This window comes from Ictidomys tridecemlineatus, chromosome 6 (assembly GCF_052094955.1).
Source record: "Ictidomys tridecemlineatus isolate mIctTri1 chromosome 6, mIctTri1.hap1, whole genome shotgun sequence".
NCBI classification, from domain to species: domain Eukaryota; kingdom Metazoa; phylum Chordata; class Mammalia; order Rodentia; family Sciuridae; genus Ictidomys; species Ictidomys tridecemlineatus.
In genome coordinates this window covers 86,728,722-87,008,737 of record NC_135482.1, presented here as the reverse complement: position 1 = coordinate 87,008,737, position 280,016 = coordinate 86,728,722, and the positions used below count along the sequence as shown (strand labels likewise).

Here is a 280,016-nt window from a genome sequence, read left to right as displayed (position 1 = left end):
AAATCTTCACCATGTTGGCTTAGGAACTGACTGCTTTAACAAGACTCCATTTGACCCAGTTATCCCACTCCTTGGTTTATACCCAAAGGACTGAAAATTAGCATATACAGTGACACAGCCACATCAAAGTTTATAGCAGCTCAATTAATAGTAGCCAATAGTAGAAGGGCATCTAGGAACCGACCTAGATGCCCTTCAACAAATGAATGGATTAAAAAAAATGTGGTATATACACACCATGAAATATTACTCAGCCTTAAAGAAGAATGAAATTATGGCATTTGAGGTAAATGGATGGAGCAGGAGAATATAATGCTAAAAGAAATAAGCCAATACCAAAAAAATCAAAGGCCAAATATTTTCTCTGATATGTGGATACTAATTCACAATAAGCAGGCAGGGGGCTAGGAAAAAATAGAGGTACTTTGAATTAGGCAGAGGGGAGTGAAGGGAGGGGAGTGAAGATAGGAGAGGGAGTATGGGGATAGGAAGGATACTAGAATGAATCAGACATTATTTCCCTATGTACATGTATGACTACACAACTGGTATGATTCTACATCATGTACAACCAGAAGAATGAGAAATTATACTCCATTTATGTATGATGTATGACAATACATTCTACTGTCATGTATAACTAGTTAGAAGAAAAACAAAAAAATCAGTTTTTTAGTAGATCCTGTTTTTATCTTTAAATGAGTTTTGGATGCCCTAAAACATTTTTATTTTTGAAATTTAAATGGCCTTAATATTTATGAGTCAAGGCAGTTAAGAAAGTATTTAAAAGTCATTTACTTTTAAGGTAATATGCAAATGCATTATTTGGCTTAAAAAGTATTCAAAATTAACATAAAGACAAAAATATATTTTCTTATCTATATGGATATTAACTAAATATAATATTTAGGTTTAACATCGGCTTTTAACATCAGTCTATGTTCTGTAAATATACAATCAAACTAATATTTGTTACAAAGACTGCATTGTGCAACCTTCCTTCCCTACTGACTGCTTACTAGTATTAGGGGTAGGCAAATTACAATACATTTTTCAATATTAAATAAGCAGCTCAGGTAATCTCCTTGCAAAGACCTTGACTAGTACATATTATGTTATTTTTATCTACAGTTAAAAATATCTTATGCATTGTTTTCTTTGAATTGTGTCACTGATTAGAAATGACTGTGCCTTCAGCATGAATTGAAAGCGCCAGCTGCCTGGTGTCAGGTGTGAGGCATGATGTCCAGGCTAGTCATCTAGTTCCTCACAGCTCAGAGGACGTGCCTGGCAACCATCAGTGTTTTGTAATGTGGGTGCCTAGTTCCATGTCAATAGAGCAAACAAGAGAGAACTTGGGAAGCAAGATGTCATCCCCTTTTGATTGATTTTTCCCCTTTGGGAGAAAAAAAATGTACTGTGTTATTTAACCCTTTGTAACCTCTAGGCTTTCGACATTTCCTGGAAAGTTGTTTTTACCTGAACACAGATTCATCTCAGAACAATCTCACCAACTGTGTGTCTGTTCTTTTCCTATCCCTAGTAATAAAATTTCTTGGTTGTATTAAAATAAATTTAATTAAATCTGTCTTTTAGGGATGCAAGTTAAATGTATTGGTTTTGACATTGTAAACCTGGTCCTTAATGATATGGGCACAGGATATTTAAATGTAGGACATTTAAAGGAAATGATAGTTCTTCCATCATCAGCTTCTATGGGTTTCAAGCTAGTAATCTAGAAATAAGGAAATGTCCACCTCAATGCTATATTCAGTTTACCTTGTGTCTATTCAGATAGAGCCTGTTCTGTGGGCTTGAAAAGGGGAACAGAATTATTTGCTATTAATTAATGCTTATTATGTGTTATATAATGAAAACACTTTATAAAGTGTAACATTTAGTGGAACTTCAAAATTTCCCAAAGAGAAAATTACTCACTTAACCTTGAAAATTTTTGTGAGCTCTGATTGCTATAAACTCTAACAAACAGCTCTTAAAAAAAATCTCATGACTGAATTGTCATGGGTAGCTTTATTTCATCATCTGGACAAGAATGAAGGAATCAATCATCACTAGATAGAACTTTAAGAATGTTTGTAAAAAGCACATTATAAAAGAAAAAAGTCGTTGTTTTTCTAAGGTAGAAGGCTGAAAAAAGGAAACAAGAAGATAATATTAATCTCTCAGAATTTCTGAAGATTTTAATATCCTTGCTATTATTATTGACTTTTTAAGAATGTGTTCTAATTAGTTATACATGACAGCAGAATGCATTTTGATTCATGGTATACAAATGGAGCACAACTTTTCCTTTCTCTGGTTGTACACAACATAGAGTTGTACTGTATACGCAGTCATACCTGAACTTAGGGTCGTGATGTTCATCTCATTCCACCATCTGACCTACTACCCTCATGTCATATTTAATGACTTGGAAAGGAATTTCTAACATTTTTTGTTTCATTAAACCAATATTTCACCTAGTTCAAAAACCATAAACTACACAAATAACACCTTTAAATTCTCTCTTTTATCTATCCAAGGCTTAGCACTTTCCCTTTTCCCAAACACCACCCCCTGAACTTTAAAGATTCATAGACATTTTTGTAGCCTTATACTCAAACTAGCTTGCCTTTTTGCTTTCTCTTTCCTTTTATTTTTTATTTTTTAAAATTTCGTTCTTTCTGGCACACAGGCTGACCTTGAATGGTACAATCCTCTTGCATCAGTCTCCCCAAAAATAGCTGGGATTGCAGAAGTGTGCCACCATGCCCAGCTGTAGCTTTTTAATTTCTTAATATATACACAGTCAGATAAAAATATACTTTTTCTGAGCTGGGGTTGTGGCTCAGTGGCAGAGCACTCACCTAGCGTGTCTGAGGCACTGGGTTGGATCCTCGGCACCACATAAAAATTAATAAATAAAATAAAGGTATTGTGTCTATCTACAACTAAAAAAAAAAAATACACTTTTTCTCCCTGAAACTATTTCTACATCTTTCTGTATTGATATGCAGAGAGCATGCTCATTCTTTTATGTAATGGAACCCTATTCTACTGAATGAATAGAAAAACTTTATGTGGACATTTCAGTTTTATCTTTTGCTATTATAAAACAGCACATACTAACTACATCATGTTGTTCTTTTGCTAGAATGCAGGTTAATCCCCCAAAATGAAACGGAGTAAAAGAACATACACTTTTCATTTTGGTAGATATTGCTAAATTGCTCACCATAGGATTATGCCAACCCATACTCCTTCCAGCAATCTGAGTTCCATTTCCCCATGAATAATAGAATGTGTTACCAACATTCGGATTTTTCCTTTTAGGTGAGAGAAACTTTAATTTACATTGGTAAGTTACTTACATATACTTTTAGTATACATTTGTAAATGAATTCATTTTTTCACATATTTAACAGCAATTCTTTTGGTTCTATTTTATTTGGGGTAGGGGGGTACCAGGGATTGAACTCAGGACACTCGACCACTGAGCCATATCCCCAGGCCTATTTTGTATTTTATCTAAAGGCAGGGTCTCACTGAGTTGCCGAGTGTCTAGCCCTTGCTGAGGCTGGCTTTGAACTTGCAATCTTCCTGCCTCGGTCTCCCGAGCCACTGGGATTACAGGCATGCACCTCAGCCCTGGGCTTCAATTTGGTTCTTAATGACGTTATCTATTCACATCTCTTTAATTTTTTCTCCATATTTCCAATATCAATCTCTAAGAAGTCTTTATATAAAAAGGCAGCTCACCCATTGCTTGCGATATGAATTGAAATTTTCTTTCTTTATAAATTTTTAAATTTGTTTGAATTAGTTATACGCGACAGTAGAATGCATTCGTGCACTTTCATGTATCACACATAAATGGGGTATAATTTCTCATTTTTCTGATTGTGCGTGTTTATGTTTTGTTTCCCTGAAGATAGGAACTATCATAGCAGCTAGAAGAATTACTTATACCAGGTACTCAATAAACATTTGTACTTGGCAGATTTCATGTGTCATGGCTTCCTGTGATAGGTACTTTTTTAACTTTGTTCCCGCAGAAACCAGTGTTCCAAAACCAGGTAAGGTATTCTTGCTTCCCACTGGGCTCAGTTTGTTAATGCAGACTAGTATTTCTATGTGGGAGCTCCAATAATAAGAATCAGGTTGAGCCGACACCAGAATAAAAGTCTTTTTTCCTCCAAAAGATCTTCATTCTACCTGAAAATTTTCACCAAGACAGAATCCAGATATAACAGAAAGAATTTAGCAGATAGCTGCTGGGGAACAGTAATACAGTAATAGTAAAGTGTCTTCATAGAAAGACCTGGTGTGGTGGCATAGCCTGTAATCCTAGTGACTTTCGAGACTGAGGCAAGAGGATTGCAAACTCAAAGTCAGTCTCAGCAAAAAGTCTCTCTTACAAAAAAAAAAAATTTAAAAGCCCGGATTACAGATTAGTGGTAGAATGTGCCTTGGTTCAGTCTCCAGTACCACTTAAGAAAGCAAGAAAGGAAGGAAGGAGATGCAAATTGGGTGTCAGGATTTGAGAATTTTGGTTCCAGTTCAGCCAAGCTAGAAGATATTTGTTGGTTTTGTCATCCAATATTTTTTTTTCCCTTATGTCTGAAGAGGATACCTTCAAATTCTTCTAGGACCCATCCCTTCCACCACTCAGTTCACTTTGCCATGAGGAAAAACAAGTTACTTATCAATGAGATCCCTACATCTTCCAAGACACAGGAGCTCAGAGACATGCCTTTTATTCCATGACAGCCAATAAGATGCAGTGAGATATTTTCTGGAATTCCAAAGCAGGCAATAGAAATTAGTTCTAAACCAGTGAGGATATGACCCCGGAGCTGCTATAAACAATTTACCATCAGCAGAACCCAAGAGTTAAATAAATATACACACAAAGAAGAGTTAGGTCAGGAAAAACTTGCTAATTCTGATGACATTTCTTTGTCCTTCAAAATAATCTCGCTTAATGTCAGTACTATTCCTTGATTTTTCAGGTAGGTGCACCAGTAAATTCCACCCTGTTTTGTTTGTTTGTACTAAACCATTGATTCACCAAAGTACTCAGGGGTATGTTTCTCTTCTGTGAAATAGGTTGGGCAAAGATCACTTTAAATTCTAACATCTGATCTGAATCAATATGTAGTTTTCACATTTTGAATAACTTACAAAATATCTGAATCCATGTATTAACTAGTTGGGTGTTATTGGACCTCCACTTTATTCCTAAGGAATGTGAACAGTTCCATTTTGCATATTTTCCCAAGAAAATAATGTGCTCCAATTAAATATGTGGGTATTCAGACTTTTCTTGATTTTATGGCACTTTCTTTTGCTATTTGTCATTATGCCTATCTCGTTGAAGTTACCTGCTTTCAGCTACTTTGCCTTAGATTGGTTATTACCAATAAAATCTTGGCATGTGTCATTTATAATTAGGTCTGGTTAGCTGAGGGAGATATTTCCAATAACAGTGACAGGAGTTTATTTCCTCTTCATGTAAAGGCAGTTTGGAAGCAGGCTGTAGCTGGTAGAGCAGCTCCTTGAATACGAAGGACCCAGCTCTTGGCTCTGCATCCAAAATGTTTTGCTTTCTGCTCAGTCTCCAACAAATATGATCTCCCTATTCTTTGGACATTAAAATGTTTATTCTTCCATAGAAAATGTGCTAATTTTTTCTCCATGTCCTTTACCTTTAATATCTAAAAAATGGTTGGAATAGTAAAAACTACTTAAATATTAGCTACCATTATGACCAAACTTTGTGCTAGAAATTTTATGTAATTTTCTTTAACTAATGTAATCACATCGAAAGGGAATACTATCCTCACGGTTTCATAGGTAAAGAATTTGAGGATTAAGAGTGCTTAAGAGAGAAGAGCAGCTGAATTGCCCAAAATCACAGTTACTGAACGACAGTGCCAGCACTCAAACCTAAGTTTACATGAAGCCAAAGCCCATGCTTAAACCGCCCCCCCCAAAAAAAAAAACACTTTCTAAACTAAACACTAGAGATTACAAGTAAATTACAAGTTCTGTTAAAAAAAAAAAATCTGCTTTATGTTCCCTCTAAATCTCCATATTATTCTGTCTTCCAGTAGCTTGGATCTGGATGATTTAACCCAAACTTCCATTTTCTTTCACTATCAAAGAAAACTAATTCTCACATATAGTTAACTCCAAGTTTACAAAGCTCTATTTTAGAGGCTTTTCCTTTCAGAGAAGAGTTCATACCTGTTGAAATCCATTACAACTTTGGTTGTAACCTTAAAGCAGTAACCATACTCTCAGGACAACCACCATGAAATTATGGAATATATTGTGAAACAGAACTTTTGTGCTGTCTGGAGAGAGGAGAACAGAAGATGCAATGTAACTGGTACTGGGATTTAGGGGCATGGGAAAAATAATTTGAAAGACTGACTAAAATCGTTCAGAAATCATTCCAGAAATGGAAGCACACTAGAACAGTTAATTTTATTTGTTCAAGAGCTCTTATTGCAAGCACTAAAACGAGCCTGGGCTTTGATCCTGTAGCCCATATCGCATATTAAAGAAGCAGCAAACTGACCCACGAACATGGATGCAGACTAAAGGCTCAGGGTTTCCAATTTCTATAGCCTAGAGCTCGGTAGTCACAGGTCTTTTAGGTCTTTCTGGATGTCCCACAGGGTATCTGCACTTTTCTTGAGCTGAGCAACCTCATCATCCTTCAGCTTCTGGTTGATGACACTGGTTAATCCCCGAGCATTGAGGACACATGGAAGGCTCAGGAAGACTTCATTTTCAATGCCATACATCCCCTGCAAGAAAAAATGCATTTGATTAAAAATGATCAAAGGAACTATGTTTGAACAGAGAATTGTAGAAAACTGGATAAGCACAAACTCATTCTAGACTCATGTTTTGAAGTAGGGTTTCTACATGAAGAATGCAAACATGAACTATGATAAAACTAGATAGCTATAAGAAAATAATAAGTCCTTGACTGAGCTTTACTGAATGTGTTTTATTGAACATTATTCTCTATTTAGATGCACTTGAATAAAACTTGACAAATGAATCTTCAAATTAGATTGTTTCCAATTTCAGTTCTTTTTTTTAGAGAGAGAAAGAGAAAAATTTTTAATATTTTTTAGTTTTTGGTGGACACAACATCTTTATTTTATTTTTATGTGGTGCTGAGGATCGAACCCAGTGCCTCGTGCATCCAGGCGAGTGTGCTACCGTTGAGCCACATCCCCAGCCCAACTTCAGTTCTTAATGGATTGCTTTCACAAAACCCCAGGTTTCTTAAAGATTTTTAGTTAAGGAAGGAATTAAATAGGTGGTAATATTTAATAAGTAGAAGAAACAATGAATGAGGATGGCCAACCTGATGTCCTAAGGAGTAGCTGGAGGCCACTAAAAGCTGAGATTCTTTGTCGCACCCAAGAGTTGCTGACAAAAAAATTATCATTTCCAAAAGCACTTTACTAGTCATATTAGGTAATTTATTCAAAGGGTCAATTTAACTCTAAAACTAGTCAGATTACTTATTTATATTAAGGTTACTTCAATACAATCTTTTAAACTTTTAATTTCAAAATTTTTTGTACATATATAAAAGTACAGTACATATCTCAAGATGCTGCCATTACTCAATTTTTGCCATACTTGCTTTTTAAAGTTACTATTTTAAAACAAACATCTAGAGATACCATGTTTTATCCCTAAAGACTTCTGTGTCTCCCTTCTGCGTGTTTTTGCTTACTGCACTCCCCACTGATTTTTTTTCACCCTTGACATTGACTTGTGGAAAATGAGTCAGCTGTCTTTAATGCTTCAATATAATCTGAACTATTTTGTGGTTTTGCTCCACAGCTTTTGAATGATGGTGAATTTATTAAGGTATCGAGTACACATGACAGGTGGGTCTACAAGTTCATCACACCAACTTAAAATGAAACTGTTATACACATGCAAATAATCATGTATTGTAAGGGTATGCTGAAAAAGATTCATTCGTAATGTTTAGTTTGCCACATCATAGAAGAAAAAATTATCAAAAATTGTCAGATGTCATAAATTCCTCAAGTTTTGTGCTCTTGTTCTAGACTTCTATTGGAATAAGGAAAGAGTTTATGCAAAACTTTGAAATATAGAAAAAATTTTGAACTGTAATTTTACCTTATCCTTTAAAAAATAAATTTGTTTTAGAATATAATGCTCACATTTATATATTTTTCACTGTATGACTTACCTTTACCATGGTTGATACTGGGTGAATTCTGGATAGATTTTTAAACATGGATTCAATGAGGTCAGCCACACTTAACCCAATAGCCCAGTTGGTGTATCCTTTCAGCTTGATGACTTCATAGGCACTAAGGAAAATAAATCATAAGGATCACTAAAACCAGAGCCCTGGATTTGACTTCTGCTTTATTTCTTACTAACTGTAATCTTGAATAAATTATTTTATGTTTCTTGCTTGTTCCCTCTTCTTTAAAATGGACGTAATGTTGTCTATTTCATAAACTAAGTAGTGTTAAATTAATTCATATACAAGCAAAATGCACAAACTGCAAATAGCATGATAGGCAATCTATTAATGTATTGATAATTTATGAAGAGGTTTTCAAATTGGAGATTATTTTTTCTACATGTCAAATTCCTCAAAAAAAAAAAAAGCCATTAAAATTAAATTCGACAAAATTTTCTTTGAGATGTCAGTTAGTCTTACTGTAAAAATTGTCTGCAAATAATGTATACCCTGCTGAATGCTTATCAATTTTTAAATGTGTCCCCATGTGAGTATGCTTTTACTTGATTTTAGCAGTAAGACTATGACTATACAACTCTACAGAGGAGATTCACTTTAAAGGCTGAAAGGCTCCCAAGATTACACAATGTCAGTGTCGTGATGTAATCCTAGACCCACATTATTGACTATTTTGAAATACACTTTATTTTACGATGGGCAAAGCCCACAGAAAAAGAATGGGGGTAATCTTTAGTTGAATGTAAAAGATCAGCACAGGACAGTTTAAATACTTTCAGCAATTTGCCTTTGATACTTTTCAAAGGCAATTATGAGATGACATGTGTCTAGGTTTACCTTCCTAAGTAAACTACACTTATTTGTTGACAGGAGGCAACATGAAGGCCCTCCTCCCTTGTTAATTCCATGTTGGGCTAGGGTTACCTCTGTAATAGATCTCTCTCTAGAGAGAAAATATTTGCTTTCCCTAGGGGGACTGAAATAGCAAGCTTGACCAATCTAAGGTGATAACTACCTACTGACTACATTTAATCAGTTTAAGCAGCCATGAAAACTACTGGCAATTTTACCTAGGTAAACAGGAAAAGAAATCATCTTAAACCAAGCTCCCTTCCACTTGCCTTTCAACCACCATCTTATGCACTTCCTTCCAGTTTTCACTATCGCTGTCTGTTCCCATTTCTGGATTTAGTTCCTGGAGAGAAACACCAGCCACGTTCACTCCACTCCACACAGCCACTATTAAAAAAAAAAAAAAAAAAAAGATAGGCATTCTAAATATTTCTATCTTTAAAATCTCTTAATCCAGATTCTGCCTCTAATGCAAGTCACTGAATACTGGTTGATACCACTCCAATGACAAATAAATGCCCCTAGAACAGTCCCCCCCTAAGACATTTGATCTGACACTTGCCTTCAAATAGCAACATTTCTGAACTTTTAATTTTCAACAAGTTTGGTGCAAAACAATCACCATGTCATAGTTACAAAGGATATGGAAATTCTTTGCCTCTCTCTAGGTTTGTCAAATCACAATGTATTCTAGTTTGGGACCATCCTGAATTTTTGATTTGAGTAGTTTTCAAACTTGCCTACGGCTTACTTTTTTCTAATAGAACCCATTTATTCTAAGTAAAAAATTAATTAATTAATCAATTAATTCATCTAGGGTAAGACCCCCCAAACAGAATAATTACATCCAGATACAATGAAATATGTAAGGGTCTGTTTAATTTAGGGGAGAAGAATATTAGAAAGTGTTACAAAGACTGGCATGTGAACTGGACCTGTAAACTTAAGTTATGTGCTCCTTGGAAACCTCTGGAGAACACCCAGACTCAGGAAGTACAAGTGGAGGCAGGGTGAAGTCTAGGGTAGCTAACAGCTATGAAGGCAAAGCTGCTCACAGTCAAGTAAGACCCCATTAATTCATGAAGTTTGCCACATCAAGCCAGTTTGGCGTTTTCAGGGTCTTTGGTGAAATCTGCATAATGGTGTCCATGTGAGATCAGTTTAATTCTCTTTCATTTCATGTAGACAATACAGATCAATATCAATATGGAAATCATCATCATCATCATCATCATCATCATCATCATCATCATCATATTTGGGGAAAAATCAAAGAGTAATGAGAGAACAGAACAGTGGACAACAGTCATGGACTTCCTGTTAAGATGCTCCAGGGTACGACAACATCACTTTTGTGGTGTTTATCAAAAGTACAAAAATTAAACCTAACCATGAGGAAACCATGAGACAAACCTAATTGATGGACATTCTACAAAATAACTCATCTGATTTTTCAAAAATGTCAAGATTATTAAAAAAAAAAAATAAAGGTTGAGACAGTATTCCAGATTAAAGAGAGTAAGGAGATAGAGCTAGATGTAATTAATATGTAATGTTAGGATGGCTCCTGAACTGAGAAAAAGGGCTTAGGTAATATTAGTGACAGACAGAGACATCCGCAATGAACTGCAGATTAGATAATACGGCATCAATGACACATGTTTTGATTTTGGTAAGAGTACTATGGTCAGAAAAAAGAAAACCCTTGTTTTTAGTAAGTACACACTAAGGGACTTTTGGAGAAAGAGCCAGAGGACTATGCTTTATACTTAACAAATCAGAGTAAATAATGGCAAGACTTAAGACCATAAGAATACAGTAAACATTTTCTATTTTTTTTTTACCACTTGAGTCGCCATGTTCTCCCAGAATCCATCCGTGGCAGCTGCTGGGATGAATGCCAAGTTTCTCAGCCATAAGATAGCGAAATCTAGCAGAATCCAGATTACACCCACTTCCAATCACTCGGTGTTTGGGTAATCCACTTAGTTTCCAGGTAACATACGTAAGAATGTCCACTGAGTATTTTAGAAAAAATACAGGTAAGTAAATCAAAACTGACTTCAACTGCTATCCTTGGCTTCCTCCTCCCCAACTTCCTCATTTCTCTAAGGAGATGTGGCCAGAAAGATGTAATACTTTTCACTTTTCATAATTAGAGATAGTGAGTGAGAGAAACAAGAACAAACCTTGAAGCATTATTAGAGAGAGACTGTAAAATATGGAATATACAATAAATTATGACTTTCTATTTATATCATTACCTGACATAAGAATACTTAGGAACCTTGCAGATGGGTTAAGTTGAAAGAAAAGGGTTGAATCAGATCCTCACATAGATTTTCACCAATTCTAACATTCTATGATGATAACAATTGCCATCACAAACCAAAAACCATTTATTACTAAATTACCCAGGCATGTTATCATATATTATTCAGTAAACTTTTTAAAAAATCTTGTTTTGAGAAAGGATCTCACTAAGTTGCCATGAACCTGACTTGAAGTCCCTAGAACTTGGGATCCTGCTGTCTCAGCCTCTTGTTGACAGTAGGTGATATTAAATTTTTCTACTATTTAATGAAAGGACATCCATGACATAACCTTTGTTTCAGTGTGGCACAGCCTTACAACTCCACAGAGGTAAAACTTCTGTTAGCTCAGATAGGACCACAGCACTTAGATAGAGGAGAAACTGGAAAGAGCAGAAAAATATGCACACAAGAAGCTCCAAGTCAACTCTGCATCCTCCACCTCCACTGGCCTGTACATGCTGGCTAGGCTATTTTAAGCTAGAAAGATATATAATCAGTTAGTGACACCTGCCTGAGGCACAGGGTACAGCAACTTAATAGGGCTAGCTGTCATTCCTGTTTTGTATCTGCCTATCACATACATATTTATAAACAAGACAGAACCATTTAGTAAGGTCCAATCTAGGTTTAAAGTGGGTAAGAATAATACTGAAGTCATCTCTGTCCTTGCTAGCTTCCTACTCACAATGTTCAATAAACTGTAAAGATTTCCCTGGCTCTTAGTCACAGTCTTCCTTTAGGTGAAATACCAAAGATAATCAGTTTCACCATCTTATCAATGTGTCTGCTGTGCTCACCAAATTGTAGACATTATAGAGTAAATATGAACCATTTAAGCTGTCAGAGGACAAAATTACAACTTAGTTTAAGGATCTTAATTGACTTAGGCAGCACTTCATCCCATAAATTATAGTGTCTACTTGGCTGAGCAGAAAAGTTTGGTTTTATAAGCAGAGAAAGGCTGAAAAAAGCAGTTATAAAACAACAAGAAGTGGATGGGTCATTTCAGTTACATTCCTTATAAAGTGAGGACAGAACAGTGAAAAATAACCAGTTAATTTCAGAGTATTTTAGATGACTTCTTCTGTGTCAAGATTAAAACAGAGCCAAGCATGGTGGTGCTCACCTGTAATCCCACTGGCCTGAGAAGCTGAGGCAGAAGGATTGCAAGTTCAAAAAACAGCCTCAGCAATTTAGCAAGGCCCTAAGCAACTTAGGGAGACCCTGTCTCTAAATAAAACATTAAAAAGCACAATTCATCTCTAAATAAAATATTTAAAAAAGGGCTGGAGATGTGACTCAGTGGTAAGCACCCTTAAGGTAAATATTCAGTACCAAAAAAAAAAAAAAAAGGATTAACAACACAGCATGCCAGTTGAAACTGCCTGCTTGGGAAAATTGGCTGATATCTCTCCAGTCCAGATTTATCTGATCTGATAAATGGCTTAGTTTCACTGTGGTGATGTGGAACTCCTGAGTGACTCCATTTTGACTTTTAGCCTGATCTGTTAGAGCCTTGTGCAGGAGCCTGGTCCATAACAATGGCCTCCTTTATTCTAGAAGGCAAAAAAAGTAGCATTGTTTCTAGTCAGAATGTGATCCTTGCATGCAATTTATCCACATAGTTTGAGGATAGATTTGGCAAGGAAAGCAGTTTTTAAGTTATAACATTTGGTGTCAGCAAATATTTGTCCATCAATATAATAAATTTCTATTTTTAAAATGGAACTGATCAGTAACTTTTAAAAATTCTTTTTCAAATTTCAATGTGATTCAATCCTAAAAGTTTTTGTTGTTGTTTTCTTGGTACCTGGGATTGACCCCAGGGATCCTTAACCATTGAGCCACATTCCCAATCCTTTTTATTTTTTGAGACAGGTTCTTGCTAACATGCTGAGGCTGGCCTTGAATTTGTAATCCTTTTACCTCAGCCTCCAGATACACTGGGATTACAGGCATGTGCCATTTTACCTGGCAATCCTAAAACTTTTTTAGAGATTAGGACACCAGATTGCGTTTTCTAGAAGAGAGAAGGTCAAAAAGTTATTATTATTATTATTATTTTTTTTAAACAAATTGAAGCCCTGTCCAAATGTTTCAGCCCTTTTTTATTCTTCCTACCAGGATAATCTTTTAAAAAATTTTGAAAGCCTTTAGACTTTACAATAAACCCAGATGAAAGAGTAAGAGGGCAGTGTCGTTTATTTTGCAAACATCATCCTTTTGTAGGTAAAAACCAAAGACATGTGAGCCACCTCTGCTAGCAAACACAGGGACTGACTTTAAGTCCAAAACAACAACACAAAAAATCCAAACATTAAACGGAACAAAACTGAGACTTAAAATATTATAATACCTGGGTTGGAAACCACAATTATGATGCAATCGGGACTGTACTTGACAATCTGAGGAATAATGAATTTGAAGACATTGACATTTCTCTGCACCAGATTGAGACGACTCTCCCCCTCCTGCTGACGGACTCCTGCAGTTACGACCACGATCTTAGAATTGGCAGTCACAGAGTAATCTTAAAAAAAGGAAGAAAAGGCATTCCTTAAATACAACTTTTCATCAAACATATATATGAGATGCTCTAGCACTAGACATAAGCTTCTAGAACTCAATGACAATTAAGTTTTCAGTATTGAAAGTTTGGGCTGGCGATGCAGCTTGGTGGCAGAGTGCTTCCTGAGCATCCACAAGGCCCTGAGTTCAATCCCTAGTATCACAAAACAAAACAGACTTTCAAGTCCAATGTCCCTGCAGCCATTTTCCTCCTTGAGCTACACTGAAGCAATCCAACTGTAAAACTGACTCAAAAAAATCAATCAAGGAAATAAAGATGACCCTAAATTATGTTTCTACCTAAGAAATTTATTGAATTTTCAGGAATAAACCAAAGCATACAAAGTGAGTCTAAAGTACAACAGGCAGATTTCCAACAACAAAAATCTATTTTTGTACTCTTAGTAAAAAAAGAAAAATTAAGTAAAATAAAGAAAATCAATTTTAAGTTGTTTTTAGGCATATAATGCTAATAAGATCTCAGGAGAAGACACTGTTTTTGGCTATAAACTGAAATTTTAAAGGAGCATATTCACTTTTCAGCAGTATGAACTTCTCTGAAAAACATTTCATTTTTTTGGTCAAAGTATGTCCGTTTCAAAACCTTTGGACTTGAAGATTTAATGTGATCCTTGCATGCAATAGCCATGGAGGGGGTCACAGAACTGAACTGCTGTAATGTGACTTTTAACAGTTATTAACACTCCTCTCCCATAAAGTGGAGGTAATAACAGTATTGTTCCCTCATAGGACTCTTGTGAAGTAAGATAATACATGGAAAAAAAAATGCTCTACATGTTCCCCTCAACATTACTAATTCAACTAACAATACCTATTATTTGGTTTCTTTGAGGCATTCAAATTGCTAGAATTGGAGGAAAAAAAAGAAACTGCCAACACTGGATTCACCAGGATGGGAAGACCAATTTCCCATCAGGGAATGAGGGAGAAGAAGCAGCTGAGACACATGGAAATGCAGGTCATTTCAAATTGTGAAGATGTATGTAGGCCCTGCTAGAGGTCTTAGGACACAGACAAGAGCCTATGCAAAGGCAGGAGATCTTTTAAAGAAATAAGTATATTCAAACTTTCATTTGAGGAAAAGCATCATCAAATTGGGGTGTAAAAATAACAAGTGCAGTTACATGGAATGTAGAATCCACGATCATTTTGAACATGTTCTTCCAATGTGAAAAGGTCAATTGCTTTTTAGCAAAGTGGATGGAAAATGGGTTTCTAGAAACTGGTGAAAAAAAACCTGGACTATAGGAGAAATATGGTACACAACAACCCAAACAATGCTATTTATCATAATTGGTTATTTTCTCTTAGTGATATATATATAGCCATGATCATTGTTGGCTAATAAATTCATTTCTAGTAACTGTCCATTGACAAGGGAATGTAAAATTAATGCCTTAAGGATGAAAATTAGAACATAATACAGAAATAAGTTTTTTTTAAAGGAGAAAAAAATTATAATTAGATGAAAATTTTGTAGTTTTTTTGAAGAAAATACTAAAATAGGTCATCAACATTTCATTGTTGACAGTCACTGAAGTAACTGTTCCAAAAGTTTGAGTTTTGCTAATTAATTTAGGACAGGGGTATACCTCAGTGTTACAGCACTTGTCTAGCATGTACAAGGACACTGGGTTTGATTCCTAGCACTGCAAAATAACAATAATGATAAATAAATTCAAAATAAAAGTTAAGTTTATTATGCTGTAAAGTGCATTCCAAGTGCATTTTTTTTTTCTCACTAAAAACATCAATTTAATATCAGATCACATTGGGCATGAAATTAAACTACCTTTATCTGCCACAATTTTAGGGGTTTGAAGAAATAAGCTGCCATGCTGCAGATCCATCATTTCTCCTTTGAGCTTATCTTCCAAAACATCCACCAGGGCAAGTTCATCAGCCAGAGACTAAAAACAACAACAAAAAAAGCAGGCATTAGTACTTAAAGCCATGCTAGGATGCCTCTACACATGGTCTGACTCAGAGAGACCATTTAAATGCTAAGCACCATGTAGCTAAGATCCTCAACAATTCTACCTTGGGGTTAGGCATTCAATCATGATTCCATAATACAATTATGCTTTAAAAACATGTGGACTTAAAAGCTGATTAATTCAGACACTTCAATGGGAACACCAAGAAAATCCTTATGTGTGAAGATGCATCAACCAACCTTTGAAATTCCCATCTCTTATGGATGCCTATAATTTACAAACTATTTAAAAAGTGGCTGGGGCTGGTGTTGTGGCTCAGCAGTAGAGCGCTGCCTAGCACATGCGGGGTGCTGGGTTTGATCCTCAGCACTACACAAGAATAAAATAAAGGTATTGTTTTCACCTACAACTAAAACAAAATATTTAGAAGTGGTTATTCCTCCCATTAAAATACCACTAAAGTTCTTGCCTCTACTGTTTTTAGGACTGTTAGTAAAATAATGAATAATAGGATATGTCAATATTAGAGTTCATTTAAAAATGTAAATACTCCCTCCAGGAAGAGTAGTGTGATCATCCACGTAGGCAAAGGGTATTGATGAAGGAAAAGGTAGGCCACTGGGATCTAGGATGCAGTGTGAAGGATCAGATACAGCAGGCCAGGTGGAAGTGGAGGAGTCAGGAGGGCACAGGCCAGCAGAGGAGAAGCAGCAGAGAAGTGAGAAGGCAATGAGAAACTTGACCTACTTTAGCTGGAAGCAGGCCCTGGTTGCTATAGGACTACAAATGGGCAGGGTCCCAAGATGCTAGAATGAAAAGGGCCGGCTAACCTCAAAAGTGTTTCAGTGGACTTGATGGGGAGGAGCCTCTCTGAGTTTAATGTTAAACAACTGAATTGCAGTACTTGAAAACTTTTGATATGGCCAATTTGTGAACTGTGGGATACTTAGAAAAATATTTTCTCATTTCCAGGTAGTCAGTCCTGTCTCTGAGGGTTCCACATTCATGAATTCAAATAAACTTGGATCAAAAATATTTTTTATTTCTGGTACTGGATTGAACCCAGGGTACTTTACCACTGAGCCCTTTTATAATTTTTTAACTCCAGCACCTTTTTCATTTTTTGATACAGGGTCTCACTAAGTGGCTTAGAGTCTTGCTAAATTGTTGAGACTGGCCTTGAACTTGCGATCCTCCTGACTCACCATCCAAAGTCACTGGGATTACAGGCTTGCACCACAGTGCCAAACAGCCAACAACACTTTTTAAATTTTTTTTTTTAAGACTATATCTATAGTGAACATGTACAGATTTTTTTTCCTGTCATTATTCCTTAAAAAATATAACAGCGACTTACATAGCATTTACATTGCATTAGGTATTATAAGGAATCTAGAGATGATTTCAAATGTACAGTATAAAGGAAATGTGTAGGTTATGTACAAACACTATGCCATTGTATGAGATCCTTAGATTTTGGTGTCACATGGGTCCTGGGATGACTATATATCAAATGCTGGTATTGATTTTTAATCCATTTTTACTTAAACACATTTTGGCATTTTAAAAACCGTTTGTTCCTTTGCAGCCTCTGATAAGATCACACAAAATCCCCATTTGTGTTTTTTAAGTCCTAACGAATACAATAAACTTAATAATAGCTATAACATTCAGTCAAGGTACTGAACACTAGGAATATCAATCTTATTTTAGAAACGTCAAGTGTATGTGGCTCAAGTCAACAGAGCAACACTGTTTACTGCTTAAGTACAAAAGGATGTCACAGGATCTGAGATCCTGTCTCTCTTTTTGAGTGGGTGCAGAGAATTGGCTGAGAAGTGCATTTTTAGCTGACAAGGAAGGAAGAGATCCAGCACTAAAAAAAAAAAAAAAGAACCGCAGTGCCAAATTTAGCTAGATCTGTATGACTGAATGTCCTCCAAAGGTGGAGGCACACAAATAGAACAAGTGTGACCAAGTACTGATGCTGTTGTTTGACTTAAATAAATCCACTTCTATTCACATGTTCTATATCCTATGAATTTATCATACACATTTTCCACTTAAGCTGTTAAGTTATATTTAAAACTGTTTGAAACAGCAAGGTTTACATTAACTGCAAAAGCAATAATCTTATTAAGGAGTAAGACCAGCTAGAAGATAAGAATACCATTGTTGACATCTTGTTAAATCTACCACAAAAGTGTCTTTGAATCTCAAGTCCTATGTGGATTGGGCAGGGTCTTATGTTCTGCCTTTGGGTTCTTTTAGCTAATAAATTACTAGCACCAATGCCTTAATATTTGATGGTTTCATTTTTATGGTCAAGTGGTTAATGTGCATGAAATTATTTTTCCAAATACCTAACTAAACGGACATGCACCATTTATTCAATAACTTATTTTCTTCCTCTCTGAAATGTCACTTTTACCATATTATTGAATATAATCTGGGTCCTTCTCAGGCTTTTAGTTTGTTTCATTCATCTATCTATCCTTGTACAAATACCAAAATTTAAGTATATACTACTTTCAAGCAAAACCTATTACTGAAAAAACTACTTTGTTGTTGGGCACAGTTGTGTATACCTGCAATCCCACCTACTCAGGAGGCTGAGGCAGGAAGAATGTGAGCTCAAGGTCAGCCTGGGAAACAGCAAAACACTGTCTCAAAATAAAAATTTAAAAAGGCATGGGGATATAGCTCAGCTGTAAAGTCCTTGGTTAGCATGCATGCAGCCCTGAGTTCAATCCCTAGAAGTATAAAATAAAAATTACTTTACAACATGTCTACAATGTTGATTCTCCTAAGAGTTGTGTTATGTTTATATCCCAAGAAAGGATATATATGCAGTTATAGTTGACTGAAGCAAGGACACCCAAATCAAGACAAGTGGGATTCAGGCTGGGGGATAGTGGTGATCTTGCCTGAAAGCTTTGCACAATCCTGACAACATGATGAGCTGACATTCAGATCCTCCTTCTGGAAGCTAAAATGCAGAGTCTGAGATTGGCAAGGCATATTTGGTAAAAGAAACTGAAAAGGCAAACTTGGGCCAAAATTTGACAAAATTTAAGTGCAATTAATCAGTAATATCCAGAGTATTCATAAGTGTAATGCATATTTCCTATGGAATATGCCAGACATTATTCTACTAATCAAGAATACAGTCACGAATAGGGATGGGTGCAGTTCAGTGTAGAGCACTTGCCTAGCATACATACGGCTCTGGATGTGATCCCCATTACTCAAAAATAATAAATAAGTGAATAAATAAAAAAGAACAGAATCAAGAACAAATCCAGTAATTTTTGCTTTCTCAGGATATATAGGAAGGGAATAGGAATTTCTAATGGTAGAAGTGCTATTAAGACCAAAAAGACAAGATCATTGTACTGTCATTGTAACTAATTAAGACAAAATATATACAAACTATATACAGAAAAAAAAAATTAAAATAAATAACACACTTGTTAAAAAAAAAAAGACCAAAAGGAGAAGTGATATCAGTGCAGGCCTGCCTGCAAAGGTCATGCCCTTGAATGAGATCCCCGAGTTTATCATTCATGTGCATGCAGCTCTGAGGTCTAGGGAAGAACATCCAAGGGAAAACCACATAAAAGGGTTCAAGTCAGAAATGAACTCGGCGTTTGGGAGTAAGAGATGAAGTCAGAGATGGTACCATGATCAAGCACTAGAAGAAGTGGCTATGCTATGCTGCTGGTACCCCTGGAGCTGTGCACACCTTTGCCTTGCTCTGAGACAGGCAGAGGCGATCCATATGGCCCTACAGAATTTCAGTAGGCGAGCCACTACTTTGGTTGGTATGTAGGCAATGGCTGGGGGGTAAGCAGATAAAAGGAGAAGCAGAAGATAAAGGAATCCTCTTAATGGTAGGGCACTGTGCAAGGAAGACTCAGTTGTCTTCCTAGTCTAGAGAAGGCTTGTGCCTTCACAACCTCTTGCTCTGATACTACAACTTCAACCACCTTCTGGAGGCACAGTAAAATGTGTATTCTGTAGCCATGCGTTCAAAAAGGCCAGGCCTGGCACTTACAGTCTGGGTGCTCTTAGCCCTTGTGAGGTTTTTCTCCCCAACAGTAAGAGATGTTAATACCTGCTGACAGATTTCACCAAGAAATTAATAAAATGATAAGCAAACACCTGATGGACTGTTTTCTTTCTCTAATCTTTCCCAAATATTTCAACAATTTTGAACTACTTTAGTCTTATCCATTAAAAAGTATCTTAACATTAGCTAGCAAATGGTTTTCAACAAGGTAACTCTTTCTTACATTGTTTATGTTTTCAAAACTATCCTTAAATGGTCTCCACATAATTTCTAAGGCATTTTGTGAAAAATTAAGGGGAAAGGAGTATAACATTGAAAAACATAAATCATAGCATTTAAATTTGAAAACTTCAGCTGTGCTAGCAGCAGGGATTGTTCTCAAGCACTGGTCTGGCCAAATTATTATGTAGTCTCGATATATTTACTGGAGATGTTTTAAAATTTGACTAAAATAATCATAGCCACATTTCTTATGAATAGATTTTCCTGAAAAGTACAAATTTTGAGATCAGCAGTAGGATAGAAAACTCCTTTACTAGTATTTTATTAATATATTTATGTTTTTAACTGCCTAAATACTGGCATAGGGAAAAAAAAACAAAAAACTGGAGTCTATTGGTAAGAGGTGAGAGTGCTGGCTTCAAAATAGACATGGACTCCAACATACCAAGTTTTGACTCCAGGTTTTTTAACTTTCCAAGTGTGGGAAAACAATACATGCCCCCTAGGAAACACACTTTTATTTTTGCCTATTGATATTTTCCTGGCCTCGTTGCAGTTCCCAGTTAACCTCACAATCACAACATTCTCCAGTATACCATGTTGCTGAGCTATGATATTCAGTAGGTTAATAAGTGTATTAAATGCATTTTTCTTTTATTTTCAATGTATAGGTTTATCAAGCTAGCTGTGACAGGCTGTGTAATTTATTCAGCTTCAGCACCTTATCTGAAAACAAGAATATGAATAGTCCCTTTATCTTGAATTTGTTTAAAATTTTTTTTTAAATTTAAAATACTTTGAATACAGAAATGTAAGCTGCCAAAGAACAGTAACTACTCAATCTGTATTACTTTACTCAAATTACCGGTATCTACTCAATCAAACTATCTAGAAATATATGCCAAAGAATAAAACTTTCACTAGTACACTTCATTTTTTTTTCCCCTTTTGTGGTGTACTTCATATTTCAAATGATTTTTCTGGTATCTGTTCTCAGCAAAGATTCAAAATTTATTCCTTTAGAATTTAAACTTGTAGGAGCTAGGTATAAAGCCCAATGGCACAATGCTTGCCTAGCATGTGCAAGGCCCTAGGTTTAATCTCTAGCATAAAAAAACTTTGCAAACAGAATTAGGCTTGGCTAGGAGTTTCTTACACATGATACAAAGTGGTCCATGTGCTCTACTGAGGGTAAAAAGAGCTTGCTTGTTTTCCTTTCCCTCTTCCTACTTTTAAGGCAGCCATCTATACAAACAATGAACCAATTCAGTGAGGTAAATAAGAAAAAGGCTCATTTCCTCAAAAGCTCTGAGGAACTAAAGAAAACAAACTAGTTTGGATTACAAGGGCCAGCCAAAAGTATGGAGTTGTACAGAGGCCAGCCAAAAGTCTAAGGAGTTGTACAGAGAACAAAGGCTTGAGAAGTAGGTGAAAATGGTATTGCAGCTGTGTTGCAATTGCAAATTGCACTGATTGTGCAAGAGTATGTCCTACTTGAGGAAATCTACTGAGACTTAGAAATAAGAACATAATGTCTGCAACTTATTCTCAAATACACGCCTGACAGAATAACACAATGTTGAGAATTAGTAATTTTGGGTAAACGGCATACGAAAGTTTTAATTTTCTTACTATTCTTGCAGATTTTCTGTAGGTTTGAAATTATTTCAAAATAAAACTACTAGTTGAAAGTTTAAGAGGAATTATAGATATTCTCACAATCTCAAAAAAAAAAAAAAACAGATTACTTAATTATAAAGGATAAAGAGACCTTTGCAATAAAAAATGTTACACCCATCCTGTTAACCAAGGGAATAAATTCAGCATTCCTGGAAATGAGATGAGTTGAATATCAAGTGTCTCCTGATGTGATGTGCCAAGAAGAACATGATATCACATGGTTCTAATCTCATCCCTCAAAATATAACCTGAACCTAATCACAAGGAAATATTAGACAAACATTACTTGGGGAACATGCTACAAAACTGAATGAACCCTATAAAAATGTTAGTGATACAAGGAGTAAAGGTGGGTTGGGGAGCCAGGTATGGTGGCACAGGTATGGTGGTGCTGTAATCTCAGCTGCTCAGGAAGCTGAGGCAGGAGGATTGCAAGTTCAAAGCCAGCCTCAGTAATTTAGTGAGGTCCTAAGCAACTCAGGGAGACCCTATATCTAAATTAAAGAAGCATAGAGACATGCTGAGGGCCATTGCCAAGTAGGAATGACGCATCGAAATTTCCTTGCCAGCGTACCCCATGTTAAATGGACTTGCCTCGGAAATCATTCACTGTGACCTTGCATGTGTGTTTGAGAAAGGTGACCCTGCTCAAGGACCAGGGTGGATCCAGGTTTAAGGTATATCCTGTAGGTTTTAGGAAGTATTCCGCTCCTTGGGTTTAGGGCATTCCGGTTTAAGACAATGTGGTTTTAGGGAAGTTCCAGGTTTAAGTTTATTGCTGCTGGGAATAGGGCGTTCCTGCTGCCTGAGTTCCCGTTGAGTTGAATTGAGAAAGCATTTGGGATGTGAATTGTGCGGCAGCAGAACTTGGAGCCTTGGAGCGGGCAGAACTTGAATTTCCCCAGAAGGTGTGTAGAGGCCAGTGTGAGTTCGGGAATAAAGAATTGCTGTTTGAATCTACAAGGTGTGTAGTGGCTCGTGATCTTGTGCCCAACCCAAGACATTGCCAGAGACATCACAAGTATATGAAGTAGTTGATCTTGGATTGATGTGAAAATAGCTATAAAGGACATGATTTTGACAACATGGAGAATTTTAAATATGTATGCTCTATGTTACATAATAGTATTGTAAGAATGTTAAATTCCTTGAGTATAGTAACTCTGTTAAGGTTACACAGGAGAATACAATTCTCTTAGCAGATGCATGTTCAAGTACTTAAATGAAGTGCCATGATGACCATAACTTACTTCAAATTATTCAGGAAAAAGAAAAATCTTTTAAAGGACAAAATAATATCCTATGATGCATAAAGAGACTGTTTACAAGCTGAAATTGTATCATGTATGGTGTTCTTAAAATTTACCTTTCCCAGAATGCTGATAGCACACGCCATACCAACTTGACCAACACCCACTACAGTGATCTTATTGTTTGGGACTGTGGTCTCTTCTTCTGCAACTGGCGCAATGAGTTTTTCCTTGAGGGTTGCCATTTCGAACTGCAAGAAAAGAATCAAAACATTATACATATGTCCACATAAGAAATCTGAATGGAAGTTGTCCTTAAGATGTAACTGTTGCGATTTTGAATTAAAGTACAACTTTAATTAACAGTGGTAGAGCACTTGCCTAGCATGCATAAAGCCCTGGATGCAATCACAAATACCACACAAAAATAAATAATAAAAAATTTAAAATCCCAATAATATTCTAGAACACAGAATATATTTTAAGGAACCAAGTGACTTATATAATGGAAAATTTAATCAAGGACAAAACCTCCAAGAAATCCCTTAGAATTGAGATTTTTCTCTTTAGCCTACCACTCCATATATTTAATTAATCTTATTCCCATTTTTGTTGTAATCATTCATTTACTGGCTAAAAGACAGGAACATTTATATTTAAATAAGCTATCTTGTTTATTTTGCCCCTATCTATATGTAACTATGTAAACTATTTAACCCATATTTAAGCTTGGTCAAAAACAATGGCCAATCATGAATATATTCTATTAATAACTACTACAAGGGCTAGTTCTTAATAGTGAAACTGTATCATATACGGTGTTCTTAAATTTCATATAGAATGTGTCACAATGTACTGAACACACGGTAAGTGTCACATGATGACAACAAAATGGTGATGAATAATATTAATGAAAACTCTGCAAACCATTTGAAATAAAGCAATAAAATTTTTTAAAAAATGAATCTGTTGGAAAGCATTTTATACAGTACCACCCAATTTATCTATGCCATCAGATAAATTTTCTGGGTAGTTGAAATAAATGAGAAAATTTACTGAAACTTAAAAATTCTGTGGCAATTTAGTACACAAAATATACTCTCCTGCCTTTTAAATAGGTTGCAGGCCATAAATAAGCCTTTTCTTCATAATTTATGTATTATAAATGGTTACCCAACATGTCTAGTATTTAAGTTTGTTTTCCATTTTTGTGATAGACGGTTGCATCTGAGGCTACTGTACCTGTTTCCAACTGAGTCAACTCATCCTAGTCTTATTTTTGCTTCTACTCTCCAATGGACTTTAAGTAACAAAACCAGATTTAGTAATTGTACATGTTGTAGAGTCAATAAGACTCTTAGTTGGAATAAAGTACCTGAATTCCGAGATAATCATGTAATAGCTATTTTGGTTCGATGTTCTATTTTTTTTTTCTTTCTGAAAACTATTTTCCCTAATCGGTAACAACTAAATTGAGAGATTTTTGCCTTTTCAGATCCCACTTACAGTTTTCTAGTGAATGCTAAAAGATACAATGTCCTGCAAAGGCCTCCACAAATGGATGACCTTAAAATGAAATTCAAACCTGTCCTGCACTTGGGCAGAATCATAAGAATGCTACATCTCTTCTTGCAGGACTCAGTTAAAACTGCAATTTCCTCCCATTAAGCTTATTTTTGTTTGTTAGTTTAAGATCCTTTAGGTATACAGGGGTTCCAGTTAGCCATGGAAAAACAAAAATCCAGAATTGGTTGCCATATAAAAATAGAGTGGTATTCTAATAGGCAATATTTATTTATTTTTACTTGTTTTTAGAATGTCTTTTTTTAAGTCCTCTGCCAAATCAGAGTGGTGGCTGTTGGGAAAAAGAATGACAAATTACGTAAAAGCAACCAGGGACTCATGGTCCTTTACATCCCTCACCCTTGGGGGATATAAATAAACTACTAGAAATGAGCCAGTGCCTCAAGTTCAGGAACAAAGATCCTCTTTACAGAATCTCTCTCACCCTAACCCTTTAAAACCGGGTACAGCCATCTAATTCCTCCACGAAGTGCGTGCCGGCTCTCCCCTTCCCCCACAGCCCAGGCCCCACCTGCAGTCTGCATGGTTCCCTGCCCACGAGCCACCTCTTCTCCAGGCGCGCGGCAGCGGAGAAGGGCAGGTCACGAGGAGGGCGGGCAGCAAACCCAGATCTCCTTGGATAAAGTCTCCGGGGAGAAGTCTAGGCCCTCCTTCCTCTCAGCACCCAATGCTGGCACAGTAAACAAAGCTCCTGAGCATCAAGAGGCCAGGAAAATGCCCGCATAGGGTTCCTGCGGCCAGAGGGGAAAAAAAATGTAGTGCAGGGCCAAATCTGCAGACCACTGGATACCGTTATCCTCATCCCAGCAAACGCAGGAGCAGTTTTCCACTACCCTGGGATCCAGGTTCAAAATCGTCCAGCCTTCATAACCCATCTGGTTCCTTCCCCCACCCCTAGCTCCTCCAGCACGAGTCCCGGATCCCACCAGTAGGCACAGGGGATGGCACCCGCCCTGAGCTGATCTAGAGCACTGTAGGGCCTGGGTTTTGGCAAAAAATGCAACAAGTCTCTCCCCAGGTAGAACGCAGGCCGAAGACGAGCCTGCAGCGTTGGGGACAAAGCCTGGGGCTCCGTCGCGGCCTCTCCTCCCCAGCTTCGGTTCCCGGGTCTCGCACCAGGTCCGAGTCCCAAACCGAGGGTCAGGGCCCAAGTGGGGATGCTCAGGAGCACAAGCCCAAGAGAGCAGATGTGCTTCTCGGTCCCTCCTCCCGTTTTGCCACTCTATTACTCCCTTGCACATCCCATCCAGTTTGTCTGTGAGCCAGGATTCGGGGACCTGGACAGAAACCTACCAGGAGATAGAAGGCTCTGGAGACCGCAGGAAGAGTCTTGCAAAGACAATGTCAGCTGCGCGCGTCTCCTCGGGCGCCGGATCTGCAGCCAAGGAGGAGGCGGGGCCCACACCCTCCGCAGCCTCTTAGGTTTCTCTATTGTGATTGGAAACTCGAGCACCGCCTACCCCCTCCCCTCGGCTCGCTCAATCCCCTTCAAGGACAAGGGCTCCAGTATGCGCACGCCCTCCCCCACTCCCCAATTGAGGAGGTCACCTTCTCGCGGATGAGGCAGCCTCCGCTCTCAGCTAATGCACAGCGCACAGGCTCTTTCTTCGATGCGGTCGCCGAGTACTTTCTAAAACCTGCCTGCCTGTCGCTGACTCTTCTGGACTCTCACCATCTTGTGTGGATAGACTTAATACAAATAGATACACATTTCTAGGTTGCATTGAGATTCAACTTTAGAGGACCAATCCTAGATGTGTTTCTCTCCAATGGGTAGCACTGCTTCTGAACCTTTTTAAAAATACAACTGAATTTTAATCATCAGCATTTAAAGTTCATTTGATGAAACTGTGACTTTTTTTCCCCCACCTTAATTTCAACTAATTAAAAAAAAAAAAAACTGAATGAGGCCTGCCTGGTTTCTGCACTGTGCTGTTCCTTCACAAATCTTCAAGGTCAACAAGGGCCAACCTTGCAGTGAAGGGAGATAAGGGGTCCACTAAGCAAGACGCAGTTTCTATTAGTTCCTGAATAATTCTAAAGCTGAATAAAGCTGGATGTTATCATCTCTGTCTTCAACACCCAGCCCGGTCCTGAGTACATTAATTCAGTATTAACAAATGAGTGATTAAGCAATTGGAGGTATTCTGAAGATTTCAGTTTCTATTGTGTTTTCTTCTAATTAAATTGCTTCTAAATATAGCAATCTCACAAACTCACTATATGTGAAAAGGAGTTTTGTTTCTTCTGGGTTTTTTATTTTTTATTTTTATTTTTTAAATTTTAATATTTATTTTTTTTTAGTTTTCGGCAGACACAACATCTCTGTTTGTATGTGATGCTGAGGATCGAGCCCAGGCTGCACGCATGCCAGGCAAGCACGCTATGGCTTGAGCCACATCCCAGCTCCTGTTTTTTGTTTTATTTTGTTGGTAAATGTATGGTTTTTATAAATGACCATAAATTCTATAAATAACTGCTTTAGTTTCTTCTAAGTGTCAAGCATTGAAGGCACAAATATAACTATAACCTATGCTCATTCAAATGCTTCTAGTCTGAGTAGGCAAACTATTTCACATGCAATACAATGTGATACATGGTAATAGAAATCTGGTTAAAGCACAATCAATTTCAAAGTAAGGAATCACTAAGGAAGAGGTGTCTTGGGAGGAATTGATAAGCCTTAACTCTCCCAGCATCTCTCTGATTTCAACATCCAGGTAGTAAGGACTTTGCATGAGTCTGAAGTTGTGGACTAGTTACAGGGATGTCTGTGTACTTTTCTCCTTATGCTGCAGTATAAGTCCTAATAAAGCCTCCTTTTGAATATTGAGGGGGAAAAATACATCTCAGTTATAAATGAAAAGATAATGATAAGGGAAAGAAAACACTTAAGGGATAATCTCAAAAGTATTACAATCACATTGAATACAAGTTTGAAGCCAGATTAGCAAGACACCACAAGAAACTTAAAATATACCTTCATCTTTTTCTCATCTACTTTCCCAATAGTATCCAGATTCCATAGACTTTATTTCTAATTATCTCCACAATTATTCCCCTTCTTCTTCTCCCTTTTACAAAGGGATGTGAGTCTTTGAGTGTGGGGCAGAAAAATGACAAGAGGTTTCTATTTCTTCTACTCAGTCCCCATTCTTCCCCACAAAAAGCTAATCTGATTGAGCAAAGCAAATTCTTCAATTTGTGCCCATACATGAGAGAAGGGACCACATGGTACCACTCTGAAACATTCTTAAAATTGTATGCCAGACAAGTAATCTTTTATTTTTAAGTGTGAGTATGGGGGCTGGGGATGTGGCTCAGGCGGTGGCACGCTCGCCCGGCATGCGTGCGGCCAGGGTTCGATCCTCAGCACCACATACCAACAAAGATGTTGTGTCCACCGAGAACTAAAAAAAATAAATAAATATTAAAAAAAAAAAAAGTGTGAGTATCGAAGGACAGTTTTATATATACAATGGTCACAACAATATACTTTTTTTTTGAGAGAGAGAGAGAGAGAGAGAGAGAGAGAGAGAGAATTTTTTAATATTTATTTTTAGATTTCGGCGGACACAACATCTTTGTATGTGGTGCTGAGGATCAAACCCCGGCCGCATGCATGCCAGGCAAGCGCACTACCGCTTGAGCCACATCCCCAGCCCATTTTTTTTTTTTTTTTTTGTATTGGGATTGAACCCAGGGGTACTCAATCACTGAGCCACATCCCTATCCCTTTTTATTTTTTTATTTTGAGACAGGATCTTGCTAAGTTGCCTAGGACTTTGTTAAGTTGCTGAGGCTGGCTTTGAACTTGCTATCCTCTTGCCTCAGTCTCCAGAGCTGCATGCGCCAACGTGTCCAGCAATAATATACTCCTCATGCCATTCCATTCTATAAGAAATCATTTGGAAGCTATATCTCAAATCATTGAAAAATTAGGAACATAAGACAAGTTATGGTTCAAAAGTATGGGCTGGCTGGCAGTGGAGCTCAGGAGAAGAATTCCCCAGGTTTGAACCCAAACACAAAACAAAAACAAACAAAAAACACACAGGCAATGATGGCCAAATACTTTAGAGAGAAGGATAAATATTTCCCAGAAAATGAGTTATAAAACTGAATATTAACATCAAAAATTGTCAAGAGATTTTTTTTTAAAATGTGTAGTGACAAATTTCCTATGTGACAAGCACTGTTTTAGGGATAAAGAGGGACAAAATGCCTGCAAATGGGAAATGTCATTCTAGTAGAGAATTATAAATGATAAACAAGTTCATGAATAAAAATAGTAGGATAAAGAATGTGGCCAATCATGGTGGTCTATACCTGTAATTCCAGTGACTGAGGAGACTGAGGCAGGAGAATTGCAAATTCGAAGCCAAAGTCAGCAATATATCAATGCCCTAAGCAACACTGTGGAATCTTGTCTCAAAATTTAAAATAAAAAGGGTTGGGGATGTAGCTCAGTGGTGAAGCACACCTGGATTCAATCCCCAGTACAAAAACAAACAAACAACCACCACAACAAAAACATGACAGCATACTGTCTGTCCTGTGGATCCCTGGAGACAATTTATTTATGATGTGCTATGTACAGCCTATGGCAGAGGGTAGAGTAGTTTGCTTCTGTAGTGAATGACCCTAAACTGCTGTTTTTTTTTTTTCTTTAAGAGAGAATTTTTTTTTAATATTTATTTTCTTTTTAGTTTTCGGCGGACACAACATCTTTGTTGGTATGTGGTGCTGAGGATTGAACCCAGGCCTCACACATGCCAGGCGAGCGCGCTACCGCTTGAGCCACATCCCCAGCCCCTAAACTGCTGTTTTTGTTTTAACCTTCTGTGCCTTAAAACAGTAGTCTACCGTTATTAGATGGTCAACTATTTTCAAACTATGGTCATTGAACTGTAGAAAGGAATAGTATCTTTGGAGATAATCTAATCTAAATGAATATTCAGTATTTGAGTGACTGGCCTTAAATTATTCTATGAGTTAAGAATGAAACCGGAAGCCAGGTACAATGGCATACATCTGTAACCCCAGCAATTTGGGAGGCTGAGGCAGGAAGATCTCAAGTTCCAGGAAAGCCTCAGCAATTTAGTGAGGCCCTAAGAAGTTTGGTAAGATACTATCTTAAAATAAAAATGAAAAAGGCCAGGCATGTGGCTCAGTGGTTAAAAAAAAAAAATTCCTATGTTAAAATTAAATGAGTCGGGCTACAAAGAGAAACACCTCATGATTTTACCTATTTATAAAAGCTTTAAAAGTTAATCTTGTGTTGGGATTTTGAATACTCCTAACATAAAGAAATGGTAAATGTTTGAGGCAAAGGATATAGCAATTACCTATAGAGCAATTTCAGTGAGGCCAACAGTCACTGTATCGTGTATCAAAACGTCACCCTGTACCCCATAAATATGTACATTAATTATTTGCCAATAAAAAGAATAAAACCAAAAATAGTTTTGCTCTTGGCACTGTGTTCCTGTTTGTAGAAATCTTTTTCTCAATTCTACTTTCTGTTTTTATTCTTCTGTAGGTACAAACCAGACTCACTTACATCATCAGATTGATAAATTTATTGAGAGTATTTTATTCATCTTTATATTTCCAAGTAGCAAAAAAAACTTCAACAAGATATTTTTATGTCCCCCAGCAGACACCCATAAAGTTAGATTCAATGTGAGCAAATGAATCCCAAGTCAAGATTTAGAGTTAGGACATCCTTTGGTTTAGTATCTCTCCCTCCCATCTTCCCTTCCTTCCTTAGGTCTATTTTTAGCTAGGAATGAAACCCAGTTCTGTGTTCTACCACTGAACCACACCCCTGGCCATAGTCTCTTACATTTTTCTCTGCAATTTTTCATATTTCCCAATTCCCAGGTATATTTCAAAGAGTTGAAGTTCCTTGAAGTTGAGTATAGGTAGGTGAGGTATTACTTCAGTGGAAATATAAATTTTTTTTAAATAGAGAGCAACTGGAGTTGATGGGTATCACTAACCACAAGGAGAAAAAGGAGCCAGAGGGAGAAACCAACACTAGTAGGGAAAGAAGACATTTGAAAAATAATTGGATTGTGTTAGGTGTGGTGGTACACACCTATAATCCCAGCAGCTCCAGAGGCTGGGACACAAGGATCATGAGTTCAAAGCCAGCCTCAGCAAAAGTGAGGCACTAAGCAACTCAGTGAGACCTAAATTACATAAATAGGTCTGGGGATGTGTCTCAATGGTCGATTGCCCCTTAATTCAACCCCCAGTACCCTCCCCACCCTCAAAAAGAGAAAAATAATTATTTTGTAATCAGTCATTCTTTGGGTAGGTAAAACATGAATTACTTTGTCTGGAACCTACTGGACATTTGAATAACTATGATTATTAGTAAAGATATATACCTTCTTATCATCTACCTGTCTATTTATTTATTTATGTATTTATTAGTACCAAGGATTGAACCCAGGGGTACCTAACCACTGAGCCACATCCCCAGCCTTTTTAAATTTTTTTTTTTTAATTTTGAGACAGGGTCTCCTAAGTTGCTTAGGGTCTTGCTAAATTGCTGAGGCTGGTCTTGAACTCATAAGCCTCCTGCCTTAGCCTCCCAAATCACTCAGATCACAGCATGTGCCTGGCTATTTATATATCTTTTTAACTTTCTATCATCTGCTCACTTATTCGAGAGAACATTTGTCTCATTTTGTTTTTTGTCTATTAACAAACTATTCACTTTACCCCTGAAAAGAGCGATGGGGCTTTCTATCCTTTTTTCATCCATTTCTTCATCCTCTCAAATACATTGAAGTTTCGCAAGGGAAAAACCTGTCTGAAACTGGAGCTAATCAATGGAATGAAACCTGAGAGCTGGCAAGACAGAAGCCAGGTTATGACATTTGAGCTTGGCACCAAGACGAACCTGAGCCAGCCTCTGTCCTGGGCTGCTTCTGGTAAGCACATCACTGGCCACAGAAACAATCCTTAGTGACCTATTCTTTTGCCCATTTTTAAATTCCAATGTTCTTATTATTTCAACACCAAAATACTCAAATATGGGTTTTTTGGTTGTGATTTTGTTTTTCTTAATAGTACTAGGAATTGAACCCAGGGTGATTTACTGCTGAGCCACATCCCCAGCCCTCTTTATTTTTTAATTTGAGACAGGGTCTAACTAAATTGCTGAGGTTGGCCTTGGGCTTGAGGTCCTCTAGCCTCGGCCTCCCAAGTAGCTGTGACACTATGCCTGGCCCTGTTTATTTTGAGACAGGTTCTCACTAAGTTGCCCAAGCTGCTCTGAAACTTGTGATCCTTCTGCCTCAGCTTCCCAAGATGAAGCATGGGTGATTTTTAAAAAAATTTATTTTGAAATAATTTTAGGCTTGCAAAAATTATTTGCAGAGTTCATATATACCCATTACTCAGCTCCAACCAGCAGTGACAACTTACTTGGACATTATGCTTTTTTTTTTTTTTTAGAGAGAGAGAGTGAGAGAGGAGAGAGAAAGAGAGAGAGAGAATTTTTAATATTTATTTTTTAGTTGTCGACAGACACAACATCTTTGTTGGTATGTGGTGCTGAGGATCAAACCTGGGCTGCATGCATGCCAGGCGAGCGCGCTACCGCTTGAGCCACATCCCCAGCCCGACATTATGCTTCTTACAACCAGAAAATAGATCTTCATACCCTAGTGAGCAAACTATGAACCTTGTCCAGATTTCACTTTTTATATACATATGAGTATTTTTTAAATGTTCTTACATTGAAGAATTTGTGCAATGTACATTGATTATTTTTCTAACTATAAAGTAAGGATTAAAAATATTTACAAATATATGAAGCCCAACCTAGATTTTCTTTCTTTCTGTCCTTCTTTCCTTTCTTTCCATCCCCCTGTGGGTTGATCCCAGGGCCTTGCACATGCTAAGCACATGCTCAGCCTCTGAGCAACATGCACCCCATCTAGGCTTTTAAGCAATGTCAATGGATTCAAGGAATTTATTTTACTTTTAGAACAGAAAATGTTGCAGAGAACATTTGCCTCAGGCATCTTGGTGATGGAGTGTGTGCTGTGTTTAAGTTAGTTATTATGTCTTGCTCATTATTTAAGATAGGTTAAAACATAACTTTTGTGCAGTGTGCTTATGTACCACAAGAGAATTAATTTTTTACTACTCATCCATCACCAGTGGCTGAAACCAGTTCAATGGATTTCTGAAAGCCATTTCCCTGCAGCTATGTTTACCCTTCTCTCTGTTGGTACTTCTAAGCAAATATATAATAGGAAATACTTTACTCATCTGCATTCAAATATTTTTTAAAAACTTATTTTATTTTTTGGAGGGTGCTGAGGATTGAACACAGGGCCATGCACATGGCAAACAATCTACCACTGAGCTATATCTCCCACCTTAAAAATCCTGTTATAATAGTGTCTTATTTTGTTTTCTCTGATCTTTTTTTCTGTAGAAAAAAAAAGAAAAAAGAAAAAATCAATAACAAACAAAAGTAAAGAAAAGATATCAGAAAAGCTGGAGACTCTGGTATGTGGGTGGAGTGGCTCAAGTCCAAACCTTCAGAACCAAGGAAGCAGAGGGTGTAACTCTCCATTCAAGAACAAAGCGGAAGGGGTGGAGGGCTACTGGTATAGATCCTGGAGTACAAAGACCAGGGAGCCTCCTGGGGATCTGATGTCCACAGACAGAAGAGTACACTCCAAGTCCAAGGGATAGAGAGACACATTGTCCTTTTATCTTTCCTTTTTTCTTAGACTTAGTTTACAGTTCCTCAAGTTATTCTCCGCCGACCCCATATCTTATGTGCACCCTGCATGTTCCAGAAGCCTAAACTTTCCTGACTCCCAGTCTATCTTTTCAGCTCAGTGAGGTTGCAGTCTCTCTTGGACTCCCACCTGAGATGTGACCCCCAAAATGCCTCCAGGAAGGAAGTCAAGGCAATTCTAAGGCTCATCTTCTTTTCTATTTTTCAGGGATTATAGTCGTACTTATTTTCCAACATGTAAACACTGTTGACTCTCCTGTCTTGTTTAGTTTTCTAATTGTTTCTATTGGCAAGCCCAGCATTGTTTACTCGAGTAAGGCTGCAGATACTCTTTTCATGACCAAGCCTTAAGGATAATTCTCAATTTTTCTCAGCCTATTGGAACACTTACTCTATTTTATAATAAGAAGTCTTGTCTGACTCCAAACCAAAAATGAAGCCAACAGAGATATTTAGATTTATTGCAACGTTGACTTTTGATGATAAATATGCCAGTGATTCTCCTACAGGTTTCCCAAATACACACTTTGTTGAAAACTGTTTTAGGGGCAGGGTTGTGGCTCAGCGGTAGAGTGCTTGTCTCACACGCGTAAAGCACTGGGTTCGATCCTCAGCACCACCAAAAAATAAATAAACAAAATAAAACTTAAAAAAAAACTGTTTTAAATCTTGGAGAATCTCAAAGCTTACCTTTGGCTCCCTAGTCTCACTTCCTTTGTGCCAACCCTTTAAGAAGACACATACAGTTCAATGGCAGATGTTTTGGTCAAGATGATAGGCAAATACAATAGCAGTAAGATGATGATCTTACACAAGGGTACCATCTTGGTCAGATTACATGGGTTGAAGATGGTCCCACTGTTGGTTGTGTCACAGTAAATATTTTTCATCTATAAAATGGACATAAAAAATAGCACTAGATGGTGGCTGGCAAAGCTCAAATTAGATAAAGCATGTACAACATATGCCCTGAAACTTCACCAAGAAAGGACTAATTATTGAAGAATATGGGTACCTACCTGTCCTCCTGATCCGCCCTAAGAAAACAAAACTCCTCCCATGGCCTGGCTCTGCTAAGGCTGTATATGAAGCCCAGAACCTCAGGTGGGCAACAGCCATTTTAGCCCTGAAAAAAAGCTACGTCAGATGTTTGACAGGTTGACCTTGCTGCTGAATAAAGAAGAACTTACTGATCCCAGGTCTGCTTCTGCCTCTGTCATTTGTGCACCGATTATCCCTCATCTAAAATTCCTGAAGAAGAAATGCGAATGGCAAAAGACAAGAAAAAATGCTCAGTATCATTAGCCACCAGGGAAATGCAGATCTAAACTGCAACAGGATACCACCTCACCTCAGTTAGAATGGTTCATTATCAAACAAACAAACAAGCAAAAAACAACAACAACAACAAAAAATGCTGGTGAGGTTGTGAAGAAAAAGAAATACTGATACATTGCTGGTAGAAATATAAATCAGTATAGCCAATATGGAACACTATATGGAATTTCTTCAAAAAACTAAAAATAGCTGGGTGTGGTGTCGCACACCTGCAATTCCAGTGGCTCAGGAGGCTGAGGCAGGAGGATTGCAAGTTCAAAGCCAGCCTCAGCAACTTAGGCAGACACTAAGCAACTCGGTGAGTCCTTGTCTCTAAATACAATGTAAAAACCGGCTGGGAATGTGGCTCAGTGGTCAAGTGCCTCTGGGTTCAATCCCCAGTATCAATAACAACAGGGAAAAAAAAAAAAACCTCTAGAAATAGAACTACCACTATCTACTATCCCACTCCTGGGTATGTATCCAAAGAAAATGAAATCAACATACAAAAAAAAAAAATGTGGATGCCCATGTTTACCATGGTACTATTCCCAATGGTTAAGAGATGGAATAGGGGGGCTGGGGATGTGGCTCAGGCGGTGGCGCGCTCGCCTGGCATGCGTGCGGCCCAGGTTCGACCCTCAGCACCACATACCAACAAAGATGCTGTGTCCGCCGAGAACTAAAAAATAAATATTAAAAATTCTCTCTTTAAAAAAAAAAAGAATAAAAAAAAAAAAAAAAGAGATGGAATAAGACCAGGTGCTCATCAACAGATTAATGGCTATAGAAAACGTGTATATATACACAAGGGACTATTCAGCTGTGAAGAAGGATGAAATCCATCCATTTGCGGCAAAATGGATGGAACTGGAGGACATGATGTGAAGTGAAATAAACCAGACCCTAAAGAACAAGTATTGCACTTTGTACTTTCTCATATGTGGAAACCAAGGGAAGAAAGTCCAACTGAAAATACAACAGTGATTTCAGGGGACAGGGGCAGGATGGTGGGGAGAAGAAAGGTGGATGAATAGGAACCGTGCATATTGTCCACAAGTATGGAACTATGGTAGTGACTGACTTTACTACGTGCAATTAATTTGTGTTAATCTCAAAAAAAATAGATATTAAACAAATAAGCCCCTGAAATATTTTCTTTACCCGGGCAGGGGGAAGGATCCATCTTTTTGCTTCCAAAGCTTTTCATACATATATTTATTTAGGCCACAACCTGTGGAACTGTGCATGGGAAAGAGTTCCTTGGAGTGGTCAGACATAACATCTGCTCACATCGACAGTCCGTTAATTTACGTGTAGACTGAACTTATAGAGGCTCATCTTTTATTTCTGTATTTTCAATGCCTAAAACAGGTACTTTGTAAAAAATGATTTAAGGGTTACAATATTGCAAAATAGATATTTGTTTTTAGTCTTCATTCCCAACTCCTGAAATCCTTGGAACCTCCTAATTGATAAGTGCCTATGGTATGCTAATGAATGACTGATAACTGGCAGTCCCTAGATAGCTTCAGGTTACCAGGCTGACACAGGAAAGATCAAGGTAAGATTAGAGGGTGGAGACTTTTCCACCTCCACCCAACCTCCTGGAAGAGGAGCTGAGGTCCAGTTTGTCACCAGTGGCCAATGATCACTCACTTATACATATGTAAGGAAGCTTCCATAAACACCCAAAGGACTGGGCTTCTGGAGAGCTGAAGACTGGAAGGAGTCTAGAGGGTGGTTTGCCTCTCAGAAGGTCAACTTATGTGTCCCTTCTCTCCTACCCAACCCTACAAATCTCTTCATCTGTGTCCTTTGTAACATCCTTTATAATAAACTAGTAAATGTAATTAAACTGTTTCCTGAGTTCTGTGAGCCACTCAAGCAAATCAATCCAAACCAAGAAGGGGGTTGTGGGAACCCTGATTTATGGCTGATTACCCAGAAGCAGGTAAAAAAACTGAGGCTACTGATAGAATGCTGTAGTGTTCGGTTAGAGAACACCATCCGTGACCCCCGAAGAACCGTTTGCTTGCTTGTGGGAGGGAGAAATCACTTCCTACATCCGGGTGTCAGAATTGCTTGATTGCAGCCAGTTCAAAGCCAGCCTCAGCAATTTAGTGAGACCCTAAGCAACTCGGTGAGACCCTGTCTCTAAATAAACTACGAAAGAGGGCTGGGGATGTGGCTCAGTGGTTAAGTGCCCATGACTTCAATTCCTGGTACCAAAAAAAAAAAAAAAAAATTGCTTGGTTGCTGGTGGGGAGAAATCTCCACACATGTTGGTGGCTGAAGTAATACATATTGTACTCTGGTGAGTAGAGAGGAGGAAAAAGTTGGTTATTTCTATACCCTTACAATGATCTGTTTCCTCTTTTAAGTGACTTAATAAATTAAGACCATATGATGGTGTACCCCTATAATCCCAGAAGCTCCGGAGGCTGAGGCAGGGGGATCACGAGTTCAAAGCCAGCCTCAGCAATTTAGCAAGGTGCTCAGCTACTTAGCAAGACCCTGTCTCAAAATAAAACATAAAAAGGAATGGGAATGTGGCACAGTTAAGTGCCCCTGGGTTCAATCCCCCCCAAAAAAACAAACAAACAAACAAAAAAAAAAAACAAAAAAGTGGGGCAAGGGGCTGGGGATTTAGCTCAGTTGGTAGAGTGCTTGCCTCATCACAAGGCCCTGGGTTCAATCCCCAGCACTACAACACCAAAAAAAGAAGAAAAAAAAAAAAAAAGAAAAGAAAGAAAGAAACAATATGGAAGTCTCAGACCTTTTGTTCTACCCCTTTCTCCTTTCCCCTTTTTCTTCTTCCTCTTTTTTTTTTTTTTAATTCTTCTTTGAGGTGGTGTAATGATTCCTCTATTGCACTCCTGACCTCTCTTTCTAGGCACAATTTTGAGCAGACTTGGCCACAGAGGTTCCCAGGGCTTCCAAAACCCTCCTAAGCTCAAGTGGGTGATTTACATATCAGGGCAACCTGAGATGCATGTCTCCATTTTAAATGTTCCACCAGCCCTTGAAGAGGAAAAGTCATCTGAGGACACTCCTCCAGACTTGCAATTGCACCAAAATAGGACCCTATAAAAAGACATATCTGTATTGTTCCTGGTACCACAATGTCACCATTAGTAGATATTTGAGGGATACGTTGTCATTCTTACTCTCTCACCTTGCTGTAATACTTTTCTGAATCCTCTCTTTTCAATATCCTTAGAGCTGCCTTTCTGGTGCACATTAGCTTAGAGTTCAGGGTATGAAATTAGCTCTTTGATGTGAAAAATCGACCATCATGAATTCTCCTCTAACTTATCCTTCCTGGGTTTGGTTATTAGCTCTTCTTTCCTCTGTCCTTAACATTGGTGCCAGGATCCATCGTGATGCCAGCCTCTCGCCCCCTGGACCAGCCCTGTGTGGGCTGTTGCATCATCCCAATGGCATCCACAATGGATTGCCTTTGATCTCTACCTCCTGCCCGGACCTTTCCACTGAGTCTCAGGCTTCTATTTCCAGCTATTTCCTGGATGATTCTCCTGGAGACCTGATGGGCACCTCCTATTCAGACTGTCTATGAAGCAGCACTGCCGTAGCATGCAGTTTCTTCCTTTTGGCAGCTGTCAAAATTGAGAGTGTTTAAGCCACAGAAACTTGTTTCTCTTGAATGCATGTCCTACAATGTGGTGGGAAAAAAATCTGTATGCCTAGCCTTTCCTTTAAAAGCTCATTAATAATCCTAATGGCAGCTGTTTCTGGGGGAGAGAGGGGAGTAACCTGGGATGGCATGGGAAGAAAATTTACTTTTCATTGTACACCTTTTGGTGACTTTTAAATTTCATACTATACACCTGTATACATATTTTAAGCAATAATAATTAAAAGTGTAACAAAGAGCAATGAGAAATTTTTACTATAAAAATTTACTCACCAAGAAGCAAACCACTTGAGAATTCACCCAAAAAAGGATCTGCCCCATACCCTTTCGAAGTATAGCTTGCTGAAAGTGAAAGAAGATAATTTATTCATGGGCACTTGCTCCTTTTAAACAAGCTTGTTAAAAGGCTGCGATACTGTTTCAAGTTCTCTTGAACACAAGTTCAAGCTTTGTGAACCTCAAGCTTCCTGAATTTCAATACTAAGCCTGTATCATATGCTCATGTGAACTTATGCATTCATGTGAAAACATTTTTGAGTGCCAGGCACTGTTAAGACTTGAGGACCCAGAGTTAAATAATTCACACTTCCGTGCTCAGATTGCCTAGAGTCTGAAGATCATTATAAAGTGATGTGCTGAGGAGCATGAAATATTTGTGGTACCTGACCTTGCTTTTGAATGGATGAATTTAGGCAGTCAGGGAAGGCTTTTTAAAAAAGGAAGTCTATACTTCAAAGTTGTTGAGCTGAATTAGACAGGAGGGAGAGAGAGGGCAAACAAGAGTAAAGACACAGAGACCATATGAGAGACAAGAAGTTCTGAGTTATCAGAGCATGTGCAAAGTAGCTAATGATGACTTTAGATACATAATCTTCCCTAACTTAATTCAAATTCAGGCTGTGTGGGTGTGGGTGTGTTTAACCAGGAAATGCCCTATGTTCTTAATATTCTATATTTTCTGAAAAGTTTAGTTACCTTTTACATTGCCTTACAATCATATGCATTGACATCAGGCTGCTAAAACTTTTCTTAACCTTTCTAGTCTTTGGACCCATACAACTTCTGAATTTTTATGTAAAAGTGTGTATATATGCACATGTGTATTTTCCAAGAAAGATAATCCAGACATCTCATTGATGGTTTCACAATGACACCTCCCTCCTCAACCCCCTACCACCACAAACTCAAGACATAGATACTTTTGCAGTTATAAACTTGTAAAACACGGATAACTCTGGTAGGGTTAAAGGAACCCTTAGACATTTATTCTAACCATCCCTAAACACTGCACAACCTGCTATCAATGCATGAATGTCACTTTACCCAGGTAAATAAATTTATTTAGTCTCCAGCTAAATACATTTCTGGTGGCTCCATGTATGTTGTTTATGAATGCCAGGGTATACAGATAATAATATTTTCGTGCCTGATAGCTACTACATAAATCCATGTAAAGCTTTGGATTTGGGGGTGTTTAGGGTATATAGCTACATGGTTCTAAAGAGACCCTCTGTTATTTTTGCTGGGCCACCAGCCCTCTGTGAAGCTGAGAAGTTTCCTGTGTAATCTTTTCATGTATAGTTTTGCCCGACCTATATAAACTCAGTTTGTTTACATGCCTTTGAAAATGGTTAGGTCATGTTAGGGAAAAACTGTATTATAGGATTCAGGTCATAAATTTATTTTCTTTATGCCTAGACCACACTTAATTTCTTTCAATTTTTAAGGTCTTTTAAAAAATTTGTTTATTTGGAAAAAAAAAGTCATAGAACCATTTATAATGGGGAGTTGGATTTTTATACCTGACTTGGTACATTGACAAAGAAAGAGAAATGAGAATGCGTGTGAGGTATTATCTGAGACAAATAATAACATGGTGATTTCATCAATTGCTCTTCATGTTCTTCCTTTATTCTGGCAGTTGACTGTGTCAGAGCATTTCAAGTTTGCTATGTGTTAAACACCTTTCATAGCTGTGACCAAAACATTGGATAAGAACAATTTAGAGGAGAAAAAGTTTAATCTGGGCTCAGGTCTTAGCCTGTGGTTGGCCATCTCCATTGTTCGGGGCCTGAGGTGAGGCAGATCACAATGGTAGAGGGCCTTGGTGGCAAAAGCTGCTCAGTTCATGGCAACCAAGAAGTAGAGAATGAGGGAGGAGCCAGGGGCAAAATACTTCCTCCTTGGGTGACCTACTTCCTCCAAACACACCTTACCTGTCCACAGTTACCACCCAGTACAGTCGTCCTTGCAAATTATTAACCCATCAAATGGATTAATCCACTACTTAGGTTCTAGCTCTCATATTCAAATCATTTCACCTCTGAATATTTCTACATTAATACAAGAGCTTTTTGGAGAACACCATACTTCCAAACCATAACAATGACTGAATTTGGCAATGAAGGTGACAGAAGAAAAGAATACAATGGATGGACTTAATTTGAGAAGATATTTTAAAAAAAAGGAGACTGTAGACTATTTTATTTTTCTCCAGACATTTTTTTATTAGTGCCTTATATTTATACAAAATAGGAGGATTTATTGTTACATATTTGTACAAACACATGATGTAACCATATAATTCAGTCAGCTTCATTCTCCGGGATTTCCCCTTTCCCTTCCCTTCTTCCTCCCTAGACTTTATCTTAATCTCTCTTCTTTGTTAAATTCTCTCTTTCTTGCTTGCCTTGCCTTATTTATTAGTTTAATTTTCTTTCGTCTTCCAAAACACCCCAAGAATAAATATCATGTCATTGATTAGATTTATTTTTACGAATATATTTTTCTTTCTGTAGAGCACAGTGATTAAGAACTGTGTCTCTGGGATACAAGAAATCGCATCTTGTTTTCAGGACTGTCACTCACTGGAGGTGTGGTCTAAGAGAAGGCCTTCGTCTCTCTAACATTCAGTTTGCTTAGCTGAAAATCCGGAAAAGGGGAGGCCATGACCCACAGGGTTGTTCTGAGCAACGCAAAAGAGAGGGATTCATTAGCGCAGTGACTATGCAGTTGCTACCAGTTACTGTTGTGTTTATTCTCTCTATATTTATGCTTCTGTGCATCCCAAGTGTGCCAGATGATTTGTACATTTTAAATAAGATGCTGATCTTATTTAAAATGTACAAATCATTAGAAGCCAGGATAGTGTTAGAAGTCAGGATAGTGGTTATGAGAGACTCTGACAACAAGAGATCATGATGGGCTCCTGTGTCTCTAGAGGTAAATTTGGCTGTATATGTTGACTTTGTGAGAATGTATCATGGTATGCTGATTTGTGCACTTTCCTTTGACAAAGAAGTTATTACCTTACACAAAGATCAGCATTAAAAATAACATAAATGTTACGCACATTTGATTTGAAGTATTCTGCAAACATGAGCTACCCTTGCTGGGCGCAATAGGCATGTGCCTGTAATCCCAGTAGCTTGGGAGGCTGAGGCAGATAAGTTCAAAGCCAACCTCAGTAGTTTAGGGAGGCCCTAAGCAACTTAGTGAAAACTTGTCTCTAAATAAAATACAAAAAAGGGCTGGGATGTGGCTCAGTTGTTAAACATACTTGGATTCAATTCCTCGTACCAACAAACAAACAAAAAACACAAATTACCCTCTTTGGAAAAAGGCCTCTATTCTAAAAGAAGCATAAGAAGCTTGAATTCCTTCCTTCCTTCCTTCCTTCCTTCCTTCCTTCCTTCCTTCCTTCCTTCCTTCCTTCCTTCCTTCCTTCCTTCCTTCCTTCCTTCCTTCCTTTCTTTCTTTTTCATACCAGGGATTGAACCCAGGGGTGCTGAAACACTGGGCCACATTTCCATCCCTTTTCATTTTTTAAATTTTGAGACAGGGTCTCACTATGTTGCTTAGGGCCTTGCTAAGTTGCTGAAGCTGGCCTCAAATTTATAATCCTTCTGCCTTAGCCTCCTGAGCTCCTAGAATTACAGGCATATGCCACCACACCTGGCTCACGAGTGTGAATTCTAAAAAGATTTAACATGAGAAGTGGAAGTGACCATAGATGACAGACTCATTGTATGTGCAGATCTCTAAAAGCAGGCTGAGGGGTGAGCTCAGTGGTGGAGCCCATGCCCTGGATTCAATACTTAACACCCCCCAAAATTAAATAAAAATAAAAAGAGTTTTCAAAGTACATTGAATAAAATACTGCAGGATACACATATACCAACTTTAAATAATTATGAAAAAATTGGTTTCAAATTTTCTGAAAAAAATGCACAGTGAAAATGGCAAAGAAGAATGCAGAACCAGTCAAGGAATAATGCCTAGACGATGCCTTGTGAGGAGCGTTTTGAACCAAGGCAGGTACAAACTTAAGAAGGCATGAAGCCAGGAATTTCTGATAGAACGAGTATGAAGTACAGAGATAGGAATGATAGTTGATCCCAGAAGACATTTGTGGTTTGTTCAGCTGAATCAAGGAATGAGTGCTGCAAAGAAAAGAGAAAGGATGATGTTCCCACAGTTTGTAAAAGGCCCTGTTGGGGAAACATGGCATGCAGTTATGTTTGTTTCTAGGCAAAGTACCTACTGTAAGCATTTTGAACAATTCGTGTGCATGTCAACAAAGCTGGATCTTGTATTCCACACATAGCCTAGATTTCAGATATAATATAAAATAATAGCCACTTAAGCTAAGCTATGGAACCAACCTATAGGCACTTCCACAGATGAATGAATAATGAAAATGTGATACATATATACAATGGAATATTACTCAGCCATAAAGAAGAATGAAATTTTGGCACTTGCAGGTAAATGGATGGAACTGGAGACTATCTTGTTAAGTGAAATAAACCAATCCCCAAAAACCAAAGGCCAAATGTTCTCTCTCTGATATGCCAATGCCGATTCACAATAGATGGGATAGGTGGGAGGGGTTGGGGGGTAGTGGAGGTTCACTGCATTGGACAGGGGGAATTGGGGGGAAGGGAGGGGGGTTGAGAATAGGAAAGACAGTAGTATGAATGAGACATAACATAACTTTCCTAGTTCATATATAAATACATGACTAGCATAACTCCAACATCATATACAACCACAAAAATGGAAATTTATACTCCATGTATGTCAAAAAACATTCTACTGTCATATATAATAAAAAATTAAAAAATAAAAATTAATTAAAATAAAATAATAATCATTTTAAAATCCCTTGTACCTGTAATCCTAACAACTGGGGAGGCTGAGGCAGGAGGATCACAAGTTCCAGGCCAGCCTCAACAAATTAGCAAGACCCTTTTTCAAAACAGAAAAATAAAAAGGACTGAAGATGTAGATCAATGGTAAAGCATCCCTGGGTGTTTAATACCCAGCACCCCCAATCCCTCTCCCCCCCCCAAAAAAAAAAACTAAGTAAAAAAAAAAGATAAAAATGACTTTGTTGCTTAGCCCACAAAATTCCAGGGAATAAATGGATATTTGGAACAACTTCAAGGAACTTACACAGAATTAGCAAAATAAGATTAACAAGGATTATATCTGTAAATTGAAGGGTAAAACTCAAATTAAATAATTATCAGGAAATGGTAACACTTTAGCTTCTGAATCTTTCCGAGGACAAATACAACAGGAAATGCAAGTTTAGGCCAAAGTTTAAAGACTCTTGTTTGAGGTCTGGGAATGCAATTGAGTGGCAGAGCACTGGCTCAGTACACATTAAGCCCTGGGTTCCATTCTCACACCCCAAAAAACCTTCAAACATCCCATTTCTTTGTGGCAGCAGCTGCCCTGAAGTTTTGACTACTGGTTATGTTCTTAAACACTGCCACCTACTGGAAGTTTTGAAGAAATGTGCTCAATTTAAATTAGAGCTTCCATTATCTCTGGGAGGGAAGGTGGGCACTGGGGATGAAACCAGGGCCTCTTGCATGCTAGGCAAGCCTGTGCCGCTGAGCTCCATCTCAGCCCCAGCTTTCTATCACGGGTGAAGCAGGAAATTGGAAAATATTAATCTTTGTTTAATGTTATTTGTTCCATTGTATACCAGTGCAACTTGATAGGTAAAGGTGAGCTGTGAAACAAGAAAAACAGGATTTAAAGTTCACTTTTCAAATACAGTAGTTTCCTCTTGACTTGATTCTTAGGGGAAATATCTGATAAAATTATATTTTCTTCTCACAGATCCACTCCTTGTAATAAAATAAGAGACAGATCATTCTAGAAAAAAAATACCTAGAATGAAAGTAAGGTAGATATGCCAGCACCGCCCTTGGCAACGGTGATATGAAATAAGATGTGAAGGGCATGGACATAGAGAACACTGGGCCACAAGTCAGTGGACAAGTCCCAGGGTTCTATCCCCTGCCCGGCTCAGTGAGCTAGACTAGGCCCCTCCACCTGGCTCTATCTTGTTTACTTTATCTGATAGACAAGGAAGTTTTCATTTCTTAACATAGCCACAATACCATTATTACACCCAATATTAATGCTGTATTATATCTATTAGTGGTATACTTGTTATATCTTATGTTTGTGTTAAATATAACATTAATGATATTAAAAACTAATTCCTTAATATCATTAAACATTCTGTCAGTGATCAATTTTTTTACCCTTGTTTCAATCTATTTTTAGTTTTAGTTTTGAATCACTTTTTATTTTTTTTATTTTGTTTATTTATTTTTTTCAAGTTTTTTTTATTGGTTGTTCACAACATTACAAAGCTCTTGACATATCATATTTCATACATTAGATTGAAGTGGGTTATGAACTCCCAATTTTACCCCAAATACAGATTGCAGAATCACATCGGTTACACATCCACAATTTTACATAATGCCCAATTAGTAACTGTTGTATTCTGCTACCTTTCCTATCCCCTACTATCCCCCCTCCCCTACCATCTTCTCTCTCTACCCCATCTACTGTAATTCATTTCTCTCCTTGTTTATTTTTCCATTCCCCTCACAATCTCTTATATGTAATTTTGTATAGCAACGAGGTTCTCCCTTCATTTCCATGCAATTTCCCTTTTCTCTCCCTTTCCCTTCCGTCTCATGTCTCTGTTTGATGTTAATCTTTTCTTCCTGCTCTTCCTCCCTGCTCTGTTCATAGTTGCTCTCATTATATCAAAGAAGACATTTGGTATTTGTTTTTTAGGGATTGGTTAGCTTCACTAAGCATAATCTGCTCTAGTGCCATCCATTTCCCTGCAAATTCCATGATTTTGTCATTTTTTAGTGCTGTGTAATATTCCATTGTGTATAAATGCCACATTTTTTTTTATCCATTCATCTATTAAAGGGCATCTGGGTTGGTTCCACAGTCTAGCTATTGTGAATTGTGCTGCTATGAACATCGATGTGGCAGTATCCCTGTAGTACACTCTTTTAAGGTCTTCAGGGAATAGTCCGAGAAGGGCAATTGCAGGGTCAAATGGTGGTTCCATTCCCAGCTTTCCCAGGAATCTCCATACTGCTTTCCAAATTGGCCGCACCAATTTGCAGTCCCACCAGCAATGTACAAGTGTACCCTTTTCTCCACATCCTTGCCAGCATTTGTTGTTGTTTGACTTCATAGTGGCTGCCAATCTTACTGGAGTGAGATGGTATCTTAGGGTGGTTTTGATTTGCATTTCTCTGACTGCTAGAGATGGTGAGCATTTTTTCATGTACTTGTTGATTGATTGTATATCCTCCTCTGAGAAGTGTCTGTTCAGGTCCTTGGCCCATTTATTAATTGGGTTATTTGTTATCTTATCGCTTAATTTTTTGAGTTCTTTGTATACTCTGGATATTAGGGCTCTATCTGAAGTGTGAGGAGTAAAAATTTGTTCCCAGGATGTAGGCTCCCTAATTACCTCTCTTATTGTTTCTCTTGCTGAGAAAAAACTTTTTAGTTTAAGTAAGTCCCATTTGTTGATTCTTGTTATTAACTCTTGTGCTATGGGTGTCCTATTAAGGAATTTGGAGCCCGACCCCACAATATGTAGATCAGAGCCAACTTTTTCTTCTATCAGACGCAGAGTCTCTGATTTGATATCAAGCTCCTTGATCCATTTTGAGCTAACTTTTGTGCATGGTGAGAGGAGGGGATTCAGTTTCATTTTGTTGCATATGGATTTCCAGTTTTCCCAGCACCATTTGTTGAAGATGCTATCCTTCCTCCATTGCATGCTTTTAGCCCCTTTATCAAATATAGGATAGTTGTAGCTTTGTGGATTAGTCTCTGTGTCCTCTATTCTATACCATTGGTCCACCCGCCAGTTTTGGTACCAGTACCATGCTGTTTTTGTCACTATTGCTCTGTAATATAGTTTGAAGTCTGGTATCACTACACCTCCTGATTCACACTTCCTCCTTAGAATTGCTTTTGCTATTCTGGGTCTTTTATTTTTCCATATGAATTTCATGATTGCTTTCTCTATTTCTACAAGAAATGCCATTGGGATTATGATTGGCATTGCATTAAACCTATAGAGAGCTTTTGGTAATATCGCACATGCTAGGCAAATACTCTACCACTGAGCCACATCCCCAATTCTTTTTATTTTATTTTTGAGAACAGATCTTACTAACTTCTGTAGGCTGGCCTTGAATTTGCAATCCTCCAGCCTCCGGAGTAGCTGGGATTTCAGGTGTGTACCACCAACCCAGGTTTGAATGACATTTATAATAAGCTTTTTTTTTTTTTTTTTTGGTGGTGGTACTGGGGATTGGACCTAGAGTTGCTCTACTAAACATCCTCTCTCCTTATTACTCAAACCAATGCTGCTTCTGCCAGCTTCCCTAGTAGCTGGGATTATAGGTATGCCTCATCACACCTGGCTTTAAAAGAAGCTGATCACAGCAATTGTTGAAATGTTTATCAAATGCTTTTTTAATCCTTGGAGACCTCTCTTCATTATGTTCTCCTCCCCAGAATTTATTTGTTAAAGAAATCTGAATTTGCTGATTTTATTTCTATGACATCATTTTGTATATTTCTGAAAATTTGGCATATTTTTTTAAAAGAGAGAGTGAGAGAGGGAGAGAGAGAGAGAGAGAGAGAGAGAGAGAGAGAGAGAGAATTTTTAATATTTATTTTTTAGTTCTCAGCAGACACAACATCTTTGTTGGTATGTGGTGCTGAGGATCGAACCCGGGCCGCACGCATGCCAGGCAAGCGCGCTACCGCTTGAGCCACATCCCCAGCCCAAATTTGGCATATTGGTAGTTAGATTAAGAGTCCTGATGTGACTTGGGATTAATCTTTTGGCAAGAATACTTGGTAGATCTTGTGCATTTCTTTGGAGACACATAATACCTGGTAGATATTCATTCATATTCATTCATTCTCATATTCTCTCTCTCTCTCTCTCTCTCTCTCTCTCTCTCTCTCTCTCTATTTTACAATCCCTTCATGATCATTGTGTAAATCCATTAATTCCTGAGAGTTTACAAGAGAATGATCTAGAAGATTCTATTTTTAAAATTTATTAGCCAAATATTTCTATAAAGACCAGATTATCCTCACTAGACATTTAGTTATCCAAAAGTAAAATTTATATGTAAAGAGCAGAATGAAGTTTGAGTCTTTCCCTTTAGTTACTAGTTTTCCAAATAATGACAGGTTCCCTATCATCTGTCAAGGTTTTATTTTCAAAGATTTTTTTTTTGTCCTTATAGTATATGCGATTAAGTACACACAGATTACTGTTTAAAACTACTTTTACCTATTACTATAACTAATATAGAGATGATTTAGATATGTATAAAATATTTAAATTAAAATGTGCACATGGTTCCTCGCTCAAAAATTTAAAATAAGCTCTATACAGAAGACTAGCAGCCAGGTGTGGTAGCATGGATATGTAATGTCAGTGACTTGGGGACTGAGGCAGGAGGATCTCAAAATTGTGGACAGCCTCAGAAACTTAGCAAGACCATGTCTCAAAAAAAAAAAATTTAAAAAAGGGCTAAGTGTGTAGCTCAATGGTAAAGCACCCCTTAGTTTGATCCCCAGTAAAGGGGTATGGGGGAGAAGGTATTAAAAGAAGACCAGCTTCCATTTCTGTTCCTCCTATTCCATCTTTCCTCTTAAACTCTTGGCTTATACATTATTTCTGTGTGTGATTTATCCTTCAATTGATTTGCATATGTGTGAGTGTGTATGTGTGTGTGCATGTGTGTGTGTGTGTGTATTGTGTGTGTGTGTGTGTGTGTTTTACTGGAGATTGGACCCAGGGGTACTCTACCACTGAGCCACATCCCTGGCCCTTTTTATTTTTCTTAATTTTGAGATAGGGTCTCACTAAATTGCAGAGGCTGGCCTAGAACTTGCAATCCTCCTGCCTCAGCCTACTGAGTTGCTGGATTATAGGCATGTGACAATTTTTTAGTATAACAAAGCGCGAATGCGCACACACACATACACACACACACACACACACACACACACACACACACTCCGGTTTTTATTTGATTCGATACCAGGAATTGAACCCAGGGTCACTTAGCCACATCCCCAACCACTTTTTTTTTAATGTTTAATTTTGAACCACTGAGCTACAACCTCAACCTTTTTTTTTTTTTAATGTTTAATTTTGAGACAAGGCCTCACTAAATTCTTCAGGCTGGCTTTGAACTTCCCTCAGCCTCCCGAGTCACTGGCATTATAGGCATGCCCCACTATACCTGGCTGTCACATCCTGTTTTCAGATAGATGGCAGCAGAGTATATAACTTTTTCTCTGCTATGATTCTTCTTACTCAATAATATATTTTGCATAACCCATAGCCATGCATGGAGGTTTTTCTCATTCTTTTTTTTACATCTGAGTATACTTTATTGTATAAAGATGTTTTAAAATCAACTAGTCTTTTCTTGGTGGACATTTGTTGAGTAGCAGTAATTTATTCTTTGCATATTTATTAAGAATAAGAAACTATTGTAAGCCCTTCCAACTTGAAAATGATCATTGCCCCTGCTTTTTTTTAAATTGGTGCATTATAGTTGTACATAATGCTGGGATTTGTTTTTACAATTTTTTTTACTTGCCTACAATATAACAGCATAATTTGACCAACATCACTTACCTTGGTGGATATTGAGTTGTTTTTAGTCTTCTAATTTTATAAACAATGGTGCAAAAAATAGTTTTGTGTAGATATATTTTTTTTCATTTTTGCCTAATGTATCTTTAGTGTTGAGTCCTAGAATGAGTATTGCTGAGTTAAAACTTAAAGGATTTTGTGTATTTTTCTAATCTCAGTGAGAAGTTCTGAGGTGCGTAACTCTTGCCAGAGCATAGCAGGGGTTCTTAACTCAATGCCATTGCAGTGTGATAGTGGTTTAAGAAATGATATCACCTTTCTGACTTTTGAAAAATTATAACCCTTCTTAACAGTGGGATACTTTTTTTTTCTTTTGAATACCAGGGATTGAACCCAGGGATACCTAACCACTGAGCATATCCCCAGCCTTATTTGTTTGTTTGCATATTTATTTAGAGACAGGGTTCCACTAAGTTGCTCAGAGCTTCATTAAGTTGCTAAGGCTGGCTTTGAACTCACAATCTTCCTGCCTCAGCCTCCTAAATTGCTGGGATTACAGGGGTGTGCCGATGTACCTAACTTAACAGCAGTTTTAGCAGTAGTTTAGGAAAGTTCTTGTTGTTCCTTAGGATGAAAGATAAATGTTCTTTCCCTTAAAAGTAACTTCAAAATTATTTTTCCCAAAATGCAAGAATCCCCTCTCAGTGATTGCGTTTTACTTCTTGATGGCTGGCAAAATAAAAATGAAGAAAGTATGAAGTTAATCTGGATACAATTTGGGGAGCTTATGTGGCTTTGGTTTTGTAAATTAGGGAAATGTTACAAAGAAAACAAAATTGAGAGGTGCTGAATAAGCCACTGAGATTTACTAGAGATAGGTAATATGATGGTCTTTGGCCTCAAGGAGAAAACTGACAAATCTGCTGTTTTCACATTTACAATTTTCTATTTGGTCCCTGCCTAGCTAGGAAACCCAGGAGCATGGTGCCTTCTGCTTTTTCCAATATCTAAAGATGCTCTAAGCAGGTTTCACATGATTGATGGCATAGCTCATAAAAACTCTGTTATACTAGAGTTGTCATTGAGAGTCAACCAATATGATATTCTGAGGCTAAATAAGAGTTCTTTTCATTTCATGAAAGCATAGATGTATCTCTGAACACAGTTATTCAACAATATTCATTGAAGATCCAGTGTGTAGAAGAGACAAAAATTATAAAAACTAATTTTTATTGAGTGATTACATGTAACAGCATGATGCTAATTAGGCTCTTTTCATAGATTATCTCACCAAGAATTTGGAAGGTCTTCTTATTAGCATCTCCTTGAGGCCAAGCAACTTTCTCAATACCATATAGTTGGTATGTGGTAGAATGTGGTCTATTTTCAGAATTTACCATATTAACAAAAAGACCACACAAGTGGCTAACATGGGCTGAGGAGTTGCTAAAAGGAAGTGTCAGGTGTTATTTCTAACCACAAATATTTCATATTCTCCTAAAGAAAATGAATTTAATTGCACAGGAAGGTGACATGAGAATATGTATCTGCCACTATTATTATTAAATGGAAATGTATCATTTGTTGTATCAGTTATACAAAGCTGCCTGTGCACGCACCTGTGTGTGCATGTTTGGGTACACGTGTGTATACTAGACAGTTGACAACATTACTAGAAAGGAAGGAAAATTTGATTTTTAAATTAGGTTGAGTTTCTTCAAACTCTGGTTTCTTCACTCAACTCCACATATAGACTTGAATATGTTATTTACTGCTCTAAATCAAGTTTTGTCAACTCTTAAATAGGATAGCAGTTCCTTCAAGTTTTTCTGAGGAGGTGGAAATAATATATCATAAATGTTTTCTGAGGATTTGGAAATAATATGTGCATACATGTTTAAAACAATGTCTGACACATGAAAGTCAACCCCTAAAATGATGATGTGTAGCTAATCTTTGAAGCATTTTCAAGGTGGTGAATTTTGAAGTTTCGCAAGGACCCAAAGAGAGCACAGTAGATGATACAAGTGAGAAGAAAAGAGGCCACGGGTGTAAACCAGGGTAAATTCTTAGCCTAGCATGCTCAAGAGTCAGAATTGGATCCCTAGCACCGTAACATAGAAGAAGGATATGATGATGAAGAAGGAAGAAGAGGGAAGAGAAGGAGGAGAAGGTTTGGGTAGGGGGGAGGTATGAAGACCCGAAGGCAGTCAAGTTTGCAGAACAAATTGTGCATGTGTGCAACATTAACAAAGTTTGATCATCTATGCAGAGAGTTCAGATTGGTGTGGAGTGGGATATGATGTTGCTGAGTGTGCCATCAAAGCATGGTGTGGTAGGGGAAGCTTAGATGAGAGGGACTTGGAATTCCCGTGCTCAGTCATAATCAGTCATTTTTCAAGTCCACACTGTCAAAGCAAGATGTCCTCAAGTTTACTGATTTAATAAAGTAAACAATTTCCTAGGAAGTATAATTTAAGAAACTTCTAGAGGCGAACAGGTGGAGAGGTGTCCCTTGGAATGCCACGCCCATGCAAGCATCTTTTTAAATTTTAGTTCTGGAATGAGTCTGAGGGACAGAGTGGGGAGGTGAAATGGGCGCAATGATCATTAAACCTTTTCCATGATTCTTTTGAAAACTGGGAACACCTCTATATTCCTGGATATTAAGAACAATGTTGGTGGGCTGGGGATGTGGCTCAAGCGGTAACGCGCTCGCCTGGCATGCGTGGGGTGCTGGGTTCGATCCTCAACACCACATAAAAATAAAAAAATAAAGATGTTGTGTCCATCAAAAACTAATATATATATATATATATATATATATATAAATTATCTCTCTCTCAAAAAAAAATAGAGGAACAATGTTGGTGAACTAGAACAGCTCAAACTGGAAAAGGTCTGGGTCAAATCAGTAACAAACACTTGCTAAATGAATTAGTCATTTTGCCATTTTTTAATACTGAATTTATTTTTATTTTTTTTTACTGAGGAATTTATTTTTTAATTTTTTAAAAATTTTTTTAACTTTTATTTTTTAGTTTTCAGCGGACACAACATCTTTGTTTGTATGTGGTGCTGAGGATCGAACCGGGGTTGCATGCATGCCAGGCGAGCGTGCTACCGCTTGAGCCATATCCCCAGCCCGGAATTTATTTTTTAATAAGAGTTTTTTAAAATTATTTCTTACATACATCACAATAGAAGAGTGCATTACATTAGCATTTTTGATGTAGTCTAAAACATGAATTTCCTAATTGTATTTTGATCTCCCAGAGTATAGTGGGTGTATTTGTGCAACCTGGTCACCAGATGGCAGTAATGACCCATTCATTTATTTCTCCTTCATTGTTTATTGTTTTCCTGCTTAAGGCTATTCTAGAAGTGAACAAATGGCTCTCAGTTAGAAGTGATGGTTAAAACTTCTCCATTTCCTATGATATGTCAGAATGTTAGAGTCGTAGTTTCCTATGGAAACCATAAGCAAAGGAAATATGATCTCATGTGGGAGTTGGAATACCATTAAGTAATAAATGTGTGTGTGTGTGTGTGTGTGTGTGTGTAAGAAAGAGAGAGTGTGTGTCTGGGTGGGAGGGGTCCTTTGGATTTGTGCTGCAGGGTTATTATGTATATATGACTTCAAAAAATCACCTGTCTTTAGCAACCATTTTCAAGTCTTAGGTGCAGCTCTATGTAGTGGGAGGAGGAGGGAGGGAGGCTGGCAAAGGTCAAGTGCCTGTCCCATAACACAGACTTACCCAACCTGATCTCTGTTTTTATCTCCTGTCCTTACTCATCATACCTTAATATGGCACAATTCATTTTTTTTTAGCATCTTTTTTTTTTCAGAGAGAGAGAGAGAGAGAGAGAGAGAGAGAGAGAGAGAGAGAGAGAATTTTTTAAATATTCTTGGCAGACACAACATCTTTGTTGGTATGTGGTGCTGAGGATCGAACCCGGGCCGCACGCATGCCAGGCGAGCCCGCTACTGCTTGAGCCACATCCCCAGCCCTGGCACAATTCATTTTTTTCAGGTATTTTCCCCAAGAAAAGTTTTCTTGTTCAATTATCCTGGATTCACAAGTACATGTTTCAACTTGGGAAGCAAACTTTGTTGAACTTAAATTTCTTAACAAACTTTATTTTCATTTCTTAAAAATAGGTATAAAAATCTTCTAAAGATTGAAAAATAAAAACTATAATTAGGCTGAACAAAAAGACTACTTGCACATATTCCTTTAAATTTGGCTTGATAATGGATGTATTTTTGTTTTTGTTGCTGCGGATCAATTAGTTGGTGAGGTTTGTGTTGACAATTTTCCAATGGCTTGGAGTGATTAGTTGATCGGATTTTCACTGTAGCTGACCAACTGTTTTTAGGGCTCCCCAGGACCCAGAATGTGGCTGTGGACCAGGAAACAAAGTTTTTTTTTTTTTTTTTTAAATCACCGAGAGACCATGGAAAGATAAAGAGGCCTTGTCATTTTAATCCATAGATCTGTGTTTAACTGTATACTTTCACAGGACAGATCCACGGATGTGGGCACGTTTTTTATTCTCATTATAAAATGGGGATGGTAATGCCTGCATTATGATGTGCTGGCAGCATACTCAATATGGGAGAGTTTACAGTGTGTGTTTCCTGATATAGCCCCAGAACAAAAGTAGGCTGATTCTGGCTTAAATTACCAAGAGGCAAGGCTCTATTTGCCCTATTTGTTGCTCCCAGAAGTTTCCCCACTCCCATGCCTCCCTTTGGTCTGGAAGTTTCCTAATGACAATCTAATAGGGAAAGAAGTTTTTAAATCTTATGCTTTTTGTGGCATTTTAAAACACCTTCATGGAATATCTCCCTGCTCAGTGCGTGTTCAGAGTTAGAACGAATTTGTGAAATGGGAGGTGGGAGAAATAGAAGCTGACAGAGCTAAAGATGTTAAGCTTCTTTCTTTAATTGAGGAAGAAAAAACTAATTAGTGTATCTTAGTGAGGGTTAAATGAGGTACTTAACAGGTCAGTTCTTTGAAAGGTTGTGTTCTGACTCCTGGAGGACTGACTGGATGAATGCTTTAATACAGATGGTTTCTGGAAATCTACATTATGAAGGAGACTCTGAGATCTGTCTCTGCTAAACAGCTTCAAATCTGGCCTCATATTTCTGTGCACATCTGTGACCTGGCTTCACAGCCCTTACATTCTGGAATGTCACAGATTCTAAAGGCAGGCAACATGCACAGTCCTTGCTGCAGTTTCAGCATTGACCAGTTGACACTATTTTCAAACAGCTTTAAACTTCATTTTGAAACAGAGGATAATGTTCCCGTGGAATCTTGCCATTCTGAAGGAATAATTTCTGTTTTAAAAATTTGCTTGGGGACATTTGAGGTATTAAGAATTCAAAAACCACATGGCAATTTGGCAGACCTGTGTGATCAAATTATAACTGTTCAATAAAAACCGTGGGTTGTCTTAGTGCACAATGTTGAATACTCAAGAGCTTCCTGAACTTCACATGGTGAAGTTGTAAAACTTTCCATTTGGGGAGTAGTGATTATTTTCAATCTTCCAGAAACAACACAGAAATTTGCCTTTGTAGCATATCTTCCTTTTCACCCCAGAGTTTTCTGATGCTAAAAATGTAGCCTATATACCCTACTTAGGCAAATCAACCAACTACTCATTATTCTTCAAGAAACTCTGAAATCCAGTAAAAGAACCAAAATGTGCTATCTTTGGATTGAGGCAGGGAGTATATTATTTAGCATTAGAATTTGTATGCATTGGTTGAATTTTGTCTCTGCAGTTAGAAATCACACCTCTTCCCATTTAAATTTAGACTGCCAAAAACCTGGAAAATACTTTTTATTTTAGAGAGGCATGTAGATGTTTTTCCTCCAAAGAATTTCTTCACAGGAGTAGAGAGCTAAGAACATTACCACTGAGGGATATGAAGCCTGATTGCCATTTCATGAAGGAAGCCCAAGGAGAAGAGATGGACTGAGCTTGGAGGAAAGGACCCTAAGCATCCTTCTGACACAAGAAATGATGAATGGCTGACTTGTGATTGTCTTATCAGAACCATGTATCCAGTACCCAGCAAAGGAGTAGAAAAGGGGAGAAATATATGAATGTATTTTATATATGTGTATATATGTTATTGAACTCAGGGGCGCTCGACCACTAAGCTATATCCCCAGCCTTATTTTGTATTTTATTTAGAGACAGGGTCTCACTGAGTTGCTTAGCACTTCACTTTTGCTGAGGTTGGCTTTGAACTGTCCTCCTACCTCACCCTCCAGATCTGCTGGGATTACAGGTGTGTGCCATCGTGCCCGATTAGTCCATTTTTACTTAAACTATAACGACTTTCTTCCACATCAAGAATCATGGCTCTCATGAATGCATAAGATAATAAATATAATAATTATAATTTTATGTGGTAATTCTATCATTTTATCCCATGTTGCAAACATAAAGGATCAAACCCAGGACCTATCCCTCACATGATAGGCAGTTGCTTTTCTACTGAGCTACACTCTCAGCCCACACAAAGGTCTCAAAATAATCATATATAAATCACCACTATTAAAAATGGCTGAGAACTGTTAAAATATTTTGTTGTCATTTTTTATAACTTCACTACCTTACCAATAAGCATGAATATGAAGTCATTGTGTATACTATAGACTTTTCCTTTGACTCTCACTTGGTTTCAGTTCTACAGGTTACAGTATGTTTACTGCCCATCATCAGTCCTTGTGTTGATAATTCTGTGCTCACTTTGGTTGTCTAGAGTACCTTCTGTAGGCTTCTAAGGAAGAAAATAGGGACAATATTCCCTGAGTTATTGCATGTTAATAAAAATTCATCTGTGCCATCCCACTGGCTTGGGAGGCTGAGACAGGAGAATCAAAAGTTCAAAGCCAGCCTCAGCAATGGCGAGACACTTAGCAACTCAGTGAGACCCTGTCTCTAAATAAAATACAAAATAAGGCTGGGGATGTGGCTCAGAGTTCAATCCATGGTACCCCAAAAAAATTCATCTGTGCCTTTGTCCTTTATAGTTGATAAAATATTTTATTGAATATAAAATGTATGGCTCACATACTCTAAATATCTTAAATGCTACTTTTAATTTTTTCTATCGTAAAACATTTTCTCCAAATCTTGTGATAACATAATTTTTCCCCTGTCACTTCCACTTCTTTTATATTGAAGTTTTGTGTACACATAAAATAAACTGTGCATGTGTAAAGAGGATGTGGTAGGTGGGATTCTGCGATGTCCTCCAAGGTTTCCACTGTATAATCCCCTCTGCTATGGATGAGTGTTAACATCCCTCTCAACTTTGGATCTTGAAGCCCTAACCCCCAATGTGATGGAATTTGGAGGTGGGACTTTTGGGAGATAATGAGATCTAGATTAGGTCACAAAGGTGAGACTCTCGTGATGAGATTAGTACCCATATAAGAAGAGAAATAAAAAGAGAATCCCACCAACGGGCACACGGTGGAAATGCCATGGCAAGAGGGCAGCCATCTGTAAGCCAGGAAGAGAGAGAGTCCTCACCAGAAATTAACCTTGCTGGCACCTAGATGGGACTTCCAGCCTCCAGAACCGTGAGAAAATAAGTCTGTTGGGTAAACCCCCATCTATGGTATTTTGTTATGGAAGCCCCAGAGACTAAGATACTCTCTCTTGAATATAGGTGGGACCTGTGAATACAATGGGATCATTGCTCCCATGATTAGGTTAAGTTATGAAAAACTCCATCCTAGCCAACTTCTCCTCCTGACTTTGATGAAGCAAACTTCCATGGCCTCATGGCTCGTGGGCAGTCTTTTGGAGCTGAACGAATTCTGGCTGGGAATCATCAAGAACATGGGAATTTTAGTCCTACAACCACAAGACATGAAGTTTTAAAAGACAAGTCTGAGTTCTCAGAGAAGACCACGTCCCTAGCGGATACCTTGATTTTGGCCTAGAGAGATCCTGAGCTTAGGACTCAATCCATGCCTGGATTCCTGACCCATAGAAATGGTGAGACAATAAATTAGTGATATTTTAAACCACTAGGTTTGGGATAATTTACTACACAGTGATAGAAAACTAATTGGATATAATTTAATAAAATTTAGGGAGGAAGAGCATGAGGAAAAGATTAACATTAAACAGAGACGAGTGGTGGGAGGGAAAGGGAGAGAGAAGGGAAATTGCATGGAAACGGAAGGAGACCCTCAACGTTATACGAAATCACATATAAGAGGTTGTGAGGGGAAGGGGGGGAAAAACAAGGGAGAGAACTGAACAACAACAGATGAGGTAGAGAGGGTAGATGGGAGGGGAGGAGAGGGGGGATAGTAGGGAATAGGAAAGGCAGCAGAATACAACAGTCATTAGACTAATATGGCATTATGTAAAAATGTGAATGTGTAACTGATGTGATTCTACAATTTGTATTTGGGGTAAAAATGGGAGTTCATAACTCACTTGAATCAAATGTATGAAAGATGATATGTCATGAGCTTTGTAATGTTTTGAACAACCCAATAAAAAAAAATAAAAATTTGATGTGCACATACATGTACAAAGACATATGTTTATGGCTTATCATCTCTTCCTTGAATTTCCTTGCACCCTTTAATAATCTTGACTTTCCATTCCTACCCCAATCTCCCCTATTCCTAGGCAAGTACGGAACTGCTATTTTTCTTCATGTAGATTTACTGTGTTTTTTTCCCCCTAGTTTTGGTTTTGTTTTGTTATAGAGACAAGATCTTGCGACTGTGTTCTAGATTCTAAAAGTGAGAGATCTTTTCAGGGCCAGTGTCCCTGTGTGTGCTCTTCAGCTGCTCACGGAGGCTGGTGACAGGGCATTCCCAGGATCTGGACATTTTTGTTTCATTTCTAAACCTGAGCTGCCCAAGAGGAAGGAACCTATTTGCTGGAGGACTCTGCTAAAATCAGTCAGCTTTTGCATCACTGTGACCAAAATACCTGACATTTTGAAGAACTTATTGAAGGAAAAGGGGAGATCCAACATGGCGGTGGGAGCGGAGAGATCAAGTCTCTGACCTCTTCAGCTGCTCGGGCATAGGGAGTCATAAACCCTCTAAATGCTGTTTGCTCAGGATCACTAGGCAATGCTAAGCTGACATGGATCTGGGGCGAACAGTCTGGGTCTCTCAGAACACACACCAAGCCTGGATCGGCTGCATTCAAGCTCAGGTTCGCCTGCTACTCATGACTCAGCACTAACGATCCCACTGAAATAACTGGTCAGGTCTCCTGAACTTACAGAGGTAAAAGCCAACCGAGCCTTCATAGGCAGTGGCCACAGGATGGAAACGGGGCTTGGGAGAGACAGGACCCACCCATTGCATTGGTCACCCGGCAAAGGGAATGAACGGTCACCATTTGAATGGGATACCATCATGTCAGAGAACTGACGTCAAGGGCGGAGGAGATAACTTCATTGAAACCAGCGGCGACAGGTGTGTAATCCCCTAGCCATCCCTCTCCACACAGCGGGGAAACCTTAAGGGCCCCTCCCAGCTCTCCCGTGAGCGCAATAGCCAGACCGAGGGAATCAGGAGTGGCGCGGGACTCAGGGCGCGGAACTCCCAGCTACCGCTCCCACCAGTACTGACAACTGAGGTCCCTTGCACCAGCTACCGGGGGAGTGGCTACCGGAGGGCAAGCAAATTTGCTGGGGGTTCTCAGTCCCAAGCTCTACAAACTTAGGGTCTGAGGGAGGCAAACAGGGAGAGTGTGCCCAGGCGTTCATGAAAACAGGGCTCCCAGGAGTACCAGATCTGGCGTGTAGCCAGGATTGTGGTGAGCGTCACAGGTGAGTGGGGCCTGGCTAGAGGAAACACAAGAGATGGCCCTAGAAACTCAGGATTGGAGACCCGCCCAGTCTGGGAGGAAGAGCTGCTGCAAAGTGATTGGTTCCCACCTATTGAGAGGAGAAGCTTGGCCCAGTGGACACAGCTCCACCTACTGGAAGAGAAGTTAATTGAACTCTATGACTGCATTTATTATTATTATTATTATTATTATTATTATTATTATTATTATTATTTAATTTGGGGTTTTTTCTTTAATTTTCATTTTTTGTTGTTCTTTAACTTTTTTTAAAGGTTTTTAATTTTTTAAAATTTTTTAATTTTATTATTATTATTTTTAAAATTTTAATTTTCTTTTTTTAATTATCATTATTATTTTTTAAAATTTCTTTCTTTCTGTCTTTCTTTTGTATTTTTATTTCTCTTTTGTCTTTTCATTTCTTTTCAATTTTCTTATTCCCCCTTCCTTGAATTCTACCTGCCTACACTCATTCTCTTTAGTGACTTCTTCCCTTCCCTTCTAATATCTTTCCTCCCAAGCATCAAATAAATTTATAAGAGTAAACACTAACTCAGCAGTCAAACAGAACAAGAAGTAACATGAGCAGCATAAAAAAGCAAGGAAGAAAAGGAGTACAAACAATGAAGGACAGCCTAAATATTCAGGAGGAATCTAGAGCCATCAGAAAAATGGTCATATAAAGAACTCAAGGAATACCTTAGACAGATGGAATGGAACCTTAAAGAGGATACGAGACAGCAAATCCAAACAGTGGAAGAACACATTGAAAATGAATTACATAAACAGATAAAAGAAGAAGTTAAGCATCTTTATCAGGAGATAGAGATTATTTAAAAAATCAAACAATAATTCTAGAAATGAAGGAAACTATAAACCAAATTAAAAACTCAATTGAGAGTATCACTAACAGAGTGGAGCAAGTAGAAGCCAGAACGTCAGATAATGAAGACAAAATATATCATTTTGAAAAGAGTCTAGCCAACTCAGAAAGGCTGGTAAAAAATCACGAGAAAAACATCCAAGAGATATGGGATAACATAAAAAAAAAAAACTTACGAGTCATCGGGATAGAGGAAGGTACAGAGATTCAAACCAAGGGAATGAGTAACCTGCTGAATGAAATAATTACAGAAAACTTTCCAGAAATAAAAAAGGAAATGGATATACAAATTGTAGATGCATATAGGACACCGAGCACACAAAATCACAGTAGACCAACGCCAAGACACATTGTTATGAAGATATCCAATATACAGAACAAAGAGAAAATATTCAAAGCTACAAGAGAAAGGAGGCAGATTAGATTCAGGGGTAAACCAATAAGGTTAACAACGGATTTTTATCACAGACGCTGAAAGCGAGAAGATCCTGGAACAACGTATTTCAAACACTGAAAGACAATGGATGCCAACCAAGAATTCTATATCCAGCAAAATTAAGCTTCAGGTACAACAATGAAATAAAAATCTTTCATGATAAACAAAAGCTAAAAGAATTTGCAGCCAGAAAACCAGCATTGCAAAGCATCTTGACCAAAACACTACACGAGGAAGAAATGAAAAACAACAACCAAAACCATCAGTGGGAAGTGCCTCGGTAATGACAGAGGGTGGGGGGAAAAGCTAATCATGGAGAAACAAACTAAATTAAAAAAAAAGATAAATAATCAAACATGGCTGGCAGTACAAACCATATATCAATAGTAACTCTAATCGTTAATGGCTTAAACTCTCCAATAAAGCAACATAGGCTGGTAACATGGATTAAAAAAAACAAATCCAACAACATGCTGCCTCCAGGAGACACATCTGATTGGAAAAGACATACACAGGCTGAAGGTGAAAGGTTGGGAAAAAAATATACCACACACACAGTCCTCATAAGCAAGCAGGGGTGGCCATCCTCATATCGAATAAAATCGACTTCAAGACTAAGTTAATCAAAACGGATAAGGAAGGACATTATATACTGTTAAAAGGAATCATTCACCAACAAGACATAACAATTATCAATATTTATGCACCAAATAATGGTGCTGCGACGTTCATAAAACAAATTCTCCTCAAGTTCAAGAATCAAATAGACAACAACACAATAATTATGGGTGACTTCAACACACCTCTCTCACCATTGGACAGATCCTCCAAACAAAAGTTGAATAAAGAAACTATAGAACTCAATAGCACAATCAATAACCTAGACTTAACTGACATATATAGAATGTATCAACCATCATCAAGTGGATATACTTTTTTCTCAGCAGCACATGGATCCTTCTCAAATATAGACCATATATTATGCCATAGGGCAACCCTCAGTAAATATAAAGGGGTGGAGATAATACCATGCATTTTATCTGATCATAATGGAATGAAACTGGAAATCAATGATAAAAGAAGGAAGGAAAAATCCTACATCACATGGAAAATGAACAATATGTTACTGAATGATCAATGGGTTACAGAAGACATAAAGGAGGAAATCAAAAAATTCTTAGAGATAAATGAAAATACAGACACAACATATCGGAATCTATGGGACACAATGAAAGCAGTTTTAAGAGGGAAATTCATCGCCTGGAGGCTATTCCTCAAAAAAAGGAAAAACAAACAAATAAATGAGCTCACACTTCATCTCAAAGCCCTAGAAAAGGAAGAGCAAAACAACAGCAAATGTAGCAGAAGGCAAGAAATAATTAAAATCAGAGCGGAAATCAATGAAATTGAAACAAAAGAAACTATTGAAAAAATTAACAAAACTAAAAGTTGGTTCTTCGAAGAAAATAAATAAAATTGACAGACCCTTAGCCATGCTAATGAAGAGAAGAAGAGAGAACTCAAATTGCTAACATACGGGATGAAAAAGGCAATATCACAACAGATGCTGCAGAAATACAGAAGACAATTAGAAATTATTTTGAAACCCTATATTCCAATAAAATAGAAGATAGTGAAGACATCGATAAATTTCTTAAGTCATATGATTTGCCCAGATTGAGTCAGGAGGATACACACAATTTAAACAGACCAATATCAATGGATGAAATAGAAGAAGCAATCAAAAGACTACCAACCAAGAAAAGCCCAGGACCGGATGGGTATACAGCGGAGTTTTACAAAACCTTTAAAGAAGAATTAATACCAATACTTTTCAAGTTATTTCAGGAAATAGAAAAAGAGGGAGCTCTGCCAAATTCATTCTATGAGGCCAACATTACTCTGATTCCGAAACCAGACAAAGACACCTCAAAGAAAGAAAACTACAGACCAATATCTCTGATAAACCTAGGTGGAAAAATCCTCAATAAAATTCTGGCGAATCGGATACAAAGGCACATCAAAAAATTGTGCACCATGATCAAGTAGGATTCATCCCGGGGATGCAAGGCTGGTTCAATATACGGAAATCAATAAATGTTATTCACCACATCAATAGACTTAAAGATAAGAACCATATGATCATCTTGATAGACGCAGAAAAAGCATTCAACAAAGTACAGCATCCCTTTATGTTCAAAACATTAGAAAAACTAGGGATAATAGGAACTTTCCTCGACATTGTAAAAGCTATCTATGCAAAGTCTCAGGCTAGCATCATTCTGAATGGAGAAAAATTGAAGGCATTCTCTCTAAAATCTGGAACAAGACAGGGATGCCCTCTATCACCACTTCTATTCAATATAGTTCTCGAAACACTGGCCAGAGCAATTAGACAGATGAAAGAAATTAAAGGCATAAAAATAGGAAAAGAAGAACTTAAATTATCACTATTTGAGGATGACATGATTCTATACCTAGAAGACCCAAAAGGGTCTACAAAGAAACTACTAGAACTAATAAATGAATTCAGCAAAGTGGCAGGATATAAAATCAACACGCATAAATCAAAGGCATTTCTGTATATCAGCAACAAAACTTCTGAAAAGGAAATGAGGAAAAACACTCCATTCACAATATCCTCAAAAAAAATAAAATACTTGGGAATCAACCTAACAAAAGAGATGAAAGATTTATACAATGAAAACTACAGAACCCTAAAAAGAGAAGTAGAAGAAGATCTTAGAAGATGGAAAAATATACCCTGTTCATGGATAGGCAGAACTAACATCATCAAAATGGCGATATTACCAAAAGCTCTCAATAGGTTTAATGCAATGCCAATCAAAATCCCAATGGCATTTCTTGTAGAAATAGATAAGGCAATCATGAAATTCATATGGAAAAATAAAAGACCCAGAATAGCAAAAGCAATTCTAAGCAGGAAGTGTGAGTCAGGCGTATACCATCTCACTCCAGTAAGATTGGCAGCCATTATGAAGTCAAACAACAACAAGTGCTGGCAAGGATGTGGGGAAAAGGATACTCTTGTACATTGCTGGTGGGACCGCAAACTGGTGTGGCCAATTCAGAAAGCAGTATGGAGATTCCTGGCAAAGCTGGGAATGGAACTACCATTTGACCCAGCTATTGCCCTTCTCGGACTATTCCCTGAAGACCTTAAAAGAGCACACTACAGGGATACTGCCACATATGATGTTCATAGCAGCACAATTCACAATTGCTAGACTGTGGAACCAACCCAGATGCCCTTCAATAGATGAATGGATAAAAAAAAATGTGGCATTTATACACCATGGAGTATTACACAGCACTAAAAAATGACAAAATCATGGAATTTGCAGGGAAATGGATGGCACTAGAGCAGATTATGCTTAGTGAAGCTAGCCAATCCCTAAAAAACAAATACCAAATGTCTTCTTTGATATAATGAGAGCAACTAAGAACAGAACAGGGAGGAAGAGCAGGAAGAAAATATTAACATTAAACAGAGGCATGAGGTGGGAGGGAAAGGGAGAGAGAAGGGAAATTGCTTGGAAACGGAAGGAAACCCTCAACATTATACGAAATCACATATAAGAGGTTGTGAGGGGAATGGGAAAATAAACAAGGAGAGAAATGTATTACAGTAGATGGGGTAGAGAGAGAAGATGGAAGTGGAGGGGAGGGGGATAGTAGAGGATAGGAAAGGTAGCAGAATACAAAAGTTACTAATATGGTATTATGTAAAAATGTGGATGTGTAACCGATGTGATTCTGCAATCTGTATTTGGGGTAAAAATTGGAGTTCATAACCCACTTGAATCTAATGTATGAAAGATGATATGTCAAGAGCTTTGTAATGTTGTGAACAACCAATAAAAAAAAGAAAAAAAAGATCTTGCTACATTGCCCAGCTTGTCCTTCAACTCCTCCTACTTAACTTTCTGAGTAGCTTGGATTATAGGCATAAGCCACTGTTCTCAGCCCTATGCTCCGTGTGTGTGTTTGTGTGTGTGTGTGTGTGTATGTATGTGTGTGTGTGTGTGTATGTGTAGTTATATGTGACAGTAGAATGCATTTTGACACATCATACATTAATGGAGTATTATTTCTTATTCTTCTGGTCGTCCATGATGTGGAGTTACACAGGCCGTATAATCATATATGTGCATAGGGTAATAATGTCTGATTCATTCTCCTATCATTCCTACTCCTGTGCTCCCGTCTCTTCACTCCCCTCTGTCTAGTCCAAATTACCTTTATCCTCCCTGCCCCCCATACCCTCATTGTGACTTAGCATCCCATATCAGACAAAACATTAAGCCTTTGGTTCTTTGGGATGGACTTATTTAGCTTAGCCTAATATTCTCCAGTTCCATCCATTTGCCAGCAAATGCCATAATTCCATTCTTTTTTTGGGGGGGGAGGTCAAACTATGCTTTATTTCTCTCCCCCTAAAAATGCTTCCTTGGTCAATCCTTCTCTGGGCAACTACCCTTGAGGGGAATATTAATCTCTCCCCTCTAGGCTAAGTTAGGAAAACAAAGCTAAATGGACTAGTGGGAAAAGGTCAGGAATTATGGTATTCTTCTCCATTGTAGATAATCTATTTCTAGAGGGTTCTGACAGCACAAAGTCCTAGAACACATTTTAAGAAGGATCACCTACCTTTGAGGACAATAGACCACTTATTTATATGTATCTACCAGGAGAGACTTATAACAATGGACTCTTGCTATACCTGACACAGATCTATCCCTCCCATCCGAACTCTGAATTATTTTGCTGGAGGCTACAACATTCCGAGTAGTTTGTTGGGAGTTGACGGTAGGTGGGGATCCATTCTTTTTTAAGGCTGAGTAATATTCTACTACGTATATATCACAGTTTCTTTATCCATTCATCTGTTGAAGCAGCCTTACACTTTTTAATGACTAGAGTCATGCAGTATGTGCACCTTTTTATTTGTCTTGTTTCTCTCATCATAATTATTTTGAGATTTGTCTTTGTTCTTGTGTATTTCAATAGCATTCTTTTATATGTCAAAGTAGTCATTGGCTATATTTGTAACAACTTATTTATTCAACTGTTGATACACATTTGGGTTGTTTCAAGTTCTTAGCTATTATAAATAAAAATGCTATGCACATTTATGGATATGTTTTTGTTCAAGCATATATTTGCATTTCTCATGAAGGAAGTACCTAGGAGTAGAATGTCTTAGTAGTATCACAGTTATATGTTTCACTTTTATTTATTTATTTATTTTTTTCTGGTACTCAGGATTGAACCAGGGGCACTTTACCACTAAGCCATATCCCCAATCCTTTTTAATTTTTTTTAATTTTGAGACAGCGCCCTTCTAACTTGATAGGGCTCAACTTGAACTCGTCATCCTTCTGCCTCTCTCTTGCCAAATTGCTGGGATTATTGGAGTGTGCCGCTGAGTTTGGACTGTATGTTTAACTTATAAAAAATTAAAGACTTTTTTTTTAAAAAATCCAGAATGGTTGTACAACTTTACATCCTCAGCAGCTACTTATGAGAATTCCAGATACTCCACATTCTGATCAACACTTGACATTGTCAGTGTCTAAAATTTTAGACATTTTAATAGATATGTAGTGATATCCCAATGTGATGCTAACCTCCTGGTCACTAATGGATATTAAGGTGGATCCTCTTGTCATGTGCTTATTTGCCATCTGTATATCTTTATTTAGTAAAGTGTTTGTTCAAATATTTTGCCCACAAGTTTAATTGAGTTATTTATATTCTTATTACAAGCTTTTTGAAATTTGTAGTATATATTCTGAATTGGAACCCTCTATGTGTTTTACAAATATTTTCTTTTGGTCTGTGGGTTATTATTTCATTCTATTAGTAGGATACCTGGAAGAACAGAAATTCTAAGTTTTGACGAAGTCTAACATCATTTGTTCTTCTATGCATGGTGCACTTGGTGTCATATATAATAAGCTTTTGCCTAACCCAAAACCACAAAGATTTTTTTTCTCTACAAGAGCTATAGTTTCAGGCTGGCCTTGAATTCACAATCCTCCTGCCACAGTCTACAAAGTAGCTGGAATTATAGGCATTTGCTACCTTGGTTTGCCCTACATCCTTTTTGAAAAAGACTATCCTTTATCCACTTAATTCCTTTCCAACTTTGTCAAAAATTGACCATTTATGATTGTGCAGCTTTTCTGGACTCTTCATTCTGTCCCACTGTCCTGTTCATCTACCTTGTTGCCAATAGTATACTTTATCATTGTAGATTTTTATGAGTTTAATGCCAGATAGAATAAATCCTACAACGTTGTCTTTTACGAAGTAGTTTTATAATGTGTAAGCTTTGAAACTGGCTTAACATTATGCATTTGAGATTTATCTATGTTGTGTATATCAACAGTTTCTTTTTTATTTTTAAGAAGATTGGGCATGCCACAGTTTGTTTATGTGTTCACTTATTTATTTATTTGGTACTGGGGATTAAACTCAGAGTTATTTTATCATTGACTTCTAGTTTTATTAACTCATATTTAATACAGACACACATTCACACAACACCTACAGGCATACTTAAGTAACCATTTGTACATTTTAAAAAATCTTTTTTTTTCCATATTTTATGATTTCAAGGACTAGGATGAATAGCAGGTGCATTTTAAGGAACAAGTTCTCATATTTAACAAAGGAATCTGCTAATAATGTCTATTTTTGGAATGAGTTATTTATGCAGCATTCATTCCTACATGTCTGAGACAAATAACAAAATGTTGACAAATCGGCATCACTTTAATATCCCAGCAAACAAACTAAGTAATTTAAAAACAAAGGGGAATATTTAAAAGTTGGAGGAGCAAGGGATATGTACATAGTTCTCTGGGAGGGGAAAAAAAACTTTAACCTTCAAAATTCCTTTCTCTACCAGAAAAAAGAAAAAAATAATAAAAAGAAAGAAAGAAAAGGGGGAGGGGGAAGCATTTCTAAGAAGATACAACATTCTGCACTAATGGAATTATTACCAACTATTATGGTGGTCAGAAGTGAGGTCTTCCCTTTCCTGGCCCTGGATCTGAATGGATATTTTGAAATTTGTACTAATGGGATTGAGAAGTTCTTCAAGACATGCATTCTGAGCTAGAGTGCTTGGGTTTGAATCCCAGTTACATTGCTTGGCCACTAGTGTTTCTATCACTAGGTTTTAAAAATTTTTATTTTATTTTTGTTCTTCTCAATTATAAAATTGAGAAAATTGAATAAAACTAGTTCTTATTTCATTGAAATATTGGAAGAATTAAAAGTTTATACCTTTGTATACAGTGGAGCACACCTATAATCCCAAAGATCTGGGAGGCTGAGCAGGAGGATTGCAAATTTGACGTTAACCTCAGCAACTTAGTGAAGTCCTAAGCAACTTAGTGAGAACTTGTCTCAAAAAAGAAAAAGGGTTGAAGGATGTCACTCAGTGGTAGAAGTGTTAAAGTGCCCTGGGTTTAATCCCCAGCACCAAAATTTTAAAAAATGGTTTATACATATGAAAGATTCGAAAGTGCCTGGCTCAATAAATGTTGATCATTATTATCAAATAAATGAATAAAAACATAAAATGGGTATGTATGGCATAGTCTATCTTCTAGATCTCTCTCTGAACTCTGTCTTTTGGTGTGGTACTGGGGATTGAACCTAGGAGGCTTACACCTCTGAGCCACATTCCCAACCTTTTAATTTAATTTTATTTTTGAGACAAGGTTTTGCTGAGTTGTCCAGGAGATCTCATTTTTGTCATTTTTATCATTAATGTGATAATTCTTAGTGTTTTGGAGCTAAAAAAAAATTATCTATCCCAACTGCTACAGTTATATATGAGAAATAAAATTGAAGCAGGAAAAATTACCAAGCGGTCCAGGCTGGTAGCAATAAAGCTTGTTTGTTGACCTCTTTGTCCTTATGTTTGAGTGGAACTGGATGCTCTAGTTATAACTGGGCTTACAATCAAGAGAAAATAAAATTTAAAGTAGGCAATCTGAATCTTTTAGGCAACTCATGGTCCACTAATCAGAATTTCCCACCATGTTCCTCATTTCCTGTCTTCCATATTACTCAGGGCGTCGCATTTGTTACTCATTTTGGTGGTTACGGATTCCTTGAAGTGTCCAGTTTGCATCATTTTTTAAATTTTCTCCTGAATGCTGCCAAGGTGTCGTGTTTACCCACAGGCTCAGGGGAGCAGACATCAAAGCCGAGCCAGGAACTCTGCTTCTCAGGTAGTCTGAGGGACCGTCTGAAGAAGTTCTTCAATTTCTCTTGCTTCTTGCTTCTTTCAGAGAATATCCTAACCAGAGACACCCTAATTACACAAGTCCACGGGGAGTAAAATATTTCATTTCATGTGATCCAAGTAGATTGCCTATTTCAGACTTTAAAATGCAAGCCTCCAATTTGTGCTCATTGGTCCTATTTTCATCCATGATTACAATATTCACAATGCAGCTTGCATGCTGAAATCCTGCAAAGGTCACTGTCCCAGGAAAATCAGTTATTCACAAATGATCAAGAAAGAGAAAGAAAAAGAGTATGCTGTGTCAACCTCTCAAAGGTGTCTTGACTGTGTGTGTGTCTGTGTGTGTTAGAGAGAGAAAGAGGTGATGATGATGATGATGATAGAAAAAAATGACTAAGTGCTAAAAATCCAATAAACTTTTATTACGAGTTTATTAAGCATCAGACCCTTTGCTATGCATTCAGGATTCGGCAGTGACAAAGACAGCATACTACAGAGTCTGTGAAATCTTGGACAAGGATTCAATGCAGGCAGCCATCCTGAGTCTTCTCTCTTAATCAATGCCTCTTAAAATCTTCCTGTACATGAAACTATCATGAATTTTTTTTTTTATTAATGGTAAAGGAAAAAAAATTGTGTCATTGCTTTCACACCAACATTTAGCATAAAAGGAATAAATACCAATATCTTGAGGCTGCATCTTCAATTATTTAAAACATATTAGTGAAATTAAAAACAGTATTAAAGTATGTATATTTTGATAAATTATTTTTTGGGCATGTCTCATTCTGATGGGCAACTTGATGTGCTTGTTTTTAATTTTTGCCATATTAGATAGGTCCTTTCAAGGGCTTATTTGAAAGTACTTAACCATTCCTGGTCCCATCCAGATATCAGCTCCTTCCTATTGGAGGAAGGAGACCAAACTGCTTCAGAGCTTGATGCTGGAATGGGTGGCCTTATGTTCAATTCCAATTCTGCCACTCACTTAACTGTCTCATTTCTAATAAGTCACTTAGTTTCTCTATGAGTTAAGGTTTTTTTTTTTTTAAATCTGGAAAAATTATATTTCCATGGAGATGGAGATATCATTTATCTGAACTTATTTACCTTAAAGATATTTTTAACTTCAATCCTGATTTTAACTTGCAATTAAATACATCAGGTGTTGTTACTATAAAACGAAAGGAGCAAGCCGGGTTTGCAGATCTAATATTGGAATGTCGATCACCCTGGAAAGGGCTTCTCCCCAGTGGTCTACAGGATATCGACGCTATGTAGAATTTATATGGAATCAGCAGGCAGCTTTTATTTTTGAATGTTCTGAGAGTGCTCCTGGAGCAGAAATCTTCCCAGCTTGCTTAGGACTGATTCTGTTTCTCTGCTTTCCTTGTCTTCCCATTGCATTTAGCAAAGGTGAAAACCCCTGTGAGATTGAGTGTGATATGCCATTGCCCTGAGGCAGTAGTCTGGAGTTCTACTCACCAACATGCACTCAGCATTCTTCCTGGCCCACTGCCTTGCTTCGTTACACAAAGGTTCAGCAAGAACAAGTCATTTCTTGAGTGCACTCAAACGTTTGTGGGAGAGGCTCCATAAATCTCTCTAGTGAGTAACAATGGGACAATAAAACCCCAGGATTTGGAACTCACTTTGGTTCTCATCTTCTCTCCAGACCTTAGTGATTTAGAAAGTCCATATGTTAAACTCTCAGAAGGGCTGATTCAGAGAGACCCCCCTCCTTTAATTTGGAGCTTGCTGGTGACCTCTTATTTGTTTGCTTTCTCGTACTTTTTTTTTTTTTTCCAAACTAAGATTTTTCACAGGACTTCATATAATTTTTCCAGCTTTTCTGGTATAAACCATCTGTGGTCATTTTGCAGAGTCTCTGTGGGTCATGGGAAAGTTCTGTCTTTCCTGAGTAGCTCATATACGGGCCCTGCCCATACAGCCACTGCTTAGTGGAGGGCAGTTCCATTTGTCTCTAAGGAATGCAGATGTAGTGACAACAAAAATTGTTGTCAATCTATAATTATGAAAAAAAAAATGGTAGACTGTTCATACATTTAAAGAACTCAATGGTCCCTTGAGTTTTCTCTTTTATCAAAGAGACAGGTTATTATAGAATCCCTGTAAGAAAATGCAAGTTTTCAAATGCTCTATATGAGAGTATATGTAAGTTGATTTTTTTTCCAACTTCCAACTTCCAATTAACCATTGAAAGGATAGAGACCATAAAATATATAATATAAAAAATAATACCAATATAATAAAGCAAGACTGAAATGATAAAAAAATGCAAGACAAAATTACAGTGTGTGTGTGTGTGTGTGTGTGTGTGTGTGTGTGTGTGTGAGAGAGAGAGAGAGAGAGAGAGAGAGAGAGAGAGAGAGAGAGAGAGAAATAAAAAACTGGGATCATGTTATATACGGTTTTGATATTTGTTCCTTTAATAAGCCATTATGAATTTTACCCAAATGCATAATCTTACTAGTCATCATTTATTTAGTTAATTACCAATTTTTGGACTTTCAACTTGTTTCTGTTTTGATCATATTATTAAAAGTGTTTTTTTTTTTTTAAAGAGAGAGTGAGAGAGGAGAGAGAGAGAGAATTTTTAATATTTATTTTTTTTAGTTCTCGGTGGACACAACATCTTTGTTCGTATGTGGTGCTGAGGATCGAACCCAGGCCACACGCATGCCAGACGAGCGTGCTACCACTTGAGCCACATCCCCAGCCCCTATTAAAAGTGTTTTGATTCTCAACTACTTGGAAAGATGAGGAAGGAGGATCACTTAAGCCTAGAAGTTACTCTTTTTGGTGGTACTGGGGATTGAATTTAGGAGCTCTCTACCACTGAGCTATATCCCCAACCCTTTTTATTTTTTGTTTTGATCCAGGGCCTTGCTAAATTGTCCTGGCTGGCCTCCAGCTCGTGTTCCTCCTGCTTCAGCCTCTCAAGAAGCTAGGTTTACAGCCCTGTACCACCGCACATGGATATGATTATTATAGCTTTTCAGTAAATTTTTTATGTAATATTTTTTAATTTATATATAACAGCAGAATGCATTACAATTCTTAATACATATATAGAGCACATTTTTTCATATCTCTGGTTGTATGCATAGTATAGTCACACTAATTTGTGTCTTTATACATGTACTTTGGATAATAATGATCATCAACTTCCACCATCATTAATCACCCCATGCCCTCTCCCTTCCCCTCCCATCCCTCTGCCCTATCTAGAGTTCATCTATTCCTCCCATGCTCCCGCTCCCTATCCCACTATGAATCAGCCTCCTTATATCAAAGGAACCATTCGGCATTTGTTTTTTTGGGATTGGCTAACTTCGCTTAACATTATCTTCTATAACTCCATCCATTTACCTGCAAATGCCATGATTTTATTCTCTTTTATTGCTGAGTAGTATGCCATTGTGTATATATGGCACATTATTTTTTATCCATTCATCTATTGAAGGGCATCTAGGTTGGTTCCACAGTTTAGCTATTGTGAATTGTGCTGTTAAAAACAGTGATATGTCTGTGTCCCTGTAGTATGCTCTTTTTAAGTCCTTTGGGTATAGACCAAGGAGAGGGACAGCTGGGTCAAATGGTGGTTCCATTCCCAATTTCCAAGAAATCTCATACTGCTTTCCATATTGGCTGCACAAATTTGCAGTCCCACCCACAGTGAATAAGTGTACCTTTTAATTTTAACATCTGGTAAGACAAATTCTTCATGTTACTATTTTGTTCTTTACAAAAATTCATTGGATTTTCTTGACCATTTTCACCTTAGAAAAATTTAGAAATATTTGCCAAGTTAAAAATATCTATTTGGTATTTTGCATGAAATTGTACTAATCCTTAAGATTTTTTGAGATGCAACAGCAATAAACATACTATGTTCAGAATATTCTCTTCAATTGGACTAACACTCATCCTGTGCTGAAAGATGACTAACTTCCAGTCTGGGCCCTTATGCAATTGTGCAAGAGGTAAGGTGTTTGATATCCACAAAGAAGATTTTAAGAAAAGACTTTTCAAAATAGCTCTGACAATTCTGATTTTACTTATCAGACATCTCTCCTCCAAATGCAAACATAAATTTTCTGTCAGTAAACCTTAGGCAAATATTTTAATCCTGATTTTGAAGCCCATTGGTAGCCCTTTTAAAGCCATATTTACTAAAATATTAAAATAAATATCTTATACAACTTTCATATTTTGAATGACGTTTAAAAATTTATCACTAAAGAATGGTCCTAAAACTATTTGTAAGACCTTTATATAAACAATGAAAAAATAGTTTTCACTCATCTAAACCACCTTATCTGTCTATTGTTTTTGGGTTCCATTCAAAAAATTTTTTTCTTTCTTTCTTTTTATTTTTTTCTCCTCTCTTAAATACATGTGTCCTTGTTTCTGGTGGGAATTCTTGCTAAGTGTTATGTATTTCTCTCTTCCTTTGGGATTTGAATTATCCCAGAACCATCTTTTCTCTCCTTTTTTTTCCCATAAATTCTGCTTCTCAGATGACAGTGTCCTTGTTTGGTTTCACAAACATCTGAATGAAATCTGTTTATTTTCTTTTGGAAATACACATTGTAAATTGAGTGTATTTCATTTTTAGAAAAGTACCAGGTGATAATTCAAATCCTGTATAGACATAAGATTTTTATGTTCAGAGCAAGTGCAAGAAGTGTAGCCTTATTTTCCAAAACTTGCCATGGAGAGCTGTATCTTTATAAGGGAAAAAAATTCAATTTGTTTGGATAATTCTATTTATTTGTTTAGCTTTTGATCAACAATTTTGAATCTTTTTTTGTAAATAATGTTTCTTAATTTTTATTTTGTGTTCTCAGACTAATTATCTAATAATAAATCAAAAATGTCAAAATGATGGTGTCTGCAAATGCTAGGAAGCTCAGCAGTCTATGAAATGTCCTGCATTTTCTGTGGCATTTAGGGTAAGAAGAAACCTTAACATTTACCCTTAACAACTTCTTTCAAGAATACCAGTTTGATAGGTTTAAGATATAATTTAGGGACACTTGAAAGATGAGAAGATAATATTTTGCTTTAATTTCAATATAAACTGTAAAATGGAAAACTTTTATGTGAAATGAGTATATTATAGATACTAACACTTTGTCTTAAACACATCCTAGAATCAAAGGGTGAATATAGACACATGCTCTAAGATGGTTTGCTGGGATCACCCATTTTTAATTTGTTTTTAAGTTGTCAACTTTAGAGAATCATGGCAGTAAGATTCTGATGATATCTGGAGCATTCTTGCAACTGAAACACCTAGAAAAGAATGAAAGTGGGCAAACTTGAGCACATGTGCAATTTTCTATGGTTTGTGAAATGATCATTTCACAAAGTTGAGAGAGAAAACAACTTGTTTCTGAAAAATGGATTGGTATTATAAATACTTAATTTTAATTTTACTCTAATGTTTTATTTATTTGTTTGTTTGTTTGTTTGCAGTACTGGGGATTGAACCCAGTGGCACTCCCACTGAGCTACATTTCCAGTCCTTTTTAATTTTTAATTTTGAAACAGATTAGCTGCATGAGAGGCTGAGATTACAGCCACCACACCCAGCTAATTTTACTCTGTTTTAAATCATTAAACATAGATCAGGTTAATAGTCAATGTGATTCAGATTCAGTTCAATTTTGTTTTTGTTTTTTAAGAAAATTCAATTCAAAGTTGTCAAATAAAATAATGATGTGCCTTACCACAGAACATTTAGATGGTAATTTTAGGGTCTCCCCCACTCCAGTGCTGGGGATGGGGGGAATCCACAGCTTCACACATGATAGGCAAGTGCTCGACCACTGAGCCACACACACCTCCAGCCCTACTTTAGTTTTTTTTTTTTTTTAAATAAAGAAAACCAATGTGATTCTGCAACCTGCACACTTGGAAAAATGAGAAATTATACCCCATTTTGATTCAAATGTATGATCATTGTATTGTCATCAGCAACTAATAAAAAAAGAAAAAAGAAAAAAGAAAACCAACCAGTGTCTACTAGTTGGATTTTTCTTTTTTCATCAATGTAATTCCATGGTAGAAACTGCTGGAATTTTTCACCCAAACAAGGTTAGTTGCCTCTTGAGCAATGAACGATATCATCTCGTACTGCTTAACCCATGGTGGAACATCATGGAAAGAAACGGAATAATTACAAATATGGGACTAAAAGAGAAATAGATTTATGTAACATTCCAATTTATATAAAATTTTAACTGATTATCTATTTGGTCTGTTAATTGATCATCTGTTACTAAACAAAAAAAAAAAATTTTTTTTTTTCCTCATCCAGAACTTTCATTCTATAGAGAGAGTTTGGGAAAGAAACTGTACTATACAATGCAGGTGGCAACAAACTATGGCTCTCAGACCTAGCTGGCCCACTGCCCATTAGTGTAAATGCAGTTTTATTAGAACACAGTTATGCTCATTCCTTTGTACCTCATCTCTAGCTGATTTTGCACTATAGTGACAGAGTTGAAAAGTCAGAGCAGAGATCTTTGGCCCCCATTGGCTAGAATATTTATTATCTGTGCCTTCACAGAAAGATTGGTTAACTTCTGGTATAACAGGTTGATGGCAAGGGTGATTTTAGAGGGGCAAGGCGAATTTTCATATAAAGTCATCAGGAAAATGCTTTCCGAGATGGTGGCCTCTGAATAGACTAGAGGAAAGTTAGGATGAAAGCCCTGCCTGTTTGGGAGAAAAGAATCCAGACAAAGGGGAACAGGATGTGCAAGTGAGACGGGGCCTGCTTGTCCTGTCTGAGGAGCAGCAGGAGGCCAGGAAGCCTCCAGTGTATTTATTGAAGGGGGTAGTAGTGGTGAGAAGTGCTGTTAGAGACAGCAGAGGGCAGCAAGGAGGATCCCAAAGACCCACTGTAGAAATTTTGTTTATACTCTGAGTCAGGAAGTCACTTGGGGGACAGGGGACAGAGTTGAGGAGTGACCTCCATCTGTGGGTTCCTTAACCCTGCAGCAGAGGCAGCACAGGTAATAAGTGTTTGGACATAAGATGCATGTTTAGAGGTAGCCATTGGGATTTGCTGATGGACTGGATATGATTTGTGAGAGAGGAAAACAGTCAAGAATGGTTCCAAAGATTTTGTTCCAAGCAACTTAATGAAACAAGGTGTAATTTACCATAGGGCCACACTGAAGAATGAAAGTTTGGGGCTTTTTTTCTTTTTTTCTTTTTTTTTGGTACCGGGCATTGAACTCAGGAGCACTCAATCACTGAGCCAAATCCCTAGCCCTATTTTGTATTTTATTTAGAGACCGGATCTCCCTGAGTTGCTTAGCACCTCACAGTTGCTGAGGCTGGCTTTGAACTCACAATCCTTCTGTCTCAGCCTCCCAAGCCACTGGGATTACAGGTTGCCTCTTGAGCAATGAACACTATCATCTGGTACTGATTAACCCATGGTGGAACATCATGGAAAGAAATGGAACAATTACAAAAATGGGACTAAAAGAGAAATAGGTCTTTGTAACATTCCAATTTATTTAAAAATTTTGTGCCACCGAGCCCAACAGTTTTGGGCTTTTTTGTTTGTTTATATCTTTCCAGAGCTTTTATTTTAAGTTTGATAAATCAAGAAGAGATATTTACCAAAAAACCTGATTTCTTTCAGTAGATGAAGTTACCAGAAGCAGTGATTTATTCACTTCTCCATGGCTTCTCATCAGTTTCAAGATGCTTCACCTGGATCTCTGCCTCATCTTTTCTTCTCTCTTGTTTTAAGCTAACATCTCTTTTTTTTTCTGTCCTTTACCCTCGGAGTCCAGGGGCAGCAAGGTGGGCCTCCAGGATGCACTGTTGAGAATTTGTTTTTTAACATACAAAGTTTGAGGTAGCTGTTAGTATCCTAGTATTGGCAGCCAGAGATATTGGCGATGAGTTCTGGGAAGTAGCCTGGGTTGAAAACAAAAATTGGGGAATGGTTTTGGCATAGTCATTGTAAGCCATGGACAGAGATGACCTGAGATGACCTGAGAACACGTATAGAAAAATGGGGGGAAAGAAGCCCAACCTTTTATGTTTATGATCACGAGGAAGGAACCATAAAAAACAGAAGGTACGACCGGAAAGGTGGGAAGGGAGCTGAGACAACATGGTGTCTGGAAGCCAAGTGAAGAATTTGATTGAAAGTGGAAGGAGGGGTGGCTTGCTGCTAATGCTGCTGAAGTCCAGTAAGAGGAGAACTCAGACTTGATCCTTAGATTAGGTCATTTGTTTGAAGACAGGGATAATAAATCAATTAGAGTGAGTTCAAGAGGGGGGAAAAATGCTGAGGTCAGTAATGTAACTGTGGAGCAAATGGAGAGAATGTGGGTACATAACTCTTAGGAGAAGTATTTTTCAGCTAAAGACAACCTGGGAAATGAGGCAGTAGCTAGAGGGAGAAATGGGGGTCTAGGTATGGTAATGCAGATGACCTCAGTGAGGTGGGGGTATTGAGGTAGATTATCTTAAGTGAGAGGGTAGAATAAAATGTGCAAGTGAAAGTGTTGTCTTAGGTAAGTGCATGAGGATTCATCCACAGAACAAGAGGTAAGATCAAGCACACAGACATGGATAAAAGATGGTGTGATAGGCCTTTTGGTAGACCTATGTGAATTGACTCTTATTTTCAGTAGACTAAGGGTTTAGGTGCATAACTCGAAATGAGGTGCTAGGAGAGTGGGTAAGTGAATGGATTAGGGAAATGCCTAGAAGTGTCTGAGCAGTAAGGACCACTTGAGGTTCATAGTTCTAGCAGTGCGTGCAGGGAGCATGGTTGAGAACTACTTAGAGAACTGTATTTAGGGCTGGGAATATAGCTCAGTTGGTAGAGTGCTTGCCTTGTATGCACCAAAGCTTTGGAGTTTTCTACAGGGTTTCTATGAACAGGGAAATGGGCAAGGGAGTTGAGAGTGTGTGATACTGACGAATTCAAGAATCTAGGCTGGATAAGGAGGTGAGAATACAAATTATTCTCACAGTGAAGAGGCAATAGCATAACTGGAGATCCAGAACTGAGTAATTATTAGAGTAGGATACAAGAGCAAATGATCTAGAACCACAGGTTGTGGTGACTGGAAAGAGGCAAGTAAGGTCAGGGAATGGTGCAGCTATTGATAAAAGCATTCGTGGTCTAACCATTCAAGAGGTAACTTAGGAAGAGTGAAGGACAACTCCAGTTCACAGGAGGCACGGACTGAAAGGACAAGATATTGGAAGAATTGTCTGTGTGCGTGTGGACATTTCCAAGAACTCTGGCCGTGATTGTTCTGGCATGACCATTGCTAACATCTGCAAGGAACGGGGGAAGGTCCTGGAAATCAGATGACTAGAAGAAGCAGAAATAGTAAATAATATAGTCTAATGGTAGGAGCTGGGAGCTGGAGATTCAGCCCAAGAGAAGACTGAAGAACTCACAGAGCAGTGGCTCCCAAATTTTATTGCACATTAGAACTCCCTAGGAAGCCCTAACCACCCCCCCCAACACACACACACACACACACACACACACACACACACACAAACCCAGGTCACAGCCCATGGCAATTAAATCAGAACGTCTGAGGTTGGGAACACTGAGTGGTGTTCTTAAGGTCACTAGATGACTTCAGGGTCAGCAGTTTGAGAACTGTTGCTGTGGGGTCAACCCCCTACTTTACCATTCGGTGGGAATTAAAGTAAGACAAGCTGGCCTTGGCTATAAGGCAGAACTAGCTCTGTGTAAACGGAGAGCAGAACATGAAAACAACATTGAGGACAATAACAAAAACAACCGTTGAAAATCAGCCAGAAATGGTGAAGTTATTGTGACAAGAAAGTTGACAATTTGTGAGGGCTGATGTAGTTCGGATGATGGCTTTAATAGCTGAAGGGGTTTGTGTCAGGTCCTTAATTCTGTCCTCAGCCTCTTCATTTGTTAAATGGGATCAAAATATTCATCCTTCAGTTATTGGCAGAATATGAATGCTTTGACAGAGCACCCTCCGTAAATGTAAATTCCTCCTTTGAAAACATTTTTGTATTTTCCCCATAAATTTATGTAATGTTCTTTTATTATAGATTTTTTTTGTGTACTTGTTCATATATGCAGATTTAACTTACATTTGTTAAACATAATTATATAAGTTAAAAATAATTAATATAAATATAATATATATATATATGGCTATATGAAGGACCCTTGATTTACATACAAATAAACCCATTTTAATTTGAAAATATTATAAGTTAAAAATCCACTGTATACACCTGACCAGTCAAGCCTTATACTTAGCAACACCATCACCTGCAGTGTTGTCGATTCCCCTCGTGATCATGTGCTTGACCTGGAGCTGCTGCCCAACACCACCAGAGAGTGTCATAATGCACACTGATAGCTGGGGAAGAGATCAAAATTCAAAATTTGAATTACAATTTCTAGGAAACGTGCATTGCTTCCATACTTTCATAAGTCAAACTGTCCTAAGTTGGGGTCCATCTGTATCATCATTCAAATTAGATGACAAGACAAGAAGCTATATGTCCAGTGTGCATGAGGCTTTGCCACACTGAAGCTGGGTTCATTGCTCTTATCTTCATTTTATGATGCAATATGACTGCATCAAGCTCCTCATCTATTCTTGCCTTGTGAGACGATGGTAAATATTGTCAGAGAAGGGAGAGAGAAATTTTCTTATATTGCCTTTTAGTTTACTTCTCTGAATCTCCCTTTAGGATTGTTGAGATAATTCATGTGCCACCTGCATAAATCAGTAACTGGCCCATAGGGAGGGTTAGTACATATTCAATAAATGGTTGCCATCATTATTCATCATTTTATAGACAAGTTAATCAGGAAATACGCACATTTCTAATATTAGAAAAATTGTTTTGCATGATTTTTGACAGTTTTCCTGACACTTGTTTACTCAGGACATACTTGCAAGGACACATATTTAATTTCCTCTGATAAAGAGCTTGACAGGAAATTGAAAAAAATAAAAACTGGAAAAGATGAATTGCTCCATATGTGTTCAAAGTAAGTTGTTTCACGTGAAATTAACTAAGACAGAGTTCTATCTATGAATTTTTTTTTTTTAATGAGACAATTATCCCTTCTTACAATTTGCTGAATGTGAATTTGCTATAGTCACAGAGAGCCAGTTTTGCCAGATTCCAAAGGCTTCCTAGCTGTGGTGATGATCCAATAGCAACAGACAGAATACTCTGGGAGCCCAAGGATGCATGGGGAACAGGCCCTCCAAAAGTACCTTTCACAGCATAGTACTATTCCACAGAAAACTATAAACCATCTACATGAGGGAGGCCTTCACTCTGGAAGTGTTACTTATTTATGTTTATCCCTTCCACTTTGACTTTTCTGGTGATCATGTAACAAGCACATATAAATCCCGTTTGAAAATTTCAAGTCTCCTAAAAGGCCCAGAAAATTTCAGGTCAGTTGACAACAAGACAGTTAAACAGCCTCCCGGCACCATTCTGTACTACTTAACGTGTTTCTCCGGGCTGTAAATTAAGCAGGAGTTCACTAGAGTTTAAATAGCTTATTGCTAAGGTGGTTTTTGACACAATGAGCCTGAGAAGCAACACGCTGGCCTAAGGGAAAGATGATTTGACGTCTTCTTTTATTTTCTTCTTATTACTAAGACATTGTGTTTCTCAGAATCACTTAATATGTACCAATATTATTGTGTTCTTGCTAAATTGATATATTTCCATCATCAGAACAAGAAGGGTCTTGTTCTTCTGAGTATATGAAAGACAAAAGGGCATGAAGGGCTGACTGCCCCCCAGGCCTAACCAAGAACTGGTGGGAGCCTCGGGCACAGCAAGGAATGTGCTCAATAAAACAGACCCCATCTGAGTCAGAGTATAAACCTTTTCAAAATCTTGTGTTAAAAGGTCCTGCGGAAAAGAGAACTTTTAAGTTAAATTTTCATTTGTTTATCCTCTGTCGTATCCTAAGTCCTTTGTTTCTTACTTATTTGATGTCTGAACAGTATTTCAGTGTCCACTAGTGAGTATCTGCACTTATGCAAGGAGGATTTGATGGGTTTTGTTTGTTTGTTTGTTTAGTTCTAGGAATCAAATCCAGGGCCTTGGGCATGCTAGAAAAAAAAACACTCTACTCCTGAGTCACACCCTCATCCCCCAAGGAAGATTTTACAAGTCTGGGATGCCTTCAAGGAGCCAGCAGAGTGATCCTGAGAGCTGATGTCTTAGCTGCACTACAGTGTCTTAGCTACACTATGTGGCACTTTATTCATTGTGGGGTTTGTTCTAATGCAGGTTTTATTTTGATGCACAAGCACCTATGTATCCATTTTAGTAATGATAGTGATGAGATAGATAAGATTTAATGCTCATATTTGAAAGGACATACAGCATTTGTGAGTGGGGTATGGAGTGGTAGAACTGCATAGATACTCAGCAAATGTTAGTTGAATGTCTAAAGACCAGAGAGAGAGAAGCCGGTAAAGTCATGCTGTCATTGAAGGTGAAACACAGAAGTCGATTCGTCTTTTAGCCCAGACTTGATGGATCAAGCAGTAGCAACAGCAAAAAGAAACAACAGCAAAAATTGGTTGTGGATATGTACTTAGCAGGTTAAGTTTAAATTAAGAAGTGTAAAGTTGAAGAGAACTGGGACTGAACAGATCCAGGAGAGTCTTCTGCAGATTTAAATTTAAAACAAAAGAAGTGAAGTAGTATGGTTAGGCACAGTGAAACATTTTGGTCTAAATTTGTAAGAATGTATCTTGGTATCATAGACAAGGCACACAGTAGGTGGTCTGGGCTATTGTCATTCTACAGAGTGAGAGGATAAGAAGGGAATGCTGGAGATTAAGATATGAAGAGGAGGTTGTTTCAGTATTTATAGAAATGACTAGATTGGCTGTGGTGATAGCAGAGAACGAAGCAGAAGTTATGGGCAGGAAGAATTCAGAAAATTTGCTGAGTTGTAGTTGAATATGCATATAAGACTTCAAATCACTTGGGTTATATTCACAAAGTATGTAGTCATGAGACTGAATTTTGAAAAGAAATGTACTTTCTCTTCTCTTTTCCCCCTTTTTTTCTTCCCTTCCTCCCTTTGTTTCACTTTTTGGTAATGATGCCAGTATTTAAAACTCCAGATTGAAAAAGACTGTAGAGATAATTTACTTGAATGCTTCCATTTTACAAGAGAGAATAGTGAAGGACAGAGAATGCATGACCTCCTCAAAGCAACAGAGTACTGGTAGCTTCACTCTTGAGACCTTGGATCCCTGTGGATATTTTCATCACCATTCTTGGGTGAAAAGACAGAAATGTGCATCATCTATAATCCCAGACTGTCATACTACATCTTCAGAGGGATATTAAAAAGTTAAACAGGTAAAAATATCCCATGCTAACTCCATACCACTATAACTTAAGTTGGGGGTCCATCCAGGCTTCTAGTCAGAACTACTGGATGAGCTTTTTCAGAAATAAAGATTTCAAAGTATATTTTTAAAGTTCCAAAAGTGATTTTATTGCTGACAAGAACAGTTTAACATGTAAACATCCTAAAGCAGAAGCAATAAATCAAGGATATTATACCCACAGGAAAATTGTATGATGTTTGTGAAAACCAAACAGAACATATTTTTATATGTATATTTGCAGTTTTCTGAAATTCTTTGCTTGCGTGAAGTTATTTGCAGGAATACTGGCTCTACTGGGGCATTTTACAGACAGACACAGATTGGCTCAGAGCCCTCCTGCACTGTCTCCAGAGATGAGTTGGGGGTGGGAGTCTTAAAAACTCCCCTAATGTAAAATATTGTACTTATTAAATAATAAAATTAGCATATTTGGGGCTGGGAATGTGGCTCAGGCGGTAGCACGCTTGCCTGGCGTGTGTGTGGCCCGGGTTCGATCCTCAGCACCACATACCAACAAAGTGTCCGCCGATAACTAAAAAAATAAATATTAAAATTCTCTCTCTCTCTCTCTCTCTCTCTCTCTCTCTCTCTCTCTCTCTCTTTCTCTTTAAAAAATAGCATATTTATGTAAAAACATGTACAATGAAAAAACCCAGTTGCTGGTGAATATTTGAAGTTATGTAATATTTTTCAATATTTCTATATCTAGCTATAAGAGTTATTGTTCCAATGGTAAAAAGATGCACTTGCAAAGTAGGACCACTCCAGGATGATTTAGTAATGAGTTCATTCACATGCATGTGGGCAAAGTGTGGCAGTCATCTGACAAGTGTCAGCAAAGCTATTGCTATCACTTCTCCCAAGAAGTGAGGGCAAGAAAGGTTACTAGAATGGGGAGAGGAGGTGGGTGGAGAAGGTCACCTTGAAAGGAGTCTGGACTTTAGGTCAAGGAATGAAGCCAACTCAAGCTGACCACATGGGGAGTGTTATGGTTTAGATGTGAGGTGTTCGCCAAAAGGTCATGTGCGAGACAGTGCTAGAAAGTTTAGAGGTAAGATGATTGGGTTGTAAGTCTTCACCTAATCACTGTATTAATCCACTTGAATACTTTAACAGAGTGGAACTGTAGGCAGTTAGAGTGTGGCTGGAGGAGGTGGTTCATTGGAGGTGTGCCTTTGGGGTACATATTTTATACCTGATGAGCAGAGCGCTCTACTTTCTCGTTGCCACATTCTGAACTGCTTTCCTCTGCTAGACCCTTCTGCCTTGATGTTCTGCCTCAACTCAGGCCCAGAGCAATGGCGTTGGCCATCTATGGAGTGAGACCTCTGAAACCATGAGACACAAATAATCTTTTCCTCTTCTAGAATTGTTCTTGTTGGGTCTTTTGGTCATGGTGAAAAAAAAAAACTGAATAAAACAGGTAGGGAGACAGAAGAAAAATATATACATACTCTGACTTCACTCTCCTTCCTTGGTCCCATCTCCATCATATTCCCCACTGGCCAACCCTAAGAAGAAATCAGAGTGCAGAGGAGTGGAGCAGGACAAAGTAGATCCCAGGAGCAAAGAGAAGATTTAGTACAGGAGCAGAGAAGATGAAGCTGAGGCTTTGAAAAGGTTAATGTTTATTGATTATGCTGTTAATTTGCGCCCCAAACGTTTCCTGAATACTACGTGTCAGGCTCTGTTATTAGTCATTGAGATCAAAAAGATGAATAAAACAAAGTCTCCCAAATAAAGGAGCTCATAGGTCAGATGGAGAGAATCACAAATACACATGAGAGTGAAATTTCTATGTAAGTGAAAGGTAGAAATTCCAAATAGATGAAAAAACTTTTGAAGGACGATTCCAGCAGCTGCTTTGAAACGGATGTTTTCCTGCAAAGATTCCTTAAAGATAACAGGAAATCCATTGCCCGGAAGTACATTGAACCTAATCAGTGAGCAGGGAGAGAAAACAATATCAGGATGTCACACCAAGGCCTGAGAGCAAGTAGTGAAATTGATAAAAGGGTCCAATTAAGAAAGTACCTTCAGTACTATGAAGATTTCCCCAAGTCTAGAAAGGTCTGTGTGTTTATATGTGTAAGGTCAGTGGTGTGCTTCTGCAGGGGTGCCAGGATGGAAGACAGGAAAAGATGCGTGCTTACCACAGACCTAGATTCTATGTCAAATGTCCCTAGGAGAACTTCTTTAGAGAGAGTCCATGTGATCCAGATGCATTATGTTAATCTAGATAATTTATTTTTTCCCCATGTCAACTTGTATCCAGAACTCAGCCTCTTACCAGTTTCTATACACAAGAAAATTCAATCACACATGTTTTTTTTCTTTTTTTAAAAAAAACAACCATAGCAAATTTGTCATCTTTTATAGATTTTATGGAAAAATTGGAAAGGTCAGTGGGGGAGCTTAATCAACCCTCATTTGTTCATTATCATTATTGTTCCTTCTCTCCTTTCTTCCTCCTCATTTCTTCTTTATTCTTCTAGATATTTTCCCCAGAAACTTCAGGTATTTCCTTCTGTTACTTTTAATCTATTTAAAAACACTTTTTTTAAAAAAAAAAGTATTTTGACTATACCATAGCAAGTTTAGTGGTTCTCAGAACTTAGCATTAGTCAATCACTTAAAGGGCTCGTTAAAACACAGATTTCTGGGATGTGACAATTTTCATTCCTAAAATGTTCCCAGATGCTGCTGCTGCTGCCGATGATCTGGAGGCCACACGTTAAGAAGCTTGACTTTCAGTTGTCACATAATGTATCTCAATGAATAGTTTCTTGAACTTTCAGGCGATTTCATCCCTCTATTAATGTCACAAGGACAAATACAGATAGATGGTTTCAGTAAGGCAGTTCCAGTAACTTTGTTAAAGAATGTTTCTTTTCACTAAGACTGAATGTAATCCTCTACCCTGATTAGAATTTACAAAAAAAAAAAAATTTATAACATACTCCTTGATTTAATTAGCTATATGAGAACAAAGTAAAGATAGTGATAGAGTAAGAATCACTACATGATTTTTAATATTAGTTTGCCACATGACAGTACTGACTAGTATGAACTTTTATTCATTTGAAAAATAAATCTTCAGCTTAAAAGCAAGTGCTTAGAATTAAATACATGGTAAAATCCAGCAAAATATCTCTCAGTGTTCAGGTCCTCTGTTTTCCATTCCTATGACAAAACACTTGAGATAATCAACTTAAAAAGAGAAAGGATTTATTTTGCTCATAACTTTAGCCATAGTCAGTTGGCCCCATCACTTTTGGTCATATGGTGAGGCAAAAATCACTGGGGGAAACAAAGCTGCTCACTTTATGGAAGCTGGGGAAAAAATAGAGAAAGAGGTAGAGATAGAGATGGTTGGGGAGGGGAAAGGAAAGAAGAAAGGGCCAGTAGTTTAACATCTCCTTCAAGGGCAAGCCCTCAGCGAACTAACTTCCTTTTACTAGGCTCCACTTTCTAAAGGTTTCATCACCTCTCAGTAGTGCTATTTGCTGGGGATAGCAATGCGATGGGGGCACATTTAGGATCCAAGCTATAGAATTATCCTTTGATTTCTTGTATTTTATTTCACAAGTATTTATCATTTCCTACAATATGCAGAGTACTTTCCTATCTTGTGGAGAAAATATATTCATTTTTTTTTTTAAAGAATGAGAGTGAACAAATGGTACAAAGAGAAAACATTACATTTTAGGTGGAGTATCCAAGTAGCTGGCCTCAGAACACCAAGATGAACATTGGTCCCACAATTTATGCAATATTTAAATCTTTGGTTAATTGTGAGTGTTTGGGATACAGGTGGACCAGATAGAAAACTCTGGAGCCCTGGAACAGATGAGCTCTAAGGGCCTGTACCAGCAGCCAGTATACCTAACTACAAGTGACAGAACACCCCTCCAATGACAGCAAGGACAAAGGAAGACTTAGTTTTCTTTTGTAAGAAGATGACTTGGGGTAGGTGGTCTGATGTGACTCAATTGCACAAATTCATTTCCAAGATTTCTGTTTTTTGTTTTTAATTTTTCATTTGTTTTAGTTAGTTATACTATACAACTAATAATTAGTTATTTAATTTAATTAGTTATACTATTTAATTTAATTAGTTCTACTAATTAGTTATAAACAGTAGAATGCACTTATGCACTTTGATACATAGATGGGATATAATTTCTCATTGTTCTGAGTGTACATGTTGCAGAATCATATTGATCATGTAGTCACATATATACATACAGTAATAACGTCTGTTTCATTTTACTATCTTTCCTATCCCCATATCCGCTCCCCTCCCCTCCCCTCCCATCACTTTCCTCTACCTAATCTAAGGTAACGCTATTCTTCCCTAGTGCCCCGGCCTTATTGTGAATGAGCATCCACATATTAGAGAAAACATTTGGCCTTTGGTTTTGTGGAATTGGCTTATTTCATTTAGCATGATATTCTCCAATTTCAACCATTTACTGGCAAATGCCATAATTTCACTCTTCTTTAAAGCTGAATAATATTCCAATGGGTATATATACCACATTTTCTTTCTCCATTCATCTATTGGGGGACATCTAGGTTGGTTCCACAGTCTAGCTGTGGTTTCATTGTTTTCTTTTCTGACTTTTTCTGATGGTCTCAAGATGGTAGCTGCAGTTCTACCAGGTCTCTTGCCCACAGTTGAGAAAGGAAGAAAAGAGGAAAGATTCTAGTGAAAAATATCCCCATTTATCAGGACAACACAATCTTTCCCAGAACCTCCTTGTAGAATTTCATTTGCATATTATTGACCATGTCACATGGCTGGCTCTACTATAAGGGGTGATAAAAAAAGGTATTTAGCCAGGCTGCCCAGAAAGCAGTTAACAGCACCACTGTTTAAAATTGACCAGAAACCATCAAATAAACATGTGTTTTACTGAAGAAAAGTATCTAAAATTAAAAAAGCTTAAACATTATAGAAAACTATTGCAAAATATAAAGTACATTTTAAAAGGAAAGAAATTGTCAACCTTATGTACCAAGCAAATGTCAGGTCTAGCAAAAAATGCTAATCCTAAAAACAAACAAACAAAATCCTCACAAAAATAGTATAATATAGTATAATATAAAAGCAAATTAATGTTTTATAGAACCTGTAAAACAGTTTTCAGTGAAGTAGAAAAATTTAAAGCATTCTTTTCTTTATTTTGCATTTTTTTTTTAAACTGAGGAATATCACAGAATGTCAGCTTAACAGAATTGGGATAACTATCAAGGAAATATAATCTAGATTATAAAATTCTTGCTTTAATAAAAATAATGGGGGGAAAAAAGGTGTTTAGCTAGGTCCGTTCCCCTAACCCCCCACCCATCAATCCTGTTCTGGAGAGGGAGGAAGACCAGTGACTTCCTCAGGCAGGGCCGTGGGAAGCCTTTTTCAATTCTCAATCTGTTTCGACCATTGTCCTGCCTGAGTCCTGTTTGACTATTTGGGCATGGGGCGAATATAGTGAAAATCTCAAACTCATGGATACGAATGCCCTACAATTTTGTCCTGTGTTTGGCAGTTATAAGCTATGTGACCTTGAAGAACTTACCTATCTGCATTTTACTTTTCCTAAGTGTAAACAAAGACAATAATATGACCTTCTTTCCCAGATTACTGGTGATTTTAGATGAGGCCCCATAAATGATACCCTTCCTTCAGGGGCTTCCTTTAGCAGGGCAGGTACCCTATAAATGAGAGACTTGGACTTTAGTCATTGAGATCTGTCCCAGAGAAGGGAAGTGAGAAGTGTCTTCAGGATGGCTATTAGAAACAACCCTGATGAGATACAGTACTTAAATGTAGGCTGATCCACAATTTGTTGCAATCTCTCAAATTATTATAGTTGTATATGCTGGCAAATTCTTTCCAGTCTGGTTTTCTAAACTCTACAGACTTGAACATTCATGTGAGCCAATGAAAATGAACTAAAACTCAGGAGTTGTTGCAGTAAGTAAAAGAGATTTATGTATGGTAATGTGCATGCAGTAAATGGTTGGGATATTCCATGAATTACATTCTTTCTTTATTTTAATTAGGTATATATGACAGCAGGATGCATTTTGATTCATTGTTCACAACTGCAGGACAACTTTTCATTTTTCTGATTATATACAATGTAGTATTGCATCATATGTGCTGTCATACATATACCTAGGGTAATAATGTCCATCTCATTCCACCACCTTTTCTGCCCCCATACCCAATCAATGTACTCCATTTTTTCCCATACCCCGCTGTATGGATCAGCATCCACTTATCAGAAAGAACATCCAGCCTTTGGTTTTTTGGGATTGTCTTACTTCACTTAGCATGGTATTCTCACACTCCATCCATTTACCTGCAAATGCCATAATTTTATTCTCTTTTAATGCTGAATAATATTCCGTTGTGTATATATAACCACACTTTCCTTATCCATTTACTGAAGGGCATCTATGTTGCTTCTATAGTTTAGCTATTGTGAATTGAGCTGCTACAAACATTGATATGGCTACATTACTATAGTACGCTGATTTTAAGCCTTTGGAGTATAGACAGAGGAGTGGGGTATCTGGGTCAAATGGTGGTTTGGTGGTTCCATTCCAAGCTTTCCAAGGAATCTCCATATTGCTTTCCAAAGTGGTTGCACCAATTTGCAGTCCCACCAGCAATGTATGAGTGTGCCTTTCCCCCCACATCCTTGCCAACACTTATTGTTGTTTGTATTCTTGATAACTGCCATACTAACTAAAGTAAGATGAAATCTTAGAGTAGTTTTGATTTGCATTTCTCTAATTACTAGAGATGTTGAACATTTTTTCATATATTTGTTGATCAATTGTATATCTTCTTCTGAGAAGTGTCTGTTTGGCTCCTTAGCCCATTTATTGATTGGGTTGTTTCTTTCTTTTCTTTTCTTTTCTTTTTTTTTTTTTTTGGTGTTAAGCTTTTTTGAGTTCTTTATATATCCTGGAGATGAGTGCTGTATCTGTTGTGTGTGTGGCAAAAGTTTGCTCCCAAAATTTAGGCTCTGTCTTCACCTAATTGATTGTTTCTTTTGCAGAGAAGAAGAAGAAGATTTTTACTTTGAATCCATCCCATTTATTAATTCTTGATTTTATTTCTTGCACTTTAGGAGTTTTGTTAAGGAAATTGGGACCTAAAATTGTGTTCTTTACTAGTGTGATATATAAGGGTTTTCTTACATAGTTATAAACAACTTTCTCCATCTTCTTATTTATTCACTTAATTGACTGTACAGTCTGCTTTATAACTTTAATTTGTTATGATGAAAAGATAAGTGCTGTTTTTGCCCTGGTCACATTGATTGATTCATATCAGTTGCCATTATAAAATGGTAGCACCATTACTGTGGATCATGGAAAAGATATGTGAGTTGAGGAACCTGAAACTGAGGTTGAAAGCAAGTGACTGGCATATTATGGTTTCAATCTTAAATATCCCCTAGGAGTGGTCCCCAGATGATGGATCTAATGGGAGGCTATGGAACCGTTAGGAGGTTGGAGGAAAATAGGTTATTGAGAACATGCCTTGAAGAAATATTAGAACTCTGTCCTTTCCTCCCTTTGTCTCTCTCTGCTTCTTGGCCACAGTGGGATCAGCAGCTTTCCTCTGCCATGCCCTTCCACCATGATGTGCTGCCTTGCCATAGGCCCAAAGGCAACAGGGCCAAGTGATCCAAAATAAATCTTTCTTCCTTTTTAGTTGATTTTTCCACATATTTTTTCATAGTCATGGAAAGCTTACTCACACACAGCAGGAATGCAATGACTCTGAGCCCATGGCCTTGAGGAGAACCCCAGGAGCTCCTTTCTAGGAGTTGGGGAGCACATGAGGCAGTAAAGAGCCAATGATTTGGTACTGAAGAGAGCAATGTCACAGCTATGCTGAGAGACAAGACAGGACTACAAACCAGATGCTCCATTGCAAGTAAATACTACAGTGACTATGAGTGGTCATGGTGGCACTTGGTGCTGAAGAACCATGGCACCTTCTAAAGGGGAAAAAATGGCCTTCTGCAGCAACTCACGCCCCAACCCCCACCTTGTCTTGCTTAGCCCAACTCAATTTTCTTTTTATTGAATAAACATTGGTAGATATGTGTTGTGTGTCAGGCACTGTTCTAGACAATTTGAACTTGTTCTTTCCTCTGCTTAGAATGTGTGGTCTTAGATGTATGAATGACTTGGTGCTTTAAGTCTTTATTCCTTCAAGTATTTTATTCAAATATCACATTCTCAGTGAGGCCTTTTCTGACCTGGACCTTTAGAATTATAACCGTCACTCCCCTAGCCCATTCCCATCTCTTTCCCTGCTCTAAATCCCATAGCTCACACCACTTTTGAATGCGAGGTGATTTACGTATTTGTGCTGTTTATTTTCTATGTTCTCGAACAAGAAGGTAAACATTGTAAGAGTGTTTGTCTTATTTGTTTTTATTCTTTTTCCTGTTCTGTTTCGGTTCTATCCCCAGTAGCTGGAAGAGTCCCTGGCATGTGATAAGTTCCCAATAAATATTTGTGGATGGGCTGGGGATATAGCTCAGTTGGTAGAGTGCTTGCCTTGTCCTTGCATGCACAAGGCCCTGGGTTCAATCCCCAGCGCCAAAAAAAAAAAAAAAAAAAAAAAAGGAATGAAATTAAGTAGACTCTAAGAAATGCCTCGGTATTCTAAATTTTAGTGTTAAAGAACCTGTGCAGGGATTCTTCTGTGTATCTGAGCTATGTGAGTCCTATTTATGACCTTTGTCTTGATACTAGAGCTTTTGGTGTGTAAAGCCAGGTCAGCAGCAGTGTGTGTGTGTGTGTGTGTGTGTGTTATTGTGAATGAAATCCAGGGCTTTGTGAATGTAAGGCAAGTGCTATGCCACTAAACTTTCTTTCTTTCTTTATTTTTTTTTTTGAGATAGGGTCTCACTAAATTGCCTAGGATTTCCTTGAGCCAACCTCCCAAGAATCTGGGATTACAAGGGTACATCACAGCGCTTACCCAGCAGCACCTTTATAGACTATGATTTTCCCAGGACCTTATTTTCACTGCATGCATGTGCCCACATTACATTGTCAGCACATGAACTTGTTGGCTGCACACTTGCAGAGGGACATCACCTTCATGGGTTTCCATAACTCACTGAAAAGTGCTCATCCAAATCTGCATCCACTCCTGCTCAACAGGGACACTTTTGGTTGAGTGACTCCTAAATGGAGATGTGCTCTTTTGGAGATTTCTTCCTTAATTCTTATATTTCCTTTCTTTAAAAACATAAATAAAATGAATACTTTAATTTCCCTGAGATTTCACTGTGGGCAATTCTAAAATATGTCATTTGCTAGCTCTGCTTTTCATTATATTTCTCTAGCATGATAAACTAATACATGTAGAAATGTGATTTTTTTCTTTAAATATACATAGTATTAGATAAAAATAATACTCACTGTTCTGTTTCTTTTGTATTTCCAGTACCTGGAAGGGATCCCTAACACCCAGTAAGTTCTTAGTAGTGTTCGTGGAATTAAGTAGACTCTAAACAAATTTCTGTCTTGGATGTTTATTAAGGTCATCTGTTTTATAAAATTCAGACATTAACTCATTTAGTTCTCACAAAGACCTTGTGCATCACTTCTATTTTACAGGCGAGAGAACAAAGTTTCAGAGATGTTATGTTGGCCAAAGCCTAAATACCATCTAACTTTTATGGCAGGGCAGACACTAAGCATGTGGGATGTAGCCTAGTGTAGGTTTCTGATCTCAAAGCTGATTACTGACTAAGGTGTTTAGCACTCTGGGAAGGTAAAAAGAAGAGATATACACGGGGTTGCTGGTTTTCTTGTTTATTGAGTAAGGGTGACATTTAGATGCATGTAAGTGCATATAAAAGTTTATCTTAAGAGAAAAAAGTTGAAATTAATCTTACTGGCTTACTATTCCTCTTCATTAAACAAGAGCAAGATCATGAAGGCAGGAAAGAATGGAAAATGGAAGAGAATGAATATATGTCCATGAAGAAGGCAGAAACAAAATATATAATTTGCTTTTTATAATGTCATGCAATAAAATGTTTTATAAATGTTCCTGCTAAATATCATGATTGCAAAGTGGCAAAAATCTGTATTTTAAAATTCACTCAGGTAGTTGATTCTGGGACTGGATTAATGACATGCATTGACAATCTGTATGATGATTATTTCTGGCACCTCTTATTTTTCTATTGCTAAGCAAGTAAATCAACACCAAAATCCATGCCTGTGAAAACTGACGCTCTACCACGCGGCCTGCGCAGTGGTTTCATTAATGAGGTTCCAGGCATAAAGTTAGTTAGAAGAGATCGAAATAAAAACACAAGACTCAATTACCTTATTTCTATTGCTAGGTCCGAGACGGCTCCCCTCTGGTTCCCTCCTCCAACCGCCCAGCAGGGCAGCAGGGATTACTCAGGGCTAGCAGGAGAGAGAGAGCGAGCACGCCAGGGATCAGCCTTTTATTGGGGAACAAGAGATTCAGGGGAGAATTCCATCCAATGAAGGTTGAGGGGGGCTGCACTCCAAGGTCAGGGTCAGTGATTGGGTCCCCGGGGTCAGTGGTCAGGCACACCCCCACACGGATGGGCTCTCTCATCAGGAAAGGGCCGGGAAAAACTTCGACTTTGCCAGAGTGCCTCAGACCCTTAACGGGAGCCACCCAATCACGTGTTAGAATGGCTTCCCACATGACGCCATTTTGTTAGCTGTTGTGATTTATGGTTTCATTGTTTGTGTGTCTGGCTTAGATTGTGAGTCCAATGGCTGGGATTCTCATCCCTGGCTGTCTTGACTAACACTAAGTACACTGTTGACTCTTAGCAAATAATAAATTATATCAGTCATAACCCCAAACATTCTTGTCTAGACAATCTTCCATGTGGTACAGTTGTTCTTGTTTCCATTTTTCATCAATAATAGCAGAGTGAATTTTGAGGTTTATATGTACATTCTTTTTTTTTTTTAAAAAAAATCACAACTTCTCAAAATAATCATGTGTGAACCATTCTAGGAGTCATATTTTATAACAGATATTTTTGAAAATGTTCTGATTAGCTTAGAGGGTTTCAAGTGTCATTTTTATATCAACTAGATTTTAACAAATGCAGTCTCTCCGGAATCAACATCTGGCAATTAGCAATTGCTATCTCTCCCCTTTGGTTCTGTGTAATGATTACTGCCTGGGCTACCCTCACATAATGGACCCTCTGCTGGGTAAACAAGAATTCAGTTTTTATTTAAAGGGCACACAAATCAGTTTTGCATAATGTTTGGAATTCACAATTATTGTTTCTCAATTCCAAAGCCAGAAAGTTCTATTCTTATTTTTATTTTTATTCTTATTTTTTTCTTCCTGTATTTAAGAAAAACTATGAGATGTGAAGATCTCACTCATTCAAATGTAGATGTCAGTTATACGTTGGGCTGCCAAACAAGATGTGACAACTGTAAGAGAAACAAGGACTACACATGCCACACAAAGGATGTTATCAACTGCTTCAAAGATGATTCAACACACACAAAAAAAATTGTTTATTAGAATTCAGTTGCTGCCTTCAAATATCTTTCCAATTCTCACCTCTGATTTCCTTTCATATTTTTTGTCTTTTAAAAATTGATAAAACAGCTTTCAAAATAGGCCTATATTGAAATAATTTGAGTTAATACTCTGAAACACTTTCTGAGTGTTCAGTTCTTAAGAAAATCTACCTAACATTTTTTTTTAAAAAAAATATATGTATAACTAGTCTATTAGATCAAATCTCAGCTCTTCTTATCTGGTCCCTACCTACCTAAAAACTCTCACTTTCCACCTCGTTTTTGGTTTTTATGTTTCAACAGCACTGAATGTTGTGAATTTTAGGGCCCGTTGTGTTTTCATCGAGTTATAATTCACTTGCACAAGCTAGTCTCATGGACTAGAATGTACATCTTTTATTTTAAGCCTTTCTTCTCCCCAACTTACTGATGTACCTATGAAGCCTTTCACAATTCTCCAAGAACACTTAGAAGCACCTGCATCTGCCGGGGTCCTGCCCTAGCGGGGTCCAGGAAGTCCTGAAGGATGAGTGGCGTTGGCGAAAAGATGAGACAGGAGTTGTCCCGTTTGAGCAATCTCCAGAGAGAGAGAGCTAATGCAGCTTTCTCTGGGTCATCTTTTATTACAATTTTTCTCATCATTATAGATTCAGAATACGTCATTGATCATATAATTTAAAACTTTGCCAAGACATGACATTTCCTTAACCATGATTGGGGGTACAAAAAATGTAACATTAATTTACATTTTTCCAGGATATGTCCTTCAGTTATATAATTATTAAAAGTACAGAATCATTAATAAAATACGTCACTAATTTACATTTTTCAGATTTTTCCCAAGATTTACTTTTTCCCAAGATATGTTATTTTCTTATTAACTAATGCCAAACTACGTAACCAGACTCTAAGTCTCCTAACCAATCATTAACCTAAAGTACACTTGTACTTTATTTCTAATCTAAAATTCCCATCTAAAAAAGTCCCTTTAAATCTTATATTTAAAATATCCTAAAGTTTATGAATCATTCTTAAAACATATCAGAAACCTATACAACTAAAAACTTAAGAATTTCTAAACTTAAGAATCTAAATAAAATAATATTTTTAACATTATTCTAAAACTGTGTCTTATAAAGCTATTTTAATTAATTCCTAAATTTATTCTCATAAAACTGGTTGAGCTGCTTTCTCAAAGAGTTTCTTTGTTTCTCAGTCAAGGTGCACTATTTCTCATATCTTTATAATCTTTCTCAATAGAAAGTAAGTTCTAAAAATCAATCCACTTTCCACCAATATTAACTATGTTCATCATATATCCCTATGTAAAGTAAGAAAGAGTTTATAAAAAGAGAAGAATATATCTTTATATGTTTTAACTTTCCTAAATGTATAACTTTCCTTAATCAAAAATGAAACTGCATGTGGTGAACTTTGTAAAATAAGCATACTGATTAGGTTTTTTAAGAGGCCGGAAATATGGGCTTGGGTTCTAGTTGATATAATCAATGTGGTGCCTAAAATTCTCATGACCTTTCAAAGGATGATTGTTGTCCATTATCAGGTTTGTCCACAATGTACTGAGATAGAAGAACAGCCTTCTACTTTGTCCTTGACATGCTGAGGGGTAGTAGAACAGCCTCCAAGGCATGAACTACCTGTTATGTTCTAGCCATCTGAAATTTAATTTGTTTGGCATTTAACATACTCATGCCTCCTGTCAGAAACATAAGCATGAAAATGCAAAGTCCCAATTACATAAAAAAGGGTCTAATGGTTTCGGTTTCCCACCAACCAGCATGGCTTTGCCAACATTCATCCTCACTGTGACCCTGTCAAGACAATGGGAGAGCGGCTTTGCCAACACTTTTTCTCACTGTGACCCTGTCAAGACAGTGAGTGGGGGATCGCCTTCACCATGCATCTATAGTTTCAAAATATCTCACACAAAATTTGTGTGTCTTGGTAGTTTCTGAACAATTCTGTAATTGTGGATTGCACTTCTACAGTATAAACTCCCAGTAGTTCTTTACCACTGAGTCACATCCCTAGTCCTTTTTTTTTTTTTTTATTTTGAGACAGGGTCTGGCTTTGAACTTGAGATCCTCCTGCTTCAGGCTCCCAAGCTAATGGTATTACAGGCATACTCCACTGTGCCAGATGACCCAAATTAAAATTTATTGTTAATTTTCTATAGTTGTAATTGTTTGCTTTCTAGGTTGTTGTACTTTATTCTTTAAAATCTTGGCTCAGGGTTGGGGTTGTGGCTCAGTGGTATAGCACTTGCATAGAATGTGTGAGGCACTGAGTTCGATTCTCAGTACCACATAATAATAAATAAATAAAAATAAAGGTGCATTCACAACTAAAAATATAACACACACACACAATTTAAGAAAAAAAATCTTGGCTCAGCTGAAAACATTGCCGTGGCATTTGATGTAAGGAGGCAATGATCAAATCTGATATGAGGAGGAAAACATTTCCTACCTCACTGAGAGGAATTTGCTTTGATGGTTAAACTGTGGTGGACTAATTTCTACTGGTTGAAGAATCCCAAATTACAACTACATGTATTTAGAATTTTGGAAATAAACTCCCCCCCCCCCAAAAATTACAGTTTTAGTGTCTCCTTTCCTATTTAGCTCTGGAAGCCAGTTCCTTTAATTCACTTAATAAAGCATCCTTCTACTTTACTATGATATACTTGATTAGAACTTCTGCTGAGGGCAAAAAAGCTACGATAGGTCATGTAAGGATAGCAAACTCGGCTGAAGACTATCCTATTATGGAGTTTAATCAATATCCATAGGGGAAAATAATGCTAGGTCATTGAAATGTTTATGCACTACTTTCAAGATTTCTGCTTCCTAACTATACTTTCTATAATTCTAATAGTGGTTTTTGAAAATTAGATAGAGATTTTTAAGATAGACTTTTTCAGGCATGATGTAAGCCCAGGAACTTTCATGATCTTTATCTTTGCATGCATATAAGTAACTATTGATCCCATACCACAGTCAAGGAATTTTGGTGGCAAGTTTGGTCTGCATTTTTGACAGCATTGAGGGGAAAATAAATGGCAACACAATAATTACAGGGAATTTTAATACTCCACTTTGAATCACTTTGATCTGCTGATTTCTTCCATTTAACTTCCTTGTTGCCTGAAAAACCCTACGTGGCTCTGGTAATTCAAAATTATTCCAGCAGCTTCTTAAGATTGATGAATATTTTACTTAAGAACTATAAAGTCCAAGAGGGAGAATAATAAATCATAACTCATGTATTGTAATGAGTCTAATGTGAGTTAATCCATTAATTGTATGGGTGCTCCATTACTGAGTACAGCCCAATTCTTTTCTTTTCTTTTCTTTTTTAAGACAGGGTCTTGCTAAGTTGCTGAGGCTGACAATATACTTGCATCCTCCTGTCTCAGCCTCCCAAGTAGCTGGAATTATAGGCATGATTACAGGAATTATGCCTGGCTCCAGATGCTACTTCTAAAAGTATGTTTAAATTTCACAAATTTCAACATATTTTATATACAAACAGAGATATGAAAAATTGTGGTATTTATGTGTAATAAGAATTGTAATGCAAAAAAACCCCAAAACAAAGAACATGTATAAAGATATGAATTGGTGTGAACATACTTTATATACAAGGTTATGAAAAATTGTGCTTCATATGTGTAATAAGAATTGTAATGCATTCTGTCATGTATTTTAAAAATAAAATCAATTAAAATTAATTTCCCAAATTTATTCTCAGAAAGTTGAAGCTAGTTTATTGTTTTTCTAGTTTGGGTTTTGTAGGAGATTCTATAATGTATGGTTTTGTCAATTTTGAGATATTCCGAACCATTATCTCTTCAAATATTGTGTGGATTATTTTCTCTCTTTCCTATTTCACTGGGACTCCAATTAAAAGTATTGTTACTTATGGCACTGTGACCCTATCCTTTTATGTTATTTTACCTTCTCTTTGTGGTTTGCCATCCATTTTTCTCTATGTTCTTCAGTATAGGTTTTTGGTCTTTCTGATCTTTCTTGTAATTCAGTAACTTTCTCTTATTTTTTTCCTATCATAGTTTTTCATTGTACTATCCATTGAGTTCTGATCTACCATCATATCTATTCATTTCTAATTATTGCTTAAATATTTGATTTTCACCTCTTCTTGAACCTAATGAGCATTGTTATTTTAAAGTGTGATCTGGAGCATTTGTGGGTCTGGTTCTACTGTTGTTTATGCTGGTTTGTTCATGTCATTTTGTCTTCTGGTGTCTTGATTACTTTTTATTGTATGTCAGACCCTGAGTTATGAACTGCATGTTTGTGTCCTCACAGAATTCCTATGCTGAAATAGTCATCCCTAAGGAGATGGAGAGGTAGGCGTGGACTTCAGGAGGGGATTAAGTCATGAGGGTGGAGTGAGACCTCTGATTCTGACTTGCAAATTATTCATCCAAATAATTTGGGACAGAGAATGAGGTTTTCTTCCTTTTATTTCAGGCAGGTGGCTAGTGATACTAGTACTGCAGATCTTATAAGTTCAGGTTCAAATATTCAAAGTATTTGCAGTTTACTCTCTATTTTTGGTTCATACTTACTTCCAGGAGGTTAATATGACTTTTTTCCCTCAGCAGGCTCTGTTGTACATTATTTGTTCCCTTACCCCCCAGGGACTTTGGAAAGTTCTTTTTTTTTTTTTTTTTAGGAGTATCTTCAGAATTGGTGAATTTCCCTTAGGAGAAGAGTTGTACCAAATTTCAGCTCACCTCCTTCAGCCTCCATCTGCAGGAAATACTGATAATTTTAGGCACCATTACTTTGAGAAATTTTCTATGGCTTTCACTAGGAGAATATCCCTGAATTCTTTATTGTACTATAACCCAATACTAGTCATTTTTTCTGCATGTGTGTTTATCTGGTTTATTTTATAGAGTTGTTTTTTAAAAATATGTATTTTTATATGTAGCTAGTCTTAGATGAATAAATAAAATTATTTTCATAAATGTGTCCCGCCCACGTCCTGCTTGGGGGGTGGAATGGGGATTCCTCTGCCTGAGGTAGGCTGGCTGTGGAATAAAAGCTAAAAGAAGAAAATGGCAAAACAAACTACAGTACATAGGAAATAATCTTTTAAAGCAGGATAGGGATGGAGCTCCACACTGGAGAGAGAGAGGGCTGGAGCCTGGGCTTGTTTTATTTATTGGGGGGGGGGACATCAAAAGTTTTTGATGGAATTTTCTTTGCCAAATAAGGTAGGGGGTGGGATTTCCAGTTCCCAGAGGGTTACGCCCAGCTCAGGAGCTCCCAGAGCTGTCCCACTACTAGAGCAGGGGCAGAGATGTCACGCCTTGGGTGGTCTGATACACCTGGGAAAGCCAGGAAGGACCTACTAAGTCCCCCATGGCTCAGTACCATGGTAAAGTAAAGACTCCTCAAGTAGCTTCACGAGTGGCTTCCCACAAATGTAATTTGGTTTTTTGAATTTGAAATGCATGTTTCTATATAAAAAGCTATATGCTAATTAGATTCTCAGGCCCACTTATAAAATGGTCTATTTCCTCCATATCTTGAATTTGCTTCCCTAGGAAATTAAAAAAAAAAAAAAAGCAAAACTTGACACTAGGATTCCTTTGCAAATTTTTCATTGAGGAAATGCTCTCAAGAGAAACCTATGAAGACTCTGAGGAAGCATAGTACAGGAAAAAAAACTGATGAAAGTTGACTAAAGGCTGGATCACCCATCCATTGGGAGCTCTATGGCATAGAATATGCCACAGTATTGTCCCAAATGGAAGAAAGGGGACTGGATGTTTGTAGCCCAGCATTAGTCAATCATCTGCCAAAGGCACCATTATGGAGGGATATTGTACCTGCTCAGGCATTTTCATGCAAGGTAGATCCCGGGGGCCTGTGGCAGTTCTGGAGGTGGTGGTGGGAGTTTTAGCCACAAGCTTTCAGCAGCAATTCCCAGTTGGTGAGAATGGGTACCTGCTCTCAGTTAAGGGAATCTGAGCAGGGCACCAATGACAATCTGATACATCCAGTTAGCTACTGTAGTATAAGGCTTTTTTTTTTTTCAGTGTGAGGAACTGAACTCAGGTCGTACACATGCTAGGCAAGCATTTACAGTAAGCTACATACACTCCCAGACCAAGGTTTCTAATAATATGGAATTTAAACTATGAGAATAATAGTATTTGTTTGAGACCATATATTTAGATGTTATATTTGGAAGAGTTGTCATGCTATTCTCTCTCTACTTTCCTATACTTCTCAACTGCCAGACAGAGAAATTAGAATTCCATCAGCTCCTAGCCATGATGGTAGCTCCAGCATCCTGGTCCTTCTTTTTGTATTTTCTTGCATTAGGTCGTGAGTTTCAAATCCTTCTTCTTCTTCTTTTTTTTCAATGTACAGTTTATAGGTATAAACTTCCCTTTTAGCACTGCTTTTACTGTATCCCATAGGTTTAAGTATGTTGTATTTTCATTTTCACTTCTATCAAGGTATTTTTTAATTTCCCTTGTGACTAGTTCTTTGTTTATTGGCTATTTATGTGTTTGTTGTATATTTTTTCAGGTATTTATGCATTTTCAATTTTTTATTCTGTTATTGATTTCTACTTTCATTCTACTGTGATTGGAAAAGATACTTTGAATTGAATTATTTAAGTCTTCCTGAATTTGTTGAGACTTGTTTAGTGGTCTAACATGTAGTCTGTCCTGGACAATGTATCATGTACCCTTAAGAAAAACATATATTCTCTTGTTGTTGGGTAGAGTGTTCCATATGTGTCTGTTTGTTTTAACTGGTTCACAGTGTTGATCAAGACTTCTATTTCCTTATTGATCTTCTGTATGATTCAAAGTGGAATATTAAAATTCCCTGTAATTATTGCATTGCCATTTATTTTCCCTTCAAAGCTGTCAAAATTTTCTTTGTATATTTAGGAGCTCTTAAGTTAGATGCATAAATATTTACAGTTGTTATCGCTCTTTGGTGAACTAACCCTTTTATCATTATTTAGTATCCTTTTTTTTTTCTTTTTTTGACAGGTTTTGATTTAGCATCCATTTTGTTAGATAGTTACCCTTGCTCACTTTTTGCAACTATTTGTAGAGAATATCTCTTTCCCTCACTTAATTTCCAGCCTTTGTATATCCTTAGGTCTAAAGTGAATCTCTTGAGGGAACATGTTGGGTTTTTTAAAAAAATACATTCATCCAATCTATGTCTCCTGGTTGGAAATTTTAGTTCAGTTATATTTAAAGGAATTACTGATAGGGAAGGACTTACTAGTGCTATTATATTAATTGCTTTCTGTATCTTAAATCTTTTTGGAAATAAGAAAGGAGAGCCTTGGGGCTGGGGTTGTGGCTCAGAGGTAGAGAGCTCACCTAGCATGCATGAGGTACTAGGTTCAATCCTCAGCACCATATAAAAATAAAATAAAGATATTGTGTCTGCCTATAACTAAAAAATAAATAATTTTTTTTTAAAGAAGAGACTTTCTTCTCTTGCTGCCTTCCTTTATATTTCATTGAAATGTGTGTTTGTGTGTTTGTGTGTGTGTGTGTGTGTGTGTGTGTGTGTGATGCTTTGATTCCTTTTTCATTTCCTTTCATCTATATTTTATGGGTATTTCATTAGTCGTTAATTTTTCATTTACATAAAACATCTTCAATTTACACATTTTACTCTAAACTGAAACAAATTGCATAAAAACCACTCCTTTACAACTTCACCTCCACCTTCTGTTATTGACATCATAAAATATACCTTTTTATAGTGTATATCCATTAACATAGATTTACGGGATTTTTTTTCATTTAAATTATATGTACCAAGTTGCCCACACTATAATATATTATATTAGTTCATGTATTTAGCTTTACTGGAGAACCTTATGTTTTTGTATGGCTTTGAATTTCTGTGTACCATCTGTTTGTTTCAATTTGAAGGACTCCCTTTAGCATTTATTATAGAGCATTTCTAGTGGTAACAAATGCCCTTAAATTTTGTTTACCTGGAAAGCTTTTCTTTCTTTCTATTCTCATGTCTGTCTGTCTGTCTGTCTGTCTGTCTGTCTCTCTCTCTCTCTCTCTCTCTCTCTCTCTCTCTCTCTCTGTTCTGAGGATTTTTCTTATTGAGCTCTTATGCTACCAGTCTTATGAATTAGAAATGAGTTTGCTGTCTTCTACTATTATTTGATAAGCAGATATGATTGAGGCCTAAGTAATAGATTCCTGGTTCTTAGATTCTTGCCAAAACTTATTTGTTATCTCAGTTATCAGAAAGCAAATCGTAGAGTATTAAGCAATTTCCTCAGACTCTGAAAGGATTTGGTATCTCTCTTTGGGAGCTATTTTTCTGTTGTGCTGTTCCTGTTAACGCCGTTACACTAATAAACACCAATGCTGTGCATATAGAACTTCAGAGACGACAATAGCTGCCTTTGAACCTCTGACCTGCCAAGAAAACCCTGCCTCCCCTGGCCCTGCAGCAAAGGTGGGAGAGGCGCAGCACTTTTGTGTGGGTCAGCCCCATTATTCTTTTTGACCAAGAGAAGATGAAATTTGCACTAGCCTTCTTCCCTCCCCCAATTATTATTCCAGTCAGAAGGTCTCAAGTAAACAGGCCCCTTTTCCCATTCAGATCAGGGATTTTGTTTTTGTTCTAGTTTGTGTCTGACTATCTGAAGAGAAACAGGGAGATCAGTCTATGAATCTGGGAATAGAGTTTTGGGGGCTGCCTGTGGTTCTCATCCCCCTCTTCTATCCTGCCCTGCAATAGTTCACTGCTCAAGCAGCAGTGTGGTCTGATGTCCCTGACGGACTCTGTCTTCCAGAGATAGCAGTCACCTGAGGAACCTGCTCTTGTGTTCCAGGACAAGCTGTTGCAGTCTTAAAGAAGCTTCAGGAAGCATCCTGGTTAAAGTGATTTTCACATGACCCCAGATGGAGCATAAGACCATGTGCAGAGACCCGGAGGAAGACTGGCTCCCAGAATCAGAGTGATTCTGCCGTGTGTGAATTCGACACCTGTTTTCTTTCACCTTTTTCTTTTCTCTTCTGATATTTCCCTTCCCTTCCCCCCGCTTCTTCGAACTCAGTTTCCTAGGGATGGTGACACCGTGGCTTACTTACATCTATGTTTTCATCACTGTACTAATAAGTCTTTTGAGAAAAGTAAAGCCAGTCGTTACAAAATCGACCCTATAGTGTTTTCCCCCTGGCTACAAAGCTCTTTTTCTATAGTTTTCTGTCTTCAGGTAGGTATCTAAGAAAAAGCCACTGAATTAATGAATGCAGAGAATTATGTTAATGACGGAGATATCATTCTGTGCTGTCTCCTGGACCAGTATTTGTAAGTTAGAAGCGTGTGCAGGAGGGGTCTGGTTCCTAACCAAAGGTTTGCACCAGAAAAGGCCTGCTTTGCTGCTATGTTGGAGACTGAGGAAAAGAAGGAAGAGGACTTTCAGTGCGACAAGAGGCTCCACATTTACATAGATCAGCCCACGCCAGATTTCTGCCTACTCCTGCGCCCACATTGTTTTTAGTGGGCCTACTTGATCCCATTGCTTCTCACTTACTCAGGGTCCATGGGCTCACCTAAGCTTCCTTTTACTGTAAGGGGGTTTTGAAGTAATTTAGGGAACAAGGAATGGTTCTCGATTGTGATTTCAGATTACCAGGGATAGGGAAAATGAGGAAGGATCAAGATTTTCCAGTCCCCTGCTTTTACTTAAAAAAAAAAAAAGCCTTTGTTAACAAAGTGAATGAAATGATGCTAGCTGAGTATGAGTTGCAAATTTTGTCTTTCCAGACACATTCTAGAACAAGATTCCACAGTATCAGAAGCTTCCCTGGGGCTTGAGATGAAAACAAGGTCATTTTCCCAGGGGAGTAACCCATGGAGCAAGCATTTAAAATAAACAAACTGCCTGGCTCTTGCTTGAAACAAGCAGTAGTTATCAAGATTTATTGCAACTGACTTGGGACCTCATCCAAATGTCGAATTAATGCAAAGTTCTTATGAGCTAAAATGGAGTCTTGCTGTTGGCAGATGCAATAGGAAAGCTTCTTTGCTAATTCTGGAAGACTCAATTAATTGCCCTCTCGCCCCCATCATGGGTCACTAAACATCGTAACAAGAGAAGCAAGTACTTTCCTTCAGCATTGCTTAAGAGGTCTGATTTCAATGCTCATTAAACAAAGACATACACTTCATTTGAAACCTGCAATGTTAGGACAGGCTTTCAAGTAAGTTTTAAATAAATGTAGCCACTCACATGTATGATAGGATTTTCACTGGGCTTTCTGTGTATAGATGTCATTGTGATAAGCATGGTGTGGTTTTCATATTTTTGTCCTTTTCCAAAGAAATTGTATCATACAGTAGACAGAGCAGCCCACAGTGAGCCAGGCAACTGGGTTGGCCCTCTCCTAAACAACTTACCTGTAGTATCCTCATCTGCAAAACAGAGTTGACTTATATGGTATCAGAGATTCCTTCTAAGGCTAACAGTCTAAAAAATCTATATGAAGTTTATTTCTGGAAGGTGAGGAATGACCCAGCATTCTGAGGAGTCTCTACTATGCCTGCCCTCCTAGTAGGCATTTAAACATAGGGAAATGAAATGAAGATGTAATCTGGACACGTGGCTCAGATTTCAGCATAATCTAGTAATTGACACTCTGGAGGAGGATGAGATTGTCTTGCTTGTGGAGCATGAGAAGACACAGGATAGAGAGGAAATAGATGAGAGTGAAAAACCTAAAATCTCACAAGGACAATGCACAGTGACCAAAAAATGCCAAATAAGATGGTTTATGGTAGGATGAAAGTAAAGTGGGACTATGGGACCAGAACTTGGATTGACAAAGGGTCCTGGATGACAGGTTATGATGCAGAGAGGGCTAGAGGAAATCCCCACCTATTGTTCTTAGTCTTGCATGCATAAGACAATACTTGGAGGGACTTTTCTATTTTCCCAGAATTAGCAATTAGGATAAAACCCTGGGGTCAAAGAGTTCCGCTTATCCCCATGTTCTATTGAGCAATGGCAACCCTATAGCTTCTTTATTCCCAACTCCCTAGCATTTATAAGAGACAGCAAAATAATCATCTCTGATCATTTGCTTCAGCTGCAAAACTTCCTGCATTTTCTGTGCCAGTACAAGAAAACAGAGCAGAGTGATAGTCAGGTACCACCATTCACTCACCTGGTGTTGTTTCTCCCACTCCTAATGAGACAAGCTCCAAGAGCATCGCTAAGGCTTTTTTGTTGTTGTTTTGTTTGGATATATATATTTTTTTCACCAGGGATTGAACCCAGGGGCACTTAACAACTGAACCACATCTCCAGCCCTATTTATTTATTTATTTATTTATTTATTTATTTATTTTTATTTTGAGACAGAATCTTGCTAAGTTGCTTAGGGCCTCACTAAGTTGCTGAGGCTGGCTTTGAACTTGTGATTCTCCTGCCTCAGACTCTCGAGCCGCTGGGATTACAGGTGTGCACCACCACACTCAGCACTAAGAAGGTTTGGGGTACCTGGGAAATGTGAGGACTGCTATCTTGTGTGCTGATTGGATATTTATTAATTTATAGGATGTTCAGTTCCTTTCAGATGGAATAGGAGGTCACTTTTTGACAAAACTTCACTGTGTCCCCTAGAATCTCTAAGGCCAGTATGAACATAAAGTCTAGCCTGTCTGTGCTTTTCACTCGGAGATGTCTGAAGTTATAAGCCTTGCTGGAACTAATTGTGACAACAGAGAGAAGAAATTGCAGTATAGTGTGCCTGGGAAAATAGGAGCGACCCCTTACTACATACATAGATGTATAGTCTATGGTGGTTACAGGATGCAGAAGAGGACTTGGTTCTTCTGAAGCTCCAAGTGGAGGAGCAGAAATGCTGAAGGACAGAGGACTGGGCAGGAGATGGGGTGATCCAGACTTACCCAAAGGAAACTATTGCAAGTTGGGTCTCAGACGATCTCCAGTGATCTTCCTCGAAGTCACACTCTGAAGAGTCCTCTCCTAATGAATCAAATGTGGTAAAGGTGATGGGGTGTCACTTCCAGGACTTCATTACTAGGATCATACTTGACATCTTTGCAGATGACACTCCCCATTGCTTTCTTGGTTTGCAGGCTCTGATGAAGCAAGCAGCACAGAGGGAGACCCACGCAACCAGGAACTGTGGGCAGCCTCTGGCTATAACTCAGCTAGGAAGTTTCAAGGAAGTGCATCCTGCCCCAAACCACAGGAGCTCAGAAGCAAATCTTTTCTCAGCCAAGTATTCAGATGAGAATTTTTTAGGCCTCCTGAAAGACCATGGCTGAAACTTATCTGAACCCGATGAGAACGCCTAAAGCGGAGGATGTGGCTAAGTCATGCCCGGATTTCTGAACCCCCGAACCCGTGGGATAATAGATGTGTGTTGTTTTAAGCCATTGCACTGTGGTAATTTGTTGCACAGCAATAGCTAACTAGTACAGAGACAGTAAAGGCATGGCCACTGCAAAAGATGATGGAGAGTAGGAAGGATCTACTTAGCAATGTCATAATTATGCTAAAACAATGCTAATATAAACAAACGTGTCTTGCGGGTGAAGAGCATGGCTTCGGTGGAGGCCACTATCGCCAGATGAAAACGTACTGGGTTCAAGTTGTGTAAGATATTTTCTACCATCTCTCATTGCCTCTCGTCTCCCTGACACCCACAATGTCTAAAAGGAAGAGGGAAAAGATGTTGTAGCAATAAGCCATTCCTCCAGGGTGAGGAAAGGGGAGGAAAATGAAAAGAGCAGGCGACCCATTCATTTCAAATCTTTTGGGCTACAGCCTTTCCAGTGACTGCAGAGTGGAAATTTTCTGACATGTGATTGAAATTTTTAAGTGGACAAAGTTTTTAAAAGTGACCTGAGTCAAGAAATTTTTCTTCTCAACCAAGAGGGGAAGTTTGACACAGTGTACTTAGGACAAGACTCGAAGAAAAATCAATCTGTTTCATGTATATACTGCCACCAAGTTTAGGCTTTATTAAATGAGTTATACATCAGCACAGACAAAAAGGAGATTGGGGCTCCAGAAACTGGAAGATGCTGTGGAAACAGAGTTTTAATCTCTTAAGTGTACATCTCTTAATGTACACTATGTCTACATTAGTAGACAAAGGAAGCTTAGTGACTTCAACACCCAACAGGCACCAAGCTTCCTTTGTCTACTAAGGTACAACCAATCAATTTAACATTAAATTTCCCAAAACTTTGACAGCAGTTTGTCCTTACCTGTATTTGGATTTCTGAAGAAGCCTACCTAGAATGGCTCTGATAAGGATATTGATTTAACTTGAAAAATGATTTGAAAATAACAATGGTGTAAGGAGACATTCTCCTAATGTTCTTTGTCACTTGAATACCACTGATCACTCTTCATCCTTTGAAGAGTTCTTTCTTTCTTTATTTGGGGGGGGCAGTTGGGGGCTTGAACCCAGGGGTGCTTAACCATTGAGCAACATCCCCAGCTTTTTTTTTATATATATTTTGAGATAGGGTCTTGCTTAGGGCCTCATTGAGTTGAGGCTGGCTTTGAATTTCCACTCCTCTTGCCTCAGCCTCCCTAGCTGTTGGGATTACAGGTGTGCACCACCACACCCAGCCTTTGGGGGAGTTCTGGTCTTAGTACTTCTGTGATCTGTTTTCCAAGCTCTTTTCCTGCCTTTCTGATTATGTCTCTATTGTCTTCATCGACTTATCCCTCTTCTCTCCTCTGTAGGTTTAACAAATTTGTTTCCCATCTTTACTTGGCACGCTTTCTCTTCTTTTCCCTAGCAGGTCATTACTGCAGTTTCATCCGAGTTGTTAATCACACACACACACACACACACACACACACACACACACACACATGCTCTAACTCAACACCATAAAAATTCTGTTGGAAATCACACTTAACACATTGAAAACCAAAATTTCTCTATTCCGTCGTGGTCTTGGTCCTCATCCTGGACTTTTTGATGGAGAAACCCACTGTGGAATTATGATTGCTTTTCCTCCCGGCCTCCTTGTTGTTCCTTGTTTTTATTCCCCAATAAATCAGTTTCCAAACTCCATAGGTTTCCTCCAGCAGAATGCCCTGCACATCTTTTTCCACACTCTAATCACTCTAGTCCAAGCCCTAACCCCTCTTGCCTAAGCCAGTACGGTTTCTTCCACTCGGATCTTCCTTTCTCTGACCCATTTAACATATTGTTGTTGAAATGATTTTCATAAGACTGAAACCACAACCATGACCTTTCTTTAAAAAGTTCAATAACTTTCTCTTTCCTTCTAAATTAAATTCATATTCCTCCCCCTGACATTCAAAACCTTCTATAATATCATCCTAATCTACTTTCTGGATTTATCTCCCTCCCTTTACTCATTGATTTTCTTTAGACAGACTAAATCTATGTCTGTTTGCTGTTCTCTTCTTCACATTGCCACCAGCTGCCACAGTCAGCTTTCTCTGTCTGTCTGTCTGTCTGTCTGTCTCTCTCTCTCTCTCTCACACACACACACACACACACACACACGATAGTGGCAATCCCCATTGCTTCTAGAGTTGAAGTGCAGACGTGTAATCCCTTCCCCTTCGCCTCAAGTATATGGCCTTGGTCTCCTTCCTCTAGCAAGCCCTGCCTCGGAGTACTGGTGCTTCTCCTTGTCCTTCCCCTGCTGACCTCTGGTCCTACAGGCTTAAATTCAAATTATGTTTTTTCACATATTCTCACCTAAACAACTTCTCATTCACGCCTTCAATCAATCAATCAACCACATCACCCCATCTGTCTACAAGTACAGCACTTGTAATTATGTATAGTACACAATATGTGATAATGATAATAAGTGACTATGTTACCATACTATGCTTTTTTAAAAATTAACATTTTAGAGTGTACTCCTTCTACTTTTCTTGTTTTTTAAAGTTTGCTGTGTTACACTGGCAGCGATAACTCATCTTGTGTTTATCATGTGTCTTGATTGCCTCCAGAGGTTCTGCTGAGTGTTTGATCATACCATCGAGGTTCATGTAAGTATGCTCTGTGATGTTTCGAACACACTGAAATCACTTAAGGGCACATTTCTCAGAAACTATCTTGTTATCTATCTACATATTTGGTCATTCTGAAGATTTAGTGAGAATCTATCATCAGCATAGTGTCTGGAACACATTACTGTCTTCTATAATGCTTAATTATTATTGCCCCAATTGCAACCATTATTGTTATTTTAGCTATATAGCAGAGGTATCCTGGAGACACCTCGCAATAGTATTAACCAAAGGGCAGAAAACAAATAGACTCTTTAACAGAGAGGGGTCAATGATACTGGGGCAGTCAGTGAATTTGTTCTAGATTGTCCCCAAGATTCCTAACGCAAATCTGGGACTACGCAGGAAGACAATGAAGACTGTCCCTGTCTTCCACTAAGGATGTCAACAGCTGCTCCCAGGTCATCCTTCCCTAAAGTCCCTCCCCAGGTCCTCCCCCAAGTCACGAGTCTCATTTCTCAAACACTGTTAAGTATTTCAAAACTGAATAGTTTAAAGCAGGGAAGGAGATAAAAGGGCTATCAAATCTTTTTTGACATCACTCTTCTCTGTAATAGCGAAGGCCAATAAGCCACATGTAAACCTTAAGCAGTTTAGAATGAAAGAACCGTAAAACTGACAGCAAGTCTGAGGATTAGTAGGATTTCTAGCTCAAACGATAAGCCATGCCATTAGCGGATCCCCATGCCTTTGAAATAACCCCCAAATATTTTTTTTAAATAAAATTTACAATTAGAATTAGTCTACTACAGCCCTGGTAAACAGGACAGGTTTCTATCAGTGGGAAAGAAATTCTGAGGAACTTTTAGAAAAGATAAAGAAGATAAGAATTGCCGGTGAAAGCATCAGAGCCGAGAACTCTTACAGAGATTCACTCAAAAGAGGATATACAGTGGCTAGACAAGTGGTTTCATGACCAAGGTCAGGAAGTGGCCCAGGTTCAGAAATGGATAACAGAAGCTGACAGTGATGGAGGGACTTTGCAGGGCCACGGTAGCCGTGTGCCAATCTGAGGACAGGCAATAGTTGTCCTTGCAAGTGACCGAGGATCTGGAGCCTGCAGCTTCTGGGAAGGACAGTGGGGCTTCCCGCCCACAGATTTGGGTCACCAAGCGTGAAAGAGAGAAACAGAGGAGAGCCACAGTTGAGTATAGCATTTGAATTAAAGTTTTATTCAATGGTCTTTGAAGTCTCGTAACATTTGGTCACAATTATGTTCTTTAATGACCGACGCTGATAAACTTTTTTGACAGATCCAAAGTTTGGCTTTCTCTAAGGGGCCTGATCTGACATAGGCATTAAATCTTTAAAACAAAACAATAAACCAGGGACATCATTGCACTTACAGTATTTCCATTTTAGGTGAAGCTGCCATCGGGCAGGATTTCTGGCATGCTTTTGGTCTTTGCAGTTGAATGTGTTAACTCTGGATTTGGAAGAAAGAACAAGCTGATTTCAAGAACGGAACTAGATTATGGGGAACGCTGCAGTCACTGTGGAAGTGTTTCAAAATCTGTGAAATGTCCAGAGAAACACATGTGGAAAGCTTAGTCTGGAATGCTGGCATGGTAAATAGAGTAAGCACAACTAAGCACCTCGTGTTCAATAAACAAGGAAGCTTCCCAAATTTAAATAAAATTTCCAGCATTTGAATAAAATGTGTGTTATTATTCAAAATGAAATGCTTCTGACCCTGAAGTTCTTTATCAAATCACCATGAAAACCAACTGTCTTTCATGTCATTCTTTCCTTTTTTAAATCTTTCACTAAAGAGAATTTCAAACTAATACAAAAATGGAGAGATCGGTTTAATTCACCCACCTCCATAACAACCGATTTATAGCCAATTATTTTTCTTCTTTTCTCTCCACACACTTCCTTATCTCATGATTTCAGAGAAACAAAACACTTTCCTCTGCAAATATTCTACTAGGTATTAAAGCCAACAAGCTGTTGTTGTCACCAGTGCAGTGTGCTCCAGTTTCTTTGATTGCCACAACCAGATTAATGCCCATCCTTAATGGCAATTGAGAATACTGATAGAAAATAAGGTTTACACAGTATATTTTGAATGTTCAGTATTGTGTGTGAGATATAGCAATGATGCAAAGATTTTGTGAGTAGTTGCAAATTATCAATTTTACCACTTTGTAGTATCCCCTTGTATAAATAAATTACAATTGATAAACATTTGGGTTGTTTCCAGTTTGGGCCAATAATAACAGTGTCATTATGAACATTCTTATATAAGGCTTTTGAGTATAAAATTAAGGTAGAATTGCTAAGTAATAGGAATTCTTGTGTTTTGGTTTATAAGATTCAGCCCAACAGTTTTTCAAAGTGGTTTTGGCAATAGATTTTCCCATTTGTGGTATGTTTAATTCTAGTTTCTCTTCATCCTCTTCGACCCTTGCCTTGATTTTTCTTTTTTGTCACTTTGATGATTCTGGTTGCTGTATAATGATATTACATTGTGGTTTTAATTTATATTTTTGGATTACTAGCAGAATTGAGTACCTTTTGATAAATGGGTTGGCTTTTGGGGTTTTCTCCTTTCTGATATATTTTTCATGTTGTTTGTCAATTATTTTTTATTTGGTTGCTTGCATTTTTTATTGATTTGTAAGAGTTCTTTAAAAATTATAGATATGAGTCTTTTGTAGTGTAAGAAAATTGCAGATATTTTCTGCCACTCAGACTTACATTTCCATTTGATCCAATTTAGCATTGTATTATTCAGGATAAAGTCTAAACTATACTATAGTAAAACAATGTGAATAAATGATAAAAAATCCTCCTCTCCCCCCCCAAATACCTAAAATCAAATAGATGTTTATTTCTCTTTCAGATAACTGTCTAGATATAGGCAGTTCTGATGCAGCTCTATTGCACAAAGTTACTTGGTATGCAAGGTTGCTTCCATCTTTTGGCTCTAGAGATTTTTGTCTTTGTCAGCTTGGTCAAACCTGGATCTCTATCACATATGTGATCAGTCCATGGGGAGGGGAATCAGGTATAGACACACAAGCTCAGGGGTTTTAAAATCAGAAACTGGAGGCAGTCCATTGGCTGCTGTTCAACCCAATGGGGCACATGGCCATGACTAACACAGTGATTGGGGAATGTATAGTCTCTAGCTAAATGATCACATGTCCAGCTAACATGCTATTGCTATGAAGAAAGGGAAGAATGGATTTGAGGGGGACAACTATCAGGCTTCTAATATCATCTATTTTATGCAAGCACTGTGATTAGCAGTTTGGAGAAAAGATAATCTAGTGCGGAGATATGTATATGGTATCAGAAAATTATATAAAACCAGTTATTATGAAATAATGAATACACAGAGGCACATGATATGAGGAAGAAGAAGGGATGATTCATGTGGGAAATGTCAGAAAGGTTTGGAAAAGTGTAATTTTGGTATAAGAAAGTGAAGAATTTCAACCCCCCAAATTTGCAGAATTGAATAAGAGACTGACTGTTAATGAAGCATTCAAGGAACTTGACACATTGTAAAGTATTGGGGGTAGGGTTAGAAAATGAAGCTGCAGAGATGTGTTGGAATTAAGCCATAAGACTATCATTGGCTATCATTCTTAGAGTATGGACTTTTCCCAACAGTCAGTGGCAAATAACTGAAGGCTTTTGAAACTAATTAATTTGACAATCTGTACTGTTTCAGTGAGAAGGGGATCTTCAACTTTAGAGATAATTTTATCCTTCACTTTGTTATACATCCTGAGGCAACTCAGTAGCACTTGGAAATTCAGCCCTAATTTTTTTTTCAAGTAATTAACTCCCCTCCCACACTTTGTAATGCAATAATTTTATTTCAGCTCCTCGAGAGAGCATTGGAGTGGAGGGAGGGCTCACATTCAGTACAGCCAAGAAAGTCCTCGTGAGAACAGGGACACCTCTTGAAAATGTGTAATAATGAAGAAGTAAATAGTCTGAAATGAATTTGGGACTTCAGTGTGATATTTTGATCCGAGGTTAAAAGCTGATTAAGGTCTTCATGAACTTGAACTTGCATCCGTGCGGTAAATTATCAAGGGTGTAATTGGAGTCACATCCTTCCTAGGTCTGTGGGGAAATTCCCATTACCATTGACGAGAATTGTGTATAAAGATCATGGGAAGAGCATGGCCCTTGAGTTTCCTCCTCAACAGCCTGTAGGATTTGTTGTGATTACTTTAGTGCACTGGTCCTTGGAGACACAAATTTCGGATCGGCCTCTACCTTCTACAGGCTCAAAATAACAAAATTTGGGGGTGGGAGCCCTGGGAGATGTAGATATCTTTTCATTCTTCCTTCTTTATCTATGAATGATTTATTGTCAAAGAGGAAATTTTTGCTCCATGAACCCTTGCAAGTCATTTAACAACAGCAGCATAATTCCAACTATTGGAGGGAGAAAATGCTGTCTCATGTCACTAAGTGGACAACTTCTTCTCTGGGAGTTAGACTTTCTTTGAGAACTAAGGGCATTTCCTTAAGTCACTGGGACATCATGGGTTCTGAGACACATGCATGTGTCAGAACACTTGGCCAGGGATGTTTAGAAATATCTGTGGGCATGGGTAACAGGATTTTCCCTCCCAGAGAGTCTTGAGCTAAGTGGCAAATAACAGGGAATTGTGTACTAGATCTGTGGGATTGGGACAAACTAGGACAGGGAAAGGTGACAGTTCAAAGGAGAGTCATGTTCTATTTTCTTACCCAGCTCTCAGCAAAGCCAACTGCACAATAGTTCTGTTCCCAACACCTACCATCTTCTCATGCCTGCTCAGAAACCAAGGGTAGGTTTTGATTTGGATTTTGAGATTTAAATGACTTTTCTTCTATTCTGGCATGTAATACAGCTTTGCTCACCCAGTCCTTTCTATCTCTGCTTACTTGGGTGTAGAATCAGCCCAGCCCTTGGCTATATCAATTTCTGATCCTCCTTCAAGAGAATAAACACGCCTGGCTGTTTTTGCCAGATGGTCAATGTGAGACAAGGCAGATGTTTCATACATATCACTAAGTGAATAAATAAATGATAGACATGTGGAGCCAGAAATCTCCTCTGTATGCAAAATGTTTTCCTCTATACGGTGTAGTATGTCACACATGACAATATTTGGAAAGAGGCAAGTGCCAGGTGTCAAAGAATTAGGAAAAGAAACTGAGAGCGGGCAGTTATAGCCTCTGCTACAGAGTTTAGATCAGATTCATGTTACAAAGGCCTTTTATCTCTGTCCTAGAGATTAAATGTAATGAATTAGTCATTTAATAAGAAAACAATTTATTTCTAGGCAGTCCTTTATTTCAAGAATATGCCCTGGAAGAATGAATTAAACTCTTTAAAGCCCTTGATACATGCCAATTCACTTAATCATCACAATAACTTGTGAGGTAGATACTATTATCATTTTGTTTTTATATATGGGGAGACAGAGGCACAAGGACATTAATTTTGTCAAGGTCTCACAGATGCTAAATGTCAAGATTTAAATTTAAACCTATAGAGTCTATTTTCTTAACCACTATACTATATTGCCACATAAAATGACACTAGATCAGAGACCTAAATGATGACAGGAGAGAATCTTGGGGTTTTCTGGGAGAAATGCCCCAGGTAGAAGCAAATCTATGATACAGGAGAAGTACTTCTGTTTCTACTTCAAGGATCAAAAGCTCCACTGTGGTAAAGTGTGGGAATGACTAGGAGAAAAGGGGAGTGGGGGTTACAATAAAATGCAGTCACTGTTGGCGGAGGTAAGGATTTTGGTTTTCATTTGTGAAGAACGAAAAACCATAGTTTAAAGAAAAGGCATGGTATAATGGGATTTGTGATTTAAAAGACTATTGTGGCTACAGTGAGAAGACTGTGGTGAAAGAAGAGAAATTAAATATGGAATACAAAGTTACATTTAAATTCAACATATAAGTAACAATCATATATAAAACCAAATGTGTGTGCATACTTACATATATATAGAGAGAAACATGCACATAGATGGTCTTCTCATTTTCTAAAACTAAATTATATAGTTCTCAAATCATTTACCTAGTGAAATAAACATAATTTACCAAAAATAGGCTATAATATTATTTTAAGTTTCTAAAATATTTGTGGATTTTTAGAAGTTGGTGATGTGATCTTGTTGAATGTGACTATCACTACCTAAATTCTGTCCCCATGTGAGTCATGACTTGACCTAGGGAGTCCCATTAAACCTTTCTATTGACTTTTGCATTAGGCTGATGGTCACCAGGTTCTTGGTGCCCCACTGGCACCAAGGGTGGGGACTGCCCATATTCCACAGCTGGCTTTGGCCCTGATGCCAGGACATTCTCTACCACCTGGATTCAGGAATCTTACATCTCAGCCCCATTGACAATGTCCAATATTTCCTGCCCTGCCGTGGGATCACCTTATGTGGTTGGGCTGCTGCTGAGGAGTGGATGGGTACCATGCATTCTTATTGCTAGTGCGACAGCTGCTTTCTAGATCTGCTCAGCCACCAGGGGATGGGGAGGCAGCACTTGTGTCTGTTCCAGAATTGCTAGGAAGTCTGATAGCCACTTCTTTTGTGGCGATAGGTCTGGATCTTTTTGAAATAGATGTTCTTTAGCAACTTATATGGAACTCTTTCAATATTCTAAGAATGATATAGCTGAATTCATATTATATACTGGGGCATAAGTAACCCTGCTTGGACCAAGAAGGAAGTGGTAGATGGCATTGATCTATTCTGAAAATATATTGAAAGCAGAGCTAAGATTTGCTAATGAAGGGTATACAAGGTGTCCAATGTGACTCTTAAGTGTTGGCCTGAGTGATTAGGAGAAAGACAGGGAGAGGGCACAGTTTCGTGAGTAGAAATGAAGCATTGGGTTTTACACACAAACAAATTCAAATGCTTTTAGGTATCCTAGCAGAGTTTCAAGTATGTTTGGCCTATAGATTTAGTTAACAGAACTTTTTCAGGTATGATCAGGTGAATACTCTGATAAATGTTTCCCATTCACCTGGTTAGAATCTCAAGTCTTTTGTTTAAGACAGAATTTGGACATACTCATGATTACCTGTCTGGTTCCATATTCATAAATGAAATGAAATAATTTCAACTCAAAACTCTGTGTAAAAGCCTACATAATAGCTCAGCTTTCAGATACAGCTACATGAGTTACAAGACTAAATCATACATATCTTATTAACCTAGTACTTTTCTCTTTCAATCCTTCCATGAAGAAGCAGGAGTTAAGGATGATCATATCAAGCTTCCATAGAAAATCTCACTTTATCGAATGAGATAGACTAAGGATGAAGAAGGCAAACTTTGATAGAAAATCTTCTTTTTTAACAAATGAGATTGTGGTAAATCTATGTACACCAGACCTGAATTCAGATATTGCTGGAAAGGAAGTATTGTTTTAGATCTAAGGTGGGAGATTCAAAGAAAAATACCTTACAGGATTTCCATGTCAGGCTCAGAAAGAAAAACCAAGAGAACATTTTAAAACTCAAAATGATATAAAACCCAACAAAAACCACAGTTCTCTTGGAGCAAGAACTCCAAGAAAAGAATCTCAGGAGAGTGTCATTATTATTAAGACATCTTTCTATCCTCTGAAAATGCTTTTTTTGAGGTGATTTTGTGAAAGAGGAATACAAAACTACAGAGAGTACAAGGAAAATATTTTAATAAAATATTCAATACAGTATTTTTCTGTGGGGGGGGGGTCTGGTAAGAAGTGAGAAGCTGAAGGAAATGACTGTCACTATTTGGAAATCCAGTCCTACTTGAGACAGGAGTCAGCTTTTCCTCAGATTCCTTGCCCAGTTCTTCCCAACAGGCCTTCAGGAGAATCAGGAAATCTCCCGGAGTCATTTTGAAGACCTGGATTGCTCATAGACATAGAGACCTAGGAAACTTGCTTTAGGTTTCTTACCAGATACAGTATCATGAAGAAAGGAGAACATTAGAATACAAATGGTATTTAACATGATTTTGTTTTTTTCCCCCTCCTATTTCATTTACATTCCCAGAGCGAACAATAGAAACAGAGACATTTGTTTTCACCAACTAAGCATTTCAAACAGACTCATTCCTTGGCCAAATTTTATATTTAAGGTCCATAACTATTAACAGAGTTCTTGTGTTTCATACCAAGAGAAATGAGGGCAGACCACTTTCTGTGCATAACTTGAGTCTACTGCTGCAGATTCTGCATGTGTGAAACAGTGTAAGCCACAAGTCCTCTGTGTTGTGTTGTTTATTAATACAGAAAGTGCAATTTCTTGAATAAGAAAATCTTTTAGTGCATTAAAACGTAAGCCACGTCATTGTGCTATAGCTCTGGTTTAGTGTGACAGGGCATCCGCCACTCACAGTAAAACTCCTGTCATGAGGTTGCCCTGCTGTCATGATTCCGATGTGTTCTGATTTCCTTCTGGAGTCATAAACTGCACCTTTGGCACAATGAGGGAAGAATTGTTCCTTCGAATGGAGTTGCTCCTTCTCATGGAATTGTTTCTCCTCATGGAATTGCGCTTCCTCAGAGAGTTTTGATGGGACAGTTCACTCTTTTGGAGGGTCTGGATGAGGATGGAAGGCTTCTCATCCAGTTCCCGGGCACTGCACCGTGGAGCTGCCACCTTAACAGTGTTGCCAAACTTGGAGTAATCCACAGAATACACTCCTTCCTCTTCGGTCACAATGGACACAAAGCGGTGGCCCCACTGGATCTCCTCTGCGATGTAGGAGGTTCGCGCTTGCGTGGTGATGCCGGTCGTTTCCACCACTCCTTCCAGAATAACAATGACCTCCAGGTCCTGGTTGACAAGGTCAGTTGCTGAGATATCATACAGGGGACTGCGCTTATCAATCACATGGCAGATGATCAAAGGGGCCACCAGGAAGATGTTATTACTCTCGATGGGGTTATCAACAGGTATGTCCAGTTGGTGAATGGGTACCACCTCCCCTTCAGGTGTAGTCGTTTTCTTGACCACCTGGATGCGCACTGAGGCACTAATGATCATGCTCTTCCTCAGGTCGCCCACTCGGAACATGAAGCACAGCTTACCATTTCGGACAGCAATCACAGCATGGCGGCTGAAAATCAAAGTCTCTGCCCTTCTGTGAGCCTGAGCTGTCTTCATGAAAATGCAGCCTAACATGACGGCATTGATGATCAAACCCACAATGTTTTGGAGAATCAAAACGGTGATGGCCAGAGGACATTCCTCTGTCATCATCCTCCCTCCAAATCCAATTGTCACTTGAACCTCAATGGAGAAGAGAAAAGCAGAGGTGAATGACCTGCAAGGGATGATATCGGAAGAAAATGCCATCAGGTCAAAGTTTGAATAATATCCCAACCTGAACATTTTTTTTTTTTAGACCCTAAAGGCTATTAAAAGTTTTTAGAAAGAGTAGCCATCTTTACTTGTCAAATGCTTAATTTTAAAAACAAGACTGCTCTCTCTCTCTCTCTCTCTCTCTCTCTCTCTCTCTCTCTCTCTCTCTGTCTCTCATATCTCTCTTGCATCTATTTATGCATCTACCTCTATACTTCTGTTGTCTAGGACATGTGCCTGTGTGAAAGCATTAATACAATAAATATATACAATAAATATCGATTATATTATAGGCATATTTTACTTTGTGAAATGCTTTACTATCAAAAAAGTTTAATTTGCTTGATGAAACTTTCTACCAGGTAGAAGTTTTTTTTGTTTTTGTTTTTGGTACCAAGGATTAAACTGAGGGGTGCTTATCCACTAAGCCACATCCCTAGCCCTTTTTATCTTTTATTTTGAGACAGAGTCTTACTAAGTTTCTTAAGGACTTGCTAGGTTGCTGAGGCTGGCTTTGAACTTGCAATCCTCCTGACTCAGCCTCCCAGCCACTAGGATTATAGGCATGTGTACCATGCCCAGCAGAAGTTTATTATTTATTGCATATCCATGTTTAAGAGAGACTTGAGTCATATGGAAGGTAACAAGTAATAACTAAACTTTTTATTATTTATAACCCTTAAAATCATAATTATAAGCTAACACATATTGTGTACCTTATATAGAGAAAACATATTGTGTACCTTATATAGAGAAGCCACACAAAGTATTTTCCAAAATACTAGCATTTTTTAAAAAATAGAAAACATTTCCCTACTTTAAAAGAAAACTGTTCTTTATTGGCTATCTCTGGAAGTGATCTAGGGAATATTGAAGGTATTAAAGGAAGAATTTGAGGCTGAGGTTAGTAAATGACTATGTGAAGATTATGTGATCAATGCAAACTTGAATCCTCTCAATTCTGGCCCAGTGTTCTGAAAGGAGAAAAAGGAAGACGCCAACAAGTGTCAGAATTTCCTTGAGGAGCTTTTTCAAATTGTTCATTTCCTCCACATCCTAGTGAATAGACGTGGATTTGACAGGCTCAGCATAGACCTGAGTAAGACAGAAAAGCTCTCAGGTGATTCTGATTTATTTACCAACCCCTTTCCCCCATTGAGAAGCACCATATTTAGTTATTATTAATTTATTCACTACATATCCAAGATTGCCATGACCTCTTCATAGGAACAACAGTCCTATTTTTGCAACCTACCCCAACTTTAAACTTTTCTAATTTTAATAGAAGACTAGCCATACATCAGCCATCTGTCAAGGTATTATCTATCAATGCCAAGCACAGTGAATGAGCAAAAGGTTTGAGTACTTCGTATACACTGTGTATTTTGGCAGGAAACCAGGAGAGGTAAGCAATTATACAGAAATTGATTAGCTTTTAAATGGAGTGTGAAATTTGCTCTTTTTTTCTTCATTGTTTCTAAGAGGATTCATTGAAAGCTATAATAATTGTCTATTGCACTAGCGACATACCACAAGATATACAGTGTAGTCCAAAAATATGGCAAAGAATAGAAATGGACCCCAGAGGAGAGGTGTGGATACAATATTGATTATTAACAATGGTCCATGCTGCAGGAAGCAGTCTAATGATGAATATCCCTAAATGTCCTATTTTAATACAAATTATTCATGGACCTTGTTTTCTTATTGTTTATTTTATAAAAAAAATTAATTTTAAACAAATGTATGGTACAAGACGCAATCTTTTGTGGACATCTGTTATGCTAAACAGTCCCAAGAGATGAAAGCAGTTGGTTGCTTCTTTGTTCTCTACAGAGAGAGTTAGACTGAATAATAATAATAAAGAAAATAAATTTTCTATTTTAGACTCATTAGAAAGTCATCTACATGAAGAAGAAAGTGGGTAATCCTAAAATGAGAATGGTCAAATGGTGTTTAGAAATACTGGTGAATATCCATTGAAAAAAGTTTGAATTTTGATGATATGGCTGAACACTGAACTTATGAAAGGAAAGGAAATTCAAACAATTAAAATTATTATTAGTCATCTTTTAAGTTCCATGCAGGAGAGAGTAAATATTTTTCTATTTTTAGTGAAATAAAATTTAATGTATGGTTAGTTATGATTAAACTGTTTAGGTGAAAGCATAAATAGTAACAACATTAACATCAGAATGTTACAGAACATCAGAATGTTACAGTAACAGAAACGATGTCAAATAATTCAAGTGGAAAAACTGCTAAGATAACAACTAATTTCCTTCTAAGGTGTTCAAAATTTAAAACATCTTGAATGTTTAAAAAAGCCAAATAATTTAAAGTAAGAAATGTCATTTAAAATGCAAACCTTGTTAGGTTGATAAAATTAACTTTGCTCTATTGAATTTTTTGACACGTTTCTCATAGTTCACACCAACAGGAATGCACCAAGAAAATGAACATTCTTCAGAACAACTTATTTGAAAATTAGAATGCAGTAGAGAACAGTTTTAATAATCAGTGCACTCTGTAAAATTCTTTTAATGATAGTTCTTTTGATAATATTTCTTTTTAAAGATTACTAAATTACATCTTTTTCATAGAAAAAGATAATATGTTTTTCTTGGGAGTAAAATCTGTCATATATTTTCAAGGTTTATCATTATTTCTTTTATTTAGTTCCTACTTCATATTTATCAAATTCATTTTGATATGAAATGATTCACCAATATCAGTGCCAATAAGTTTCTTAAAGAGAGATGCAATATTACAGATGGTATTTCATCTTCAAATACCTGTTGAACACAAAATTTTGTGTCCTTTACATCTAGTGTACTGATGATTACCTGTTTTTCACCCATATTTTCTTTGAGGCAAAAGTTTGTGACAAGTCTGAGAAAAGAAAATAATACCTACACAATGGTAAAAGCAGAGGATCAATTCAATACAGTGTTCCCTCCTCAAAATCTGAGATGAAATCTGTGAAGTGCAATCTCAAAGCTAATGCTGCATTTCTCTTTAAATGGCTGACACTGCAGCTAATTAACAAATGGAAGAAGGGACAATGTCCGTCCATAGTCTGGGGCTTTGCTTCTTGGAGTAGTATACTAGTTTCATAAGATTTCAGGGTCACTAAAGATCTCATTCTTTATAGTTTCTTGGCAGTATGGTACTTGTTCAAGTGTCTTTGCTTTGTGTATTATGTGAATTTGGAACATTATTCAGAAAATGTTCTAAAAATTTTTGCAGTATTATTATATTTCAGTTTAGAGGGAACACTTTTTGCATCACTATGAATTATGTATTTTCATCTTCCAATAAAATAAATCAAGAAAAAAATCACTCAAACTAAATGGTTTTCAACCATGTGAAAGTAAGAGAGGAGAACCTTGAATATTAAATGTACTCTACCTGACTTTGAAATACTTATAAGAAGAAGTCAAAGCGAGGTAATTTAAGAACTGTCTTGTGTCTGTTCTATTAGAGCTTTGAAAAAGGACTGAAATACTAAATTGTTCTTATGTAATTCCTTCCATAAAAAATTTGGACCAATTTCCATTAAAATTTAGTATTTTCTAGTCCTGAATCTTAGAATACCTTTTAATTTATGAATCCAATACAAGCAATTACCTATTTTAAGATAATCTTGATAAAGAATAAAATAAATAAAAAATATTTATTTTATTTTTAGCATATTTTAAATTTTAAGATATTTCTTCCTTTTCCCCAGTGCTTCCTCTTAATTTCTGAAAATGTTACGAATAAGAAAAGTCATGGAAAGACACTACTTACATTTGCACATTACTTTTGGTTGATGGAGATTAACTTGTGGACCTTGAAACTATGGACAGTAGCTTGTTTATACTGAAAATGAAATGCATGCTTTTGGAGTAAGAAATCCTTTGATCTAAAACAGTTTTTAAATAACTAATATAATATTTTCAAGGTTAGCCCATTTTCAGAGACTCTTTATACATAAGCTACAATCATGTATTTTTAATGTGTTAGTTTTTTTCTTTATTTTGTTTTCTTTCTGAAGGGTCTAAAACAAACTATTTCATTTTCAACAAATGAGAGAATGATAGAGAAAGGGCATTTTTACTTCTTTATTTTTTTCTTTCTGTACAGCTTACAAACTCCTGCCTCATCCCACTGCATTCTTACCTGACGTTAGTCACACACACAGCAGACTCCAAACCACTTTTCTCCATTCCACTCTTCTCCATGTAAGCGTAGATGTCCCCATGGGCAAAAGCCACCAACCACCACATGATAGCGAAGAGCAGCCAACTGCAGAGGAAGGACATTGTAAAGATGACCAGCGTGTGGCGCCATTTCAGGTCTACCAAGGTGGTGAAGATGTCCTGCAGGAAGCGCCCTTGCTCACGGATATTCTTGTGCGCCAGGTTGCAGGCCCCGCTCTTAGCGATGAAGCGGGCTTTCGGGAGGCGGTCGCGGATGCGCGGCTTGCGCAGATTCTCCGCGGCGATGCGCGCCAACACATACTCCTCCGGGATGATGCTCTTTCTGGCCAACATCGTCCTGTCACCATACCCAGACTATCCACCTGCCTTTCACCTGCCTCTCCTTCCCTCCAGCCTGTCCTCCTGCACGAGGGAAACGTTGATTAAGATTTTTTTTTAAATTTTCATTTTATTACGTCGTTAGTCCTTGTATTCAGGGATATGTGTATACATGCAAAAGGGATATGTGCGACTAAAGGCATGATTTTTAATAATACAAATACGAATCTAGCTTGTGCTTGGAGTTCTGGGATCCCAGAGAAAACTTTGGTCTGAATCAAAAGATTTGTTCTCTGAATATATATGGGCATCGCCTTAGTTAAACAAAATCCGGAGCCTACTTGTAAATAGCAGGCTTAAAGATAATTCTCTGCGATTAACAGCGTCTGTAGATGAATGCAAGGAAATATTCACCGGGCGTCAAAGACAAAAATTAAAAGCAGCTGGGTACAAGATCTACTTGTTAAAGTATTTAGATGAGTTAGCAAGGTTTAAAGTAAAGAAGGGAAATTCTTCCTTCTTTGTTTTTTAGAAGCAGGCAAAGAAAAGGCCACGGCTTCTTGCGCACGATGAATAGCACGCTAAATGTAATCTGATAGAATAATAAGAGACGTGCTATAGAACTTGAATATTTTGAGGAATTATCTTAAAGTTGAAGAAATTTCAAGATGCATTTTTTAAAACAGCCAAAAACTTTCCACGGAATTCATGCTATATTGAAAACTTCCTTACAACGAAGGGGTCAAACATACAAGGTAACCCCGGACAACAGCGTGAGGGCTGCGATTAGAGTTACAGGGAGTGTGCTCCGAAAAGTCCAAGCTGCACGGGAAGCCTCTGCTGCGTTCTGCATTTTAAATCATTTGCGGGGATGCGGAGGTCTCCCCCTCCCGTCCCCGAGAGGAGAGTTGAACTTACAGACTCGCCGCAGCAGCAGACAGCGCTGCTCAACCTCCCCGCACGCGCTGACCGAACTCGGGCAGGTTCCTCGCTCCCGGCGCGCGGGAGCAGGGCTGCCCATGCCGCAGGGACCGATCCGTGGGATGCTTGTCCTCCCGAGAAGAGTTAAAATAATAAAAGGTGCAATTGAATCAAACGCCGGGAGGTCGGGAGGAAGGGGAGGTGGGTGTTGATCTTACCCTCCCCCGGGCTCAGCTCAACTCCCTCGGCCGCTGCAGTGGGCGGAGGAGCGCTGGCGCGAGAGGAGCCTGATGGTGATACTCCACAAATCAGCCTTCCAGTTAGGGCTTTGACGCGCGCCAGAAGACCTCAGAGGCCACGATTGTCGCAGAGATGGGGACCGGGTAGGGGGGTGGGAGTAGGGGAGAAGGCGAGTCCCCTGGAGGTAGGGAGCGGGCCAGGGGGAGGGACCACCCGGGAGGGCGGGACCCGTAGAGCCAGCTCTTTTTCCAGTAGCGGCGACCCCCTGCCTCCAGCGGGAAACACAAGTCTTTAAAAGGCGCTCTGTCCAAGTTCACTGACGTAAAAAGATTTTTTTATTTTATTTTATTTTGTAAACTGGTTAGATCACTGGGCTACTTCAGAATGAATAAAACCAGATATAAGGATCAGGAAATATTCTTCCGAGGTGTTCAAGCTGTATGCGCACACATTTATTTACCTTATATTTCCATCTAGAAGGAACGGTACAGGTGGAAGACGGAACGAAAGCCACCATAGTAGACTGTTTCTTCACAAGCTAAAGCCAGTTCTTAAAGAATCACAGGCGCGCGCGCGCGCGCACACACACATACACACACACACACACACACACGCACACACACACACACACACACACACCCAAAACAACAACCAAAGAAACAGAAAGAAAAATAGACAAAATGGAACCATCAGCAGTCTTTTTCAATGAAGAAATTTTACCCCAAACAGGGACCGCTGTCAGCACTTCAGCACCAGAACAGTCTTTGGTCCTCGGTAATTGGTTGCTTTCTGAAATGTTGCAACTTCTCCAGATTGTCTGGATGATAAAACAGAGCAATTGCGCACAAGAAAGATTATACAGTAAATATCTTTCTATAGCTTTTGAAAAGAAGCCAGAAGAGACAAATGTGCTTTCTCCCACAAGTCAATCCTCCTTATTTTGGCACTTGTGTTAATGGAAACTTTAATTCTTGGAAATTTCATGTGTTTTCCAAGACTCAGGGCCGAAAGTGCATGGAGCATAAACAATGTGTTCATTTAATTACCCAAAGACCTAAAATTAGTCTTTAATGAAGGCAAATGAAGAACAATTTTTTTCCCCTTTATGGGCAGATCTGCTTAACCCTTTCAAAGCTGGGGGTCCTGGTCTGTTAGTGGCAATTTTCCTTTCTACAGTCATTAATTTTTGTAGTAGTTGATGTAGTTATTTTGTCACAAGTGTGCAGGAATTAATTTGTGTAGTCAATCCTCTCCACTGTTTGATTTTAAAATTCAGTTTGTCAACTTATTATTTGTTCAACTTATTATTATTATTTGTTCAACTTATTTGTTCAACTTATTATCCATTATTTTAGCTTGAAGAACATTAAACATCTATTTTGTGAATATAAAGAAATATAAATAATACATATATGTCATATTTGCTCATCTTAAGAGGCAGATCATTGTAAAAAGAGATAAGATATTGATAATAAACTCTTGATACAAACAAGGATGTGATTAAACTGGGAAAAGATCAATAACAAAGTACCATGGGAATTGAAATAGGAGATGTTTAGGGCAAGGAGAAAAAGGACAACTTCATTATTATTCGGCATGTGATCTAGGCATATTTGGGGAATACTGAAAAGGACAAGGGACAGCATGAATGAAATCTTGGGGTATGGACAAAAGTGGACCATGTTGTAGTGAAAGAAATGAATTTCTTCAGATTGATAAATGAGTCAGCCACACAGCGGGATGGGATGCCTGAGTCCAAGGCTCTCTGTCACCACCCACTTTCAAAACATAATGAATTATTCATTTTTTTGTCCTGTTCCCTCCACTCCTAGACCTCTTCACCCTATTAAACCTCTTGTACAGTTATAATTACAGAGATGCTCAATTTTTTTTGAATCAATGAAAGAAAAACATAAAATCAAAAAGCATGTTGGACTCTTGGAAAAAAAAAATAATAGTAACAGCCGAAGTGCTCAATGGAAGGAGACTGGACAGACTCTGTATGTAGTAGTATCCAGTGAACTGGGGAAGGATTTGAATCAGAGTGCAAAGTAGTAAGAGCCCATTTTAGTAGAACTGATCAAGAAGAAAGGATTGAAGTGTTGCCTTTCCAAGTGGAGTTCCAATCTTGGAGCCTCAACTTCTATGCCTGGCAGAAGGAAACACTGGAAACTATTATATTAATTAGAGAAGGAATGAGGCCTGGGGATGACAGATAATGTCAGTGGGTAATAACAATCAGATATCAACAAAAGGAATGGTATACAGAGTCAATGTAGGGAGAGGGAAAAGTCAGAGGCAATCATGTAAGATTATAAACATGTAAGATAGTAGAGATGGAGAAATGGTAAAAAAAATTGGCACAATAAAAAGTGAACAGAAGAGGATTATGAGATTTGTAACAATTAAATCTGTATCTGAATCCTCTGAAAATTCTGTTCTCTTGCTATAGCACAGATACCTTTTCCCCCCAATGAGATATATACTTTTAAGCATTCCATTTTAAGTAAGTGGAATGTTTGACTTGTTTTGACAAGTATAACAAGTTATGCTGTACTTTTTATTAATCAATAATAAAGATCGGTTTTCATTCAAAATAAGCACACAAAATAAATGTCAAATTTAAGAAATTCATATGTAAGTTTTTGTTGATAATAGACCTAAAAATAAATAGAGGCCTTTCAGAAAAAAAAATCTTTTTTCTTTTTATTTCCTACTGCCATTTTCCTTAAATAGTATATCTGTTTTTTCTTTAACTTGATTTTCTGCATTGGGTACATTGTTTATTGGTATCACGACAAGCCCAGGGTCTGGAATTGTTCAAAGCTCCTAGGAGTAGAACTCAATAATATTTGTCAAATGAAGGAAAGAAGGAACGGTGCTTAAAACATGGTATTACTTTCCTACATTTACTCTCTCATCTCTTCTCCCTTCATGGTTTCTGTTATGGGTTGGATATGAAACAACCCCAAAGGCTCATGTGGGAAGTCTTGGTTCCCAAGGCAAGAATGTTAAGAGGTGGGAATTTGGGGGAAGTGATTGGATCGTGAGGGCTCTGACCTCATCAATGGATTATTACTCCATTAAGGGATTTTTAGCTGAATGGTCTATTCATGAGGTGGGACCTAGTTGGAGGGAGTGGGTTTTGTGGGTGTGCCCTTGGGACTATAGCCTTTCCCCCACCCATTCCTGTCTCTCTGCTTTAGGCTGCCCTGAGCTAAACCGCTTTCTTTAGCCATTCCTTTCTACCTCAGTCCCAGAAACAATGGATCCGACTAAACATGGAATGAAACTTCTAAAAAACTGTGAGCTAAACTTAATCTTTTCTCCTTTAAGTTGTTTTTCTCAGGTTTTTTGTCACTGTGACAGAAATTGACTAACACTGTTTTTGCAATAAGTTCTTAGAACCCGTATGAAAAATTTGACATTTGGAGGTTTTGGAGATTTATGACTGTACCTGCCCACAAAGATTCTCTTATTCCTCACCTCTCCTTTCTTTACTTTGTCAATCTTTTCCCTTCAAACTATCCATTCTTCTCTTCATGAGCAACTTCCCTAATGACTCCAAGTCAGTAATACTAAATTTTTGCTTGGCATTTGCTGGTTATGTTACTCTTTACAACTTGATTTTTAGTTAATGGAAACATACTTCTGTTCCCACAGAGTTTTCCTGGACACACAGAGCTGCTCAATAAATGTTTATCATTAATTGACCCCTTCCTTGCCTCTTTTGATCTTCCTTTTCTTACATTAATGTCCAAATCATACATATTGAATCTTCCCTTGGTAAGAAATAGGCAAAGATAATCAATTAATTTTTCAAGAACACATTTACTACTTAGGTTTATTTAATTGGTTTATTTATTTAATCATTATTTTGCTGCTGTCACTAAAAGTTACATGTGCTTATAGCTAATTATTTTTCTAATTGTTCTTTCAAGGGTGAGGATTGATTTGTGCATGACTCCTAAAAAAGACAAGTAATAAGTTTAGAACAGAGATGACTTTGTTTAAATATTATAAGGTTTTTTTGTGTGTTTTTTTGATTATTCGGGAATCATGATAGAATCTGTTCATGTTCCTTACCAAAGAAATTTATTGACTGGGAAGCAATTCAAGGATATCAGTTCAATTGTAAATCAGCCTCTATCAGGTTCCTTTTACACCCTATGAGGATTTTATTTGTGAGTAAAGAGATTTTTGAAATTCTCATTTCCCCTAAGAAACAAGGGTTGTCAGTGCTTTCCGGCCAGTGGAGAAAGTAATTAGGACGATTTTCTCCGTTCTCTGTTGCTTTGATTACCAAATGCAAATCAGTGAAGTCTTTGAAATTACTCTTGAGATCAAGGGTGAAGTGTCTGTAATTGTTGACTTTGCCTTTGACTTGACTTTTGAACTCTCGGATTTTCTGAGCCATGTGAGACTTAAAAATTTGGAGAGTCTTCCAAATGACAATGGAAATGATTCATATTATCAGTCCAAATGTTGGTTGGTCTATTTGCTTGGGATGCTGCATTTATTAGTGTCCTCATATAAACCACTTTGGAACATATTGCTTTGGAATCAGCTTAATAAAACTGTTACATAAACTAGTAATCAAAACAACATGTTATAAACTCACTTTTTTTGGAGTTATCATGAATTGAGAATGATAGTATAACTCTTCCTAGTTATCTGTTCCAATAAGTTCAGAGAACATTGCTTATATTTATTCGAAAAAAAGTATTTCTCTTCTTTAAATGCAGTTATCCCATCTCTTCAAAGTTATCCATCAGAACTACTAAAGAAAAAGACCTCAATCTATGTTGCATACTCAGCTCAAACAGCTGACAGTTATGAATCAATAAGGTCTGAATGGGGGCCATTAGTAACAGTCACTTCCCTTTAATTTGCATTCAGGTGAATAAAGCAAAATGCCTTCTGCTACAAGACTTTTTTTTTTTTTTTTTTTGTAAAAAGCTGTTAACAAGCAGGTAGAGAACTAATACTAGATGTAATCATCGGTAGTGTTAAGATTTATGAAGAATCAGTCTGGTTATTACCTGGGTTTAGGGCGCTCAGAAAAATGTGTAAAAGCTTTGAAGCAGGAAAGACAGAATAGCAGGAAAACTGGGAAGTGAATTCACTGATTCATCCATTCTATCGTTTACTTAATAAATGATGATGGTCTGCAAGGTACTAAGCTATAAAAATCATTGACCCAATTCTTGAGGCAGTGCATAAGAATTAGGTTGCTTCCTTCATTGTATACATGAGTTGATTGGAGTGTAGCAAACTGACTTATTGAAAACCACCTACGTAGTAGTTGGAAGCTATGACAAACTCAGAACATCTGATCTTATATCATGCTTTTCCCACAGGACAATATTTTAAGGGATGATTCTTCATCCATGATGAACTTCATGAAAAATGCCTGGAAATATTATTTTATGCTCCTCTGGGCTTTTGTTGAACAATGATAGAATAAGATATAAAATCTTTGACCTAGAAATGAAAATATTTTTAGTAAAAAAGTATAAATTCTCCCAATATAGTAAAGCAGATTACTGGAGGGATTTCTTGCTCATCTGTGTATGAGAACCCTATAGAATTATTATGAAGGTACAATAAGCTTAGATATGATTTGAGTATGTCCTTAAAGGGCTCCAGTGCTAGAAACTTAGTCTCTGGCATGGTCAGTGAGAGGTAGTGGAATCCTTTCAGAGGTGGGACCTAATGGAGGCTAATTAGGTCAAGAAGGCATAGCCTTCAGAAGGATCAATGCTGGTCTTGAGTTAGTTCCCAAGAGAGTGGATGTTAAAAAGAGCAAGCATAATGCCTGGTTCTTTCTGACTTCTTGCTCACAATGTGATCACATGCTTCCACCATGATGCCATCTGCCATGAAGCCCTCACTAGAGACTGAACCAAAGTGCCCCCATCTTCTGTTTTCAGCTTCCCAAACTGTGAGCCAAATAAATCTCTTACCCTTGTAAAGTACTTAGCTTCAGGTATTTTATTATAGCAAAAGTAAACAGACTAATACAAAGGGCAAAACATGACAATTCACATAAAATACTTTGAATAGTGCCAGACCTGTAATAAGTACTTAGTAAATGTCAGCTCTTATTAATATATGATGTTTGGGTTTGGTGATGGTCTAAAAGGTCTGAGGAGCAGAAGGTTGGGGTAGGAAGGGGTGAAAGTGCAGCCTACATATTCCTTTAACTATTTTTTAACTCTCTTCTTCATCTAAGACTAAGAAAATAAAACACATGATAATATCACTTTCTAGACTTGAGTATTATTTTTGAGATCTTACCAACCTTCAGAGTATTCACTAAACAATACTGGCATCTCCTCAACTCTTAAGTTTAATCAAGGCACTGCGTTCTGAAAGAGAGTCACCCAAGATCTTGGTAATGAAACAAGGACCCAGAAATCAACACTTCTGTTTTACAGGAAAACTGTCTCCAAGAGAAAAGAGATTCCATCAGTCAAGGAGTGTATCCTTGGTAATTATTTTTCTACTGTTGGGCTGTAAAATGCTAGTTATAAATAAAGCTGGTAGGGCCCTCCCAGGAGAAAATGAGGAATAGTTATTGTCACTGTTGATTTTTCCAGGGCTTAAAATTGTGCCTTGATATTCTAGTGCCAAAGAAAGCTAAGTTTGTATGAGCCTGATATCTGTTCTGCTATAGAAACTTTTAGTTGTTAGGGGAAGAGAAATTCTCAAAGATGTCCTGATCCATTGCTATGCTTTCTCATCTCTATGTTTTGCAAAATCAGTGACGCATGAAATGCTTGGAAAGAGAAACCTGAATTTTTCCAGAACTCTCTGTAGAGTGGCTTCTTATTGACACCTTTCAAAAATGCAAGCTGCAGAAGAGATTTTAGAAGTTGAAAGTTTTAAAGTGATATTTGGGCTTGTTGGGCCCAGTAAATTTTCCTTTCGGTAAAAATTATCTGTGCCAACAAAGTTTTTACCTGGTAATTTTTTTCTCAATAGGTTCATGCTGAAATTAAATTTTGAGGTTTTTTTTTTTTGCTAATTTAATTGGGTCAAATTATCTTATTGTCAGAATAAACAGGGTAATAAAATGATCCTCTGAAAACTTACAGAAATTTATTATATAATTTAAGGCAATTCTTTTTAAAATTGAGAAATTATGAAAGCTGCATGAGATGTTCCTTAACTTTCTGTTGAAGTTCACAGAGCTTTAGAGTCAGAAAAATTTGGGATCAAATATGAGTTCTTTCAATTACTTGGTTGGTGGTTTTGAACAATGCATGTAATCACTCTGAGCCTCAGTTTCCTCTCTGTGCAAATGAAGTGCTAACATGTACCCCTCAGAGATGTATAGACAAATTTAAGAAATTGAATATGTAAAAGGTACAGCACATAACCAGGACATCTAAAACATAATATTTTCTAAAATAATAGACTGTAGTCACTCTATTACTTATAATTTTTATATTTTCCCTTTCTTAGCTTGTATTTTTTTATCATTTTTAAATCAATGGAAAATAATAATGATGATAACTGGCATGCTTTCCTTTTTAGCGATTTTAATAGAATGCTTCCAGTAAAAAATTTACACATTTGTCACTTTGAGGTAGTGTTTTTTTCTACTTCTCTATTTTTAAATCAGTGATGAATAGTGAATTATACAAAATGCCTTTTTAGCACTTATTAAGGTGATTTTTTTCTTCTTTGGTTAGTTAATGAGATGAATTAAATCACTAGATTACAAAAATGTTGAACTGTTTTTACATTCCAGAAATAAACTCCACTTGGTCATGTGATCTGTTATTTTAAAATAATACTGGGTAATTTTTGCTAAAAACTAATTTGTTTAGAATTTTCTTTGGGGGGTACCAGGGATTGAACTTAGGGGCACTCAACCACTGAGCCACATCCCCAGCCCTATTTTATATTTTATTTAGAAACAGATCACACTGAGTTTGCTTAGCAAGCCTCACTGTTGCTGAGGCTGGTTTTGAACTTGAGATCCTCCTGCCTCAGACTCCTGAGCCTCTGGGATTACAGGCGTGCACCACCCCACCTGGCTTGTTTAGAATATTTGAAAAAGTATTTATGAGTGAAATTGGTCTGTATCCTTTCTGGTTATCTCTGTCTGGTTTTGGATAAATGTCATGAGTCTTTCAATGTTCTTTTTCCTTGGATTAAGCTAGTTTAAATAGAACAGATTATCTATTCCTTGAAAGTTTGCAATAATTTTAATGGCATCTAAATCTGAATTTTTTAGGAATGGTTCTTGGCTCATTGAACCCTCTTCATTCTACCTGTGCGTACCCCCACAGGGTTGTGTGTTTCTGGTCTTCTCATTTTATCTTCCATGTCTTCTGATTGTTGCATATTTTCTATCTGCTTATTCTGTACTGCATTCTAGATATTTTCAGTAGGAAGAATTGGGAAACACTATCTAAGCTTAATTACTGTTTAATCCATCTATTAAAATTTTAATTAAAGTTTTAGTGATTTTTTTCTTTTCTAGAAAGTCTATTTAGCTATATTAAATTAATTTGCTCTTTTAAATTACCTTTAAAAAAATCTGTATCTTCAATTATGCAACCACCATACAGATCGCAGGTCAAGCTTACCCTTTCTCAGAGAGTAACCACTCCCTGCCAGAGCTTCCCCTAGTTTGATTTAGTTCATCATCAGTTTGGTTCCCTTGTTGGTGAGTTTTATATGCATGGAATCCCTTGGTAGGTTCCCTGCAGCATCTGCCTTCTCTCACTCAACATGGTCTGTGAGATCTGTTCAAGTTGTTCTATATACCAGGCATAGTAGCTTACTGTGTTAGTTTTACATCATTTATTTATCTGTCCTCCTTCTGATGAGTATGCAGGCTGTTTTGTTTCTTTGACTCTTATGAATAAAGCTGCTATGGACATTTCTGTACAAGCCCTTTTGTGGTCATAGCCATTCATTTCTCAGATTCATGAATTCAGTTCTTGGACACATGCCCAGAAATGGAATTGTTGAGTCTTGGTACAGGCACACAGTTAGCCATGGTAGAAATTGCCAGTTTTCCATGCTGGCTGTGCCACTCAAACTCTCTTCCACAGTAGAGTTCCACTCTCATCACCCTTAGTATTGTTAATCTTGGTTATTTTTAGCTATTTTGGTGGGCAGATAGTTGTTTTTATTTGCACTGTGGTAAAGAATGATGTTGAGCACATTTACACATTCTTATTGACAAACACATACTTTAAAATCTCTTGTAGGTTATTATTATTTCTATTTCTCATGATAACATTCCTATTGTTTGTTTTAGTCCTGGTTCTCTCACATCTTTCTTCAAACCATAGTGGTTCATTTTTCTTATGTGGTTTTAATTTTGAATAAGAGTTAATTTTATTGTTTTTTTCCTCTCTAAGGAATCTAGGTGGTACCCCAATATTATGGTTTAGATATGAAGAATCCCCCATTGTCTCATTGTGTGAGACAATACAAGAAAGTTTAGAGGTGAAATGACTGGGTTTTGAGAGCCTTAAAATAATCAGTACATTCATTCACTTGAATGGATTAACAGGATGCTAACTGTAAGCAGGCAGGGTGTGGCTACAAGAGGCAGGTCACCAGGGGTGTGCCTTTGGGGTATATATTTTGTCCCTGCTGAGCAAAGCTCTTTCTGCTTCCTCATAGCCTTGTCCTGAGCTGCTTTTCCCTGCCATACCCTTCTGCCATGATGTTCTGCCTCATCTCAGGCCCAGAGCAATGGAATCTGTAATCTGTGGACTGAGGCTTCTGAAATTGTGAGCCTCAAATAAACTTTCCTCCACTAATACTGTTCTTGTTAAGTCTTTTGGTCCCAGCGGTGAAAAAGCTGAGTGAAACACCCAACACATTGATTTTGCACTAGTCCTCTCCAGAACAACAGGGATATCAATGTTCTGGGGCCATTTTAACAGAATTTTTCATTTTTAATATATAATCTTACCATGGCAAAATTGGATTACCAATTTGCTTTTAAAGAAAAAATTATTTTTCCAATTAAAAGAACATAATCACATAGTATCCACTAAAATATGGTACATGTTGGGAGAACTGGATATGATTTCCAATTATACTGTCCTTTGCCATTATTTGAAATTGATAAAAATTCAATGAGACTGGTGGGGGGTTGTGGTTAGTTCTCCTTTTTACAAATAAGAAAACTGGGACTCTGACATTAACTGATAAATCTATGGCTTTATCTATAATATGTGGTAGAACCAGGACTAAAACTCAAATCTTCTAATTCCTGGTCCAGTTTTCTTTTCAATAGTATTCCATATAGACTCATATAATTATTATTTTTTATTATATATCACAACCAGAAAAATCATTTATTCTCAAGAGAAGTGAATCAACTCACTAATTTAATCTTTAGTTTATTACAGACAGGGCGTAGAATGTGGGGCTTGAAATCAAATTGCCTGAATTTGTGTCTCAGTTTTACTAAACCTTGAGCAAATTTGCCCTTCTGAACCCCAATTATAAAATTTGAATAACAGTATTTATCTCATAAAAATTTTTAAAAATTTGTATTTGTTCTTTTTAGTTATACATGACAGTAGAATGTACATATTCTACTTACGTGGAGTGTAACTTCCCATTCTTGTGGTCATATGATGTAGAGTTACACTGGTTGTGTATTCATAAATGAACATAGGAAAGATATGTCCAATTCATTCTACTGTCTTTCCTGTTCTCATCTCCCTTCCCTTCATTTCCTTTTGTCCAGTCCAAAGTACTTCTATTCTAAACACTGTGTGTTAGCATCTGTATATCAGAGAGAACATTGGTCTTTGGTTTTTTGAGACTGGCTTATTTTACTTAGCATTGCATAGAATTTTTTACAAGATTAAGTTAGATTGTACTTGTAGTGTACACATCGTAAGTGCTAAATATATGTTAACTACTATTATCCCTATAGCAAATTTTAATGAGATAGCTTATGTATTATGTATTCCATTAATATTAAACTTTTTTTTACAGAGCTTCTCTTTTCCATAGTTATTTTACTTCTATCATGTTGTTTGATACAAGATGGTACTAGACATTACAGAGATTATATGATATTTAAATCATAAATCATTATGTCATCTCTATGCTTTATTGGCACACTAAAGCTAAGCTTTATTAAAATATTATTTAAGCCAAGAATTTCCCTAATGGAATATTAGGCTGGCTAATTTTTTCCCCTACATTTTTGGCCAAAGGCCTAGAAGCCTTGTGTTTTCAATATATTTTATTGCATGGAATATATGCTAAAAGCTCATTCAAGTGGGAACAAAGAAGAGAAGCTCCTATTTTCAGAGGAAAACTTATCACCCCTAATCATTGCCTTTCACCATCTTCCCTTCTCAGTTTGCCAAGGATATAGGAGACATAGTGCCCAAAACAAATGTTTCACATTTTTAAGGATCTGAGATTGAAGATCACTCAGGAGAAGTGGAATATACATATAAAGTCATGTGTGTCAAGGATCCTAAAATGGATGGGTTAGTGCAATTCCAGTGGGTGTTACTGCTTGTTTTGAATGAGTGGTATGAGAAAATGCCTCTGAGGCTGTATATTATGCAGTCATTTCCGTAGGGAAATAAAACTCGGGCTTAAAAAGTCAGTATTTGGAGGTAATTGCTTATGGCAGAAGATTTTGTTTTATTTTCTTGTTTTAAAAGAAAATCGCATCCTTCTGTGGATTTTTCCTCCCTCGGGAGCAAAGGTAGGGTGGGGGAACTCAAGAATGGTCACGAGTTTCAGTTAAGCAGCTTCTTTTAGTGCTCATGTGACAGAGGAATGGTTTTCTCTCCTATTCCTCCCCACAAAGGAAGAATAGTCAGTAGCCAGCACAATCTCATCATCCTTTTTCTGAAACCATTGGCTATGATTTGGAATTTCTAGCACAAAGTGTTACTTTGAACCGGCTTATACTACCTGGCCACAGTTCTTTTATGTTCCAGGTCCTTGCTTGCTCCAAGGTGACCTAATGCAGAGTTGTCTAGTCCCAGAAAAAAAAGAGTAGATTACTTGCTTGATAGTTTGAAACAGATAATGTGAGAAATGGAGATAGTTGTGGTCCTAGGATCTACACGCCTTAGTCTCAGAGATGGGGGTCATTCATACAGGATGTGTACAAGGTGGAAAAGAAGCACGCAGACATAGGAAAAGGACAGAAAGAAAGAGAAAATGAGAGAGAGATGAAATTGATGGAGTGGATCATCTCTAGACAGATCCCTAGATTTGACCCAGATCTCACTCTTGGAGCCCTGAAAATTCTGATTTTTCTAGATTCCAATACAGAGACAGCTCCTTTGGTCTTTGTCATCATAGAAATGGGGCATTGGAGACCATAGCGTAAATGGCTAATGGCAATTTTCAACAACTCATAGAAAAAGAAGGAATTTAACTCTTAGGTAATCAACATGGAGAATAAATATACCAACTTTCATAATCAGTGATAACACCTACAGAACAAATGTGGAAGTAGAAAGGAGAATAATGATGGCTGACAACTTACCTCATTCCAGATTGTGAATAGCCATAGTGTGATCCTCCCCAAATTGGTCACATTTGCATCGTAATAGTGTTTGGAATACAAACTCAAACTCAGCAGAATATGAAAATGATTCAACACCTAATTCAGAAGTAAAAAGATGAAACCCTCTGCATCTTGGTGGAAAATGCTCATCCCTAGATGACTCACTGCTGATTAAATGACCAGCCAAAAGAAAACAGTGTTTCGAGTCTCTACTGATATCTTTTCAAACAAGATTCAGTTCGCTAAACAAACTTTCCTTTATTTTGAGCTAAGGCAATTCATTCTATGACACTGAAAAACTTGTTTTAGCAATTTGGGATTAAGTAATGTCAGCAAAGATAGGAAGTATGTGGAAATCACCTTCAGTATTTTAAGGTTCCATGCATGCATAACAGAGACATTTGCAAACTTGATTAATTATAAATATCATCTATAATAGTCCCTTGAAATTTGGCAAAAGCATTCTTTGTGTGTGTGTGTGTGTGTGTGTGTGTGTGTGTGTGTGTGTACCTGGGATTGAACCCAGGGCTGCCTAGCCACTAAGCCACATCCCCATGTGTGTATGTATGTGTCTAGGTATATATATATATATATATATATATGAAATCTTTTTTTTTTTTTTGAGACAGGGTCTTGCTAAGTTGCTGAGGGTGGCTTTCAACTTGTGATCCTTCTGCCTCAGCCTCTGGAGCAGCTGGGATTACAGGCATGTGCCATAAGCACCTGGTTGACAGAAAATCTCTTATTGTTGAGTTTGACCCAGGTGAATCCTACTAATGCTTGAGGAAATGACATAAACATCAAGTTGATATGTAGTTAGTAAAGAAAAAAATTTAAAAAGTACCAGGATACAGCCCCTGGATATCGTTTCTTAGGCTAAAAGGCTAAAATTAGAAAATTGCAATTAACTTTGACTATGGGTTGATAAGGGAATTATCACAGTACTATCAATCACAGATCTAAAAAGAATATGTTACAAAATAAGTGATAAAAGATATACTGGAAGACAACCATTAAAATTGGTCAATAAACCTTTCGGAAAAGTTTAGACATTGAGCCATTTAGAGATGTAAAAAAATTATTAAGGTTGCTGTTCCACTAATGGAAACATCCCTAAAGCCTATTTATAAATGGAATAGAATGTGTGACTCTTGAAAATGTAGAGCAAAAGTCATTTAACTAGAGCCAGGTACCAACCATCTTGTAAATGGGTTGATTTACATTCATTGTTTAGCCTTTGTTGATATCCAGGGGAATTACAAGTACATGAGAAACCACCCTGTTTAAATTGAGCAAACCACAGGAGTAATTTATTATGTAATGCAAGCCAATGTTTTCATATTTTATAGAGAATAAACACCTTTATTGTAGAGAATAAACATATTTCATATATTGTAGAGAATAAATAGTAGAATAAACAGCACAGAAAACCAAAGAGAATAACCCATAGTTATTAGCACATGGCTAGCAGTAAAATTAATCAATGGAGTAATCAACTGTATTTATTAGGGCTTGTTGTGGGCTAGGCATTAGTATTTAGTGTCAGGGAACAAAGACAAACAAGACATGGTCCCAGAATTCATGTGCCCATTTTTTGGGTTATCTAGCATCTAATCTAGAGCTGAATGGGTCATGAATAATATTATAAAAGTGGGCCATACACAATCTTTTAAGAGAAATTTCTTTTCAATGACAACAGTTACCTTGTTGTTATGTAAATATAAGGTTTTGTGAATTTATTGCTTTTTACAAACATTAAGGAATTAACATTCCTAAAATTGATTTGGTTAGTCAAATGTGAAAGCCATAAATGTAAAAAATTAATAAGGTCAAGCAGGTCATGTTTTACAAATATATATTCATGTAGCAAAAATTATTTCAAGATGAGTCATTTTTATAGTCAGTAGATAATCATAAATGATTGATTGAAAGCATCATTCTTTACTTTTTTCAGTCAATTTAGTCTTGTAAACAATTAAACATTTACTAAATTTAAGTAAAAGTGATGAGGGAGAGGACCAAAAGCCACTTTGGTATAAAAATGGAACTATGATTCTCAGTTTAATGTAATGAGATTTTCTGCCACTGACCTGGCAGCATTTAAGAGTATAATCCACAAGTATCAAAAGGGATTATTTCTATAGTGAAAATATACTCCTCTGTGACAATGAGGTATAACTTGGTAATAAGCATAATGCATATTAATCTCCACAAAACATTGTCATGCCAGCAATATTTTAGGAGATTGGTTAAAATGTTAGAAAATATTTTCGAGAATTTATTTAGGGGTACCAATTCTGTTTTGTGTAGCTTTGGAAAACAATAATTTTTTTTTCCAATTTGGTTTTATGTATACAACAATGAGAAGCAATTTAAGCTTCTCATGGGCCATTTTTATCCATCCTTGTAGAAGATTTTTTTTTTTAACAACATTAGGATTCTATATTTGGGTAAAAGTATCGTGATATTCTGTATATGTGTATATATTCTGATACACATATTCTGATTCAAAATTTTTTAAAGAGTTAATAGACAATGCAATAAACTGAACACAAGGACTATGGAGAGAGAGCACAATTTCTTTGCCTGTCAATTAGAAGTTTTCAAGATCTTACATTGTATGTGGATCCTATGAAAATCAATAATATTTATATAGAATGGGTACAGAATTCCATATAAACTATGTTTTGAGCATAACAGTGATGGAAACTTTCAGTAATTTAAATTTTAAAATTTCAATTTAAGCAAAACCAACCATAGCCTATCAATTTTTAATGTATTCTTTACATACACATTAAAATTAGAGCATGAACAATAGATACATGTGTGGCACAAATGTCCAGAGGTAAATCTTCCAAGTAGAAATAGATAACTTGTTATATATGTAAAACTTCAAAGTGTGAGATATTTCCACCCTGATATCAAACTGTTTCACAGGGAATACTGGTATCTTAAAAGAATGTTCACTGGCCATGATTAGCATATGGTTAAGGTATGGCACAGGTGTAAAAGAAGAAAGGCCATGTGCCTGTGTTCCTTTGAATCACAAAGAATTTTAGGTTTCAGGTCATAACCACAACTAATGAAGAATTACTCCTTCAAAAGCATATTTGGCCTCCCATTAAAGGATTGACCCTAATCACTCTTTGAACTTCAGTCTGGGAAAGGCATGTTATGCCTGAGCCCTTAAGAATTCTCTCATTACTGGACAAAGAAGAGTAGAAATGAGTATAATTTTTCAAATATGTTTTTCTTTTCATGATCTTTCCATTTTAGGCATTGGCTTCATGGAACTATTATACATGTGATAACTTCTTGGTGACACTATTTAGAGGGGAAAAAAGAAACTGTTAAAACGGCATCAGTATGTTAATGAACACAAAATATTCTCATAAAGTAGATTATGAATTTGAGTGTTTCATTAGAAAACACATCCTTCCTTTATTCTATTAGAATAACATTTGGAGGTTCCAACAAGGAAAATGTGTTACAAGGAAGAGTGTAATAATACTGACTACTCATTGCAACATCTATGCTTGAAAGTTATTTACCAGACTTAAAGTTATGAGAAAACGTAAGCTGTTGATTTACCACTTAAAGTAGCTTATATGTTTTAATACACCCTGTTATTCCTAAAGATATAGTGGTTTGCCATCAGGAAGACATACAGTAATGAACATATTTAGTGGTGATACTTTGAAAAACTATCAGGCAAAAAAACAGGAAAAAGGAATGTCAGCTTCTTTTCTTGTACAGAAGTTTGTAAAAATTTAAGGTGCCACTCTATAAAGGTCAAGTAGGTCATGACTGCCTTGTTTAATACACACATATCATTTTTAGACACCCCTTCACATGTCTGCACGAACAAAAGAAGCAAATACTCCATCTTCCCGGGCCAAGAGGCTTTCTGGAGTGTCATATTCCAAAATATTTCCTCTCTTCATCACAATAACCAGATCTGCCGTCAGAATGGTATGAACCCGATGCTGTGAATAAAAAAAAAAAAATCCATGCATTTGTTATGACTTTCAGGTCACAAGACAAAGGAATGGAAAATGTATATTTCGCAGGTAATATGGGGACATTTACTTTGGCATGCCCAGACAATGCGGAAACACGGCCTCTTCCCCACTTTTCCCATTAATTCAAGCATTATAAATTTACATACTCTTCAATTTTAGTAAATACAACTGGATTTTATTTGGGCTGTATTAAGTTTAGTGGAACTAATGTATCTGTGTCATCTTTTTTTGTGGAGTTTCTATATAAGTAAGCTAACCATCATTTGTCAGATAATTAAATGCTAAGATGAGTCCATCTTGAACCGGTTGGGTTATATTTTATTCTCAGATACATTTCTCTCTTGTGTGAGTCAACTAATTCTATGAGCTGACACACAATTTGAAGAGCCCTGGAAAGTAGTGCAATCCTGGGAAGACACCAGGAGGAAGTCCACTCTAACAGGCAGATTTAGAATGAGTTTCCAGTCTCTGGACATGCAGTGTCCTGAAGGTTAGGGATCACTACCACTCACTCATTCTCTTTCCACATGGTGCTATTGGGAGAGAGGATTTGGTGTTAGTAATTGATAATAATTAAAGCTACCACTTATTGAGCATTTGCCATACATTGAGTGCTCCACACACATACTTGTGAGTCACCACAACCTTCCTTAGCAATGGGTATTTTTTCTGCCCACTTCAAAGGGGAAAACACTGGGATTCATGGAGAGCAAGAAAAATCAAGAGAGCACATAGATAATTAGTCGAACCAGCATCAAAATCAGGTAACCTCAGCTCTACCAGATCCCACTTTATTCAAATTTGTTATATTTTGCTTGCCACATATTTTTTTGTCAGTTTTTATTTCTCAAAATATTGCATTAAAATATTATTTACCTTAATTTTTGAAAAAAAATAAAATCAGGTGACCTCCAAAGTGTGAGATACTTCCACCTTGCTAAGGAACCATTTCATAGGGAGGATTTGGGACCTTTGAGGAAAGTTCACCTGTCCAACTGGTGTTATGGTTAAGAGCACAGGCATGGACCTTAGATTAGGGTCAGATTTTGGCTTTCCCATCAGTTATTTGTGCATCTTGAGCAGCCTATCTTTTGTAATATTAATACCTGTCTTGGAGAGTGATGATGAGCATCAAATAAGATAATCCATGAACCAAACCCAGCACTTTCATCCATATGAGCTACTGTTATTCATTTTTTTTATAGTTTAGAAGGGAAAAAAATCTGTATGGTAGGCTATTACTCTTGCTGAGATCAGTGCTGTTCAATTAAACATGAGCTACTTTCAATTTTAAAAGTTTTCTAGGGACTACATTTTGAAAGTAAAATTAAGCAGGTGAAAGCAATCATAATAACATATTGTAAGCCAATATATCCAAAATTCATCATTTTGACATGCAACCAATATAAAATTATTCATGAGATCTTTTGCACTCTTCTGTTAGAACTAAATTTGGGAATCTAGTATGTATTTTACATTTAAAGTAATTCTCAATTCATACTACCCACATATCAAATGCTCTATAGACACACATGGTTGGGGCTGCCATGTGACAGTAGCTGTGCAAGTCAAAACATTAGAGTGCTGATGGGCATTCTTGTCCAGAACTCTAAAACTATAAAGACCATTGACTCAGCTGATTCACAGTCTTTCTTTCCCCTAACAATCAAAAGTCCAATCTAAAGCCATCCCCAGACCTAGGCCAGGAAGATGAAGTAGTCTCAGTGTTGATATACTCAGAAGAGAAAGTAGTCATGGTTGTGACTCATGACTAGAGGGGAAAAGGAACATACACATGCAGTGTGACAGTGAAGCCAGCTGAGAGTCTGCCCTACTGTTTTCATTACCTATAGACAAGGCTACCATTCACTGAAGATTGGTAGCAAGTGGTACTTAAGAATTATCAAAACTTGGAGGAAAGTGTCTATTTATCTTTGAGAACATAACAGAGCCATTTGCATACTGTGCATTTAGAAGAAAATGAACATGCCAGGTGTGGTGGTGCCTGCTTGTAATCCCAGCAGCTTGGGAGGCTAAGGCAGGGGAATGGCAAGTTCACAGCCAGGCTCGGCAATTTAGTGAGGCCCTAAATAATTCAGGCAGACTCTGTCTCAAAATAAAAAATGAAAAGGGGTTGGGGATGTGGCTTAGTGATTAAGCACCCCTGAGTTCAATCCCTAGTGCCCCAAACAAACAAACAAACAAAAAAACAAAGCAAAACAAAAACAGAAGCTTAATGAATTGTTTAACATCTGCTGTGCATTTTCTTTCCAGAGAAATATTAGTTCTTCAATAACCATATCATAGATGTTTAAATCAATAGCACAACAAATTTATGTCTAAATTCATAAGTACAATCTCATAAACATTGAGCTGATATTCTAAAATAATGTTTACTAAATAAAAATTCAAAAAAAATCTTGGCCAACAGAAATAAATATTACTGGTGTTTATTTCATTAATCCAAATTATTTTCTTTTGTGACTAAGTGCAGTGTCAATGTAACAGAGTTGATGAAATTTTCAGAATTCTTAAGAGAAGCCAATCTAATCAAGAGTGAAGAAGAAACCATTTTCATAAATAAACACCATGGACTGTTTTGGGGTGCGAGAGCTTCTTTTTAGAAGCTGGAGAAAATTATCTTTTTAAAAGATACTCTGTAATTTTCAATGGCAGTTCATCAAAATAACAGAGCAATAGAGCTGAGGATCACTCTTGCAAGGAGTCCACCACAAATATGCTGCTACTCTCTCTTTTATGAGCCTTTTATGAGAAATTGGTCCTCAGGAGAATCCTCTAGTGATGCTTCTTCCCAGCACTGCTGGGAGCTTTATGTATGTATTTTACTAGGTGTCCCAGTGGCCAACTTTGTACTAGAAGTCTTGAAGAATGGATGAAAAGTACTTATAGAAAAGTGTTCAGTAAACATAGCAATCAGGTCAAAGAATATAATTTTTTTGGTTAAAGATGTAAATTATTCTCAAATAATCCAGATGTAGACTCTATGAGATCATTCATTCAACAACACCATGCTTCATGCATAGCAGAGACAATTAGTCTTTTGAGTAAACCTCCCCACCCCCCTCTCTTATAAGGGCAACAAGATCTCTCTCCCCAAAGATTTCTTCACTTGCCACAGTGAGAAAATTACTTTTTAATTTTTATTTATTTAATTTTGTGGGGGCTGGGACCAAAGCCAGGGGGGCCTCATGCATGTTAGGCAAGCACTATACCATTGAGCCACATCTCCAGCCCCAAGAAAAATCTTTGAAATCTTCAAGAACTGTTGTTCAAGTTAGCCAATTCTCTCACCCCCACAAGTCATTTACACGTTAGTGTGAATGAATTAATTGGGTGACTCTCTCTCTCAGGGCAGAGAAACCAAAGAATTCACTGGGAACATGAAATAAGTGTGTCTTTCTTTACCTGAACCATGATGGAGAGCCCTTTCCTGTCACCTTGAAAAAGCAGCACTTCAGAGGGGGCTCTTTCTCCCATGCATCATTCACAAAAATGGAAGCACAGAATGCACTCCACATGTAATTCCCCTTACTCAGCAGCTAAACTCAAGTCACTATTTTAACCAATGCATTCTTCAGGACCAGTAATAATGATGCCTTACGGTTTTTTAAAGGATTCCCACAAAACACCCTCAAGGAATAATGAAATTGATTCTAAGGATAGAGGTAAATCTGATTTTTGGGTTTCATCAACACTCTCTTGTACATGTATATTTGAAAACATATACATGCCTCTTTTCAGTATTGTCCATAACAGAAGCACTTGGTTGAGCTGCTTTGAGTAATAATGTTCTGTAGTTAGTTCCCTCCCTTAGTTGTCCCCCTGAACCACAGCATTGGCCTTGCTTTGTGGGGGGACACTGCTAAGATAACTACCAGAGAATGAGATACTTGGCGAGTAGATCATGACGGTCTACTTGTTGGTCATCACCAAAGTAGAAAAGAGGCCATTCTTGTGGGCAAGTAAGTTTGGACCACTGTCACACTCCACTAAAATACCCTCAGAAAAGACTAACACAAGGCCTGCATCCATAATAGAGGAGACACGGTGCTGGAGAGAAAAATAGAAAGAAAAGAAGGATCAGCAGGAGGAAAATGTCTAAGTGACTCATTAAAACATAGTTTTTGTTAATTTGTAAACTTAAAAGTAAGCAGGAATGCACCCAAGGGGGAAGAGGAAGAGACAGAAATCCATGGCCTAGTTTCAGTAAGCTATAACATGAATTACAAGAATGTCAGCAACTCTTCTATTTGATTGGTGCTACCTAAAACAGAGAAATGACCTGCCCCCTTCTGTGATGTATCTGTCTTCCTCTTAAAAACAGATAAATTAAGAATAGAAAGATAGAAAATAAGAATAAATAAGTAGTAACAGAATTGATAACTAAATTTAGGAATTTGGTTCCAGAAACTTCTCATCAAATCATCAGATCACTGAAAACAGAATTAGCACAGGCCATGACCTGCTGAAATCCTTAGATTTCACTGCAACTCAGAAGCACTGGGTAGAGCAGACAGTGTGGAAAAGAACAAAGCTTTTGAAATATAGATATTATTTTGTCTCCTTTTGCACAGATACAGAAACATCAGAGAAATACATAATTCATTATAAGTACATTTCAACTGCACAAGTTTAAAGATCATAAAATCTAAGAATAAGAACTCAGGAGGAGTACGTGACCCCATCTCCCATACTCACAGCTATGGTGACAACAGTGCGGTCTGCAAAGGCTGTCATCACGACTTTCTGCAAGATATTTTCCTGGCAAAAGAATTTAAAAAATAAAGTGTAAATTTTCTTGGGACTACTTTCTCTTACCATAATATCTTGCCCTCAAGAACAATATCCCATTATGCCCAATCCCTTCAGAGTGCTCTGTCCCCAGGTCTTCTGTGGAAGATAGGAGGGAGCAGTTCCTAGCAGCCAGCTCATATTGGATTCTGAAGGTGTCTTCAAAATGCAGGTAAGCTCAGCAATCAACCTGAAGTCACTGATGTATTTATTGCTAGGGAATCCAAAGAGGAAAATTCAACCTCTTGGGTATCAAAATGCTCATGTATTCAAAACTAACCAAACCCTCAAATAGTGCTAACCTTTGAGTCAGAAAATGGAAAAACTGAAATCCATGTCAAAATTTTAGATTTTATTTTTTACCTATAATACAATATATCAGAAAGAAACTATATTAATTCCCACAACAAACTGCATTATCATTATATTTTTTAAAAAATATTTTTGTTGTCAATGTATCTTCTATTTACTTATTTATTTATTTATATGCGGTACTGAAGTTCAAACCCAGAGCCTCACACATGCCAGGCAAGGGCTCTATCACTGAGCCACAACCCCACCCAATATTTTAAAAGATGTTCTGGGTAAAGATTTCACCTTTCTCCTAGAGGAAAACTTGATTCACCTAAATCTTAACAGTGGAGGAGTTCTTTCTTCCAGTCAACTGACTTACTGCTGCTTAATTCATATTTTCTCCATGTCCCTCTCTCTTTCTGTAGAGGCAGTATTATCTTTATAGTAACCTTCAATATTTTAAATCCTTAGTAATTAATACCAATTTTGATGTACTTGTGCTTAGAGAAATGGATTCATTAGAGACTACTTTATAGCTTTAAATCATGTTCACTTTGAGGTTATCTGTCTTTGGATAGGTATTTTGATTAGTCTTAATAGAAAACACGTGAAATAGCATCTCCATTTATAATTGGCTCTTACTCTTGAAATTGTTTCACTTCTCTGGATAGCTTCACTCAATCTAAAGTGTTCAGCAAGAAAGTAACATGAGGCTGTTGATTTTTTTTTTTAATTGATGCCCTTTCTGATGCCAAACTTTAAATATCAAGTTGACTTTCAAAAGAATAACATCAATTGCTAACTCAATACATAGTCTCTGGTTTAATGTGACACTGCCCTCATTCAATCACAGCCTTCTAGACAGATATTTCTTGGACATTTTTGACACTTTTTAAAAAGATTCCTTTCAAATGGCAAAGTTTCTAGCTTTGTACCATGAGCACATGAAGAAAGCCATTATTAATTCTAGACATTATTAATCCTAGCAGATCTCTCTTCAAATTGCTTCAGAAAATGATTGGTTTTGGTTATAAATAGCTTATTCATAAAAGATTTACATTCTGTAAATGAACATCCATGGCATAGTTCTTGAACACTGTACAGAGGTCTCATCAGCCAAGCCCTAAAATTACACTGATTTGAAACTTTATCAAAAAGTGATGGCATCATACAGTGTAAGAAATCACTAAAACTTATTCCTCCAGTCTAAACTGATTTGATGTCTTTTATTTCTCCATTCCTTTTCTCTCACTTGCCCCTGGCCTCTAGTAACAGCCTTCTACTCCGTTTCTATGAGATCAATGTTTTTTTGTTTCATTTTTTGGTACCAGGGATTGAACTCAGGGGCACTTGACCATTGAGCCATATACCCAGCCCTATTTTGTATTTTATTTAGAGACAGGGTCCCACTGAGTTATTTAGTGCCTCACAGTTGCTGAGGTTGGCTTTGAACTCATTCCTCCTGCCTCAGCCTCCTGAGCTACTGGGATTACAGGCGTGTGCCACCACACTTGGCTAAGATTAATGTTTTTATATTGAATATATAGTGAGATCATAGCGTATTTGTCTTCCTGTTATCATATAGTATTTTACTTAGTATAACATCCTCTGGTTCCATCTATGTTGTTACAAATGACAGAATTTCTTTCTTTTTAAAGACTTTATAGTATTCCATTATCTCTATATATCATATTTTCTTTACCCCATCATCTTGGGCACTTAGTTATGTTCATATGTTGCCTATGTGGATGATGCCAAAATGAACATGAGAGTGCAGATATCTCTTTGACATAATGATTTAAATTTCTTTGGATATATATCCAGTATAAGGATTGCTGGATCATATGGTAGATCTATTTTTAGGGAGTTTGTTTGTTTTTGGTACCAGGGACTGAACTCAGGGGCACTTACCACTGAGCCACATCCCCAACTTTTTTATTTTTTATTTTTAGACAGGATCTCACTAAATTGTTAAGGTCTTTGCTAAGGTGCTGAGATTGACCTTGAATTTGTGATCCTCCTGCCTCAGTCTCTCAAGCTGCTGGGATTACAAACATGCATCACTGCACCTGGCTATTTTTAGTTTTTGAGGAAACTTTACACTCTTTCCAAAATGACTGTACTAATTTATATTTTCACCCAATAATGTACAAAGATTCCGTTTCCCCCACATTCTCACCAACACTTGCCATTTCTTGTCTTTTTGATAATAATCATTAAATGGCAGAGATATATTGTACTGCATGGTGACTTTAGTAAGTCAAAAGAACAAGCAAACATTTAACTTGGACAAGGAAGTAATTAAAAACCAAATCATTCTGCAGAATAGCATGGTCACTCATAATGTATGATATATTTAAAAACTGCAAAAATAGATATTTTTTACATTCTCGCTACAAAAAATGATAAATTGCTGAGGTTATCAATATGTTAATTGCGTTGATTGAGTCTTTCTATAATGTATATGCAGAGCAAAGCACCACATGGACCATTGAACCCATAAACAAACACCATTACTATGTACCAACTAAACATCAAAAAATAATTAAGCAGTGAAACAAAATAAATAAGGAATATAGTAAAGAGTATCTGAAATTTATTTTTCCTTTCCTTACAAAATTTCTGCATGTCTGAAATTATGTCAAAATAAAAATGTGGGGCTGAGGTAGTAGCTCAGGGGCAGAGCGCTTGCCTTGCAGGCACGAGACCCTGGGTTCAATTCTCAGCACCACATAAAATAAATAAATAAGTGAAATAAAGGTATTGTGTCCAACTACAACTAAAAAATAAATATTGAAAAAAATTAAAAAATTAAAAAAATTAAAATGTTATAAAAAGGAAAAAAGGTGAATTTATTTATGTTTAATGGCAATGGAAACTCCTTTAAAGTATACGCAATGTCTCATTTCTCATAAATCTCAGTATGATTCTCAGTGGATCAAAGAGATTGAGGAATCACTTAAAACAACAGTATTGAGGATTCAGAACCCAATCAAAAAATGTAATTTTCATGCACACTTCTCCAATTCATTATTTTCAGAGTTTGGATATGCACTCACTGTGGCCATGTCAATGGAAGCCGTTGCTTCGTCCATAATGAGAATGCTGCTCTTTCGGACAAAGGCTCTAGCCAGGCAAAACAGCTGTCTCTGTCCAACGCTAAAGTTCTCCCCACCTTCAGTGACAACTGCATCTAAGTCAGAAGAAGCAGCAAAGATTTAATTGAAGAAATTCTATTAATATTTTCCATGGACAAAGAAGTAATTTAAAAATAAATCATGCTGGTATCACTTTGTGCTGGTGTAAGTATTTCCTTCTGAAAGGCAAAGTGGAACTTGACTTTTGGAAAGTGAATATGATGGTAGGCATCCTGTTTTTCTTTTCCTTTTCCTTTTTTGTCATACTGGGGATCGAACCCAGAGCTTTGCAGGGGCTAGGCAAGTGCTTAACCACTAAGATACACCCCTGGCCTTCTTATTTTACTTCAAGACAGGGATTGATAAGTTGCCCAGGTTTGCCTCAAACTTGTAATTCTCCTGCCTCAGCTTCCTGAGTAGCTGGTATTACAAGGGTACGACGTCACCACACTCAGCAGGTCATTCCTAATTTTGACAACATATGGTGAATTACCTACTAAGAGTAGAATATAAAATATTGTTAAACATTTTGAAGACTAGAAGGCCTTGAGGTTTATTTATTTACTATAATTCTTTAAAATGATTCTTTAATATGATTATCTAAGGCTCAGAAAGAGGACGAGGTTTGTCCAAACTAATATATAGTAGGACCTGATAAGAAACAGAATATTCACGGGAAAATAAACAAGGAGAGAAATGAATTACAGTAGATGGGGTAGAGAGAGAAGATGGGAGGGGAGGAGAGGGGGGATAGTAGGGGATAGGAAAGGTAGCAGAATACAACAATCACTAATTGGGCATTATGTAAAATTGTGGATGTGTAACCGACGTGATTCTGCAATCTGCATTTGGGGTAAAATTGGGAGTTCATAACCCACTTCAATCTAATGTATGAAATATGATATGTCAAGAGCTTTGTAATGTTGTGAACAACCAATAAAAAAAAGAAAATGTTAAAAAAAAATAAAGCAAAGTATGATAGCCAAAAAAAAAAACCAAAAAAACAAAAAAAAGAAACAGAATATTCACAATACTAATTCCAGTTCTCTTTCCATTCTACCATTCCCATAGACTGGAACTACCAAGTGGACAGGACTGGGCTTGTTTCTGTTGGCCAGTATATTTCTAGTATGATGATAGCAGCTGAATAAAATACCACTGTGCAGATAACTGAATGTGTCTCATTGTGCTTTACTTCTTTTTTATTAATTTCCATCCACGTTTCATAAACTGCTACTATGAATATAATAAAAATTCTGTTTCCAAAATATCTCTTTTATTAGAATTCAAACACTTTTTAGTATGGTCCTGGGCCAAATGTCAATTTATTTTATTCCCATGCATCAAATTCTTATACTCCCCCTGCTTGAAAGCTATGTATTTAATCATCAAATTTTAATTTACATAATAAATAAGAATGATTCTCAGGATGATGAATGTTCTTTATCAGAGCTGGCTTGAACCAGATCTTCATTAAGCAATTGGTGTCATCTTTATTGAGATAATAAGTACAATGTTCAGTAAATTATATGGTATAAAAATAATCCTTTGTTGCTTACACCATACTATAACCTACAAGCTCTATGGCCACAATTTAGAGTAGGTGCATTCAGCTCTCATGTTAGTGAAAAGGATTATATGGTTTTAAATGTCTATCTTTCCAGCTATTAATGGTGGTGGGGACAAATAATCAAGAATTATTATTGGAAAGTTCATCCAAATTTCTGAAATTATTCTTGCAACCTGATACTAGCAAGGTCAATAAAACTTTTTTTTAAAAAACATGCTATCCTGGGCTGGGATTTAACTCAGTGGTAGAGCACTTGCCTTGCATGTGTGAGGCACTGGGTTCAATTCTCAGCTCTGCATATAAATAAATGAATAAAATAAAGGTTTGTCAACAACTAAAGGAAAAAACATGCTGTCTTAATTTTTGTTTTGGGGATGCTTCTATTTAGGACTTAATTAAAATCAGAAAAAATGTATTGCTTTTCAGAAAGTCTTCCTTAAAAACAACAAAAAACCTAGATGCCAAACAACACAATCAACTTGGAAACTACATAATGTGTATTAAAATAAGAATATCAAAAAACTAAACTTTTATTTTCCTATTGTTTTCCTATATTAGTGCAGAATTTAATAAAACAAAAGTCTGTAACTATAGGTGTTCAGTTTTATAGAGACAATATGAATTCTCTGTTGTTTCACTAACAGGTTATTCTTTCATCTCATTATCATTCTTTGTTAGAAATTATGCTACCGCTGGGATTGAGTTTTTATCCATGATTATTTGAATACATGTTTCATTCCTCACAACAATGGCCCAAACCAGTACTAAACAAGATAACGCAAAATAATGTCTTCAAACAAGATGAAAATTATGTAATGTAAATCAAACTAATATTCCCTGTTGGCAGCAAAGAAAATGGCTGGGAAATTAACTTCTCTTAGGAGGTGTTAAGGACTCTAAATAGCTTCTTAAATAACTTATCCATTTTCTGAGGATAAGTGGTCCTGAACAAGAATGAACACAAGGAAATAACTGGTTAAAATGAAGGTAATGAGAAGACTGAAGAGGTAAACATATTAATTGGGATATTTCAGACTGCACACTTGGAACAGAATTTATTCTAAGGTTTATCCTCTTATATTCTATGCAAAATAGCTCACTAGATTTTAAAATGTATTAATGACATTCAGTAGATTATTTTAAGTATAAGAGGATTTAACATTGGGCTTGGGGTGTATCCTAGTGGTAAAGTGTGTGCATAGTGTGCACAAGGCCCTGGGTTCAATACTCAGCATCAATGAATTGAGAGAATTTAACACTAATTATGTGATTCTAGCATGCAGAATTAATTGCATATTGAAAAAGCAAATGGACAATTTAGAAAATATACCTAGACCTCCTGGTAGAGATTTGACCATATTCTTCAGCTGGGCAATTTCTAGAGCCTCCCAGAGTCTGTCATCTGTGCATTTGCACTCTGGATCTAAATTAAACCTGTAGGGAAAAAATAGTTTAAAATAATAAAAATATATAAAATAAAAGAGAAATTTCAATATATATTTGCCCATTGCTTTTCTTTCCTTAAAGTGCAATTTTCATAAATGTTTTTGTTTCTGCTTTTTATTCAGCACCTAGAACAGTGCTCAGAATAGAGCAAGCACTGAATTCATGCTTAATGAATGAATGAACGAATGAATAAACTTAGGGTTATCAAAAACGTTTTGATGACATCATTAGGTAGATTTACATACATAATAACAATTTTTAAGATCATTTTTATTGGTGCATTGTAATTTTACACAAGAGTGGGTTTGTTGTTTACATATTCATACATGCACATGATTTGGTCAGTTTCATTCCCTAGGACCTTCCTTTTCTCTCCCTTCCTCCTCCATCCTGGTCTCTTTCCTCTACTCTACTGATCCCCCTTCTATTTTCATGGCATACACTTCTTTTTTATTCTCTCTCTAGCTTCTACAATATGAGAAAACAGAATCCTTGACTTTCTGAGTCTGGAATATTTCACTTAAAATAAATTCACAAGTTCCATCTACTTTTCTACAAATGACATAATTTCATTCTTTTTTTCTGAATAAAACTCTATTGTTTATATATCCCACATTTTCTTCATCTATTCATCTGCTGATAGACAGATGACCTAAGCTAGTTCCATAATTTGGCTACTGTGAATTGTGTCTCTATAAACACATGTATACATATATCACTATAGTATGCTAACTTTAGTATAAATACCAGGGAGTGGATATATCTGGGTCATATGGTGGTTCCATTCCTAGTTTTTTGAGCAACCTCCATATTAATTTCCTTAGTGGTGGTACTAATTTATAATCACACCGGCAATGTAGAAGTGTTCTTCCCCCCCATATCCTCTCCAGCATATTATTTGTGTTCTTGATGACTGCCATTCTAACTGGAATGAGATGGCATCTCAATGTAGTTTTGATTTGCATTTCCCTGATTATTATAGATATTGAATATTTTTTCATATACATGTCAGCCATTTGAAATACAATTAATTTTGTTCCTTGGATTTACCTACTCTATATTATACTTAGTATAACTTGATTAGTGTCTTACTAATATTCCTGAAGAAATGATGTTAAATACATAAATCAATATGGGAACATATGCAACTTTAGATAAGCTGGGTTGCACCAACAATAATAGTGGTATTCAGAATAAATACACTCAGAGATATAAATTGACCATGGTATTGTTAAACAGCTTGATAATCTAGAACTTTATATCAAAGTAACTTCACAGGTGAGTATTGAGAAATCTTACATACAGAAAATATAAACAACAATTAAAAGGAGGTGGCAAGTACTTCTTTGTGATTAGTGAATGGTAGAGAAGAAAGGACATAGGATGAATGAAATGACAAATGTGATCTCAGGCGGGTGCGAACTTCAGGTGAGATCTCAGTTTCACCACTTCCTAGGTGTATGAACTTGGGCAAGTTATAGCTTCTTTGTGTTTCAAAATACTCACTTGTAAAATGGGGATAACAACAATCTAGAACAACGTTTTAAGAACTTCATCAGACAGGTCTATTTAAAGTACTTAACAGATAGAAAATACTTCCAGTTTTTGTTGTTGTTATTGTTGTTTGTTGTTGTTGTTGTTGTTTTGTGTGTGTATGTGTGAAACCATGATCCAGAAATAAAGAAGACTGTAGCAACCTCTTCCCATCAGTTTGTGGCCGAAAGTAAGGTTGTGAAGGATAGCGAGACAAGCAAAGAAAATAACTAAGTTCAGAGTTATCAGTTCAGACTAGGCCAGGCACACAAGAGTTAGGCAGGTATCTGTAGGTTAGAATACCTAAGAAATGTCTTCCAAGAATCACTGCTACCAATTTTTCCTCTGAACTATAATCAAACTAAAAGAAAAGAGCTCTTGGAAACACAGGGATTTGGCTTTTATGGGTTAATTTACCAACTCTAGGATTTCCCAACTCAAATCTTTGGACAGTCTATTTGATTTTAACATTTTGATAATTTTTTCACATCTACCTGAAAAATAACTCACAAAACAAAACCAACCTATGACCTGAAGGAGGAATACTAAGGCCCACAGATTTTTGTTGAATGTTACCCACCTAATAGAACCACTGAATAGTATTGGATCCTGCAGAATGATAGAAAGCCTAGAACGTAGCGTATGCAGTGGCAGTTTAGAAATGTCTATCCCATCGATGACAATCTTTCCTGTGAAGGAGAAACAAAAATTACAGGCATGTGGTAAACTCACAAGTAAAATTTTCATTTGTTTACAAACTAAAGGTTTTTTCCTAGCACCAATTAAATTCTGAAAATAAAGCTTTCCATTTAGGAAACATTATGACATGTTTCTGAAAAGGGTAATAGTTTCCCTTTCTTATATGTACTTCTCTTAAGGAAATTTTCAGTTTTTATTCAGTTTATATGGCCTTATAAGCCCAAAATAGTTTTTATAACTTTCAGGGTCCTTTCTTTTCTACTCTTCCTTTATACCCCTTCCTTGCTTGATTTATCTTCTTGGGATTGACCAGAATCTGATCTGACATATTCATATTCATTCTCCCTTTCTCTCTCCATATATAATATATATAATATATATGATTATTTATGTGTATGTGTATGTGTGTGTGTATGTATATATATATTATATACTCACTTATTTCTTTAATGCTCTCTTTCCAAATTAAAACAAAATTTTCTTGAAGACAAAGCTTTTTTTGTCTTGTCTTCATTCACTCCTGTATCGATTGACTAGCACAATGCATTACAAATAGGAAAGTGAATTCTATGATAGATATCATTTTTTTTTTGCAAATTATGCAATCTTGATCTTCTTTCCTCAACTTTAGATAGAATTATTTTATCATCTCATTTGTATGCAAAGACAGCATCACCCTGGGAGATAAGTATGCTAAGCTCAAAATGGCAGGTGCAGTCCTTTCACCTGGTAGATCTAGACTTGAAGGCAGGTAAGGGTGAGAAGCTTAAGCTGTGTCTTTCAGGAATAATATGTTATTTATTAAACTATTAATTACCTAGTGCTACTAAAAAGTGAACAAGTCACTGAGAGTTCACATGGAGCCTGAAATCATGTTCTAGACATGTGGGCATCAGGCTATCCTAATATGATTGGTCAGAACCACAGGTTTTTATGAAAACTTTCCGCCAATGGCCTTTTGACTGTGTACTTGTCTTGTAACACTGCTAACCCAGGGATGGATGCCTACATTGCTCTGGAATTTAACACACCACCACCAATTCCAGATACCACAGTTGAATGTTGTTGTTTATATGCAGATCTTTTTATGTCATGTAGATGAAATTAAAAACTGTAATCTTTCAAGTACAATAAAAATGTAAAGTACTATAATCATCACAATCATTGTAGGTAATAATAGTAAGCTCTTCCTTGGGATGGGGGTCAAGTTCATTCTTAGATTCCCTTTAATTTGAGGTGTCTTCTATGTCTTTTCTGCTGACCTATTTATAGGCCACTTGACAAACTAAATAGTGTGACATATTTTTTTTCTAAAATACAGATTAAATTAAATTATTTCTATGCTCTTACCATAGATGAATAAATATTTTTGTATGTTATTTACATGAACTCATAGCACTTCATAGCAAAGATGTTTGACGTTATTAATCCATGTTACTCAGAAGATGAGGCACGAGTCATGCACCAAAATTTAAAATACACATTATTCATTTCCTTGTAAAATTTCTTTCTTTGATGGAAAAACATATATTTTTAGTTTGAGGAAAGCAAGACAACATTTCCATCTTTCTTCCTCTTGAAATGCAACCTACATCTACTGCTCTTCAAAGTGGACAGCCATCTGCATTTTACCAGCTCATTCGAACTCTTTAGCAGCAATCTCTACACTTTAGCTTAGGGCTAATCATTTTATTTTCCCAATTCTATGTTCTTTCTTTATCTTTGGGTTATTTATTTGGGACATCTGCTTTGAACCACGTGAGGGCACAAAGTCCTTATAAATATTTGCTTTTTATTTTTGCAGAATTAGATAACTTGAAAATGTTTTTGAAAGGAAAGCACCATATAACTGATTTAAAAAATTAATTAACAACTTACCATCAAATATATCAACCATTCTGAAGAAAGCCAGCGATAAGGAAGACTTTCCGCTGCCGGTGCGACCACATATGCCCACCTGAGAAAACAACTGTCACTCAAAGAGAAGAGGACTCAGAGAAAGAACAGAAAATGGACAAAAGTATAATTGGCTTAGAAACGATATGACAAAAACACAGACTATTTGAGTAGTCTCATTAGAATCTCATTTTCTCCTTAGATCTTACAAGCTATCATTATTAAAATAAAAGCATGAAGTCCTCACCTGATCCTCAATGAATACATTCAAACTCTTTTCCTTTCCATATGGTTGTATCGTTTTTCCTTCATGGTGCAATTTTTGCATATAGCATGTCATTTTATTTTATCTTAGAAATGATGAGTTTATAACAAAAAGTAGAATGAGTCCATTCCCCCCCCCCCGCCCCCGAACACTTATTCTTTTTACAATATTGAAAGAGCAAGACCTTTTCCTTGGCAAAGGTTCCCAAGGAAATGTCTGATATGGTCATAGCCAGAAGCCATAGATTTTAAACAAAACACCTACTGTTAACATTTCTGATTTTCATGGGAGATGAATGAATGGCAATCTGACCTAGAGAACATGTATTGTACTCTGATCCTGTCTCTCCCTCTCTCCTTTTACAGGTTCTTGTATCTACACCACGCAGGGAATACGATCAGAGCCCAGTGAGATTACATTTACTAGGCTTCGATGTTCAAAGAGCTTAAGGAGTGACAATGAGCTTCATCAAAGTTTTCAAGGTATAAAACAAATCAAATAGCATTGAATTCCATACCTTTTGCCCAGGTTTGATGTAAGCCTTGACATGTTTAAGAACAGGCTTCAGATTGTTTTCATATCTGACACACAGATCATGAATCTTGATCTCTCCTTCCTGTGGCCAATGTTCTGGAACCTGAGAAGGATCTAGGGGTTGGAAGGACAGATAGATAATAGGTAAATAGATATATATGGAGAAACATACACAAGCTTAAATATGTCTATATGCATTTTTTTTTGGTTCTGGGGATTGAACTCAGAGGCACCCGACCACTGAGCCACATCCCAGCCCTATTCTGCATTTTATTTAGAGACAGGGTCTCATTGATTTGCTTAATGCCTCGCCATTGCTGAGGCTAGCTTTGAACTCATGATCCTCCTGTTTCACCTCCTAAGCCGCTGGAATTACAGGTGTGTGCCACCACACCTGGCCTGTCTATATGCAATTTTAATAAAGATTTTAATATATGTAATCTTTCCTAAACTTAAAATATTATTGAATCCAAATCTATAATAGTTTATATTTTTTAAAAGTAAGTCACATTGGAAGTAAACATGTCTTGGTTAAGAATTTTAAAATTTTTTAAATGTTTGGTTTTAGGGCATTAACTAGGATCATGGCTCTTCAGTCTTTCATCATTCAATTCTATTCACAGTGAATACAGAGAGATTATTTTTGAACTGATTTATTTGTTCAGTTAGTTAATCATCAAACATAGGAGTGCTTAAGATGTGAGAGTGCTATGCATGGTGCTGGATATGGAGATGAAAGACGTGGCTTGAGGTGCCTTCTGTGTCCTGGGGAGGGACATGAGGCATTTACACTATTATATGGAGAGCCACATGGTGCAGGGAAACCAAAGGCACACTGGGAGCACAGATGGTGGCAATCTGAGCATTCCACCAGGCTCCAAGAAGATAAGAATCTTAGAAGATAAGAGATGGGGAGCTCTGTTCAAATATGTCTAAGAGAAGAAAAGAGATGAAAAGGAAGCATAGCATGCTAGTGAGGCCAGAGTAGAAGTTGTGCAAGTGACAATGAGAAATGAGACTAGGTTGGTGGCGAGAGTTAACTTATGCAGGGTCTGGTGGTCTTAGCTAAGTTATCTAGGTTTTTGTCCTTGGAGAGCTATAAAGTCATGGAAGGATTTAGACAAAGATATGCATTTTAAGTTTGAGATTTGCATTTAATAAAGATTATTCTGTTCTCAGTATTGAATTTCCTGCCAGTTTTATTCCAACAGAATTGAGAATCTCATTTAGTATTTTAAGATCTAAGTTTCTTGACTTCTAAGTTAAAAAGGTCTTAAGGAAGAAAACTCAAGAACTCGTAGTTTAGATTGGCAATTAATGCAATAAAGCCCCAATATTTTTACAACTCTTTAAATATTATAAAATAACGTCTACTTGGACTCTAATTGAGCCCAAGACTTTTCAGGTCTAAACAGTCCTTTTTTTCAGGTGTTCAATCAAGCAAAATCAAGATAAGAATATTAAAGTGGTCAACAAAAGCTAAACAACAATATGCCTGACACACATGTAATATTTGCTGAACATAATATTTAATTGAAAAAAAAATACCCATGGTGCCTTCATAGTTCTCAGACTCCATACTCAAGAAGCTGTTCACTTTCTTGACTGCACCCATCTGCACCTCCAGGTCAGCCAAATTCCTCACAACCCAGTTCAAATAATTGGTAATCTGTGTCAGGTGACAAAAAATTCACATATTTAAAATTAAGGTAAACAATTTTCATATTTATAGGATATTTGGGGATTGGATGACTTGGATGCTGGTGTTCATCATGTGGTATAATCTGTACTTGCTGTAAGTCATCAGAGACCAGGGAGGACATCATGGGAGATGTTGGCAAAGAAGATGTCTGCTCTTCTTCAAGGTTCTCCCTTGTCACTGTTCTGTGAACTGTCTTCTGACATCCCTCGCACAGTGGGTCATTGTGTACATTACTGTTTGCATGAATCTCATTTATTTCCACACTCATTTTAGTGTCCCCAACTGGATTGTGAACAACTTAGGATAGGGATTTCAAGCAACATGAAGAGCACTCATCATAGAACTTGAGAAGCTTTTAAAAATCAGTTTGCAATTTCAAAAATGGAGCCAACCTGTCTAAAATGTTAGATTTGGGTTCCAAACTATCATTCTTGGTAAGATGTCATTATCTATTTCGAACTTATCCTCTTATGTCCATGAATAAGAGTTGGCAATAACTACAGAATGTTCCTCCACTGCTGCACAGAAAGAGATATTTTCATTCATATTCATACCTACCGTAAGTGCATAGAGGAGACCCAAGCCCACCAATCCAGAATTGGACGACCCACTAATGGAAGCAATAGATGCAGTAAGGACAATGCAAGCTCCCAGGTAATCCTGAAAAAGAGCAAGCAAAAAGTCACAAAATTATTCCCAAGTTCTTAAACCAAAAATGTCCACTAAGGTGATCACCATGTGTTCTGTTACATTTCAGAGGAAGGATACCTAAGATATGGAATAACGAGAACCAATATTACACCTGGAAAAGGAGAGTGGTGCCACACTCTCATTATATAAGATAGGGGTTTTCAGAAGTTAAATACCTTTTACCTTCTCAGAAGTTAAGCTGCAATTGGTGTCAGAAACAAGACTTTGCCCCCACCCCACATTTATATACATTGTGTTGCCAAGACAAGCCACATTTTTGGACCTGATTTTCTAGCTTATATTTCACATGTGCTTTTGTCGGGATTGCAATAGCTTCTCTGTGTGGTAGAGTGAGATCCTTGCAGAAATGTCCCTCTATTTAACTTGTTGGCAACTGTATCTGAACTTTTTGCCAACTGTGCTCAGAGTCTGGGACATTAGATCTGCTGAACTATGTAAATGAGAATAAATGCTATATGTGCTCATAAAGTATGCACATGTCTCAGAGTACCTAAATTTTTCCATGATTCAATGATAAACTCTATTGCAAAACTTTAAAAATTCACGAAGGTCAACCTTAGACTCAAATGGGAGTCAGCAGACATCTGTTTATTTCCTAACACCCTCTTCATTCCCCATTTCCCAATCTTCTTAGGTATTGGTCTGTCCTCTTGTTTGAAAAAATAAATCCAAAAAACTTCTCATGCTGATGTGTCACAAGTCCCAGAAGCAGGTAGAATTTCAGACTTGGATTCCCTAGAATGATCTCAAGTTTCACTCCACTGGTGAACCCCTTCTCTAGCTTGACATATCTGTGATCCTCAAAAAACAAAACAAAAAAACTAGCAACTTGGTGATAAGACTTTATTAACAGTAATGGAATGTTTAATGTGCTGAAATAAATGAACGAAACTTCTCCAATCAGTTCACACATGTGCATTGTTGACTCTTTGAAAAAAGAGTTCTAAAGATCAAGCTGTTGGAGAACAAACAGTATCTCAGCCTTGGAATCCAAACCTGGGTTCAAATGTTGGCTTTGCCAGTTACTAGCTAGTGGACTCAGACAAGTAATTTAAACCCCCTTGATTCTCAATTTTTCTTCAAAAAATATAAATAGTGCCTAATTCACAAAGATTTTAAAAGAATAAATAAGTTAAGTACCAGTTAGATTTCCTCATCTCCATTCATCAGATGTCTTTCTTCTCCTGAATGATTTTCAAACATTTGAAGCCGGCTTAAACATGTGCATCCATTATAAGACATCAAAGATCAAAAGAGGCACTAACATTTAATTCTATATTGATTCCCATAATTGTTATAAAGGATTAAAAAAATTAATCATGTAGAGTTCATCCCTTGGGATAAAGAGTTCCACAAAGGTAGTAAATACTCCTTCACTTTTTTTGATGTAGTCATTGCTAAGGATTTACCACATTCCAACCAGACAGTTCTTCTTCTTTTCCCCTTTATTTGAAGCAGTAACTGGATGGAGGCAGAATCTAACCAGTCGGGATTATTTTTTTCATGGTTTATAAATATCTATATGAGCCCCTCAAATACTTCTAAAACATTTGTAGCAATGATTTTTTTCCTTCTTAGCCCTCATGTAAAGTGCATACTTTCAAAATCATGTGATACATTTGTTATTTACATATTATCTTTCCCAAAAATACTCATAAGAATTTTCGGCGATAAGTTGTAAAAAGGAAATGAGTACAAGAGGATATTTACAACAAGGTATTCCTAGCAGTATGTAGAGAAACACAACACTCAGCTCCTGAGAAATTTCTGTGAGGATGTATACATTAAATGTTAGGAGCAAGGCTCTTTGTTATCAATTTCTATTCTCTGATTTTTGTGTTGACTTCTTTGGGAAGAACAGCCTCACTCATTCATTCATATATTCTTCTAAAAGTGTAAGTCAGATAATATAGCTTCTCTCTATAGAACTATCAATGCCTTCCTACAGCACCTATAATAACTTCAAACAATGATGGATTACAACGCTTTACAAGGCATAAAGTATGAAGTCTATGTCCTCCTTACTCAGACCCTATCTGAATTCCTTTCATGCTTCAACCCCACTAGCTGTTTCCTGTTCTTGGAAGTACACCCACCGACTTTGTTGCTGCTAATGGCTTCCTTGAATGTTTGTCCACAGGTCGCTGACACCTGGCTTCTCCTCACTGTTAAAGTGTCAATCAAATGTCAACTCTTTGGAGAGGCCTTCCTTTCTTGGCCCCCAACTCTAGCCTTAGAGCTGTTCTCTATCTCAGTGCCCTGTTTTATTTTCCTCAAAAAACTTAGAGATACACGAAATGATCTTATTTGCTTATTTTTTAAAAAGTTCTTTATCTACTCTCACTAGAATCCAAGCTCCATAAAGACAGGGTCTTTCAATATTTTCCATTTATTATATCTATCAAGAGCAAGACACTTGGTGTATTAGTTTCTATTCTAAGTACACTGTAAAGGTCTAGAGGTTCTTTATGGAAGAAATGATTGGGTACATTCACCTCTTCATAAAACATTTACTGAGTATTTCTATGACTCGAATATTTTCTAAATTAGGACATCAAACATCTTTGCTTTTAGAGATCCTGTGAATCATTTAATTCTCTACCAGCTTCTTTTCCCGATTTTTAGAGTTGAACATGGAAAGCCACTACAAGAATGCATATTTGATGAAGTAAGGAATTCTGCACCAAGTTTTATGAACTTTTTGCCCCCATTTTGAACTGTGCTATGACCGTCTCCTACTAAGCTTTGCCAAGCATAAGGGTTAGGGGTTCTTTGCTTTCCTAAAGTGAAAACCACTCTTACTTGACCATTCAATTCCAAATCATTATTATTTTTTATTATTTCAATTGGGAGGCTCATAAATTGCTGTGATGCTGTATTCATTACAGAGAGCAGATAAGAACAGGGCTAAAATAGAACAGGGCCACATACGAGATACTGAAGCAACAAAATAATCACTGAGTCTATATAAATGAAAATTAAGCCATAGGCCCAATATTAATAGGACAAAGGAAATGTAAAACATTACCCACACAGAGACACACACTCTCTCTCAATTTAGTTTAATACAGAAAACTCTGTATTCTATCTTGGGCTCCTGGATTCACACGCAGCATAGAACTAAATGGCAGATTCGACTAGATGACAATTTTAATTACTTTTTCTTGAATTAAAATAACTTCTGGGAACACATAGAGTCTTACTCTAGGAAAAGATTCAGAAAGAGAAGTGAAACCAGAATAAGGAAGTAAAGGGAGAAGGCTGATCAATACATTATAGTCATATATTTTCTGGTCTGCTTCCACATAGCTAATGTTTTCAAAATGACCTGTGAAATTTGTCAGTGTTACGACTAGGCATTATTAGTTCAGCAATTAACGAGTCTCCAATTCATATGTAAAGATATTATAGAGATAATGTTTTTGAGACTTCAGTAAAAAAAAAGGCATAGCTTTTTGAGGTACATTTCATAGGCAAATTTTCAGATGAACCCATGATCAAAATTTATAGTCAGATTCAAATAGATATAACTTGAAAGCTAATATGTCACTAGGATCTGTAACAAAATTATTTATCATCAAATATTCCTTTTATGCTTTTTTTAGAAAGTGCTGTTCACAATGTCATTTAATTAATACTATTTTCCAGCTCACTTCTATATTCTTCCTACTGCACAAAAATGTGTTTTCTAAGGAATTGGAATTTTGGGGGAAGCATTGGATCAGAATTTTATCTTGATCTGTGTAAGGGACAAAGCTCCTTTGTGCACAACTTTTAACAAGAAAATTTCATAGCATAATCACTAAATTTAAATTACTTCCCTTCAAATAGTACAGTGGTATATAAATATGAAATTGAGAGATAATATAAAAACTTACACTAGCTATCAATTTTCTACTTCCTTTAGTGTTAACAAGTTTAATGGATTTCAAAATAGCCCTATGGTTTCTATTTCTCTGCAAATATATAAACAGAAAAATGGCTTAAGAGCAATAAATTAAGAAATGGGAAGCAGGCACACTGAACGACTCACTCAGAGGACAGTAAATACTTAGAAAGCACAACACTTTTTCTATTAAGACCTTACATAGCCTAACCAACTTATTCAATGACAAGCATCTGTCAAAATGATACAATGGCATAAGATTCAATTTAAGAAACTTAGTATATTAACCCTAAATACATTAGTACTCCCCCACCAAAAAAAACCAATCATAGGACATTTTACTTGTATATTGCTAAATTATAACTTCTATCAATTTTATGAATCCAACACTCTCCCCCAGAATAGAAGCCTTGGATTTCCATGTCAAAAGAGAAGCCTCTCGTCAGATTTCTAATAAGTGATTCAGTCTATATGTGGGATCATAATGAGAATTCTAAACCTCTATAAAACAGACTTGCAAAAAGTGAACAGTAACCAAAATGTATATGATCTGTTTCCTCCCTATACCCCTCAGGAGTATGTTTATGGCATCACTGCAGGTGGAGGAGAATATATTTCCTCCAAATTAAAAGATCACTTCACACCTGTCTACTGTGGAGTTGTGAACACACAAAATGCTCTGTGCTATTTCACAAAGTATGCTCTTGTGCAAGTTCACCCTGAAGACTATTTTCACTTTAGCATGCGGATTCCGATCCCCCCCCCTTTTTTTTTCTTTTTGGCTTCCTGATGTGAATTTTCTTTTATCCTTTCACCACACAGCAAGACAAAGCCTTGGAAAGACAGCCTTGAAATAGAATTACACAACTTTTGCAAGTGAAAACACTGGTGCCAAAGAACTGGAATTGTTTAGTGCAGAGAAAAACGCTGTGCTGAACCAGAGCGTAGGCAGCATTCAAAGGTTAGGCTGCAGCGACACATCGAACAGGATCACTTCACTTGGCACCCGGGGGAAAAACAGTCCCCTCTGCTGCCAAAGCTACCCGGGTGGCCCCTGTCTGGCTACTTTTATACCAGCCAAATAATTTTATCCTTTTAGACCTTTGTCCTTTGTTGATGTGAGTATGTTATTATGGCCCTTATTTTTTCCCAATTCAAAATAAATAGGATATATATGTATGGTAGGCAAGAGTGAATCCTCCATGAGGACAACTTCACCCAGAGAAAGAGAATGGATTGTGATTGCCATGCAAAAGTCACGTGTTTACAAACCCAAACCAAAACCACAATGATAGCAAACGCACATTGTATGGGGCTCAGAGACCCTGCCAAACTCAATAAGCTGGTTTTGCTCTGGTTTCCCTCTTTTTCTCTCTTTAGATTTTCTGTCAATAGGAGGGGCATTAGTTTGAAAAAGCTAGAACTGGAAATGAAGAGAAAGGGAAGAGAAAAACAGTCACAGCAAGCTGTAAAGTTATGTTTTCTTCTGTTTCCATTGAGGTTCTGAGTCCCTGAATGTGAGTTTGTGAAATCTCAGAATCTGCGTCAGGAAATCCTGCTGCCTCTTCCACTTGATGCCCAAGGCAGTGACCCTCCTTGTATCATTTTCATCATGTTTCTGCTCTAAAAACTCTAAGAATATTTGCTACGAGCAGATATTTTAATTTCCTGAGTAATATGGCAAAGGATAGTACAGTAATAAAGAAATGCAAAATTGATAGCTAATATATATATATAAAGGGGAAGGTTTGTTGATATTGCAAATAAGATTGATGGCTGATGTAGGGGGTCAAATAGAAGTTCTCATTACTTTTTTTTTTTCCCCAAATGACTTACATAGCAGGATATGTGCAGCTGCAATGTTCAGAGAATAGTTCACACCCCAGTCTCCAAGGTCCTATATCTCAATATTCATACTTCTGACAAAAGATCAGTCATTTCAACTGAATTTATGTCTCCAGAGATGTGGATACATCCACAGAAGCATGGTAATAATAAGGTCATGGATATGTACACAATTAGAAGGGAAGATGATTTCCCAGCAGAAATCATCTACTTAATTTACTCAGTGCTCTTACTGTGCCATATATTCTTAGAAGATAGCACTTGCATTTTAATATATCTGGTTTTAATGAAAATGCTCAGTGTATTCAGAAGAATAGAATGAGAGGGAAGCCAACTGGTCTTATGTTGGATCTCTGGAGTTGTCTAGAGGGTTGTGTGTGGTGTGCATGTACATATCCACATAAACATATTGACACTTAAGTGTAATGGATGTGTCTGGAACTTTTCAGTAAACAAACAAAAGTTTCTACCAAAATTCCCCTTTACCTGTTAGAAACAGAAGCAAAAGATGTTTTAATTTGAGGAGGATACCAAAACTCAGGAGTGAATTATCCTTATTGTTTTTTATTTTTTATTTTTGGTACCAGGGATTGAACTCAGAGGCACCTGACCACTGAGCCACATCCCCAGCCCGATATTGTATTTTATTTAGAAATAGGGTCTCACTGAGTTTCTTAGTGCCTTGCTGTTGTTGAGGCTGGCTTTGAATTCGAAATCCTCCTGCCTCAGCCTCCTGAGCCACTGGGATTACAGGTGGGTGCCATCGTGCCCAGCTTGTATTAATTTTTAAAGGAGGGATCTAGCAGTGAGACTAGTTTGGCAAATCTTGGAAGGATCAAAATTACACAGCACAGAGAAAGTATAATAACAAATGTACTATAAAATAATGGCATGAATGGCAGATTCTGTTCTTCCTGTTTAAAATGTCAGTACAGGTGTGTTTAGCTACTTTTCCACGTGGGGGTTAAAGTATTGGGTCAAATAAAACCACTTTGAGCTTGGCTGCTGTTCCTTTCTAATTTGTCCTGACCTTCCCTTTCTTGGCAGCCTTAAGGCTCCAAAGTCTTGTGTTTTGGCTATGAGAACTGAACATATGGTTTGTTTGAAGATTCTTGTTCAACACTTGTCCATGAACCTGACAGTAGGAAGTGCTAAAGAGCAGAAACAGGAGTCACAGGCGGATATGCACTGCACCTCAAGTCCAAAGTAAATGCACTCGCGACACGCTTGCTCTTCAAGTGGAGGAAAATCAAACACATGGGCAAATATTACCATTTCCCCCTTACGATTCTGCAACATTCTTTCATTTAGCTATTCCATTGCTAATTCTATTATTCAGATACAATGTTTTCCCTTAGAGAAAAATGCAAATTTGAAAAAGACAACAAACAGAAGTTTAAATCAAGGATTTATGGATTGGATGGAATCTAGAAAAAATGTTTTGGTTTTGTTACAGATCTTATGCAACTTGCTATCTGCCTTCACTGTCACCTGGAAGGAATTTTTTATCAACAACCAATGCTTCTTTCAAAAACTTGGGAGATATAATTGTGTTATATTGCTGAATAGTTTCTGCATAATAACTAATAATAGTGGGTGGATAATCTCCGTAAACCACTGAGAAATCATAACTAAAGCACACACATGTAAAAAAAAAAAAGCATCCAAGATGCCATATCAATCCATATCCACCAATCAACAGCTCTGGTTTTAACTTGGACACTTCATTTCAATGCTATAAAATTCCTATTTTCATCTGTCCTCTCTGATTATTGAATTTTAAATGACTGGCTACATATGAATATGCCAAAAAATTCCACAATCATAATTGTACATTTACAATTATGATGCCCTAATTAAAGTAACAATAATAATAAAGAAAGGAAATCATGGAGTAGAACAAGTAGATGGGAGAAAGAGGAAGGGACAGAAAGGGAAGCTCCTGGGGAATTAGGGCAATCAGACTGTTTTGTGCATGTACAAATATGCCATCATGAATCCCACTATTATGTATAATTATAATGCAGCAATAAAAAAATAAAGTCTGCATGGGTGGAGACAATCCATTTGGAGTAAGGTTCTTCCAACAGAATAAAACTGAGAGTTAACCATAAGAAAACACCATCTAATGTCATCATTACTCCAAAAGTCACTTATTCATGCTGCAAATCTCACAGACTGTGTTCCTTCTTCTCCAGAACAACTATCTCAACTTTCTCCTACTTTATCCTTTAGCTGATCAGTTTATGAAACACTTCCCAGGGTAAATACTATCTCCATTCATTCATCCTTCCATTCAGAAGACATTTTTAGTGCCTTTGATAATCAGCATATAAGGGCATATTTATTCTTTTCAATCCTAATACTCCCATGAAGTACATATTCTTATTCCTGTTTTATAGATGAGGAACTGGGACTTAAATAAATTCATTTGCTGGACCAAGTCTGTGTAGGGTCAGAATTTGTGCTTGCTTTTTCACATCAAACAGGAGAAAGTAGTAGATGACTAATTAAAGTTATTTTTTTAAATTTTTTTTTTATTTGGGGCTAATATGATCCTCCACTGGCTTAAAACATAGAAAGCTTCATCTCTTCCAGGTCTATCCCACTCAGTGAAAGAAATGAATACATATGGACACTTACCAGATTTGTTCTTTAAAAAAAATGGCAGTTATATAAATATTTGCCATTCCATTAACCTATGTAGTCCAGAGACCGTAATGAACACAAAATGAATTTTTTGCTTTTGGGGCTATTTGTCTTGCCATTAGCTAAAACATTATGACAAATTTCATCTGTAACATAAACAAACCTGAGCTATTTTAAAGTCCAGAAAATGTGAGGCTAGCACTGAATCTCAGTGGAAGACTAATTTTTACAACTGTCTGCCTCTCTGCATCAGGACTCCTCGGCTTGGTTTCCATTTCGAAATCATGAAATGAACGTACCGTCCTGACCTCCAGCCATCTGTTGGCAGCTGAGAGGAATAAGTAGGCAATGTTGTTTGTGTCCGTCAGTTCCAGCATACGTTGCTTAAATCTGGTTTCATGCCTGCAGAAAACAAAAATATTATGATGTTAGCCACACAACAGAAGAAGTAATAAAAAACAGTCACACTTACTACTACACAATTTATTCAAAACAGTGACAAACTGAGAAGATAGGATGACTGGTACATGGACTCCCACTTCAAAATAAAGACCAGCTGCTGCTGCTCTGCTGCATTGTTAGTAGAGGCACGGAGGCCAAGTGTTTGCTTGGTTTTCACACCCCTCTAGGAAAGGAGTCTTTCTGATGACAAATTTTCATTAAACATCATTTCATGAATTTCCACCTAATTATTGTGGCCAGGAAAATAAGGCATGACCTATGTGGTAAGGGCCCTATGAAAACCTTAATAAATGGTAGAGAAATGCAATATCTTCTGCCTTCTTTTATGGCATTTATTTTAATTTTCCAAATGACATGACGAGGGTTGAGTGAATGGTGTTGGGTGAGAACCAGGGAAGACAGGAAGCTATGCATTTGGAACAGGTGAATAGATAGTTTCAAAAATTTTGTTTTGCCTGGTGTTACTGGGAACTAAAGAAGGAAAGTGGAGTGGCAAGAAGTAGAGGAGGAGGGGTTTTGCAGATGGCAAATATACCTGTTAGTTAAGATATGTGCACCCCAAATTTCTAAACTATTTGTAAGGAAGGTCACTGCATAAAAGGAGATCTTGGTCTCTGGTACTTAAGGGGTTCTATAATCCATATAGTTTGGATATTTATCCCGGACAAGTTAAGTTTGTTCATTCTTAGTGCTCTACAAAATCACCAAATCTTGCGCAAAAAAAAAAAAAAAAAAAGAAATTAATATTTTTCTGGTGGTGTTAGGGGATTGATCCCACGGCTTCATGCATACTGGGTGAGCACTCTACTACTGAGTTTTATCCCCAGCCTCTGTGCTTATAAAATAGACCAATTTATAAGTGTTTTATAAATGATACATGTTTTATAAGTGAAACTGCTAATAAAAAAACACTTTATCTCTCTGAACATGTGAGCTACTATCTCACAGAACCTCCTATCTAAATTCCAAAAGTGTCTTTTCATTTTGCAGTTATTTCCCCTGAATAACAGAAACAATGAAAGCTGGAAAATCACTGGATTGAAACTAGGGGAAAGGCCAAATCAAATGCAGTTTATTCACTCTGTGGGCATGGCTTGTCTTATATAACCCTTTTGCAAAGAAGAGCCAAATTTCGTCTGTCAGCCTGATACTGATTCCTGTTTGGTAAAAGAGGGCCCCAATTCCCCCAAAAATCTTCAAATAAAATAGCACAACTTTTTAGTAAACCATCAGTTGTATCAAAGAACAAAGAAATCCCAAGTGGGGTGTTCAAATGGCCCACAATCCACATAGACCCATATAAAGTAGATACTTGATACTTCTCCAGTCAATCTGATCATTCTAATATGCCAAATCAAATAGATAATTTAATCAGACAGCAACATCTGATCTACAAATACCAAGGATTTGGCAATCAGAGCCAAATAATTGCTTCACTTTTAGTTATGTAGCCTTGACCTTGACAACAGGCACACTGCTGAGCTGAATGGCAACACAGAGTGTGGGCTAAAGCACTGTGAAGGACACATTGACCCTCCAGGTGATCCTCTGAGGAATGAAAATACTGAATAACTATTGGACACAGGGTTTTATAAGATAATAGGGTTTATTGAGATAGTGGATGTGAACTATAAGTATTCATGGGAACGTCATTCTTTCTGTAGTTGCTAGGTATAATATTAGGCACATGTTCATCTGTCCATTCCGAAACATTTAGCAAGCAGGACTCGAAGCGAGACTTTATGCTAAACTTTGGGCACATGCATATCAACAAGATGCACCCCTCCTTCCTACAGGAGTCCCCAGTCTAATGAAGGAGGAAAAGAGTATTCAACAGTAAATATGGTGAAGCACAGTATCTAGTTATAATGAAGAAAATGCCACATGAAGAAAATGACACAAAGGAAACAGATGATCCCTACAGAGCAGAATACTCAAGAGGTGGGGAATGGGGAGTGGGAGGGGACAGAGTGTCTGGCCAGGTTTCCCAAAGGACTGGAAAGATGACCTGCGCGTGGTTTTAGGGAGTGAGCTAAATGTTTTCAGGTGAACCAAGCATTCTAAGGAGCAGGAACAACAAGAGCAAAAGCATAGAAACGAGAAAGCCCAGCATGTTCAGGAGGCTGGACACAGGTTTTTTGCCCTGCTGGACTTGGGGTGAGAGAGTCCAGAGACCAGGCCAGCTGGAGCATGGCCTGAGAACTGCGTTTGAGAGGAACATGGAACACTTGATTCTGACACAGGGTTTTGTCGGGGAATCTTCCTCCTCTTCCCTCATTTGTGGGGTACTGTTTCAGACGTGCTCTTAGAGAGTTTGTAAATGGAGCTGGCAAGAGTCTGAGGCCGCAGTGAGCGGGGAGGGGTGAAATGCAGCGAACATTCTTTCTGTGTGTTTCTATTTGGCAAGAAACCTTCTGTTTTCCTAATGGAAACTTTGACACACTCAGTCTGTATCTTTTCATCCGCATCCAGCTCATCTTCTGAACATTCTTAGACCTTTATTCTGTCAGACCAAAAAAAAAAAAAAAAAAAAAAAGAAAAAGAAGAAGGAGGAGGAGGAAGAGGAAGAAAGAAAGAAAGAAAAGAAAGGAAAGGTCACTGAAATCTCAGTCAATTTAACTGTGTTACTTTTGCGGTGAACTACTTGAGGGAGTTCATTGCTCTGAGTGAGGACACCATGAACCCTGAACTCAGAGAGGGAAAAGCAACCTAATCAGTAACTACCAACTTTCCAAAAGAGCGCAAGACTCTAGGGACTCCAAGTAGCTCAAAAGAAAGGAACAGATGGATGGAAAAGAACATGTTTGGTTCTTGACCACAAATACCAAACATACAGATTCTAGAATTTCATCCATGGCAGCAGGACCATCCCCACATTTTCAAGATTTGTCCTAGTTTTTTTTAAAAAAGCTGATATTTATGATATTTTATAATTAACATTTTTTGTTTGTTTGTTTGTTTGTTTTGTACTAGAGATTGAACCCAGGGACACTTAACCACTGCGCAACTTCCCCAGTCCTTTTTATTTTAACACAGGGTCTTTCTAATTTGCTGAAGCCTCACTTAGTTATGTAGGCTGGCTTTGAGTTTGTGATCTACCTCAGCCTCCTGAGTTGCTGGGATTATAGGTATGAAAGACCACACCTGGCCTTTTATATATATTCTCTTCATTTTCTTTTTTTAATTTTTATTTATATATGACAGCAGAATCCATTTTTTATATATTATGCAAGCATGAAATATACATTATTCTAGTAGTTAGGATGCCATTCTTATGGGTATACAGAATAGTGAAGTTCATTTTATTGTTTTCATAAACCTATATGGGAAAATTATGTTTATATTCACTTTTAAAGAGTTCTGGAAGATCTAAATCTGGTTCTAGACATAGGCAGTATACTCCCAGTTAGAAGTTGAATTCTTTATTTCCTCCAACTATAATGCAAGCAATGGAAGGTTCACATGTAATATGTAGTTCTTCTTATGGCTACCTAGAATTTTCCAAAATTTAAAGTTACCAATGCTAGTGCTAAATTCTGTTTGTATACTTCGTAAAGAAGGTAAATGAAAATGTGAACCTTGACTCTTGGTCAATATCCTCTTTCATTCTAAATCTTCCTCAATCCCTTCAAATGCTCTACCTACTTCTTGTCCCCAGCACTCTCAGAAGATGACCTTACCTTGTCCTTCAGGGAGAAAATAAAGACTGTTATATGTTGAATTCATCAACTTTCTGCTGCTTCATGGTGATGGTTTAGATATAAGCCTTTCCTTACCACCCTCTGCAAAAAGCTCCTGTGTTAACGAAGAAAAGTTCAGAACTGAAATGATCAGAATATGAGAGCTATAACCTAATCAGTGGATTAATCTATTTGATGGATTAATAACTTCAAAGGACTACTGCACTATCTGAACTGTGGACAGATAGGGTGTGGTTGGAGGAAGTAGGTCACTGGGGTCGTGCCTTTGGGATTTATATTTTGTTTCTGGTGCCTGGTTTGCTTTCCCTCTCTCCCCTCCCCAACCTCCTTCTTCTTTCCCTCTCTCCCTGTCCCCTCTCTCCTCTCCTTCTCCCCGCCCTTCCTGCCTACCAGAAGCTGAGCAGCCTTCCTTCACCTCCACTTGGGCCCAGAGCACTAGAGTCAGGTGACCATGGACTGAATGGTTGGCTACATTGTTCTTGTGAGGACTTTTGGTCACAGCAACAGAAAGCTGACCAATACATCCACCCAGAGGCTTGTCTGAATTTGTACACATCCTTTTCTTACCTTCATAGAAGAGCTCTGTAAAAAATCCTCTTCAAATGGAGTTCTTCTCTCTATTTGGTCCCTTGAACCCATCCCTGCCACCTGCCATGAATATCTGCTCCACTAATCATTCCATTTTTGCCTATATCTCCACTTCTTCCCTTTAGCCTTTAAAAATGTCTAGCTTTTTACCCCCTTGAAAAATAAAAAATAGAGAGTCAAGAACTCCTTCCTTTAATTATTCAGCCCCCTCCACTCCTTCCTACCTCCGTGAAGCTCACTAAAGAGTAACTTTTCCTGGCTGCCTTCAGGTCCTGATTTGCAGCTAATTCTTCAGCCCCTTGAATTCTGACTTCAATCCTCTTCCACTTTACCATTTTCTGTTCTTGGTAAAGTTACCATCAGCTTCAAGGTTTCCATATACAAAGGAAACTTTTTATTTTATTAACTTTTCATTTCCGTTTTTATTCCCCTTGACCATTTAATTTCTTCTTAAAATGCTCAGTTGTTTCACTTCAATGACAGCATTATCCTTGTTCACAGCTAGAACTTTCAATATGTCTCTTCATTCTCATTGAAATTGCAGGTGATTTTACTCTACCCTGATTCTTTGACTACCACTCAGATAGCTGGTTTTCTTAACTGGTCTGGGTTCTTCTTGCTTGGTGGGAGATGAGGTCTATTCTCCTAAGTGGCAACATCTGACCCTATTACATCACTGTAATCTTGAGAAGAGGATAAGGCTAAATCCAAGTCCATTATAATAAGTGGTCTGTGGTACATTTGGATCAGACAGTGACAGTCGGACCTCTGGATCTGTCCTTGACCTGGGTAGAGTTATTAAAGTAACTGTTTGCTTATTAATAGGTGTCATTTGAATGAAGGGCTATCAAAAATTTTAGCTGACTACTTAAGTAGTCATCTTTGGAAGCCATCAGATAGACAAAGTGCTTGTGTGCTAGCCTTTTTCTATCTGCATATATACCCAATGTGAGAGGAGGTCTCCGTAAATTCAGTCTTCACTGCCATTAACTTCTCACTCATTGGGAAGTTGATTTTTACAGGAATCAACTTGCTCAACCAGCACTCACAAGATCAAGGTGGCTTCTTCCATACAGTAGAAGGTGTTGGTTTGGATTTGGTAGCATCAAGCTGGCTTATGTGGAGGTTGGCCAGAATCAGGAAGCACACAAAGAGATTGTTAGTTAGACTATATGGGCTGATGTGAAAGTTAAGCCAGGCTGACTTCATTCGACTCAGACATCTCACCCTGCATGGGGAATTGGACCCCTTCCTATAAGAGCCCACTTTTGCACAGAAGCTGACACCCTCACCCACTTGCACCCTGACCACAATGTCTTTAAACTTTGGAGCTGTTCTGAGTAGATATAAGAAGTGTAAACTCTCAGAATGTTCTGTTAGTTGGTACTTTCCACTTTTATGACTTTTATGGCTCTCCTCTTTGTGTGTGTGTGTGTGTGGTTTTTTTTTCTGTTTAAATGGACCCTCCACCTGCATTCAGGGTCTTGGGCTGCAGAACTGTCTGCTTTCTGCTCCTTTGGCCCTGGTCAGAATAAATCCTTTGTTTTTTCATCGAAAAGACCCAGAGGTTTTTTATTTTTTTGGAATTTTAGAATATCACCATAACAAGAAGACTAAAGCCATGACAAGGAGCCATACTAGCACTTCCCCTTCCTGAGAAAGTTGACTGGAGAAAGAGTTCAAGCAGGCTGCCCAAGTGCAGAGGGAAGGAAGCATATGAGATAAAGAGTCATGAAGATATTTGCAGGAAGTAATACACGGAGTAATGGAACGTCCTTTAATCATTCATGAAACCTTTGAACACCTGCAAGGTTTCTGACTCTTCGTATTCTGAAGGTAAAAATAAAAACCACATTACCAGCTCCCCAGGAACTCCCAATCTTGTGGAGCAATTCAAACACAGAAACAGATGCATCTGGGGCTGGGGATGTGGCTCAAGCCGTAGCGCGCTCGCCTGGCATGCGTGCGGCCCGGGTTCAATTCTCAGCACCACATACAAACAAAGATGTTGTGTCCGCCGAAAACTAAAAAATAAATATTAAAAAATCCTCTCTCTCTCTCTCTCTCTCTCTCTCTCTCTCTCTCTCTCTCTCTCTCTCTCTCTCATCTCATCTCTTAAAAAAAAAAGAAAGAAACAGATGCAACTGACACAGTGCAATAAGTTTAGGATACTAGTTAGCATAGAGACAGTAAGAAGGCATGGAATCTAGATTCTGACAGTCAGGGAAGGCTTCCCAGAGCAGATGATAAACACTGATATTTCAGCAATGAGAAAAGCACTAATTCATCAAAATAAAAGAAGGTTAGGAGGGACAGGCAGTAGAGCCTGCCCTACCCAGAAGCATGAACCTAGGAGGATCAGCTTTGCTTGGCAGATAGTATTTTCCATGATACCTTTGTTGTCCATTTGCTAGTAATATAAGAATTTACCCTAGCATTTCTTTGTCTACATGCTGTCCCGCGTAAGAAGAAAGCCAAAATGTTAAATAATATCTGTTAAGAGGATAACACTTAAACCTTCAATATTTTTCTCTGAGATATTTCTTTAAACACCAGACCTATATACACAAGTAACTCCCCAAATCTTAAGTGGGTATCACATCAGCAGCTTGATCTACTCATAACCAGAGTTACCATCGCCTTCCCCAATCCTCCACAATGTCTTCAATTTCCTAGCTTGGAAAACTGTACTCACTTATGGGGATCAGAGACCTGGAAGGAATCATCTTCAATTTCTCCTTCATTCAATTTCTCCTTCGTTCTCCTTACGTTCAAACCCTAACTCTCACTGGTCCCACGTCCTGCTAAAATATATACTCTCTGTCCAGATGCTTAGTACCTGATCTAGCTAGCTCTGGCCACATCATCTGGATCACTTGCAACAGCATCTTATTACCTTTAGCCTCAACCATCCTCATTCATTTTTCACAGTACAGCAGTGTAATTCTGATGAACATAACTCTGGTTGTGTCATTGTTCTCTTAAGAATCCTTCAGTGGCTCCCCAACATGAAAAGAACGAGCTCTAAGCTCCTTAAGGTACTGATCCAATATGCTTCATGTACACTCTGCATTCATGCTTTCAAGCTTCATGGTGAAAGTCACCCTCTCCATTCCTACTACATGGGATTCTTTCAATTTCTACATAAAATAGAAATCTTTATGCTTTTGTATTATTCCACTCTGAATATTCTATCCCTTTTAAATCCAGGTTAGCTATTTATTAAAAGACTTACTCTTTAATAATTATCTCCCAGCTAAATGCTACCCTGTTCTCTAATGCAATGGATTCTTGTGGTATACATATTAGACTATGTAACTTATTATCCTGCTATGTTTTTTTTTAAACCATTTCTCCTTCTAGACTGTGAGCTCCTTAGGATAGAGCTCGTGTCTCCTAGTATTCAACATAAATTTCTTAAGTACTTACTAAATGCTGGACATTTTTCCCAGGTATTGATGATATAACAATGGGGGAAAAAAAGGCCTGCTCTTAGCTTACATTCTGGTTGGAAAGGATGGATAATAAGCATGTAAACAATTTAAAAATAGAGAAAGTTGAATTTTTAAATACCCTGGTAACACTAAAAGAGAAATAAACAGGATAACATGGCAGGTAAGTAGGTGGCAAAAGTGTTCCCTTTAGCTGGGATAGAAATGAAAAGGCCATATATTTTCAGTCTTTATCTACAAGAATAGTACATGGCGGGAGTACTGGGGTACTGATACTGGCCAAAATATATTGTTATATTGTGTACATGCATGAATATGTGACAACAAATCCTACCATTATGTACAACTATAATGTACCAATAAAAAATGTGGAGAAGAAAAGAAAACTTTGGTGCAACAGTATTACTTTTGTTAGAATTATTGTTACTGTTATCATCCATACATTTATTTTAACTTGCTGATTGGGAGCTTCTTCAACAGTTAGTCCAAGTACCCTAATGAGCAAGACTGATTTCCCCATTTCACAGCTGAGTAAATAAAGGTCAGAGAATTTTGAAAACCTCATCTAAGATGCAAAGCTAACACCTTTCTAATATGTTGCTTCATCCTTTCATTACTCTTATTAAAATTTCAGAGGGTTAAGCTCTAATTCTGATCATTTATGGCCACATTATTCTTACTCCTGGTTTAGTTCACTATTTGGCACATAGTAGGCATTCAAAAAATGTCAGCTATTATGTATTATTTGAAGATAAGCATCTGTTGCTGATGCAATCTCCTAATCAGCAACATGAGCACATTTACTCACCTAAAGGCCCGGATGGTAGTGAGTCCTTCAGCAGTTTCTGAGAAGTGGCAGAGCAGAGGGAGCTGGGTACTGTCATCAAGTTCCTGGAGGTCCCTAGGAAGGACAAGCCACAGTAAGCTCCACATGCCTCCCAGCTCAAGGGCCACATGCTTCTAAATCAAGGTCACTTTGTCATTATATTTATTTCCCCTAGCTCTCAATTAACAAAAAACTTCAATAGCTTACACATTAGAGAGGAAGAAAAAGATGGATACATTATGGGAACACGTTTTGAACAAAACTCTCAGCTTTGTGTCAGAGCTGATGTAAACTGCTGTAGGAACCCAGGGAAAGAGCAGTTAATTCATACCTCGGAAATGAATGGTATGTTTTTTTAGGCAGGTGAAATTTAGGTCAAACCTTAAGAATGATGAAGGCTTCAACGGAGTAGACAAGTGAATATTAGCTAAAGGAATAACAAGAGCAAGCACAGAAGTCTGGAAAACCTGGCCAGTTCACTCTGGCTGAGGCCCAGAAGGCCTTGGGGCTCTGTAGTGGGAAATGGCCTTGTAAGCCTAGACTAGACTGCAGAGAATTCTTAAGAGATTGGGAAGAAAAAAAAAAAAAACACTGAAGACTACAGATGAAATGACCAGAGCTGTGCCTGATCAACATTACTTGGAGACAGTGTGAGGGATAAAAGAAAATGAGTGAGTGGGGAACAGTTAGGATAGTCTGCATAAGAGATATTTAAAATTCTAAATTAATATGATGCCAATTAGATTTAAAATAAAGGATGGGGTCAAGACTGTGAGATAGCCTACTGGAATAACTTTATATTCTGTAATGAATATAAAGTTCGTTGTATCAAGGAAGAGTCAAATATAATATGACTAATTAGTTGTATCAAGGTAAAGAAAAGTCAAATATAATATGGCATGGCTATCTGTGGTTTAGCATAATCAAAATATGACAGTGCTATTTACCAGGGTGGGGGTGACAAAGAGAAAGGGATTTGGTGAAAATAGATCAAGAGTTTGGCTTTGGACACAATGTCTTCACGCAGCTTCCATTGATTTCCCCAAGGAACTATATGTATAGACATATACATTTATAAATGTGTGGTATTATGCGTGTGTGTGTGTGTGTGTGTGTGTGTGTGTGTGTGTATGTGAAAAGTATTCACTGAATGGAATTGCTAGAATCTGACGTTTTTCAAAAAGATGCATACTTTTGAGAACTTTTCTTTAAACCTTATGAGTTAGCATTTCTAGAAGACAGGCCAAGAATTATACCACTTTTTCAAAGCACTTATTTCAAAGATTTTATTTCCATCTTTTTTCTGCCCTTCTTTGGGTCATCAGGGTTGAGAGAACATTAGAGAAGCAGCATCAACATTCACCTGCCAGAGTCAACTGAACTGATAAACACTGTTACACAATGTTCAACAATTAGGCCCTTCTTGGCTCCTCTGTAATCCCACAAACAAATGCAAAGTCTTTGCAATTTGGTATTTCTAAAATGGACTTGTTTAGTTCAGAAATTACAGGTGGAGGAGGGAAAGACAGAGGGAAGGAGAACAAAAACTGAAGATTTGTAAATAGTTTCTTATTTTTAAACATGAAACCAAATAACTATTGGTACATCTCACACAAGCAATGAAATGGTCACTACATTGAGGTTAGTGGAGAAGAAAAAAAAGGACAGAGTAAACTTTGTTTACAGGAATGTGTTTTGTGGAATCAAAAAGGTGAGGATACAGCTTGATCTTGTATTCTTATAAGAAGAAAAAACTAACTACCTGTTTGTTAGACCTTTGAATTAGGTATTCAAAACCCCAAGGCATTTCCAGTAGCTAGCTCCCCACTTACATTCTCTTTCATGTATACAAAAATAGTCTGTTAAGTTCCCTGGACTTTTTCAAATGGGTAAGTCCTCCAGCAACATTAGAAGAAATAAAAGGGAATTTGATCAGTCTGAATTGCTACCAAAAAAAAAAAAAAAGAAAAATCTATTTGCTATGAACACGCGATACTTAAAAGACCCTTGCTCATAGGCTAGGGGAAGACACGATTATATTTTTTAAATTATGAAGTGTTATATATGTTCAGAAGTTCCCATCTGGAACCCCTCATTTTTCTACTTACCTTCCCTGCTCTCCTTCATCTTCTGGGCACTCAAGTCATATTAAATATTTTTGATTTTCTATATGAACTCAATATCTGCCTTTTATTCTCTCACTAAATCCACATATTAGGATTACTTTGTATAGGTTCTATATTAAGGGGAGACTAAGTTTCTTTGAGAACAGGTTTTTCTCATGTTGGTTGCCTCACCTAGATCTGCACAGATATTTGCAACATAGTAAGTGCTTAATAAGTGTTTGTTGAAATAAAGTGATTCTTGCAATAACAGATTTTACTATACTATTTATAGCATATCTTCATGGTGAAACTTCAAATTTTAAAACCACTGATATTATATTTCATTAACTATTCATGATCTTGGCAAATGACAATTTCTATATTAATTGAAGAATTTTAAATTCGTGGCTACCCTTCATTTATTTAGCTGGATATTCAAATGTGGGTAAAATGATCCAACCCCAAATTTTCCAACCTCTTAAAGTTATAGCACTCTTGTCAGACATTCAAGATTATCTACATTTATAGTCAGGGCTGATTTATCACTTTGATTTTTTTTTTACTTCTAATATTTCACACCATTACTTTAAAGTTTAAAAATTTTTAAATTTTTCTCCACTTTGGAATATAATGATATTAAATTACTTTCTTGAGGACTATGTTTGATTTAGTAAGTTTTCTGCCAATGTCATGTTCAGAAAAAGAACTAGTGGATGAAAAATTTAGCAGACTCGGAACTCAACAGATCAATACACATGTTAGTGTATATCTAGTGCTATGTATAAGGCTCAAACAAAAATTTGCAAGAACATTTATACTACATCTAAGAATAGGCATAAGCACATAAAAAAATTGGCTGCATTTCTAAATTCCATACCTTATCTTGAAAAAACACTGCAGCAAATGTAATTCACAGTCAATCAAATACACAGGCTTTTGAAAATGAGTAGAACACTTGTACTTACTTAGAGGCAACTCGGAAATATTTCTGGATGAAATAAAAGGCAACTCCAAGAGGCACAAGAGCAACAAGGAACACGGGAGTGGCATAGGAGATCATCCCAATGGCAGACAGGCAAAGCAGTGTTGAGCGAGTTAGAGATTCCAGAGTTGGAGGGATATGCTATTGAAAAGGTCATTTTAAAGAAAAATGTGTCTTAGTTCAAATGAAGCACTGATTACAATGCAACAAAAAATATTTATTTTATATTAATGGTAAGTTATAGAGTCAGTTACACAATAGTATACATTCATGTTCACTCTAAGCAATTCTTTACTCACTACCCATAGTTTAGTATAGCTATTTACCTATATATCTACATATCATTGATTAGTTATCTACATATTTATCTTGGTATTTTATGTAAAATGGCACTGTAGTATAAATTTTATTCATTCATGTGCTTGTTTTACTTTGCCCGACAAGATGGATTGTAAATCTTCCCAAGTAAGTGTATATAAATCTATTTCCTTTTAATGGATGTATAGTACTTTTAAAAGCTATTTAGGTATACTTCTGCTAGAAGACATTAAAATTAGTTTTCTTCAATTCCTTGCTTATATTCTTTGAGTGGCTTTGTTTGGGATTTTACATTTTAAATTTGTCTTTGATGCTTTTAGCTCTATAAAAGTTAATTTAAACAGTCAAATCTATTGGGTTTTATTGTTTCTGAATTTTATATCTTTCTCTTCCCCAGATTCTAAACTATTAACTTATATTTAATTTTATAATTTATGGCTTTATGTCACCATATTTATTCTATATGCATATGTTTTGTATCTTATGAATAGTTAATCATTACAATATACTTTATCAAAATAAGTCCTTTTTACTGATTCAAGATGCCACAATTATTCTATATTAAATTTCTATATATGCTAGTGGTTTTGATTTCTCCATTCTGTTCTTTTGGTCATCTTGTCTTCTGTAATCAATGGAGCATTTTAATTTTATTATAGTTTTTAGATATCTGACAAAGGAATATACACAGAATATAACATACACCGAATTTTAATGACTTCTGAAATTGCTGGATATCTTTTCTTCATATTAGGTGATTTCTAGTTCCTAGTTTTTGTTGTTACTATAAATGGAATCTATTTTTCACACAAATTATTAATTGGTATGTAGAGAAAGTTACCAATCTTCATACAATATGTCTCATCCAGATATTCTGCTGAACTTTCCAGTTGTTTTTCTTTTAATTTTGCTAATTATTTTGAATTTTCTAGGAAGCAATCTTATTACCTTTTAACTAGTGACTGTTCTGTCTCTTCTTTTCCAACATGTATGCCATGTATCCCTCAAAATGTCTCAGCATGCTTCTCGTCAGCTATATGCATCAAGCATTCTTTTTCTAAATCTAAGATAATCTGTGAGTTTCCAATGCTACTCTGGAATGTCAGAAAGGCCAGATCTGGATTTAATGAATTCCTCCCTCAATCAATCTAAGGATTCTGCTCTTGCAATGATTCTCTGTTGAATCTGACATCTTTAATTTCAAGACAAACTTCTTGAGACCTAAGGATCTTACACTAAACTATAATTCTTAGAATATTCCCTGAACTATCACACCATCTAAAGCCCCAAGAGCCAATCTAATAAAAGTAAAGAACATCTAAGATAGTTTGGCATTCCACCTGTCATTTCTGGGAGATACTCTACATGGATATTAAACTTTTAAGAAATATTTTTTATGAATAGCTATACAACATTAATCAAAATCATTCTTTTTATAATAAAAAACTTTAAATATTGGTTTATTCTTTGCTATGTTATATTAACACTGGTTTGTAAGTATCCTCTGCTACATGCACAAGTTAGTTTGAATTAAAGTTTTCCATTAAGATTTTATGCTACAAATCATTGTAAACAGGCTTTACATTTTAGCATTCTTTACTGTTAATAGTAATCATGCTTTATCTGAAAATGTAGTTCAGCTTACAGAGAAGCTTATTTTTGAACGTGGAAGTAACTCAGGCACTCACCTGGTCGATGATATTAGTATCAGCTGAAAATCGATTGAGAATCAGCCCCAGGGGAGTGGTATCAAAGAACCTAGGCAGTGAACAGATTGAAGAACATGATAATACTAAACTAACTGGAACCTGAGCAGTGTTAAGGGATGTCTAGAGTCGTGAAAATGCCATTGTCCTATGCATTTGCTCAGACTGAAGAAATTCTTTAAACTTTCACATTTCACTTAAAATTTAAAATGCGTATTTTATTATTTTGTTTGTAGGAGCAAAAAGACCTCACTTTACCTTATTGGTCCAAGAATTATCTTATTGAGAAGATTGTGGTGAAGATTTTTGGCAGCTGTGAGACCCATCCATTCTACAGTGAGAGATGTAACCAGGCAAAGGAAAATACCTGCTCCACAAAGTATGCTAAATCCAGCCACATAGTAGGTCTACAAGGCAACCAACATGAAACGTTCATAAGAAATCATCAACTTGTTTTTTCTTTTACTAGAAAACCAAATGTCAAAGTCAGACAAGATGGTTGGCATCTTGCACACTTTAATAGTTGAAGGAGAGCAGTTTTTGCAGATCCAGGATAGTACCCCAACCACAGTCCCACAGGCCAAGGGCCTTTCCACTTCCTTCACTCTCTTTCAGGATTTGTCTAAGGTCAAATGAAGATAGAGAGTTAGTTTTCAGCTTTGAGCATATTCTTGGTTTTCTACTTTTGTGGAGTTCATTCTTCACATCCCTATCCACAGAATGATTAGCTAAGACGCTGAAATAAGGAGTTAAAATCAAATAACCATCACAAGTACAACAAAAAGTGCTGCACATTTGTGTTTATAGAACTTCCTTAAATCCAAATCCAAACATCATCTTTTCATATTTCTTATGATAAACTTTAAAGATAACAGTAGTACTAATAGATGTGATTTATACATTTCTGAGTTCATTCTATTTCAGGTTCTGTTCTAATTACTAACTTATGAAATCATTGCAGAAACCCACTGACATGTGGGCTGTTAGCATCTAACTATTGGCATCACTGTTTAATCTCAATAGTTTCCTGATGATTTTAGAGCAGAACTGAACCCACTGTACCTGGTCAGCTTTTCCAGTATTGTTTACATTATACTCAGATGTCCATGTAGCCAGCCAATAGTCTATAGCCACAATAACTGAATGCTTCAAAAGCTTAGAGAAAATCATCAGGCAGAGTAAGAAGAATCCTCCAGAAGTGAGGTACCACCAACAGGTTTTCCATGGCATTTTCGTTCTGAGCCTCATTACAGTAGACATGTTATCATCCTCATCTTCCTCCTCTTCTTCCTCTACACACAGACATCAAAAAGAAACTTGTTTAAGCTTTAGATGGGCACCATAAGGATGGAATTTTTATTGTGTACCACAAAACTATATATAAGTTTCCCTCAAATTTTATAGATATATATTCAGTCTTGGAAGCTTTAAATGTGTTTGGCAAGACAAACCTCAATTTAAAAAAAACAGGTGAAAAATGAATGAAGGAAGGACTAAATAAACATAAAGTATATATTTGGATAGGACCATTTGCTGATTTCCAGATCAAATTGACTATAAGTTTAAAACAGAAGTTTTGTATAGCTCAGGAAGGGGAACCCATGCTTTCTCTGTTCCATTTTAGAATGGTCATGGTGATAAGTTGACAAAGAGGAAGTTTCCAGAGGTAAAGTCGGTGGCCACAGAGAACAATGGTCAAAGGGGTTCTTTTAAATATTGAAACTGCCTGGGTACTTCAAGTCGGGCTATCCTAAGAATGGACTCCACTGCTAGGGCAAGAACTTTATTGTCCAGCAAAATTTGGTCTTCTGTATGGTCCAGTGACTGCAGTATTTCCCCTCCTTTCCTTCTCCAAAGGCAGTTTTCACTACTCATATCCTGTGCATATTCCACAGGGTCAGAAGGACAGATGACATGTCTCTGCTTTACAGGTTATCAGACCACAGGGATCCGAGTATGAATATGTTTGAACTGAATGCAGCAAGTAAGTGTGTTCTTTGGGTGATGACAGGAATGGAGGTTTGCACGACCAAAAGGTGAACATCTGCTCACTGCTAGCTGTCTCTCCAGCATTCACTCTCGATTTCTATATTAACTGAAATTTCAGGTTGCCCACGGCTGCACATAAAGACAACATTTCTTGACTCTCCCAGTACCTAGTCTGTCCATGTAATGAACTGGCCAATAGGTGGTACAAGCAGTACATGCAACTCCAAGTCCCTTAAAGGAAAGGAGGTGCCCACTATTTCCTTTTTCCTCTCCTGATTACTTGAACAGGCATAGGACCTGAGCAGCAGCCTTGGAAGGAACATGGACTATAATGAGCTCTTTAACGTATATCATCTCCTTTCCTAAGTAGCACATTATTTTTTTATATCTGAGAAAAATGAATCAAGCTAGCAAGCCCAGAGCAGAATCAGCCTCCCCAGTGGTATACTTCCCCCTGGAAAGAAGGAGGAAATAACTCAGCATAGCTCCATTTTTACAGTGGATCAGAAATAATTGGCTTAGAATTCCAGAAACTAATGAGTGTTTTTAAGAACATTTTTTTTTTAAATCTTAGAAACTGAAATGAAGAATTCAGTTTTTCATTCATTCATTTACTCCATGAACACCTGCTGAAACACTGAATAGACATATGAAACATAAAGGAAGCATGTTTTGCTGTTCTCTGGCTTCCAATTTCAATTTTCTTCACTTATTAGTTGGTTTATTGAAATGCAATTGTAAGTGAAAGCTACATAGGTGACGTGTTTACTAGGTGGTCTTGTGAGGTGGTCCTTACGTATTTGACAGCAAATGTCAAGATAATATAATTATTGTATTTTGTTATTCAGATTTACAGTGAATCCTTTTCCCCAGCTTCCCATATTAGATCCAGAATAGGGAAGCATGACAAATGGCTAATTTTCTTATCTTTCATTGTTTTACTGCCATGAAAGTATCATGAATGAGTGAATCAAATGTAGGTACTTCCAAAGTATCTTTCCCATATTTCCCACTAATTGTACATTTCTGAAGAGTTAATATTCTATTAAATAAATATTTTGATTTGATTATTATGCTAGACCATTCCATTTTTTTTCTGAACAAAGGTTTAGAAATGCTTACAGACCACTGCCTTTTCTTTCAGTTCTCTGTCACACATGGCACAGATGTAATAAGACACACTGTGTGCAGCCCCTCACAGTGCTTTTGGATGGGTTGTGTACACCTTTTCTTCACTTTTATTCTTTTGATTTTTGGCATTGGGCATTTGATTTAGCTTCCCTCCCCCCCCACACATAAAGTGGCCTGTTATTCCTTATGAAGGAACTCACACATCAACTGACAAGGTAAACCCCTGACATTCTATTACCTCATTTGCACATTTCAGACACAAGAAAAATGATTAAAAATGAAAAGATCTACCTTCGTCTTCATCCTCCATTTGGGCTTTAGCCTCTCTTGAGTACATGGCTCTTCGGAGAGTTTTCCTCTCTAAAGTTGTCTGGTCGGTTTCCATATCCTACAGCAAACATTGTGCCATCATTCAAGGAGCTCCCCGCAGAAGAGGACTTTGACTTTCCAATGAATGACACATGCAGATGGTTTTATGCCAGTCTCAAGGGTCCTCTGCTCATTCTGGAGACCCAGGACTCCAGACACAGGAGCAGTTGTAGAAATGTCAGGTTTGTACAAAACACTTCAGCTCCCAGAGGGCAGCGGGGAGCCAGGAAAACAGAAACAATTTGATGGCACCAATCCCAGGGGCAGGGAAGTAACTCCACTCACCCTAAAGCATAGCTTCACCACTGCTACTTGTTTTATTTTCACATCAATTTCAAACACACTCATTTTTCTAAGGACTCATATTTATTAACATAAATATCTTCCTTCAGAAAAATGCATGTAGGGGTTGTGGTTGTGGCTCAGTGGTAGAGCGCTTGCCTAGCATGTATGAGGCCCTAGGTTCAGTCTTCAGTATCACATAAAATTAAATAAATAAAATAAAGATATAGTGTCCATCTACAACTAAAATAACAATTTTTTAAAAAAAGAAAATGCATGTACACAACCAGTGTAACTCCACATCATGTACAACCAAAGATGGGAAATTATAATCCATGGATGTATAATATGTCAATATGCACTCTACTGTCATGTATGTCTAAAATGAACAAATTTAAAAAATCAAGAAAAAAAAAGAAAATGCATGTCATTCTGGGTTGGCTGAACTCCTATCAGGCATCTATTATTAATATGTGTTATTAAATCAGAATGAATTTCTTTAGCATCTCATTGAGGGAGTTGCACAGAAGAAAGGGACTTCAATAGGATTGGAAGGAAAGAAGGTAATTTTGAAGGAAACAAGAAATTAGGTGCTTAGCAGTTTAAGAGAAAAAGGACCTCGGAAGAGGAAATATGGAGAAAGAGAAGGGAAAAGTACCAAAACCAAACTAAATTTTTAAGGGTTGATTCAGAAATGTCCTATGGCCAAGAAAGGGAAAGCATTCCACTTTTTCCATTTCCTGGCTTCCAACCCCTCAGCTCCTGTCCACTAACTTCAGACCTGAGGTGGTAGTAATGGTTCAGTTACTTGGTAGGTTTAACCAGGTTCTGTAGGCCAGTCTGGAAAAATGACCATCACCCTGCTTTTGTGTGGCAAGTGCACTCTGTGTCTCAAAAAAACTTACCCACAAACTTTTGGAACCTATGACAAATTGTGAGCTTCCTGTACATAAAAATACAAATACTATCACCAACAACAGAAAACACAGTTTGTTACATCAGTGGGTCGATGAACTTTTGGCGCTCAATACATAGGTAGTGATCTTGGGTTCTTTGGACCTCATGTCACATGTGGGATTTATGAGACTTGCTCTTCTGTAAGTCTCTATTACTTCCAGATTCTTAGTCAAAAGGGTAAAAGCAGGGCTGGGTTAGTAGCTCAGCGGCAGAGCACTCGCCTCGCATGTGTGAGACCCTGGTTTCAATCCTCAGCACCACATAAAAAATAAATAAATAAATAAATAGAATAAAGGTATTGTGTCCAACTACAACTAAAAAGTGAATATTTTTTTTTTTTTTTAAAGGGTAAAAGCAGGGCTGGGGATGTGGCTCAAGCGGTAGCGTGCTCGCCTGGCATGCATGCGGCCCGGGTTCGATCCTCAGCACCACATACCAACAAAGATGTTGTGTCCGCCAAGAACTAAAAAATAAATATTAAAAAAATTCTCTCTCTCTCCTCTCTCACTCTCTCTTTAAAAAAAAAGGGTAAAAGCAAAAGTGTTTCTTGAATAATATTTTTACAGACAATTCCACATTAGAGATTAACTTTGATATAAAAACTATCATTTTCGATGAGTCTAAATAAAACACAAAGGGAAAAAAGAATTCCTATCCTTTGTGTAGCACGTAAGGGAATGAAATCAACCTGAATCCTGAAAAACAGATTTGACTGGTTTGATTCCCTCCTAGCTGTGAGCATAAGTTTTATCTTGGAGACTTAAAACCACAAAAATCCTTTAAAACAAATTTTCTTAAGAGTAAATGCTCAAAATTAAGCTCATTGTAGGATAAATATTTTAAATTATGTTGATGTTTGGATTAAATAAATACAGTTTTATTTGTCCAATAAATATTGACTGGATCCAGCCACAGTGAGGGTAGGGGAGAGCTAGTGACGGACATCAAATATTGATTTTGGGCTGGGGTAACAGCGCAGTTGGTAGAGTCCCTGCCTCCCATGCACAAGGCCCTGGGTTCAATCCCCAGCGCCACACACACACAAAAAAATGTTGATTTTACTTAATAACATCATGAAAATGATGGTCGATGTCATCCATGCTAGAAGTTTTAATATTTAAACCAGTTAGCAATGCTGTCCCCTTGCCTTTCTTTGTAGTTTTCATTACGACTATCTTTTAAACATTCCTTCTTATTTTACCCGTTGGCTGTTAAGCTGACAGTACTTCCTCAAGCCCTGTGATAGGAGGTTTTGCGTGTCCTTTGGTCTCATTTTCCTTCTGAACTTGCTTCACTTGTTCCGTGTCCAGGCCAGGCTGGCTCAGCTTATCACTGCTGCCATTTGGGATGGATGACTCTTTGTTGTGGGGCTGCTCTGCACACTGCAAAATGCTGAACAGTATCCCACCCACTAGATCCTAGTAGCAAAAATGTCTTCAGATGCTGCCAAGTGTCTCCTGGGAGGCAAAACTGGTCCTGGCTGATAGGTAAACACCCTGTACCACCATATACCAAGCTAAACAGAAAGCTGTGCCCACAAAACCTTCCCCGAGGAACTGAAGTGGTCTTGTTCTCCAAATATGTCTTTCTCTGGCTTCAGGTGCCTGCCTTTCATTATGTGGCAGTAATCTCCCTCCATGCCCAGATGGGGACTCTGGGCAGGTGCTTGGTTATTCTAGCTTCTCCTAGCTGCTATCCACCTCACAGCTGGATCTGTCGTGACCATACCCTCACTTGCTCCATAGCCCCACAGTTGATTTATACTCCTGTTATCTGTCTTTAATTACACAGCTATGCTATCTCAAGTGATCACTTCATTTTAAATACAACTTAATGGACTTTCTTCCTGGCTTGCTTAACAGCATTACTATAATATCAAGCCAACAGCTCTCATTTTTTTTCCAGATCTTCTTTCCAAAGTAAACCATAAATTGTCCCACTCCTTAAGCTTACATCATATTCCTTTGTCCCTGGCATTTAGATCACTGAAAAAAATGTCATTTGGAGCCATCCCCAGTATGTTTATAATCAAGTTTCCCATAGCACAATTCCTAAGTGGTCACTTACCGACTGTACCCTGTAATGGATTTACACAATCTCACTTAAATCTCAAAACCCTGAGAAATAAGCACAGAAAATTTCAATGGCTCTGTGATTTGTCCTATCTCATGTGTAAATTTTTATATGTATCTTTTCTTCTTATTGTGGTTTGCTCTGGGCTCTTCAGCAAATCCACAAAGAAAGAGAAATCTCCAAAATGTGTCTGATTTTCTTCTCTTCCTCTCTATGGAAACATCGTTTTTCTTTTCTTTCTAAAGTAATTCAGTTTAATTTCCTGATTTTAAGAAGAAATTTGCCGATACAAATATTTCATTTTGTAAAGTTCATTTCTGATCAGCAATACCAAATTCTGGATTCATTCTAACCCAAACTCAAAAATCAAAACATTTGGAAAATTTACAAATTTAATTTGCAATTTCTTCTCTTAACCTTAGTTGTACTCAATCTGGTTCCCACCTCTTTTATTGCTTCATTTAATGCTGTAGCATCGTAGGGCAATTAATTTGGATATGGGACCTGAGTTTAAATTTCACTGGTGTCACTTACACGTGCTGTACAGATTTAGGCGGGTTATTTGATCTCTCTGAGCCTTGGTTTACTCATCTATAAAAGTAAGATAATATTTTTCCATGTTTACTTCTCAGCGTTTTGTGAAAGGTAAGTAAAATTGTGTTAAAATAAAAGATTTTGTGGACTGTAAACAATTTTTGAGAGTAAAATTTTTAAAATTTATTTCCTTTTCATCACCTTCCCACATCTCTCAGCTCTCACCCACAGCTTTTCTTCCTTTTAAAATCATCTCGATTCAAATTTAAATGAAAACCTATCAAACCTGACAGTGCTTCATCCAAAAGATAGCATTAAAATTTTATGGGTTCAAAGTAGCCTGTTCATGAATGATAAAGACAATTATTTGGGATATGAGATGGGAACCATTATAATATCAAGCATTAAATGTGATGCCACTTTAAAAGCAGTGTTAGTAATTATACAGTGCATTTCTCAGTCTTCTCAAATGAGCATTTACCTTTTCTAATTCTTGATCTTGCCGATTCATAAGTGTTTTCCAGTGCTCATAAAGCTCAACATCTTTGGTCTGAATGTCTTTCAAAGTTCCTTCTCTTAGCACACTTCCATCCTTCATGGCTATGATCTAAGGCGAGTGCATATAAGCAGACATGGGAGGAAAAAAGCTTTTAGTGACCACATAAATGGCTTTATTTCAGAAAGCATTTCTTCACATCTCTGTGACGTGTCTGTAATATGAATACAACGCAATTCTCACCCAGTCAGCATGTGTCAGGTATTGTAATTTGTGAGTCACGAGAACAAGTGTCCTTTTGTCATCTTGGAGAAATTTCAAAATCCCTTCCTGCATTAAGTGATCACTCAAGTGAATGTCCAGGGCAGAAAATGGGTCATCCTGCAATCAAGTAAATGGAGGAAGATGAACATTTTCCACACTCTTTATGTAACTCAGTTCCATACAAATAACAAAGGACCAATTATCTCCAAAGCAAATTTATAAAAAAATAGACCTTGTATGACTTTAGTCAGAAAAAGATATTCACTTACAAACGGGGCTTTCATTTTTCTCTTTCACTTTAAAAAACACTTAAAAAGTCAGCAAGGATGTTCTAAGTGACTTGATATCTGATAGAATCTTCAAGTTAAAAAACAACATTACTCAGCAACCAACAACAATAGACCAAAGCAAAGACTGAAAAGATAATTGGAGCATCTGAGTTCTAGATAATTAAGATGGGCATAGAAAATGCTAATTGTACACAACTGGACTTAATGGGGTTGCTTTTATGACCAAATAAGGTGATATACATTAAATTCTTTGTACTAAGAGTATAATAAACACTAGACAAATGTCAGTCATTATTAGGTACAAAAGTAATATGCTTAACACTGAATTAATGCCAATCATACAGGGAAGAGTTTTCATGCACTAAGTGATAAAGACATTTAAAAAACGATTTAGGAAATTATGGTTATTGACTTTAGTGATGACGTTACCTATGAATAACATTTTATTCCTATAATATGATAGCATTGGATTGCATGGTTTCATTTCTTGAGGAATTTAAAAGAAGAAAATAAGAAATCACTGAAGAAAACTTTCTTCTTTTTTTTTTAAATCCAAGGTCATAACTTTATTTTTTTTTTCTGAAGAAAACTTTCTAGTTTTCTCAAAACAATGAATTGCAAAGCAAAATGATCTGTATGGATGGATGATGGTGCAGAAATATATAATTAACGGTCAGAAGCACCAGTAATGGAAAGGGATAAAGGAAGCTGAGGAGTGGCTGAAGGAACAGAGCAGTACAAAATGAGAGAGGTTTCTGGTAAGGAACTGAGAAGAGTGATTGCAATCTTGTCTTCTTCATCGCCTCACACCTATTTCATTGCTGTAATAATATGCAAATTTCTACTTTGTCATGTGGTCCCAAGAAAATAGTGGTTGGATTTTCATTCTAATGCAGATAGGTTACCTATTTCAATATTTATAAATTATAATCCTGGAAAAATTTGGAAACAATTTGGCACCAGTATATTCTCTATATAGATAGATACTATTGGCTCATTATGTAGACAATGCCAAATAAAAGCAATTTCTAATTAGATGGAAATTGATATTTGGAAGTTAGTATAAATTTATGTAGGGGCTGGGGTTGTGGTTCAGTGGTGGAGTACTGCGTGAGGCACTGGGTTAGAATCTCAGCACTGCATATAAATAAATAGAATAAAGGTCCATTGACAACTAAAAATATTTTTAAAAAGAATAAATGTATGCAGGTGGTCATTACTGGCAGTGACATAATCAGCTCAATAGTTTTTCAATTCTCCACCAATCTCTGCCTGTATAGACAGAATCTTTAAGCAATATGGCCTTATTAAAGTATTTAGGAGAAGCCTTATAAAAAGAAATAGGAGTAAAGCATTCAGATAGTTAAAGGGTGATTCAAAATTGATAATAGCCTTTTAAAAATCAGTCTATCTAGGGCTGTGGATATGGCTCATTGGTAGAGCATCTCTGGGTTTGATCCCCAGTACTGCAGACAGAAAAAAAAATCAAATCTACTGGATATCATAGTTGCGATGCTAGTTAAATGGGTGACATAACTAATGTCCACAAAAGGCTTTTATAGAAATACATTTAGCAACAGAAGTTGAACATAACTTTCCTATGTTCATATATGAATACATGACCAGTGAAACTCCACATTATGTACAACCACAAGAATAAAATCCTAATTAGAATATGTGTATTCCATGTATGTATAATATGTCTGAATATACTCTAATGTCATGTATATCTAAAAATAACAAATTAAAATATTATATGTAAAGAAATACATTTAGCAACAGAGAGATACCTGTAATTATTTGGTTGATTTAATCCATTTATATCATGGACTATTGTGATAATGTGAGAGTTGAAGAAAATTGTTATAATAGCTGCACACACATACACATATATAATTTTACTTTCTTTGTACTTAAAAATGATAATGAAACAAAATTGACTTAAGGACAGTTATCTTGATCTGAAATTTATTTGGATGATACAGATCAGACCCCCTAGATATATCAGTTATCAATTATTTTCAGAATGTTCCAAGAAGTAGTATGCATAAAAGATTGAGCTGACTTTTTACTGCTCAGTGCATTGCTTTTTAAAATAATCTCAGACACTAGCTCCTCATCATTTAACTCCTAATTATGATGAAAACAAAATATGTGAATTTTCTTATAGTTAGATTTTGGGTAAGTGATAGAATTCTACTGGTTAAATATATGGCTTTTCTTTTAACACAGCAGTCATAATGGAACTTCTGAATTACTTAAAAATGAAAATTCAGGCATCAGTACCAAGTGTTGCAGGGTAAGATATTTTCACAGCAGTAGAAAATAGTTATCACTGTTTCAAGCTCAAACAATGCATTCATCTCCATCCACAACAATGCAGCAAGGTTTTGCTACTAAGATTTGTTTTATAGCAAATTACTGCTTTTAGGAAATCAGATAATCGTCATGGGGTAACTTGACTGCTTTTGAGACATATTTTAGCTTCTCATTAAAAAAAAAACCCTAGGAACCTTGTTGATACAGGCCAAACTATAATTCTTTCTGAGAATATCTCACATATACTAAAAATAAGACATGAATTATAAATGAGGTTTTTATAATTTAATTTGGTTTTCATAAAATTCTGGCTTTAAATGTTATAAGCAAGCAAGGGGTAATGAAAAGTTCATTATTTCTAAATTAAAGGACCCTAAATTGTAGTTCTACACTGGGTAATGCTTCAAACTGTCATTCCATTAGTATAATGAATAATAAATGTATTATTATGCAAACAAATAATAATGAAGAGACTAGGGAGAAAGTACATCAGATCACTACAAAGAGTCAATAAAATAGTGTAGTGTGGGGGTGCACATCTGGAATCTCAGTGGCTCAGGGGCTGAGACAGGAGGATTAAGCGTTCAAAGCCAGCCTCAGCAACAGAGAGGCACTAAGCAATTCAATGAGCCCCTGTCTATAAATAAAATATAAAAATGGGCTGGGGAATGTGGTTCAGGGATTGAGTGCCCCTGAGTTCAATCCTTGGTACCCCCACCCCACAAAAAAAAGAGATTCAATAAAATATTGTAGTAAAAGTCTCTATAAATCATTTTGAGACTATTATTTTAGTTTTACTTTCTGATAAATAAAGCTATAGTGGATTCATATTGTGCTTATATCTTCAATGCCTCACAGTGAGAATTTTGTCTTCTGAGAATCATTTAAAAAGAAAGTGTGGTGATTAAGAGCACAATCTGTGACCTGAACAGAGAAGGAAACAAGAGAGTGAACCTAGAGAATAGAAGATCTTTGCCAGCTGATCCTCTGATAAGGGATTAATATCTAAAATATAAAAAGAATTCAAAAAGTCCAACAACAACAACAAAAAACTAATAACCCAACTAAAAAGACACTTCTCAAAAGAAGAAATAGAAATGGCCAACAAATATACAAAAAATTGTTCAACATCTTTAGCAATCAGGGAAATGCAAATCAAATCTACATTGAGATTTATCTCACTCCAGTTAGAATGGCAATATCAAGAATACAAATAACAATAAATGCTGGTGAGGATGTGGGTGGGGGAAAAGGCACACTCATACATTCTCGGTGGGACTGCATATTAATATAATCACTCTGGAAAGCAGTATGTATGGAGATTCCTCAAAAGGCTCAGAATAGAACCACCATAGGACCTAGCTACCCCACTCTTTGGTATTAATGCTAAAGAACTAAAATCAGCATACTATAAGGATGCAGCCACGTCAATGTTTAAAGCAGCACAAGTCACAATAACCAAGTTATGAAACCAGCCCAGGTACTCATCAACAGATAAATGAATTAAAAATTGTGGTATGTATACACGATAGAGTTTTACTCAGCTATAAAGAAAAAATGAAATTGTCCTTTGCTGATAGATGGATAGAACTGGAGAACATTATGCTAAGTGAAATAAGCTAGACTCGTACAGTCAAGGGTTGAATGTTTTCTCTCATATGTGAAATCTAGACCAAAATAAAGAAAAACAAAAGTGGGAGGTTCCCATGAAAACAGAAAGTAGATCAGTGGAGTAAAGGAAGGGGATTGAAGGGGGACCTGGTGGGATAGGAAAAGGGAGGAACTTTGGAATTAATCTGACCAAACTTTTCTATGTACATATGTGAATATACCACAGGGACTTTCACCTCCATGAATATATAATTTAAAAAACTTTTTAAAAAATGTACCATGAAATCAAGCTCCACCCCCAGATTTATGTCCCTGCTTCACTATTACCATCTGTGTGACCTTGGATACATGTATCCCAAAAGCCTTGTTATCATTACCAATACAGAGAAGTAACAACACTGACAACAAACAATAACCAAATCTAATGGGGTTATTGTATACATCAAGTGAGCTAATGTGAATCAAGTACTTATGATCATACCTAGGTGATAGACAGTCATTAGTAATGACAGGTATCACCTCTACTCCATGGCTTCATTGTGGAACATCTTGGCATTGTAGTCAAATGTAACCTTAACCTTAACTTAATAAAAACTCAGGCTTGATGGATTGAGAAGCATATCTCAAGGTTGTCTGTATATTCATACTTTGGGGAGATACTTCCTTTAAAGAAAGCAAGGAAATTTGCTAAATGGCCAATTCTATGAATGTCCCATTCTTCACTTTCAAGAGTATTTTTTAATGTTTTTTAATGTTTATTTTTTAGGTGTAGTTAGACAGAATGCCTTTACTTATTTATTTTTTTATGTGGTGCTGAGGATCGAACCCAGGACCTCACACGTGCTAGCAAGTGCTCTAACGCTGAGCCACAACCCCAGCCCAAGAGTGTTTTATTTTAATGTACATATATACACTTTTTATAAATATATTCTCTTCAGTATTCAATTAATATATTTAAGCAAAATGTTTTTATGGATATGGATTTTTTAAGAATTTTTATGGAATATATTAATTGATATACACAACACATTTGCAGATGCCATAAGGTTTCAAAAGTAACTAATATTCTTGATACATAATTCAGATGTTTTCATGTGGCTTTGATGATGTGTTAAAGCTAACATGATAAAGTTTATTTAGAGAAAAATATAAAACTATTCAAATAATTATTTTACAAATAAGATCCTTAAAGAGAGAGTAATGACTTTTTATTGCCTTTGTTTCCTCTCACTCTGCATAGAAGATGAAACTGATTGATGGAAAAGAGAAAGGAGGAAGGGAAGAAGAGAGGGAATAAGTAAATCTAGAAGAATGTAAATTAAGGCAAACTATGATAAGAATATTAAAATGTTGAACCATGGCTGCATGAAATTGTTACATTTGTTATTGCAAAAGCATAAAGAGAATCAATAAATGGAAAATTACACAGGAGCAAATTTAAATCACATTATAACTTTCCAATAATAAAAACTGTGTTTTGGGATAATGGCCCCTGTTAATGCCCATGTCCTACTGCTTAAAACCTGGGGCTACGTTATAGATGTGATTAAGATGAAAGACCTTGAAATAGGGAGATTATCCAGATGAACCCAAACCAACTACAGGATTCCTTTAAGTAGAGAATTTTTCTGCATGAGAGAGAGGGAGATGTGAGTGGTCGGCAAGATACAATCATGCTGACTTTGAAACCAGAGGAAGGCAACTGTGAGCGAAGGAATACAAGCAGCCCCTAGATACTACAAAAGCCAAGGAAATGAATTCTCTTCTAGAGCCTCCAGAAGGAACACAGATCTGCTGACACTTTGTTGGACTTCTACACTACAGAACTGTAAGATGCTAGATTTGTGCTATTTAAGTCATCCGTTATAGTCATTAGTTATAGCATCACTAAGAAATATATATACTGTCCAACAAGGGAAAGGATGCCTTAAAGATAAGCAGTGTATCTTCAGAGTGACCAAGAAGCTGGTAAAGATGAATGCTAAAAGTATCCTGCAATGAATGTTTGGGAATCCAAAATAAAATTAACCTTTTGACAACTTTAAGTTCAATAATTTGACAACTGATGTCAGCGTTATTAAATTTCAGGCAATAGAACGAACTGGGATATAAGATCATACCCAGAGGACCTTTTGATTTCCAAGTCTGTAAACCTCATATGGTACTGATCCCAAGTTTTAAAAACTCATTTCAAATTGTGGGTCCAGCCATTATACAAAGGATGTACAACTACCTAGGTAGCTGCTAGAGCCTGCTGTGGCATTTATTTACTTACTTATTTATTTATTTATTTTAAATTTCAGAGACAGGTGTTTTTAGAGGTTTATTCTGAAATGAATTTCCAGAGTGTCCCAATTCTTCAACTCTCTCAAGTAATGTAAATTCAGTGAGAAACCCCAAAGTCAATCTACATTTTGAATAGGTTCTAAAGATAAGATGGAATGAGGACTCTAAATAAGGTCTAAAACTCAGATTTATAAATGGTTAACAGTTGCCCAGAGAAGAAAGCAGGGAAGGATGTATTTACATACTCTGCTTGTCTCTAACATATATTCACTACCTATAAACTTAGTTATTTTACCTACTGCCTCCTGGAGGAACAAAAAATAGACCAAAACTATAATCAACATTATCACAAAGTTTTGAGAATCTGTGGATAGAGACATAACCAGGAACCCAGGATGATCATGAAAATCATCCACGGAGATTTTTAAAGACAGATTTTAGACTCTTCCGTTAATGCTTATGATTCAGGTAGAGCCAAGATTTCTATAGTTTGAGGCAGCATCACAGACAATCTTACCTATAGCCTGAGTTGCATACCACTGGAATGCAGTACTGTGCTTAATCACCCCGTGCCCATCAAGGATATATTTTTTTAGCCTCTCTTTCTTTGTCATTGAATATAAATGAGAAGACGTGTGATTCTGCCCAGTGGATCCAGTATCATTCACATTCCCTCATTAATGATCCTCCTGGTCAAGAAACTCAGATAAACCCCACTTAGAGCACCACAGTCCTTGGACACCAAGCTGAATTCCCCAATCTCAACTCTCCATGTCAATCTTCCACTGATTTTTTGCCATATGCATTTGGTTCACTTGTATGCTCTATGATTTCACAAGTTAAACCATTTTCTCTTAAGTTACTGGACCTGTCTTTGCAAAGACTCTCATTGGTTTAGAGGAAAAAAATGAAATAGAAATAAAAGATAGGACTATTTTCTTACCAAGAAGACAATGTTGGTGTTTTGATAGAGAGCTCGTGCCACACAGATTCTTTGCCTCTGCCCCCCACTCAGATTGATGCCCTAGTGAAGAAACACCCATTTTTTTCCATTAGTAAAAAAAGAAAAAAAAATCTGTTAGCAAAAAAATATCCTTAGAATACAAAAGCCTCTAAATATTTTAATTGTGGTTTCATTGGTAAGAAAAAATGAAAACTGCCTAGTGGTAAATGATTGAATTATTTCAAGATAGTTTTTGACTGTTATAATCCTCCTTTCACTCTTGACAGAGAGCTCTGCTCTACAGAAGCATTAATAACCAAAACACTTGGCAAGTGCCAAAGATTACAAGCCATTTCAAAATTTTTTTCTAGTTTCCTGAGTTGTTTCTGTAGTTTATTTAATACATACCTCTTAAATTTGATATTATAAGTTATGTTAAACAGTACTATACATCAACATTCTTTCATAATTAAGTATTAATTATAAACATTTAAAAAACTTGCATTCATTTAGCAGTTAGTATGCACCAGGCTTGTATAAATGGCTTTACATTTCCTATGTCTTTTTTTCCTTATAGCAATTTCAACATGTACTTCTTGTTCTCACATTACACATGTTGAAACTGAGGCTCAGAAAAGTTAAGTCAATCCTCTTAAATACTGTATTATACTGCAATAAAGAATAGTCATTAAGAATAAAGATGACAAAGTTACAATAATCCTGGCAGCACTCCTAACTTTGCACTTGGGCAAGTTCCTTAACTCTTCTCAGTCTTGGTTTTCGCAGCTGTAAAATGTAGAGAACATTAACACCCATAACACAGATTTGTTGTCAAAGTTGATAATGCATTTACCCAGCACTTGATACCTCTGAGGGTTAAAAACTTTTAGTCAATAATGTCACAAAGATTGCAGGTATAAACATTTTTCAGGAGGTCAAAATAGCATGACGTCAATGTAAAGTATGTTTACAGGAAGAAAAAAGAACACTTCAATAAGAATAAATAGATGTTGACAAGAGTGGAAGAAGCTGTCGGAAGCAATCTCAGTTTCCAAAGCAATGAGAGTAAACTCCAAGTAAGGAAAAACACATTTGGTCAAAGCAGGGATGTCTTTTACTTTCCTTGAGAATTCCCGAGTGGTTAGCACAACATTGTTTGGTTACTTAATAAATACTTAAGGGACAGTGGCATCAAAGGACTCCTGTCCTCACATTTTGGAATTTGTCAGTAGGACAACAAGCAATTCCTAAGCTCTCAAAGTTCATTATGCTCCACTAAGAAACAAAAGGCTTTTCTAGAAATTTGTCCATTGATTAAACAAACTATACATAGCTTACCCTCTCTCCAATTTCAGTTTGGTCTCCAAATGGTAATAAGTCAATATCTGGCTGAAGAGAACAGGCATCCGTGACAGCTTTGTACCTTTGGGGGAAATGGTTTTGAATTTTCAACCATTTTTAATACATTGCCCATAAACAAACTCTCAGGTTCAATAATGTAGAAGCCATAATAAACCATTTACTGAACAATTTAATATATACTAGCCTCTAGGCACGGTTTGTGGATACAAAGATAAATAGGCATAGGTTCCTATTCTTCTCATCACAAAAATAATAGCAATGGAATTAATAATGCGTATGTTAAATAGTTAGATTTAGTCATCCCACAATATGTACATATTTTGAGATTTCATGTTGTACACGACAAGCACATATAACTCTGCTAATTAAAAAAAATGTTCAAAGCTAGAGTACAGAGCAGAAGACTGATACAAAAACTTAATAAAATGTGCCTTGTGAAGTACAATTAGTGGAGGTGGGTCCTTATCATTCCTAGAATATAAGAAAGAAACGACTAAATGCTTTTAGAAGATACAGGAAGCAATGCTTAAACAATATCCAGAAAGGTGAGCAGTAATCCTCCAGGAAGATAATGTGGTGAAGGAAGATCAAGGGATTTCATAAGGTAAAAAGGTTACGGATACACACTAGGGACAACAGGAGGGTCACTGTGGCTAGAGCTGAGGCTGCAAGTGGGTGTCCATGCGTTTGTCATGAACACTGAAGGGAGCAGAAGCAGAAAGCAAGGAGGATTGATAGATAGCACTCAAGCTGATTTGAGGCTGCAACAGGGAAGCGGATGAGTTGGAAGTGTAGGAGAGCCTGGGAGTTGGAGATGGTTGGGGAAACATGGATCCTTTTGTTTTCTTAGTCCCGAGTCTTAAAATATTCAGGTCATTCTTGGTTATTTCATCTTCCATGTCTCCTCATGTTTGTCTATTCTTACTCTAGAATGTTTTTTCTCAACCATCCATTCTTTCACATTTCTTTTATCACCCCTAAATTCAGGTGCCACGCTGCATGCCTGGGTGATTATTCCCACTAATTTTGAAATGTTTCCTTGCTTCCAGTTCAGAATAAATCTGTGTCTGCATCTGTCTATATGGATATCCACTCTGTCATGTTTTACTTCCAGATTAAACATCATATTCACCTTGCTATCCCCCTACCTAAAGCTTACAGAGCCTCCCCAGAATACACACAATGATAGCCACTTAGCTTTTATGTCCTCCAGGAGCAAATCTCAGCCTTCGGAATCCCCATCTGTCTGCCTTATTCCCAGGCCCCCAGAAGACCCATGTAATTTGTTCTTCCACTGCCTGCCTTTTCCTTCCCTCCCCTTGTCTTCAGACCCACCCACCTTCACCTCTGAAGGTGGCTCAGTAAAGGGTTATATGTTCCAGGGAATATGTTTGAGAGAGAATATTCTGGCTGCTCCTGTCACTAGATTCTCACCCCAAACCCTTCTGTCCACTGTTAACTCCCTTTCTGCACCTTACCGGGATTTTCCCTTCACTGTTATTTGCTTCCATAACCTAAGCAAGTCCCCTATTTGACACACACTTAATATCTTTATTTATTCTTGGTGTATTAACTGTTCTTGATCAGGTTCTAGGATAGGTTGGAACTTCCAAAGAGGATGTTCTTAAAAGAACTGATTCAAAAGACTTTGGTGGGAATGGAAATGGGGCAAGCAGTCCCAAACAAGAAGGTTCTAGAAACCATGGATCAAAGGCATGGATTAGAAATAATTGTTCTTTCAGTTCTAAATTGTACACATGCAAAATTACCTCTGTTTGTTGAAAGGACTTCCAAAGGTAATATTTTCTTCTACTGTAGCATTTAATAACCAAGGCTTTTGTGCTGCATAAGCTACAGAATACCTGTTCCTACTGGAAAATGGAAAAGAAAAATAAAACACTGAAATTATGCAAGGTGCAAAGATTTTAGCATAACTAAGAAAAAGAAAAGTTGACAAAACATCTCATACCCAGAAATGGGAAATTTTTAAAAGAGAAAATTTCAAAGACCACCAATCTTATGAAGATATGATTAAATAAGCCACCTAAATTACAGGGATTATAATTTAACCAAATTGTCATCTAATGTATAAAAATTGACTGTACTATGCTGATGAAGTGTTTTAAGGAATGAACTACTAGTTGAAATTGTCTTTTCTAAGATGATTATAATTTTAAATAATTAAAATATTAATAACAATTCACTCTCCAAAAGCCACAGATATTTTAATTTACATTAGAAGTACTTTATAGAACTGTGAATTTTATATGTAGACCTTTAAAAAGGCATTAATTAATGTTATAATTATAGTATGTATTTGTTGCTTAATTACACTAACATATTTTAAGGTAATAGGTTATATATAATAAAGAATAATAGATTGAAGAGCCCATTTCAGCATTGAAATTATACATTTTAAAAGTACATATTTCAAAACATATTGAAATAGTTTATTTTAAAAAATAACTTCCTCCTCTCCTTTCCATTTTTTTTTTGCTTGAAAATTGTACCAGATGTCTATACATCAGACTTTAATTTGCAATAATTAGGAAAATACATATGAGCTAAAGATAAAGAGGATGGTGGGACGAGTTGGGGAAGGGATCAGATCAGCTTACAAGTCAGACTTCCACAGTTAGTTCATGATCTGTAAGTACTAATGAAGGAATTAAAGTTAAAGGAGAGTAAGGTTAAAAAAGAGACATTACAAATGCTCAGTGATCATCATGGACCATTTTAGGATTAGAAGACATGATAATGCATGGTATGCTAGCCGTCTTTCAGACGATTATATATACAGTGAAACAGCGGTTCCCAAACTCTGACATATCAGCCACCCTTTCCCCTGGTCTTCAAGGTATGTTTTAGTTTTTGTTTTATTTTTATTTTTTCCTGGATGGGGATTAAACCCAGAGTCTCAAGCATGCTAAGCATGTACTTCAGCACTGAGCTCAGCCCTGAGCTTCCTGGGGCTTTTTTAGTTTGTTTTTTAAGTAGATACAGCTTATTGTTTGACTCACACAGTCAACATATGCATTAATTCCCACATTTTTATTTTATGAACTCTCAAACCTAATTTAACAAGGACAGTTTGAGTTTTAGCCAAAGTGGACATCATGTGGCTCACTGAGATGAAAACAAGGCCACAAGGAGCCATTTTGTTTCATCAGTGAATTCTTTTAGTAGCCTGTAAGGTTGGGAACCACTGCTGTTGCAAATATGCCGGCACATTAAAAGAACTGTATGTCATCAGAATGAACAATGACGAGGAGTAAGGGATTAAAGTAAAGACCAAGGAAGGAAGTTATTCTTATTAAACTCAGGTTAAAATAGAAATAATACCTTCTGGTTGCTTCAAAAGAAGGCTCAGATTCATTTACACTGCAAGTATGGCAAACAATGTTCATTAATTATGAAGTATAAATACAGAATGAATATGTGTACATATCAGGCAAGGGATAAAATAAACATTGGAAATATTAAACAGCTTACAGACAAACCAGATTTAAAACAACAACAACAACAAAAACTTCTTCTTTTATGTCTTCTTCAGCTCGGAAAAAAACTATTTAATAAGTTTCCAAAACATAGATAACAATGTTATCCTTTGTAAAAATTCTGGTGCATACAATTCCAACTCTGTTATAATTAGTTGTAGAAATTTGGGTAATCTCTGTAGAATAAAGGTTTCTAGTTTCATAAGGACTCTGCATTTCCAGCATTCCCCTACTTTTAAATTTTGAATTTAATCTGTTTAAATTTATAAGTAACTACCTTAAGGCATGATTAGAAGAAGTATTTTGGGGGTTTAACCATAGAAGATACAAAAAAACACAGCTGGCTCACAGAAGCTTGTAAGAAAAACAGACATATATGGTATGTCTTACTACAATATCTGAACATCATAATTATATGATTTATGTAAAAAGTCAGGTCAGACTAATTGCATTTAGTTATACCTATGAGGAAAAAATTTATTTGTTTTATTATCCTAATTTTAATAACAGATTCTGTTGAGTTGTATCATTCTGAAGGATATGAATTTAATAATCACACATATGTTTAAGCCTATAGGAACTACAAAAATAAATCCTATTTGTGGAAAATCTCATATGCTTTATGTGATGAAAATTTACCTAATGGCATTATGTAGTGATATTTGGTTTAGAATTTTTAAGGACTATTTTCCCTATTGCATACTGCTAATGACATCTTGCTATAGATGATGGAGACAGGAAGAAACTATCTCAGACTAAAAATTCCTATCAATAATGATTATTCCCTTTTTCAGGTTATCCATAAAAAAATCAAGTAATGAAATACTCAATTCCCTAGCAATATTTTCTACAGAATATGCTTTAGAGACAAAGACATTTAGATTTTATTTTTAAAAAATCTATAAAAAGCCAAAAAAATGACCTCAATAGTTTTAGCTAATCTGAAGAAGAGAGAGAAGTAAGGAGGAAGAGCAGGCGTGTAACAGAAATTAATGGGTTGGTTTGCATATTGATTAACCAGGTAGAAAGGCTCATCCCACATTTGAAAATGTCATCCCATGCTGGAGACATGGATTTGAAAGTCATGAACTTACTCAATAAAGACTGATTAAAGTCCAGCTATTTTCAATACTAATTAAAATATTTATTAATCTCCACCTAGTATAGAGAATACTAGAAATACAGTGGGCTAGGAGGATCCATTCCTTCTTTCTTGCTATTTCACTTTTGGGGGGAGTCCAACTCCCTCCAAACACTAAGGAAGAAACACTAAGATAGGTGAGGTACAGGGCGGTACTGGATCACAGATACCCGAGCCACTTCTGACTAATCAGGGTAAATAGCAGAACTAATGGCAGAGGAATAATTCAGAGTGGGTTAGATGAATAAAAGATCCATAGTACTTTAGGCTAGAGAAAATACATATTGGATGGCCATCAGGTTTCCTGCTCAAACAAGGAATGGATATAAATTCAGCATGGCTAAAATGTGTGTTTAAGTCAAGAAAAGGAATTAATAAACTTAAAAAGTGAAGCAAGCCAGATAATGAAGGTGCTTTTAAACCATTTTACAAGACTTGAGCTTTTCCTCAGAGCAACAGTAAATCACTGGAAAGGCTTAATCAGGAGAGAGAGAGAAAGGTTCTATTGAGAGACATTACTCCCGTTGCGGAAGGTAACAAGTGAATTGGAGGGAATAAGACTGGAGGTGATGCAGAGACCACTGGAGGCTGTCAGGGTAATGAGGATAAGAAGGCAGTGCCCCTAATCAGAGCAATGGAAGGGAGGGAGACCACACTGAGAAAGCTAGCATTGCGACTGATTGGAGGGAGAGACTGAAGAAGAACAAGGAGTCAAGAGAAAAAAGAGAAAGTATCCATGGTGGTAAGAGAAGGTGATAGAGCAGCATTTAACTTGTTCAGTGCCTAAGAAACAACCAAATGACCATGGCCAGGAAGCAAAATTTCAAACTCAAGAAAGAGATCTGAGAGACAAATGAAAAACTTTGGAGTGATTTTCTTTCACAATATATATCTTGGATACTAAAACTTTGGATTCCATTCTTAATTAGTAAAAAGCTCATGTAATGGCTCTTGTTTCATAAGAGAATAAAAGATCAGGAGCAGAGAGTGAAAACTAAAATCAGAGGAAGTGTGTGTACCCAGTATGTGCAGAAGTAGAAAAGGATAAATACTGAATCCTGAAAAATGTCACTGCTCATCAAAATGGCTCATCAAGAGAAATCTGGAGAAGAAATCAAGAGGAGTAGGCAAAATTTTAAGAGGTAAATTGGACTGTAAATTTTATTGGAAACTAAGCAAGGAGACCTTTTGAGAAGAAAGGTATTGGTAATGATGTCAGTGGCCAGAGGTCAAGGAAGATAATGGCTAGAAAGGTTTCAATGAGCTATATGCCAAGATGCCATTGATGGCTTGGATAAGAGTAGTTTTATTGGAGTAGTAGAAGTAGAAACAGATTGCAGTGGACTAAGGTGAGAATAGAAAATGAAGAATTGGATATGATGTTGCTTTATCTACCAAAGGAAAGGAATGGAGGGTAGCTGCAGTAGGCTTTGGGTCAAAATTTAAAAGATAGATGGTAGATAGGTAGATAGATGATAGATAGATAGATAGATAATAGATGCAAGAGTCTTCTTAGCTACAAACAGAAATGGGGTAAAAGCTAGAAACTGGACCATGTATGAAGCAGATAAGGAAAGAAAGACAGCAAGCTGTGGCTTCAGCATCTCAGAATCTAGTAAAGAGACCACATTACATTTTAATAATTTCAACCAGGAGCAGAAAGACCAGAAAATGAAGTATTTTCAAGTCCTGGGAGGATAAAAGAAGACTTTGCTAACGAAATAAACACCCGACTTGACAATAGAAGAAAGAAGGAGGCTGGAATATGTGCTTTGAAGGGACTACCCTCAGTTCATGCCCCTGGAGCACAGTGTCAAGGGTGGGTGGAATGAATGGCAGAATAGCAGCTGTAAAAGTTAAACAGGGTCCAGGTCATGAAAGGTGTTTGGGACATTTCCCATATTCTTTTCTCTGTCAGTCAATACAAGATTATAAGCTAGAGGGAAGTAGTTAGAGTTTCATGTCAGAAAGGTAAATCTGCCAACAGTGTGCAGAAAAATTAAGAAGCCAGTAGAGTGAGCAGTCCACATTAAGTGGTATGTACCTGAACTAGGGAAACTAAAATAGACACAGAAATGTAAGGATGGGCATCAGAAAATTGGAAGAATGGAGATAGTAATTGGCTAGATTTTGAGGATGATGGAAAGTGGAGTCTAGGTTGATGCATCGAGCTCTGACTTAGGCCCCCACCAACTGATTTTAGGGGATAAGGATATAGCCTAATCAGGAAACAGGAGGAGAAGCAGGATTTGGAGATATGAGGGATAGAATTTCAGTTTGTAGGTATTGAATTTGCAGCTTGTATAAGCCTTTTTGGAGAGCTATTGGGTCTTCAGAAGAAAGATTGTCTCAAAATGTATAGTAGGTATTATTAGTACTTAGAGAATATCAGAATCAAAGTCATAATTTAAAGGATAATTGAAGGAGTTCCTATTGTCTATAGTAGACTCAGAAAAGCAGTCAAAAGGATGGAAGGAGAATTAGAGTATTCTTCCACTTCTTTCATCACAACTTTTATTGCGGCTCCCAACTTTCTTACTCATTGATTTTGGTTTACAGTTAAAATGCAAGGTCAAATGGTCATTAATTTATTCACCTCCCCCTAAGAAATTCCTTCTTGGCCCTATTCAGTTAGGTCACCCATTTTGTTTTTATAAAATCTTGTACTTCTCCTTCTTGGTATTTATATAAAAGAATAATTAAATATATATATTTTTTCTTATTTTCTCATGGTCTTCTCTGGCAAACAGTAAATTTCCATGAAAATAGGGGCCTGGCTATCCTTATCCACTTATTTGTCTTCTAATAACTAATATCATGTAACAGATATACAATAAATATTTTTTGGTAAGTGAATAAATGAAAGTGTCACGGAAATCAAGAAATGAATTGGTTTCCAGGAGTCGTGAGTGGTGAAGTGTCAGAAGCTATGAAGAAGTTTAGTAGGTTTGAGAACTAACCAGTGGGACCCAGCCCTTATGCAGGCATTGGTGAGAACTTTGTCCAGATGGCCACTCACAGAATGAAAGAAAAGAAAGGAGATGAGTGTGGTAGACTGCTCTTTTGAAAAGAGAAATGTTCCAGTTGCTTGAAAGACAGGCAAAGCCATTTTTAAATAGAGGATAATGGAGTGTGAAGAGCAAGAAGTAAAGATAAAAGTGATAATTAAAGTAGTCAGCTCTTAAAAAGGCAAGAGAGCACATAGGAGATCTTCATTTCTGAGAACTTTCCTCCAAAGTTCTGTGTATATATTTCTTTGAGGATAAAAGTAAAATGTGCTCTACATCTACTACTTTTTAGAGGAAGAAAGAGAAGGTAGATATAGATACATTTCTAAGAATTCATTTTCCATGAGCAAATTAAAAATTATCCTATTCTCTCACATTTTCCATGAGTAACATTACAGTCCTTTACTTCTGGAGATCACCTATTTCTACCCTCTCACAAGACAATATGTTAATCAAAATCCATGTGGAAGGTTATTTTTTCCCTTTCCAAAACAAAGAAATAGAGTCAGCTCTGAATTCCAAAATTGGACCTTATTTGGTAACATGAAAATCAGTTGTTCCATGTCTAGACTCATCTTCCACCATAGTGGGGTAGTGAACAGCGCCAAAGGCAATAAGAGACAGCAAAGATGCCAAATGGAAAATCTCCTTCTGGAAAATAAGATTTCACTTCTGAATGCCTCTCCATGTAGAATTTCTGTGTGTTTTCTTCTAAAAGTTAAAGTTAAAGTTGGTTTACTAGCAACTTCCAAGTATTATGGTTGATACATTATGGAATGGAAAGTGACTTTTTCAAGCTTACTTAAGTCAGCAACAGTATTTGGAAGAAGGAAAGCTAGATGTTGACAAAAACATGATGATCCAGGAAAGTTGACTCAATATATTATTGAATTATTATTCCTTCATGCCAGCCAAAGTCACACAAAGAAGAATAACTCTTTAATTCATCTGTCTTCAAATGCTGAATCACTGTTATAAAGCAGATTGCACCAAGGTGCTAAAAGATAGAACATCAGGACAGATGGGTCTTAAATAGAATGGCTGGTGGCATGGATGAGAAGGAAAAGAAAACAAACATAAACATCAGCTATTTCTCACATGATTATTACACATTCTGGTTTCTCTCACTGGAACCATCCATCAGATAAGGAATGTTAGTCCTATGTCCAAAAATATTAGGTATGAAAGTATATCATGACACTCAGGAAATGACAACTTCATTCAGGTAGAACACTTGCTTTTCAACAAATGTAAAGCACACCCAGATGCAAGAATGATGTGCAAACTGGCATTCCAGCAATGTTAAAGAATATTTTAGTTCCTCTCTCCTCTCTCTCATCTTTCTCCTCTGGGTCTGCAACACATAAGACTGGGCCAAGTTATCTAAGAAGCATCTAAGAATGTCTTGGTGTACCAGGTTCTACCCATGTAAACGGGTCCTATATGAACAGCAGTGCCTTCTCTCCTGCCAATGTAAATATTTCTCACTACAATAGGTCAGAGAACTTTGCTGGAGTTTGCTGATGCCATTCTATAAAGACACAATTGAAAATAAAACTTATGCAATCAGAGATACGTGAAATGATGAAAGAAGAACTATTTAGTTAATTGCTTCACTTGATTTTGTGTTAAGCTTTTAAAAAATCTAAATCATCAACTTGTCAATACTGATGACTTCTAAATTAGTTATATATTAATACTAATTAATATTTATATGCCCTTGCTTATTGAACTGGACATATAACTATTTTTTTCTAGAATTAAAAAAGTAATCACAAATAACTCTTTAAAACAAAGTTAGGATCCTCTGAACATTCCTGATATAAAAACATGTCTTATCATATCCCTCACTCCTTCCCATGTGCCCTCTAAACCCTCAAAAAGCATTTACAAAATAAACTGTGGTGATATTTTCAATTTTTAAATTAATTGACACATGAAATCTGGTTTTGAATGATTTTTTAGGAATATTGAGAACATTAAACGTTAAATAATTTTTATTGACTTTTAAAAAAATTAATATGGGAGGATTACTTTCATAGTTCTTTACAAAAAGAGAAAATTCTTAATCTTTATTGAGTATATTTTTATTTCCTCTTTTCTTCTTTGCTTCATTCCATGAAGCTCAAATGAATGTATAGTTCACATTTTTTAAATTATACAAAACTCCCAGTTCACACATTTCTATTAACTTATCAGATGATGATGATGATGATGATGATTTGGTGTGGGGGATTGCACCCAGGGCCTTGTGCACGTGAGGCAAACACTCTACAAACCGAGCTATATCCACAGCTCTCAGATTATTATTTAAACATTGTTTTCCTTCTTGACTTCTTTACTTTTATTTTGCTCACTTTTAAATTAAAAAATATATAATCTTTAAAAAACGAGGTAGGAAATAAACGGCACATAAGCTTAAGAAAGCAAAAAAAAAAAACTAGATCGCATAAAATATTTTCCATATCCTCATGTCATCTGTTTATTCATTAATAAAGTAATGATAACAAGGGGAGTCAATTTGGTCTAATTGACACTGGGGCCTGGAAATAAAAGTAACACTGGAGACCTGATTATGAGAACTTCATAGAGCTATGAAAATGTGACCTCAAGCATTTTCTGTCACACAATACAATTTAATCTGGTAGGGTTTGTTCCTCATCCAAGAAGGGAGATGACAGTGGCAGGGCAAACACTTCTGAGGGCCTGAATTTAGTGATTGACAGGAAACTGCCAGGAAGCAAACTGAGGTAGCAATTACTTACTGAGCTCTCTGCTGAACATACTGTAAACAGTTTCACTGCTACAATCTTGTAGATTTATACAATAGGGATACAATGTCCACTCAATGTTTCTCAGCCTCTTTCTTCTGTCAAAGTCACTGAAAATCAACTTTATAGTTCTACACTGATTCCAGGGCAAATTTTACATCTATGCATTTCTTTCTTTTCTTTAGTCTTTAAAATGGAATCTGTTCTAAATAGGCTTATAAACCGTCTGTACTCCTTGAGGGATGTCTGCATATGTAAACAGCACACTAAGTCACAATAGGACTCATGATAGTAGGTACAAAATGACATCTAAGAATACTTGTAGGTTAGGAGCAAAATTTTACAACTTCAGCAAACTGACTTTTGGGGCAAGATAATTCCTTGCTGTGGGGACTTCCCTGTATATTGTAGGATGTTTAGCAGCATCTCTGATGCCTACTAGCTAAACAACAGCAGCCCAATTTCCCAGTTTAACAACCAAGCATGTCTCCAAATACTGCCAACTATCCCTGGAGGCAAATTACACCTGACTTAGAGTGAATAGCAGAGAGTCTGATTTCTTAAATAAGCTATAACCAGTTTCTACATATAGGAAGTCTACCATGTAGGCCAAAGTAAATAAATATGATTTAGTTTTTAAAAAATTAAAATTACTCAATTCTATATTATTATGGTTCTAAATAATTTTATATTACCATGATGTTCTTTGAAGACCCAAAACTAACCATTTCAATAGTGAGATGACACATCATATCTCAGTTTTTACCTTTTTAGAATTGCACAACAGACCCGTCTTACCTATACATCTCTAACCAGATGCTTTTGGTGTCTACATTAAGCATGAGGAGAAATTTCTAATTCATAGCCTCTTATGAAGATTCTGAGAAACATCATTTAATATTTCTTCTCTAACTATTGAATCACTCAAGTTTTATTTGCAAAGAAGCTTTATAAATAATGCAAGTTTCCCATAACTTATTTTATTATAAAATAAAATTTTAAGTTTTTTTTCTTTTAGTATTACTCATTTATTTACCTTAAAAAGGTCTTTTTTATCCCCAACCTTACTGTTATCTCTACAACATACTAGTTTATACCATTATAAACCTCTAATATAATCATTTCAAAACTTTTTCTTTATGACATTTAAGGTTTCCACTAATTTTTTTTAGAAACTGTGCTTATTTGTAAGGGGTTCTCACACTCATAACATGGGAGTCTATTACTCTAAGTCTTTCCCTTGAAAGATCATCAGATATATAACAGAAACCACTGAAAAATACACATACTTGCTCCAGTGCACTTTCCCTTCCAACGCCTGCATCTCACCAAGGATGGCGAGGAGGAGAGAGGACTTCCCACATCCTACTTGACCCACAATCATGGTTAACTGACCTAGAGAGACAAAACAAAGGATAATAAAGAAGATGGAAAGTAACTTTCAGCAAAATAAATTAAGACACATTTAGAAATGATGGCCCCCAAGAGGAGAGACAACTTAATCTAGGAGACAAACCTGACAGCAGAAATTAGAAATCCACTGACTATTATCAGATGCCATCATTTGTTGTAAGAGTCAGCAAACACATTTCAAAACGGATTTGTAATTTATTAAAAAATAAAAACTCAGCTAACTGGGAAAAAAACACATTTATAAAAACACATTTATGAAGGGCCTGGTCTGGTTTCTAGCAATAAGGTCATCTAAATAGCTCCTTTCTTGTTGTATTTGTCTTTGTTGAAAAGGAAAGAAAAATTAAAATATGTAGGTCTTAACTTATTATCTTAAAATGAAAAATTGCTGAAATTGTTAAAGACTGCAATGAAATAATTTCCTAAATCATCTAGATTAGTTTTAAATTTATTATTCAATTCACTCAGGAGAAAAAGGAAGTTTTGAGTAAAATAGATAAATGAGGTGAAAGTGATTTGAACTAAGTTACTAAGACATTCCCCCTAAATTCTCACTTGGGCCTGCAGATGTTACGGAGAAGTACTAACCTACTGACTAGTAGGTCATGTCAAATAAATATCTCTATTTAATTATCCAGATATTTCAAATAAATTTATTGGCTTTATTTCTATTTTTTCTCTTTAATACTTGGGTATAAATGGTATTGTTTTCTAAATTTCCTTTATGGACTGCTTGTTGATCCTATATAACTGTTAGGAATAAATATGGCCAACAAGGAGAAAGGCTTGTATACTAAAAACTATAAAACAGTAATTTAAAAAAATTGTGGACAACACAAGTATAAGTGGAAAAATATCCCATGTTCACACATTTGAAGAATTAATATTGTTAAAATGTCCATACTTTAGAACATAAACTAGAGATTCAATGTAACCTCAATCAAAATCCCAAGGGCATTTTTAACAAAAATTGAAAAATTAACTAAAACTCATATGGAACCACAATAGATCCAAATAGCCAAAGCCATCTTCAGAAATAAGAATTCATCTGGAAACATCATAATTCTTTACTTCAAAATACAATTACAAAGCTGCAGCATTCAAAACAATGAGGTACCTGCTACATGAAGACAAACACAGAGACCAAGGGAACAAAAGAGAGAGCCCAGAAATAAACCACATATACCACAGATCCTCAACAGAGACAGCAGAATAACGAAATGGGGAAAGCATAGTTTCTTCAACTAGTGATGTTGGGGAAATAAAATTCACACACAAACAAATGAAACTAGACTGATAGATTGCATGATGCACAAAAATCAGTTCAAAATGCACTAAAGACTAAACTGCCAGACACAAAAATATAAAAATCCTCGAAGACAAATAGGGGAAAAACTTCTTGGTAATGATTTGGCAATGATTTCTTGGATTTGACATCAAAATCAAAAACAACAAAACAAAAACTAGAAAAGTAAAACCACATCAAAATAGAAACCTTTTGCCCAGGAAAGGAAATGATCAACAGTGGGAAAATTCACTGACAAAATAGGAGAAAATATTTGGGGGAGGGGGGGCGAAATAGCACAATTTTAAAAATGATCAAAGGAGTTTAATACATATTTCTCCAATGAAGACATAGGAATTGTAACCAGGTACATAAAAAGAGGTTTAACACCACTAATCAAGGAAATGCTGATCAAAATCACAGTGAGATATCACTTCACATCTGTTAGTATAGTTATTGTAAAAAGCAAGATAACAAGTGTTGGCAAGGATGTGGGGAAATGGAAACCCTACAGACTGTTACTGGAAATGCAGAACTGTACAGCCACTATGGAAAGCAGAATGGCAGTTCTTCAATTTAAAAACAGACCTACTATATGATTCAGCAATCTCAGATCTCAGTGTAGAGGCAAAATAATTACAATTAGGACCTTAAAGATATACCTGCACTCCATGTTCACTGTAGCATTATTCAGAATATCCAAGATAGAGAAACAAGTTAGGTGTTTACTGACAGATGAATAGATAAAGAAAATGTGGTATTCATGTACAAATAAATATTATTTTCTCTTGGAACAAGACACAGTATAAGTAATAAACAAGTAATAATATACCAAAAAAAAAAGAAATACCATTTTCTCTATTTTACTTTAAAAATAAACAAATAAATGGCAAATTAATAAAATTATGGGGTAACTGAGTCTTAAATATCTTGAAAACTTCATCAGTATTCTTCAGAAATAGAAAATAGTTTTCTTACATATGTGTTTTCTTTAAAGCTTTTTGCACACAAAATGAGAAATCAATTATACCACTATTCAAGTGGCACTAACCAGCAGTAAATAACTTGTTCAAAGATTGTCTTTTGTGTTGAAAGGCAGGCTTTATCATTCTAGTCATCCTCCAGTGATATAGCAAATCCTAACCAACTGCTTGTGTCCTTTAAAAGTCCTTTTTTTGTGAGGCTCAATTATCTCAGAAAACTATGATTGTTATAAACAACAATTATGGGCCTGGGGTTGTGGCTCAGCGGTAGAGCGCTTGCCTCGCACGTGCGAGACCCTGGGTTCGATCCTCAGCACCACATAAAAATAAATAGATAAAAATAAAGGTATTGTGTTCAACTACAACTAAAAAATAAAGATTTTTTTTAAAAAATAACAATTACAAGTGTACATGTGTATAACAAAGTATAACAATGTATAACGAAGGACTCTTACCTGTTGGAATTCGAATGTCTATATTGGATAATGTAGCTAAACCACTGCCCCATGAAAAGTATCCATTTGTGACCTAGAGAATATGAATACAGAAATTAAGTCATCTATGTGGACTATAGAATATTTCTAATTTCAATGCATTTTCTTTTTATAGTGCTGAGACTTTCAAAATGAGGTATGGTAAAAATTCTAGTAGAAAGTTGTAACTAATGGTATAAATAAAAAACAAAGAAGAATCAAAGTGAAAGGAGGATCTTTCAATTAGTGATATTTTGGAGAATGCTAAAAATTACAGGGATTTTCTTTGAAAGTTTAGGATTACTGGATCATTTGTATCTGAGCATCTTTAAAATTAATCATCCCAAATATTATCCAAAGAAATCCTTACACCAATTACTTTCTCAGTACTAGACAACTCCCCAAATCCTGAAGATATAAAGTGAAGAACAGAAATAACCACAGATTTTTCTCACAAAATGACTTTATGGGTTGAGGAAGACTCTGTATTAATGAAATTATTAAAGATGTAGAATGATCATTGTTCATCGAAGTTAAAATAAAGGGTAAAGGGGGCAGGAGATAAACACAGACGTGAGGCAACACTGCTGGGTGGTATAAGTGTCCACAAGACCCTACGTTCATCCCAGCAGTCTATTTGCTTTAGTAGGTCATGTGGACTTGATTACCTTCACAGTTGTAAAAATGGGAAATGAAAGGAGATGTAACAGAACCCAAGGACTAGGAGGGTGAAACAGACAAAGACGAGGGCAAAGAAAGTGCTGGAAAAGTCAGGGGGAACTAAAGATATGCCTAGCTCTTAAGTTAGAATTTTATTTCAAAACCACAAATGATGAAATTTCTGAGCATATTCTTATTTAGGAATTTTTTTAAAAGAATTGGTGCCATCTAAATTGTAACTAAATATTGCCCTAGAAAAGATCTTTGTAAAATAAAGGATGAAAAACTTTGAAAAGACAAGGTTGGGGTTTTCTCTGCAGGTCTTCTATAGCTTGTACAATGTATGGCACAGCATTAATAACCATCACGTAGTTATTTATGGATTGGTCATGGAAGGAGGGAGCACAGACAGGCAGAATGGTTGATCACCTTACAGATATTGGCTATGCACCTGCTGTGTGAGGCTTTGTGTGAGGACTGGTGTAGGCTACAAAGAAGTTATAATGAATGCATCATCCCTGCTTCCTTGGAGCTTGCAATTGATTAAGTAAACAGACCATGGAAAGACAAGTTATGCACTGTGTAGTGATGTTTCTGTTAATGATGGGTTGTGTAGAAAAGGGCAGCCTGGTAAAATTATACTGCCTAGTGAGGCTGTAGTCACCTTGTTTTGCATGCTCTATGATGTCCTCACAGGGACAAAACTGCTTGATGCATGTCTCCAAACTTATCCCACCATCAAGATGCATATGATAAGTGTACTACAAGACAGCACAGGATCAGTACCAAATAGGACAGACAGTAAGAGCAATAGCAGTTCAGAAAAGAAATCATTTATCTAGGATTAGTCAAAAAATTTTTGGAAGAAGAGGCCCTTGAGCTAGTTTTGGAAAACATACTAAATGTCAACAAATGCATTTCTGGGTAAAGTACTACAGTAAGAATTGACCAAAGATCAGAAAACAACGAAATATGTTGTGGGAAATTAGGGACTGAGCTGGCTGGTGCAGGCATTGAAGATACTGTAGCAAAACGACAAATGACATGCAAAGAAATTACATAGCCTCAGAGGTGGAGGAGCCCTTTGTTAAAGAGCAGGCAAGGAAGCTAAAAGAGGTACCAAAATAGATGCATTTGGAAGAGAGCCAGCATGAAGTTGAGAGGCTCCATGTGACACTGTCAAGGTTTTCAGTGCATTGGGAGCTAAGGTTATCTGCAGAAAGAGGAGGAAAAGAGGGAGAAGGAGGTGGGAGGACCGTGGTGACAGGTGAATAGATAATGTAGGTGTGGAAAATAATGCTGAAGACAGGCATGTGCAAGGATCACAAGAACTCCTGAAGGTCACTGAAACTGGAGATAATAAATCTGTGCCAAGCAGTGCCTTTGTGTCATTTTATCCATGGCACTCAGCAGCCTGGTTACAGATGTGCAGAAGTCATGAAGTTAGTTTGCTACAGAAGTGTAATAAAGGACTGGAAGAAAAAAGCAGGGGGAGCTGAAGATGTTGGAGATTTCAATGAAGTCAAAAAACAATAAGTATGAAGGTGAATGCTTGGGAAATCTCGAGATCAGGATTTTGTTCAGTGACTGGTTAGTAACATTTTGTTGTCAGTGACATGGAGTAAGATGTTAGAGGGAGAGCAGTTTCAGGTGGTGACCAAGGGTGAACAAAGGGGAGGTCCTGCAAGTGGAGTGACAGTAGATAAAGGATTTCTGAGCTGGATGCAAGATAGGCTGTGAATTTAGAAGTTTAAATCACACCCATGTGAGTCCATCCAAAGGAAGAAGGATGGAATAAGCAAGAGGTGTTAACATCTCATTCAAGGTAGGGGAGTGACTGAGAAGTCCTCTGTTAATAGCTGTGAGAAGGGTAAAAAAGGCCATAGCTTCACCAGAGGGAAAGACGTGGTCTGAAAATAACAGCAAAGAGCTAAATATGTAGCATCACCTCTTGTACTGATGCTACACAGAAATAAAAGAGGACACAACCTCCATTCCAGAAAGACAGGAAGAAGGCCAGCGTCAATTTCCTCTGCTAAAATTTATACTTTCATCTCCTCCTGCCTTGCACAAAATGCACTCATTTCTCTACCAGCAGGGTTAAAATATTGGCTTTCTAACTAGCTGTTTGACTTTGGGAAACCAGTTAACACATCAAATTTGCATGTGAGGTTCACATAAGGAGGGATACAATAATGATCATTATACTAGGGTTTGTGATAGAGGGAGGATGAAGGAGAGTTCAAACCTCAGCCCAGCCAGCCACGACCATCACGAAAGATAAGTAAAATGCAGTCATGCATGCTACAGAATGCCAGGGTGCAGTTAGATGGATCATAAAAACACTTAAAACTATCATAAAAACATTTAAATGCTTAAGCAAGCTGAAAGCACATGAATGCTTATGGCAACACTACCTATTTTGCAAGGATATACGCTTGTTTAAGCACTCGTGTCAAGTATATTAGAGCTGGAACCACAACGTTGGGGCTGGAGGGTAAATCTGGGAGCATTAAAGGCAGGAGCCAAACAGGCTCAAAAAAGTCACCCATGGTATGCTTCCATTTATATGAATTATCCAGAACTGACAAATCCATAAAGACAGAATGCAGATTGGTGGTTGACAGTGCCAAGGGGCAGGCAGAACTAGACAGCACCTGTTTAATGGGTGTAAGGTCTCCTTTTGGGGTGATGCAAATGTTTTGGAACTAGGCACAGGTGATTGCACAACATCCTGGATGTTAAATGCCATTTAATTGTTCACTTTAAAATGATTAATTGCTACTATGTGGATTTCATCTGAATGATTTTTTTTTTAATTTTAAAGGCAGGTCCATTATACAGACCTTTGTCTATTTCTTCCTGCTGGAAATGGGTAAAAATGATGAATAAAATATAATTTCTGAAAAATCTCATTTAAGCAAGAGGTAAGGAAATATCAAAAGTCAAAAATATAAGGAAAAATACAAATTTAGAGATGTGGGCCCAGAGGTCTACTTCTTTTCTCCACAGGGTGAAGCATAACTAAGAAGAACAGCAAAAATGCTGTGCATGCACCTGTAATCTCAGTGGCTCAGGAAGCCCAGACAGGAGTATCTCAAGTTCAAAGCCAGCCTCAGCAACAGCGAGGCACTAAGCAACTCAGTGAGATCCTGTCTCTAAATAAAATTAGGGCTGGGGTGTGGTTCAGTGGTTGAGTGCCCCTGAGTTCAATTCCTAGTACCCCCCTTCCCCACCAAAAAAAAAAAAACCCAAAATGGAAGAAGAAGAATAGCAATAAGGTCTAAGCAATAAGATTCTACTAGATATCAGTATTTAATAGAAAGCTAAAATAACCAAAACAGTGAAAACCTGGGCAAATAGGCCATAGAAAAATAAAGACCTGCATACTATAGATACATACATGAATAGATCCTTGATTTGTATTTGAAGATAGATAGGGACAGTGGTTAATATATAAGGCCAGGGCAAATGAGTTATTATACTTAAAATTAAATAAGATCTTACTGATATATTACCAAAAGAAGTGAAATAATTAGTACTAAATTTCCTACTGATTTTTTTTTTCTGGGATTGAACCCAGGGATACTTAAATACTGAGCGATATCCCAGCCCTTTTTGGCTTTTATTTTGAGACAGATTCTTGGTAAGTTGCATAGGGCCTCACTAAATTGTTGAGGCTGGCTTTGAACTCACAATCCTCCTGCCTTAGTCTTCAGAGCCACTGGGATTACAGGCGTGCCCCACCATGCCCAGCAAAATTTACAATTTAATTATTACTAATTTTTCTACTAATCACATCCCTGCTTAATATTAAACACAAAAATTGATCATAAGTGGATTAAAAGACTAAAAGTGATCTGACCATGGTGGCACAAATCTGTAATTCCAGTGGCTCAGGAGGCTGAGGCAGGAGGATCTGCAATTCAAAGCCAGTCTCAGCAATTTAGGGAAGCCCAAAACAACCTAACAAGACCCTGTCTCTAAATAAAGTATAAAAAAGGGCTGAGATGTGGTTCTGTTTAAGTGTTCCTGGGGAAAGTACTAAAAGTGAAAGGTGTAGATCCAAAGATTTTAGGACCTAATGTAAACTATCTCCATAGCCCCTGAGTAGGAAAAGTTTTCTTAAATGAGAATAAATAAATAAATTACTAGTTAAATAAATAAATAAATAAATAAATAAATAAATAGAAGAATTAACCATAAAGAGAAACTTATATAAACTAGACTATGTTAAAATTAAGAACTTCTGGCCTGGTGTGGTGGCACACACCTGTAATCCCAGCTGCTTGGGAGGTTGAGACAGGAGAATCACGAGTTCAAAGCCAGCCTCAGCAATGGTGAGGTGCTAAGCAACTCAGTGAGACCCTGTTGCTAATAAAATTCAAATAGGGCTGGGGATGTGGCTCAGTGGTTCAGTACCCCTGAGTTCAATCCCTGGTACCGGGGGAAAAAAAATGAAGAACTTCTGTTCATTGAAAGTTACAATAGAGTGAAAAGCCAAGCTACAGAGTGGGAGAATATTGCCACATACATAATTGCCAACATAGCAGAAGCCAATTTCTTTTTTTTAAAGGGGAGGGAAATATAATGAGGCAATTCACAAAAGAGGAAATCCAACTCCAAATGGGGACACCCACACACACACACACACACACACACAGAGTCTCCCATTAATGATGGTTTGACATAATTATTTTTCTACTTTTTGATGATGTAAAATCATATACATTTAGTAGAAACGGTACTTTGAATCTGGTCTTCTCCTGGGCTAGTGAAGCACAGTGCTATGCCTTCTTGCAATGCCATGCAGCAGCAACAGCAGCAGCAGCAGCAGCAGCAGCAGCAGCGTAGCACATGCCATAGTCATGTGATCAGGAGGGAAAACATTTGATGGTCTGCAGTGCACCATGTCACTAACTAAGCTATAATATTTAGCCAGCAGGTGTGTTAATTATACTTTTGACTTACAATATATTCAACCTATGATAGTTTTTCCAGGACAGAGCCCCATCGTAAGTTGAGGTGCACGTCTACATGAGAAAATGCTCTACCCGACAGTCAGCAGAAACAACAAAAAATGCAAATTAAAACCTCAGTAAAATATAGTTGCATCTCTCCCCTAGCATACAACATGGCAGCAAATCAGAAGCATTGGTGAAGACATGGAGGAACTGGAACTCTCAGTTCATGGTGATAGACATGTTCACTGGCATTATCACTTTGGAAAACAATTTTGCATTATCTAGGAAAGTTGGAGACGCATGTACCCTAATATGCATCAATCATTCATAATAGTTCCTCCAGACTGAGAGATATCTCAAAGTCAGCAAAGCAGAACAGATGAGAAAGTGCTGGGTACATTCATACAATGGAATACTATGCAGTAATGAGAATAAAAGAATTACGGTTTCACACAGCAACACAAATAAATTAGACATACATAATATTTAACAAAAGAAGCAAAACACACATATACACACCTATTTAAACTTAAAAAACGAAAAATATGCTTTTTTTAAAAGGACATATGAAAGTCAAAATGGCATTTATATCTGCAGGGGCAGGTATGAGAGAGTGCAAAGATGTACATTCCAGGGATTTCCGAGGAAGTTTTCAAATATAAATATGTAATGATCTCTAGTATATTGTATTTCACAATAAAACACAGCTCAAAAAGATAAATGAATTATTAGGACCTAAGAGTTTTCACTAGGAATAAAAAAATTGGAGTTTGAAGGTGAGTTTGAAACTATGGTGGCTATTCTGAAGCACAGTAAACTCTAGAGGTGGGATTAGCACTAGTTTCTTCCTCCAGTGACAGACTTGCTACAGTTGTGGCATACCTATTGTGGTACAGGTATTATCAGGTGTCAAGAAGAGTAAGAAGTAAATGTAACTCTTGGCTCTACTATACACCCCACTGAGGCTCCTTTGCTGTCTGATTGCCTTGGACAGTGCAGGGGAGCTGGAAAATTTGGAGTAGCCAAGGTACGTAGGTTTCTAAGAGGGCTAGTTCCAGGACTCTGGTGGTTCTAATGTCCAGAGTCTCTTGGCTGCTGTAGGGAGCTGGTCTAGGGCCTGAACATTTCTGACTTCTATCTGGGACTCTTCTCAGTCATCAGTCCCTCAGCCTGCGTTCCTGGGGTCCCCTATTCTATTTACCTAAGCACACAAGCCTAAGGAGAGTATAAAGAGCTGAGTGTGAAATGAGATCACCACAGGCAGGATGGCGTGATGGGATGCTGAGTGAAGGCATATAACGCTGGCTTAAGCCTTTTGGGTTGAAAACAATTACAATTTATTTCCTCAAAGACTGGGTTTATAATATTGGTGTTCTCTATAAATCTATGTATGCAAGAGCACTCCTCACAGCATACAACACAGAGATATGTTAGATACTAGCTTTAATGCAGATTTATCAGAAAGGCTCATTTTCCAGGTACCAAAACATACTGCTGGAGCTACACCTGTGGTTGGAAGGCAAGGAAGAACTGAGAACAGTAAAACATCTAGGGAAACAGGAAAAGCAGGGAAAAAAAATTTAGGGATTTTTTTTCCAAGTACTATTATGATTCTTACCACTGTACAGAGATTTTGAGGACACAATTTGGGACACTTTTGCAGAAATTCAACATAAAAGAGTAACATAAATGTTTCTCTTTGTGTACAAATCTAGGAAATAGAATAACCTTTATTGCAATATCCTCTGTCTCTGCAGGACGAAGTCTTCTTGTTGATTGCTCATAGCTGTCCAGGTGGTATCTCCCAGGCTGCTTCCTGTTTATAGTTTTTGGCTGCTACATTCCAAATAGAAAAGAACACAAGTTGAAGCTTTATGAAAAAAAAATTGAGGTTTTGCTGAACATTAACACATTGCTACTTCAATTCCAAGAAAAAGAAACAAGTGAATGTCATGTTATGATTTTTTCAGTGGCTTCTCCATAAAAGCAAATAATGAAAAAATGTTGAGCTATGATGTGAAACCTAATTCTCTAGCCTCTTATAAAAAAAAAAATGAAAAGAAGATGTGGTACTTGCAAGTGATGGAGGTGAAGTACTAAATCCCAAATAAGGATCTGGATATTTTTTCTCCAGCAATGTGGATGAATCTATCTAGGGAGTAAAAACCTGTGTGTCCTACCAAAACGTTATCAGATTAACTCAAGTCAAATTAGAATCCACATCAGTTAGGCCCACTGGGCTTATAAGCATTCCAGCAATGTACTGTTGATCATTCTTGGAATCATAAGGATTTAGAGTCTAATTCACTCACATAAACCAGAATGTTCTACACATGGATCTACTGTGGGTTGGCAAAAGCAAAAACCTCCAGGATCTTTTGCTGAAAGATAACCAGTGTTTCATAAGGAGATACCTATGTATTATAGGATGATCTACTCTATGTCCAATATTATCGCACTATTTCTAGTTAATGGTCTGAAGCATTCTAGAGAGGAAGACTGCTGTGGTGAGAGAGACCATCTTCAAAAATGTGAAGTAAACTGAAGTCTAACTAGAAATTTCTCATTCTCTAATTTTGAGTTTAATTTCACATGTTTAAAGTCACATGGCTAATGACTTGTACATTTACATCTCCAGTGCTGATTTCACATAGCTAGAGATGAATTTCTAAAGAGAAGGTAAAAATTTAGCTACATAAACCTCTAACTTGGAAAAAGTTCTAAGCTCAAAATTAGTTCCAGGAAGTTAGCAAACAAGTATTTCAAGATAAATGACTATCTGCCTTTTTAAAATACTTCATGGGAATTATGAAAACTAAACAGTAATATACTTTAAAACTTAAATTACCTAGAAAAGCAAAGGATTCTGGAATAGTGAAACTTTTTTTAAAAAAAAAATTTTGACTTGGAATTGTAGATTTAGTTTTTTGAAAAATCCACTGAATTTTACTATGGGAATTAGGAATGTTCTTTAAAAAAAATCAGTAATTTAATCCAAACAAGATATTGCTTTTCCAATTTCCATCAATTGGTGTCCCAATAGACCATCAAACTATCAAATAGTACAAATAAATACGCAGTTTAAAAAGTCACTGAGCAAACTGAGAGTAAAATACTAGCAGTGATTACATCACATAGAAAATACTAAGCATATTTAACTTAGAAAAGAGAGTATGTGTGTGTTGATGAAATTTTATTTCAGTTTTGCTCTTCCTTTCCACAGCCGTCGCAGATAGCTCTAGAAGTGTGTTACATGAGATGTTGCAGAAAGCCATTATTCTTTAGAATACATATATTTTCCATACACACCAGGTCTCCACCTATGTGTAAAATGCACTGTCTTCTGGTGTCACTAATTCTATCGTAGCATTGCCCTCAGAGGTTCAAGAGGAATGACTTCACGCTCTTCATGAAACTGAGGAGAGGGTGGGAAGAGGAGATGTGTTGACAGAGATTTGAGCTGGAGTCCCACAGATGTAATTTGAAGAGGCTCTGGCTCTAGAATGTCACTAACTCTCCATGGAGATTCTACAGCCAAAACCACTTAGCTCTAAGCTTTTACAGAATACATAGAATGTTAAGCGCGCTCAAGAAGGAGTTTCCATGAGTGTTATTTTCAAACACAGAGATTTTTTTTTTCTCTCCATTTAAAAAAGCTGGTCGTTTGTGGTTTGGCCCATCAGCAGTGATGAATGATCCTGAAAGACATCAGAAGTCCGGTCTGGTTTCAATAACCCTGAAGATATTGGATGCATCTGAAGAGGATTCTATTTTCCTTCCAAAAACCTATCTCAGTTAAATTTTTCTCCTATTCTTCATCTCATACAAAAAAAAATATTACTCAAATTTCCCTAATTTCGTGAACTCAACCTTCTACATCCCCTTTATTGAGGTCATCTCACTTTGCTTATCCCCACATCTCTGAAAGATGATCTAATGGGTTCTTTGGTAGACTAAGATCATCCAAAGTGTGACGAGGCTGGTTCTAATCAAATATGTGACTTTCCTGATGCCTAAAACTACAGTCACTCTGTAATGTATTCTTGTTCCTATGTCTATGTCCACCCAATGGCAAACATGCATTTTGAGGCATTGTTACTACACCACAGGTAAGCATGGTGGTAGTTCCTTCTTAGACAAAAATCATACCTGCTCAATAAAACTACTTGAAAGAAAGCAAAAAATAAATAACTCCAGAAAAGTAGGGAAAAAAACAATAAGGCTAAACATAGCCAAGTGCTGCCATAACTATTTTTTAGCAGCTTAAAACATGATACAAAAGAAAATTTAATATAGATTGACTTTCTTGTAAAGGCTTTCCAAGTTCTCCAGTCAGAAGACAGCAAGTACATTTTTGTTGGGCCACATAAATGGTAAATATATTCATAGTTTTTCAATAATTACACAAGTAACTAATATGAACTGATAACATGACTCATTTTGGAATAAAATCTCTCCACTTTACTGTTATGAAATATACATATAACTTTTAAAAATTTCTTCAGAATTTTTCAGACACACCCTTCAAGAAAGTGATATAATCCAGTCCCACGGATTTCAATATCCTCTAATGGCTAATGATCTGCACATTTCCATCTCCAGTGCTGATGCCTCTTTCTAGATGTTTGTGTCTCAAAATCATGGATAAAACACACCTTTTGAATTGACCTTACTACTTTTAAACCTTGCCAATGACTTCTTTTTGCATGCTACTAAACTCCACACTCTTCTAGTCTACAGAACTCAGTCATTGTTATTACTTTGTCTCACTTTCTCTTCTTCATGAGGCTCCAATCATAGTGTATCTTTGTCTCCTGAAAATAAGTCGAAATAATTCCCACCTCAAGATCTTTGTACATGCCTGTTCTTTTGTTTATCAATATCCCGTTGTAGGACAGGTACCTACAGGTCTCACAGGTCTCAACTCAAATGATGGCTCTTCAGAGAAGCCCTTTTATAAATGACCACCCAGTTTTGAGTATCCCATTCGTGTAATGTTCTTTTATTTTCTTCACACAGTGCATTTATATAATGTTTTAAACTTGTGATTTGACTCTAAGACAGCAAACTCTGGGAAAGTAAAGATCTCAGGTGCCTCTCAGGTGCCTTGTTAATAGCCACATCTTTAGGTCCTGGCACAAAGCACAGGGAAGCCAATAAGTCTGTAAAACCAGACAAATACATAATAAATGGTTTATTTGTATTACATGTAATACATGTCAAATTAATATTGAGGGTTTACAGACTTTATGTAAAACTGAGTAAATGTATGTGTCAAGGATGAATGAACTAACCAGTCTACAAGTCATAGATTCAGGTTTTATTTCTGACCCCACCCCTTGCTAATCTTATGACTTTGTTCAAGCTACACAACTGTGCAAATCAATATGTGCAGACAAAAGTAGCAATGTATTGTAATATATTAAGTAGATAAAACTACATAATGGATCAGAAAGCATATTTTAAATTAAAAAGTATAATATAACTAAAAGAAATAAGAATATGGTATAGGCTTATTTTATATTGTTTTTATATAAAGCTTGGATCAAACACCCTCTTAATTTCCTTTTGAGTTGAACACGGGTTGTCCCTCTTGGGATAATTATTTCATGATATATAAAGACAAGCTTTATAGGCTTATACATTTGTTTATTGATTTTATACTTGGGAGGTATTTTTTTAATGCAGAAGCAGGTAGAATTTTTTCTTCATAGAGATGAAAAATAAAGCTTACAACTTTTCTAATTGCATCCCCATCAAACCATCCATTCTGTAAAGAACATTCACAGCTTCTGCAGCGAGAAAAGCACTTACCACTGTGGTATGTTTCTTACAGGACTCAAAAGGCAAAGAACTTTCCCCGGTCCGCCAGCTGTCGTCACCAATCTCATCACTCAAGAGAAACTCATTCAGCTTTTGAACACTGCAAAAAACAAACAAACCGAACAAGGATTAGCAGTAAAACTCCCACCAACAAAAATACCTAAACAAACAAACCTTCCTCTCACTCAGTACCTTGGTGAATGGGCTCTCTAAATCATTTCTCAAGACCATCTGGAAATTCAGCTAGATTGACCAAATGTTCTAAATTGCCCAGGACTGAGTGATTCTTAGGACAAGACTTTCAATGCCAATATCAGAAAAATCTCAGGAAAAACAAGAACCCTGATCATCCTAAATTTAATAGAACTTCTTTCTTTCTTTTTATTGTTGTTGTTGTTTGTAATTATATTCTCTGTCAAAACTAGTGGGGCCAAAAAGAAATGTGGAATAGGGTGATTAAAAATAATACCACCAATAAGGAAAATATTCTTATAATTCTAATTTTACACATGAGAGGAATGAACCATAGAGCAGCTAAGTAACCTACTTAAAAATCACTTAGGGTCCCTGACCACTGAGAAATCTGGCTTAAGCACTATTTTATACATATTTTCTAAACCTGGCAATGAGAGGGCCTTTTACAGTCTTTTTACTCGAAGCATTGGCCAAGGACCTGCAGAAACAACATCACCAGGGAACTTATTAGAAACAGAATCTTATGTCCCTCTCCAACATGTGAATCAAAATATGCATTTTAATAATATTCAGAGGTGCTTCATAAGTACATTTACAGTTTGAAAGGCCCCGTTCTAGAAACATTTTGCAAACAGTTTGCAAACACTTTGCAAACATTCTTTTCTGTGGTCTCCTTAAACCAGGCATAAGACTCACTTACCCTTTTCACTGTAATTTACTCAAACAACATCATAGGATCAGGAACAAAAATAAGTAATAATAAAAACAATAGCATGATTTGAAAACATCCTCCTATAAGTGAGTATTATACTAAAGAAAAGAACTTTAAGTCCTGTGAAGTTGCAAAGGAAAAGAAAGGCCTTTCCAGCCTGCTTGCTAACTGAAAGTGAACAAACTCACTGGTAGGCACAGCATCAACTACCAGGGAAGTGTTGCCTTCATAGGAAACTAGAAAATATATATTCAAAATAAAAGGTTCACTTATTTATGGTTTTAAAATTTTCACTTGAGCTTGTAGTCAAGTTCACTGCCTCCAGATAGGTCTGCCAAGTTTGCTTTTGTGACATGATAATAAAATAAATTAAGTTTAATTCAGTCTGCTAACCATGATCTTCAAGTGCCTTGACTTTGTATATCATAGAAATATAAAGATAGATAACATCCATTGAGCCAGTCTAATCACTAGCTTCCAAACTGTACTTTCAGGGAATTAAGAGAGATGATTAAGGAAAACTTTGATTTGCACAATCTCTTTCAGTCTTTGTTAGGAAAGTCTGGCCATATAGACTGGAAAGATTCAGCATTAGAAATGCCTTTTGAAATAGCATTTTATTTGTCTTAAATGGCAGAAATCCCTTCTGTACTTTTATAGATTTTAGTTGTCATTCTGTTATAATGGTTTGAAGAGATTTGGTTTTAAGGAGCACAGATTTGTCAATCATGACTGTAAACAACCTTGCACTATTCCCCTGCACAGAAAGAGAAGTGAGGAGGCCAAATTCAAGTGCCACTGTATCTTTAGCGGCATTTGGCACACATTTCTCCATGAATGCTTGTTCAATGAATCAAAGAAGAAATAAACTAACGATTCAGACAGTAAAACTGGTTGATTCAATTCTTTAGTTCACTTTTTGAGTATACACACAAATCTTACTAATGCTTTTATGGAATAAATGAGCCCCAATCTTGCTGAACATCAGGAAACAATGATCCCTGACCTTAATTGGGGGTGGAGAGAACTTTCTCTCCTCTTGGTAACATATCATGGTGGAACTCCATTTGCAATGAACAATACCAACCCTTCTCTAAGCCTCTCCTTTCCCTTGCCCTAGGAGGGCTGGCTGAAAAGTCCCTGTGCTGCTATTTTGTTGTTGTTGGTTTCACATCTATATCTCCCATTAGACTGTGAACTCCTTACGAGCAAAGATTTTCATTTTTAGAATTTAGCCCAATTCTAAAATATAACATAACAATTCCTCAAGTAATGCCTGATGAATGAATAAATGGGTAATACAAAAAGCATTTCCTGTTCATATGAGATCTTTTCAGGAATCACAGAGACAAAACAACTATGGAAAATGCATGAATCCTGACCAAGGGTGAAGTAATTTTCACCACACTGCCAAGGTTATATTTTAAAAATGCAAATCTAATCATGTAACAGTCCTTCTCTTAAAATAACAAATGGCACCCTTTGTCTCTCAGCATCTTGAACATCATCTAAAAGCCCATCACTGCTTCCCTTCTCATATCAGAATCTTTTCTCCAGCTACACAGAACCTCTTTTAGTCCTCTGAATATACCAAGATTTCTCACCTAATTACTCAATCTTGGCTCCTTCTGATAAATTACCTTTCCCCTTTTCCTCCAACTGGTCAAGTCTTATGTATTCTTTAGGAGTCTGGGAAAGAGCTACCATCTTCTTCAAAACTTCACTAACCAGAGAGTCTTCCTTCTTTCTCAGTAAGCTACAAGAGTCCTCACACATGGTTCTTTGCATTCTGTGTAAGGCTTATAAGAAAACACAATTATCAGAATTACTTTCCCTTCCTAGTCTCTCCAACCAAACTGTGCCCTCCCTGTACATTTTTGTGTACATTGGCAGTTCCCAATGCCTAGCAATGTAACTAAAGCATTCACAAATGAATGCCGACCTATAGAAGATGCTCAGAGGCATGAAGTAGAAATGAGCACAGTGGTGGTAAATGCATAAATGGAGGTATGCAAAATATCTAAAATATTTAGGCAATGCACTAGGTACTTTTTAATATACTATCTAGTTTAATTTTCTCAATCACCATAAGCAGGTGATATCATCCTTCTCATTTGATAAGAGAGGAAGCTACACTATAGAGACACTAAACAATACACTTGTGATTGAACAAAGAGTATTCCATGGCTGTGATTGGAAAGCAAGTACATTCATTGCCAATTTGCTATCCTGCCTCCATAGCCACTATACGTCAGTATTTTACTAATTTCTCACTTGTTTAGATTATTCACAAAAATATTTAAGGATTTTTAGTCTTACATGTTACTTTTTCAATTCTCAAAGTTTACTTTGGGAGTTTAAACACAACATGGGCACTTTGGACAAGTGTCTAGTCATTAGAAATAATGGATTTCATTGCTGGCAGTTGCATGTTTTTCAATAGGATTTATGAAATTTTATAAAATGAAATATAGAGACCCAGCCAAAGCATAAGTATGCTATCTGATAAATATCAGTAACAATTTATTTGACTGAAGGTAATGCAGGAGACAAGCCAAGCATAAATTCCTTTGGGAGATACATGAGAGAAAGGACACAAAGTCATTTCCCAACAAAGTGAGGAATTTGTTTTATACTTTTTTTCCTTGGCAAATAATATCTCTGGACATAGATATTGAATTATACATCAAGTACCAGATACTTAAACTCAAAATTTCTTTTATGAGATACAACATATTCTCCTCCAGAAAAGCATACCACATAAGTTATTTCCTAACAAATAAAACAAATAGAGAAGTAAGACAGCATCATGGAAAACAAAAAACAATAAACAAAACCTCATTCTTGTTCAAGTGTTTTAAAACTTTAAATAATAGTGGCTTTTATTCTGTCTGTTTTGCAAATAAAGACTGTAACTCTGTACCATAAAATGTCCAGAAAACTCAAACACAGGATACTGTGGGTTTAAGAAGACAGCCTGAAGCATATTTGCCTCTTTTTTTTATCAGATATATGTATATAATAAATATTTATTTAATATTTATTTAAATTTAAATATATATTTACTGTATGTAATATTCTGATACATTTAATATATTATAAACTTTTTCAAAAGAAAACATAAAATTTCCCGGGAGCAGAGAATTTCACATGGCATGGAATTTTCCTCTGGCAAAAAAGGTTCCAAGTTTCTTACATGCATGCATGACACAAGTTTGGGAGTATGCTTCGCCCATTCTAACCCACCAAATATTAAGAGTGCATCAAAGAACTTATGACTTCCACAGTCCTGAAGAGGAGATTTCAAAATCAGCTGACCAAAGTCTCCGATTATAAACAGGCCTTTCAACTCACTGTGGGCCAACTGGCATCAAAGACTGATCACGGGTTCCCAGGCCCAGAGGAAAATGCTGAGCCCAATCAACACTGGGAAAATGTTCATTTGGGTTCCCAGAACCAACACACAGTGGGAAAAAGTATTGGCATCCTCTGTTGACCAGCCATCTCTGTAGGACCCGTAAATCAACCACTGAAGGTCATTTTAGAAAAGCAAGTTTGTATAAGCAGAGTCTATTTGGCCTATGGCTTGGGTAATCTGGAACTGAGCCCTGAACATAGACTGGTCTTTATCAAATTGGCAAATGCCTTTTCTCTGAGATGTACAGAAGGGAGAATGCTATGCAGAAATACACAAGGGACACTATCCACCCACAACTGTACCAGGATTTACTACAGCAGAATTGTATACAGTGGATTTGAGAAACACTCCTGGATTACTTTTATCTTTTTTTTTTTTTTTTCAAATCAACTCTTTGAGTCCTTTTGATGTTTGATAACCTCCTGGTTTCAGAAGAGTTTTTTGTTGTAAGTCATCAGCTGCTTTTTATCTCCACTTAGAGTGCAAAGTCAAATTCCAATTAATAGTGCAACCATGAAAGGGATAGCAGTTAAGTGGAGAAAATGAAAATAAGGACCAAAATAGCAGACTCTGGCCATCTATCAATTTTATTGTTTGAAGTAGCTTCTCTTCCAGAGCACTGCCTAATTTGGAAGTGGTGCTACACAGTGCGTCTAGTGATCTATGCAAGTGGTTCAGAAGACAGAACAATAAGAAAGGAAAATGAGGGCAGATGAGGCCAGAGGGCCTGAGCTTTAAACTCTAACAGCTTCCGAAATGTTATTAATGACACAACTTAGAGAACAGGATTGAAGCTATGTTATGATAACCACTGTATTCTAGCAGAGCTTAATTTATAATAGGATAATTTATATGCATTTAAATGCTATCTAGAATTAAACCCCTGGTAAGTCAATGTAAACTATTGCCTAAAACTGGAGATTCTGGTATTTTGAACACTAAATACTAGTTTTCTCACTAATACATAGATACCAGGAAAATGATCTCATTTTTAAAATCTTATGAGAGATGATCTACATTGCTGTCAATGGCAAAAAGCATACTCCATATATTTAAGGCCTCAGTTTTCCAGTTTTCTAACATTTAGGTATGTTTTTCAAAGGCCAGATATAAATATAATGACTGTTTACATAACCTGCTGAGATTTTATAAAGTTTATAAAAATTGTATAGCAAAAAGTAAAAATACCACTTTAAGCCTTCCTTGCTTACAATAGAATCTAGAATATAGTAGCTACACTACACACAGTACACGTGGCTTGGTAACATGCTTTCAAATGGTTAGGAAATGGGCATTATCACATCACATCCATATTCATAGTTATGCATTATGGGAAGATAAAAGTAAGACAAAGAATACACTGGTTGTAAACACTCTAAAAGCATATTAAAATGAGCAAAACACCAAATAGTTCTGCATATCTTTCTGTTTCAGACTATGAACCTGTTTTGTTGTTGTTGTTGTTGTTTTGCCTGATTTAACTAAAATTAAAACAGAATATGAAGTGTAGATAGGAATATTTTCTTCCATCACTGCCAGTACAACATAAATTGGCATGGCTTCAGAAGAAAACATTATGAACATATTAATAAATTTCTCTCTCTCTCTCTCTCTCTCTCACACACACACACACACACACACACATACACACACACACATACACACACACCTTTTGACCTACTACCACTTCCTCAGTGGGAACAACATAGCCATGTTCAGCAAAGACCTTAAAGATGTTCATACTATGGGAACTGCTACCATCATTTCCATAAGTCTAACCAAAACCATCAGGGAAAAGTGCAAAGACAAACAAAGTTGTTTATCTCAATGCTATATGTTAGGGAGAAAACAGAAGCATTCTAAATCTCTATTAAAAAGATTGTCATCTCATTCCATTGTCTTTCCAATCAGACATAACTGTCCTATGTTCATATATGAACATACCACCAATAAAATTCCACTTCATATATAACCACAAAATGGATCCTAATTCCAATAATTTATATTCCATGTACATATAATATGTCAGAATATTACACTCTAGCAGAGTATAATAATACATAGTCATGTATATTTAAAAAGAACAAATTTTAAAAAATAAAATAAAGATCATCATTAAGGAATACTTACAAACAATGGACTATGGAATAACCAGTAAACCTCAAGTATTCTAAAACTAAGGGAACATAATAAAAGCAACAATGGAAAGAAGAAGCCAAAAATTACAGAAGTTCATTTTTCAAATTTTAAAATGATCACTTTTATATGAAATAAATAAAGAACTGAAAGATACCATACCAACATTTTAACAATGATTATCTCTGAGTAGTGATTTTAATGTTATTTTTCACAACTTTTCAAATTTACTACCAGGAGCACATATTGTTCCTATATTCAACAAAGAATTCCAAACATTTTAGTGCATACCTTATGATGGCTTTGACTGCAAATCTGACCACGGTGGAGAGCAGGAATAGTGGTGTGACAAGGATATGAAAGAGAGACAGTGAAGCAAAGGCCTCTGCAGGTTTTAGGTTGTTCCCACTGGCGTATGCATGGGTCACAAATGTCTATGCACAAAAAAAAAAAAAAAAAAAAAAAATTCTCTTGTGATTGCTGGAGAAAGCTTCACACATGCTTACATAAAATTTTACAAAACTAACATATGTCTCTGCAACTGTGAAAACAATTACCTTATCCCAAACTCCCTAACTGAAACAATACCTGCTATTGGTGAATTTTTACTGGTTTTCATGTCATCCTAGCAATAAATGTGTGAGGAAGTCAGGACACATTCTACTTACAGAATAGGAAACTGATTTCTGTCAAATTACTGAGTAGGAGGAATAACTTGATAGAAAACTCAGAATCGTTAACAGCCTTTCACGCTTTTTCCAACCTACACTAAACATTCTTAGAGAAAAAAGAATGTTCTCCCGGTTTATGGATCTGTATTAAGCCTGCAGCTTTGGTGTCCAACTAAGACTTATTAACATTTTTAAAAATAATACCAGTTGTTGGGTTTGTTATTTTAGCATGCAATATAATGGAATTATTTAACATTTTCTGCATCATCTTTTGTAAAAATGTATAGGAACCAAGTCATTGAGATTAGAACAGTCAGTTCTCAACCATTATCAATTTTGCTTCCTAGGGGACATTTGCCAACATTCGAGGACATTTTTGATTGTCATAACTGAGAGTGCTTCTGACATCCAATAGATGAAGTCAGAGATGCTCTTAAATATCCTAATGCCAAGAACACCCCCTTACAATAAAGAATTAAATGGGCCAAAATGTCTACAGTGTCATGATTACGAAAACCAGGACTAGAACTGTTGCAATGGAAATTTCAAAGAAGGAAATGGCAGAAGTGAAGAAATATATGTTACCACCCACACATTCTTGTTCCTACATCATTTATAAACACTGACTTGGTTCCATTTCTACAAGCAAAAAAAAAGTGTCTTACAGCAAGAACAGCTGCTATGGGAATTGCTGCATTCATAAAGACTGTGGAAAGAAATTAAATACATTAGTTTCATTGAACTGTGAAAACATTTTCAGTAATTTTAATTAATCATCTATTATTACTTTATTCCTTGAAGACAGGAAGACAAAGCGTTTTAAATAACACTTTGTCTGGAGTCCACAAACATTTCCCAGTCGGCATCTCCTTTTCTATGGTTATTTGAGCTCCCACATATTATTCTTAACCAGAAACTATTTCTTTCTCTTTATTGAAGAATTATTTTTTTCTTATGAAATGTTACAACAATGGAACTCGGATAAAATAACCCTTTAATGATGCAAATTATTAGAATTTAACAAATGTGCATTCTTGAGAGGCTTTACACTTTATTTTGTTTGGTTTACTAACCTAATTTAAACATGAAAACTGGGTTATTATGCATTTTAAAAATGAGATTTTGGCCAGGCACCATAGCACATACCTCTAATCCCAGCAGCTCAGAAATTTGAGGCAGGAGGATTGGGAGTTCAAAGCCAGACTCAGCAAATACGTGAAGCCCTAAGCAACTTAGTGAGACCCTGTCTCTAAATAAAATATAAAAAGGGCTAGGGATGTAACTGAGTGGTTAAGTGCTCTGCGGTTCAATCTCCAGTACCAATAAAAATAAAAATAAAAAGAGATAAAGAATTTGACAAAACTCTGGAAATCTGCTTACCAGTAGTGATATTAATTTTATTTATGTATCTTTCAGTAAATAATCTAACTCCATATCTTAGACCTTCTGCTTATTTAATTCTCTCTCCAGGAAAATATGTCATTATCATTTATGAGCATGGTATGTATAATTTAAACAAGGAAAACTCATATTTTAGGCTAAAATACTAGCATTTGAAAGTCATTGTAAAAATAAAAATGCCTGGGCCGGGATTCTGGCTCAGTGATAGAGCACTTGCCTAGCACGTGTGAGGCACTGAGTTCGATCCTCAGCACCACATAAAGATAAATAAATAAAATAAAGGTGTTGTGTCAAAAAATATTTTAAGAAAAATAAATAAAAATAAAAATGCCAAGTTGGTGATTTATGGTGATATTGTTCATAAGCCATAGAATTTTAGGGTCCAAGGGTCCAAAAGATTAAGTGAAGTGTCACAGAGTCAGGCAATGGCATAGTGAGTGTTAGAATTCAGTTTTTCAAGAGAAGAAGATTTGGGTTAAAATAAAGCATCCTAGCTCATGAACTGTCCCTTCCACTGTACAGAGCAGAATCACACTGCTTTTGCAGGTTCAAGTATAACATGAAATTAGTTATCAAATATAAGTTGTTGTGCAGTAGTTAGGATTCAAACACTGACCCGAGTTTCATACTAGCACAGACAAGGAGCCACGGTTCTGCCTCAGTCTTCTTTCTCTACTGCTACCCTATTTCTAAGTCTATTTCTTTTACCTTCCTTATTATTTAGAGTTAATTTAAATTCTGCATCTTTAAATAATTTCCTCTTGGGAAAGAGTGAGAAGTATCTAACATTTTTCTGATAACTTCTGAGACACCAATCTGTCCAAGGTACAGGCAGCAGGTACCTTAGTGTCTCATTATGTAGATGAGGATAAGTTCATGGCGGCAAGGCTGGGATTTGAACCCATGCAGTCTGGTGGCCCAGTGTTATGCTTTGCTCTGCTATAATTTAAACAATTCACAATAACTAAGGTGTGATTGTCATTTTACACCTATTCCCATTTTTTCTTTTTCTTTTTCTTTTCTTTCTTTCTTTCTTTCTTTTCTTTTTTTTTTTTTTTTGGTATTAGGGATTGAACTCAAGGACTCAACCACTGAGCTACATCCCCAGCTCTATTTTGTATTTTATTTAGAGACAGGATCTCACTGAGTTGCTTAGTGCCTTGCAGTTGCTGAGACTGACTTTGAGCTTCTGATCCTCCTGCCTCAGCCTCCCAAGTCACTAGGATCACAGGCATGCACCAATGTGTCCGGCCCCATTCTCATATTTGTGGCTCAAGCGGTAGCGCCCTTGCCTGGCATGTGTGCAGCCTGGGTTCAATCCTCAGCACCACATACAAACAAAGATGTTTTGTCTGCCAAAAAATAAATATTAAAAAATTCTCTCTCTCTCCATTCTCATATTTAATGTCTACAATGACAATTCACAATAATGAGGAAATAGTTTAGGAAAGGTCACGTGCATGATTCTAAACTAGGAGGTGATGGAGTTTGGAATAAAACTCAGATCTTTCTGGTCAAAAATCTTCATCTTCTTTCTACTTCTCCTTATAAAACTTTATCAAAGTGGAAAGAGAAAAATAGAGTTTTCTTTGCCTTTGCCAATGAATTAAACACATAAATAGCATGTGAACCTTTGGCAATGGAGACTGCAAAATTGTTCAACAGTTTCTTTTCCCTTCAATGAGCGTTTCAAGCAAGAAAAGCACTGATTGCACAAGTAGAAATGGAGCTTTAGTTCTACTGGTATTTGTTCTGTTTAACTTTGCTTTTTAGTACTTGCAGATACCATTTCTAAACACTATACACATACTACCATATTTAATTCCCCAAGAAACAATGAATACATCCTAGTTTATCATTGAGAAAACTGAGGCTTCACCAAGCAACAGACTAAGATTGGAGAGCTGCCAGTTTGCTAAGTCTGGATGTGATTTCATGTCAGGTTGCCCTAAAGGACCCAAAAGTATCCAGTATCCTACACTGTCAGTTTTTTTTTTTCTTTCTTTTTAAAAGGTCTTTGCCTGGTGCTCTACAAATAATATCCATCTAACACTTTAACGTTTCCTAAGCAGTGTCACATTATGGCTTTATTTGGTTCTCACAACATTCTTATGATGCAGGTATTAATATTACACCAATTTTTAGATGAGGAAACTGAACATGGGCTACTGAGCACTAGGCCATTACCAGTGTTTATATGAATACAAAGCACTTGACACAGGGCCTATAATAGAGTGTACACTCGATAATTTCAATAAACCTATTTCACAAAGAAGCATTCATCATCTCTAAGATCTGAAGACATTTATAATTCAAGAAAAAACAACATGTAAATTTCCAAATTTTCAGTTGTCAAAGGTCTTTGGGGAAAATGAGGATGAGCAAAACTGACTCACAAATAAAATATTAGCAGAGATAGTCTTAAGTTTGGTAAATTGCACTAACAGGAGCCCATTATTTTTGAGAGTGCTGCATCATACTTTGAGAACAAAACATTGTATTTAAAAATTCTTGAAATGCATTGGAAAAAAGAGTTTTATGTGAATGAAGTTTGACTTCTTTTGCTTGAAAATGATATTTTTCCCCTCAATTTTGAAAAATGGTCTTTTAAGGACAGTCTTCAAGAAAACATATCATAAGCTCTCAAAAGAGATAAAAAAAATCTTGCAGATAATTTCAAAGCATCTTTGGGTCGAAAAATAGCAACCAGTAGTGTAGTCAAATCAACTTACAGAAATGTTTACTGAAAACCAGTTTTGCCATCCCAATTTTACTGATAAGAGGTTTTAATCATAGGTCCTAATAACATCACCTTCCTCATGTCACAGAGGAAGGAACCAAGGATTTCAGTGTGTAAAGTAAAATGGCCCAGGACACACAAATTACAAGGAATCAAAATCAGTTCTACTTGACTCTAACCTTGTGTTTGCCCTGGTCTTTAATTTAAACGTGAACAGCTTCGTGTGGGTAGGGGCTACTGAACTGCACATGCCTCCTCCAAGATACACAGGCTTCCTTTAATGCCTAGAATGTTTCACTGATTGTAATGGAAACTGAGGAGACTGTGTTCGTTGATCACTTTTCCCATCACTGGTTCTTAGAGCCACAGCAACTTACTGGAGAGTGATGTATAAAGTGCAAAGGTTTTGAGACTAGACAATTCTTTCATTCTTGTTTCTTCCACACTTTTGCAGAAGATGTGTTCCCAGGCATACAACTTGAGAAGCTTGATGCCTTTCATTATTTCATTCGTTTTCTTGAGTCTTTCAGTGGAATAATCCTATAAAACAGAGGAATAAAGTATAATGCAATTCATCCAAGTAAACCAGAAAGGCAGGACTAAATAGTGTACACAGATTGAGGAGGTCTCAATTTCTGACCATCTCTGCCACTCATGAGGCTATGAAATTCCCAGAAGTAGTTAATTTTCTCTGGGTTTCAGTCTTTTCAACTTGAGGAGACTGTTGAAGAAAGAGTTTAACGAGATGGCCTCAAAGTTTCTCTCCACCTAAAAACATGTATGTCTCTGTTGCTTGAGACTATATTAAAAGAAATTTTGGGGTTTCATATGATTTCCTTGAATAATACCTGCAGAAAACATTGACACACATGTTGAGAAATGATAAATAAACTTACAAAGGCTCCCAACATCTAAACTATTCTGTTCTCTCTTCAACACTATCATTCACACATACAAGAAAAAAAAAAAAACAATGAATTTAGGAATAGTTAGATTGCTTCTTATTTGGGGATGTGAGGGTACAATGATGTGGACATTCACATTACAACTTCAGCATATGGTTATGGAAACCCAATCTATTGTCTTTAACTTCAGGAATTTCTCCATGCTTCTTTGTAAGCTTTTGTTTAATGTCTAAATTAGATTCCCCGGCTACTAACAACTGGGATTAATTATAGAGAGATTTTCAGCAGATACCAATGCCCAAATTTAATCAGCTGTTGAGCTCCCTCCACCACCAAACAGTGGGAGTAGAATTTCTAGCAAGGTACAATTTGACCTATCAACTATCCAAAGGGATAGGTGGAGGGGCCAAAAGGCAGATAGGAAAAAGCAAAAGTAGGAAAAGGACTGTGTTCTGATCATCTTTTTGTCTCCACAGGGTCTTGAATGCCTATTAAATGATTGTTAAATGAGTGATGGAATATGGTATAAACAACTAAATGAAAGACAGATGTTTGAGTATAGTCATATCTACACTTAGGTCCAATTCCACACCTTTCTATATTTGTGTGCTCAAATAAAAAGAGCAGATGGCTTAGACAGAAATAATGAGTAACCTCACCAGAAGCAGCAGAAAAACAAGTGATAAAATCCATGAGCGTGGCACACAGCTTGCTTGTCATAGTGGAAACACCAGCTTGAGAAAGGATTCCATCAGCAGCTGCATGGCTACATTTCACACCTGATTAACACAGTCTTGCTCATGTTTAATCAAACTTCACTTCTAAACATGCTGTCAACAATTTTATTATTTGCGAATATTTTTTTCAAAAGAAACTAATTCTTACTCAAAGAGATTGCATGGCAAATTGAAGCCAGAGTGGGTCAATAATTGGGCTTTTCCTTGTTCACCAAGTTGACCACAAATGTTCTCCCCTGCCACTAAAACATTTCCATGTAACCCCATAGGTCAGCACATGGTGTGAATCAACCCGAAGGAAATTCAATTTCAGAAGCACCAAATCCCACCCTTCACTTGTCTATTGATTCCACATGAGTAACAGACATCCAAAGGTCTCAAAGCATTCTTAAGAATATTCTTGGACAAGTGATAGAAGATCTAAAGCTTCATCACTTCGTGGTCCTTAAAAAGATCAAGATTTGTGTGTGTGTGTGTGTGTGTGTGTGTGTGATTCTGGTATCTTGAGTCAAAGACAATCAACTCTTCAAATTTCCATCTCACTTTAAAAAATTGTTTTTCCAACATAGAAAGTACACATTTGTTGCCTAACAAATGAAATGAAATATAATGATTTCTAAATTATCCCAAGTGGTATGCATTAACTTCCTATATTATAAAAATAAAACAGCACTACTAGATTTTCCTAATAAATTTTCCAAAAGATGATACTTACAAGAGTGCTCTTCTGAGCCTCTGCCAACTTTGTAGCGATGAAGTACTGAATTGGCGCAAGCAGCACAATGACAGCTGCACCAACCAATGCACTTGATCCAAGTAAATTATAGAGCAGGATCACTCCCATTATGATCTAGGAAGAAAAACATATGGAAAATGGAAAATGAATGGAGCTGTGGGAGCCACTGCATGAAAGAAAATATTTTTAGTGAAAATGTAGTATTTCTTAATTATCATATTAAGTTTATTTGGAAGTCAACTCAACTGTGACAGTTGGGTTTTACTATGATTTATTTGGGGAAGGCAAAGTACTAAGAATTTATTTTTAGTATGATGATTTGTAAAATTGGTGTCAAACCAACTTATTGCATGAAGTTGCAGAGTGGCCCCATGATGCTTCTGACCTTATAAAATAGTCTTAAATTTTTAAAGGAACATGAAAAACAATTTCAGAAATGCTGACACTCACCATAAATTTGCCATTCCATATTCTTTTGGAATTGTCCTAGCTTTTCAAAGCAATGGGAATGGGAAGTAGGGGAACAACATCATAAGTGAGTATACGATGTTTCTGTGTAGATCATTAAGCTTCTCACTTGCTTAATGATTCAAAAAGTCACTTGATGTCAAGAAGACTGAGACTAACTGAAACTGTTAAGAATCCTCCATTGGTGCCCCATCTTATCTCACTCACTTCTCTTTCTAAATGTTTCCCCAAACTCAAGGTTGAACTATTTATGCCTACCTTCTCTGGTTTGCCACTGTCTTCTTTTTCCTTTGAAGACTCGGGATTTAACCCTGCTCTCTTCTTCTCCCTGATTTTTTTTTTTTTTTTAGCAGCTCCATTATCATAGCTCAAAAATGTCAACTGATGCATCATATATATGCAATTCAAACATTCAATCTATGCATGTGTGCCAGTGACAACAGCTTTCTGGTGGCAATTTCACAACACATAATCAATTAGGTATTTGGGGAATTTAGATCAAACGAAATATTCCTTAAGATCACCCAAGACATAATCATTTGGTGCAATCTGGGATTTTTGGTGCACTTTAAATTATACCATATAGTCAGCTACCTAATAAAATGAGACAAAATATATCTTTATCTTACTTTTGTAACAGGCAATATGTGCATGTTTTTTATTTGACTTGACTTTCTATTAAGAATTAAAAATGCAAATAGTAATTTTTAAAATTATCATATAATCTTTATTAGGAATAGTGCACAAGGACATGTGATAGGTAACATCTAATGAGATCCACAGTATAAGCTCCATATACAAGATGCAAAATTTAGTATAAATATCCATTGTGACAGCAAAGAAAAAGCTGAATTTATTTCTTCTGTTATTTTTACCCCATTGGATAATAATCATGTGTCCTCATGAAAATGCTATTTTACATTCGAAACAGTCCTCCAGCTTCTCAGTGTTTCTACCATCTTATAAAATTTGACATTTCATAATATACTAGCTAACAAAACCATGGAATGGAGTAAAGAAATTGCTATAATTTATAAATGCTATTAGAGAATTTGTCAAAATGAAAGGGGTCAAATCTTGGCTCTGTGACTTGCATGAATTTGGGCAACGACACAAATAACAATTACTAAGTGCCCTCAAAATGCTAGGTATCATTGCTAAATGCTTTACATATGTCAAATTATTTCAACTTGACAATTCCTACAAATCTATGAGGCAAGTATGTTTATTACCTCCATTGTAGAGTTAAGGGAAGTAACACTTTTGAAGGGATAAGCACTTGGGCAAATGTGGGGTGGAGCAGATGTTTGAACCTAAGCAGTATAATTCCAAATTCCACTTTCTTAACCTGTACCATAACATTTCTGAGTCTCAGCTTCCTTGTCTACAAAAAGAATATAATAACATCAAGCACATGCAAAAATTATAACCTTTATCTAGTTAAATATTGACTGCTGCTCCTTCTGTTTTCTTTCTACTGCAAATGAGAATCTTACTTATAATAATTTACCTGGACAGGCATAGCCCATAGGTTGGGACACAGGAATAAGAACCACATGAGTTGATTGGTTTCGATAGCAACCAAGTTATTGATCTGTCCCAGAGTCATCTCACCCATGGATAAGTTAGATGTAGACAGCCTAAGGATTTTATTGTATATCATGGCCTACAAGAAAAAAAAATTCACATGAAACTCTAAACTTAAAATCAATATCATAATTATTTACTTTCATCGGAGTAAATAAAACGATTTTGATTTTTTTGAGAGAAAGGGTAAAAAAATATTCTCTATGAACAGTTTCTTAAATCAACCACAATTTCCTTTTTAGTATAGTTCCTTTTTGTCCTCAATTAAATATAAACATTTTTTCTAGCAAATAATCAAAATATATACTCAAATTTAAACCTAAGCTCAAGCGCAATTAGCAATAGTAAAAAGTAAGTGCTAGGTTTCTAAGTATTCTTCTTGATGTTATTTTAAATAACATTTTAATTTTTAATTTTTAAAATTTAAAATTTTTTAAAATTCATTGGGTTTTTTTAAATTAGCTCTTTTTTTTCAGTAAGTAGATCTTAGAAATGTTCGTTGCTGCAATATAAAAGCGAAAACAAAATGAAAATAAATAAATAAAAACTGAAGCTACTACTATGTCTCTTACTGGCTGGTGCATGGAATTTTCAAGAAACAAAAATCACCAAATCCTGTACATACCAGCAGAGCTCCACGAAGATTAATGCCTGTCTCTATGGTCACATAGTAGGAAGCCTGAAGAAATGTCCTTTGCAGAATAAGGGCCAAGAAGAGAAGAACTGCTAGAACATAAGCATTTTCAAGAAATTCTTTTGATGAGAGGGTTTCTGAAATCTTGTCCCAAGAGAAAGAAAGAAAAAATTAAAATGAGTCCTTTCATCTATCAGTTGTATACTTTGAATTTTTAAAAGGAGACATAACTTTTCTATATGAAAACTCAACGTTTATAATGCAGCTATTAAATAAGCCACAATAAGGCAAGTATTGCTTTCTCCCTAATAACTAAAGACCCAAATATAAACTAATTCAATGCACAAAATCCCTAGTTGATTATTAAGACTGCTTGCAATGCCTAACTGTGGAATAAAAGATAACTTTTAATTTCAAAAAATTTTGAGTTCATTTCTTGCAAAGATGTATTTTTCATTAGTTAAATGGGTAGTAGTGAAAAAAAACATTAATTTAGAATCTAATTTAAATGTAGAAACCACAACAACAAATCTCATCATTTTGTACAATTATAATGCACCGATAAAAAACATGGAAGAAAAAAAGTAGAAATCACAAAACTGATAACTAGTCAGCAAGACCAATGGTACAAAAATACAATTACTGTAAATTGTATTACTTTAATAATATATAGCATTTTTCTAATTTCCATATATCTTAATTTATATTAACAAACCATATATTATAAAGTAAGTAATTTGACTATCGATTTCACCCATGCAACACTTCCAGAGGCAAAGCATAACTTAAGAAAAATTGTTTTAGTGGAAATATAACTGAATTCACCATTTGGATATACAAAACAGATTGATTTTGTTTGTAACAATAGCATGTGGCAACTTGTTAGAAGAGAAGGAAAGATAACACATGATAAAGTAATTTTAGTAATGAAGACACTTGTCACTTTTTATGATTGAGAGCTAATAAAATTCTACTTCTGGTCCATTCCTCATCTGTCTTGGGGATATATAAAAATACACAAGTTCTGTTCCATCTCAGAAAATCAACATAGCTAATGCATGTAAGGAACAAGGGAGGAATTGAAATATCTGCATGTCATTAAGCTAAGTGGGCACAAAACATCACAGAAGTATTTAATGTTAGAAATATCTGATTCATTTTAATAATAATTGGACACTGATGTATCAAAGATCTGGGCTAACCATTGTGTGCACAAGTATGAAGAGTTCACAGATCTCATGATTCAGAAGGATAAGTATCCACAATAATGTGCTTCCTTATGAACAGCTTATGTAGTCATTGCCAACAGGAAGAGTCCAATTCCAACAAAAACAATCAGAGAAGGCTTTGCTGAGGAGGCAGCATTCAATGTACGCTTTGATAACACATAAAATTTTAATAGGTGAAGAAAAAGGACTGAGAAAATGGAAAAGGAAAGCCAGTCCACCTGAACTAGAGTTTCTATCTGTGAAACTGGGGAAGTTGAATCTTATCTTTAAAAACAACCTAGGAAGTTCATAGTGCACTTTCTGAAGAATAGAAAATTTTAAATTATGTGTTTAAAACAGAAAACACATAGCATTTTATATCATATGATCACCCAAACAGTAGAAAAATACCTAATAAAATATCATAAGACTTGTTCTGATCATTGTGAAATGATGTGACAGCTTTCATCACATAAATATAGACTATTACAAACTGCATTGCAAATATTATTGGTCACAGGCTTTTTAAAAAGTAACTTTGAAAATTCTTAAAAATTGCCATAAAGATAAAATAATCAATATAAAAATCTCTGCTCAGAGTTACTAGCGCATGAGAGATGCTTATTAACTATCTACCAGCTCTGAATCTGAGAAATAAATTTTTGGACAGATACATTGAATGAGCACATGCTTTTCTCCACAAGAAGAATTTTTTTATTTCAGTTCTCTGTAAATAAGTCTGTTTGAATTATTCATAAAACTGCATTGATAGAGAGTGACAATTAGGGCTGAGGTTGTGCCTCAGTGGTAGAGCACTTGCCTCGAATGTATGAGGCACTGGGCCTGATTCTCAACACTGGATATAAACGAATAAAAATAAAGGTTAATCAATAACTAAAAAAAAATTTAAGTGATAATTAAAGTGAAAACTGTCAACAATATGTTTCTTTTCAAAAGCATCATGAACTTACACCTGTTGTGTTATTTGTCATATTCTGAGTTTCATTCACACGCTGTACTATTCCAGAAATACAGAGAGGTCCAGCAAAACCCAGCAGATCAGCCAGATAACGAAACGTGCTACTCAGTAGAATTGGCCGTCCAAAAGCTCTGTACATTGCAAGCCATATAGATGGAGTTCGATTTGGATGATCTGCTACTTTCTTCTGAAAGAAAAGCCAAGAAAACAAAATGAAATCACCTCGGGTAGTGATTAATGTCATCCAGCAACTATAAATTCCTTTTGATTAATTCCAACCATATTTTAATGACTTGAAAACAAATGTATACATTTCATTAGAGCATGCATAATTTTGTATCCTTTAATAATATAGAGCAATTTCATGCAAATAGTAGTTACTTAATACATTTTAATGAAATAGAATAAAAAATACACAGGCTAGATTTTCTGAGACTCTGTATTATTTTTACTTGTTAAAAGAAAACACAAAATTCTTAAGGCCAAATTTATCTTTAATTCCCTTTGATTTGGAAAAATACACATCTGACATGAATGTTGTAAAGTTCCAGGATCAAGGTTATTGAAAAACTAGTCAATATTTCTGAAATTACTTGATCATAAGTAATGATCTACCTATCACATTCAGATTACCCAACCTCAACTTTGTTTCTCCTCCAGATTTTCCCCTTCCTCATGAATGGTTGCCAATACTTTAAAAAATTATGGTAGGCTTCTGGTTGCCAAGTATCAAAGAAATGCCAAGTGAGGAATGGCACATATGCTTACATTAACTCAAGGCTTCACAAATCTACAGTTGTTGACTGTAAAGATGCTAAGACCTGAAACATCACAATAACTATGTCTTGATAAAGAGGTGGACAAAGTTTTTCCGCTGTGGCAAAGAAACCAACTCAATAAAACAAAATTCAGTTGTGTTTCCTATCCAATTCCCCTCTGAATGAATAATCTGATTATTTTCTTAATCTTGTTGATGCAAGACATTAACACACCAAGTTCAAGCTAGTCTATGTTGTAGAGAACACACAGAAAACTTAAACTATTCTTAGTTTATATTGTAAATTTTTTCTCTAGCAGAGAAGTTTTTTAATGTTTTTAGTTATAGATGGACAAAATACCTTTATTTATTTATTTATTTTTATGTGGTACTGAGAATCAAACCCAGTGCCTCATACATGGCTAGGCAAGAGCTCTGCCACTGAGCCACAACTCCAACTCCTAGCAGAGAAGTTTTGATGCAATACTTTCCCCCAGAGGTAAAACCAGAGAAATGACTCAGGTTCATTTGTAGTAATCATTTCCTGCAATGATAATTTCATAATAGATTTCTGACACAAGAGGTCATTTTCATCATTTACCATAAATGCTTTGTTGGTCTTGATTTAGAGTAGCCAAAAACTCTTTAATTGATTCACTCTAACCTAATCTCTTCCAGTGATGTTGGGAATACTAATATTTTAAGTGACCCTGATATTTGTAATGGTTGCAATACATACCATATTGACAACTGTGGGTAGCACACATGACTATTCAGATTGATAACCAGTCAAATTGAAAATATCCATATGGAGACCTACACAGACCCCAGCTTATCCATGGTTCCAAGTTGCTATCTGCCTTATAAAGCAAAGTGAGGAATTTGGATATATATAGAGAGATATAGTTATAGATATAGATAGAAACACACACATGTATGTGTGTGTATATATATATATATATATATATATGTATGTATACATATAGATAGATAGATAGATAGATCTCCAAAGACTCTCTCTTAGCTTTAAATTTTTAAAACAATTATTAAAGCACCAGGAAAGTATTAGAAGAAATAAAATTTTAGGAGACATAAGAGATGATACATGGAATAAGTAGGTGACACCCTTTAATTTAGTCTCCCTAGTTGAGACTACAGAATATAAATTTTAGTTGATAATTAGTTTAAGAATTTTAATTTCTTAAAAGTAGTTACTAGTGAATATGATCTATTTTACCTATATATTACAAAATTATTCACAAGATGCTTGAGAAAAGACTATAAAAAATCCCATGAGTTATAAATATGATGTGGTACCACAGATTAATTGTACAGTTCATTGAACTTAATTTTTAGTTTCCACTTGGTCATAGGTCCCAGAGAAAAGACACTGCTCTCAGTCCTTCCTCACGTGCTAGCTGAGCAAATAATATACCTATATTTCACTGGCTCTTCTAGTCTTCCCTCAGTGATCCAATTAACATGACTCAAAACCACTGAGCAAGGCAGATGGAGGAAATCTACTCTTCCTTAACCATGGGTATTATCTAAGCTTTGCACTTTTATATTTAATTCAATTCTCTATAATTATGGACATGCAGTTACCTTTTGTTCTTCATATGCATCTTTCAGGCAAACATAATTTGTTACTGCCCTCATTGCTATTGGCAATTTTCCAATGGCCTTCAGATCAATAGGCTTCTTATGTGCAGATATGATAAGAGTGTTCATCCACCAGTATGTCGCTTTTGATAGCAAATTCACAAATGGCTGAAGAAATCTCACACCCAGATCCTGGAGGTCTTCAGGAGGCTTGACTTTCTGAGGGTTCATGAAGAATACATACCTCTGTGGCCAAGAAGAATTCCACAGTGTAACGTGAGCCCAATTTTTTTTATATATATATTAAAAACTATAATTTTAACCTTTTCTATGTTTTCATTCTAGGCCACCAAATTTTATATTTTAATAATTTTTTTCATCCCTTTCTGAAATACTCTTTGAAATATTTCCTTTTTGTTTTCACTAACTAGTTAAATGCCAGAATTGTAAAAAAAAAAAAAAAAAAAAAAAAAAAGTCAAGTAGTCTTTTAAAAGAACCTATCTTTCATTATCTTTGATAGCATCACCTTAGTTAAGATTTTTATATTAGTAATATTTTAAAATGTGCTATCAACACCATTGTTGAGTTGCTCTGTTGAACTGTGATCTATTAACTGGATGGTCTCCACATTCGCTGCAGCACTCAGAACTGTCCACTCAAAGCAAATTCAGAGTTCTCTAATAGAAAATGAATATTGAAAAGTCAGTCAGTAGTATCTCACACAACATAACTAACATTATATAGTGGAAAGGACAACAGATTTGTAATCATAGGCCGAGTATGAGTTTTGACCACATTACTTTGGATATATACCTAAAGTTATCACCATAGAAGCTTCATCAGTGAAATGGGCACAAAGGATAAAACTACTTTCTTTTCAATTACAAATTTCTAGAATAGAATATTTTGTGTTTAGGGCTAATCACCGATGATGGGGAAAAGGTCATCTATAATAGGAAGTGAGTTTAACGTTTGGCATAGGAAAGGCACACAGTCAACATCTGTATAGATTCTGAGGTCATACTGAGATGTCTGAAACTTTAATATCCTGATGGTTGGTGATGAGTTTGACTTTATATTTACACGTGCAGATCATACACACTTGTTTATCATCTTAAATACTAATAACTGCTGGCTGACTCAACCTCTATTGTTGAGGCCCTGCATCACAATAAGTAAACTAATATTATTAGATACTTACTCTGACCCGAATGACATTGATCTCCACAGCCATCAGAAGCCCATTCAAGATGACCATCATGCCAGTGATGCAGAAACGCAGGTCTGATACTCCCCACCCAGACTGCCAATACTTGACCAATTTTATTGTTTTTGTAATAAAGGCCATTACCCAATACAGGAATAAGGCTGCAGAAATAGAAGGGGGGGAAAAAAAGAAAAGATGCAAATTTTTCCTGATATTTTTAAAAACTTGACTAATATTTCAATAAAATAAAATGTTTTATGATAGCAATGGCAATTTTAAGTATTCTATTTGCACATGATTTTATTTAATAAGAAAGAAGTGTACGTTTTAATGTGCTTTGGGGATTTTGAATCAAAACTATGATATGGAGTGAAAGTTTTAATCTTCTACATGTGAATATCTAGCTTTCCCAGAACCATTTATTGAAGAGGTTATTCTTTCTCCAATATATGTATTGGAGTCTTTGTCTAGATTCAGTTGGTTGGAAATATGCGGGGTTATTTCCAACCTCACTATTCTGTACTATTAGCCTCTGTGTCTGTTTTTATGTTAACATCATGCTATTTTGATTACTATAGATTTGTAGTATATATTGAAGCCACACAGTGTAATATCTCCTGCTTAGTTTTTTTAACTCAACATCACTTGGTGTCTTTTGTGCTTCTACGTGAATTTTAGTTCTGAAGAATATCACTGGTATTTTGATGGGGATTACATTGAACTGTAAATTGTGTTGGGTATTTTAATAATAATATTAGTTGTTTTAATCCATGAACATCTAAAAATAACTCAAAAATGTTGAAGACTTCCATTCTGGTCATATGTGACAGATGGTAAGTCATAAAGAAGCTTGTGAAGAGGTGTAGTGGTTTTATGTCTGGCCTTGCTTTCTAAGAGCCCTGATCTTGTGAAGAATTCACAAGTTGGTGTCTATGTTAGTTATCCAATAGGTAAGTGTGTTTTAGTTCCCATAAATATGTCCATTGCTATTTTCCTGGAATTACCATGGTTATGTAGCTACTGAATAGAGTTTCTGCTTTACAGACCAGCATGCCAGCATAAATGACTCATTTCACACAGATAGTTTAAAACACCATACCCTACGCAGAATATAAAGAACAAGGATCTAACAGAGCAAACCCAGACCTCAAGTAGTCAGGCCAGAAAGGCAGGAATCTACACCAACTCATAACCACAGCCAACATTTTGCAACAAATATGAGTTAGAAGCAGTGACATTCCTAGAGACATGTTGGCAAGGATTTAATCTACATTGACCTTTAAATAAGATCAGTACAAATGAATATGGGATAAAAGGAAATCTAAAGCACACATAAGATAATCCAGTATGGAAAACATTATCAGGGCCAGAAAAGCTAAGGGTGATTACAACTTCCTTTTTGAAAAATAATTGAGCTTTGGTGTACAAACTCAAACATATATCTTGTTTTAGCTTGAAATACAGAAATAGAATGTATTTACGGGGAAAATGAACCAAATTATGCAGACTGAAGAGATTTGCCTTAAATATTATAAAAATTAGATTGAAAATAAACAATAGAAAAAAATATATGACAAAAAACAATAAGTATAAGAATCCTAGAACAGCTAAATTTGTATCAAAGTAAAACTTCAAAACAAACAGTATTATCAGAAATAAAAATATTTTTAATAATAATAAAAGGGTCAGTTTCTCAGAAAGCAATTAAAAATATGCATAAGCCTAATGAAGACTCAGAAGATCCAAACACTAGCAACCACCTATACTATTTGCTATTTATTAAATTATTTACTTTTTGATATTATAAAAATATACCCAACATCTTCCAAACATACATTCATATTAATTGCATACAGTACAAGTAACAGACTATACGCTCTCTCAAGAAACAAGAACAAGTTTAAAAATAAAACATATAAAATATGATCACATTCTGATAAAAATGAAATTAAATTTAAAAAATTCAAAATAATAAGTCTATTAATTTTCTGTTGCTCCTTAATGGACTATACCAAACTTAGCAACTTAAACTAGTATTCATTTCTTATCTCACAGTTCTCATGGGTCATAAGTCTAATTATGGCTTAGCTCTCTGCTTCACAGTGTCATTGGGCTGCAATCCAGGTGTGGAGTGGGGCTGTAGTCTCAACAGAGGCACAGTGATGTGGCACTCTCACCCTTGCCTTACTCTATCATCTAGAGGCAGGGCACAGGTTCCACTCAAGGGGACCGCACAACACGGAAGGAACACCAGGCAAGAGATAATGGGGTAACCTTTAGATCCTTCCACACAATAAGGTACCTAGTGGTTTCCAAATATTTGGAAATTCAAAAACACATTCTAATAATCCATATGTTGAAGAAGAAATCATCAGGCAAGTTAGAAAATATTTCAACTAAATTATCATGAAAATACGCTATGTTCTAAAATTAAGGAATGCAACTAAAATAAGATATAGAGAAAAGTATATAGCTTTAGAGATGTATTTGAGAAAAAGGACCAAAATCAATGGTCTACATTTCTATCTTAAAAATTAGGGAAAGAAGAACAATGAACAAAATAAATAAAAAGATGAAAAAGAAATAGAGCTAAGAGCAGAAAGCAAAAAAAAAAACAAAACAGAAAACAAACAATTGATAAAAGGAATAAAATCAATACAATCAACTAGATTGATTATTTGAAAGGATCAAGAAAACTGGTACATTTCTAGCTAGATTGATCCAAGAAAAGGAGAATATAAGTAACTGATATTAGGAATGAAAAAGGACCTATTTCTATATATTCTACGTATGTTAAAAGGATAACTAGGTAATATCATGAACAACTTTATGACAACATATCCAAAAGCTTAGATAAGTTGAAACTTTCTTGAAAACTTGACTTACCAAAACTGACATTAAAAAAAAAATACTCTGAGGAGTCTATACCTAATAAATTAATTAATTTGGAATTTGAAATTCTCTTAGTTAAAACTACAGGCTCTCATAACTTCAGTAGTGATTACATTCAATATGTAAGAAACAAAATTACAAAAATCTTAATATATATGTAATATATATATATAATATTTTTCAATTCAATCTATGAAGCCAGTATAACCCAGCATATGAAAACTTGACAAAAATGTTAACAAGAAAATAACAGATCAGTATCCTTCACCACATAGATGTAAAAAGTCTTAACAAATAAAATCTAACAAAATCTAAAAATGTGATAATATATCATGAATATGTGTGATCAATCCCAGGAATGCATTATTTATCATTTGAAAAATACATAGGCACAATTTAGCATAATAACAGTACAATTTTCCCAAAGCGTGGAGAAAAAAATTCAATACAATTCAACTCCTCCTTATGATAATTTTTTAAACCGTTAAAGAAAGCTCTAAATAGAAAACTTACCAGATGAAGTTTTTCTATGAAAAGCTTGTAATTAACATCACGACTATTAAAAACGATTTTTTCCCCTAAAATCAGGAGCTAGACAAGAATTTTACTCTTACCATGCCCATCTGACTTTTTTACTGAAGGTTTTATTAAGTAATATGGCAAAAAAAAAGTTTAAAAAGAAAAAGAAAGCATAAAAAGTTTGAACAGAAGTAAGTATAGCTGGACACAGTGGCACACGCCTGTAATCCCAGCAGCTGGGGAGGCTGAGACAGGAGGACCACAAATTCAAAGCCAGCCTCAGCAACAGTGAGGCATTAAGCAACTCAGTGAGACCTTGTGTCTAAATAAAATACAAGGCCCAGGATGTGGCTCAATGGTTGAGTGCCCCTGAGTAACACCCTCCACACCCGGAAAAAGAAGTAAGTATAAGTGTCTCTATTTGCAGATGGCATTTTTGTTACTATAGAAAATCCTAAGAAGCCTACAAGCAATAACCAGAACTAATAAGTGAATTTCCAAGATTGTAAGATACAAGATTGAGTCACAAAATCAACTGTATTTTAATACAGTGATAGAAGTAATTGGAAAGTAATATCTGAACTATAATTCCATTTATAATAGCAGCAAGAAAAAACTAATAATAAATTTAACAAGATATAAAAGACCTCTATACCGAATACTACAAAGTATTGCTAAGGGAAATGAAAGAAGATCTTAATAAATGAAGAACACATTGTGAGACTAGATATATCATCAAGATGTCAATTCTCTCCCAAATTGTTCTATGCATTCAATACCATTCCCATCAGTACCCCACCAGGACTTTTTTTTTTTTGTTACAAATTGTCAACTTGATTCTATGCTACATAAAGAAATGCAAAGGAGTCAGAATATCCAAAGCAATCTTTGGAGGAAAAAAAATTGTATAACTTACAATACATGGATGGCTTCAAGACTTCTAAAGCTACAGTGATCAACACAGAATGGCAGTGGCATAAAAAAATCCATGAATATATCAAAGGAATAGAAAATAGAGTCAAGAAATAGATTATATTTAAACAGTCATTTGATTTGATTTTCTTTTTTTATTTGATTTTCAATAGAGCTATCAAAACAAGATGATGGTAAATGGGAAGTCTATCTCACAAATGCTACTAAAACATCTTAATATCCATTTGGAGCAAAAAGAACCATGGTACCTTACTTTATACCACATGTACAATGGATTTAAAGTGGCTCATAGTCCTAAAAATTTTGAAACTATAAAACTTCTAAAAGAAAGCAGGAGAAAAGTTAAGATTTCTTAAGACATGGAACTGAACATAAGATCAAAAAAGGTAAATTATACTACATCAAAATTAAAACACCTGTTCATCAAGACTCCTTTAAATAATTAATTTGAACGCCAGAGACTGGGAAGAAAATATTCTCAGAACACATGTGCAGTGACATATTAATATCTGTATATACAAAGTTCTCCTACAACTCAGTGATAAAATGAAACCTAATTTTTAAAAGGCACAAAATATGTCAGTAGTCAATTAACAAAGATAATAGAGATCTCACAAAGGTAACAAATGACCAGTAAAGTCATCATAAGATGTTCAACATTATTAGTTATCAGGAGAATGCAAATTAAAATTATAATATGTTGCTAGTATGCACCCACCAACATGGCTACATCAGATAAACCAAGATCTCCAAACCTTGGCTATCGCCAGCTGTAAATTTCACTTTTTAGCATGTTCAGATTTCTGCAATAATGTCTGCATGTCATTTTATACTGGGGAGTTTTTTGTTAATTCAGATTTTGAAAATACATGTAAGTTAACATTTAACCCTGACTACCTTTTTTATTAAATGGCCTTTGCCCAATCATACAGTGGGACACAACATAGAATTAAATGATCATTATTTTCCATGCACCAATTTTAAATTTTAATATCTTATGGAGAAATAAATAAGACTCTATTAATACACTGTAATCATTTCTTTTTCTAATTTTTATATCAGCAGCGACATCATTTTCATCATATAAAAATTATAACAATTGAATGAGATCTGTGGACCTTAAGCAATTGTAAGCCTTCACTCATACCAACACACAATTCTCCCTACAACTTTAGGAGGCTCATGGGCCCCTGCAGCTCATCCATGATCCATGGTCTATATTTTCATCTAGTCTCTCTTCATGAAAATATATATCATGGAATACAAAGATGAGGCAAAGAGTATTGGATACAGCTCATTAGAAAGAGATAGACTTTATTACCCTAAATACATATATGATTACACTAGTGGAATAACTCTGAACCATGTACAGCCAGAGGAATGAGAAGTTGCGCTCCACTTGTGTACTATATGTCAAAATGCATTTTACTGTGAAAATAAATAAATAAAAGAAAAAGAATGTGTTCTATTACTTTAGCCTAAGTAAAAAGTGAACTTAGGAACATTTTAGACAGACTCTGATTTCTACAGGACAAGAAGGCGAGAGAGGTTAACTGGACAATCTAAGACCCAATGTAAATGAGAGAAGCTGGGCTTTGGAGGCAGCTGCTTCTCAGGACAGCCTACTCTTCAGCATGCTCTGCTGCAGAAAGACTCCTGGTGCATTTCCATACATCAAGAAATGTGGCATTCCCACAGCATCAGGGCAAGGCTGGAGCCTTTGAAAGATGCCACAGAACTCCAAGCCACAAGCAGAAACATGTGGAACTAGATGAGACGACTTGTTCACAGGGAGCAGCTCTTTGTAAGTTCTCTGATTCTTAAGAGTGAGTACAACTCCTGGGAGCCCCAGATCCAACATATGTATCCACTTTTTTTTTTCCTGCCACACGCTGACACACCCCAAAGGCCAATTATTGGAGACTCAATGTCCTGGAGACACGGGGATTAATTATAGTGTTTTTTTTTTTCATGCTTCCCACTCTCCACCCAGTATACTGTGTGGGAAAAGAAAAATGAATAGCTCTTTCAACAAAACAAAACATCCTTGATCATACTTACCTAAAAGTAGTTTAGGGAAATTTGATGTTTCAATATTATGATAATACACTATTGATGTCGTAGTGGCGACGAATCCCATGACTGCCGGCATGAAGAGGTGGAGATGCCTGGACTCTCGTCGTCTGTGGAGAGAGTCACAGGGTCAGTGTCTGAGGATGACAGCTCTGGAGTTTCTCATTTTTTCATTAAAACTCACTTTTAACTATAAGTTATTTAAAATATAGAATGCAATCATAATTGCTAAGAGAATATGGAAAGGGAGACTATCTTGTATGATGTGATTCTGCTGAAAGGACTTATTCTACCACAGAGGCATGGATAAACACAGTTACATGATATCTGAAAATGCTTGCAATAAAACAAATATATGACCACTGCAATACATAGGGACCTACACAAAATACATTTCAGCTGGGTAGAACTGCTGAAATAATTCAATGATTAAAACAATCAACTACATGGGAACTCTAATGCATGTGCAAAGTATGTTTATTCCTTTGACAGTTTTCCTAAACTCTGTGGTCTTTAGGGATTTCTCTATTCTTATTAATTCTTTCAACGTATGTGCATTTGTTGGTCCAGATGCTGCATTGGTTCTGGAATGCAGTAACAATAAGGTAAGCTGCAGAGCCCAGTTACAAAGAGTCTTTGGGGGACATTAGTAGCAACACAGATAGAGACCATAAGGATACAACATTGGTGTCTGGATCAGAGAAAGCTTTGTGAAGGAAGTGGCTTTTTAACTGAGACCCTAAGAATGAAGAATTGCTGCCCAGAGAAAGAAGGGAGGAAGACTGTTCCTGGTAGTATCCAGATGTGATAGACCATATTGCAAACAATTTAGTACAACTGCAAGAAGACTAGTTCATTCTGAGGGCAATAAAAAGCTCCAGGTGTGTGGGAGAGATGAATGGACCCCAGATGTACATGGTAGAAAGCTCTCAACTCTGTCTGCATCAATGTTCCCACATGGTAAGAAATTTAACTTTTCTCAAATTACTTCAATATATTAGTAAACAGAATGGTCAAGAGAAGAGAGTGACCTGTTCAAGAGTGCAGGAAAAGGAAAGGAAATCATTTCTGAAGAGGTATGGTTGACAGGGAAGACTAAAATACAAAAAAGAAATAACCTCATTGGAAAAATGATAGACAGGCACTTTAAAAAGTATAAACAATGGGTAGGGGGCCAGGGTACCAATGGTGAAGGCCTGATTCAAGCTTTGTCAGCAACACAGGGAGAAAACAATGTATCTGGAAGAGGTTACTATTTAAAATGGACAGGACTTTAAGAGTGTTGGTTTGGAGACTAATGAAGATGAAGAGGTAGAAACAAATTCTAGTGTGTCCGGGTGGATGACTGTTTGACCAAGAGGTCAAAGTCCTGGAAGAGGGACCTTAAGAGGGTAAGCAGATAGGAGAAAGGGAGCTAACAAGTTTCAGTAGGGATCTGTAGACTGTGAAGGTGTCTAATAAGCATGCAAAGAAAATTGTCTCATAGGTACATGTATGTAGAGATTGCATTAGTAAAAATAAATCAAAGATTTGATTAGGAAAGCCTTTGCATAACTTGTTTCACAAATTATAATGAGTATTTGTTATATTTTAAGTAATGAATATTTCATGAAGATTTTGTTTAAAGAAGACAAAGGGAAGGAATGATCTGGCAGTGTCAGTCATGATAGAGAAAGAGAAAAGGCAAAGTAAATTTTTTTAGAAGTCACTGGAAGAGTTTAAAGGACTTAAAATCAGCACACTACAGTGATGCATCCACATCAATGTTTATAGCAGCTCAATTCACAATGGCCAAACTGTGGAACTAAGTGTCCTTCAACAAATGAATGGGTAAAGAAAATGTGGTATACATGCACAATGGAATATTACTCTGCCTTAAAGAAGAATGAAATTATGGCATTTGGTAAGTGGATGGGGCTGGAGAATATCATGCTAAGCAAAATAAGCAAATCCCAAAGAACCAAAGGCTGAATGTTTTCTCTAACATGTGGATGCTAATTCACAATAAGAGGGGTGGCTAGAGATACTCTGGATTAGACAGAGGGGAGTTAAGGGAGGGGAGGGAATGTGGGGGGAGGAATGATAGTAAAATGAATAGGACATTATTAACCTATGTGCACAGGTGATCACACAATTGATGTAACTCTATCTCATGTATACTCAGAAGAATGAGAAGTTATACTCCATTTATTGATGATGTACCAAAATGCAGTCTACTGTCATGTATAATTAATTAGAACAAATTAAAAAAGAAGTCACTGGATGATTAGCTCTTCAAGAAGCCTGGCCACAAAGGATTGTAGAAGGAATCTATAGCTAAGGAGTAGGATAGCACAAGACCCAGGTTGTATTTTTGCCCATTTGTTTTTAGGCTGGGTCTCTGGTATCACTACCACTACGAAACACATTTCTGCCATCAGTGCACTTCCTTCTAATAACAACTTGGCTCGAGTTTTCTGTCTCCGACTAAAGCTGCACGTCCACTATGTGGCTGGAAAGAAAGGTGAACCAAAAAGATGTCCATGTTTTAGAATATACTTGGTTCATCTTTCTTCCATTTCATAATATACATAAAAACATGTAGGGTCAAACTATATATTCAGGAAGTAAAAAAAAAAGTGAAGATTAGAATTGGCTCTGTCAATACAAATACACAAAGGGGTTTTGAATAGCCATCATAGGATAATAGCCAATTAAACTTCTAAGTGCTTTGAGGGAGGCCATAAATTAGAATCTGATTTTTCTTTTTATCAGAAATTAAAACATGCACATATCTGCAAAGAACCATCATAAAACATTAAAAAATAGTTGGCTCCGCGACCAACGCTTAGAAGTTTTCATTTCTTGTTAACTGCAGCAGAGAAACATAAACAGATGTCAGGGGAAGTTCTATTAGATAAGAAGAAAATGATTTTTGAGGCTTTCTTTTCAAAACCTTTAAAGGTCTTCTCATGTCAATTCCTTAGGTTATACCATTAAGCACAATTTCATAACCAGAATTTTCCTATTATTGGAGTTTTTTTTCTTTTATTCTGAGAAAAATATTTACCCAGATTTTGTTCAAGTTTACAAATACAATTTACTCTATTCCAACTGCCTAATAAAAACTATTTTATAAGGACAAAATTCCTTTTAAAAATGGATCTTTTTCTGGGCTGGGGTTGAGCTCAGTGGTTAAGTGCTTGTCTAGCATATGTGAGGCACTGGGTTTGATTATGAGCATCACATACAAGAAATAAATAAAATAAAGTAAAGATATTGTGTTCACATACAACTAAAAATATTTTTTTAAATAAGACTTTTGACAAATCCTGATTTTAAAATAATTTCACGCTTAGCCTCAATTTGTGGCTCTGTTGTCACAGGTTCTCACAATGCCTTAATGCCTGCCTCATCTACTTTTGCTTCTTTACAGAAGGAACTGAAACACCTGAGAACTGATCAATATGTTAATATACAAGTATACAGCTATTAGAGCTATATAGAGATAGACATCTATTAATAGGCATCTTTCTATTGATACCTATTTTTAAAGATAAAGTAAATATCAAAAGTTTAAAAGTTCAGAACTTTCTGCAAGGGCTACCAGGATCAGGGAGCAAAGAAATATAAATTCATGAATGAGCACAAGTCACAGAGATCTAAACGTGTGTTATCAGAGAAAGCCTGCATCGACAGGTAAGTAGAGATGAAACACATCATCATCATAGAAGATGGAGACATCTCTTTTTCCTCATGAGTTATGCCCCTAAAGTTAAGCCTGGCTTGGTATGCTCTTCACTTCTATCGGTGTCGTGGTGTACCCACTGGTATTCTGTACTGGTGTCGTGTGCATGGAGACACTTACGAATCTGAAACGATGCCTTCTGCTATTTCACAAACATGCACAAACAGGAGAGCAAAAGTAAGAATCCATCTCAGGTTATGCCCAGGAAAATGAAGCCATGTGTTGTGATGAATTTGCACTTTTGAGCTTTGGCTCCCCCACCCTGAAAAATAAAGAGAAGAAAGGAAAGAAGAGATAAACAAAAGGATCAATTATAATCATGGAGAATATTTACATTATGGTAAGCTTGGGGAAAGTCTCTGAAACCTTAGTGCTCCCTAGGACACCAATGGAAATTCTCGTCTCTTTTCATTATGTTAAGCAAAATAACAACTTCAATTAATTTTTACAACTCTGCCTAGATGGACACATTAGCTTTTACTGCATTGTTGAGGAATGACACTAACTCTGAGGCACTGAGGAACTTGGCTCCTTCTTCCACTCATCAGAAGCTCTCACAGCTTCCTCATTCGCTCAAGAGCAAACGAATCAATAATTATAGTAAACAACAAAAGAAATTTGTCGTCTACATTCTTTTAAAACATGGAATCTGGGTAGGATCAAATGAAAAAAGACACAATTCATGATAAAATATAGGACTTGTTAGTTAACTCTGAAACATAGGAGAAAAATGATTACTTATGAGTGGGACCACCACTATTCAATACACTTAGACTTTTCTCAAAGAAAGCTAAAATTTTATTCATTTATATGAACAAAAGTAGAATCAAACACATTATGGGTTCACCTTCAGTTCATTATTGGATAAAAAAAATTCAAGATGAAATTTCAGTAAAATTTTGTGTTTCTTACAAAACTATAGGCATAGTAATATCACCTCATGTATGATATTAGGAAAGAACCCAACTTTTGTTTCTTTTGTCTCTCTTTTCCTCATTTTTTGACTGTAGAAAAGTCCTACATACTTCAAGAATGAATGGAGATCTGTGCTTGAAATATTGCAGGAAAAAATTTCTGTATAGATACAAAGGGATCCCTAAAGCATCCTTTGAAAAGAAAATTGATTCACATTTTACTTGTTTCCAAATGTACTTCATCATTGGAATGTTAGTTACATTTAATGTATTCTACTAGAATTTATGCTATAAACATTTGCAGGCCAGTTGTGTGTCTTCTTTACAACAACCTAACTTTCTGATATTTCTTCAAGACTAATATATGATCCCTCACTAACTCAAGTAACCAGTCATAAATAAGCAGTCTGCATCTTTCTCCAGTTCCTTTTGCCAGTGTCCACTTCAATTCCTTCCTTACTGCCAGGGTATGTGCTGGAAGTTAGGGATAGGAAAAAAAAAATAAGGAATGTCACAGTCCTGGCTCTCAAGAAGTTTACTGAATGTTAGAAATGAATGTTTAATTGTAAACTTGCAGCAAAAATACTCATTTTCTACTTTTGGTTAAGAAGCATTCTTAATGCCTTACAAATAATGCTATATAAATCATGACTAGTATTTCCACATATGGCTTCTCTGGTCTCAATATATTTAGTGTCTATACATTTGCTTAACATAAATAACAATGTACCAAGAGTTATGCTGGCCTCTGTATATACCATATGACAGAAATACTTTGATCTCACTTAGAATATGAAGCACATGGTATTCCCCTCAAAATTTGTTAAATGAATAAATAAAATCACAAAAATTATTATTATTTTTTAAAGAGAGAGTGAGAGAGGAGAGAGAGAGAATTTTTTAATATCTATTTTTTTTTTCTAGTTCTCGGCGGACACAACATCTTTGTTGGTATGTGGTGCTGAGGATCGAACCCGGGCCGCACGCATGCCAGGTGAGCTCGCTACCGCTTGAGCCACATCCCCAGCCCACAAAATTTATTTTTAAACCTCTTCTTAAAGCAGATTATTAAAATATGTTAGTTTTCCTAAGAAAATCTGCCCAGTAAATTTTTAACTTGTCTTTGTAGGCAAAATCATGCATGGGAACATTAAATACCAAATAATTGAAAATAGTGGTTACCTTGAGAAGGGATAAGGACATAAGGCGTGGGAAGTATCAGAAAATGGTACACACGAGGAGTCCCTTTTATTCTTACTGTTGTATTATTTAAATGAGTGAGTGGTGGTAGGTTTGATGGATGTTTATTATATTAATCATTTTATGTATCAAAATATTTCACAACTTCAAAAACATTAAAGAATCTATTGGTTGTTTTACATAAATTATACATAATCTCCCTAATTTATTGGCATCTTTATATATGTAAACTGTAAAATAATAGGGGACTATATTACTAACTCCTTTCTAAATAGTTTCCACATCTACTCTTTCTACCTAAAACATGACTCATCACTCCTATTTTAACTTGCATGGTTTATTTCTTACAAGTCCCCTAAGCAGGTCCCTCTGTGCAATCTTTCCCACTAGCCCTAAGAAGTACATAACTTCCTGGCAGGTTGATGCCCAAGCTAACTTATTCCTGCATCTGTGAGTGGGCTGGCAATATGATGCCATCATTTCTCTTGAAACATCCGCTCCACTCCACTATTCCCAGAAGGCATGCACTCGGTATAACCCAGTTCCTAGTCCCTTCACCTGGCACAAAGCAAGTACTCAACAATGCCTTACATCTCTCTCACAGAGCCATCTTCCTTTTTTTAAAATCTACTGCTGCTGAGCTGACAGGCGACCGCGGTTTAGCCTATGGAATATCATATGCCAAAAATATATCATTGGAAAATACAAAATACTTGCTTGTTTCTTTCTCACAGACTTACACATCAGTTTTCATGTTGAAATTCATACAACATTATCTCAAATCTCAGCCATTAATAAGAGATACAAACATCAAGCAAAATAATACCAGACATTAGATTACTTACTTACCAATAAACAATATTGGAAAAGTGATAAACAACAGGAACACATGAGGGACCAGGTTGAGGGCATCCACAAAGCAGGGATTTTGTAATACACCATCATAGATATTATATGAGGAAATGTTGTTACCACAAAATGAAAGACTCATTTCTTCTTATATGACTTATTCTGAAACAGATAGAAGAAAGAAAACGTCCTTTTATTATTAAACTTTCTGTCATAAAATTATGGCCTCAAATAAGGAGTTCTAGCATGAAATCAATCTCCCTTATTTTTGAAGTTGAGAAAATAGAAAACTACGGCCAAGTAGCATCTTTTTGTTTTCTCCACATTTTTTATTGGCGCACTATAGTTGTACATAATGATGGGATTTGTTGCCACACATCATATTTGCACACAATATAACAATATAATTTGGCCACTATCACCACAAGGGTTTCTTATAATGGCCTCTGCATTCTGTAAAGCCTTTTCTCCAGAGCTATTTTTCAGAAAACTATTTTATTTCAATTTAAAACATACCTCAAAGGAGTGTCTGAATGACTTAAATAACATCAAAGAACAAAAAATGGTGATATAACAAAAAGAGAGAGAGAAAAAAAAAACAGTGACAGAAAAGTCAAAATGGTGCATTATCAGATTGTTTCCCATATTCATACATAAAACAAAATGATCACTAAGCAACTCTATCTGGATACAATTTGTTGAAATATTTTATTACTTTTAAGAAATAGTAATACTCAAAAGACCAACATGGCTGCAAATAGTAATCATTCTCTCTCTGAAGTATATTAACTTCCAATACTTAAGATACAATACATGTAACTCAGGTGACAAACCAATGAAACCACTCAAGTCTCAGTCAGAAATATTCTTAAATAAAATGCACTCTACTCCAGTTTTGAAACAGAAAATAGCTTTAAGTTGGAAATCTGTAATCCATGAGAGTACAAGTACGTAAGTTTAGAGAAGAAAGAGAGGGAAAGATCATACAGGGCCTTTTGGAAATCATTCTTGAGACTTCTCCTCTGAGTGACATGGAACCACTTGGGGTTTGTGAGCAGGGGAATGACATGCTCAGACTTAGATTTTAAATGGATGCTTCTCACAGCTGCACTGAAACAGATGGTAGAGAAACCAGAGACTGCTCCATCAAAATATACTACTATGAAATTCCAGCAAGAGTTTCAGCATTCCAAAAACCTCTTCTATAATGCCTTCTATTTATTTAGAGCTTATCTAAATTCTGGGAACTTTGCATATATTATCTTATAGCCTCAGGAGAATTTTAGGATCGAGGTGTTATTTGCATTTCACAGCAGTAGATACTGAGTTTAACTGGGTTTCAGTAACTTGTCAACCAGCAGAGAATCCAGGATCCACATTCACTTGTCTGATTTATAAACCATGTTCTTTCCAATGCATCATGCAGTCTCCAATCTGTTTTTTGTATAAATGATCTTATCTCTTCTTATTAAAACAAGTAGCAATTTAAGATTTTAACCTCAATGGACTTTGCTTCCTTTCCATATTATGTCAGACTGGATTCTGAGTTAGATACTAAAGTCTGGCAAAAAATTTGATTAACATAGTACCTTTTCTCTCTTTCTTTTCATGGACAATTGACTTAATCTTGGGCACAAAAATTATTTTTCCTAGAAGAAAAGAAAGAATGTTACCAAGAAAATATTGGCAAAAGTAGATTAATTATTGAAGAAATTCAACTCTAATAAAAGGTTTTATAGAGCATTACATGAATATAATAACTAGCGAGGAAGACTATATTTACAATTTTAAAAGCTTGTATGTAATTCCTTTCACATATTATTTCTGATAAACTCTTTTTTTCCTCAAAAATCCTCGATGTACTCTCTAGTTAAGATGTTGTCTCATCTTTAAAAAGGTTGATTTTTTAAAAAAAAACCAAAATGTGGTTATATACTTGGTATATTATTACAAATTATTAGAATTCTAAATGGGCTAAAATATTTTTAAAGGACCTGAGATTTTTAAATAACACTAAAATGGAAAGTATTTTTTAAATTTATATATAACAGCAGAATGCATTACAATTCTTGTTACATATATAGAGCACAATTTTTCATATCTCTGGCTGTATACAAAGTATATTCACACCAATTCATGTCTTCATAAATGTACTTTGAATAATAATGATCATCACATTCCACCATCATTTATAATCCCATGCCCTCTCCTTTCCCCTCCCACCCCTCTGCCCTAGCTAGAGTTCCTCTATTCCTCCCATGCTCCCCCTCCCTACCCTACTATGAATCAGCCTCCTTATATCAGAGAAAACATTTGCCATTTGTTTTTTTGGGACTGGCTAACTTCACTTAGTGTATGTTTGATATATTTCTGGTAAAGATGAAAAAAAAAAACAAAATTTAAACACCCGGATAGTAATGGAATTTTTAAGACTGCTTCCTTTAGTTGGTAGAAATGATAAGGACGACTTTAAAACCACTCTTAACTGAAAGAGATTTAGAATGATTGCTTCCTTTCATCATAATTCACTGCCTCCTCTATTCTTTCTCTCTCTCTCCCTTAGCAGCCTTCTCCAAAACCCACTGGCCTGTGGTACCTTCTAACAAACAATCAGCCCACATTACAACCCAACGTGGACAAAAAGGGAAGTAGTAAACTTATTGCCGATACGTTAATAATTACTGTGTTCATCAAAGACATTTTATTCAATCAAGATTGCTACTAACGTTTAAATTTCCTATTGTCATTCAGGTTTCTCTTCCAGAACCCACATTAAGAAATTAGGAGTGCTCTGGGATGTGTATAAACTACGGCTCTTGCTGGTTACACTCTGTCACCTGACATCTTTCAGCGCCACCCCTTCTGGCGCTGTGGAAGTTCCACTAAGCCCTAACAGAGGCCCCAGTATCAAGAAGGAAGGAAAGGAAAGAGGGGTCACAGGGAAAGGAGCATTTTTTTTTCTCCACAAGCATAAACCTCTGAAAGACATTCAAGTATTTATGACAGTGAACAGGGTTGGAGAACTTGATTGAATAAAGACAAAGATCAAAAGTGAAACTTTGATTATAGGGATGGTCTACGGAATAGAAAACATAATTATAAAAATATTTCTTGATGATCTAACAGGATTTCATGGTTAAAAAGTGTCATCAGTATTCTTTTTTCCTTGAAGCATCTTATATGAATTCCCATATCCCCTAGGACTTATAAAATTTGGATTGAGTTGATGAATGTAATAATTGACCTATAGTTCATCTGTAAGAGAAGAACAGTTATCTGATTTAGTTATAAAGTATATTAAAGCATCAGGTACTTCATTTATTTTTGTCAGCTCTCTCCTCTGAAAGTAGATATCAGTTAAGTGGAAACTAGCACTTTCCTGTCCACCAAGCAGAAAGTGTCCGTTATGACAGAAAAGCAATTCCAGACAACTTCAAGTCCTAAAAACACCTGAAGAAGAAGAAAAAAAAAAAAGCTAGACTCAATATGCAACCTCTTGTTCTCACATGTAGAACAACTCATTCTTTAGTTATTTAAGTTATGCTCTGAGAGAAACATGCCATTTCAAAGAATTTAGGGCTTTATCATCATCTAGAACATTTTCAGGGCAAATATCACTTGCAAAAACAAATGCTACAATACCTTCTTTGAAGTTATTCAGTCAATGGCTCATAAAATAAAAACTAGACCTCTAGATAGCTATGTATCTAGCTACCTATTGGCTAGCAACTATCATAGACCCCCCAAAAAGAAATTTACTAATAAAAATGACGGCTAACTTTTGATTTACTGCTTGGTTTAAATCCACCCATTTACTGTTCAGGGACTGTGAAGTTCTATCGCACATCAAAGGAAATGTTGGAACCACTTGGCAAATAAGATTTCTTAGACATTGCAATGAAAACTGAGCAAATAAAGCAAAATAAATAAATAAATACCTTGGGCTTGACGGTGCTTCAAACCCCTATGGATGCACTTGTACTACCTTCCAAACACGAACTTCCTACACTGTCTTAAGATGTAAATTTCAATCCAGGACACAGAACTCCTAAAAGCAAAGAGTCACAAAAATTAAGCAGAGATAGCTACTTCAAGAATAATACAAGAGATGTCTAAGAGAAAAAAAAAAAACCAACTAATATACCTTTTCCTGTTTCCAGCTGGTTTAAGTAGGAGCCGGCAGTTTTGTAAGAAAAACTGGAAACCTGATCCCCACCCCCCTCTCCTCCTCACGACGGGGCCCTGTCCCTTAATCTTAGAAATAGCGACTGTGTAGGCAAAGCGCTGCAAAGGGCAAAGGCGCCTTTAAATTGCCGAAATGACAGATAAAAATCACCAGATTACAGTTACTCTTAAAAAATTTTTAATGAGAGTTATGTAAAAGACATGGGACTCACTCATTCGGATGACAGAGCTTTCCTCCCCTAGCCGAAGCACGCAGTGCGCCGCAGCAGATTATTTTTAGGGTGGTGGGAGATCAGCTGCTGCCTCCTATCGAGTTTCTAAATTGCACAAACTACTTCTCGGGCCGGGGCGGACACTTCGGCTGCGAGGCAGGAAACTGGGCAGAAGCCCCGCGCGCGCGTCGCCTGGGACTGGGGACCCTCCCCACCCGAGTTCGGCCCAACTTTCCGCGCTGGATCAGGAGACTTGGGGCGAGCGCGGTAAAGAGTTTACAAAACCAAGTCGTCTGCGTACCCCCCGCGACTTGATCGGACACTGAAACTTGCAATTAATGATGCGACGATTCCCTGGAGTCGGGTTTTCAAAAGTCAGAACACGGGAAGTACTCGCCTGTGTTTTCCCCGCGAACTCTGTAAGCACCCTTTTAGTGGCCACATAAGGAAGCGGATTGGGGGTTTTGACCGATTTGTCCCCAAGCGGACCTGGGAAACGAATGGCTTATTTTAGGCATAAAAAACCGCTGCGGGGCTGTGTTAAGTGCGTGCGAAGGTCTCCCATCCGCCACGCAGGCTCTAGTCGCACGTTTCCCCCAGTGACCTGGAAAACCTGGTCACTCCTCTCCAGGGGTCACCGCGCCGCAGACCCGCGACCCTGGCCCAAGCTCCCCTGAAGCGAGACTGTGGTTCCCACGAACCACCCGAACAGCTCCCCCGGTCTCTTGCTCCCAACCAGAGACGTCATGAACTCTCCAGATCACCCGTTTAAAATGTGGTCACTCCACCATTACTTCCTCCAAGATCGCAGGCTGAGAATTTTGACCCCGACAACTTTTAAATTAACACTCCATTTTCTCAAGGGCCAGTTCTGAGTCAACTGGAAATCATCGTCGTTTTCAGCAACTGCCCTAATCTAATCAAGGATGGTCAGCCAGGCGGGCTGGTGCCTCCCAAGTTCCGCGCGCGATCCCCAAGGGGCATGGGTCCCGGGACCTGAACCCTACACCCTAGTGGCCCTGGCCTCGCGGACCTTGTGGGCAGTCAGTCCTGCAAGCCCCAGGGGATTTCCCCGCCGGCGCCTCTCTCCCGGGAAGTCGCTGCGTTCCCGGGTGAGTGCCTGCCTTGGCCAGCGTCGGTGGCCAGAACTTGCCCGCCGCTAGGGGCCTGCAAGCCACTTAGAGGCAGCACCCAGGAGGGTCCGGAAGACTGGTCCTGCGGCCTTTGAAGGCCAGGAAACTGCACCTTGGAGCTGTTTGCCGTGAAGCAGGAGCGGGGAGAAAGGAGTGTGGCTCAAGAGAGGGGATCAGGGTATGGTGGGTGGAATACCCAGAGAGCCCGCGCACAAGTCAGAAGAGGAATCAGAATCTCTCCAGGGCGTGTGAGGAAAGAAAGGAGTTGCAGATCATCCCAAAACAAGAAGTGTGACTACTCAAAATGAACTTGAGGATTTTTAAAAATCACTATTATTAAGGTCATTTATAATAATAGGAAAGCATCATTACTGGAGAAACTTTGGAAGAAGTGGAAAAGTAAGAGATAGCAATGAGCCTCTCACAACTCATAAAACTACTGAAAATATTTTGTTTTATTTTAGCAAACACAGGCCTTATAGTATATTGATTAATTAAGCACATGGACGAGGAAGCCAGCCCTGTTTGATTCAAATCCTGCACAATGACTTTGAACAATTCCCTCTTTTGTACAATGAGACAAGTAATGGTTCATGTGTCTTATAGGTTTGCTGTGAGTATATATGAGATCACATCTGCTCAGTGCAGAGAGTCGCTGCCACTTCGGCAAACATTAATGCGTATGTAGTCATTATTCTGGATATATGTCCAGAATAATGACTATATACAATATATATGTATTCATATATATTGTAGAAGGACAGAATGACTTTATTTTATTTGTTTATTTTTATGTTTATTTTATGTTTAGAACCCAGTGCCTCACACATGCTAGGAAAGCGCTTGGCCACTGAGCTACAGCCCCAGCCCCTATTCTGGTTCTTTATATGCATATTTGTATTATTGGCTTCATAACATAATTTGTCTCCTCACAGCATCTTTTAAAATAATTTTCTTTCAATGATACTTTAAAATCTTCATAGAAATTATTAAAAATGGTTGCATAATATTCCATCGTGTTGTTATCCCACAATTTAAAATGCATTTTCTTTTGTTAGACATATAATTCCCAATTTACACTAGCATGTATGATCTTATGATGAACATTTTGTATAACTTTCTTTCTAGCAGGTAATTTCTTTAGAATACTCCGAAGAGTAATTATAGCATAAAAAGTGGTAAATATTTTTAAAGCTAGAGATATAGCCTTAAATAACTGTTCTAAAGAGTTTGTATTAAATCCTCTCAACTGTGTGAGATAACATTACATTTTATACCCAACCATTATTGGATATTCTTACTTAAAAAAAAATCTTAAAATTTGCCAGGTGTAGTGGCATAGGCCTGTAATCATAACAGCTCCAGAGGCTGAGGCAGGAGGAACCATAAGTTCAAAGCTAGCCTCAGCAATTTAGCTAGACCCTGTCTGAAAATAAAAAATAAATGGGCTGGGATGTGAATCAGTGATTATGCCCCTCTTGGTTTAATCCCTGGTATCCACCTCATAAAAATTTTATAATTTGACCGATAATAGACAATTTTTTTGGCATTAAGTCAACATTTTTTTCAACTCTCCATTAATCTTTGTATTCCATTGAACTTTTAATAAGAAAATATTTTAATTCTGTCCTATATATATGACAAAGGTTTCCCCCATATATCATTTTAAAACAATTATAATGCCATCATCTTTAAAATTTAAAAAAATATTGTTTTCTTTCATTTTGTAAAGATTTATTAAGAGTACCCATGTGATTTACACAGAGGCCAGAGAAAGACCTCCAGAGTTTATGTTTTCATGGCACTTCTTCCTAAGGGAAAGTTTACGCAGACAAATCTGTTACTTTTTGTCACTGCAATATTCCAAAGCTTTAGTTAATAACCTCTGTTTATATTTGTCAGAGGTTTTCTTTTTAAAAAAATTTGATTCTAGAATTTATTTTGCATATGCCATGGGTGAGAATCTATGTAAATATCTGTTATACCAACATCATTTATTAAGAATGTTTTTCTTTTGTCTTAATGTGCAATGCCATCTTTTTCATATACATATAATCACTTTACAATAAGATCTGTTTCTAAGCTACTTATTTTCTTTAATTGATCTATTTTTCAATTTTTAAAATTCTATTACTATGATCAGACTGATTTTATTACTATAGCTTTAAAGTATGTTTGTATATTTTAACCCTGGTAGTACCAGTCCACTTCTTATTCTTTAAATTTTTCTCAGCTACCCTTGTTTTGTTATTTTATTGGAATTTTATGAAATTTAAGAAATAGCATTTATAAAGAATTGCAATATTTTTAGTGTTCAGTCTTTCTGTCAGAGATGTGATTTCCAATTTAAGACTTCTTTTTTATCTCAAAATTAAATTTATAAGTACATTTCTTGTACAGACTGATCATACAAATTTCACATTTTTATTTTCATATTTTATACCGCTATTAATAATGCACTATTTATTTATACTTTCTAATAGATTATCTATTTATTTATCTTATACCCACACACTTTACTAGTTTCTCAATAAGCCCCATTACCTTCACTTTGCAGAAAATTTGGATTTTTTCCTGCCAATAGTGATACATTTCCTTTTCCCTTTTAAATACTCATGGCTTATTTGTATTTCTCTACTAAATTAAAGAACACTACTAAATTAAAGAACACTTCTGTCAGAAATATATAATTTATTTTAAATCAACTTTGTTAAGCAAAATTTTTATTAAAAAAAACCATTCATCATATGTATAAAATTCAAAGTGTGTTGACATAACCATGATCCCTAAAGATAAAGAATGTTTCTGTCTCCCCAGGAAACCCATGTGTCACTCACTAGTCAATCTAACCATTTCCCACCTAGGATAATTATTAATCTGAGGTTTATTACTAGAGATCAGTTCACAAATGTCACATAAATGTAGTCATACATAATCTGCTGTGTCTTGCTTTTTTATGTAAGCATAATATTTTTTAGATCAATTCATGTTGTTGCATGTATCACTAGTCTTTTATTATTGAGAAGTATTTCAGTGCACTAAATATACCATAATATTTATCCATTCAAGTGTCCATATCCATTTGGGTTATTTCTACTTTGGGAAACAATTAATAAAACTTCAATGAACAGCCTTATACATATAGATTTTCTTTTCTCTTGAATAAATGTCAAGCAGTGGATTTTCTGGGTTATATGGTATTTGCACATTTAACATTGCAGAAATTCCAAAATGATGTCCAAAGCAATTGAAACATTTTGTATTTTCTCCAGAAATGTGACAGTTCCAGTTATGCCATAGTTTACCAATGTTTAAGATCTTTGGTTTCATTGTTTTATTTTTTGTGATTTAATTCTCCTATTAGATCTAAGTATAGCCTGGTTCTTGATAATGACTTTAATTTGGATCTGTCTTATAACTAATCACTTTGAGCATGTGTTTTCATAGGTTTACTGGTCATTTGTATATCTTCTTGTGGTAGGTATAATATTAAAATGGCTTCCATTCTGTATAATTATTCCCATCCTGACATTATGTTATATGGTAAAAGAAAATTTGCAAATGAGAATAGAATTATTTATCAGTTGACTTTAAAATAGGCTGATTAGGAGTTAAATCAGCTTGAAGGCAAAAGTAGGAGAGGCCAGCCTTCATCCTTCCCTAAAGAAACAACATTTAGACATCTATCTATGATTTAGAAACGGCTCAAAAGTTTGGTTAATAACCTACACCAACAACGTAGAGAAGAAAAAAATGGAGAACAACTGCACTGAAAGGGTCATTGAGGATATCAATTAAATGATAACTGAAGATGGTTAGGAACAGAGAAGTGTGGAACACTTAAAAAAGAAAAAAATAATAATATTTTAAAATAATAAAATAATAATAATAAAACTTCCAACCAAGAGTATTTAACCAGAAAATCTGTCCTTCAGAAATTATAGAGATATAAAGAATTTCCCAAAGAAATGCTAAATGAGTTAATCACCATTAGATTTCCTTATAAGAAATATTAAAGGGAATCTTTAATATGAAAAGAAAGCAGACTAATTATTAACATGACAATATAAAACTTATTGACAAAGGAAAGTATATATTCAAATTAAGAATCTCAAATACTGTAATGGTACCGAGTAAATCATTTAACTTTAATCTAAAATTAAAAGACAAAAGTATGAAACATAAATATAGGTACAATAACTTTTTAAATGATAACAGATGTTAAATCCAGGGACACTTAACCCCTGAGCCACATCCCCAGCCCTTTTTTTTTTTACTTTCATTTTAAGACAGGGCCTCACTAAGTTGCTGAGGCTGGCTGCATATTTATGATCATCCTGCCTCAGGTTCCCAAGTCTCTGGGATTACAGGTGCATGCCTCCATACCTGGCACAATAATTTCTTTTAAAAAAATATTTAACTTTTTTAGTTTTAGGTGGACACAATATCTTTATTTAATTTTATGTGGTTCTGAGAATCAAACCCAGTGCCTCACGCATGCTAGGTGAGCGCGCTACCACTTGAGCCACATCCCCAGCCCCCACAATAATTTCTTAACTGATACACAGTATAAAAAGGTATAAATTGTGATATTAAAACATAAGTTGTGTGTGATAGGAAGAGAGTAAAATCATAGTTTGGGTATGTGGTTGAAGTTAAGTTGTAATCACTTAAAATAGACTGTTATAATTATGAAATACTTTTTCTAAATCCTTTTGTAAGGATGCATCAAAAACCTATGGTAGATATACAATAAAAAGAAAGAGAAAATGACTAAAACATAGTATATGGAAAAATCACTAAATTTTAAAGAAAGCAAGAGAGAAAGATTTGAATAAAAGGCTCACACAAGATTTAGAAAACAAGACAGCAATGGTAAGTCCCCATCAATCACTAGTTACTTTAATTGGAAATAAATTAATTTCTCCAAATATAAAATAGAGTAACTAACTGGACTGAAAAAAAAGACCTAATTGTTTATTCCCTATTAACGAGTCACTTTGCTTCAAGTATACATATAAGCTGAAAAAGAGATTTCATGCAAATCATAACCAAAACAGGGTAGAGGTAGACAAAATCCACTTTCCCTTAAAAAACACTGGAATAAGAGACAAATAAAGCCATTTTGTTAAAGTGGTAAATTCTTCAAGAAATATAACAATTGTAAGTATATATATAAATTATTATTTGATCTATTATTATTTGATCATATGTTGATCAAATAATAATAGATCTAAAGACAGAATAAACAGTAGTATAATAATAGTAGAAGATTTCTATGTTTCACTTTCAACAATAGATAGATAGATCGTCCAGACAGAAAATCAGAGAGCATTGGAATTGAACTACATTAAGTGAAATGGATCTAACAGACATATCCAGAATACTCCACCCAACAGCAGGAGAATGCAAGGTTTTCTCAAGCACACGTTACATTCTCCAGGGGAGATTATATTAAGTCAAGAACAAGTTTTAATAATGAATTTAAGAAGATCAAAATCACATCAAGTATCTTTTCTGATCATAATGGTACAAATAGCAAGAGGGAATCCACAACAGGAGGGTGCTTGGAAAATTCAAACAGTGTCAAAATGAAACAACTCATTCCTAAACAGTCAACAAATCAAATAAGGAATCAAATGGGAACCCAAAGACTTTGTGAGACAACGGAAAATAGGAATACAACACACCAAAACTTATGGGTTGCAACAAAAGCAGCACTGACAAGAAAACTTGTAGTGATGAACATCTTCATTAAGAAAAAAATATTTAAAATAAACAGTCTAATATTATACCTCAGGGAATTAGTAAAAGGAAGAATAAACTAAGCCAAAATTTAACAGAAGGAAGAAAATAATAGTGATCAGAGCAGAAATAAATTAAAACCAGTCTAGAAAAACAATAGAAAAGAACAACAAAAACTAAGAGCTGATTTTTTTTGAAAAGATAACAAAATAACAAATCTTTAGCTAGATTAAGAAAAAGAATTGACCCAAATAAAATTAGAAATGAAAGAGGAGACACCATAATTGATACCAAACAAATATTCAGGATCATGAAACAACTACAAATAATTATATGCTAACAACTTAGATAACCTAAAAGAAATACATTCCTAAACACATACAACATTCCAGGACTAAATTAAGAAGGAATGGAAAGCCTAAAACAGAACTATAAATAGTAAAGAGATTGAATTAGAAATCAAAATTTCCCCAAAATAATAATCTCATGACCAGATGGCTTTGTGAGGGAAATTAACTAAACATTTAAAGAAAAATAATGCTACTGCTTCTTAAAATCTTCTTTAGAAATTGATGAGGAAATAACACTTTTAAATTCATTATGAGGCTAGGCTAGCATTACCCCGATATAAAAGTCAGACAAGGATGCTCTAAGAAAGGAAAATTATGATGTAAGTATCCTGATAAATATAGATGCAAAAATACCCATCAAAATAATAGTAAACCTAATTTAACAGCAAAATAAAAGAACCAGACACAATGATCACACATAATTTATTACTAGAATACAATGATGTTTCACCATCAGGAAAAAGCACATTGCTTTTTCACTACATTGAACAAATAAAGGGTAAAATCCATTTAAGACAAATCTTCAGCTCATATCATAATCAACTGGAAGTTTTTCCTCTAAAATCAGGAACTAGACAAGGATGCTCACTCTTTTCACCTCTATTGCAAATAATACTGGAAGGCCTAGCCAGAGCAATTATATAAGAAAAAGAAATATAAAGCCTATACATCATAAGAAACTAAGAAAAAATTGTCTATTTGCATATGCTGTAATCTTTTATGTAGAAAACATCAAAAATGAGACCAACAAATCTGTTAGAATTGACAAAAGAACTCAATAAAGTTGCAGGATCAACATACAAATATCAGTTGAGTTTCTATACACTAATGATGAACTACCTGAAATGGAAATTACAAAAGCAATCCTGTTTGTAACAGCATCAAAAAAATAAAAATAAAATAAAATATTTAGTTCTAAATATAACCAAAGATGTGAAAGATCTGCATACTGAAAACTGTAAAACACTGATGAAAGAATTTGAAGAAAACACTAGTAATGGAAGGATATTGCATGTTCTTGGGTTGGAAGAACTAATATTGTAAACATGTCCATATTACCCAAAGTAATACACTAATTCAATGCAATTCTGATCAAATTCCAATGGCATTTCACAGAAATAGAAAAAAATAATTATAAAATATGCTTGGAATCACAAAATATCCCAAATAGTTGAGGTGGACTGGAGAAGGAAAAAAGATGGAGGCATCAAAAAAAAAAAATGGGGGTGGAGGTAGTTGTGGCGGTTGACTCCAGAAGGACTCCACCAACTGAGTAACATTCCCAGCCTATTATGTTTTATTTTGAGTCTGGGTCTCAGCAAGTATTCAAGGTTGGCCTTGAACTTGCCATCCTCCTATCTCAGCCTCCTGAGTATCAGGGATTACAGACATAGGCCACACTCCTTGATTTTAAAATATATTATATTATTAGTCAAAATAGTCAATGGACAAGATAGAAAGCCCAGAAGCAAATCCATATAGTCAACTGATCAACTGATCTTCCACAAGCTGTAAACAGCACTCCCTGCAGAAAGGACAGGATCTTTAGTAAATGGTACCAGGGAAATGACATATCCACATGCAAACCAAAAAGATAAAAGAAAGAGAAGAAGAAAGGAGGGAGGGAAGCAAGGAAGGGAAGGAAGAAAGGGAAGAAATGAAATCTTTGTCTTGAATTGCTTACAAAAATTGACTTAAAATGTTTAAAAAAATTAAATATGGGATCTGAAACTGTAAAACTCCTAGAAGAAAACAAGGCAAAATCTTCTTGAATAGTGCTCCTGGCAACGGTTGTTTTTTTAGTATGACTCCAAACCACAGACATTAAGGGCAAAAATAAATAAGTAGGATTGCATCAAATTAAAAGTCTTCTACCCACACACACAAAAAAGAACAATCAGTGAAAGAGAAAAGAAACTATGAAATGGGAGAAAATATTTGCAAACCATTTAGTTGTTCTTTACATATTATGGTTCCTTATAGTTAAGTTGTTTCAGATAGATAGATACATAGATACATAGATAGATAATCTAAATATGTAAGGAACAATGTAGCCAAACATACCCACATATAACAGAAATTTCCATGAAGGAAGAAAATTTACAAATAGCTAATGGGTACTTAAACTTAAAAAAATGCTCAACATCACAGTGATCAATTTTTATTTGTTGATTTACTAGTTAGTGCACTGATTTCTAAGAAATCTATGCCTACTCTAAGATCATGAATATTGTCTCCTCCAATCTATTTCTAGAAACTATGTCCTTGGTTTTTGCATTTGGTCCTATGGTCTACTTTGTGTTTATTTTGTGAATAAGATAAAGTAGAGGGTAAGTTTCATTTTTTTTCAAATACAAATTTTGTTGAAAAGATGGTCTGCTCCCCTACTGAATTACTTTGCACCTTTGTTAAAAATCACTTGGTCCTACACATACATTCCCTCTTGGACTTTTTTATCCACTTTTCCATAGGTCTGTCTTCTTGCCATAACCATTAACATTCTGCTTTGCATAGCAACTTTGCAGTAAGCCTTCAAACCATGGGAATAAGTTCTCTAACTTTGTTCATCTTCATTTCAAGATCATTTGTGATATTCCACACACCTTTTATTTCTGCATAAAATTTTAAATAAGCTTGTTATCTTTTTAAAATCTTGTTGACATTTTTGTACTATGATTGTATCGAAATCTATTATTGGTTTAAGAAGAATTCAAACATCTTTGCAATATTATCTTGCAATTCATGAACACAGCATCTCTCTTTTTATCTTCATTTTCTTTTATATCTCAGATATACTTTAATCTTTTCAGTATGTTGGTCTTGTATATAGTTTATTAAGTCTATCCCCAAATATTTTATCTTATACTTGCTACTGTAAGTGGTATAATGGCAGGTAATCTGAGCAATTACCATGTGCCACTCACTAGGCAAAGTATTGTACTCAACCTATTCTATAGACTAAATATTTAATAATCCCTTTGATGTCAGTGAAGAAACTAATTAAAATATAAATAATCATATTCCTCCCCATCCCTACTACCAACACAAGTTGGGGATAGGATCAGGATTTCCCCTGATGCCCTTGAGGAATGTAGAGAACATTGTAGAGTTGAGATAAATAAACAAGCAATTATAATATGTTTGCTTCAGAATTACAGTAAAGGTTAGGCATAATTTTGGAGGGGAAGAAAGAAACTCAGAATATGGGTATTAGTCAGGAAAAAATTTCCCCTTATCTTTAGGGCTAAGGTAAAATCTAATTTTTTTCTGAAACAAAAGATATGTTATTAGAGTGCCATAATAAAAATTTAAACTATTCATAGTATATTCTTTCTCTTTCCCTGAGTCTTTCCCTGTTCCTAAACCACTCCCTCCTTCCCTATTTATTTGCACTGGTTACTCAGTGTTCAACCCTTGAACTCATTTGCTCATTTTTCTCTTACTCCTCCTTTCTTCTCACACAGTTATCAAATCAATTATGCTACATTCAACAATGACTTGTCTCTACTTCTTCCTTCCCATTCTCCCTGCCTCCCTTCTCATTTGGATTTTTACTAGTAATTATATCAACCTTTTGATCAGTCTCTCATGTCTGAACCACTTACATATTCATAGTATATTCATCTTCCAAAGATACAGCTCCCATTACAGCAATCCCATAATCACCAACCTCTCAGGACTCACTGATGTTGTCATTCTGCTCTTTAAAGTCCTCAAAAAGTTTACCTCATCCTCACTGACTCCTCATATTCTAGCCAAACTCTCTTACTTGCAATCCTGGCACATCCCTCCTCCAACCCCCTCAATATTCTTATTTTTGTTCATCCATCTGCCTAAATGATCACTTTCCTGTTTTACCCTCTCCGAGTTCTGTCCTGTTTTAAGGCATGACCCAGCTGCAGGTCTAGTGGTGGCTACCATATATAATAGGTATTAAATTGATGCCACCTAATATTGGCATCAAAATAGACATAGAGACCAATGGAATAAAATAGAAGACACAAAGACAAATCCAAAAACCTACAGCTATCTTCTATTTAACAAAAGTGCCAAAAATATATCTTGGAGAAAAGACAGTCTTTTGAACAAATGGAACTGGGAAAATTGGATAGCTATATGTAGAAAGATGAAATTAGACCCCTATCTTTCACCCTATATAAAACTCAAATATGAATGGATCAAAGACTTACTGATCAAACCAGAAACCTTACAATTGCTAGAAGAAAACATAAGGTAAACACTCCATCAAGACCCCAAAGGTCAAGAAATAAAACCAAGAATCAATAAATGGGATGCCATCAAACTAAAATGCTTCTGCACAGTCAAGGAAATGATTCTGAGCATAAAGAGGGAGCCTACAGAGTAACAGACAGGCCAGCCACCTCTCCAATAGGAGATTAATATCCAGAATATACAAAGAACTCAAAAAATGTAACATCAAAAAAAAAAAAAGAGATATAGGCAAAAGAACCAAACAGAAACTTCTCAAAAGAAGCAACACTAATGGCCAACAAATATATGAAAAAAATGTTCAACATCTCTAGCAATGAGGGAATGCAAATCAAAACTACAATAAGATTCTATCTCACTTCAGTCAGAATAGTGATGAGTAAGAATATGAATAACAATAAATGTTGACAAGGTTTTGGGGAAAGAGGAAACTTGCACATTGTTGGTGGGACTGGAGTCTAGTACAACCACTCTGAAAAGCAGTAAGGCGAGTCCTCAAAAAACTAGGGATGGAACCACCATATGACCCAGCTATCCCACTCCTTGGTATATATATCCAAAAGATCTAAAACCAACATACTATTGACACATGAATATTTATAGCAGCACAATTCACAATAGCTAAATTCTGGAATCAATCCAGATGCCCGTCAATAGATGAATGGGTAAAGAAATTGTGATGCACGTGCACACACACACACACACACACAAAATGGAGTTCTACTCACCATAGAAAAGAATGAAATCATGGCAATGGATGGCAATGGGTGGAAATGGAGAATATCATGCTAAATGAAATTAGCCAAACTCAGAAACTCAGTGGTTGAATGTTTTTTTCTCATACATGGAAGCTAGAATAAAATAAGGGAAAGGGGGAGAAAAGGATAAAGTTACATAAAGAACTAATCAGACAGACTCAATCAAATACAAATGAATAGAGGAGTGAAAGGAAGTCTAGTAGCCTAGAGGAAGGAGAAGAGGAGGCAGGGTGGACATGAGGGGAAAAGGGGAGGCAAAAGAGGGGATCAGGAACTGAAATCAATTTCCAAGCATATGTGAGTTTGTACAGATAAACCCAACTACTACTTGTAACCATAACGAAAAAAAAAGCCCTATAAATTGATGCAACAGTCCATTGTTTCTGTAACTGCAGCTGTAGCAGTTCTGTTCAATGTGGATGTTGCAGTGTTGCCCCCACAGCATAGATTCCAGGTACAGTGAGCAGACTTCTCCCCAAATCAACCCAGTCTGGAAGGCAGGAATCTCTGTGCCTGCTGCACCTTCCCCCTTCAGGTGCAAAGCATAGATAACCCAGAAGACACCAGGCAAGATGTTAATGGGCTCTGGTCAAATCATGTCTTGTCTCGCACTGACCCACAGCAACTTTCATGGAGTACTTGACACTCTCCTGCCTTTAAGTCTTTTTTAAATGAGAGCAGACATCCAAGTGGGGAGACTGTAGAAGAGTTGAGTTGTGGTCCTAAAGAGGACACCTCTTCTAGGTATGATCCAATAGGATGCTGAGCTGGGGGGATTACTTTTAAAGCACTTCACTTTGTTCCAAATCATGCGACAGTCAAGCAGAAGACACCAGAGAGCAATTTCTCCAAAGATCACAGTTCATGGGAAAAAAAAAGATTATCATAATATTTACATAAAACAAACAAAAAATAAGTAAGCTCTAGATCCTCATTATTATATATCTTATAAGCCTGAAATACAGACTTATATAAGTGCATATAATGCTGAATATTCAAATGCTCCTCTTGAGGATGTGAATACAGATAAACTTCCTTAGGAAATGCTATAAAAGGACATAGGGCTAAAGTGAATAAAAAAAAAAAAAGAACACGATGTTGTTCCTGGAATAGCAGATCACAGAGGCTAATCTGGGAAACAGATCCTGAGGTCATTTAATAAGCTTAGATAAGCACTGAAGACTACATTGGCTCAGTCACGTAATAACAATTTTTTTATTCTATTGCAAATGTGAACCATCTAAAGAGTGCATTTCCTTCTTTAATGATTCATTTGGGAAAACAAATAGCAGTCATAGCCAGGAAAAATACAATTCATCAGATCTTGATGAAAATAAAGTAGTCAAAAATCCACAGGTTGGGGTTTTGGGCTCCATCAGCCACAAGCCTCACGATACATTTGTTTCTTGAAACAAAGGTATTAAGACTTGGATCAACTCCTTTTCTCTACAAATATTTATTGAGCACTTACTATGTACTTCACACATGGTAAGAGAAGATAGCATTGAGCAGGATAGACATGTCTCTTATCTTTGTAAAACGTGAAGTCTAATAAAGAATAAAGCCATTAAACCAACTTCAAAGTTGTCACAAGAACTAGAAGGGAATAGAAAAGAATGCGATGATAGTATTACTGCAAGATGGGAAAGATGTAGTCAGAGAAGTTTTCCTCTGGAAATGATATTTGAGCTGTGGTTTGAAGGGTAAGAAGGAGTGAGAACGTTTAGGGAAGAGAATCATATTATAAGTCAAGAGAACACAAGCAAAGACCCTGCAGTAAAAGGAATTGCATGTCTCTGAGATACCAATAGATTCTCAGTAGGAGAGCAAGACGCAACGAGACAGAACAGGCAAGGCCTTGGCCATAATAAAGATTTTAAGTTTTATTTTAAGATCAACCAGACAGCAGGTAAAGAGTTATTTTCCTTTCTTTTCCTGCTTTATATAAACCTATATAGAGATCCTTTATACTCATCTACTGTCTTGTATTGAATTATTTTCTGTGAAGCCACTACTAGAACAGACTTACTGATTTAAATTATGGAAAAAAAAATATATATATATAATTTATTATACTATATATATTAATATAGCTTTTCAGAAACAAAAGCAATGCAAACAACTACATATGAGCAGACTATTTTCACTGTAACTGAAAAGTGTTATGATTTTTCTCTTATATATTTTGCTTTTTCATTGTGTATATTAATTGTTGTAATACTCTCACAAAGATCCCCAAAGTTTATATTTTATTTATATCATCGTTCAAGGCCTACGTTCCTGATGAATAGGAATGGGCTTGCTTCCGGGTGGTAACTCAAGGTCTCACATTTCCTCCAGCTGGTGGCCCTGGTCTCCCCCTAGGACAGAGATTCCCAAGCTTCACTGCACTTCAGAATCACTTGGGAGCTTTTAAATATCCCAATGTCAAGGTTGTATCTCGTATGAGTTAAATCGAAATGTCTGGGATAGGAGCAAGGGATTTGAGTAATGACAGGAAAAAAGAATGAATGGGATACATGCGTCCTAAACGTCTTATCTCAGAAGGGACATGTGTCGCATTGGGTAGAACTAGGTGCACAGTCATGTCTATCTGCAAGTGAGGCTAGAAAATATAATCTAGCCATAGACAGAGGAACAGCTAACAGTCTTCCCACAGAAAGCATAAAAAAAACCCTCACATGTTGTTATTGCCGGAGTCCCATTTTTTATGACTATCAAATGTGACTATTGGGCTCTTTTCAAATAAAGAAAAATGAAATTATGGCATTTGCTGGTAAATGGATGGAACTGGAGACTATCACGCTCAGTGAAATTAGCAATCCCCAAAAACCAAAGGCTGAATGTTCTGTCTGATATACAGATATAACACACAATAAAGGGAGGTAGTAGGGAAGAATAGAAGTTCATTGGATTAGACAAAGGGGAATGAAGGAATGGGAGGAATAAGAAAAATCGTAGAATGAATCAGATATAACTTTCCTATGTTCATATATGACTATATAACCAGTATAACTCTACATCATGTACAACCACAAGAATGGAAAGATATATTTCTTGTATGTATATAATGTCAAAATGCATTCTATTGTTATGTATAACTACAAAGAAAAAGATTTAAAAAATGAAATTACTTCAAATATTTACTAAAAATATTTGAAATAGTTTCAAATATTTTTTGTTTTGTCTGATTCTGGCACCCAGATAGTAGTGAATATGTGATGAATTTTGTCATATTAGTTAACATGTAAATAGGTCTTCAAAAATGCTGAGTGATGGTCTCATGGGATGTAAAATCATTTATTTAGTATCAGGAATAAATTCTGAAGCACAGTCCATCAATTTTGTTAGAGGACCAGGTCTTATGGCATATATTTACCTCTATAAGTAGTACG

The 280,016-nt window shown here is 36.5% G+C and overlaps 3 protein-coding genes across 19 annotated transcripts; all 3 read right to left on the bottom strand.

The window, feature by feature from the left end:
* Nucleotides 1-6,467: 6,467 nt before the first annotated feature.
* Nucleotides 6,468-26,232, bottom strand: Ldhb (lactate dehydrogenase B). The gene is made up of 8 exons (XM_078015119.1): nucleotides 26,073-26,232; nucleotides 23,312-23,446; nucleotides 15,827-15,944; nucleotides 13,802-13,975; nucleotides 10,975-11,148; nucleotides 9,400-9,517; nucleotides 8,258-8,381; nucleotides 6,468-6,818 (listed from the first exon to the last, which is right to left on the bottom strand). Exons 2-8 carry the CDS (start codon nucleotides 23,438-23,440, stop codon nucleotides 6,651-6,653), a joined length of 1,005 nt encoding a protein of 334 aa, XP_077871245.1. The 5' UTR covers nucleotides 23,441-23,446; nucleotides 26,073-26,232; the 3' UTR covers nucleotides 6,468-6,650.
* A 90,614-nt stretch (nucleotides 26,233-116,846) lies between these two features.
* Kcnj8 (potassium inwardly rectifying channel subfamily J member 8) lies at nucleotides 116,847-124,976 on the bottom strand. Its single transcript, XM_005328905.5, has 3 exons — nucleotides 123,965-124,976; nucleotides 122,688-123,130; nucleotides 116,847-118,485 (listed from the first exon to the last, which is right to left on the bottom strand). Exons 2-3 carry the CDS (start codon nucleotides 123,059-123,061, stop codon nucleotides 117,585-117,587), a joined length of 1,275 nt encoding a protein of 424 aa, XP_005328962.1. The 5' UTR covers nucleotides 123,062-123,130; nucleotides 123,965-124,976; the 3' UTR covers nucleotides 116,847-117,584.
* A 13,250-nt stretch (nucleotides 124,977-138,226) lies between these two features.
* On the bottom strand, nucleotides 138,227-265,569 carry Abcc9 (ATP binding cassette subfamily C member 9). 17 transcript variants are annotated; one of them, XM_078015102.1, is made up of 43 exons: nucleotides 265,439-265,569; nucleotides 264,803-264,894; nucleotides 263,947-264,056; nucleotides 263,322-263,458; nucleotides 261,598-261,657; nucleotides 260,009-260,170; nucleotides 257,166-257,307; nucleotides 253,307-253,428; nucleotides 246,896-247,062; nucleotides 245,697-245,939; nucleotides 243,327-243,521; nucleotides 241,139-241,291; nucleotides 240,437-240,592; nucleotides 238,438-238,572; nucleotides 236,458-236,620; nucleotides 232,605-232,645; nucleotides 231,560-231,702; nucleotides 224,799-224,907; nucleotides 220,713-220,820; nucleotides 213,343-213,415; nucleotides 210,496-210,601; nucleotides 202,132-202,170; nucleotides 200,559-200,660; nucleotides 198,766-198,850; nucleotides 197,428-197,508; nucleotides 189,958-190,095; nucleotides 189,700-189,825; nucleotides 185,295-185,391; nucleotides 182,946-183,175; nucleotides 182,142-182,290; nucleotides 181,866-181,935; nucleotides 179,843-180,000; nucleotides 176,755-176,847; nucleotides 168,043-168,145; nucleotides 159,211-159,312; nucleotides 158,499-158,619; nucleotides 156,934-157,064; nucleotides 156,134-156,212; nucleotides 154,137-154,245; nucleotides 151,908-152,011; nucleotides 148,930-149,063; nucleotides 145,484-145,546; nucleotides 138,227-140,728 (listed from the first exon to the last, which is right to left on the bottom strand). In XM_078015102.1, the coding sequence occupies exons 6-43, from the start codon at nucleotides 260,148-260,150 to the stop codon at nucleotides 140,591-140,593; spliced, it is 4,650 nt and encodes a 1,549-aa protein (XP_077871228.1). In that variant the 5' UTR covers nucleotides 260,151-260,170; nucleotides 261,598-261,657; nucleotides 263,322-263,458; nucleotides 263,947-264,056; nucleotides 264,803-264,894; nucleotides 265,439-265,569; the 3' UTR covers nucleotides 138,227-140,590. The 17 variants fall into 17 exon arrangements, with proteins under 17 accessions (XP_077871228.1, XP_077871226.1, XP_077871232.1 ...); XM_078015100.1 differs by lacking the exon at nucleotides 263,322-263,458; XM_078015106.1 differs by lacking the exon at nucleotides 264,803-264,894 and having other exon boundaries at nucleotides 265,439-265,536.
* Nucleotides 265,570-280,016: the final 14,447 nt, after the last annotated feature.

Excerpts from the sequence above, each read along its gene's own strand:
- Ldhb (XM_078015119.1), bottom strand. The coding sequence starts at position 23,440 with ATGGCAACCCTCAAGGAAAAACTCATTGCGCCAGTTGCAGAAGAAGAG. Across the intron at positions 11,149-13,801 it reads AATTGTGGTTTCCAACCCAG|TGGACATTCTTACGTATGTT; the intron begins GTATTATAATAT and ends TAAAATACTCAG. Across the intron at positions 6,819-8,257 it reads CAGTATCAACCATGGTAAAG|GGGATGTATGGCATTGAAAA; the intron begins GTAAGTCATACA and ends TTTTTCTTGCAG.
- Kcnj8 (XM_005328905.5), bottom strand. The coding sequence starts at position 123,061 with ATGTTGGCCAGAAAGAGCATCATCCCGGAGGAGTATGTGTTGGCGCGC. Across the intron at positions 118,486-122,687 it reads GTGTGTGTGACTAACGTCAG|GTCATTCACCTCTGCTTTTC; the intron begins GTAAGAATGCAG and ends CATCCCTTGCAG.
- Abcc9 (XM_078015102.1), bottom strand. The coding sequence starts at position 260,150 with ATGAGTCTTTCATTTTGTGGTAACAACATTTCCTCATATAATATCTAT. Across the intron at positions 181,936-182,141 it reads ATAATTCTTGGACCAATAAG|GTTCTTTGATACCACTCCCC; the intron begins GTAAAGTGAGGT and ends TTCACTGCCTAG. Across the intron at positions 152,012-154,136 it reads CTATTCAGTGGTTCTATTAG|GTTTAATTTAGATCCAGAGT; the intron begins GTGGGTAACATT and ends TTTTCCCTACAG.